Here is a 288,358-nt window from a genome sequence, read left to right on the forward strand (position 1 = left end):
ACAAACCAACAGTCTCAACTTTCTCCTCCTCCATAAAGGAATGCAAAACAATGAGTTGTTTACAGGAAGTGTGTGAGAAAGTTCACTACAAGAATGTCAACATCAGAAGGCTTAGAAAATCTTAAAAAATCAGGGTGACATTTGTGGCACACAAAGATTAGCTACAGTCCTGCAGCCCATAAGGATCCTGCAGAAGAACCTTCATGCACCCTGATGCACGTGATTTGTTGCATAGTGGGTTTGGGTTTTAACATCTTTGTGTACCCAGAGGAAATGCCTCTCAATTATCCTGATGAGTGGGTCTTATGGATGCAGAGATCAGTCTGGAAGCTCTGATGTTCTGTCAGAAGAAGCAGAGGATTTCACACCATTTCGAGCTGCCGTTTGCCTGCAGGTGAAGTGAGTCACTGTGCCAATTACAGCAAATTATGAACAGGCTGACCTGCCATGACATGGAGATGTCAGGCAGGATTTTGTTTGCCTTTGCAGAACAGGGGAGGTAAATCCCACACTAGTATCTGGGATTTTCATATCTGGGTTTTCTGCGGCCTTTGGGTATGAGTTTCCTGACTTTTTCTTTTGGGGGTACTTGTTTGGGATCACATCTGCACGAGGTGCTGTAGTGCTGTGGGTCATGGCAAAAGCCTTGTGGTGACACATGCACTGATTGCCTTCTCTTTCCCTTTTCAGGATGGATAAGCATTGCATCTGTCCATGTGAACAGGCCACAGGGAACCACAGAATGTTTGTGTTTGAGGGGACCTCAAGGGTATTTTGGTTCCAATCCCCCTGCTAGACCAGTTTCCTCAAAACCTGAGCCAATCTGGCCTTAAACACAAACTTATGGCGATATTTCCTGTATTTCCTGCATATTCTTGCAGCTGATTTTATTTTTTTTTTATCTGAAGTCTAAATTGAGAAAGACTTTATACTCTGCCCCCCCAAAAAAATTGCATTTTCAGATTTCCTTCTATTTTTTTAACATCATTGGTAAATCCATTATGTCAGGAGATTTGGAGTTATCCAGGGTTCTTTGATGTGTTTTCACCTTCTGTGTTTGCTCTTCAAAAAAACATCAGACTAATGGGTTGGTAGGCACAGCCTGTATCATGTCAGCTCTGTGACACACATTGTCCTTGTCCCTGAGAGCAGATGTGTGCTCAGGAACTGTTGTTCCGTGCCTGTCTCAAAGCACTTGTGTCAGGTTTCAAAAGAGGGCTGTGCTGCCATGGGACTGAGGGAGATGACACTCTTGTTTGGAGCAGTGGATGTGAAACCTGTCCGCAGAGATGAAGTTTTTCCTCTACAGCACTGGATTCCTCTGTGCCTGTGCTTTGCCCTGTTGCCTTCTGCATTAATCAAAAGATAAGAGAATGAATGTGATCTCTCTGCACAGCCCTGCAGTGAGGCATCCCAAAGGCCAGAACTCAAGCACAGACATTCCCACCCTGTCTTAGCCCTGCTTTGCCACCAGTGCCCTCTGAGGATAAAGGATTGGGTGATTTTAGGGTCCCTTCCCAGACAAATCATTCCACCTGTCTCTGTTGTGTGAGAAGGATCCCACACACTCTTCACAGTCATCCAGCAGCCATATCTGAGAATCCAAATATTTAAATTAGAAGTCTCTAGGCAGGACAATGATCTTTAGTTCCCATTTTTAGTCTGTGCAACTGCCTCATACACCTTATGGAGAGTTTGAGGTTTATATAACATATGTATAAAGGTATCACAATGCTGAGATATATCTTTTCCCATTGACTTCAGAGGAAGCAAGAATGTCAGGGAAAAAAAAGAAACCAAAGTGGAATTGTAAATAAGTAAAAAGCCTAAGTAAACACAGAATGTGTTTTTATGACTGGAAGTGTAATTGTCCTTTTAATAGTGCAGTATCCTTGGAAAACCAAATCCAGTTTTTGAGAAGAAACCCTCTTTGGAGCCATTTCAGATGAATATGGTTGGTCTAATTAGTAGTGGGTTTATCACATCCCCCTCTTATTCAGAAGAGAATGCATTCTAAAATGTTGCTGCCTTTGTTTGAGCTCATTAAGGTTGTATGTGCCATTAAAATTATAAAACTTATACTTTTGCTTATCCTTTGGAACAAAAAAAAAAAAAAGATACCTACTTGGAACAGTATTTGGCACATTCAGATATTTATATATTCACACCATCAATACCTTGTATTATTGTCTCTACTCCTGTCTACATTTGCAGGAAACACCTTCAGCCCAGAACTAAAAAATACTACAGATATCACAATTTCTTTATGCTTTGATAGCTCTTGACAGAGAGCATTTACAAAACATGAGTCTTGCTTTTTATAAGACTCTTATCCTCATTTTCAGCTATTGTGCTGAGCAGGGTTACAGCTGCCTGAATTCAAACTCTGTCCCAGCAGCTTGGAGGGAGCTGTACAGAACTTAACAGAGGGTAGTGGTGGGAATTAATACAGATCATAAATGCAGGAAAATAACTTAATATTTGATATTAGAATCATGGAGTGATTTATATTGGAAGGGACTTCAAAGATTATCTCATTCCAACCCCCCTGCCATAGGCAGGGACATATTCCACTAGACCAAGTTGCTCCAACCCCATCCAACCTGGCCCTGAACAATCCTGGGGATGGGGCATCCACAGCTTCTCTGGGCAATCTGTGCCTGTGCCCAGCCTGGTTGGTCTTTTTTTTTTTTTTACCTTGTTGCAGACTAGTGATGCTTTTAGACCAAAATATCTTTAAAATATCCATGTAAAATGAAGTCAGGCATTGAGGTTTTTAATTTCCCTTTATTTTTTTTCTGATTTTTTCTACAAGAACAGTATGATATGCATGATACAGTGTGCACAGACACATGCAGTTACAATGACACCACATAATTCAAACCTACACATCCCTCCTAGAACCTTGTGCTGGGACACTCAATTCCTTGGGTCCTCAGACAATACAAAAAAAGAGAGGGACAATGTGAAAAAAAGATTACCAAGTTCTAATGATTTCACCAAAGAAAGCTGTTGATAGAGGGAAATTGAAACCAAACAGTATATAAGAAGAAAAAAAAAACCCAAGCATAACATGCTACCTGTAGCAAGTCTCAGACAGAATTTATTTTCCATTTATTTTAGTGGAATTGGTTGAGAACATAGTCTGCTGCCACTGAAGTCACCAAGAAATTTAATAGCATTATTATTATAAATATATATGTATATTATTATACAAGTAGGGCAGCATGGGTTGACTGGAACCATACTAGAGAACTCTACAAGGATGGACTTCCAAGCTCATTTTAGAGTGAAGATGTGGTAAATTGACCATAAGCATTTAAAACAGAGGTAACAAGGGTAGAGACCTGCATCTACAAAATGTGTAAGCAGTGTGAGGTGATGGTGATGCTCTTCAACACATCCACGGCTGAGCTAAAATTCTGTATAAGCACTGGGAGCTTCTCAGAGCCAGCAAGCCAATGACAAAGAAGGGAGGAATTCTAATTATTTAACTGAATGTGAAAAAGAGACAAAGAGAGTAAAGAATGCATAAAGTTTTAAAAAAAGGGAATTCTGGAGAGCAATTTTTTTCATTAAAAACTAAGAAAAGAGCATTCTGTGAACAAAGGAAAGGACACCATTAATGCAATTACAGATTTAGACTCATGTTTAGACAGAACTGGGCCAGTTGTTACCAGAAGACCCAGCATTCATTATCATTCACTTAGAGAGGAAAATCAAGCTGTTGAAAAAGCATCAAGAAGTGGAAGAGAATTAGGACCCAATGAAAAAAAAAAGGAAAGAAAAGATAATAAAAAACTCAGCCAGGGCTTCATGTCTTTCTTTTTCTCTCCTCATTTTCAGACCCAGCTCCCCAGGGGGTGATACCTTCTCTGATCAGTACCCATGTTCCCTCTTGTACCCTGGAAAAAGCCCTAAAAATGGGTTGCCAAGTCAAGAGCATTGTTTCAGTAGGAACAGGGTAAAACTGGTCATAATGGTGTCACTTACACTACAGAGTAATAGTTTCATACTAAACTTTTTTGGCCTGTTCTTGGTGTGAATATTGGTAAATAAGCCATGAAATGAAAAAAAAAAAAGGCAAAAGAAATAGAGAACCCATGTATATGGACTTCAGCATGATTTCAGACATGGATGCCTTTGTTCTGCATTGATCCAAAGGCTTGATTTCCTACAGCAGAAGGCAGGCAAAACTCTTGTTGACATTACTTTTTTTCTATGGCTTCATGGGACACTATTTGTGAAAGAATCATTAAAAAAAATTAAAATTTAACATATTTCAATCATCTATGCTCAGCTGAGCATGGTAATTATTTCTCTTTTCACAGGTAACTGCTAATTTAGGTGAGTAAATTATTTTCCTTAAATTCTGCAGCCTGTGTATTTTCAGATAGCAAAAAATGTATTTGTTTAACTTCAGACTTTTGTGTGCCATGGGATCCTGTTCTGCTTGAGAGCAACCGCTGCCATTTGAAAAATAGCTGAAAGTGTCCCAGACAAAAAGAATGAACCCAAACCGTGTGGGAGCCTGGTTGTCTGTGGCTATGGAAGTGACTGCAGGCCCCAAGCAGGATTCAGCACAAAGGGGCCACTTCTTAAGAAGCTGCCAGAAGCTTCTTCCATGTCCAACAGAGCCAAAGGAACAGCTCCAGGATGGACCCAACACTGGCCAAGGCTGAGCCCTTCAGTCACAGGAGCAACACCTCTGGGATGATGTGTCTAAAAAAGGGTAAAGTTGCCGCAAAATTGCATTTACAGGCAGAGAAAGGAGGGACAGTGTGTGAGACAACCATGTAGAGATCCCCCTGCAGCCCCTGCAGGACCCCAGGCTGGAGCAGGGTCCTGGCAGGACCTGTGGCCCATGGAGAGAGGATCCCAGGCTGGAGCAGGGTGATGAACTGATTGCAGCTCCTATTCCATGTCCCCTTGAATTACTGCAGAAGAAGAGATAGAGAATTTGAGAGTGAAATTGAACCTGGGAAGGGAGGGTTGGGGAGAAAATGTTTAAAGATTTTATTTCTGATTTGATTTGTAATAAATTAAATTAATTTCCCCTACTCAAGTCTGTAGGAGCATCAGGGGGCAAGATGGTTGGGAAGGATGGAGATGAGAGATTTTTGAAGCCAGGTCATGGAACTTATGGTTTATTGCAAAAGGCGTGGGTGCAGGGTTTTGTTGGGAGCTGTCAGCTGCAGCTCTGAGTAGGCTCAAGAGAAGAGAGGGCAGAAAGGAAGACAGGGAAAGAGTGTAAGAGAGGCAAGAGAGCAAAAGCATAAGAGAGTAAAAGGGATAAGAGAGAGAAGTTTTTGTTACAATACAATAAATTTTCTTTTGTCTTGAATATTTTGATTCTCACTAACTAATCTAGTCCAATATACAAATTTTATAGCATTTACATGCAGCTTATAAGAATCACTACATTACTATACTCTGTTATATTTTAAAGTTTAAAATCTACTCTTTGGACTCTTTTTGCTAACCTAGTAGGGTCTGCTCTGACTCTTGGACCTGTGTGCAAGCAGAGGGTCTTGTTTCATTAAAAGGGGATTATTTTCAGTCAGCTACACTATTGTTTTCTTCTTGTTTAGTAATTAAGGGATCTCAAAGCTTGCTTTCATTTCAATTTCACTTATAGTTTCTATATTCTCAAAATCTTTTTCTAGACAATATTTATAAGGCTTTCCTGTTTCATCTTCTCCAACACAAGTCCTTTCCCTATGATAGTTACTGATGAGTGATCATTCCCTGTTCTTATCTCACACCACAAGCTTTTTGTTATATTTTCTCTCCCCTGTACATCTGACAGAGTTACTTTTTTGGGCCCCTGGTGGTCAGCCCAGCCCAGCAGTAGATGCAGGATGGCCCACGCAGTTATCTAAATCAGTGTACTCAGAGAGTTGGAGCCTTTGGCCTCCTTTTGTGCAAACTGTCTCTTGAAGTAAATTTGTGTTGCTATAGAAACACCATACCTGGCACATGAATTGTGTTGTCATGGAAAAAAAAACAACAGGCATTCCTTTAAAGTTCCTCAGAGCTGACCATGCCTTTAGGGAGGATCGGCTGCAGCAATGTCTCTGACTGGTTTATTTATGCCATTGAAATCCCTACAGGAATCACAGGACTGGATGCTCCCCCCCGAGCCCATCTTCTTCCCCACCAACTGTTTATCCTTTCCCTGTTTTAGACTCACAGTTGGTTCTGAGAATTGGACCCTCTTGCTCGATGTTTAGGCTATTAAAGTCTTTGACTACAGCCACTCTGCCCTACGGCATATTTCTTTTTAAGCTTAAGATGTCCGTGGCAGCATTTCTTTTGAAAAAAAGTTCAGGTAGAAGCTTCTGAATTATTTGTTTTCTCACAGTTATCAGACACAGTGTGGTTGGACTATAAGACAGAAGAACTTGCAGGCACCCCCCCCTCTATTATCATATCCATATCAAAAATACATCCCTGTTTTGTTCCAGCAAGAAGAAAATTTTCATACTCCAGTCACCCATGCAGTACACAATGTTTGTGTTATGAGAGACTCCTTATCAAATTTGAACAGAAGTTGACATAGAATTCTAGAGAAAAGCAACTGACTTATTTTAGTGTGGCACAGAAATAGTACAGGCAGCACAATGCAAGCCTGAGATATTGATATAGAAGCAACAGCAACAAAAAGATGGTGCCTTGTCTTCAAAACATTAGAAATTTACCTTAGTAATTATGTTTGCACATTAGTAATGGATTAGAAAATAAGCTACTTCATTATGAAAACTACATGCATTTGTATTCATCACTTTTTATCAGGTGAGAGCAGACATTGGAATAATTTGTTTAAGAAGTTGATAAGAATATGCAGCAAGTCAGTGACATTTGCCAGGAGTGCAGTTTGGTGACAACATTAGCTACCAGATACCCAAGATGAGCTTTCTTCAGAGTTTGCACTGATATTGTTATCTGACCAAAGGCTAAGTAAATGAAATATACTGAGGAAAAAGGAAAGGTGAAGGAACACTGGTAACTTTATCAGGGAGAGCCAGACCACTGCACCAGCCCATCAAAGAAGGACTAGACCATTGTCCTGGTGAGGAACCTACCATGATGTGCCAGTCCCTCCCCAGAAAACTGTGCAAACTGAAGGGATTATTGCCTAGAGCAGTTAACACATTGGAGAAATGCTGCTTTATCCACAGTTTTGTGATAAAGGTGCTGAAATCCTGTTTTTTCATCATGTGACCGCAATGACACAAAGTTTAATGCATGAGTGGATCACTCTTCATGGCTGGCAGTCAACACTGAAAATTTTTGCTGCATGTCTCTTGAAGATCAAATGAAGTTTCAAATATGAAACTTTCCCCCAGCCTTCCCTAGTTTCAGCTTTTGAGACCATTCATGACAAATTTTGGAAATGTCTGGTGGTTGTGAGCTTCCCAGATTTTTGGAAAGCCTGCCTTGCATCAGCCTGGCAAACAGAGAAGCTACATTTCAAGCAGTGATTTAGCCACCTCTCAGAAAAATCTTCCGTTCTGAAATTGTGCCTAAATCATCAAGGCTGTACCCACATAAGGCTCAGGAACAGACTGATTTCCTTTCTATATCTGCCAGGAGTGTATGTATATTATATAATTATCTATATTCCAGGACTGCAGTGACCACGTTTATTTTGCATTGAGATGGAGCATGAAAGTATGCATTTATGTCAACTGAGCAAAAAAAATTCTACTTTGAATTGTACTAGACATTCATCATCTTCACTGTCCCCAGTAGCTATCCTGCACTCCCAGGGAATGGCCTGAGCTGGAGAGATGAACATCTATTTTCAGCTCTGTTTTGTAGGCTAGACCCTGAATTTGCATAGATTCTTTAGGGGAAAACTTAGTTCCTCAGTTTTGTTCCTTACTTTATTTAATTTATGATGTTTAGTTGATACTCTCAAAAATTGAAGAAAAAGCATTCATTTTCTTCATAAAATACATATAAAATGATATTTCAGAAATAAGCTTTTTCAGATATTAATCTTGGGATTGTTTCTTCAAGTAGATCTTCAACAGTTTCTTCCACAAAATTTTATTCTTAAACATTTAATTTCAGATTCTGCAGAGTAACACAGCACCATAATCACCATTTAATTGATGTTTTAATCCTTCTGTTTGTCTGAGTGACAGCAAAGGGAATTTCAATTAAACAGCAATTTTGCTGTGCTAATATTTAAAAGCCCTTAAAAAGAAAAAAAAAGTATTTGACATTTCACAGCACTGACACCTGCCTGAAAATATTATATATTATATCTTAATGAAATGTGCCATGAAAATGCATTTTTATGCACTATACAGCTCTCAGTTGAATTGCAGATTTTTTTATCCATTATAAAGAAGATGCCAAGACCTAATTGAATAGACCAGGGATTAGGTCACAGGCTTGATGCATGCCATTTGTAAAATGCATGATTTTCTTGAATAGATATGAGAAAACTTCTTCATTGAGTTTTGCTGCATACTGTCCGTGTATAAAATGGAGAAGATATTGACATAACGATGTACTCTAATGACACATATGACACAAGACAAATTTTTTGGAGGAGAAGCTGGAAAGCAAACCTGTAGAAAGAGATCTGGGTGATCCATGGCAAGTTGAACATGAGCCAGGAGTGCCCACCCTGTCCTGGGGCCATCAGGCACAGCATCACCAACTTGACAAGGGAGGGGATTGTCCCATTCTGCTCTGAGATGGGGTGACCTCATCTCAAGTCCTGGAGCAGTTTTGGGTGCCTCAGTAAAAGAAAAATATAAAGGTCTTGGATTGTGTCCAGAGGGGATGAGAGACCAAGGTGGTGAAAGGTCTCCAGGGCAAGACAGGAGGAGCAGCCAGGGTCACTTGGCTTCTTCAGCCGGAGAAGAGAAGGCTGAGGGTGTTCTCCTCATCTGCACCTTCCTGCAGAGAACAGGAGAGGAGGAAGGACTCATCTCCTCTCTCTGGTGACCAACGATGGGACCTGAAGGAATGGGCTGACATTGTGCCAGATGAAGTTCACACTGGACTTTAGGAGAAGGTTCTTCACCCAGAGGGTGCTTGGTCACTTGAACAATGTCCCCAGGGAAGTGGTCATGGCACCAAACCCACCAGGTTCAAGCAGCACCTGGATGATGCTCTTTGTTCCATGGATCAGCAATAGGCAGGCCTGAAAGGAGCAGGGAGTTGGACTCAATGACTCTTAGGGGTCCCTTTAAAACTGACTTTTTATAATTCTCCGCTTCTATGTTTTTCTTATAGGCAGTGGCTGAAATTTTTCCAGAAGTTAACTTTAGCTCAGAAATTAACACGTTCCAGTTATAAAGCATGTCTACAGATGTATTTACCACAACTATCTCATTCTAGTGTTATTTCAGAATAATCAATGTGCAATTGTTTTCTTCCTTGTCAGCCACTTCCACCTAGGTGTCAGTTCAAACCATCCTGAAGCTGACACCAAGATTTGGTTGACTTCTGTGCTATCAAAGACGATTGAGGGAGATTTTGTTTGTCCTTTCGTATTAAAGTATAAGAAAAAACATTATTAATGACTGAAGAAATTAATACATATTTAACTCTGTATTAATATAGGATATGGGTTCTAATTGAGATCAATATTGCCCTGGAACATCCTCCAAGTTGATATGGAGAGCCACAACATACACTGAGGTGGAGCTCTGTCCTCTGCCATGACCAAGGTATGATGGGAGGATTCGGGTAGAAGAGAAACAGTTCAAGTTAAAAAAAAAAACAATTACACTAATGATTTAAGACTAATATGGACCCAAAAGAAACTGCTGCTGATGGGGTGGGCTATTTACTGTGGTCTCTTGTGCAGTTAAGTCTTATATTGTCTTTTAGATTAGGATGGTGACTGACAGCGGAAAAAAGGGAAATGAAATAAAAGAGCTCTACTTTTCTTTGAATATACACATCTTAACAGGGTTTCTCTGACCTATATTTAAGTTCCAACTTGAGTTTCCCTAATTAATTTAATTTATCTTTTCTATTTCATTCTGTCTTTCTCCTTCCTCTATCAAGAATTTCTCTTGGCAGATCTTGAAGGTAAATATTAAGGACAAAAAGAGCTTCCTGGGCAGCATTAAAGGAAGCAGTCCAGTGGGTCAAGGGAGGTGATTCACCCCTACTACTCCACTCTGGTGGTACCCCAGCTGGGGTACCGTGTCCAGCTCTGGGGTCCCCTGCACAAGAAAGACATGAATCTGTCAGACCGGGTCTAGAGGAGGCCACAAAGATGCTCAAAGGGCTGGAGTGTCTCTCTTATGAAGACAGGCTCAGAAAGTTGGCGTTGTCCAGCCTGGAGGAAAGGACATTCCAGGGGAAACTTCTATCACCTTCCAGTATATAAAGTGTGTCTTCAACAGAGCAGGAGAGGGACTTTCTACAAAGACATTTATGATAAAACAAAAGGAATTATTTTAAAGTGAAGGAGGAGAGATTTAGATCATACGAAAGAAATTTGTTATAGTGAGAGTGGTGAGGCACAAGAGCAGGTTGCCCATAGAAGATCTGTGAAGGGCCCTTCCAAATCAAACCGTTACATGATTATATGAAGTCTGATTTCCAAAATTTCTTCCTTTAAATCTTTCCTTAGCAAATTTCTCTCTGCAATAGTCACTCATTTATTTTAATTAGTGAGAATTCCATAGCCCACCACAACACAAATAAAATCAATAAAATAAAATGGAAAAGCCTGGTCAACATCTTTGTTGCAACTATTTGGTTTTTTAATAGATTTCCCCCAGTCCCTCAGGAAATGAAACATCCACAGCAACAGCCCACATACTGTATTGACATATTTCAGTTCATTTCAGCTCTTTGGCTGACTCACTAAAAAGTTTACCAGCAAATTCAGTCTCCAGTAGGAGCGCCCTCTCTCTCATTGCCTTTTTGTTGTGTTCATTTGCTCCTCTTCTCTGTCAAAAGCAAGAAATTACCACATGGCAGCTTTTTGGTTTGCTTCCTTTCAGGTTGTTTATTGAAGTTTTATTTTTCTTAAGGCATTTTTTTGGTATGTGTATCTCAGCTTACAGGTAAATCTCACATACTGATTTCTCATGTGCCTCGATGACAGAATTTCAGGCAATGAACACTTCATGCGATACATCTGAGCTTTCATCCTAAAGAGGCTATTTAGTAAATCCATCAGAGTAATAAAAATAGTAATGATGGGTCATTCTAAGGGTGACTCTTACTCCTGAGACAAAAGAGAAGTAAAGAATACCTCTTATTAGCATGGAAAAATTTAGTGATGTTACATCTCTATTCATTTCACCATCCCTATTGAGGGAATTCTGAGGAAAATAATAAAGATCTTCCATTACTGTATTTACACTTTCTCTGAGAGTCCTGAGATTTTCTGGAGTTACTTATGATGGCATATGTCATTCTTTAAGAGTTGCAATGGATTATTTCTCTTAAGATGTGACTTAGCAAAGGGTAAGGGACATTTTCAATAAAATATAAGCAGGTTGCCTTAAAGCAATATACAGAAAAGACACCCTCTTAGAGAAACTTCAAGGAGTAGAACAACACTGGGAGAAGGTCACACCATACTCAGGAAGTTATGAAAGAGAGAAAAGTGCATTGTCTGTCTGCCTGCCATAGGGCACATGGGTAAGAAGAAACCTATTGCCTCCACTTTGCAAAGCAAAATTGTCTTGGACAGAAGGGATGCAAAGAGCAGTGAAAGGGTTGGCTCTGAACTACAGATGTCTGGAGTATGATGCGCTCCACTTGATCTTTCAGGTCTCCTGAGATTCACAAATACCTGGAGATGAAGTTCATAGTGGCAGGAGGGAAGGGAGAAATTGGGAGTGCATTGATAGGGTAACATCAAGGGTGAAAATTGATTAGGGGTTTGGAGAAAGCTAATGAATTGCTATTTCATAGAATCATAGAATGATTCAGGCTGGAAGGGACCTTAAAGATCATTTCATTCCAGCTCCCCTGCCATGTGCAGGGACAACTTCCACCAGAACAGATTGCTCAAGGCCTCATCCAGCCTGGCCTTGAGCATCCCCAGGGATGGGGCATCCACAGCTTCCCTGGGCAACCTGTGCCACTGGCTCACCAGACTCAGTAAAAAATGTTTTCCTAATATCTAATCTAAACCTGCACTCTTTCAGTTTAGAGATATTACCTCAGTATGATATTTTCCGTATCAATATCTCTAAAAAGCCTGGGCTACATTTTCCTGATAGCAATAAGCAGTAACTCGAAGTAGTGTAAAAAGTTGCCATTTCACTTCTTCAGGTGCAGTTTGGTGACTGCAGGAATTGCATGTTACATTTAATTGGCTCATTCAATACTCAGCACTTCAGAAATTTTAAAATGCTTTGCTTCGTGCCTATGAAAGAAATCTTCACTCAAGGTCCTTGCAAATTACAAAATGAAAACAACAACTGTGAGGTTTTTTTAATAAAAAACATTTGACAAAATATGAAAATGCATGATGGCCATATTTATAGTTTATATCTTAACCTTCTATATATTTCTAAATGCAGACTGCTCTCAGGCAGGTAAAATGCCATGTATTTAATTCCTGTCTTTTCAGTCCGTATTTTAAAAAAATTATAAATGCTACTAACAAAAGTGATATTATTTAACCAATATAAAGTTAATTTTTTCATATGTCATCTTGGATGGCTAGTATAAGCATAGTGCCATCAGCAGAACTGCAGAATTTGGAGGGGAATGACCATGGGATGCAACTATTCTAGTGGATTTTCCTCTTATATTTGCTGGAAGCTCTTTTTCCTCAAGATTAATCAGTAAAAGCTTCCTGATTTAAGATCCATTATTGTTAATGATGTTTATGCAGAATTTTAATTGTTTATAGCTTTCTATTCTGTTGCAGATAGCTTTTTTCATTGGGTTAGACTTTGAAATGCTCTGACATGATGATTTTAAGACCTGTGTGCTTAGCAGTCATTCAGGGAATAAGTGGATAGTCATTTTTAGCAGGATGGGTCCTATGTAATTCAAACTACGTCATTCATATTGGACTGGATGAGAAGAGCAGATGTTATTCTTTTCTGAAAAAAAATTCCATGTAATGGGAAGTAAAAAAATGGACCAGTTGAACAGAATTTCAGAATAATGTCTTGGTAAAAATGGACAAAATGCTGGTTTTTCCCTCATATTCCTTTTTCCTTTTTTTACACACCACTCCCTGAGTCATACAAAAACCAAATTGTAACAAATCAAAAAAGGCAGCCTTCTCCAAAGGGCATCCAAACTTCTCCCACACACCTCTCCCTGCTGCTCCCCACCCCTTGCCCCAGTAACAATGTCGATCTCTTTATATAAGCAAAGCCTTGTATCTCAGGAAATAGCCTGGCTTCCAGAAAACAGCTGAGCTACTTACAGCAAAGTGGATTTGACTTTATCACTAAATCGTGAAAAAGCAGGATTAAGGATTGTTTCCTTTTCAATTTCTCAGGCTTGTGCTTCAAAGCATGTAGAAGCCAGCATAAAGCATGGCCTCAGTGCTGGGAGCTAATCCCTTCCCTTTGTGCAGCACTGGGGAATGGTTTTTCTCCTCTCTGTATTTACCCAGCTCTGCCAGTGTCACTGAACAAGTTTTCTTCCTCCTCCTCTTATTCCTCACCAGATTGATACCAATCTTGTCCTCTGCTTCCTTCCTTAGGCCGCACATAGGCCACTTGGGGTGGCTTCTTTCAGGAGATGATAAAAAAGGCACCCACCTATTGAAAGAAGTTAGGAAACTGTAATTTTTAAGTTCCCCCCCTGAGCAGGGGTTTGAAGGATGTGTGGGCAATCAGGGGAAGAGCCTTTTTAGGGCCATTCAGAGCATGCAGACATCAAAGTCTCCCCACCACTCCCCAGCTCTCAGAGCCAGAGGTGCTGTCAGCTCTCGTGGCTTCATGTATTATGCAGGCAGTGGAGCCTGCTCTTTGATCAGGGGGGGACTGAGAAGTAAAAGCACAGAGACAGCCCAAGAGGGTTGCTGTGAAGTGAATATCTGCCTGCTCGTCTGCAGTTACCTTCGCTTTCAAGGCTCTCCCTTCTGTCTTAGCAATATTCAAAAGGAGGAGATGAGCAGCTTTGTGTTTGATTCCAAGGTAAGGCCTTATGGAAAACAAAACTGCAAGGAATAGGCAAGAGGCTGAGGGTCTGCTTCTGCAAGAGAGCTTTGAGTTAGCTCTCTGTTTGCATGTGGTGTCCCAATTTAATAACACATGAAAACAGGGACAATGTAGAGCAGAGGAGAGCAAAGGAAGGATTCCTGCCAATAGCATTGTTATTATTTGTTGTTGCCCTAACTTTTTGTCTTGCCTGAGCAAAAAAGTAGAGCACACATGGGGTGGAAACAAAACTTTTCTGAAGGATGGATCCCTTCCTGACTTTCTGCCATTCCAGCTCTGCTTGTCCACAGTGTGGTTATTGCAAGGTGAGGACTCAATCTGCAAGAAAGGCTTCTTATGTTTTGTGAACACTGGCCTGATGAACTGTTAGAAGTCTAAGGATTGTTGAAGTTGGATCCATCTAGGAGCCACTTCCCCTGAGGTGGGTCCATTTGGGGCAGAAAAACTTCTGTTTGCCCCTGACACCTGGCAATCCTGAATACCTACAGCAGATAATCAGACTGCTGGGGGGCAAAAACACATCTTCTTGTTGGGCCATTCATTGTGTCTATGTCCTACTCAGGCTCTGACATCACCTTGCTGTAAATCACTATGGATTTGTTAAAATAGTGCCTGGTGTGGTTTTGGTCAGGACCAGCCCACATTCTCTAAACAAGTCCCAGGCACTTAGCCAGTCAATGAGGGGCCATAGGGCATTTCCAAGAAGCACATTAGATGCATCCATCCTGTTTTGGAAGTCAAGAGAGTTTCATAGGATAAATATTGATTCCATCATGCCAGCAGGGTCAGTGCCAGAGGAAGGCAAAGCACATTTAAAGTGTACTTGTAGCCTTGACTTATTCTGCTATGCAAGCTCTTGCTAACAAACAGGAACAACCCAAGAGCCTGGGTGGAAACTGCTCCCATCCCACCCTCACTAGGAGCTTGTGCTCTCTCATGCTGTTTTCCTCCTGCAGGCATTCATTTTGCATTCCCATGCCTGCAGCAGCACAGGCTCATCCACAGGTAAGGATGGCAGCATCCCTGCCCAGGTTCCAGGGCATCTTTGGGATTCTCCTTAAGGATATGAGAGACCTCCAGTGAAAGAAGGCCTCACAACTCGGGATGTGACCCTCTGAGATCTTTGTTATGAACATGTTTGCACAGGCTTGGTCTGCCTGGAGTTTATTATACCCTTCCTAGCAGCTGGTACAGAGGTGTGATTTACATTTGTGATAAAAGCCATACTGGTAACACATTCACATTTTATGTATTGCTGAACAGTGACTGCACATCACCAAGGCCTTTCCTGCTTCTGCCTCTGCTCTCAGAGGCAGTGAAGATGGGTTCCTCTATTCTATCTATTCCTCTCGCATCAGGAATAGATGGGGGTTTTTTTCTCTAAATCCATCCACTGTTTTCTGGATCCAATCCCTTTTCTCTCTGCTTCCCTTCTCTTTACAAGAGTAACCCTGCAGAATTATGGCAGAAGTAAAGCAAATACAGGTTGTGAAATGTGAAAAGTGAGGAGTCTAGATATTCAACTTCTATTAACCTATAGCAAACCTTTCTTCAATTGTTTAGAAAATGCATTTTAATCAGATGTTCAGCTATTGTAAGTGTTAAAGTGAGTAGAACACATGCTATCCAACTCAGTACTTATTGCATCAAATAGCACATGCCAACTTGCACTAATAATAATAATAATAATAATAATATTTAAGTTTTTAAAAAAACCCAGAATGTTATTTGTGAGGAATAAAAAAAAAAAAGAAAGAAAAAAATAAATACCCACCCAGTGTGTTCCTCACTTATTTATATTTTTAAAAGACTTGGTGTCTTCTTTGCTTGCTGAGAATAGTCCCACAGCAGATGTCTAATGGCACTTACCAAGGTCCTGGAGACCAAGTTGGTAATAACTAAAAAGTGCAATTACAATAATTTTCTTGGAGTGCCGCTGGGTAAAATCCACCCTGTTACAGTGCACAGGCTTTTAAGCAATTTTCAGTCTGTGCCTCATGACACAGTTAGCAACATTTCTTTCTCACCCCCAGCCATTTGGAAGGATAAGCAGGAGTGGAAGGGCTTTTACCTCAGCACTATTTTCAGGATTATTTTCCCATTTTGTTGTGCTGATGAAGCTCTTCTCTCAACAACTACAGATTTCGTCCTGTTTTGGTCTCAGGGGAGTGAAATCAAACTCAAAAAGAAGGTAATTCAATTGCATGTCTAGCACATGAACGCTGACAGTTTTCAGCTGTGCAGATTGTTCCATTTCTGAAAGTTTCCAGTTACCTTTTGGTCATACCTTGAAATCGCAGAAACTGCCAGATATTCTTTGTAACTTTGTTAAACACCACTTTAAGTTGTGGTGTTTAACACAATGTGGTCCAAGGCATGATGAAATTAGGAGATAATGCATTTCAGTAGGTGAAATTTCAGGAGAAATTCTGTTCTTGATAGAATATACACTGCAGTCTCCATGTTCCTTCTGGGCATAATATTTTACTAGGAGTCCAAAACTCAGCTTTGGAGACGGAATTTAATGGTATTGCATGTATGACTAGGCAGTAAATCATATATATTCACTGGTGATTGATTTAGAAAGGCAGTTAATATTTCAGATCCTAAGATAAAGAATGAAACTTGCAAGTCCAGTGTGTCTACATTAAGTAACAAAATAAAAACAACAATACGCAGGCATGTACATGTTTTTAGCAAGCATAGTCATTTTCTTCTTTGTATATTGAACTACCTTAGTATGGATTGAAAATAATGTAAATGGAAATTTTCCTTAGTGGCAAAGGATTTGGAATTTTTCAAGTTGTATTTAGAGCTTTTCATCCCTGATTCAAGGTGCTCTTAGAAACAGCAGCATAAATGAGAAATTGTTTCTTCTCAAGATATTGGAAGGATGTAGGCTTCTGGTTTTTGAAGGCAAATGGAACCTTGATTTTCAAAGTTACTTGAAGATGAAACTTAAGCCAAATAATGTATTTTGCAACTTAAGGCATTAATATCTTTGCAGAAATAAATCATACTTTTTTCTGGAAGCAGCTCTCAGATTCCAACTTACTTGTGAAATTTGTTATGCTTACAGGTGTGAATCTTTCTGTTCCTTCTTCCCTCATAGCAGACCATGATAATTTTCATAAATAGTCAATAGCAGCTTCCACTCTCACTTTTATTCCCAATTCGTGACCTTTATTTTAATAGAGGTGGACAAGCTTTGCTGAAAAGAGGAAAGGTCACTTCTCTGGGGCACCATGAGAATCAAAATTTGATTTGGAAACACAGGTCTATATAAAAGTATGATATTTGATTGAAATTGATGTCTTAGCTTGCAGAGTCCTGTAACTTCAGTTACAAAATCACTGACCAACACCTTGAGGCAAGCTCAGCTTCCACCTCCCTTTATTCCAACCAAAGGTTGTTTCAGACCATAGTGTTTGGTGGCTTGAAGCCTTTTATATTCAGTGAAATTATATTGACAGCTGTTTTATAAGGGTTTGTGGTTTTTTATATTCTATTTTTGTCTTCTCCCTGTTACACCATTCTTTCTTACAGGCAAAATTTCTGCCCTTTAACCATGATTCTTTCTTTTATACTAAAGCTAAGCTCTTTAGATTTTGAAAGGTATTTCTTCTACTCTGCTTTCATATTAGCCTATTTATATATTTCTTCATCCACTTATGTCAATTAATCATTTTTAACATTGACTGGACAAGAGTGGCCAACACTGTACATTCAGCTTCAAATGAGATTTCACTGGTAGCTAGTCTGACAGATAAGATCTATGACCTTTTCCTTGTCTTTTAATTTTGTTTTTATGTTGTTTTGTCTTGACTTTTTGTTGATTTATGTTGAATTTTATCTTGGATTTGCAAGATCCACAATCTTTATTCTTAATCCTTAAAATATTGCATGCTAATCAGAAGCAATGGATGGATCTGTATCTATTCAAAGTTACTTTTTCTCCAGAATCACTTCTATCCTCTGCATAAACATACAGTCGGTGAGAAGCTCATTCCTGCTACTCTGGAGTATGCCAGAAAAGAAACAGGAGAGAAGGGTCAGGTGCTCCTCACCCACTGTCTTTGTGTTCCCACAGGAAAAGGAGAACGTAATGTTGTTATAAAACCAGCCTGGGTATTCAAAAAAGACTGTTTTATACATCCTTCTAGACTTTTAATAATATAATAGCCACAAGATGGGAGATATTTTAGCTGGAGAAGAGAAGGCTCTAAGACAACCTTTTAGCAACATTCCAGTACCTGAAGTGTCTGCAAGAGAGCTGGAGAGGGACTTCTTGCAAGGTCATCTAGTGACCAGACAAAATTGAATGGCTCTAAACTGAAAAAGGGCGGGCTCATTTTAGATATTAGGAAGAGATTTACTGTGAGGCTGGTAAGACACTGGCATAGGTTGCCCACAGAATTGTGGCTGCCTCATCCTAGGAAGTGTCCAAGGCTCTGTGGATGGTGCTCTGAGCAATTTGGTCCAGTGGAAGGTGTTCCTTTCCATGGCAGAAGGGTTGGAACAAGGTGATCTAGAAGGTCCCTTCCAACCCAAGCCATTGTGTTTCTGTGATCCCTTGAATATCTGTCATAACCCTTTACATCTGCTTGCTTTTTCTCATTACCTTCCTCTTCCTCTTTCCCTCTTTTTCTTCCTTTCTTCCTTTCCTCTGTGAACCCTTTGTCAAAATCATTGAAATAGATTGTTTTTTGTTTGTTTGTTTGTTTGTTTGTTTTGACAGATGTGGACAAACAAAGAGGTTTTGATTAAGTACATGAATCCCTAGTGAGGGGAATTGCAGAACTGAGCAAGTGCTTGGGGCTTGGTTGGCTCCACAGTCACACCTTGCATGTCTCAGCCACTGACTGGCTTATGAACTTCCCACTTATTCAAAGGTAAGACTGAAGGAATTTTGACAGCATGAGAGCCAGGGCCAGCTTGGATTGTTGAACAGATTAGACATTATAATTATTACATGGTCCTTGTAACAGCAAGGACAGGACAAAATAACTGCTTCCTGGTCAGAGCAGGTGGTGTGGTATTCTGCCCTGCTGAATCAAGCATGCCATGTAATTTAGATCCAGCACTGACACACCTACAATCCCCACACAAATAACATTTCATTTGAGAGGAGTCCCAGCTTGTTCTGTCGAAATGAGTAGTTATTGCTGAGCATAAAAAAGCCCCAGAAAAGAGAGGGTAACATGGACAATTTGTTATTCATCACATCATGGTAACAGCCAGGAAAGCTGAAAGAACTGCCCACTGCATTAATGCATTAATCCTGTGAGTTATCAGGGGTCTGCTGCATCTGGAGGCCCCAACAGGCACAGGCATTTTGTCAAAACACATCAGTTCCAGTTTGACAGCCACCAAACAGCAAAACAAGAGTGGGTTTTGTCACTGAGCTCTGCTTTGGCTCCAGGACAAAACCTGTTCCTTTGGCTCCAGGACAAAACCCAATGGGAAGGGACACTACCTCAGGCTAAGAAATAAAAATATAAATCTGACAGTACTGACCTGTCTGTGGTGACACCAGATGTGAGATGAGATTTTTGTTTTCCATCAGTTTCTCCAATAAAAATTTAATATTTGTATTTGAAAACACACTGCAGTGAAGAGAGGGGTACACTGAGAGAGTGGCACCTTGGGAATCATTTGTTACTGTTTGCATTTGATTGTTTATAACCCCACGAGGTGCATGTGGCACACTGATAAGTCAGAACATCATCCACCTTTGCCACTAGGGGAGATGGAGTGGATGAACAAAACCCTTGGTGATTTTTTTTACCTTTCTCTTTACTTTAGATTGAGACTCAGCCACTTGTGAGCCCAGACTGAATGCAGCAAAGCAGCATATCAGTCTGAGAAAAATTTGGGATCTCGTATTTTACCTATAATTTTCACCTCTTCTATCTTTCCTCATGACATAAAAAATTTATCTTTGTAACATTATGAGATTTTAGTCCCCTCAATATTTCTAGTGTAGACTAACTCTGGTTTAGTGTTCAGATGAGCACAGTGGCCCCTCATTTCTTCAGGCTAACTCCTTTCAGAAAGCAAAATAAAAAATTGCCTGGTTGCTAGCAAGACTGGGTAAATGTATCTTAAAATTTAAAGTGGGAAATGAGAGTAAGAGGAGAATTAACAGTTCAATTTATTATTTAAGAACTCCAGGAAATACTCAATAATTTTAAGTTTCTTAGTGTTAGGCATTCATTTCAAAGGCAATAAATAATCATTATAAATTAAGTCTATACTGGTGCTGAATTACTCTGCTGCTAAAACAAAATGAGCAAATTAACATATCTAACAAATACCAAACTTGGTGCTTCAGAGTTTGTTTTGGTTTGGGTTTTTTGTTCAGGTGTGTTCTCCTGTGCACAGGAGTGAGAATTTAATACCTAAGAGAATTCTATATCCCCATCAAATTTAAATGAAATTGGACTCCAGCTGAAATGCTTAGCAGGACAGTGTAAGCATCATTTCCTCAAGAAAATAGTCTACAATACAGCTGAGGGAATACTGAAACTCCTTTATGCTGAGAGAACAAGTGGAACAGTGACACTTCTTCACCAATCACTACTCCTTTAGAATCAATTGGAAGCCTCTTCTCCCTGGGCAGGCAGTCAGAGGATGTGTTTAATTGATTCCACTCTTTGGTTTTGTCTTGTTCAAAGGAGAGGTCAATATTTGCTCTAATTGAGGAACCATTGAAGAATTTCTGTTAAAAGCCTCAAAACTGCAAATACTATAAGCACTCTTGTCTACTAGGAATATTGCTTCAAAACTGCCCTGATGAAGATTAATCAGGTGGTTAAGTGAGATCATATGAGCATTTTCAGGGTCTCTCAGTTGTTGGATTTGTTTTGTTCTGGCTTGTTTCTCTTAGCACTTAAGCCTAACAATGCTTCCTCTGTGAGTGATGAGCACTGCAGAGATAGCTGAAATAGTTTTTTATAAATGTGTCTGAAGCTTTAAAAGCCTCTGACAGAGTCTTGACTAAGTGTTCTCTAACAAAAGGCTTTTTAAGTTTTTTTAAAAATTATTATTTTTATCGTTCTTCATTAATTTCTCCTATTTGATGTGTTTCATTCTACATTAGAACTATGCTTGATCTGGCATCTGATATCATATTTCAGCCATTATCATCTGATTTGGAGGCTGCATCCTTGAGGACAATGTGCTTAGTTGGACATACAGGAATATCTTATCCAAAAAAAAAAAAAAAAAAAAAAAAAGGGAAACTGAGTTTTCTCAGTGCAGATCTAAAGTTGTATCACAAACACTTCTATGAACCAAGGACCACCATGAAGAATGTGCACTCCTTGGGTGTTTTTCCAATTAACCTGCAGTAGAGGATGGAAATAAAACTGATAAACCCCTTGGCAGTAAAAAAAAAAAAAAAAAAAAAAAAAAAAAAAAAAATAAAAAAAAAATATATGTTTGACTGTTTGACTCAAGCTGATTCAGTTCCCCTCTGGAAAAAATATATGAACAAGTAATTTTCATTCCTGTGGGAGGTGCACTGGGCAGGAGGGCATTCAACACGTGCTGCTGGTGGGAGCAGTCCCAAAGGGGAAGAGAGGGTTGGGGAAATGATTTGGTGTTTGGGTCTGTGTCATGGGAACTTTATTACGGAAATTTTCATCCAAGAGAAGCTGAATGGCATTGCAGGAGGCTTGAAGGAAGGTAGGAGAATTCTGCCTGAGGATGTTTTCCATGACTTCAACTTCCATTTTCCTTGTATTCAATTCTGAAAAAAGCCCATATGAAAGCCTTTCACAGGGAGGCTGTGACATTCACTATTTTAGGTTGGTTGGTTGAAAGACCACTCTCATAGAAATAATTTCACTCTACATTTAGATCCCAAGATAAAGCAAAGAGCAGTGTCTGTGCCCTGCATTCTCCCTCCCTCAGGATTAAGAGGAATGGAAGAGGAAGAGCAGTGGTATAATGTGATCCTGATGTTTGCTGAGGAAGCCAGAAGGGCTGAAGCACTTCCACTTCTGACACATTTTCACCCTGGATTTTTTTTCTGGAGCAGAATTATTTTCTGTGATGCTTGGATCTGACCTGAGCTGAAGAAAGTAGGCAAATGGACTTGTTTCATCTCAAACCAAAGTGTTATAAGGGTTTTCTAGAATGTTTTAAGAGAACTCAAGCTTGGAAAGACCTCAGTGTCTCTTTCAACTATTTATTTCCATCCATTTTAACAAAAAGAAAAGCAAGCACATAGGTAGCTCTTCTGCTATCCTTAGAGAACAGCCAAGGTATAGCAGAGGAACAGTGAAAAATAGGTTCAGTTCCTGCATCTGTTTTTTCCAGAGACAACCACACTGGAAGACTTCTAAATAAATATCATGCAAAAAAAGACAAAGCAAAAAATCTAATATAAAACAAAAATAGAAACCTGTTTAGTAACTATAGCACCACCAACAGCTGGCTTCCTGATAAAGAGGTTTAAGAGGATTTCAGTATTTAACTATGATTTGTCTTTTTGCTGTTGTTTGTGTTTATACTGCCAAAAGTATGGCAACAGAGAAAACAGTTGTTCTAACACAGAGCTAATCTGTCTCTGTGTATGAATAATCTCACAGAAAAGGAAATGTAGAACACAAGAAAGCCAGAATCCTAAAAACGTTTCCAGAATGTACCCAGCTTATGCTTTCAGCTGAGCTTTGACATGTCACCAGTGGAATGGATTAAATTTTTCAATGTAAGCTCTAGAGCATCATTCCTTAAAATAGTTCAGGATGTTTAAACTGAAGGACAAATTCAGCTAAGTAGCAGATCTGTTCCATTTCAAATTCTGTACTTGCAAATTCTCCACTGGAAAAATACAACAAAGGTTTAACTTCATACAAAAAAAAATTATTCTCTGATTTCTGGAATCATAGAACCATTAAGGTTGGAAAACACTTCTAAGATCATCAAGTCCAACTATCAGCCCAGCACCACCACCATGTCCACCACTAAACCATGTTCTTAATTGCCACACCCACACATTTTTTAATGTTTCTTGGGATGAAGACTCCACCACTCCCCTGGATAGCCTCTTCCAGTCTTTGAAAACCCTTCCACTGAAGAAGTGGTTGTTATTTCTGGGAGGACTTAATAGCAAATCTTCACTGGACATTTTAATGAAAGCTGTAAGAAGCACAAATTTGGTATTTGACTACTGTTTCATGGCAATTTCTGTATTAAGAGCTTGATCTATTGAAATGTTCCAGTTAAATTTCAGGAAGCTCTGTGCCCTCATCCTTTCTGATGGTGAAATATCCTAATCTTTGCTCAATTATTTTAATAAGAAGCAGTGAGTCCTGAACAGCCTGTAAAAGAAATCAGATTTGTGAGAACTCAGTGTTCATCTTCTGAGAACATCATGATGTAAAGCACGAAGCAATCTATGGGCACTAAGCCACATGCTGGGTCTGAATCTCCAATTTATGTCATCAGCAATGGGAAAAACATAAGGAAGCTGTGATTCATATCCCCCCAAGGATACATGGTGGTAGTCTAGAAAAGAGAAATTATTTACCAGCAGCAACATTTTAAATCAGAAGACACAGCTTTGCCATTATGTTCACTCTACCCTGCACTTGGTTCTGTGCTTAGCCATGGTGTTACACTTACCTGGGGTTGCTTCCAGCATCACATCCTTGGCCTGTCACAGCCATGGCAAGTGCAGAAGGGACATTCAAGGGAATGCTCAGCTCATTTTATTTGTATGAGCCAATACTGACCTCGTGTGGCTGCTGGCAAGGGCAAGATACTTCTCCTTCAGACTTCCCTTGGGACTGTCCACTGCCTGTAGGACTCAGAATCCTTGTGGTTTTTATATGTTAGCAGCTTGGGAAGCCAACATAAAAGTAACAAAATCTGAATCATCCTTCCTGTTTTCCTTCTGAATACTTGCAGTGGCAAAGGCTTTCCTGTTGTGTATGAAATTAGTTTGCAGGTTATTTGGGACTGTTAATGCCACCCCACTGGTTCACTAGACAGTGGTATTTCAGCTGTGGAGGAAATGACATGGACATGCAGGTGCTAGCTTGGTCTCAGAATTTAATATTGAGAATAGGAGCAAAGATGTGCTGCCTGTTTAGCCCTGCCAAAGATATCTCTTGTCAAAGCTGTTCACAAGGAGATGAGGCAGGATGCAGTTACACAAGCACAAAATGCTCTTGGGAATGTTCACATCTAACCCAGACTGAACCAGACAGGGAGAGTCTGCAGTTACTATTACTGGTGATTTAAAATAACTTTCTTTTGGCTAGCTATGTCTCCCTGCCATGTACAGATTGCTTTTATGATTTATCAAAGCTTCTTAAAGATGCTCTCTCTGAGCTGCCTGCAGCTTCTTTACAGTTAGTACAGTAGAGCACAGCTCTAGAGAGGTGTTGCTGTATGTGCCCCACTTTAAGATCAGACAGGGTAATCCATAAATAACACTGCAGCTAAAAAGCTTGTGACAGCTTTGGATTATACAACCAGGAAAAATGCATGTTTGTGGAAAGAGTTTGTGCTATTTAAAGTGAGACAATTTTATGAATCTGATGTCCAAGTCCACCAAAATATTGAAATTTGGTAGAGGTATCACCACATCTGTATAAAAAAGATTGATGGAGCATAGTCAGGGATTCCTGAACTAATCTATCCTACTGCACAGTGCAAGGCAGACTTGTGTTTCTAAATCTTTCTTCTAAAACCATGCAATGAACACCTCATGGTGCTTATGGGATGAATATATCCTAGATGCAGGTGCAAAAATTGCTGCTAATTATTAATTAATAGGTGAATTTGAATGCAAAATGCAGAAGACATCATAAGAGGGAGAAAAGGCAAGCAATGATGAATGATATAGCATTTTCAGTCTGGGTATTGGTTCTTATTTTCAATGTCATGGCTCAAGGAGGAAAAGTACAGGCCAAGTTTCACCTGTCTCCATATGTAGGCAGTTTTGTATGAATATGAAGCTATTAGTTGTCTACAATAGAATTAACTGTGAGTATGGCACAGTGTGCATGTACTCTGTACTATCTGTGCTCTGTACCATGTGTGGTCTATATTATATGTTCTCTGTACCATATGTACTCTGTATTATATGCTCTCTGTACCATTTACACTCTGTATTATACATTCTCTGTACCACATGTTCTCTGTATTACACATTCTCAGTACCATATGTGCTCTGTACCCTGTGCACATGCTGTAGTGCTCTGTGTGCAGGTGTGTGTGTTTGTGTGTGACAGAGAGTGTATGAAGTGTGTCTCACTCCTTCTCTGACCCAAATCAGAGGTAAAACTTCTTTGGAGAGCAATAATAAAAACTTGATCAAGCCAGTGTAAGCTCTCAAGAGCCTACACTTCATTCAAGCTGAAGAACAGGCTGCTAAGGCCACCAACCACCACTGCGTGCATATCAGTGTCTGAACAAGGACCCTCAGAAGGATGAAATGCAGAAAATCCACACTTACTCTTTTCTTCAATAATTAACCCTCAATTCCAGCTCAATAATGAACTCAAAGTCCAGCAGACCAGTTTTGGCTTTTTTGTTTTGCTAATTGCAATCTAAACTGTGTAAATAAGTGCTTGGTTCTTCACTAACTCAATCTCTTTGAATTTGCCTTCTGACTTTTAAAGTCAATTGTTCATCACACTGAGTACTATCTTTGGTAACAGGCTTGGAACAAGGATTTGTTTGTGCAGGAAACACTGGCTAAAAGAAAAGGAGGAAAAAATTGGAATATAAATATTATGGGAAGGGGCACAGTTTGCAGCTACAGGTATGAGTTGCACCTGGAAGAAAAGGACCAAAGCCCAGCAATCCAAAAGCTAGAACCACAGGGAACACAGTGTGCTTCCAAGCGCTGGAGAGGCTCTAGACCAGATTGGCTTTGGGCTATACAGAGCAATATTTTACCAGATTGACTACTTGCATTTGGGTCTCCAACCATAAAGGAAGAAATAAAAGACTGTCCTAGGCTTAAAAAGACAATGAAAGCTCATGTTACCCATGCTCTACTTCATATTGTTCATGCCTGTCATGGAGTTATTTGTGTTTCTTCCCATTTCTCAAGAGCACATGTATCCTTCACTGTTACACTCCCTTGAGAAGTTATTCAAAGGGCCAAACTGAGCCTTTGTCCCATAATAGGTACCTGCCTATTGCTTTTGAGAAAATAGAAACCTTCTTTAAAAGTGTTGCTCTTATGTTACTTTACTGGTCTAGGAATCCCACATGTCTATGACTAACACCTAACCAGGATGTGGACTGTGCCACAGATTTTTTGGAAAACATCTACTTAATTTTAGACAGCCATGACACCAAATCATGGCGTTTCTTTACTAGGAGTCCCCAGCACAAAATTAGATTCTGATGAGTATATAGTTTACCATATTACCACATTTGCATTCAGGAGAATAGTAAGGGTTATTTAGCAATTTTTTTAATAATGCACTAAAAGTATCAATTTGAACCAGATATCACAAAACTGACATTGGTTTGGCTTTCCTGCACGGTTGTGACGAGTCTGCCCTGGCATTGACCTCAGTACCTGCTTATCTGCTTATCCGTGATTGCTTTGAGGAGCATTCTGCCAAATCACAGAGAATATGCCAATTCATGGATGTAATGTTTTGAGGATGGGCAAACAACTTGTTGGGTTAAGGTGAGGTCAATTCATTTTCAGCCTGTGAGAGTGGAATGTAATTATAATCAAAAGGAAAATGCATTTAACCAATGCACTAATTATGCCCTCCCTGCTGCTGGCATCTTTGCCATTGAATATGATTGTGAAATGAGTTAGGAAAAAACCTATCTATACAGACACAGAGACAACAACACAGCTCCTGCTGACTGCTAATCAGTTTGCAACAGGAAGGCAGCAATGCCCTAGATTTTGTAGTCCCTCCCTGGTTCTCTAAGGGCTTCCATCAACTTCTCAATGTATTTGCTGTGTTTTGGAGTCTCTGGAGATGACAACTCTGAATAATTCTTTTTCCTCAAGAATTTCCTGAAAGAGGGTAAAGCACCAGTTAGGACCAGGAGACTTCTGGACCTGGACTCTGGTCTGCTTCACTTCCATCCTTTCCAATTCCCAAGTTAGATAAAATGGGCTGTATCCCATTATATAACACTGCACTACCCATGCCACCAACAGTCTGTAAATATCTGGAGAAAAATTAAACAAAGGGAGAGGGACATATCCTTGACAGAAGGATAAACAGGTGCTCATGTTGCTGATGTACAGCTGAGACTAATTTAAAGTACAGATGAATTTTTATGGAAATCGTGAATTAAGACCAGAACTTATGGCTAGAGTCCCTGTCTATTTGGCTAGAGTAAGAGCAGAAATACCCTTTATTTGTTTGGTTAACTGGTATAGACATGGTCAGAGTAATGAAGAAACAGCAAATCCCTCCAACCCCAGACCACCCATTTCCACAACTTCTTGTTAACTGTGGAGCCAGTATAAGGAAGTTCTCAATTGCAATGTATGAGGCCAGAGGAAAGGAAATCAAGTCTACTTATGAATAACGTTCCTGAAACTCATTCTTAAAACACCTACAAAATGTCCTAGAATTTACTGATTTTCTGTCTTCAAGGTTTTGCTGTTTCAAGACCTTGTTTCAAGTGTCATTTATTTCACTGGTCAAAAAGAGCTCCATGTTCAAGGTCTTTCAGGCCATGATTGCTTTACTTCATAATTCTGTGTTCAATAAGTCAGGGATGGTTTTTATTCTTCCAACAGAAGGACAGTCTGAAGCATAGAATCACATAATATTTTGGGTTGGAAGGGACATGAAAACCACCTTGTTTCAATCTGCTTGCCATGGGTAGAGACAACTTTCACTAGACCATGTTGCTCAAAATCCCATCCAGCCTGGCCTTGAATATTTCCAGGGATAAGGCACCAGTCACAGCACTTCATATAGCTCATCTATTTTCTTGTAATTGAGCATCTTTTATTCTACTTCTCTTTATCACTCTCATCATGATTGCTGTGAGCTACATGGACAAAAAGGGTTAGGGAATTTCCTAATCAAGAACCACAGAAAATACAGACAAAAGGAAGCAAAGATTTTATTGACATTTCTTTACACAGAACACAAGCTACACAAAATGCCACGATAAAGCATATGTAGAAAAATAGTAGAATCATATTGGCACTGATGACTATTCATTATTATTATTATTATCATTATTATCATTATTATCATCATCATCTTATTATACAGGTTTCATCATAACCATAATAAATAAGCATTAAAATTTCACAGTGGCATTATAAGCTTTACATTCATGATCTTATTTATACAAGGGACCATGTCAGATTTCTTCAGCTTTTTTATATGGTCATGATTCAAAGTAGTAGATTTAAAAATTAAAAGCCCTTTCCCTTAACCTATAAGGATCTGTCCACAGTAATCCATTGACTTGATCCCTTGGAGAGGTCTGCATTGGTCTTAAAAGACATTACTTTTAAAACACATTTGACCAACTGGAAAATTGGCCTTAAAAAGAACTCAGAACATTTGTTATCTTGTGGTGGTCTGACTTTGAGATGCCATGGATGCTGCTGGTTGCCATTTGTTAAGATCTTGTGGCTGTATAAAGCTCTTCACCAGGTCAATCCACTTGCAGATTTGGTCCATTATACCAAGAGTTCATTTGACCAGCATTTCTCAGGATCAGACCTTTATTAAAGACTTTGTGAATGCTGTTGAGTCTGAACCTACATTCCAAGAAAATTGATTTGCATTTCCATTTTCCTTAAAATATCACAGAATTGACTCAACTTCACATGTTTCCACTTAGTGAGATTAGTTTTGGTTTTTTGATGTAAGTCTCACTTAAATTGTGACAGACATAGTTAAAGAAAATTGAAGTGTGTGGCAGTTGACAAATGTTCATTAGGGAAAGGGAAGTAAATTAGACAGAGGCAGACAGAGCATGTGTTGTAAATCTTGGTGTCTTAAAAAAAGCACAGATTTTCTAAGCTCTCAACCTCTAATTATTGCTGCTTCTGTCTGATTTGAAATAATTCTTGAGAAACATAAATGCCTCAATCAAATATAATAATGTCTCATTTAAAAGTTCACACTCTAGTGTCACATGATGGAATCGGCTGTACTTGTATTCAGACCACAGAAAGGGTTATAATTAAAAATACCATAGACTACTCATCTGCAAAGTTCAGCCTCAATATCAAGTTATTGTATAAATTCAAATTTGCAGAATGTTGTAGTTACTGTTACATGCACCAATTATATCATGCATATTGCTTGCCCTGAACAATCAGCCCCAAAGGAAGTACTTGGAGAAGGATATATCTCTGATGCTTTGCTTTGCAGCCTGTGTGCACAAACATGGGCATGAATCAAATGATAGTATCTTACATCCACTTTGCAGGAGTACAAATGGTTATCAAGTTCAGGGGCCAACCTCTTGATTTTGTATAATTTTTTTATGATTAAAAACCCCATACATTTGAAATGCTTCAAGCTGAAATTACTCGTTTGAAACTCAGCCCAATATTATTTGGCAGTTGCTTTTTTGAAAAAACCTCAAACCATATTATTTCACTCAAAAAATTTTCTAGCCTTGCCTTTGTTAACTAAAAATTGTAATAGTGTGCATATAGAAAACCACTTTCAGAGCTAATTATTTACAGGAAACAGCAGGGTTTAATTCCAAGAGGTATTTTCTAAATATTTAATAAATAGGTAAAAGGTAAGTCTGAAACACAGGCTAAGGATCTTCACAGAATTATGCTCCTGTCCATTGAATTCTAGTCCACATGCCAGTTGAGGAACAGTGAAGGTCCAATTTTAGGTGTTACCATTGAGCTGGGAATTAATCCAGCAGTGTTCCTATTAATCCATTTGAATAGATACTGTAAAAATGTGGTTACTTCTGCTGCCATTGTTAACTTTAACTAATAAAAAGTCAAAGTCTGATTTTGAGAGCTACAATTTTAACACACTTCGAAGAAAGTCATTAAACCAAGAATATGGTTCCAGTGTCAAAACCAGAGTAATTGTGTTTGTACATTTCATACAGGGAAAGATAACACATCAATCAAAACCTGCCTCAGAGATGTGTTTTGTTTGTAACACAAACTAGAATGTTTGATTTTAAGTGCCTGAATTTGCAGCATGGAACAGAGGGCTAAGAAAGAGGACAGAATTCAGCTAACTTTCTTTATTAGCTAAATTAGACTCATCAGCATAAACTTCCTCTAAACAAGAAAGAAGATCTCCCAACGGACAAGTCTTTCTCACTTAAGGCTTGTATTGTTCATTGAAGGTAATTTTGTATATAGAAAAACTTTAATTTTCTGATGTCTCAGATGCTGTGGCTAATTGTCTAAAAGTAATTGAAAGGTAGAAATTTAAGATCAGATTTTCATTTTTTTAAAGGACTGGAGTATATTTTAAGGGAGTTATAAATATGATTGATGCCAGAGTCTAAGACAAAAATAAATAGATTCATTGCTCAAGTCCAAGGAAACAACTTTTTGGTTAAGTTGTTCCACTTGTAAGGAATCTCATTATTAGAGACAAATCCAAGTAGAAAAATATCAACATAATTTTCAATTCACTTCTTTACTTTGTGTTTTGGAATATGCTGATCTGTGTTTTGACCTGACAGTTTTACCAAAAATCCACTAATATTCTAGAGTGATTTATTTTGATAAAATGCATGGGATTTTGGAAGGTGTTCTTTTTGATTTCTCTGTCATTACTGCCATCTCATTGGGGTATATTCCTGCCACATCCTAGACAGTAGAAGGGTTTATCTTTGCTTTCTCCTCAGTCTATCAGAGCTATATGTAGACTCTGACTCACCTGGAGACCCAAAAAGGAATGGGACAAAACATCAGCGCATGTTTTTTCTTGGCAAAACAAACACATTAAAAAAAGGAACACAAGATACTCCATGAATATTAGTGGGTTTTCAGTGGTGTGGGATTTTTTTCCAGACATGCAGGGGCTACGGAATACCATGGCTTGTCCAGACTTCTTGACTGATCTCCTTCATATTTCATAAGAAGATTTAACTGCAGAAAAAGGAAATAGCTAATTTCCCAAACTGGAAGCATAGTCAAATATATAGAAGACTAAAATTAGTAAGAGTGGCAAAGCTGATAAATCATTGATCTACCAACTTAAAAATGAATGCTTGGTTGAAGAGGATGGATGTCAAGGGAAATTAAGAGACGGTGACAGGTTTCCTATCTTAGGAGACAGAGCAGCTCAGTTTGACATGTTGCATTGACCACAGAAACCATGGGGGTGGTAGATAACACACATCAAACTCATGGCTGCTTAGATAAGCTTTGTCAGCTAATGGTGTGCCAAGAGGTTGACAAATCACTGCACAAAACAGCCTGTCTCCTCCAATGAGGTGGATGAAGCCAAGAAATGGCTCTTTCACAGGATGTGGATGAAGCCAAGAAATGGCTCTTTCACAAGAGCTCTTGAGGACAACCAATGTAAACTGTCCCCAAAAGCAACAGAAACCTGTTTGACTGAATGATCACCACCAGCTTCCTCCTAAGTATGCTGTGGTATGGAATATATACACTGTGTATGGGAACACAGGTTCACCTCCTGTGGGAAAAGACACCTTCTGTTTACACATGTATTTGGGGTACACATCATATGGGAGAGATTACATACAAGAACTATATTTATATCAGCATTTTTACTGAAAGTGATGACTCATTTTACATCAAAAACATCCCCACTCAGCCTTTCCCATGCATGTAGCTGCATATTTAATAGTGTCAGAAATGCCTTGGCCTTTCTGCACAGCTGGAAATGATGTCTTATTACGTCTTATGCACATAGTCTTACCCATTTAAAAGTAGCAAAGAGTAAGTAAGTGCTGGAACAGGTAGACTCCTAATAGCACTTACGCTTTCAGGAAGGAATGATAAATTTCTTAAATTAGTTGCTTGAAATATGGGAATTTTCAGCACAAAAAGCTGCTAGTAATGTAACCCCATTTACAAGATGAATAAAAAAAGCAAGGCCATCACAATATTCCAACCACCCACTCCAAAATAAAAGACATATACCGAAGACTGGACTTTCATGTGGAGAAGAGGGGGTTTTTTTGTTCTTTTGCATAACTTTTCTGTGTTTGTAGCTGATATCTTTCAAAGACTGGAAGGCATGGTGCATTGTAGCAAGAGTTCATTGTGCCATAGTTTCACAATTGAAGAGGCAGAAGATACTTGAAGACATGAAACTCCATGCAAGTAGCATAGAGACATTGGACTTATGGAATATATATGCATGTGTGAAAATCCATTTCAGAAAGATATGGTTAGGTTGCTACTCAGATACTCAGATAAGAGCATTTTGCAGCACTTCGGGTGAAAGTAGAGAATTGAATTTTCAAAAGCAAAGAAATCAAGTTTCAAGGTTGTAGCAGAAGTCAATTTAGTCTGACCTTTTGCATAAGATGAGTTTATACATATTTATTCTTTATGCTTCTGTCCTATGAGGGGAAGGCCTGACTCATCTGCATTTAAAGCATTCTAACTGTTTAACACTGATTAAACTCTTCTCATAAGCATTTCTATTCAGTGCACGGATTTCTCTTGGGGAAGTGCAGATGAATTACACAGGATTCCTAAAACAGAGAAGAAACATCAGCAGCCCTGGTCACACTGGGCTTCCTCAATATCTGTGCCCAAATAAAAATTAATTCAGAGGAGGATGGAAGATTCCAGCTGTGGCAACAGGAGAACAGCTCCATCTCTTTGGATTAAAGCCTCAGACAGGGAGAGGATGTGATGAGTGCCAGCAGCCAGAGGCACTCCTGAACAGGACAAAGGCACTAGTCTGCAGCAGAGCAACCATCCAATGCACTTTACCAGTTCCTGGTGCCTCTTAAACCCAGTTCAGGGTTGAGGAACTTGAGGGGCCCAACAAAAGGTCACCAAGATGGTGAGGGGGTCTAACACACAACTTCTGAGCACAGAATGATTTAGGCTTGTCTAGCCTGTCACAAAAAACATCAACTGACAAAGAGCAGTCTGAAAGCATGGAAAAAGAAGCTACAGCTGTACCAGAAGCAAGAACAGCCCCATGGAATAAAAAGGTGGGATAAAAAAAGGTAACAGAAAAAGCTGCAGCTCAGAAAGTTTAAATTGGATTTTTTTTTAAAAAAATTATTTTTGTTGTTTGCTTGGTTGTTTTTCCTAGGAGTGATATATAGCAGTTGAGCAGGTATTCCAGAGTAGCTGTAGGATATCCATCACCAGAGGTTTTTAATATCCAGCAAGAGAAATATATGGCTGACCTTACAATGAGATTCATGATAACCCTGCTTTGAACAGGAATTATACAGGGATACTTCCAGCTGCTCCTTCTGAAACAAAATATTCTGTCATCTGTAATACATCTGGATGGGTGCATGGCAGTCTTCATAAAGGACTGAGAAAATTGAGTGGAATGAAGGTGTGAGCACCATGTCCCACCCCAGGAGAAATGGAATGGCAGTGCTGGATATATTTGTGAATCTCTGTCTGCACAGACTTCACAGTACATGTAAGAGATGCAGTCAGGTCATGGAAAGGTGACCAAGTAAAAATGGGAATGTCTGGACAAAGAGCAGTAGTTTAGGGCAATTTAAGGCATCTCAAAGGAATTGCAAATTAAGGGAACCATGAACAAAGCCATGGGCAGAACCTTGAAGTGGTTATGTTTGATCCCAAAGGCAAAACCAAACCAGAGGAGAGTGAACTGCAGTTAATCAATCCCCCCATTATGAATTTCATTACTCCAAACATCAATGGTCTAATTTTTAATTCAATGGTTATTTGTCCTGAGACTGTGGTACTACAGCCATAAAGTAACTGCATTAAAGAAGATGAACACTAACTCAAACAGACCTGTATTTATTCTGGTTTATAGTTTAAAAACAATTCAATGATTAAATAAACACTGAAAATTTGGAGGAGGATGTAAATTTAGCAAGAAACTGTCAATAAAATAACATTAACTATCAAAACTGCTGAGCATGTGTGTTGAAATAAAGAAAAGCACTCCATAAGAGTTCTCTATGGACATGACCTTTTGCATCTAAATAACCAGCTGGAGTGAAATATGTCAAGCTGTTCTGATGACAATTTGTAAATGGAAATTTAAGTCCACAAAGAAAATAATAATTCAGCTAGGCTGACACATATTGGCATGCTGAGACTGCCTCAGAAATGTTCCATGACTATTCATTATATATTAAATTTCATGGGATATTTGCATAAGACTTCACAAGTGTCTAACCCTGGTATTAGAAATTCTCATCTTTCTCCTTTATCAACACTCTCACTATTTTAAATGCAGAGGTAGAAAGCAAGAGAAGTTCCTTTTTCTTTTTTAATATGCAAAAAGCACTGAAGAAAACTACAAATTCTAATGGGAACTTTTCTTGAATTCCCAGTTTTCACACTGTCTTGTGATAGCTTTCTGTCTCGAGTGTGGCTCTTTTCTGGCAAGGGAACAGTGAAGAGGATTGGTCAGGGGATATTTATGAAATGATTTGAAGTTAAATAGTGCTCAGAATTTGTATAGGTAATTCCAAAACTCTGTGCTAAGGTTTCAAGTCTTGAGAAAATAATCCTTTAAAGCTAAAAAATTTCAATTTCCTCTATTGTTAGTGAACAGACCTGATTTTGAAAACAAATTTTGATTTTAATTCATTAAAGGGAAAATGAGCATTCATTAGAGGCCAGAAAAAGACTCATCCCCTGACAGATTTTAAAGGAGCCTCATTCATATCATAAATTTCAGGTTTTGGTCAAGGTGTGAAGTCAAAGCTTGCACCCATGTATGAAAAATTGAAGTAATCCAGTCCACAAATGCTGACCCTCCACTTCCTGTTGATGTCTTAGACACCCAGAAAGTGAGTCTCATTATAAATTACCTTGATAAGGAGATAAATAACCCTAAATGCTACCAAAGCACAAATCAGGATCACTCCTGCAGATTTTCAGTAACACCCACCTCTCTTTACTGACTGCAGATAGAAATTAGGCCTTTGATTTTAGTAGAACAAATTCATTTTGCAACAAGTTTTTATGCACAAATTAGATGAGTAAATTAAACAGGACAAATTCCATAATTCTCCAAGAAGAAAAAATTCCAGAGGATTCGGGAGATGGGGTTTTCTTTTTCCACAAGATTGAAAACCAACTCCTTGAAAATCCTTAGCCCAGATGCAGAAGGAACTTACTATTCTGTCCCTCATCTACACACACTTAGTCAATGCTGCAATTTCTCTCCTTCGTTACTTTAAAAAATCCATTTCAGAAGATATTAAATTATTTTCAAATTGGGAAGAAATGGGCTCTAGGAGATGTAAAATATCAGAGAAAAATTTATTCAGCTATTAATAAAGGCATGAGCATCGAATTAAAGATATATAGATATTATATGGATATTTTATAACCACACTGTTTTCAAGTACTTAAATTCATTTTAACATTTCAGTCCTCTTAAATGTTATAGTCTGCTTCAGGAACTTCTTGTCTTTCTTCCATCCCTCTGTCTTTGTCTCTGTCTTTCAAAGCTTTGACATCTTCTGGCCCTGCTCCTCTTTTCACATGGGCTATCACCTTCCCCTCAAACAACTTGCTCATCTGGGCTACAGCCCACACCTCACCTCTGATGCCAGAAAACCTCAACAGCCAAATGCACTTCACCTGCTGGAGATCCTTCTCCTTACTAGTTTTAAGCTTTTTAGATGCTAAAAAAAAATCAGCCTTAGAATGCTGGGTTTGTTTTTTACTTAACTGAAGAATCCTTTAGAATTGAAGGGAGTTTCGCTTCCAATACAGCTGACACTAATATTGACAAGCTATAAAAGAAAAACAGGTTTGTCCCTCTGTCCAAGGTCCTGAAAAACTCTTACCCCCCCTATGAATATGAGTACTTCACTGAAGAGTTTAAGCCCTGCCCCCAGAGATAGAGGAAGCCAAAGGGGATTTGTGTAGTTTGTGGGGAAAATCCTTGCAGAAATACTGCAAATGTACTTAAATGTATTTTAAAAGGCTTTATGTGAAAGGACAATATATTGAAATTCCAAAGGTTGTGACAGAAACAAAGATGCTAATTGGGCACTTTGCTAATTTTTATGAGGATAATTCTTGCTGTACATTTCTTTCCACGAAAAAATAAGTCCATGCTGATGACTATACTTTGATGAAGTCCAAGAACTTATATAAAATTTATTTTATAATGACAATGCAGATTTCTTTGCAGTATTGTCATACAGTTGAGTGGATTTATAGTACCTAGAGGCAATATCCCACTAAAAAGAATAAAAGAAGAAAAAGTGAGGGAGGCTATTCTGAGAACTTAAAATGGAAGCTCCACTAGACCACTACTGCCAATATACCCCACAATGTTCTGCCAAGGATGATAAAATCTGTGTCTTGTCATTTGACAGGAATGATACTTCCCAGATTTTTATGATGTTCCACAGGAGCTTTCTTCCATACTGCACAAGATGTCAGTTATGTGGACCTGATCCAAGTCTATAAACAATCCAACTCCAACTCTGAAATCTGACTGAGCCATCAAAGGATTGTATATTAATAGGAACCCTGACACCTTTAGGTATATTTATCCATCAGTCAAAGCACTGGTGGGAGTACAGAACACCAAAGTGAACTTGGAAACACCCATCACCTCCTGCACCAAAGCAGAGACCTTTTCCCATGTCCATTCTCTCAGAGTCATGCAATCAGAAGTCTGGGAATGCTGTCCAAAGCACAAAGCAAGGCAAGAAGCTCCCATATGAGTATAAGAACAGCTACACTGGTTTTTTGCCAGACCCAGGACTGTGAGAGCTGGTGAGTGAGATCTGGAAATAAGCAAACTTCTTTGAATAGACTGTGTACATTCACACAGCAGGCATGTATATAGGTGTAAAGTCACTTCTTTCTAAATGTTTTTCAAAATTTTCAGTTTGCAGACTCATGAACATTTTCTACAAGTGGACTAGTCCCTCACACAGCACACTGGAGGTTGCTTATGGTTAGAAGTTGCTTTTTTTTCCTGTTTTTCCATATAAGAGTACTACTCCTGGCTCAAAAGGGCTGCACTATATAACAGCTCAACCTCCATGTCCCATTATATTTAAAATTGTGTAGACAATTTACTGAGGAAGAAGTTGTGATATGTCTGTGCAGCTGGCACTAGACTGCTGAGGCCAAAAAGTGAGAAAGAATTCCCAAACAAGAAGTGGAAACCACATGTTTCCTGATAGAAGTCGTTTGTTAACTGAGTAGAACTGACTGTTAACATTTAACAGTCAATCTGTAAGGAAAAAAAGAGAAAAAGAGAGAGAGAGTGAGACACAATAGTATGTACCTATTTAATTCAAGTACTGAGGTATTGTTTAAGAAACTTGTCAACATTGAATCACACCATGAAAATGTTCCCATAGAATTTCTGCCTCTATGAGGGCACAAGGATTTTATGTGTAATACTTCTTTTCAGGTGGTTTAGTCTCACCTTTTGGTATTTACCTTCTGTCTCCTTCCTATTTTAAAAACATGCATCAGTTATCAAGCCAGCCTTTTTTCTTTACCAGCATAAACTCTCTTCTTGAACTAATTTTGTGGTTTTCACTTTTTTTTCTTTTGAGAAAAAAATTACTTTTACTCTTTGCAACTACAAATATTTCCCTGTGGTTGTGATGTATTTTGTTTTCATTTTGTATTCTCTTATTTCAGAAATCCCCACCATCTTGATCTTATTTTACTGATAGGAGTCTTGACACCTAAACCCAACTGTGTAATTTTTTATAGTCATTGCTAGAATATATGGAGACTTGTTCATTTTCATTTTTAAACAAATTGTAGTTGTTTTAAAAAATTGCCTGCCTTCTAAACAAAAATAATTGTGAAGAATTATTGACTTTCTCTTTTTTCAAAAAACTCCTGTGACATTGAAAATTCATGAAAATGTTATGAAAATGCACAGAAAGTGATCGAAATTTGTTACTTTAAATCTGATAACTTTGTGATAAAATTCCTACTATAAATTTAATGAAAAAATTAAAAATTGGGAAATATGTTCTTTTTCAAAACTCTTAAAAACAACCTAGATAACATTGCATGAATAAAGTTTTAAATAGTTCAACCAGCTGTAACCATATAATAATTAGGACTGTATACAGCAGTGCAAATGGGCATTAACAAAGCATGTAGAGAGTATTGCAGAGGATCTTAAGACATTCTTGTATTTTTAAAGCTTTCCACACTCCTTACCATTCTATATCTCCAGTCTTTATTTTTCCAAATATTTGGGGTTTTCAAGCTTATAACTGGCTAGACTGAATTCCATATCAGTGTAATAAATAAAAAAAAAAAAAAAGAAAATTTTTGGAACAAATGAACTTAGATACAAATGCAAACGTAAAAATTTTAACTTTAGGATTGTAACACAGTCAGTTATGATCCTCTATAAACGTAAACAGAAGAAATGTTAACAGATGCCACTGATATTTTACAAGTAATCCAATATAGTCCTCTTGGTTTGGCAGCTTGTAACACAAATTAATTCTTCCCAAACTACAGTTGGGGCTTCTTTTTAAAGACAAATATCAATATTTGTTCATTCTATGTAAAATATTTTACTTCTTTCCGTTATTTGAATGTACAATTTGTATGTTACAAAGTATTACCATGGACCCATCCAAATATTTTCTTCCATCAAACAGAAAGACTGAAACTTTCATAAATGGTTTTCAGACTTCTCAGTTCATCACAAAGAAGGTGTTAACCTGAGTTCACATACACTTTTTTCCTTGTGTGTTACCTACCCCAAAAGTGCTACAAATGTAGATCTTTGTTAATACAGTAAATCAAGGACAGACAAGTTCCTGGTTTAATATTCAGAAGAAATGGGAATTATATTGGTCCAATCACATTTAGAGAATTAACCTTCTTATTCTGATTCTGTACTTCAGAAGTGGCTCATGTCTTTATGTGGACAAAAAACATAGAAACTGAAGAGGAAAATTTATTTCTTCCAAAAGCACCAATACTTGGAAGCTTGAATGCCTTAAAGCCATAGCACTTTATTCTCCAAAGGAGAAATGGAAATGGAAAGTTTGGAAGTCCCACCTGATCTCATTTCTAACATTGCACTCTGTTGGCTAAGGAAGTGTCCTCCACCCAATGGAAAGGTTGGCCTCTGTTACCCCGTACTTCAGGCACTATTTGAAGTAGTTGAGTCCTGCCACGAGGAAAAACTTCTCCAGGAAAAGTTCGGAGTCCAGCACGGCAATGTGGGCAGCCCGGCCTATCAACGTGTTGGCGGTGTTAGGCAGAGCGTGAAACACGTTGTGTCTGATCAACGTGCAGTCCTTGGCCCCAATCAAAGGCTGGAGAAGGTTGTTGATCATTTCTGCGTAAACAGGACCTGAAAAAGGGTTGAGATATCACAACTACACACCAAAGGTCCCAGATCCTCTCTTTTCTTCCAGTGTCATTTAATTACAGTCTCAGTAAGAAGGAAAATGGAAGCAAGGCCAAAATAAATGAAAGAGACAGCAATCCAGTTCAAAGATTTGCCAGGTATACCAGAGTGGTGCTCTGATATATGGTTTCTTCAAGCTAGGTCTTATAAGCTCTTGGAGATTTATATCACACCCAAGATAGCTCAACTACCTTAGAAGGCATAAAATCAGCAGGATGGCATCTGTGGTCATGTTGGAAACAGAAAAGTTTTAATAAAAGGCAAAATAAAAAAAACTCTTTACAGAGAAAGCCTGAGCCAAGTGCAAAAGGTTCTTGCTCCTGGTAAAATACCCCGCAAAAGCAATTAGTTTCTTTGTTCTCTTCCTTTTCTAATAAATTGCTTAGGTGGGACTTTCTGGCTTCTGTCCAATTGGCTATCCTTAAGTTTGAGGTGAAGTCCCCAAGGTCCTATGAGGTGTCTTTTTACCTAATTGAGGAAAGAAACATCTGGGCTTTTTTCCTTTTTTAGGAGACAAAGGATAGTTTTGTCACTCCATCAACATGGGCCACATTCAGCCATACAGTGCTCATCTAATGGAGGCACTGGCCATGAGGAGGGGTCTGCTGAAGCTGCTTAGCATGAGCCTGGGACGTCCTCAGCCTTTCCTCTGTCAGTGAAGAAAATGCTCATGCTTCTTTTAAGGGAATGGGGTTGGACTCATACTGGCTATAAATTCAAATGTGAGAGGGTCTGGCATGACACAAGTCCATTTGGATTTCTCTGCTGATTCTAATGCAGGAAAGGAATAATGTAGAGATAGTTGAGGTGTTTATAGGGGCAGAAACAATGGCTCAGGAAACATTTGCAGATAAATGATCTGATGTATTGATAAATGTAATGATCTCCCTCCTATTAGATAAACATGTACCCAAGGAACAACCACTGTAGGTGAGTTGAAGAATTTCCTTTTAATTAATGTCTGAAGTAGGTAGAAAGAGCTGTCATTTAAGTAAGAGGTGTGAAGGCAACTATTTTGGTTATTGGGCCTGTGTGTCTCTTTCTGCTTCCAAAGAATATCTCCATTTCTAAGTAATCACATATATGAAATGGGTATGAAATTGCACTGAACATTATTCCTGGATGTGGCATCAAACTGAGGCCATAAAACATTTTATAAATGAACAAGACTGCTAATAACAAAAGCAATACACACAACCTGAGCTCACAGGAGGGCCTCTGGTGGTGTGAGTCCTGATGTGTTTTACAGATTTTATTACAAAAAATATGATTTTAGATCTGTCCCTTAAATTATCTTGCAGTCATTTAAACTCTATTACAAACAAAGGGAAACCCTCCTTACTTTGTATGTGTTGAGAAAGATTTCATTATGTGAAAGAAAGGGGAGACAGTACAAGTAAATCAGTAGACTACATTAAAACATTGTCAAGAGCTAGTCCTATCACCTAAAAAAAAGTTAGAGGGAAGGGGAGGAAGCAGTAAGAAACCTTTGATTATGACCTGATTGAAATTTGTTTTCATCAGGAAAAGAGCTTCTTGAAAATCTTCTTTTATTGATTTCAGTAATTTCCTGTGGGAAATGAACACTTTCTTCCTTATCAAATAAACATTTCAGTTTTCATCATGTTGATGAAAAACCTTTCTAATATAATGACCTCAGTTGCACAGAAATGCAATTCTTCAGCAGCCTTGGGAATATATAAAAGAACTTAAACATACCTGTGTGTCTGTCCTTAAGTGCATTTTTGCACATTTCTATTCTTGCTGAATGAAAAGGTACGTATCTGTCTTGGGGTGAGGCCACTAACACAACATTTTTAAAGTACTGAAGACCTGTGGCAAACATATTAAATACATTAATCACAATTAAGCACAGTGATGAAAAATAATACATTGTCAGCATGATTATTTCATGTTCAAAGGCTTTTGAAAACCTACAGTGCAAAATAGATTATAATTATTAAAACATGCAACAGAATATTAAAAATATTCATAACAGCTTATACACATTTATGTTGCTTCTGTGAACTATTTGTTACTTATCAACACACATATTAATTGTATGTCAACAAGGAAAAGTAAGGACTGTCTGTAAAAAAAAACTTCCATTAAAACCTTATTCTTGCAAATATTTATACCTCTAAACAGGATCAAGTTCAAAAATAACACCATAAATTAGTAAAATTCTCAAACAAAATAGAGAAGAAAAAGAATTGCTATAATATCACACTGTTACATTGGTGTTGAATAAGTCTTAGGGTCCATCCAGTCCCTGTATGCATCGGTCACTTGACAAATCCACACTGCTGGTACATCAACTGAAAACCCTAAATCCTGCCTCTTCCCTGGAGCTAATGGGGCCGCTGATGAGCTCCTGCTGTTTGACCTGTCTATGGTCACTTGAGTTCTCCATCACCCACATTTAACAGAAACGCAAGGAAATGGATATTGATGACATAACCTACTTGTTCAGAGAATATCCTGAACACAGAAGAGCTTTGGGTTTGTCCTTCATCTTTCCCTCTCTCTTATGGGAAAGGGGTCCAGAACCAGAGCCTGGCTGGATGGGGCTTTTAGCTGCCTGGTCTAGTGGAAGGAGTCCCTGCCCATTGCAGGGGATTGGAGCCAGATGATCTTGAAGGCCCATCCATGTCTCTATGATTCCACAACTATGATTTCTAGACTTTCATAGAAAATCTGACCATTACCACCACAATGAAAAGTCCTGCTGGCTGCCTTTACAAAACCTGTCTTAAAGTGTTTATCATTTTCTTCTTGTGCCATCAAACCAACTGAGTCTGCAAATTCAGTCTGAAGTAAAAGATAGAAGCCCCAGTGAGTGTTACCATGACTAAAACCTTGTGTGAAGAGGTTCAACAGGGAAGAATATTTTATTGTGGATTTTGTTTTGATTTTTATTTTCACAACAAGCATGAGGAACATTTGTTAAGGAGATTGAAAGGTAGCAGGGACTTCTACTTTAATAAGAAAGCCAGAAATTGTGGAGGCTTAAAGAGTCATCTGGCAATGTAAGCACAGCACAGCTTCTGGCATTTCTCCCTCTGTAGGTTCTCCCCACCTCTTTTGGGAGCAGAATGCCAGGGTAGGGACATCTCTCTATAGAATGAGTATGCCAGCTCATATGTTCACATATGGACATGTCTATATCTTCAGATATTTTGCCTAAGCATCTATCCAGGTGATTCTGACTTTACAGACAATTCTCTTCACATTTAAATTTCTGCTTTCTCCACTTTCAAGGACAGCACATGCATTTATAGCCTCTTATATCTCCAGTCTACCAAGCTAACAAGCAGCAAATTGCTTTGACTCACTACACATGCTTGGGAATTCATTGCTTGGGAAGTTAAAATGAACTTTTTGTGTAGACGCAATTTTATTTGAACTTGACAGTAGTAAAGCAGTTATCAACTATATTCCATGGAAATAAGAACTAGGGAATCAAAGGGAAAATTCAAATAACACCAATTTACATCAACTTCCTGTCATTGACTGAGTTATGTAGCATATCTGTGAGATTTAGATGTTCTATTTATATTAACATAGTCTTTGTTTCCTATTACAAAAGTGTACAAAAGTATCAGAAAAGGATTAAACTTCAAGTAGTGACCTTGTCACTACCTACTTAGCACCAGTTTGCTCACACTCAATATTAAAAATAACTTAAAAGAAAACAACTGCTTCAACAGAAGGATCACGCTTGCATTCTTTTCTCAAGAAACACCTGATTTATTTAATTTATTCATGACAGACTAAAGAATAGGAGAAAAGATTCTCTATTCAGACATAATTTTTCTAGTGTGAGGCCATACATCTCTGTAGTACAGAAGTGTCAGTATAGACATAAATAAAATTTGCTCTTCATCTCACAGAGCCATATTTCCCAGAGACAAGAGATGTTAAACTTACAAAAAAATAATAAAAAAGGAAAAATGGGTTTCATGCCATAGCATAAATTAAGGAATGATGGCTGGTCAAGAATGATGTTTCTTTCTCACAGAATATAAATTCAGGTGCATGTTTACTACAGCACGAAGGTCTTATTTAACGCTAACAGTTTGGCAAAGACGTTATCTAATAACTTTCACAGAAAAAATGTGCAGATGAAATTGATATTAGATTTTAGACAGGGCAGCCCTTCAAAAAAGCATGTTTAAAGAAAGATCATTAACAAAATGCAGATTTCCTTAGCTCCCTGGAGAATAGGACAATCCTGCACAAGCCCATGGAATAGCCCTTGGCATTTGCAAGTCTCATCAAGCCCCACTCACCCGTTTTTTGGCTGAGCTGATAGAGGAAACACTTGCGTAGATCCGCATTGTCCCTGAAGGTCAGTTGCAAAAGTGACCCTGATTTTTTTAACTTCTGCATTAGCCATAGACCTGGAATGAAAATTGGCGCATATTTTTATCCTTCCTAAATCATCAAGCAGGAGAGTTAAAGACATGTGCCTATAGTAAGGATAGCACTATAATTTTCTAGAAGTCTTGTTTGTTCTTACACTCCTAATTAACAGGGAGAAAAGTCTAAGGGTCTCACAGGATAGAGGCAACAGTTTTAAACTAAAAGAGGGTAGATTTAGGCTACATATAAGGAAGAAATTCTTTATAATGATGGTGGTGAGGTGCTGGAAAAGGTTTCCCAGAGAGGTGGCAAATGTCTCATGCCTGGAAATAATCAAGGTCAGGTTGAACAAGGCTTGGAGCAAACTGTTCTAATTGGGGATGTCCCTGCTCATAGCAGGGGTGGAACTAGATGATCTTTAAGGGCCCTTCCAACCCAAACTATTCTATGATTCTGTGGTTGTCTCATGGTAGTCAGAAAAATATTCAGGAAGACTGAAACGTGGGACATTCCAGTTCCATAATAATGTCTCTTTTTCATCTCCATCTTTTTCATGGAGATACCTCTCTTTATTTGCAACAGAGAAGTGGGAGACTAAGTGGAAACTAAGGTTCATCTCTCACTGTTGCACACCCCTGAGCTTTCCAGAGAGAAATATGATGGACCTTGTAGATATTAAAAATTAAATTTGTTTTCTGAAGTTTGAAGGTTTGAAGTCTTCATCAAATATTTTCCCAAACTTCAAGGTACAAGTCATATACAATAAAATCCTACATCCAGTTGTTGCCCTCTCATGCACTCTGATGTGGACCACAGCCAGTCAACTTTCCCATCAACTCTTACCTGTACTAACCAAAGTGCTGTTGTTGTAAAGGGTTCCCAGGTGAGGCCCAGAGAGGGACAGGAAGGTATGTAGCTTGTTGAGGTAATAGCGAAACCTGGGGCGAGTTAGTACAGATCGAATGATGACATTACCAAGGGAATGTCCAATAAAACTGTTGGGAAAAAAAGAATTACATTAATAGGAAACCCATCTGTGTTTCCTTTGAAATAAACACAAATGGCACAAATGGCTCTAGAGGGAGGACTCTGTCAGGACTTTCAATAAGATCCTTTAGTTATCATTTAATGATTTTTTTCAGCCTACAAGATTCTCTTTCATAAGAATCTTTCGCTTTCATTCTCATCTGTACGAATGTAAAAATATCACTGATTCAATGGCTTTTGACACAGGGCACTTTAGGAAAAGCTAATTTACTCAATGTTGCTCATGTAACTCAAACAGTTGCACACTATTTGCTATTTAATAAGGCTTACCTTATTCGGGATATGGAGAGGTTGTACAACTGGATATGCTGAATAATTTCATCCAATAATCGGTCAGTCATTGTATCAAAATCAGCAAATGTATCAGTCTGTTGAAAAATTAAATGAGTTCATGAATTAAAATACATTACACTTCTTGCAGACTGATGTTATTTTTAAAGTCAAATTCAAGCAGAAATGTAAAAAAACAGTGCAAATTTTCTTTTTACATGCTCAAGGGGGAAGAAGAGAAATTTTTATCGGTCTCCAGTTCCTATTTTAAACTGAAGTTCTCCTTTGAGAGAGGTTGCTGAGTGATTCCAGAATCATAAGTATGGTGCTAAAGCAGCCTGACTGGACACTGGTGAGAGTTGCCAATACTCAGCTGCTCTAGATACCAAGGTCTGCACATGAAAGAAAAGCTTTTGGCATTTAGGATTCAACAGATTACTGCAATAAAATGCTTTACATGATTATACTTTGACATGAGGGTTATGTTGATGCTAAGGATGTAATCACAAAATTATTTGGCCATCTCAATCAAATGCTGTGTGTTATTTGTTATTCAACAGTCATCAGTAAGAGAATGAGTGCGAGAGACAGACGAATAATTTGTTGCTTGCAACAGTACTGCCAGTTGTGAGACAATAAAACAAACAATATATTTCCAGTCTATACAATTACAGGCAGATCTTATTCAGAACTTTATAATTTGGCAATCCAACAGGACTCTAAATCAAACTCCTAACTAATGAGATGCCACAAAACAATCATCAAATGTTGGAACAGCTATTCAGAGTAAAGATATGAGTAATTAATGCTTTTGAAACATATGAGTAATTAATGCTTTTGTGACACAACTCATCTTGCTAATTGCAGCTCTTGCACAGGAAAACATGTCGATATTCACTTTGCAGCACAGACTTAAAATAAATGTTCTCATAAACTAAAAACAGTCCAGTAACCTTCTGCCTGTTTGTTTTGTCTGCATTGATAATTAATGATTTCCTCCTAGGTTCATTATCGCAAACCTTTCATGTTGTTTAAAAGTGCAAGAATATCAGCCTGAATGTTAATCATAACCAAAATATGTCAAGTGTCATATTTCACCTGATTATATCTCCATTCTTTACTATCATTTCAGCCTGACTGAGCTTGTCAAATGCATCACAAATAAATGCCTAAAAAAGTGGTTTGAATTTTTCTCTATAAAGCAAACCAGCTAAATGACTGGTTTCTTGGGTCATTTTCAGTGTGGTTCTCAGAGAAGGGAAAAACATTGATGAGATGCTTTATAACATTAAAATAGCCATCAAGTCACCTAGGTTCCACTTCCAGTGCTGTGAGAACTTCCCCACTTTCTCAGACAATAAGATCTCTAAATAGCTTCCATTATGGACTCTGGAGAAATACAAATATTGTATGTTTCATTCTCTGAAAACATTCTCTTCTCTTGGAAGAGGCCTTGATGGAAGTGTGAAGTGGTCTCCTGACTATTTTCACCTTGCTTACATTCACTCTCCAGTTCTGCTGCTGACAGAGCTGCGTGCTGGAAGTGGCAAGTTCACACAGGAACACCAACCAGCCACTTCAAAATATAAAAGCTTTTGAACAAACAAGGTTAGAAAGTTTTAACTCAGGTTTCTCAGGTACTCATAAATCAGAATAATGTTTCTGACTGCACAATGGAAATCCTTATCTTGTGCATAAAGTTAGGCCTTTGGTCATAAATATGGCTCCACTGCCAAGCAAAGCACAGGATTCATTTCTGTTTCTCTACCTAGACCAGCAATCAATTTTTCTGGAAGACATTTCTTTATCATTCAAGGATATAAATCCCACAAACACTGCAACAGGAGAAACAATGGCTGATGCAGCAAAGAATCTTTCTCTTTCATTCTCAGCAAAGGGAGCTGACACCTGCTGGATATTCCACATCCTCAAAGAATTTAGCACCACTAAACTTGCTGCTTTCTGTTGCTGCTGTGTTGCAGAGGCACCAGGCTGCCAAGTTTGCAAACTGGCAGGATAAATCCATTTTTTTCCTCTAAGGTCTAGTCCTATTACTTCTAATGTCATTGCCTTTGACTTTAATGCCAGGGATATTTTCCAATAGGTTTGAACACCCTATCAAATTAGACAGGAATAGAACCAAGCCTTTGCACTAAATGCTACATAAAACTCCCTGAATTCCCCAGGGCTTTTGTTTCACTCAGGTGGTGAAAAGGCTTTTGCTGAAGGCACTATTTCAGCAATTGAAAGGAAGACAGAAATTAGCTCTGTTCTACCTGATTTCTTTCCGACATTAGGAAGTCCAGTTTTCCACCAGGAAGTCCCAGTTCAATAAAAGTCTTTACCAGCCGCAGATCTGCACTGTTACCTAGGAACAAATGGTATTTTATAAGATGCAATCCAACAGAAAAGTAACCAATATATAGTTAATTTAACACAACAACCTTGACACCGTGGAGCTCTTGCTAAGTGCTGCTAAGAACATTATCACACCTCAGGATCATGCATTGAAACAGCAAGAGAACAGAAATTCCCACAGCCTGCCCAGGTGGGCTGGGCCTCACCTGCTGCTGTGGGGACTGCATAAATAGTGGGTTAGAAAGGGCAAAGATCAGGTCCAGAATAAATCTGCCCTCTATTTGCTGAATAGCAGAAGTAAGACAAAAAGACAACAAGCTCAGGTGAGGCCCCCAGGGACACCTCAATACCTGTGCTGGGCTGTAGGGCCGTACCTTCAGATGCAGAGTGGCCCATCTCATGTATTCACAATTAGAGCTGGTGCTCAAATACTATCAGACTCCTAATATTTTGAGAACTGTCTCATTCTGTACTAGGAAATTCCAAAGTCTTCTGAAATTTTTGTGGGTAAAGAAAGTACCACTACCTAATGAGAAGGGCATTCCTGCTACTGAGATGCTAAATGGCAAACAGTCCTGGCACAAGCCAGTGTTTGTTTTTCTTTTTCTGTTTTTTTAAATATCAGAGCCTCTACCACTTTTCCTCTGTTGTTTCAGTGTTAACATCTACACCTTTCTAATTGATATTGATAATTTGCCAAGAGAAAGTTTACATTTAACATAACTGTTTCCTGCTTAGAAAGCATATACATTAAAAACCCCAAGACCTGCTTCCTCTGCAGTGAAGAATGACTTTTATTCTCTCACTTTATAAAGTCAGCCTCTATCTAATCTATGACAGTGTTTTGGGGGTTTAAATAACATTTCCCTCCTGGGGACATGCTGCAAAACAATCAAGCATCTGTGGAAAGACAAGGAGTTACTGCAATGCACTCTTCCTGTTCACAGGAGGACTGATGTGCTTTGGTGTATATTGCTGTTAAAAAAAAACCAAAACAACAAAAACCAAAAAACCAAAACACAACAACAGATAGCAGGACCCCATATATTAGCAGCAATATTTAATATTCTCATGGATTCTTTATTACAATGGACGAAATAGCATAATAAGGAATAAATACCTAGCTAATACAAATACTTAAATTCTCCATTCTTTAATACTTGCTGAACATCTGTCCTTTTTCATAATTTACACCAAAATGACTTACAAATAGCAATTCTTCCTGGCCTTACCATCCAATCCATGGACACAGACAACCAGGTGAATTCCATCTTCCAAATTTTCTTCCTCTTCCTCTGGTGGAAAATATGGGATATCAGAAGCTAGTACAGATAAGTCACTGTACAGAAATCCTTCAATCTTCATTTCTTTTTTAAATTTTTCTTTGGCCTGATAAAAACTGGAGAATACATTAGTTAATCACAATAGAACTGAGTGGTCAGCAATAAACCTTCAAACTAGAAATGAGGAGGCTTGTCTTTGCAAGAAATTATGTTTTCAACTTTCAAGTAGAGACCTGGATGCAATTCCTTATTTATTAGGACCGAGAGAAGTCAGAATGAAGGGAATAAACTCTGTTTCTTTGTAATTTGTCTACATACCAAAGGGAAAAACTAAAGTGCATTAGCAAGTCACAATTGCCAAAGGAATGAAAGAGTAGCAAAAAATAATATTCTGGTAGCTCATAAAATGAGACTGAGGTACAGAATTAACAATTTTGCCTCTTAACAATGTCATTGGCCTTATAGGCACTGAAATGCAAAATGTATAATTTTTCTACCATCAGATGCACTTATAGTCAGGTAGAAGGTCCTTTCACTTTTCCTTACGCCAGAGTTAAGGGACGCACCTCATGTGGTAGATATTTTGGGGTTAATTTGATTTTAGATTATTTTGAAACAATTTAGTAGAATTTAGAAGAACATCTCAATGCTGAAATAATTAACACCTTTCCTACTAAAGGTCTAAATTTTGACACTCAATTCATCCTGAAGCATTCTGCTGCCTGAAGATGCCAAACTCTTCAACGGCTTTTTTACTCATTAAAACTTATCCAGATAATTTGGGAATCAATAGTCAAAATGTAAGTGCAGAATTAAGTAGAAAACTGGGAAGGACAAGCTTTGGACATATAACCTTTAAAGCTTGGGGATCTCTTAAGGCAACCTGATATAATCACAGAATCATTGAGATTGGAAAAGACCTCTAAGATACTCAAGTCCAATAATGAGCAACTACTTACATCAGTCCAACTAATTTTAAGGGGACAGAAGAATGAAAAAAATAGCTTTTGGGCCATGAATCTGGAAGCCTTGAATTCATGTGGATGAATACATGCTCAAATGTTGTGTTTCACAATGAGGAAACAAATTCTGTGCTTAGATTTGTCAGGACTTAAGCATGGTGTATAAAACTTCAGGACTCTTTCAAAAGAATAAAAACAAAATCTTGGGTTGAAAATGAATGTACATGCAGACAGCCAACATTTTGGGCAGCTGAATGGACTGAGAAATTTCAAAGCTACTGTTTTTCATCAACACAGAAGAGACACCCAACTACACTGGACAAATATAAGTGCTAGTGTGCCAATCTGTGAAACGAGCCCATGTGACGTCAAGGTCACAATGCGGCACTTTTGTATTGGGCAATGAAGCAAGAAACAAAAACAATGCCTCTTCTCCAGCTATCCATGGCTTCAATTCTCCCACTCTTCCAGTTTGAGAAGGTGAAGTTGAGACAAATCAGCCAATCTGAATTACCCATTTCATAGTTTAGCTACTGAATGGAATTATTAAAGCATAGGAGTAAAACAGTCTGTGGCACTTCCACAGTGAACTATCAGGGATCGATACTCTGGTGTGCATAACCTGGATTTCAGGAAGGAGGATCAGCTCTCAAAGATTACTTAGATACCTAAATCCCACTGCTTTTCATGAGAATTAAAGACCTGATGTCTCTGGCAGTCTCAGTCTCCCTGTGTTTTCATCCTTCCTGTCTATTTAGATTATTCATTCTATATGAACCATTTGTCTGTTTGGATTATTTATACTGAAATTCCTCAGGCAACTGTCTCAAATGCAAGCTTCCTGTACGCCTAGTGCATTAGGGTCCTGAACTGTGTCAGGTTCTCTCAGCATTACAGCTACATTAATGAAGTAATTCGTTATTCTTACTTCAGCATCCTTTCGTTGGTCTCTTCGTCCATCTCGTCCGAATTAGGACAGACGACTCCGAAGGAGCCCAGCGGCTGGCGCGTGATGGGGAACGCGGCCTGCTTTGCCGAGGAGCCCGCCATGGCAGGGGTCTCTTTGAGCACGGAAGAAAAGGGAAGACAGGTGGCTGTGCAAGAGATGGACATGTTAACCACATCAGCAGCCTTTCTGCTTTCCATGGCCACTCCCTCTGTCGCGGCCAAAGGAAACCCGGCGCCGTTCACTACAAGTTTATTCTCTTGGCTGTTGGGCTCCTGAGGACGTTCAGCCTGGTGGGCCCCTGATGCAGGGTCTGCTGAGGCAGGTGAGTCATTGAGCTCAATTTCTTGCAAGCCCTGCATTTCTGCACACACTGCTGGGCTCCCATCAGCGAGGGAGCTGCCACGTTCTCCTCGCAGTGAGCCAAATTCAGTGGAAGTGTCTGAAGGAGCTGTAACAGGATAGCAAAAATCTGGTACCACTTTTATGCTTTGTGAAAAAATTTCCTCTCCTGAAATTCTAATATTGGAAGAGCCCTGTTGTACTTTTAAACTGTCCGGCTTAAGTTTATCCTTTGGATCCTCAATGCCTGTGTCAACCTTATCTACATTTTTGTCCAAGTAATTACAAGCCCTTGGTGTTTTTAAGCTGCACTCACCATTGCTCTCCAGTGACAGGCACTCAGAGACATTAACTTGGAGCTGCTTCGGACAGCTGGGTGGTCTTGTATTTTCCAAACTACAGCAAGTCTCTGGAAAACCTTTCTCCTTGTTCCCTTGTAACTCAGTGTTACTGCTACTGTGTTTGAGGAGGGGATTGGCATGTCTTCTGTGTTCTATTTGTCCACTTTCAGTGGTCATTTGACACTCAGAAAAGTCCATGATTATTTTTCCATCTTTATCGTCTGTTTCCATGCAGCTTCTTAAGTTGTGATCTGAATCTCCTGAGGTGGCTTCGCTGTGTTTTGATATATCCACCTCCTCCGGGGGCTCCTCTGGGCTGCTGATCTGAGGGGCAGAGACAGATTTGGTCAGCTTGGTAAGCTCCACTTCCCGCTCCTCTTCCTCAAAGGGCAAAGAGCTGATGGATGTGAGCGATGCCTGGATACCACTGGGCAAGCTGGTGTTGCTTTCCGTGTGGCCACCCTCCAGGGAGTTCCGGTGGATGGCGTGCCTCCGGACCAGGTGGTGCAGGATCTCTCGGTCACTGGGCAGCTCCAGGGCGCGGCTGCGAGCATCAGACCATGCCACCGAGCTGGGTTCACTCTCAATGCCTGAATCAGATATTATAGAGGAGGATCTTTTTATGACCCCTGAAATCAGGGTGAATTCTTCACTCTCCTCACTTCTTGGCTCCTTTGTGGCTGATTTCACTTCACAGCTGTGGGAAGGCAAAGCTTTCAAAACAGGGAGATGAGCCTTGGTGTCTGCATCCTCTGGCTTTCCAAGACTGGTCAATTCATTCAGTGCAAGCTCAGATGAAGTGAAATTAGTTTCAGGATGACCAAATTCATCTAGTTCATGTATTTCAGCGCTGTCTTCCAAGCCATCAGTTCCACATGCTCCACACTCATGCTGAGCACTGACAATAAGTGTGGGCTCACGTTTGTGAGAGTCCTTATTGCTGGGTACTGTGTCTCCACAGGCAACATCTGCCCCGAGTCTATTACCTTTTAATAAAACTTCCTCGGATGTTTTAAGGTCTTCTGATATTTGTTCTGTATTGCCTGGCTCTGAGTCAGAAATAGTTTCCTCTCTTGAAACAAAAATATTTTCAGGTTTCCTTTGGCCTTCTTTGTTTATTGTACATACCTGAGATGTAGGGTGCTGGTTTAAACCCTTAGCAGCAGCTTCAGTACTGCTGTGTAGGCATGAGGGATTCCTGCTTATCCTGTCTGTGTGTATTACAAGAGTGTCTTTTTCAAAGTCTCCTTTCATTACTGCAGGGGCATCATCTGATGCACAGTCTTCATTTTCCAGTTTTACATCCACTTGAGTATTTTCAGAAACCTCAAAATCTGGGAAAACTTCCAAATTCTGATCTAAAGAAAGAAAAGAAAGAAAGAAAGAAAGAAAGAAAGAAAGAAAGAAAGAAAGAAAGAAAGAAAGAAAGAAAGAAAGAAAGAAAGAAAGTATTACCTGTAAGAGCATAATAAATTATCCCAAAGAATTGGGAGATTTTGAAAACGGATTTTAAACTCTAAAATATTATTCTATAATTTTACATTATAAAAATTATACATACATTAAAGGCATATTACAAATGCACATGCCAGAGTGCGTTTAAGAATTGCACTCACTGAACAACTATAGTTAGGCAAAAGAAGACAATATTAATAAAATACACTTTCCTCAGTATAGCTGTACCTATACTTTTGCTTTTAAGACTGTAGGTAAGCAAAACAAAATGGACACTTCTTTGTATTCCTGGTGTCATTCAATATTGTTCATGGTATAGGTCTTACTTTGAAGCAGTTTAGTACTCAGTTTAATAATTTAAATATCTTTAATGCACATTGTCACAATTTAGGCAGTAGAAAAACTGTGGAACAGTGAAGATTTTGTAACACAGACTATATTCACTAGACACCTATAGTATTAATACATATTGCTTCCTTGGTAAGTTTAGAGGTTAAATGAAAAGAAAAGAGGTAGTAAGGCTATGAGGTTTCACTAAATAACTCTGGAACTAAAAAATTTCTTAATTAAAAATTTGGTTTGGGTACTCAAAGGGCAAAATATTTTTTGGAAGGCAATGCTGCCTTTCAGGGGCGTGGGGCTTTACACTGTAGTTGTGGGGTTTTGTTCTGAGATTTCTTACCACTAGATGTCATAGTGGGGATATCAGTCAAGTGTTTTTCCTTTAAATTATTACTATAGCAAGAATCCAACAGATCTGATTTTCTTTCTAGATTTTTCCTCCAGCTAATTTTAAAGAAAGCTTAATTTCAAGATGAAAAATGTGAAGGAAATACTCTACTGTTAGGGAAAATACTAAAATTCAGCTGCATTATTTAGAGGGTCACACTCTTTTCCGAGTTCATAAGCCCAAGGGATGTGAGATCCCTTATCCAGAGCTGGGGAAGTGCCTTCCTCAGCTCAATCTGCCTCATGAAGCTCTGCCCTGTGGAGTTTCACTCACCTTTGCAAGGCATGTCTGTGTACCTATCTTCAAAGATAACTGGGAGTGTGTTCCAGTCCCCGTCGATGTCCAGGCATTCTGCCGGCAGTGGGGGCATGCTGGTGAAATAATCCGAATTTCGAATTTCTGTAGAAATCTGTGCGTGGCTCTGGATCCTGGCAGCAAAATACAAAACAAATTGAGTGCTTCAGTATCTGTTGAGTTAATCTGTGTTGCTTCTACTGTGCTGTTTCTACTGAGCTGTTTCTCCATTAGTCCTGTGAGCCCAGATATTCAGGCTGAGGACAGAGTCAATGTGTTTAAAGAGAAGCAGTACTGCATGATAGGGGTACCCAAAACTCTTAGGTTTCCATCTCAGTTAGAAATATCTACAACTGGCTCAATCCCTTCTTGAAAAATCTCAGTGGTTTTGAAATTATTCCAGATCCCACTGTCATAGGCTCCTGCTAGCTGCCATAACCCATTGCTGTCCTCCCAAGGGTCTCAGCTGCTGGCTGGGGCTGGATCCCTCAGCTGGTTTCTGGTCAGGAAATGTGGTCTGTCACTCTGGCTGTGGTCAGGGTTTCAAAGCCCAGATGCAGGAAGCAATAATCCAAAATCTGGTTGAGCGGTACAGGGAAGAACAAAGCCAAGAAGGATGCCTGGCAAGTCCTCTGTCTCACTTCTATCAGACCTCAGAGCACTCACAGAGAGCTGTCTCACACATGCACCAATCTGGAAGAGCAAAGGCAATCACTCAGCCACTGTCTCTTGTCAGAGTCACAGAATCATAGAAGGGTTTAGGGTTGAAAAGACCTTCAAGAATATTTAGTTCTATCCCCCTTGGATGGGTAGGGGGACCTTCCACCAGACCAGTTTGCTCAACCTGGCCTTGAACAATTGCAGGGATGGGGCAGCCACAGAGTTTCTGAATAAACCATTCCAGTGCCCCACGACCTTCACAGTAAAGAATTTATACCTGATCTAAACCTACTCTCTTTCAGCTAGAAGCCAATTCCCCTTGTCCTATTGCTATGTGTCCTTGTAAAAAGTCTCTCTCTGGCTTTTTTGTAGCCTGCAATCTGTTTCCATCATTTAGGCCATTCAAAATGTTAACTGGCTCTCCTCAGTGAATGTGACACTAAACTGGCAGGTGAATATGTGTTTGACTATAAAAAAAATCAATACAATAACTTTTATTTCTGATGGGCCTTCCTACTTAAATATCTGTCTCTAAAAATGTGGAAAACATGAAATACAGAGAGTAAGGCAAAAAGATTTTTATTGATGGTCAGCTGAAAGCAAATCTGTTCTTCATCTTAAAGCCATTATCCCTTGTCTCATTATTACCTACCCCTTGGAAAAAGATGAATAATTGATATTGAAGTGAGCAAGGAGAAATGTTTTTGTCTGTAAAATCTGAGGGTTTGAGACCTCCTAGAGGCCTCCACCCTGTGCCACACTCAGCCTGCTGGGAATGGTGTGTCCTCTTCTGCCTAAGCTGTCAAATGCTGTCAGGCACAGACGTGCACAGCTTCACACAAACCTACAACAGCATGGGAGGCAAAAACCAGCTCCTGTCTGGTAAGGAGGAAAATAAAATGGGGAGAGAGAAGGTACTGCTTGAGGTGTTTGTACAGAAACTGGCACACTGAGCACTCATCTGAACTGGTGACCTTGTGAACACAACCAATAATCCCTACTACTACACCCAATATCAATAATACTCTGAGAGCCAAGAAGCTGTTTTTCCATTTACATAATCTAGCATATTCAGGAAGAAAACTTGGCTCTAAGCCTGCATAGACCAAATTTTCTGCACAGACCAAGTAATAATTGTCCTTTTTTTTTTTTTTTTTTTTTTTTTGTTACTCTTCTTGATAACCACTGAGAAAAACATGATACTTATCTGTTGGGCTACTCCTGTGACTGCCTGGAGAAATAGAAGCACTTCATGCAATTAGGCTTTCCCCAGTGCAGAATTATGTTTGTTTGAACAGGGCCATGAGTGTGTGTGTCCTCACCCCAGGATCTTGACATGGGGTTTTCCTTGTACTCAGCTCCCTAAATCCTGACATGGGAGAACCAAATGAACACAGCTGGGATGCTGCAGCTATGGTGCTGCTCTAATTTGGCAGAACAAGGCAGCCTTGTACAACCCATCCATTAATGAAGTCAGGGCCCTTTCCATCAACACTGAATCAGCCTTAATGTCCCCAATGGCAGCTCTGATAAAAGCAATTTTCCCCTCTGCACTAGGTCAGAGGCAAATGCCTCACTTAAAAATCATCATTGTGACAGGACCTGATGTCATGGCCTTTCAGCCCCTTCTAAAGGATGGGTTTCACACTGGTAATGTTGTGATCTGCCCATGGTGACAAATAGTCTGGATAACCTTCATTTCTCAGAAATTCAAATCTGAGCATCCTTCTTTGAACTCTGCCTTCAGGGGTCAGGTCCTGAGCATCATCCAAGTCCTCCACTTGGGTTCATGGGCTAAAACCAAGGGCAGGATTTGCCCTGGCATAACTTTAAGACTGGTTTTTCACTCTTAACAATTTGGTTACAAGCGGAAATTGTCCAGCAGAAAGAAATATTCACCTTGTAATGGCTTGGGGTGGTAAAAAGCAAATTTGTAAATGTTAAGATTCGTTGCTTTTCAACAGGTATTTCCCACTAGAAGGACCAGTGCTGGATCTGGTGCATTTGAATATATATATATATATATATATATATATATATATATATATATATATACACACACATACAGATATACATATACATATATATATCTATGTAGCTAGAAAATAAAATTAATTATTTTAATTATTTCTGGGGCCAGCCTGATCAGTCGCTTTTGAAACTCATTTCAATGGGTTTACAATATGGAGCTAAAACAGATCCAATGACCTCTCTCAAACCAAATTCCTTCACACTCTACAGAAAAAGATCTTGTTCTTGACTGCAAAATATTTTAAAGTAAATTTTTAATAATTCCAGAGATAGGGGAGTGTTGATGGTTTACTTACAGGCCTTCCTGGAACATGAGCACAGCAGGTTTCTGGTGCTCAGTGTAGAAGAAGGCTTCTGAGAATCTTCTCACCTGAGAGAGAGATGCACAAATTAAACCTAAGATCTGCTGAAAGGTGACAAGTGCCATCAGTCTAAGAGCACAGCACTGACTGCCAGGACCAGATTCATTAGTGCTGACATTAAAAAAGAGTTGAATTCTGCTTCATTTTCCCAGCCCAGCACAAAGCAGCTGTTATTGTAGCATATTTTGCTGCAGGGTAAGACTCCCTCGACAATAAATCAAACTTTGGTTATCAGCATCTTCTAACTAATTTCTTAAAGCTGTCAAATTTACCATTTTCACCTGTGTTGTTAAAGTTGGGAAGATTTATTCCTTTCCCACTGTGCAAAAGCAGTGGTGGAGTGATGTATTAAATTATAAAAATTCGTAATTTATCATCTCTTCTATGGGAACATCCACAGTGACTCTCAAACTACCACAACAGCAAAGGAAGTCTTACATGTCAGCCCAGAGGAGAATGAGCCCTATCACAGTAGAAACACACCTGTCTATGTCATGATGCTCACAAACTGAGAGCTCTTCTAATTCCTTCATGGGCATTAGGTATGTTCAGTGTTGGACAATCAATTACAAAAGAGCCATGGATCTGAAGTGGCAGGCAGAGCACAGAGTGTGAAATAAGCTATTAAAAATTCAGGGCTGTCATCTGCCCTGGAATAGGCTTTGAGTTTAAATGAATCAAGCATAATATGCAATCAAATGTACTGAGCTGTTAAACTGCAGCCCATACATTCCTAATAATAATTGTAAAAGTGACCTCTGTTACAGGGACAGAAAATGGCAGTGGAAAGCATATGTCAGAGCATCTCAGCATTTCCCTAAATCCCAGCTGTACTTCAGCAAATGGCCTTACTAAACAAAGGATGAGCACTCCTTCAAAAAGACTGTGTCTTAACAGTAGGACTTTCTATTTAGGGCTCTCAAACCATTCTACAGAGGTGAAAAAGTGTAATTACACACAGTTTATATGGGGAAGAACCAGAGCATACAAAGTTGTGTAATTTGACAAAGGTCAAGAACAGAGTTGGCATCAGTCAAGGCTGGAACAACCCAGGGGCTGAGATTCACCTTGCTGGAGCTGGGAACACACCAAGTTGGGTTCTTTGACTGAAAACCACCCAGGTCCCCCCCAGAGTCAAGGGAGATCTCACAGAATAACCAGAGGAGTTTCAGCACCAGGCACTCAGCCACCTCCACCTGAATTTTATGCCCCATTTTTGTGAGCTCCAGAGGAGATTGTTCTGGTCACTCTGACCTCCACTGACTGACAGGAGCAGAGCATGAGCTGAGGTGTCAATACCTTCCCTGCACACTCCTCATGCCTGCAAGGTGAATCCTGCCCTTTCCTCCACTGTCCCTGCTCTGATGATTAGATCAGACTTTGAGTTCAGCTCAGGTGATGTGCTGAGCTGGTGTCTGGTCAATAACCAAGAACGTCCTGATGGAAGACAGAACACTTGCTGAACTAATCAGATAAGCAGATCTGACAATGTTTGCTAAAATGACAAGTGGTTTTGTGCCTTCTTTATTACCAAGTACAAGAAGCAATTTCAACATCAACAATATTATTATTTTGCTGTGTGCACTTCATTGTGAGAAAGGGAAATAGCTATATATATATCAGGGAAGAAAACAAATCTATATTCCTTTTGGTAGTTTTGTGAAACCAGTTAAAATGAAATAGTATTTTTTTTGTCACTGTGATGTTTGTTTTTTTTTTAATCAAATGTTTATGATTTATGGATATAAGGACATATACCCCTTCCCACACATCTGCTGTTCTATGTCTAATCCTGGTGTTCAAAGTTACTCATTTTATGTAGGATCCTGGGTCACACAAACTCAACCATCTTCATTCCAGAAACTGAAATCTGTAATTTCAAATCCTGGGTTTCACCTCTTCTTCCCCTCCTCTTCAACATGTATTATTTACATGATATGGGGTGAGCACAACAAGAGTTGTGCTCACCCCATATCATGTAAATAATCATAGAGGCAGAATTGGATTGGAAATATACATCCAAATAAACCTCTAATGTTTAACAAGATGTGACCATTACTGGACTTGCTTTTAACTTTTTAAGATTACCCTTAGCATGTGATGTTCCTGAGTCAGATAAGCTGTGACTTCTGGATGGAGCGTGGCCACCTCTAGGAACTGGGTCCACAGGGCCAGGAGGTGAGAGCAAAGCCAGGCAAGGTCCTTGCTTATCTTCTCTGCTATGTTCTCTGGATTGCTTAGCAGCTGAAGGACAGAAAGGAAATTATGAGATCAAAGATGTTATGGAAAAGAATCAGTTAGTATATCAGATTAAGTCCCTTTCGGAACAAAAGCAACAAGAAAAATTTCTCTTGATTTAGGGATATTATTACTAAAGCTACCAATTTCAGTTATTTTACCCTAAATAAAGCTGGTGAGACATTTTCTTTTTCTCTTTAAAATCACATATTTTACTGCAAATGGTCTCAGCTATACAGTCAGAGAGCAAGAAGCGGGAATTTTTTGCAGACACTTTACTGCAGGTGTAGTAACTGGGGAAAAAAACCCTAAAATGTGTGGGTTCAAAATTATCCACCAGATGGTGCTGGATGCTCTGAAATAATAAACCATGGTCAGACTCTGTTAGCAAAGGAGCCCCGTCAGCCACGTCACATTAGAATACAGATGGGTGATTGTGGGGGAACATAACAAGAAACCTCAAACCAAAACACTGTGTCCTCAACACATAATGCAAACAGACATTTCAGAGTGTGCTGTTGCCCATGTCCCACACTAGAACATTCCGGGTCTCTGTGTGCCCTCAGCTCTGTGCTAAAGCACTGCAAGAAAGCAAAGTCTCTGCACGCCAAACTTCCTCATTTCAAAATTTCAGAGAATCATAGAAAGGTAGAATAGGTTGGGCTAAAGATCTTCTTCCAGCTCCTTGCCATGTGCAGAGACACCTTCCACCATCCCAGGCTGCTCAGAGCCCCATCCAGCCTGGCCTTTGACACTTCCAGGGATGGGGCATCCACAACCTCTCTGGGCAACCTGTGCCAGTGTCTCAGCACTCTCACAATAAAGGATTTCTTCCTTATATCTAATCTAAACCTGTCCTCTGTCAGTTTAACACCATGCCCACTTGTCCTAGCACTATATGTCCTTGTAAAACATCCCTTTCCAACTTTCCTGTAGCCTTTTTAGGTAATAGAAGGTGTTAAATTCTCTCCCTGGAGTCTTCTCCAGGCTGAACAAACCAAGCTCTCTTAACTTGTCAGATTGTTAATTTCTTTAATGAGAGACAGACATTGCATTTTACCTCCATGTTATTCACTGGGGTTTTGGTTGTGGTTTTTTTGTTTGTTTGTTTTTTGGGTTTTTTTTGTTTTGTTTTGTTTTGGGGGGGTTTGTTTGTATTTTTGTTGTTGTTATTGTTGGTTTTGTTTTTGGTGTGTTTTTGTTTTTGTTTTTGGTTTTTTTTTTTGTGGTTAGGACTGCACTCTAGCTGAAAGCTTGCTTATTTTTCACATTTTATTATGCAGGTAGTTTCCAGGTTGGTGACACTGCAAACTAAACCATGATTAAAAACAAATTGTCTGTGTGCGAGAGCAGCTGAGAAAAACTGTGTGTGCATAGAACAGATATTGTCACTGTGTTTACATTGTTTGCATGCTTCCCTATTTTAATGACTTGTCCAAAATGGCAAAAGCTCCAGGACCCATTCTGGTATGGGAAAAGTCAGGGGGATACTGGGAAACAAAAGATCCTACTCAAAAAATTTCCCTTTGCAGAGTCAGGGTACTACTTTATTTATGGCATCCAATTTTACGGGCTGTATGTCAATGTTAATTTTTTATTTGTTAAGTCAGTAAGGTGTTTCTTACATCATAAACTGAAAGCTCAGTCTTCAAGCAAAATGTATTATTAATGTAAGTCTTCTTAGGAATAGGTGTGCGATTGTGATTTGTCCAGTTTACTGATATCAAATGTTTGAGTTTGTCAGGAAGGAAGTGGCGGAAGGAAGGAAGTGGCGGAAGGAAGTGGCGGAAGTGGCGGAAGTGGCGGAAGTGGCGGAAGTGGCGGAAGTGGCGGAAGGAAGGAAGGAAGTGGCGGAAGGAAGGAAGGAAGTGGCGGAAGGAAGGAAGGAAGGAAGGAAGGAAGGAAGGAAGGAAGGAAGGAAGGAAGGAAGGAAGGAAGGAAGGAAGGAAGGAAGGAAGGAAGGAAGGAAGGAAGGAAGGAAGGAAGGAAGGAATCACTAACCCTGGAATTGTTCAAAAAATGAGCAGGTGGCACATTATTTATATGGTTTACTGGGCATGGTGATATTGGGTCAAAGGATGGACTTGATGATCTTGGATCTTTTCCAAACCTAATGATTCTATGATCCTATGATAAATAAAATATATGAAATCTCTGATTTTTCCAGTGATCAGATGGCACTTGCATTTCTTTCTGGCACTATTGATGACTTGTCTTTGTCTCACTTGAAATAAACTTGGCAGGAGCAAGTTCAAGAGTGTAGTTCAGTCACTTCTGTGCCAAAATCAGTTTTTTCCTCCCATGATCCTCCAAATACATTTAGGTATTTGTATTTGAAAATATATGGTTGAGCAACTTGCCAAAGTACTTTTTCTCCTGTCAGCAGAAAACCTATAATTGCAACCTATCCCAAATATCTTTTTGTCATACTGATACTCAGGGTAGGCTCACTGAAGCATGCTAGAATAATCCAGCTAGTGTCTTGTTAACAGTGACAGGAACACCTTATAAGCAACTAATCAAAGTTATGCAAAGTAGTTGGTGGAAGAGAAACAGTAAACAAACTTTCTGATGGCACCAAATTCCCTTTTTTCCTGCTCTGATATATTTCTGGGCTGTCTCAGTGCACTTGAAAAATGGTCTTGAAAAACCTATGGGCAGGTTCTGATGAAGGAAATACCTGCAGCTCCACACAAAGCTGGGATACTGTCTCTTCCACAGATAGCTCCTCTGGGGAGAAAACACAAAGAAAGACATCAGGTTTGAGAACAGTGGATGTGAAATATTAATCCTCTGCTGTTTATTCATGAGAGAAGTCAGCCATTTGGTATTCTTCCTGATAGACAAGTTTCTGTTTGGGTGTGGGCACTCCACAACCCACTTTGTACTCCTGCAGGTGCAACTTCTGCTTGTGCAATCTGGACCACTAAACCAGCAGAAAATGTTAGGGTTCTGGTGACAAAGACAGCAGAATTTGACTCTTTGTTGACTCTCTTGTACTAGAAGTTTGATTTTTAGCCTTTTATTTATGGCCAACTGTAGAACTGAATAGAGAGTCTGAAGAAATGATGAGCAAGGAATGGTTGTCCCTGGTGTGCTACAGAGGGCTGTGTATCAACATCAAATTCCTGACCAGTAAAATATTGGGCATCTCTGTACTGCCTTGTGAAGCTGGAATTACCTCACCACTGCAAGCAGCAGTGTTTTGATTTAGTCCTGAGAGAATCCAGCACAGGGACACTCTGCTTTAAATGCACCACAATCTATCAGGAAAAGGAGGACATCAATCAATTCTCCAGCTTCAGCAGCCTCATTTTGCAATGCAGAACTTTCCAATGGTGTCCATAAAGAAACAAAGCAGGAACAAAGCAAAACAACTCACAGACCAATGCCCTCCTCAATTCCCAAATGTCTCTTCTCAGATAGCACTGACAAATGGGAAAGGACAGACCACGATGAGTTGTGCCTTGAAAAGACTCAATCTGAGCTGGTAAAATTTGGAAAATAGCCATTCCCACTTTTAATGTCTAAGGTAAGCTACTTTCTTTTTACATGTACTACTTAGGAAGCTAGGGAAAAATAATTAAGAAAACTTGCAGAGATTTATATTCTTGGATTTATCTTAATCTTTTGTAAAAACCTATGAGATTAATATGACCAACATAGATGTTACAACTGGATGAGCCATTTACATTCTTCCCCTGCTCAGTGGAGAAATACAGCAAATACAAGGTACGGTTTATGCCATCCCAAATTGAAAGCACTACCTGTGTCAGATGACATATTTTTAATTGGATGTGTTTCACCCCAATGAATGTAAGGAGACAGATATACAAGAATTTATTTCTATTCATCTTACTGCATGAATCTTACACACCATAATTTCACTGACTTGTGCAGCAGGTGTCAGAAGATCAGCCTTAAAACCAAGTCTTCAGTAGATTTTCAGACTGTGAATAAAATGATGCAAATAACACTCTGCTCAAGAGGTTAAAAAGGGTATTTGCATTTTGCAAATTTTCATGCATTTAAGAAGTACGTTTGCAAATGAAGTGCCTGCTTCAGTACCAGAATTCATTTCAAAACCAGGAAAATGGTGTTTAGAACATAAGCTCTGGGGAGATCATGGAGTTGTGGTCACTCATCCATGCAGAGCTCTGCCATCTCACAACCTATAACTCTGTCTAGGTGAACCACAAATCCTCTGTTATCTATACCTACAACCAAGATCCAGTTTTGTTTTGTTTTGAAGCAGTTTTGTTGCTTGCATTCTGTCTGAGAGATCAGAAGCTGCAAATTAAAATGGTGTTTTGTTTTGATTATTTTTTTTCTCTCTCTTGTAGTTGGATTGAATAACACACTATGTTACCTACCTATGACTTTTAGACTGTCTTGAAGGGAAATATATGTTGAGGGACAAGAGATGAAGTGGAAAATAGGATCTATCAAGTCCACACGTGTGTGAAGCATAATGCATTGTGTTTGATAGTTCTTATATACAAGGATTATACTGGAAAATTTTACTCCCTTTTAAAACCTGCTGGCCAATGCAATCAACCCTCCTAATGTAATTATCTCTGCAATGTAACAAAGCTCTTAACTTCAAAACCTGCACAGCACAGAAATACAAAAACACAGATATGAAATTATGAGGCACATTCCTTGAATTCAAATAAACAGGTGAGACAGCAGGATTTGAGTGAGATGGCTGAGCCCCATTTTCATAGGACCTCATGCTGTCATTACAAAGATGACTAAACACAAATTCCAGAACTCCATCCTGTAAATCCAGCCAGCCAGCACATGCACATTAGACCTAACAGGCCTGACTAGTCAAAAAAACCTTCTGCCAAAAAAACAGAAAATCTATTAAACATTCGAATTAAGAAGAAAATCACAGTCATTTTGAAGAGCAAGTGGTAATTGACAGTGGAGGAATATATTGAGAGTTACAAAGAAGGGAATGTAACTTAAATCCACTTGAATAACCTTTCAGGTTTTTCTTTTCAATTATTAAAAAAAGTTTTCTGAAGGGAAAAGATATGTTAAGAGTCTTCCCAAGATTTCATGGCCATACAGAACTAGAAGTTACACTTTTAAAAATGCAGTTGAGGCCAAAAATCACCAAAAGGCAAATATTCTGAACTGTATCAAAATATTCTATTCATCTATACATCAGGCCACATCATATGAAAGGATATACATAATTTGAGGAGTCAGTCATCTTTAACAGCAAAAATAAACACTAATCAGAAAACAGAGATGAAAATCCCTTAAAGTCTCTGAACAGACCAAGAATTTTGGTACTAAAATATGTGTGTTTAAAATTGCAGCACTGTAAAATATTCAGTGATTTTAAACAATTTTTCACTTACCCAACTTCAGCTGTGGTAAATCAGGAATCTCATTCATTATGAGGGTGTAGTATGAGTGAAGACCCCTTTGAGCATTCAGAAGCAGAAGACAGAGATCCTTATGCCACTTGTATGCATGCTGCATACAATTTTCAGATGGGACATAAAAGCTGCCCTGTATAGCAAAAGTATCAAGAAAATAAAGTAGACAAATTAAAATTCATGGTCTCAATTTCTGTGACAAGTTTCCACAAAAATCCAGTTGGGGAGAGTCATTCATCTCTTTTTACAAAAGTATATAGAGATAGGACAAGGGGTAATGGCTTTAAACTAAAATAGTGTAGGTTTAGACAGAAGATTAGGAACAAAATTCTTTACTGTGAGGGTGGTGAGGCCCTGGCACAGGTTTTCCAGAGAAGCTGTGGCTGCCCCATCCCTGGATCTGTTCAGTGCCAGGCTGGATGGGATTTGGAGTAACCTGGTCTAGTGGAAGGTGCCTCTGCCCATGGCAGGGGATTTGAACTAGATGGTGTTTTGGGTCCCTTCCAACCCAAGCCATTCCATGATTCTTCAATTCTAATCAAGCAGATGGCACCAAAGAGAGATTTTAACCATCCCAACCTCCCAGCCAGCCAGCTAGCAAGATGTGTAATCCAAGAGTGTCTCATTCTACATCTTCATTTTACCCAAACCATAACAAAACTATCAGGTCTTAGCAAGGCTGTCACATGAGAAGACCCTCAGACCAAACAATCCAACAGAGAAATCCTCCCACGTGTCCCACTCTGGAGCCAATGTCTTTCCCCCAAAAACAGAGAGTCCTGTGTGAAAAACACCCTCTCTGCTGCAGGAGGAGGGGTGGAAAGAGCTATAAAGATGTGAGGAGGGGTGGAAAGAACTATAAAGATGTCTACATTCGCTTTCCTTTTCCCTCCTTATTGCCTCCTACAAAGGTTACAGCTTGATAGTAGCATGGTGTGCCTTGTAATCTGTATTAGTGAACAAATGCAGCTTGCATTGCTACCCCATCAACAAATATGAGCCACTCTGTGCTCCAGGATCAACGTCTGTGTTAGTGTAGCCCTTGTGGGAGAATGGAACAGGACAGATCACAGCATGTTCACCACAAATATTTCCCAAACAACACTTTTAGGCTTAGAACATTAGCTGAGTTTTCATTAGGGCAACATAAATCAGAAGTTTTCACTTCTGTCAAAAGATGTGTTTATAAATTACTGATATTTGAAATTTGAACTGCTTAGACTGAAAGCAAAATTATTTATTAATTCCTGAGTTTGGGAAACATGGACAATTTGCAACTTAGTCCACTGCTTATCACTGCTAGGATAAGAATACAATTCCTACAGGCCAGCCAGGTGCTGACTGCCATTGGACAGTCCCAAAATCTGCACATCTCCAGGAGCAACAGAGAAGAACCACGTGCCAGCACATGTCCTGTGTTTTTCTCCCTTTGACTTCCCTAAAACCTGTATTTCACAAATCTTGGCCTGAGCCAGGATGCTTCCTGCAGTTTCTTATGCCAATCTTCAAGGAGTTAACTACAATTCTGTGGTAGGCACAAAGAGAACTGCTCTCTAGACCTGCAGAGAAACAGTTGATTATAATTGACAGAGTTGGCAGTTCTTCAAAGGTTTCATAATCTCCAGCCTCAGCACGGCTATTTTTTACTCGCACCATGTCCAAAACAAAAAAAGGAGCAGAAAGAAATGCTGGTCAAAACAATAGAAAATTGGAAGTGGATTGGTGTACAATGGCACAATGTCGTGAAAATATGCTCTCCTTTATTATCCACTGCTGATTTTTTTTAGGCAAAAATTACCCTGGCATTTAAATGCTACACTGCTGAGAAGAAGGAAGAAAGTGAGTTAATTTCATAGTTTATGTGAATGCTGTGACGTAGTGTTGTGCATGACTACACTTTAATAGGTCTATTTTCAGCCATTCCTTGGCATAGATTATAGTCTAAATATAAAAAGTAATAGAAAAATGCACCTGCAGGTGGGCTTAAAACGTGCATGAATTAATGTTTAAAATATTACTCAATTAGTCCAGTTTTGAATTCTTTAGCATTTGTCTTCCTATCTCATGGTGCTTTTTCAAATTTGTCCTCAGCTGATTTACACTGGACAATTGACCACAGGTTCTAAAAGGCAGACAAAGAATTAGGAGCACTGAGTACAACCAAAACAGGCAAGTAAAATTTTCTCCAGCATTTCTCTCCATTGCAATGCAAACTTTCTTCAAATTACTGAAAGATGTGGATGGTACACCTGTGTGAATAGAGAGCTGCAAAGATTGTTCCAAGCTCTCTTTTCTCTTCCTGTCCCATCTGGGAAGGGTGTCTGTGCCAAACAAAGGTGCAGTGCTTTGAGAATGCCATTGCACGAGAGGAACTGCTCTGCACAGGCCCGGCTGGGCTGTGCATGAGTAAGAGGACATATCATTAGGCATTTTGATCAAATTCTATTAAATGGCAACTGCCTTTGAAACCCTGTTGTCTAATGGGAACATCCATCCTAATTTGAAAAATGTTTTTGTCGAGGTGGAAAGTGAGCATGACAGAAAAAAAGGTGACAAGCTCCAAATTTCTGGTTCTTCAGTGACTTGAAGATATTACTGCTCTCACAGGATTGCTTCTGCTTCTTCTCAGAGTTGTCACACATGTACAGGATACAGAGCAGGACATTACAGAGATTATTAAACCCACCTCAGGGACAGTTTAAACTAATGTGAACTAAGGTCTGTGCATCTTCATCTGCAGGGACCCCAGAGGGCAGGCATCCATCAGATGATGCCATTATAAACTGCTGCAGCTAAATCAGCTTATCCATCACTGTTCAGTAAGCTGAGAAATGTCAAGAAATGCCTTCTTTGGGGATGGTCTAAAGATTGCAGACCTTTCACATTTGCTATTTTAATTGCCTCTTCTGTGCATTTATTCAGGTGATTCCCTATTTCCTTGCCAATAGCTTGAAATATGGATTCAAACTACAACAGTAACAAATTGAGTTTGGTAACAAATGTGTTATGTGCTGTTCTAAGGGAAAAATAAAAAAACAGCTCTCAGGAAAAACAGCAGCTATGACCCATTAAACAGCTACTAAGTGCTCAGCTTTCCAGCTTTCTTGACTCAGGATGACAAATATTGGTTTGCTTCTAGTTAAGGCAAACTTCTCATTAAACCAAAAAATCATACTGAAGCTGAAAATGCCACCTTGCACAAAGCCTGATGGCTGCTCTGGGCTTGTAATATCCATTGTAAAAGTACATGTTGGTTTCCTTTGTAGAGATTCTCATGGCCTTTTGAATGAATTCCTTTGGCCTACTGTTATTTTAATCTCATTATTTTGTAGGTAGACAGATTCTTCTATGCTGATTGTAAAATGCATCTGCACTGATTTCCTTTTCTAAGGCCCTCTCTGTCTGTAGTGATAGATTGCATCTCTGGCTTTCGCCCTTTTCCATTTCTGAAAATTTTGGGAGCACATGAATTCCTGACAAATTTCACTTCAAGACTTAAGACCTAAAGCTACTCTGATAGCAAAGATGGATGACAACACAGAAGCCACTAATACTGACACAAAATTATTTTTTCCATTGTGTTAACATCATTAGGGCAAAATAGATCAAAAATTATTTTTAGTCATCCTTTTGTTCTGAATGTATTTATTTTGTATTTTTTAGGCTGTAGCCAAATTAAGTTCTCCTTGAGTTTTGGCTATTCTAATTTTCTCCCTGCATAACCTTACAACACCCTTGTAGTCCTCCTGAGTTTCCTGCAACTTCTTCCAAAGGTCATAAACTCTCTCCAGCTAAAGAGCTCTGAAAATCTTTTCTCATGAAGAGTCCTCAGCATATATGTCTAATTTCTCCATTTCCCTTTTTACTGTGATCATCATTAATCATAGAGTCATAGAATGGTTTGGATTGGTAGGGACCTTAATGATCATTTAGATCCAAAGCCCCAGCCAAGGGTAGGGAGATCTCACACTAGATGACTTTATAAAGAAAAACCTAGAAAAAGTGAGATAAAAACTACTGCCTAGTGTTTTGGACATGTAAAGGCTTCAGTTCACTTTGATCATGGTGTGCAAAGCTGGACCCCAACACTGGACCATCACTGACCCTTACCCATCTATCCTCTAAGCTGGTCTTCTGCTGGATTTACCCAGCCAAGTAAAATAGCCTTCAATACCAACAAGCCCAAACAAACTAAGCATTTTTTGCAATATCCCTGTTGAAAACATTTAAGTAAACAAGCCTTTTAAATGAATAGGTTCCCTGTGCAATGCTCTTATCACTCAACAGATTCCTCCCATAATTAGACTGTATTGCTTTATAAATGTGCTTTTCCTTTATAATAAAAGAAAGGAAAATTACTTGCAAAAAGCAAACACCTTCATCAAATAAGGTTCATATCAATTCATTATTCAAATGCAGAGCACAATTTGCAGGTATTCACTACCTGTGCACTATGCCTATCTAATATCAAAAGGCACCAACTGAATTTTATGCTTTGTAATGTACATTAAGTAGCTTGTATTTGTTTTGTATTAAAGCAATTCCATGAGCTATGTTAACTATGTGCAACGTTCAACAATAGCACTAACAGTTGGTAAATGAGACCCTTTATGTTTAATCTAACTCAACACATTTCACAATTCACATTCAAATTGCTCGGCAAGAATTTTAATGTACTAAAAAGCCATTCCAGACTAAATAGATGACTTTTGCAGTCTCCAACCATTTTCCAGTAGCAGAGAAAGCTACCCTACCTTTTCTGCTTCTGGGAAAGATTTACAGAACTGCTTGAAACTGAGGGACAAATCTCAGCACTACAAGATAAATGTAGTTTCTGCATCTGGCCATTTGTCTGCAAGCCCATTTTTATTATCTAATATGAAATTTTCTTCTGGTTTCAAACTCAAGGACCAAGGCTTTACTCTCTACTTCAGATGCTGTTTTCCAAGATCTGAGATTTCCGGTTATTTGGTCTTTGGAAATTAAATTATAGTTATGACTTGAGCTAAAACTTTAATGCTTCCACTTCATTTGTGAAAGTGCTTGAGCAGTGGTGGAAGAAGAACAAGTTTTTTATTCCATTTTCTGAAACTGGTTGCATATCAGAAACTACTTTTGTCCTAAAGAGGTTATAATGAAAAATACATTAAAATGAATGCTCAGAGAATTCATGGAAGAGGCAAAGAATGTCTTTTGAGCCATTGTTATGACAGAAATTACGTGCAATTTAAAGAGAAAAAAAGAATCTAGATGATTGAAAATAAAAAACTTTTGATTATGATATTTCATAAGGAAAACAACAACTATCACCACCACCACCAACAACAACAACAAAAAGGAAAAATTCTGCATTTGGATTGACTAAGAATATTTTTATAAATATTAATGGTATATATAGAAAAAACCCATATGTATACACATAAAGATATTGTAGAGGTTTAGGATGAATATTTAAAAAGATTTCTTTACTAAAAGGGTTTTCAGGCATAGTGACATGTTCCCCAGGAAAGTGGTGGAATCATTATCCCTGGAAGCGTTCAAAAATGCCTTGAATGTGGCATTTGAGGACGTGGTTTAATGGTATAAATGATGGTGGTGCTGAGTTGACATCTGATAATCTTAAAGGTCTTTTCCACCCCTAAGGATTCTGCATGTGTGTATATGTATATTTACACCTCCATTCAGCTATGGAAAAGTGCCAAACACAAACAACTCCCCCTCATTAATTCATCCATCAATACAAACATCTTTTACATCCCTGTGCCAGGCAGTGAAAAATTATTGGCAAATCTAAAAAAACCCCGTAGTTTAAAGATATGGAAGGCCACAGAGGCCAGATTGTGGATGCTATTCTGTGGTGACACTGTTTCTTCTCAGCCTGGTTTTGGAATTTCAAATGTTTTTATTGAACAGAGCAACCAGAGACTACATATAACAGGCATGGGACACAAATCTTGGTCCTATTTGTCAGAAAAATAATGCATTTCTGGTTTTTGTCTGACAGCAGCAGATACGTGAACACAGAACATTCTTGAGGGTCGGATGACACCCACATAAGCCAGCTCCTGTAAATCTCTTTCCTCTTATACCCACTGACAGGTAGACACCATGCTTATAGGAGGAACAGCTATGGAAAACTGAGAAAATTAACATTTTCCATTAAAAAAGTAAAACTGAGGACCAAACATTTAAGATAAATAGAAATATGGGACTAGGACGTGCATATTCTATCAACTTAATAAAACTACTTTTTTTGTATTGATTTATTAGTCTGTATTTGATATGCTGGTTCATTATCCAAAGCTCTAAAATAAAAGTAAAATCATTATGTTATATTTAAATTCTATTTCAGTTACACTAATAACATTAATCCAAAGCTTCAATAACAGGCAATAATTAGAAAGGCAGTGACAATATATGGAACTATTTATGTTATGCCTCTCACTAAATCTGTTATGTAAGAAAAAGTAGGCTGGTATTTCATAAATACAATTTGACATTTATATTACCTCTAAAAATTAGAGCCGCTTTGTTAAAACCCCTGGGATAATAACGCAGTAGAAAAAGTATTTGACATTCCAGTCACATTTAGTGACAGGTTCAGTGATAATTTACATTTTGTACAAAATTAGCAGTTGGAAAGTATTTGACTTGAGACCCTTAAAAATGAGGAGTCTTTAAGCCTGAAAAAGAGCATTCTCTGAATAGACAGAGAATTCTCCTGGTCAGCTGTAATTTGTCTTATTTGTGTCAGTGACTCTAAGTCACTGTTCTAAATGGAGGCTGTAGTTTATCACTTGCAATTGGCCAAGGAAGAAGGAGTGGCCAGGAAAGTATTTTTAGGAAAATTACCATCTAAAAATATCATTCTAGTAAAGCAAAAGTGTTTCACAGATTGCACTGATTTCCCTTTAAGTTCTTCTACAAGAAAAAACACTGACAATGTTCCAAATGTCTCATATTGACCCACTTTGAAAGAAAAAAAAAAAAAACTTCTCATATTTCTCATCTAAAATACAATTTCTGGCTTTTATTCATTTTATTTTTCATCAAGAAAAACTTCATACTGCAATATATTTTAGAATTTAAAGATCAAAAAAACCTCCCAAAAGACTTCAGCTCATGCACAAATGTTTTGGTTTCTTGTGGGTGATTCCCCAGATTTTTCTTTTAGGGGGAGTTTCACAATTTTTTTAATTTCTATGCAATTATTTGAAGTCTGTTTCCCACTCACTTTAAAAGCTGAACTTAGTGACAGGAGGCTGCTACATCCTATATATCATCAGAAGTGTCTGCAGTCACAATGGCTCTTCATGTAAAAGCACATATAGGGTATTCTATAGAAGTTCTTGAACAATTCTGATTATGATAAATAAGAAGGGGAAAATTCTTTTCCTCCACCTGATGTCTAGGGTTATACATCACCACAGAGAAAATTAAAGCTGCAAAAACATTGCTTTAGCAGTAAATTAAGCACTGGGGAAAATGTGTCATGAAAGTCAGAGCAGTGTCTGACCCAAGGCATCCGTCTTTTAAGAGGAGCACTGGATCATCTGGCACAAGAAAAGTTGTATGAATCATGTATCATAGAATCATAGAATCTCCTGATTTGGAAGTGATCCTTTAGGATTATTGAATCCAATTCCTTGTCCTCAACTGCTTCTCGTATGTCTTCCTCTCTAGACCCTTCACTCTCTTCATCGCCGTTCACAATTTTCATAGCCTTTCTTTGGACACTCTGAAATACCTTCATATCTTTCTTATGTTGTGGAACCCAAAACTGCCCCCAGCACTGGAGCTGAGGCTGTCCCAGTGCAGAGCAGGGCAGGACAATCCCTCCCTTGCCAGGCTGATGTTGCTGTGCTGATGCCCCCAGGACAGAGCTGACCCTCCTGGCCGCCAGGGCCCTACTGACTCCAGCTTTCCACCGACCAGGACCTCCAGCTCCTGTCCCACAGCTGCTTTCCAGCCTCATTCCCCAGTCTGTCTGTACATCCAGGCTCCCCATCCCACATGCAGGATCCAACACTTGCCCGCGTTAATCTCCATAGTGTGGGTGATTCCCCATTTCTCTGATTTGTTGAGATCTCTCTGCAGGGCCTCCCTGCCCTCAAAGGACTCAACAGCTCCTCCCAGTTTAGTGTCATTGACTAATTTACTTAGTATTTTTTCAAGTTCTGCATCCAAGATATTAATGATGTTGAGGAGCATAGGGAAAAAGGGTGGATCCCTGTGGAATCTCACATTGTTATTTACATTGCCAGCCTGATGTCACCCTGTGCTGAGGAGCTGTTTTCATGAACAGGACAGGGCTCCTGGGGTACTTTCCTTGAGCTTCTACTGCAGCATCAACCTCATTACATGGCTGAGATGGCAAAGCTCACCTACAGCCAGCAGCAGCCAAAGATTTCTTTGTAACATTTTAAAAACTTTCTAGCCAATAGCATATTGCTAAATCTTACAGACAATTGTTCTAGCCAGTTACTAAAAGTACACATACACCTGCTTCACACAATGCTTGCTTGTCTGCTTTCTGTTAGCAATACACAATATTTCATTATTAAGCCTAAAACATTCTCCTATCTTGCTAAGCATATTTTCTTGCAGTTTTAAGGTCTATATTAGCCAAGCCTAAAACTCAAGCTATTGTTTAATGTCCTTGCTTGCTATACCATTGTAACTTTTTTACATTCAGATTTGGAGCTGCAGCCAATTCTCTGCTCTTTGCTAGGCCTGTTTTCTCAGCTTTCTAAAAATCTTCTTACCTTTACTATTTCCCGCATTACCCTGTCCAATACAACCATTTGGGTGTGCATTTATTTCCCTCTGCTACATCTTGTTCTGAAAATGACTTGTTTGTTCATATCTTCATATTATTATTAACTAAAGTCTGTGTAGGGAACATTCACAAAGCACACTGTGATATCCTTTGCATAAGAGATGATAGAGCAACAATGAATAATTACAATTTTATGGGGAAACCCCCCCCAAATATAAAAATAACTGTTTATGTTTATATATATTTAGCTATCTAAAGCTGATCTTTATATGTAATTTTAAATTACATATTTATTAATACATACATACATATGGTGCAAATTCTGATCCCCTAACCAAAAATAACACCATGGAGACATCAAAAAGGGCCTTAATATATTGTCCTTTCTGATTAAAGAGAGTCCATGCTGCCTACTCACAGGTAAGGAAAGCAAATCCACTCCTGTTTCTGTGATCAAACAAGGACCCCTTAGCTGAGGAGCTGCCTTGTTATTACTCATCTCTGCAGGCAGCAGCACAAAACAGCAATTTTTTAAAAGAACACTTGTTAACATCTTTGTGTCTCCCACCTCTGTGTACGAACACACACACATGGAAAAGGAGAACCTGCTCAGTGATATTAACACAATTGTGCCATTACAATTGGCATTCAGGACATCCAAAAATGTCAAAAATGTTTTGATTCAACTTGCATGCCTGGCAACAGGGAAGGATGTGCTCAGCTGGGGCTCTGGCTGGGGAGGAGATGGCTTTTTGCTGTGTAATTATTTAAGTTAGCAGCTGCCAGGGTGTTTCTCTTTATATCCTTGCTGTAAACTGTCTGATATTAAGTATATGAATAAAAAGCTAAGTTACTAAATAAATTATTTTCCCCAGGATTTTATAGATTATTATTGGCTTTATTTAAAAACATTTATATTACCTAGGGGTTAATGACCAAAGCTCTAATACATGTCACAGTTTGCTTGCATAAGAGTGGTGAGATTAGTATCTAGCAAAACTTTTATATTTAGACCATAAACATGTCCAGCTCAGCTCATCATCCTGGACTCCCTTCATGGCACAGAGAGAGAAACAGGCATTTTGAAGCACAGCTCATTCCCTCCACTTCAAATTTTGTTGTTACAGAATCCTAGAATGGTTGAGTTGGAAAGGACCTTAAAAGTTACCCAATTCCAAACCTCTGCCAAGGGCAGGGACACCTTCCATGATCCCAGGCTGCTCAGAGCCTCAACAAACCTGGCCTTGAACACTTCCAGGACTGAGAAATCCAGAGCTTCTCCCAGCAACCTCTTCCTGTGCCTCATCACTCTCACAGGAATGAATTTCTTCCAATTATCCAACATAAATATACATTAAAATGCACTACTAAAATCTACCCAAATCTAACCTTAAAACCACCCGTGTCCTATCACTTCACACGCTTGCAAAAAGTCCCTCTTCAACATTTTTATAATGCACAATTCCCTAGAAATGTTGCTTGCTTTCCACTGTGTATGAAAGGAAAGGGCTGTGTATGAAGAAAATTAAACTAGAAGCTCAGAGGCAGATAATTCAGAGTTGTGCAGAGAAGTTCCACACCAGTGCTTATTAAAAAAAAAAAAAAAAAAAAAACAAAAAACAACAAAAAAAACTTTAATACATATAGCTTTGATCTGGGGGGTAAAATGTGGAGCATCCTGAATTAGAGTAAGTATTTTCTTCCCTCAGAGAGGAGAAATGTTTCAGACATCATGATTTGGATTGTTCACTCAGCAGTAATTGCTGACTCCAAGAAGCTGACAATCAGCCTCAGAGCATGTATTTTTGGGGCCTGTGTGAGCTTGGAAATCCTCTTAAGAAAAATTAGGAGCTGAAGGGACCTGAGATGGAAGTGGATAAGTGAGCAGGGAGGGGAAGGTTTCATTTTGTCCTCACAGGAGAGAATGGCCACAGCTGATACAAGAGCTGGCTGAAGACACTTTTCCAATGCATGTGGGCCAGTGTGGACCTAACAAACAAATTAAACTCAGTTCTCTTGCAGGTGAATTTTCTCTCATGGTGTTTGGCAGAATATGCTATTAAACACAGTGAACTTCTATCAAACTGCATGTACCAAACTACTTGGCTCTGTGTTGCCTTCTGAAGCACAGACACAAAGCAAATGGTCACTCTGACATGCTTTTTATGTAATAAAAGCAACAATGAAGACTGCAGCTTCCTATTTAGAAATGCCAGGCTCTATTATGTGCTGACAGTCACTGCCAGACAGAAAGTGACTTCAGGCTTGGATCTCTGTTCACGTAGGACAAGAGCTGCAGGAATAATTGATTTTACAGTTCACTGCCCAAACAGGAAAAAAAGAACCATGTTAAGTCAACTTAGAAAGAAGTATTTCCTTCTTCAAAGTGAAATGAAACACCCTACTTTTGGTTTTTTTCTTTTCCTTTCCAAAGACATTTTCCTTAGTGATTGGAATTTGTCTAGTCCTTGTGACTTCACATTCCAAGACCTGCCACTTAAGCACCACAACAAACATTTTACAATTTTATTATGAGCTACAAACACAAAATAAATCATATCTTAAACTCACCTATTCTCAGTGAATTTAGATAAACTGACATGTGCTGAGTCGTAACTTAGCACAGGACACCATAGCAATTATTTAATGTAGGGAGCAGTAAACATTAGGATGGAGAGAGGATGTTCATATGGAAATATATTCCAATCTATTATAGTATATGCCTGTTTCACAGCTTCCCACAGAGCTGGTGGACTCAACTCAGCAGTCACACCACCCTGTCTTTGACCACAGAGTCTGGGGTTCCTTTCCTGCTAGGAAAATGTCATGTCAGTGGGCTGCAATGGACAGGAGGAGACCCAATGCTGACATTGCATTGTCTGCACATCGGGCATATTCTAGAAATAACCCAACTCTCCCTGCACTTGTCTATTGATGTTCCATTCGGGCTTTCTGAAATTTGGGTCCCTTTTTACCTTTCCAAAATGTTGACAGGAACTGCCTCAAAATTAAATATCAAAGTGATAAAATATTTGATGAGTTCTATTTTTAAGGAAGCGCATTATCATGAAATCAGACTGGTTAGGGTTATCCTGACATCCTATCCCTAAGCACAGGATGCACTGAACAGTCTCATTAGTGAAATGTCCCTATTGCAACCACACTTGCTCTGTTTATGCAGAAGGTCATGCCAATGAAAATTTATTTGGGGCTATGTGAAATTCCACAACAATCTGTGCTTGAATTGCATGAAGACCTTGAGCACATGAAGCACACAAAGCTGCCATTTCAAGCCAAAAGACCCAAAAGCCTCACAACCTGCTACTCTCTTAAAACTATTCTCAGCTACAAATATGTCTGTGTATGGAGGAAGAATTTGAATTACTTCAAACACTGGAGCACCATTTATGCAGAAAGAAAGACTCAAAGGCAAAGATGGGAATCCTCCTGTCCAAAGAAAGGAATATATAAAGAACCAGACACAACAAAAATGCAGGAAGGATACAAAAGAGATGATAAAAATTAGGTCTCACTTCAAGGAGGTGGTGAATTTCCTCATTTTCTGTTCACATTTTGTAGAAAATACATTTATGAGCTAGATGCTGCCACAAGCAAAATCTGAGGACCACTATTCAAGCATCATAGAAATACAATAAGAAATAGAAGATATTTCTTTTTCTTAGGAAAACTTAAATTCAAAGAGGCCATATACATTAAAAAAAAATTAAAAAGTCTATTTGGCTATATTCCACATCAATCCAACAGGCTGGGCCATTGCTTTTACCAACACTCACTGGAATTAGTTGTAGGGAACATATATCTACTGTCTTACAACACAGTATGGTGCCATGAGAAGAATTGTGCATTATTTTAATAACAAGAGTATAGACATGAGTACCTTTTAGCAGGAGTTTATGAATTGCACCATTCGCTTTCCAGGCTACCACAGCAGGTGCCCAAGATCACTGAACCCTGTCATTTTGCTACCACTGGCTTGACTTCTGAAATTATAGGTACGATCTGAAAATAAGTTTCTAGTAGGTTTTTTTGGTTCTTGATCACACAGACTCTCAAAGGAGGGAAGAGATACAGTGCCAACCATGCCCACCCAAATCTATTTATTGAGAGCTTTGCCCAGAATTCACTGTTGAAATGTCTATAATCAGAGCAGTTGCTGCACACTGGTTAATTACCTTTGTGTTCACAAATGGAGATAAAAAACGAAACTATCACAACACTATTTCTGATCTTTTCCTCATCTTAGCAAATTTAAACATTAGCAACAATGTCAAACAATGGCTAAAGAGGAAATATTTAAGTGTCTTTTGACAGTGAAAAATTACTTCAACCTTTATGAGTTCATTTTTTAAGCAGCTTGACATTTCGTTACCAAGGCAGAGTTTTTGTTTTATTGTTTCCTTCAGCCACAAGTGTTACCAACTAGGTTCCTATGATTCATATGCAAGTGGAAAGAAATCATGTCTCTATTGACAGGGCTGCTATTTTTTATTATTATTTACAAATGCTCCTGCATATCCCAGACCTTGTACTTGATTCATGATTGACTTCTATTTTTCCCCAAAGAGGTGAGTAAAAGATTTTGACTTCTATAGTCTTTGTCAAACCAGATCAGAAGAGAAATCCAACAAGTCTTGTGTTTTGCAAGCAATCACAGTCAAGAATTTGATGCTCACGGAGGAGACAGAGGTAAACAAAGAGAACAAAATAAAAACCTAAGCCCTGACAGCTTCAGAAATTGAATTACTTCCAGCAAAAGTCTTCCTCAAATTACCCAAATATTGGTTTATATCACAGCCCTCACAGTTCCCATCCCTTCAAAACAAGGGCTGTGTCAGTGCTGTCATTTTGCACAATTGTGACAAATCCTACAAAGTTCACAGAAGCACCTTCTGGCAATGTGTTATACCAGCTCTCTCATGGGCTGCAGAAATGGGGAGAAAAAGAATCATTTTATTGGATCTAAATAGGCCTTTTTTCAGGTTACCTGAATTTTGTCCATTATTGTATTGTGAAAAATAATTATTGTGTAAAAATAATCAACAGAAGATCTGTTGTGAGAACATTCTTCAAGGTCTGTTGCAAAACCAAGCCAAATCAATTTTAATTACTTCCCTACTTATTTTGCTGAAGATAATTCTGAGAACCAGAGTCTCACCACTCAGGTAATTGAAGTTGTCAGAGTGACCCAATGAGATCCATTAGATTTTTCTTTTAGAAATGTTTCAAAACCTGTTTTTTAATGAATATTATTTTATTTTATTAGTATTAACTTGTTATTTTATTTCAAATCACACTCAGAAAAAAACCATTTACAGCCCAGATTAAAGGCACTTTCCTTCTTGCAAAAAATTGCTCTGTACAAAAGTTGCTCCTCCTTGGCCCAGGTGCTGTAATTTTGGTCTGGTTTCTTTGATGTGGGGGATGTGGTTTCTATGCCTTTTGCTGCCAGGAAACAGCTCAATGTCTAATCCTGTGATTATGCCACATTCCTGAAGTCTTCACTTATGACACTTTCAGGCAATGAATCATTTATAGGTCTTTCACATCCATGCAAACATACATCAAATGGAAAAGCCAATGATAAAATAATATACAGTCCTTTTTATCACTGCAGAAATCTACAATTTCTGTTCTAACACTGAAACAGAAATAATGTCTAATCAGAATATTTCCTGGGTATGTTACTTTAAGGCAATTACATTGATATGTTATAATTTACTGCAACAAAATAGAGAACTTTTGAATAGCTGGAACTGTATAAATTTGCATAAATATTACGTCTTCACAGGTTCATTTTCATAGCCCCATAGATACCTCCTGTATTATGCATAGTACATATACCAGCCCTCAAGTAATTTACACTCAAAGACAATCAAATTTCATGAGCTATGAGTAGCTTACCATTTATTCTGTAGCCCATAATTTTATGGCATTAAATAAAATACTTCTAATGAGTTCAGCAGTGGAGAAAGTGACTGATTGGCAGCTCTGGAGAGTTGAACTGTATTTGTTTACAAAAGAAACACAACGTGCAGAGCAGAACCAGAGCTTTACCACCCACATGAACATTACTGAGCACTGCCTTGGGGGTGCCCTGCTGTCCTGCTCAGCCTTTCACCCTTGATTCTCATCTGCCAGCTCTTTCTGCCAATGCCAGGAAGAACTAATTCCAGCAGAGACATTGCAGATTGCATCCAGGCCTGACAAAAACCTGTGAGATGGCAATGGTTTCTGCCTTGGGTCATCAAAGAGTAGATATATGATGCCTTCAACTGACTTTGTGGTTTTATCCTACCCACAGAAAGAATTTGGGAATATCTTGGGAGACCTTACAGCAGCCTTTCAACACTTAAGGGCAATTTATAAGAAATATGGAGACAGGCTTTATGGCAGGGTGTGTTGGGATAGGACAAGGGGTAATAGCTTGAAACTAAAAGAGAGCAGATTTAAACTAGATATTTTGTGATGAGGGTGCTGAGAAACTGGACCAGACTGCCCAGAGACCTGGTAAATATCCCATTGTTGCAATAGGACTCAAAATAAAATGACATGCACTCTGGAACTTCTAAGGTAAAAAAGAAGGGAAGTTTATTATTAACTTTGATATATATAGAATTTGAAAAGTGACTCTGGATTGGAGCATGAAATTGCCACCTCTCCAATGACACTAGTCAAACTAATAGTTTATTAATTTTCTTTTTCTCCAGAAAAGTATGTAAAAACAATGATTATTTGCATAAATGTGCATGAGAAACTCCATTACAAAAATATAAACATTAGAAGGCTTAGAAGAACTTAGAAGAACAGGGCAGCATCCCATCCCTGGAAGCATTAAAGGCCAGGTTTAAGCAACCTGTTCTATTTGATGATGATCCTGCTCATTGCAGGTTTGGACTAGATGGTCTCTAAAAGTTCTTCCAATCCAAACCATTCTATGACAAGGAAGAAAGGGATGAGTAAAGGCTTATCTGTCTTGGCCTTATCAGATCTGCTTGGAACCAGAGGCAGCAGATGAACAATACTGCAGCTCCTTCAACACACCCAGCTAATCTGGGATCATGCAGGGACTGAGTGCACAGATATTAACAATCCATCAGATCCTATCAAATACCATACTGTGAAGCTGGGAACAGCACAGGTAAATACTATGGTGGAACTGGGCTGACTGGAAGCTTGATTTCTCAAGGTTTATGCCAGCCAAAAAACTAGTGTAAACTCATTTTCCTCTGACTGTGTCTGGCTTACCCTAAATAAGTCTTTAGACCCATATTCTTACCCAAGTACTCATGTATGTAACTGCATGAATATTCACATGCTTTCCCTGGTTTTGCAAGAGCTTCCTTGAAGCATTAACCAGTTTTGACACAAATTTCTTTTCTTTTTGACATTTGAGTACAGATTCTGGATATGTGATTAAGTCATCTTCCAGAAGAGATTCTAAAATTATTCTTATTTTGCCATAAAACTACCTAAAATGCTTTGTTGGCTAGACTTTTGTCTCATGCTATTTACCTCTGGCAGCGCTTTTGAGAATCATAATACACTGATCTATCTCTTTCTCTTGCCCATTCTTACCTGATTGTCACACTGCCAAATTTTTTCTGATCCTTGGAGAAAATATAAGTCCATTTGAATGGAGTCAGTTGGTTTTGCACCAACTGACTTTGCAGGGACTGCACTTCTAAGTGTTCCTGCCTAGCATTGCGCCAAAACTGATAATTCTTATCAGCTGTGGAGCTGTTTCTTGGGTCACTATGCCTGACATGATAGCTGTGAACAGAAGTGTAGGCCTTTCCTGTCACTTGAAGACTTGTTTCCACAAAACAAGCCAAAGTGGTTGGAAAAAGAGGGAATCTCTTTTCTTATCCCCCAGTCCCTGAGCTGCTGTCTGGGACACTTGCCAATAGCAAAGGGTTGGTAAATTCCAGATGAAGGATCTCCCTCCCCTGTGCTGTGCTGGCATCTCTGCTCACCCTGGAAAGGCCAGCAGCTCAGAAGCTGCGAGAGATGATTTGGTCTCCCTTCAGGAGCTCTCTCATCGTCAGAGTCAGGGGGAACTATTGTGCCTTAGGAGCTAAGGATTAGTGCTCCTTAGGGAACATGAACGTGATTTTTAAGCAAGGTACCACTAGGAAAAATACTGAGAAGAAAGAAAAAGTGAATAATAAAACATTCTTTCAAAAGTTAGAGAGCAGCCCAGTCCAGCTCCTGAAGTGAGGAGTAAAAAGTCTTTTCCCACTGCTATTGCACTTCAGGGAATAAAGAAAAAAAAAGTTATTGCACAAGCCCCTTCCTATAATATTCCTGAAAGGTCAATGCTGAAATCTCTAGAAAGGAGCACCTTGAACTGAAAGAATGTCAGCCAAGTGAACCACATAAATGGATGCAGACAAAGTGAGAAATTATGGTGAGGGAAGCCAAATAAATTCTTCAGTATATAACTGTAATAGTAGTTGTGAAAGATAAATCTGTTCTCCATGCTTAGTCTGCCTTTTACCACACTACTCACAACCCTCTAAATCAGTCATAATAAAAATATGTATGTTACGTAAGTCTGGATGAGATTTGGAAAGAGAATGCAACAATCTGATTTTTTTCCAATACATAAATGATGCAGAAAAATAGCAAAAAAAAAAAAAAAAACATATGAAAAGAGCAACTTCCTATGAAACTTCTATTGCTTAACATAAGGAATAAATTATCAGTCCAATATGAGCAATTCCCAAGGATTTTCTCCAGAACAAGTCACCATCACCCTCCCATCTGGAGCCTCATGAGAAACTCCAGTTGATGTCACGGCATTTTCATTGAACACCCAAAGCAAAAAGATTGCAAGGCTTTTTTAACATCATGTTTCAGGCCTAAACCCAAATTAATCTCAGTTTTGAACTCCATAAAAATACAGATCATTTCTTTGCTATATGCTGCACATGTCAGATCAGAAAGTAAGAACCACAGAAAAGAAATATGCCAGTGATTAAAGAAACCAGTTATTGTCACATTATTAGTCACATATTTTCTGCTACAGCTAGGAGATCATTTGGTTATTTCTAGACATCAGCCATTTATCTTCAGGCAACCAAAGATTAAAGATTTCATCAGTAATTATCACAAATGGTGCCTTGAACATACTGATTAAAGATACTTGTCATTTTACTTTATAAAAAGCAGTATATCAGCTGTCCTAGTGTTTCAGAATAATTATGTGTTGGACATCTGCTGGAGTCCCAGTCACAGCTAATCACCATTTGCATCAGCAAGACACCCAAGGAATCTTTTAAAACCACCCATTACAAATGCATCCTAACACATGAAAGAAGTGTTTGCCATTCAAGACTCACACCCAAGCAGAGAAGTCTGAGATGAAAACTAAAAGCATTTCAATGTAAAATTAACAATACTAGATGAAATTCTGATGTAAACAACATTGAGCAGTTATAAGTAAAAGCTATTTTAAATACTGGGATTTTTAAAAAATTGATTTAAAAAAAAAAAACAGTAATATGCGTCAGCTGTCTTAGAACCACAGAATCATATTAGATATTACAATTCTCACAATAGATCCTATTTGGGCTCATCTGTAATGCACAATCACTGCAGAATCAAAGAATATTTTGAGCTGGAAGGGATCTACAAGGATCATCAAGCTAAACTTTTAAGTGAATGGGCTGGACAGGGATCAAACCCACAACTTTGGGGTTACTAGCCCTATGCTCTAATGAACTGAGAAAATCTCAGGGTCTTCTCACTTCAAGAGCTGAAAAAGTTAACTATTTGTCCAAAGATCCATAACTACAGAGAAAAAAACAAGGAGACTAAACCACAGATGACTGCTATGAGACATAAAAATGTGGGTTTGAAAATTGTTTTGGTGCTAGGCTAGAACAGCTCAGGTTTTGCATATGTTGCTGAAAAGATGAAAATATTAGCAAACTGTCTGTGGAAAAGAACATTCATCACCAACAAATTTTATTTGAATGACACTCCTGGTTCTTGTGCTATGCCAGGCATAAACCTCATGTCTTTTGGGACTGCTGCATCAATGCTAGATGAAAGAAGAACACTTCTCATCAAACACCAGCACCTTATTAATGAAAAATCATATGATTAATCAATCTGATTACTTAGAAGTCAATTTATCTGCAGTGCAACTGCTAGCCAAATGAAAATAAGATTACTTTGAGTACAGTTTATTAATAATCCCCAGTATGCCATTGATTCAACTTGATTATAACACAGCAGGCATGTGATGCACAATATTACAGACATTAAACCAGCCTGGCAACAGTGAATACAGAAGAGGTTTATGCCACTGGGTAAGGCACAGAAATCCTGAAGTATTAGTGACCACTCAATTTGCAGATATGAAAGGAACAGTTTATTTTACTGTAGATAAATAAAGCGGCTGTTATTTTCCAGTATTCAGCTCTTAGGGCAGCTGAGATCACCTGAAAGAGTGAGTCAGTGTGGAGTTGAGACACAGCCCTTGTAACATCCAAAACAACCCCTTGAACTTCCTCACACAGAAAAGCAATTTGGCAGACCCAGAGGGGAATTCATGTTCCCCAAAGGGACAGCAGTCACACATAGCTCATGAAGCTGTTTCACCCCACTGGCATCTCCCAAGACTGCAGTAGATATGATCCTATTTTGAACACATATCTACAGTGATATATATTCCCTGTGAGCATTGGTTATGGGCTGAAAATCACTTGAAAAAGTTCTAGTGCTTCTTATTATTTCATAGATTTTATTATTCTGTAGATTATTCTCTTCTAGTTTTTTGACAACAAAATTGTCTTTCTTCATATTTGTCTGACAACCAAAAATATCTTCTTTCAAATATCTTTGTTGTCTTAATTGTGCTTGAAGGGAAAAGTGCAGTATAGATATAGAGAAAATGTTAGAGAGGGAGGAAAGGAGGAAAGGGGAAAACAAGTTCCCTGTTTGCTAGATGGGGGAATGAGAAGAGACAGAAAGACATTTAAAAATCACCTAGGTTTAAATAGAATTAATTATTATAACTATTCTGTTAAGCCAGGAGATGAGGAAAGTGTCAGTGATGTCCAGAAGTAATTTGGTGAGATCCAGGGAAAATACACGTGTACAATCCAAAGCTGCTGGCATTAATTAATCTCCACAGTGAGAAGTCACAAGTGCAGAACAAGAACCCTTCAGGATCTGTCATTAAGCAGTGGCACCTCAGCAGCCCAAATGCAGAAGATTGGGTCAGGAAGTGGAAAGAAAAGCTGATTGATGCAGGCTATCTTTAAAAATTAAGGCAGTCAGTTGCCTTTTCAGTGAGAAAAAAGCAAATCAGTGACATAAACTAGATGAGCACTTCCACAGTCAACCTGTGGGCCTATAAAGAGCATTAACTCTCTGATGACTCCTAGTCTTATCAGGAAAAAAGAGGATAAATGGAAAGGATGACCTATATATGATATGCCAAGGTAAGAGTCTTCCATTTTGTATTCAAGAAATATCTGGAAAACATAATTTGGCAGTTTTAATATAATATTTCAGCACATTTCTGGCTTTCCTGAGGGTTTAAGACTACTGCAAATCCAGCCACTACTCTACTGTGTTCAAATCTTTTCTGAAGCATGAGTGGTGAATTGTCTTTTTTTAAAGTGGGGGAAGGTTCTTCTCTCCTCTCACAGAAGGCTCCCCTGGTCACATTCCCCTCTGGTACCAAAAAACCTTGCAACATAAACTCAAAACACCATGCCACTAATCCATCTACTGCATGTGATGACACTAGTGAGAGCAAAATTTACTTTTGTGATCCAATCTGCTTCTTGAATTTGTAGAATTTACACCAAACCTATGAAAATGAATAAATTGGGAAATTAGTAAAGCTTCAGACTCCACAAACTACACCTTTCCTGGGGTTTTATGCTTAGACCTGGGGAAAAGGGGGCAATGATTTAGAGTTCCTACACTGGAATTCTGGAGTATTCTGGTAAAGTATTCTGGAAGAATAATCTATCTGCAGCTGTCAGGGGAAAAATAAGCTCTTTTGGGTTTACTCACAATAACTAAGGCTAAAATAATGAAAGTCTTCACTGTTTTCAGTCCTTGAGTTAACTGAATAATCAGATTTGGTTCCCTAGAAAAGATACTAAACAGAAAGCACTTGCTCAGGAGATGCATTTTAAGAGCTTAAGACTGGAGATTTCTTAGATCAAAGAAAACACAGAAATGCACATGAAATGTAGAAGAAGATGAAAATAGAACTATTCAAACTAAAAACTGGATAGACCAACTATCCATAGTCCATAGTCCAACCATGGACTAAATGTTTCATGGCAGTTTATGATATAAAAGGAAAGTAACCAACATCCCTATAAAATTGATTTTCCCATGTCCTGCCTCTCAGTGAAGCTATGTCAGCCTTCGAAGACAAGATCTATTAATGCTTCACTCTAGATTTAGCCAGTTGCATCAAATCAGAATAGTTTACAAAAAGAAATTTGTGTGGTATATTTTGAGTTCTGGTATTCAACAGTTACTAATTCAGACATGCAGTAGGGAAGGTCCAAACAAAAATATACATAATCAGTGAGGTCTGCAGGTTTTGGGGATTTTTATTTCATGAAAAGGATAGAATCCATTCTTATGCCCACTGGCTGTGAGGCAAAATTCTCCAAACCAATTGAAGTTTAACAAATACAGTCAAACAACCTGGAATCATATCTACAAGTTTTTAAAGGGAAGAAAACTTGACCCAGTGCTAAGCACTACAGCAAGGTAAGAACTAATATTAGTCCTCTTCCTTCAATCCCTAACAGCCTGGTATAAACTTCTATATAAACCAGCAGTCAGTCACATGCCCTTTGCTTTGAGTTAGGTGTAGCCCCACAACAGTTTCTTTTCTAGCTCTAATTTTTTTTTTTTAATTTAAGACAAGAGAAAATAGCTTTTGCTCATTATCGTGCATCATGCATAGGCAAAAAGGCCAGCATGGTCTATTAAATTAAAACATTCAACTCAATAACAGATGTCATGACTTATGGAGGTTTCTGAAGCTAAGCAAATGCACATCTGGCCATGTGGACTGTGCAGAATTATATTTATGATGGTTGGTGTGTGTCGTTCTGATGACTGCAGGGTAGCAGTGTGCTAAAGCCAGTTCTTGGCAGAGCAATTTCCTTTTGGTATTTCATAGTTCATCTGCTAAGATAATAATAATTGTATTGGCTCTTACTGGGATGGAGTTAACTTTGCCCATGGCAGCCCTCCCAGTGCTGTGCTGGGCATCGGTGGCTGCAGAGGTGTTGGTGGCACTGCAGTGCTTTGGCTCCTGCTGAACATGATGCCTCAGGTTTTAGCTTTTATATTTTTCAGACTCTGTACTGCTTCAGTGTGTAGTTCTGAGCTTCATATTAGGGGATGGTGAGCTCTCTTCATAGAGTAAGGAGACAAAACAATTCCTTCTCTAGCTTGGAACCAAGGGCAAATGATTGAAATCTCAAGCCCAAGAGCATAAACATCATGAACTGAAGAGAGAAAAACAAGAAGGATAGGACTTCATAAGCTACAGCTATAACTGGACAATTATATAACTTCCAATATGCAAATGGACTAGAACTTATAAAAGTGAGAGACCTCGTGACTGGTTGCCCATTTTTTGTGAGCATTTTGGTTCATCTTGGCTGTAGCCCTGGCTGGGCTCTTGTGCTGCCCAAGGTGTATTCATTGAAACCTTTTAATAAATCCCTAATTTATTCTTTAACTCTGTTTGGTCTCTGTTCTAGGTCAGCCTTGACAAGGCATCAAGCACCAGCACTGTCTCCAACATTCCCCCATCAGCAGGGTGGGAATGGGCAAGGTCCTGAGCGGGGACACAGCCAGGCCAGCTGGCCAAACTGGCCAAAGGGATATTCCACACCACAGGATGTGTGCTGAGCAAGAAAAGCTGAGGAAAAGGAGGTGAAGGGGGAGCGTTTACTGTTATAATGCTTCTGTTCCAGAGAAACAACTTCACACCCTGAAGCCCCACTTCTCAGGAAGTGACTGGACATTGCCTGATGATGGGAAGGAGAGAATGAATATTTTGTTTCCCTTTGCTTCTGCACGTGGCCTTGATTTTGCTTCATTAAACTGACTTTACCCACAATTTTTCTCTATTGCACCCTATCCTGGTGAGGAGGGGAATGACAGAATGGCTTGGTGAGCACCTGGCTTCCAGTTAAGGTCAACTCACCACAATTATCCTGCCATTAAAAAAAAATTAGTCAACAGAGGTAGGTAGAAGATAGAGTTTCCAGCTAAGGAAGAAAATAAGGAAGGAAATAAGTTTGTTTTTTTTTTCTAATTATAACAGAGCAAGGTTTTTTCCATTGAGACTAAAAGCAAAAATAGGAGTGGAGAGCTTTCCATTTCTCTTATTTCAACTTGTCTAGAGGATAATGAAAATAGGCACCACTCTCCATAGAAGACTCTCTCTAATGTAATGAGATTGGCCCAAAATACAAACAGTTATTTAAATGCCTATGATGTGTACCAGAGAGGCAGAGGTTGAGGTCAGTTTGTTTGCCAAAAGCATACACTGACCCAATGTTTGGGACAGCAGCCTCAGGCCAAACATTCTCTCAGCCCTCGTTAATTCCCTGGTAGTTCCTCTGCACCAAGTGCTCTAGGCTTGCATATTTTTAATATTTATACAGAAAAGCTTTGACAGAAAAGGTTGAGGGAAGCTGAGGGCGGCATGTTAATCAGAAGCCTTGATTCAAGGTTTCTTAACAGGTTAATGGTTGCAATATTCTGGGGTGAGTTTCTAGAGCTGAGGAAACATTTTTGAAAAAAACAACTAAAAAACAAATTCAAGACAAATCATAGCACTTAAAAACATAAAAAAGAAATTAGTAAAGAGATCAACAAAAATCAATAATCATTTTAAAACAACCAACTTTCTTTTAAAAATTGCACAATGAGCTCTCCTTTTTACCTGTGGTAAGTAGCAACATCAAAGACACACACTAACTGTGGCACTGTTGCATTGTGTGTAACACCCTGTCACCAATACACACACTACTCTGGACACAAAACCTCCTTCCATAGCATCCTTAACAATGACTCATACCCTCTGACTGTCATACACAAGAACTGAAACCAGGACCTTTTCCTGAATAATTAATTTCACTTTCCAGCAGACACCTGGTTAGGTGAATCCTGTGTTAAAAGTGTCACTGTCCCTGGGGAGTATATCCATACATCTTGAACCATGAAATGGCCCATGGAGGTGGGGGCTGAACACCCAGGAATTGTGCAGCCAAGTGCCAGGTGGTTCATGCAGAAATGTTTGAAGGGTTGTTCTTCCAAAAAATCCCTCTACAGGAAATATAAAACCATGACATGCTCTCCACAGACTTTGTGGATGCTCTGTGTGATGGAATTGAAGCAGGACATCATTCCTCATCCTCCTTACCTCTGAAGAAGGGGGTTTGCAGTAGCCAGCTCCAAACACCAGATTTTCTAATGACATACTGGACTGGTCTGGTCCTGCCTCCAGGTTGCCTTTACCAAGCCATGAACCTTTGCCTGGACGAGCAAAACTAGAAGGAGAAAAATTGAGAAGAAAAAAGTATTCAGAGGAGCATTGTTAGAGAAGAATCATTGTTGCCGCAGTATTATTTCCTTGCTTAGAAAAGATTTAAAATTTGGGTGAGTTTTGCTTTTGTTTATTTCAAGTTGCACTGTAAATTCACATTTTCCTTGAAAATTATCATTGTCCAGTGTGCAGTAGCTTAAGTAATGTAAATTAAGTTTGCTTTCTAGGCATTCAGTAGAGTGGTTTGACTGTTATCTTTAACTCACTCCTTTCTCTGCTATCTTACAGATCTTTTTCCAGCATAACATCTCACCAACACAACCTTTCCATCCACCCACATGAATCACATTCTTATGCAGCCTCTCATCAGCTTGCACCTTGATGGATGCAACATCTTTGTCTTTAACCACATCACCCTTCCTCACCAGCATGAGTTGTGCATGATCTCTCCTAATTACTGATATCTTTTCTAGCTCATCCCAAACTTACAGTTATAGATTGGAAGTCTGGTTGCCACTTCTCACTCTCCCATGGCATTGGCTTTCAGCACCAAAATGATAAGGCTTCAGTCAAGAAAAATATTTCTTTTTTCTGGGTGCAATGTGATTTCACTGTTATCCAAATTCTTACTCAAAAAACTGTCAGAATGTAAGTTGTTTTATTCTCAGTGCTGACTATTGTGGTTAGTGCTCCCTTCTGGCTATATTTGTACATTTGCTATTGAAGACCAAGAATCCATTAAGGGTGGAATAACCTGTCTGAAGTTTACTCAGCATCAAGCCCACCAGAGTATTGATGCACAGCCAAGGCTCATACTTTGGATTAATCTGAGCAGTGCTTACACCCCAGCTAATGATGCCTTTATATTCATTGGAGAGGAATTGGCATTTCCAGCATGGGTCATCTCTTGCTGAAGCAGTGATATCAAATAGATCAGAGGAATTTTATCCTCCAAGTATTTAATTCTAATTGTGGACTGTAAAGAAAGGCTGGATGACTGTCTCATCAACAACTGGAGATGAGATAACCATACTGTTAGTCCCTCTGATAACACATGCTGTACACAAACTGCATCAATATTTCAAGAGGGAAATCAATCTACTTGTGGGGAATGCAATGAGTCAAATTACCAACTGTGATCACTTAAGTGCAATGAAAGTACCCAAAAGGGTTCTTAAAACCATGCAGGCAAAGGTGGAACTGAAATAATGAACTGTAGAGAAAAGGAAAAACATATTTGCTGTTTGTACCAAGGGCATAGGCAATGCCACTGGCGTTGTGCTACAGCTCCCAAACTGGGATCACCATCCACAGGTATCTGATGCCCATCCAAGCATCCTAAATCCCATTGTAGCCAGGAGACCTGGTCTGCTTGAAAGAATAAAACCTTCCAGGATGGGGAGCACAAAAAACATCTTGAAACCATAATGTGCCAGAACTAGAAGCCACAGGGAAGTGCCACTCCTGCTGCAATGCCTTTCCATTCTGAGGTTTTTTCTCTATGTAGATGTGTATCACGTGCCAACATCACCTCAGATAAAACTAATGAACTGATATCTACACCAGATTCAGTTTTTAAGGACAGAGTGCTCTACAGAAACAGACAGAAAACAGAGAATCATAAGAATCACCAAAATCCAACTCTTGACCCTGCACAGGGCAGCTCCAAGAATCACACCATGTGCCTGGGAATATTGCCCAAATGCTTCTTGAACTTTAGAAGGATTTATATTAAAGATACAAACAACAAAAAAAAATCTTAATAGCCATACAAAAGGTGAGGTTCTGGTGTGAAACAGTTTTGCAACATTGCAAAAAGAATGTCAAGCAAAATTACAAATTGGATCAGTTTCAGAAGGTTAAACACAAATCCCTGTCTTGTCTGTAGAAGAAAACTGCTGCTTGTTATGGATAAATACTGGCAAAAAGGTCATTCCATAAGAAGGAGGATGGGGTAGAACAAATCAGCAAATATCTGTTCTTGCTTATGTATATTTTAATTTATGCCATCAAAGCAATTTCCAGCTGGTTGCTTCTAAGCAGCATGAAGCCTTTCCATGTATTTCCTACATGCACCATTTAAGATAAAAGCAATAAATAAACAAACAAATAAATAAAGCTATTTCCAACAGACAAGAGCTATACACTGCTCTGAATAATTTCAGCTGTTATTGAACAATATTGTCTGCTGTGGTCTGCTGGAAATGCTCAAGAAACAAAAATAAAAATGATGTGGTATCAGAGAGAGAAGCTTAAACAAATGTTCTGTGCACATGAAAAACTCCTCATTTGAATATGAGCAAAGCTTTCAAAGGTTTAAAGGGAAAGAAGAGCAGTTTTTAATGCCTTTTTTTATTTATCTTTTGCTTTTATAGCAGAGAACGGGTTTTAATCTGCTGGTTTTATGGAAATTGATTTCACATAGCACTGTAAAAAAAAAACCTTCTTTTGGGAAAAATGCCAAAACATCATCAGTCTGCTGAGGGTAAGTTTAAGTTGAAGGCTTAAAAACTGCTGAGTCCCTCTAATGTTATCTGAAGTACATTATGATGGAAGAAAATTTTTATTAGCAATAACAGGATCGTTTGCTACATCAATTATTTTTTCGCTGTATTTATTTCTTCTAATTATTTCTGTAAACATTCTCATTTGTATGAATCATGAACCTCGGTTACTTACGTGTCCATTTGGACTATCTATTTAATAGCACTGATTTAACATCAACATTTAGATCCTTATCCAGCATGATAACCTCAGCTTTTAATTGGAGTCAGGATAAAAAAGGTCAGAAGAGGTAACGTGTGTGCGCCCAAGAGGATTAAAGTGTGTGCAGAACCATTAATATTTTCAGTGAAATGTTTCATGGGTTCTCTTTGAGCTGGCCTTTTGATGATCTTATCCATGAGACCATGAGTGGCACAGGTAAACTGACTCAGATTACCAAGAGACTTTGTACATGCCTAGCCCTGGAAGTTTTTAAGGCCAGCTTGGATGGGGCCCTGAGCAACTTGGTCCAGTGGAAGGTGTCCCTGCCCATGGCAGGGAATGAAATGGTCACTTAAGGTCACTTCCAACCCAAACCATTCTATAATTCTATTATTTTATACCCTTATCCTTCAAAGGAGTCTCCCAATTATTGCAGCAGTCATCTGTGGACACACAGTACAGTAAACTGCCTTGAAAAGTCCATTTTTTTCCTTCATTACGGCCTGCAAGATCCAGCAATCAAAATTTAAGACCTTTCTGACTCAGAGATTATATTCAAGCAATTATTTCCAGCAGTTGTGGTTACCTTCTATGAATTTGTGTCCATGACTTTGTGATTTATACTTTTGGCCTCTGTAACATCTTTTGGAATGAATTGCTTGTTGTAATAAGTGCTGAACTTTCTGGTTCGTTTGAACTTGTTATTGCAGAATTCAATGTGGCAACATCAGGTTGTTGTGAATTCATTGTGGCAACACTAGGTTCTTGTGTAGCACAAAATATTAAATTATCATTCCCTGGTTTTTTCTCTTCTGTGGACAATTATCTTACATATAAATGAAATTAAGTTTCCTAGCATAAGAAATTGAATGGCCTTGATAAATGTTGATTCAGATGTGTTATTGAAGCAAATCAGAAAAATTACTTTAGAGTAGTTTAATAAAAAACTATGTTCTCTTTCAGATTCACCTGCCCAAAAAAGAAATAATTTTCTTTCATTTTTAGTTTTGTTTTGGGCTTTTTGTAGCAGGGAAGGGTTTAGTTATTTGGGTTTTTTTGGTAAGCAAAACAATTTTTTTCACAAAGCAAAGTTTTTAGCAGAATGGGGGAAAAAATTAGGATCTGATTCTTGCTTGGGGGAAAAAAAAAACCTGTCTTGTATTATATGAAATTATCAAACTGTAAAAAAACCCCAAACAACCTCCATGCATACAATCATCACATTTCTAATGACAAGAAATTTCAATCTTATGAGCAAACCAGGAGTGGAAATTCAAGAAATGAATTTGTATCCCATTTAGGCCAGATCCTTGGAGAAACTACATTTTTATATCTCAGTCCCTTTTACATAAAATACTACTGCTCTGAAAATTGAAAATATAAGTCAGTCCCATAGAAATAGCATAACTCAGGATTAAACCCTCACAGTCCTCACTAACATCTATTTGCATTTCACCAGTAACTGCCTTCTCCCACAGATCAGGAAAATTGTAGTGACAACAATAATTTCCCTCATTGTTTTAACTCAAACCTTTAATATAGCTTTTGGCAAATTCCTATTGGCACATGGCCATAGGGTACATGGGTAATCTCTTATTTTTTATGAGAATAATCTGTGGATGTTTACGGATTGTGTTCTTCTAGACATGATCCTCTCTTAGCCAAGGAGTTTCACTAAGGTTATAATCAGTGACTGTACAATGTTCTGAGCTTTTTGGGTAAAATTGATAAGGTTTATTAAAATTAAATTTTAATGAAAATACATATCTCTCCTTAGATACCAAACAGAGTTGAGGGGGAATCTGGTTTGAAATCTTTAGTGATTTTTGACTGCAGGAAAATGCTGGCTCATTTGTCCTGAACTTAACCTCAACTCCTATAAAACTTGAAAGCAGATAAAGCCATGTGGTGATATTTAATTTACTTTTGAGTGGGATTTTTCTTTTTAAATTTGACTCAGAAATTATCATGCTTTTCTTATGTGATTTCTCAGCTGGTAGCACAGGAGAATGACATGACAAAGTGGAGGTTTACCTTTGCAGATATGAAACAAACTACCAAATAAAAGAAAGTCCAAAGGAAAAACCACCCAGTTATTACAGATTAATTCCTAGAGGAAAATAATATAAGCCTGTATTCTTCTAATAAACATATTATGGGAGGAATAGCTCTTTACTGCATAAAAATTCCATTTTCTTTTCTTTTTGCTAACAGGGTGGAGAGGGGGAATAAGTGAAGAACTTTAGTCCCCAGTATAAAATTTGTGCACTTTCAGACACCAGCTGCCCATAGGTAGGAGTCAGCAACACTTCCAGCTGTAGGAGAACGGACCTGCATAATTTGCACCCACATTCAAGGTACACAAGGCAGTGCAGTGTGTGTATAATTTATAGATGGATCAGTTGTGCTTTTGAGGAACAGGAGAATGCCTGGAAATAAACAAATTTAGGTGAGATAAAATCACTCAAGAAGGGCCAGGCTTGGCCTAATTCCTCAGTGCAGTGTAGCAGAGTGCAAGATCAGGGCTAGATCAGCAATCTTTAAATACACTGTGTCCCTCTGATTCTGTTTCCTCTTCCAGAAAGAACAAGGTAAAGGCACAGAAAAATTGAGTATCTGTGTCTTGGTTGCAATACCAACAAAATTTATATTATATTATTTCCCCATCTCAGATTCCACCAAGATTTCTTGGTTTTCCACAGTGATTTGGAGATGAACAATTAAGAATTCAATGTAAACAAGTAAAATTATGAAAGCCTACTTTGTTTATTTTCACATAAACTTATGTATGGAATTGGGGAAAGGAATAGAAAGTTGAGGAGAATCCACAAAGCTGGGAAAAAAAAAAAAACCCTTTCATGTGCAAGCAAGGGGAAACAGGTTTGCCAGCTGCCCATGGCAAAGGATCTGCTTATCTGCAGCAATTTCAAAACTGGCTTTTTTAAATTTCCTTGGTGGTTTGGGTTTTTATTTTTTGGGAAGCAGTGAAGAGCTCTCTAGAATTAATGAGCCATGTTTCTTGTGTTTGCCTCCTAAGTGACTCCAGTGTAGGCAAGGCACTGTGCTTGCAGCATGCCTGAGACTATGCAGACCTCTACACCACAGACCCACCACATTTTCCTTTGGGAAAAAAAATGAAATATTCCTTGAAGTCTGAGTTATGGTGGAGCAAAATGTCTTTCCTAACAGCTGCAGCTGGGCTAATGAACACTGGCTGCACTCTCAGCCCTGGCTAGTGACAGGGAGCTAAGGGAGAAGTCAGTGCCTCGGGCCAGAAACCAAACCCATCCATACAAATGAGAAAACTTGAGTGCAAAGCCCCCACTCCTCCTCCTCCTCACCTTCCTCCTACAAGTGTCTGCTCACATTTAACCCCTGGATCTTAGGGAAGAGAATTGAAGGGATTTAGTCTGTGCCTCAGCAGGGAAGCAGTCTCAAGCTTGGACATTGTTCCCTTTTTTTGCTTATCTTTTGATATGAGCTCACCTGCTCATCTCCTGTCACCCTGGGTAAAATGAGGTTGCCAGAGGCAAGCCTTCAGCTTTCCAAACAGAACTGCCCCTTGTGTCATATTAGGATGTGGCATCCAACTCCTGCTGTGGATTCTGCTCTTTTTCTCCCACATTCTAAATGTCTGAAATTCAACTCCATGATCTGCAGGGGCCAGAAGCACTCAGTGCAGACACCACAGCAGCTGTCCCTGCTCTGCCCCAGCACAGCTCCAGCCCTGGTGTCACAGTGTCCTGCTCTGCCTTGTCAAAGGGTTTGGGCTTAGGTACCCCACGCATGTGATGGGAGAAATGTTTCAAGTCAAGAAAACAGCTATGGCCTTACATTGCAGTTCTCCCCTATTATTCCACTCCTTCCTGGAAAGAAAAGTCTTGAACTTGGTCCCTGACAGTCCAGCTCCCTGAGCCGCTTCTGGGCTGCTTTTTAGAGAAGTCAAAGCTCTTTAAGGATCATAGAAAAAGTTTTGAACCAAGCTCTGGCTCGGTGCTCAGCAAGGACAAGTAAAACCAAGCAGTCCCTTCCCTGCTGCAGATGGATGCAGCTGCCCAAGGAGCAAAGAGATGAGGAAATCCAAGCACCAAAGCACCACACCATGCTTGTGGTCATCCCACAGGTCCAGCAAATATGATTTCTCTGGAGATAAGTGGGCCCACAAGACCCTCATGAGGTTCAACAGATCCAAGTGTCACCCTGAGTTTGGATATTTCCATGTGAGAGTACAGACTGAGACTCGTTGAGAGGAGCCCTGCAAAGAAGAACGTGAGGGTTTTGGTGGATGGAAAACTAGAGAGGAGCCAAAAATGTGCAGCTCAGAAAGGAAACCACATCCTGGGCTGCATCCAAAGCTCCATAAGCAGCAGGTGAAGGGTTTGTGTTCCTCTGCCCTGCCCTTGTCAGACCCCACCTGCAGTGCTGCATCCAGCTCTGGCATCCCCAGCAGAGGAGATTGTGGGATAGTGTGGACCTCTCAGAGCAGGCCCAGAGGATCAAAAGTGATCAGAGGGCTGGAGCATCTCTCGTCTGAGGACAGGCTGAGAGAGCTGGGGTTGTTCAGCCTTGAGAAGAAAAGGTTCCAGGGTGATATTGCAGCACCTTTCAGTACCAAAGGGTAGCTTATAAAAAAGAGCAACAGAGATGTTTGACAAGGGGAGGTAGTGATAGGAAAAGGGGAAATGGCTTTATAATGAAAAGGAGATTTATTTCAGATTTTAGGATGATATTTTTTTTTTTTACTGTGAGGGTGGTGAGGCCCTGGTGCAGGTTGCCCAGAGAAGCTGTGGCTGCCCCATCCCTGGAAGTGCTCAAGGTCTGGTTGGATGGGACTTTGAACAACCTGGGACAGTGGAAGTTGTCCCTGCCCATGGAAGGGGAGTTGGAACTAAAATATCTCTAACGTTCCTTCCAACCCAAACCATTCTATGGTTCTGTGCTGACAAAGCTGGAGATGAGTTCACTCAAGTCTGCCTCACCACCTTCCTACTCAGCCTCTCACTTTCTCAGTAAATCCACAAAGCCATTAGCAGTTGCTATGAACTTGGACTCTGTCAAAAAGCTGTGTTACACTTTTTAGAAAAGCTGATTCACAAAATTCCCATCCAGAAGCCTGCAAAGGATCCCAGACATGAATTTCATTCGTGCTCAGGCTGGTAAAAGGTGAGGGCTTCAAAGTCTCAAACCTAATGTAATATTTATTGTATCAGAATTTTTAACCAGGACAAACATCAATATCAAAATGTTCACTTGTCAAAGAAGCAGGAGGTAATGGAGGCACCCTGGAAAGGTTTCCCCAGCAGGAGCTGTTTGTGAGTATGCACCACACTGAAGGGAAAAGCCTGGATTGGTCTTGCTGGTTTTCCTCTTTAAACACAACCAACATGGAAGAACTTGAACAAAAGTATCTATTTTTTCATCAGAGCTGACAAAATATGAAAAGCTGAGTCCACATGGCATGTATGAGCCTATAGATGTGCTTCCGGCAAAGTGGTGTTGCAGGAATACTTCAATACAGCAGTGAATTTCAATTTTACATAATTATTTTCAGGGTAGGTCTAGAACTGTTGCAATTTTACAGATAGATCTACAGATATGTGTAGGAATAATGTGTATATACATTATATACACATTACAGTTCAAGGTAGCAAATGAAACCACAGTGAAACACTGCTAGATTTTTTTTTTCCTTCATAATGTAATTATTCCCATCCTTGGATGTATTCCAGGCCAGCCTGGATGGGGCTTTGAACAGCCTGGTCTAGTGGGAGATGTCCCTGCCCATGTCAGGAGGGCTGGAACTAACTGATCTTTAAGGTCCCTTCCAACCCAATCCATTCTCCGATTACATGATTTGGGTGGTTTTTTTTGTTTTTTTTTTTTTGTATACTGTGACAAAAAAAATACTCTATAGTCATTCAGTTTCTATTGCATTATGAAAAAAAAATTTATTCTTTACTTAATTTTTTAATGCTCCCAATAGCCTCCAGTGAAAAATGATAAAAAGGTAAGTTCTGAGCTGTGGGAAACCCAAATAAGTTTTAATTGGCTGGTTTTGTTTTAGAGTGCTTGGAGGTGCCATTTATTTTACATTACTGTCTTCATCCTGATTTATACATAGAGAATGCATGATATAAAAACTCTTTAGGTTTGGAATATTTATCCAGAAGAAGATAAATCCTCACTATCACTCTTTAAAATGATTTTATGGGCTTAAGCAAATGAGACTGTATATTGTGTTGCCAAAAATCTTGATTCCACCACATTAAGTAAATGCATTGTATACTTCACAAATGTCCACAAAATAGTATTTTAAAAGCTATAATAATCTGACTATGGAGCAGTTGCTCATCGTGTGATTTATGCCTAATAACAGTAACAAGGCTGTGCAAGGCCATTCATTAGAGGATAACACAGAACTGGAAACAGTCATTAAGCCTCTTAAGCTATTGTTCTTTCATCCTTTCCTGTAGTAGAACAATGAGCAAATTATCTGATCAAAACTCTCTGGTTAGAAGTAATCTGTTACAATCTAATTCACTGTTTAAAAAGTCAACACACAGGAAATCAGAGATACAGCAGTTACCTGTATCACATCAGCAGAACACAGATATGTCACTCTGATCTGCTGGTATGAGACACATCCCTGCCACATCTCACAGCATCATTCAGCCTTAGAATGGATTGGTTTGGAAGGGACCTTAGAGGTTATCTTGTTTCAGCCTTCCTGCCATGGGCAGGGTCATAATCCACTACACCAGGTTGCTCAAAGCCCCATCCAATTTGACCTTGAGCAGTTTCAGGGATGGGGCAGCCACAACTTCTCACAATCTCAGTCTGTCTCTTACAATCCCAATTCATTCTGTGGAATCATGTTCAAGCAATGCCTTTACACTGATAGAGAAATGAAACAAAGAAGAATTAAGTCAAAACACGAAACCTGAGGAAAACAAACTCTACAGATTTGTCTATCCTTTCTGACACTATGCTCTTTGCACAATATTTGACAAAATTAAGATTTCTTGGTCATTTCAGAAAAAAAGACCTTGCTGGAGTTAAGGGAAGCTGAACAAATATGAATGCTGCATTTTACTTCAAAACCAAAGGAGCTCTCTCCCTCCCTCCCTCCCTCCCTCCCTCCCAGCCCTCTCTATCTCACGTTCTGACAAGATTGGGCTCTGAGTAAATTGCCAGAAAGACCTTTGCTTCCCTTCACCTGCTCTAAATATTAGAGGATATTGACCTCCAGCCCTGTTTTACTTAAAGTAGTTCTGAATTATTTTCTTGTCATTATGAATCAGATAACACAAAGCACACCTAGACCCCATGGCAGCTGGTTTATAGTGCTGCACAGTCAAACCAGATGAAGCTGTAAAGGAAAATCCAGTGCAGCCTTAGCCAGCACTGACTCCTGCGTGCCTCCTTCAAACCACTTTATGAATTATGCTCATGCACAGAGGCCATGGATGAGTCCATCTGCCATAAATGCTTTACAAATCATCAGACAGGAAAAATGTTAATGCTTTTAGCTGCTTTTAGACTAAAGAGGAAAAACAACCAAGGAAAACACAATTTGCACTTTCCTCATTACAGATGGAGACTAGAGATCAAGGCTAATCCAAATTCTTAACCTCTTCCCAAAAAATTTGTTATTTTTTGACTAGACCTCCAGTGTCTTACCAAGGGAAGAGGCCTGTGTCACAGTTTTGTTCTAAACCCCAATCTCCAGCCTTTCATCCCAGGACCAAAAAAAGCCTTTAAATTAAATTATCCCCTCTACTTCTCCCATCCAGTGAGCAAACTGTATGAGACAACCCAGCAGAGGAAGCTGCCCTGACTTCCCACAGGTATTCCCGTGCCCATTACCTGATCAGAGGCTGGTGCAGAGCCACCAGGGAGGCGTGCACCGTGACGGAGACCACGGACAGGTGGAAGTAGTCGAACATGACGGGAACGTGGTGGTGCAGCCCCCGGCGGGGGTGGAAGTGCAGGCACAGAGTGCGGCTGCTGATCATGGGGATGGCTGGCACATCCCTCAGCCTGCAAGGGAAAGGGGTTGGCAGGGGTCAGTGAAAGGCTGAGCTGGTACAGTGCTAGAGGCAACAGACAGAGATGGCTTGAGGAGAAATTTTATCACTCCCCAGCTTCGTAAGTGTTAACGTAACTGAAGAGCATCTTGTGCTGTGCTCGTGCCAAACTTAAATATTAATACTAATGTAGATGCAATTAATATAAATAGAAATACAAAAAACATAAAGAACATATGCAGTTATATATGAATATACAGTATACAAGAAGAACAGATGTGACACAGTTCAGGTTTTCCCTGGTGAGTGCCCTTGATGTCCAGATATGCACTAGTAGGTACATCAAGATCTAAATAGCAGAAGCAAATGCATTTAGCAAACTGTTCAGTTTATTTGAGTGTTTATAGATGGTACACCACACTGCTTGTGTGTGGCATTCGCATTCTCTGAAAAAATCCCTCTGCCCAGGATTTTTCTCCTGGGAAGCTGAGAAGCCTCAGAGAAAAGGAAAATAATTCTTATCTCATTTGCTTCTCCTCTGTTTTGATGATGTGGAATGTGTTTGGAGATTGTTTACCCACAGGTGATTGTTTCATTGGATTCTGGTGGGAGTTGTTTTGACTCTTTGGCCAATCAGGACTGTGGAAAGAGTCACGAGTTTTTCATTATCTTTTTAGCATTTTAGTAAGTATCCTTGCTGTATTATTTAGTATAGTATAGTATTCTTTAATATAATATAGTATCATAAAGTAATAAATTAGCCTTCTGAGAACATGGAGTCAGGTTCATCATTCCAGCCTTCATCAGGACATTTCCCAGCAAATACAATACTTGTGTTCTTCTGTGTAAGAACAATCAACTCAGGCAATCTGTGAGAGTTAGAAGCAGTCCTGTGTCAGACAGCTGAAAATATTCAGAGTACCTTTCCAGATTGTCAATCTAAAGAAATAACTTTTTGGAAGAGGCCAAAATTCAAAAGAGAAATTGACGTAACTGCAGAGAAACAGAACAAATTGGATTAGCTTCTCTGGGTTTTGGGTTGGTTTCTTTCTTCGGGTTTTTTAAGTAAATAAAAGTCAATACTTTAATTAAAAGTTTGTTTATAACTATTCCAGAATAACTATCCTAGCGTGCAGTCAACCTCATGACATCTGAGTCATCTACAGGACAAGAGACTGAGCTGTAAACGTGGAGCATGCCAAAACAGATCCTCCCAATGCAAGTGAAACTGCTAAAGAGGAATTATTTTAAGGCATTAAAAACACTTCTGAAGATAATTGTTTCCTAGAGCTCAGAAAACCTAGGAATAGATGGTTGAGTGGTGCATGGTTAGTTCCAAGAAACGTTTCAATGATATTTGCAGTATATAATTTTCTAAAAAATCATGACTTTTGTTTCTAGTAAATCACACTAATCTTTCACGTGATAACAGAAATTAGGTGTAGGGTCTAGAGCACAATTCCATAACCTAAATTTCAGTTTCAGTTCTTTTTATTTTATATTAAGTTTCAGTTCTTTTTATTTTTGGCTGTAACTTAATGTTTGCTTTTTTCTCTCTTTAAGACTCATAAGCACTGATAGTTAAGTCCCCCCTGCCTGAGAGAACAAATTTTCTCTTTTTGCATCTTGAAGGTAACAGAAATATGTGCTTGAAATTTGTTTGTGTACTCTGTGGGTTTGAACAAAATCTCACAGGGACAGTCTCAGCATGAAACACAGCTCAGATGATTTCTCTGCATCCCCTCCCACTCCCCATAAATGCTACTCAAGTCAATGGAACCTTTTCCCAGATTCAGGGAGGCTCAAAAACATCTGGGATCACACTTCCTGCTGTGTCTCAGGAAGGCATGCTACTCCTACTTCACCTAAGATTACAGAATCAAATTCAGTTAGAGGAAATAAAATTCAATAGGAAAACTACTTCCTCCTAAAATGTAGAGGCTATTTAATAAATAGAAGAAAAGTGCTTAGCATGTTCATAACTCCTGTCTTAAGCCAGAAAATAATTCATTGCCTCCTGAGATAAATGCATTCCTGAGTCACAGACCCTGACCATATGGAGGTCAATGATGATATTCCCCTTAACAGCAACACAGATAGACCAACACTTAAAACCTTTGAGAAACTTACACTTCAAGGAGAAAAAACTGTTCTCCCTTTAAGCAGGAATATGAGATCCACACTTCAAATACAGAGGGGAGAAACAGGAAAGCTTCCACACTAAGGCAAATGGGAGCCTTATCAAAGCTCTCCTTTTTTAAAAAGGACTCATTTCATCAAAGTAATTTTCTGGTTGAACAGACCCCCACATTACCAACTGAGCTTTAAACCAGCACTTACTGTTGGTCACTATCAGTAAAGTGCAGGTCCAGCTTGAGCTGAAAATCTGCCTCATTCAATGCATCTTCCACCTGCAAAAGAGAGAGACAAGGTTACCTTTGTAAGCTGGCACCTACAACACACAAGGCAAAGGTGGGTGGGTTTGTCTGATAAGAGTAAAGGCAAAACCACACAGCAACAGCAGCATGACAGCACAGAGACAGAGAGAAGCAAATGTGACAGTGAGTCGAGGTAATTGCTGAAGGAGTCAGAGGAAACCAGAGCAGTCAGAGGCGTTTTCTGCCACCAGGTGCCATGGCATGTCAAAAAAATCACTCCAGACAAGAGGAACCAGAGAGCATCAAGCTCTGCATTTATTGGATCCTTGCTCTTGCACACCAAGATCAAGAAAAGCATTTCTGAGGCTGCTTTCCCTCACTGAGTGAGCCTTTATTTGGTTCATCCTATCAGCTGCAAAAAAAGAAAGGACCAGGTTTTCCTGGATGAGAAACAGCCACAAATCTGTGTGATCACCTACCTGTAACTAATAAAAATTTCAAATTTTACAGCTTAAAACATTCACAAGTGACTCAAATAATTCTGGAAATTTCTGATCACTCATCATTGATCTTTGAGTTTATGTCTCAGCAAACGAAGGCTTTCCTGGGCCACAGTCACTCTTTCAGGCCCTTAGCAGATTAATGGAGGTATTTTGCCATTGATTCTCATGTAGACCACTTTCTTTCCAAAACTCAAAGGCCTTGGTTGTTTTATAAACTAAAACAGAGGTTTAACTTGTACATAGCTGAGGGTGTCTGCAAGTGGAAGGATTCTGCTCACCAAAACTACTGAAGAAATCGTGTGGTTCACTGGCAGCTCCATTCTAACTCATCTAACAGGTCCCACCAGTAAAATTACCCATCTTTTATTGTCAATAAAATATTTTTATTGGATTTTTGGAGACTGTGCTAGAGCTAGTAGTTCATTACCTTCACTGGGAAGGAAATAAATTGGATAGCACATCTCAGCTTGGCACAGTTAAAACAACTGCAATCAATGGAAATAAATAAATTAGAACAGAAGAGGATTAAGCTGTCCAGCACTTTTTTAATCACTCCTTTGAAATGTCAATTCTTCCCCAAGAAAAATATGTTTAGTAGAATGAAAAAATTAATTTTTAACAACTTAAATAGACATATGAACAAAAAAAAAATTACACATTTTATAACCAAAATAGTTGTTTTCTGTGAATGTAAACATCCTTTATAGCTGACAGAACACAGCAGGAGGTGCACAGAAATAAATGTGGATAATTGAAGTTATTCACTGGGGTGTGATACTGGGGTGTGATAAATACAACACTTTTTTGCCACAAAAAGGTGAGATATATGTGTTCTATCTTATGTCAGTGGAAAGCAGCAAGTAGAGGCAGAGTGTGACCTGCTCCATCCTGAGGTACCCACTGGAGAATGACAATTACTTTCTATTAGTGCCTGTCTCTTTCCCATTGACAATAGGTAGAGCTTAGAGAAATATCTTGGTCTAGATACATTTGCATTTTAGATGGCTCAAAACAGGCAAGATGAACTCTGCTTTCCAAAAGTGATCATCATCTTCTTAACAACAGAGCAGAGACCACAGTAAAAATGCACTGAAGGCAACATCAGAGGCATCTACCCTGCTCTGACAGATAGGATTCATAAAATAAATAACATAAACCATGATCAGGCAGGTTTCCCAAAGGTGAAACTGCATTCACAATGTACAATCTTTTCCTGTTTGGTAAGAAAATTGAGATTCAAGGATTGGTTGTGCTTTGAAGAAATTCTGAAAGATGTTAAATTTAATTTCTTCTGAAGTACTATGGTATTTCTTCTAGCATGGCCACAGGCATAGAGATGTGAAAGGAAAATTCCCACTTCTATATACTGAAAATGTGCTTTCTCTTTTGTGATTGCCTCAAAATACCTGGAAGTATGCCTTTCATTAAAAAAACAAAAACAGAAACAAACCACAAAAACCCCACAAAAAACCCACAAAAAACCACAACCTTTTTCCTTTTTAATGAGTTGCTATCACTAAAAATCACAGTTGCAGTGGCAAAACAAGTAATCATTACTGAAGCTAAACTATGAATTCCAACTAGGAATTTAGTACAGTGCTTCAGACAAAGCAAACCTCCTCCTCCTCCAAATAAAGGGGATGAAATTTTGGGTCTGTTCCCTGCCCTGCTGAGCACCTGCAACAGCCCCTGAGATCTGCTCCAAACAAGTTCAGTATCTGGTGACACTTGCCCCAAACACCTTGAGGCAGTGAGCAGATGCCTGAGAGACCAAGAGACGCTCTTCACTGCATGGGGTCATGCAGTAAACTGCATAAATTAGATATTTTTAATCCCAAAACTGTATTGAAATCAGACTGATCAGAATAGGGCAAAACCCCTCTCTCAGGTTGGAAACAGGGGTATTCTATTCCTTTGTGTTAGAAGTGAGGCAGTTATCTTCTGTTAATTGGGCAGTTTTTCTTTATCCCTTCCACAACCAATCCTCCCTCCAGGACATCTCTTCTGTTAATGGGCCAGCGAGTGCCACAGCATGGCTGATAAAATTCCATCATCCCTTTGGAAGATGCTCTGCCCAGGGGGAGGAGCCAAGCATTCCTGCCTGGATATAATCTGGGGTTTGGAACACCACAGCAGCCTTCTCTACCAGATTCCCAGAGAAGCAGTTTTCTTCTCCATTGGAGTCCATTGGAGGAAGATCAGACCCATCTACAGCACTTCTGGACCTTCAGAGGAAAACTCCACCCTTCTCCAGGATCACTGCTCCAACAGAACCACAGCTGGCACTGCATGAGGGCTGAGCCACCATCTAATGGGACTGCTGCCACCACCCTGACACACAGGGTGTCAAGTCATATTCTGACTGTCAACAGATTTTTTTGTTTGTACTATTACATTTGTATTTTTTTTTAAGTTTTCCTAGTAAAGAACTGTTTTTCTTATTCCCATATCTTTGCGTGAGAGCCTTTTAATTCCAAAATCATGATAATTCAGAGTGAGGGTGTTTACATTTTCCATACACCTGTCTTTTCAAACCAAGACCACCCCACATAAAACCGATCAAAGTTCCCACTACAGAGGTAATGGTTTCCTTTTTCCCTCCCAAATATTTAACCATTTAGCCAGAGTGTCAAAGTCAATGATCTGCATGTCCCAGATCACTTAAATTTCTCTGGAAAATACAAAATCTAATTTACTGTCTTATTCCAGCTTGCCTCACTCTTTTCTCGCCCTGCTTCCAAATTTTCCCTCAACAGGGCCAGCAAGAAAGAAACCAGACCAGTTATCTATTCTACTGCAGGATGAGAGGCAAAGCTTCTTCTCTAATAAAAAAAAAAAAAAGCAAAAGCCTATGAAAATAAATTTGAGTTCTTTGTAGCAATAAATTCTGCTCCAGCCCTGCAATATTGTTTCCTTTGAATTCAAAAAAGGCTGTATACTGGGACAATATAGAAAAAGACATCAAATAAACTAAAGAGTTTAAAGAACCATTTATATGGTGGAATTCATGTTCAGTGCCACTTCTAGGCAAATAATAGGGCTTCCTTCTGTTTAATACCAGGCAAAAAAGAAAAAAAAAAGTATTTACATATTTAAGTGTATCTAGGGTTATGCTAGAGGAGGAGGGGAAGAATTAAAAAAAAAAAAGGCAAATAATCTAATTTGGACATACATGTTGGATTTGTTGTTTGGTCATTTTTGTTTGCTTGGGTTTTTTTTTGTCTGAGTTTCTGTCAGCAAAACATCTCATCAGCAAAACTACCTGAGCACCAGGAAGAACAATGCTCCCCAAATATAATATTGGATAATTCCAGCTCTGACAGCACAAACTGCATGGAGTATATGAACTCAATTCTTGCATTACCCAGACTCTTTTGTCTATTTATCATAACTTCCATCCACAGACAAAAACAGTGAACAGAACCTTCACCCTGAACCAAGAAAAATCACCATAGCACACAAGAGGCACAAAAAAAGGAATCACATCTGTTGTGTGCTAAATAAATTAAGAGTTATGAACACAGATGATATTTAAAACACTTGAAAAATCTCTAGCTGACTTGCCAACACCACATTGCAAGGATTTCATCCAACACAGGAGATTATGTGACAAAGATACAAAACTGTCTCTGAATAGTTGTGGATGTAGTAGTGGCATACTTCAGTCTCTCCCACATTTATATCAAATTTGCAAAGCTGTGGAGGACAAGACAGCAAAGCAGAAAAAAGAAGCCTCAATGCACAAAAAATTTTTAGAGATTTTTTTTTTCTATTTGATTCTTTAGAGTGCCTTTAGCAACTCATCTGGAACAACAGACCTGTTTATCCTCTTATTCTACAGTGATGAAAACCCAAAGTTACTTTGCCACACAGAAAAATTGAGTTTATCTGTGCAAATCCACTCTGTAAGTACAGAATTGGGCAGCTGACCTCTTTCCAGGGAATCTCCTGTGAAAAGCCATGTGGTGCTGCATGCAGCACATCAAGAGTCACAATGACATTTAGCTGTGAGGCTTCTTGTGGGTTATTTTTTATTTTCCATTTCATGAGGTGCACAACTTTTCTGAATAACAATGCAAAAATTATCAGGGGAGTGATATTTAGTCAGATGTACCCCACAGAGGAAGGATAAAATTAATATTGGATAAAGCATGCTGGGACATTTTCCTAGCAAATATTGATAAGACTTGCATTTAGTAATTTTTCACATAAGCACAAACCAACAATTCTAGGAAGGAATAAACTGATGACGCTAAAATTGACATCATTAAAAAAAGAAATCAAACCAAACCAAAACAGCAAGAGGAAAGTGGGAGAGAAAAGGAAGCATGTTAACCTTAAATTGGGTTCTCAAGCTGTTTTAATTTAGATCTCTGTATAACACACACACACACACACACACACACACACACACACACACACACACACACATGTATATATATATGCTTTGAAATAGGACAAAAAAGAGATTTTAAATCTCATTATGATCAAATAGGAAATTATACAAAGGACAGGTGAGTGTCTCTGGCCCTGAGTTCAACACACAGCACATGATTCACACTGTCTGTGTAACTCATAGTGCCTCCTTTTGATGACAAGCTGACTTGGCAAAGATGCTGGTGTCCTGTCTCTTGCCAGCACCGAGGGCAAGTACCAATGCCATAAATTTTGTACCAATCCTTAGGCTGGCAAAGCACAGTGATGGCACATGGGACATGCCTGAATGCCATTCTACTGTGACACTCTCTCCCCTTCCTGTTCAAGATTTCAGCAAAACAGTGCTGTCCATGAACAAAGATTGCTCCACCCTTGTAGCTCCTGGGAACAGGAATTTCTGCTGGAAGCCTTTGGTTTCACACCAGTAGGATTAAACCAAAGGTGCTCTACAAGCTGGATGTCCCAGATTGTGTTTTTATCTTGTGTGAGTGCTCCTGTTGGCTGAAGGAGTGGATGGAAAAAGGGGAGAAGGATCTCAGGGTGGACAGCTGTTGCTGAGGTACCTCAGAAAGCAAAAGGGTTGTACATGGACTCCAAGGAAGGGAAAGCTCCAGCAGCTCTCCCAAGGGCTCCTGCAGGCAGGAGCACCAAGGAAAAAGGCCAGGAGACCTCTGAAGGATGGAAAAGGGCTGAGGAGCTGTAGAAAATTTCAGTCACAAGAGAGAGGAGGAGAAGAGAGTGATAATAATGGAGTAATAATAATAGTAGCTGGTCCTGGAAAGAAGCAGCAGTCTCCCACTTTTCTCAGGTGGGGCTGATGAGCACAGCTGTGCTAAGTGAGTGATCCAGTGTACAAATGACAAATTATGGTTGAGACACTTGAGTTTCTGATATTCAGATTTACCAGAGTATGTCAGCATCTTATTCCACTGGAAATCCAAGGTGTAGCCTGCTCCTCACAAACAGGCACAATGCAGAGGGTCTCTCTGACCTCATGTAGAGTTTTACAGTGTCAGCATGTACAAACAAATAAATCACAGGTATTTATGGGTACAGGACCATCAGTCTCCTCCCAGTTCAGCTGCTGGTGCATTGGTCAGATAAACTGTGCCTTTCACTCCAGCAGCTGTATTCATGAGACCTCTGGCAGCACATGGACTTCTTTTGAAATGGAGATACCTGTGCAATGCACACCTGAAGTCAAGTGAGAGAAATCCCAGCCCTGCTGATTTTGATGTGCATCCCAAAATAACTCACCCTTTCACCATCCAGAAGCAGGTGCACTCTGAAGTTCATGGTCTCATTAAGGATGATCTCTTCATTTCTGTACAAAATCTGAAATATTCTGCTGTAAACATTGTTTTCGTGAACGCAGGTCGAGCAAAGGCTGGAATCACCTGCACAAAACACAGACAAACTCATAGTGTGATTTCAGCAGGGAAATTATTTTGCATCCTATGACTTCAGGGTTACCTAAGTAGTACTTGTAATTAAACACTTGCATTCTCAATAATTAATGGTAGTAGAGCAGGCTGTTATTGTGGGTTGCAGGTTCACAGACATGATATTTAAAGAAAACAAACGTTAAACGGTAGGCAGGCTGGATTTCAAAGTGAGAATAGTTGATCCTGTGACAGCACTTATCCTATTAAATTTATTTCTAATAAAACATCAAATCCTCAATTTGGTGCACCCAGCATGACAACTGTGGGAGTTCACCTGTGAAACTTCATCTTTTATCTGCAATGGCCATCTTTCAGAAGAGGGATTTTTCTTTTTTCTACCAGAGATGTCTGGTGCTCCCAGAAGTTACTACATGGGAGGGGGGAAAATAGCCAATAGCAGATCTTGCATATAGAAACTGGAAGTGTAGAGGCATCTTAAAATACAGAAACATATAAATATAGTCTTTTTTTCAAGATGCCCATGTAATCCTTCAGGTCTTTGGCATGTATCAGAGATGCCAATTTAGTAAAAATAATTGAATAAATCAAAGCTCTAAGGTCCTCCACATCAAATTCAGCCAGTAGCATCACCTGTGTGCTGATGTATCAAATGATCACAAATAAACATCACATAAAGTGAGGTGGGATTTATCCTTTCTAACTCAGGTGCCTCCAGTGTGTGTATTTTGTTTTGGTTACAATGGAGCCTATAGAATTTAGGATATAATTAAAAAAAAAAAGAATGCTTTATACTGAGGAAAATTTTTGCTTCAAGTCAACTGCTTTTTGAGCAATTCCCTTTTCAGTAAGAGGAAAAAAACCCTGTGGCTTGCTAAGTTATACAAACTCACACTGGAGGGAACATTCACTGTACTACAGTGAATGCCTTCCAGAGGAGCCTGCAATGACAGTGTGGCTTTTAAATGAGCAACTGGGCACCAGAGTTAGGAACTTTCAGGGTTTGTCTTGGCTGGTAATCAGAATCCCCTGCTAATTCTACTTCTATAGCCCCAGAGCAACAACAGGTTGCAAAATTTACTCAGAGCTGATTTTGTCCCCTTCCAGCACTCAGTCCTGGAGGAATCTGAGCTTTTGAAATGTAGTCCTTTAGCAAATGGTATTTTGGAAGTGCTGAGAAGGGGTGCTTAAAAAAGGTGTACCAGGATTAGTCCTTCAGAGAGAGACAGATGTGTGATCATCATCAAAAAATCAGAAGGCAATCCTTTTTAGAAAGTACCATTTTTTTCAGAAGGTACTTCTTGGAATTTGCCCCTTTGCAGAATTGTCTTGCACCAGAAGCTGTGGTAAGATAAAAGTCCAGGGCCTGCTGTTTTGTCAAGAGTTTCAAATCAGGACAGGTTTATTCTGCTGAGATTTGTATATAATTTGCTATCATAGGTCAGTGAGTCAAGACTGACTGGATTAAATATTTTATGAGGTCAAGTTTGGTTATATAAAAATAAAATAACAGAAAGGACTTAAAAAAACCCAAATAAAACAGGTACTGAAGAAAAGTAGACAGTGAATGGGGCTTTGTCATTATAAAAATTAGTTTAGTGGTGCCAGTCTGCTGGAACTGGAATAGCATGGACACTGAAATATATAAAAAAAAAAAAAAAATCATTTGAGGCAGAATTGACTAAATGACAATAAGACCAATAAAACTTGATCTAAATAATTAGCAGAACCATAGTTCTGTCATCCAGGTTACATTCAAATAATTTTCCTATTACTGATTTCCATCAAGCACACCCAAGTATTTAATCCTTGTCTTCCCACCACCCAATCTGCACATTAGTTATCCATGAATCCAGGCAGCCTAGATAAATACATTTTTATTTTCATGTGCTGCACCAATAAGGCTAAAATGTTTCAGCCTGATTAGCTCTTCAAAAGCATGCAGTCATATTTATTTTAATTTAAACCTCATGATATTACAGACACTGCAAAAATCATATTAGAGGTATAATGCATTCTTACTCCTAGCTGGCAGACAAAGGAAACTTTATGTTCTTTGATTTGGATATTGATATACTGGCACTCTTCTTGGATAGAAAGTTTAATCTCATTTTCTTTTCAAACACACTCCTGAGCAGACCACTCCTCATGTGTAATTGCTTTAGGAGCTGGATTTGCAAGGTGGCATCAGGAATCATTTCTCTTGTTGGAAACATCAAAGTCAATGTCATGCCACAGTGTTTGGGGCTGCCTCAAATAAGAGTATGAGGTTACAGGGCCAAAAATCTCTCAGTTTTAAGCAGGGAGACCTCCTTTGCAGACAGCTGGCAGAGAACTACAGCAGGTAAGTCACTGATCTTCCCTAAACACATCCATCCCTGCCTACTTAAGTGGCCACCGGTGGCTTCTCCCTCTCTTGGAGAACAACCTAAAGTTGCAACAGGGATTTCCTCAGAGGAGAACTTGGCAGTGCTGACAGCAATGCAGGGATCCTCTCAAACAAAAGTGGAATGACAACATCTCACAGATATTTTCCTTCAGGCTGCAGCACCTGCTGGTGTGTTCTGTGCTTCAGGTACAGGCAGGGACCAGGCTACCTCACTCTGCTGGAGCTTCTTGCACTAACTAGAAGCAGTTACTACTCCAAACATATCCTTCATTGGTCTACGAAAACATTATAATCCAGGAACCTTTCCCAAGCTTCCCCTAGTTCCTGTGATTCCTTCTGAAACCCTGTGTGTCTCTAAACCCCAGGTGTGTCTGCTGGCAGGCAGTGGCACTGAGGTTGGCATTTGTCACAGCTGCCACTGTTCAGAGAGAGTGCTGGCAGAAGACACAGCAGGTGTAGCCCCTGTTCAGGAGAGACAGCAGATGCATCCCTGTGCTCACACAAGGGCCTCTGTCCTTTGGCACAAAGCACAGGAGGGTATGAGAGAGAAGATTGAACCATTGAGTTTTCCCACATCTCTTTCTAGTACAGCCTCAGCTGTTCAAAAATTCCAGCAGCCACAGGAAACCCAAAGGAGACAGACACACTGTCTGGAAACTGCTGGGAACTCCCACTCCCAGGGGAGATCTGGAGCTAAAACTCTACTGTCCTGTATTTATTCCACAGTTTCAAAGGCTTCAGCTGTGGTGAATTCAAAAAAGAAAGTTTAATTCTGTGGTAATGAATTTTCGATCAGTAAATTTCCCTTTCAGGAGATTTATTTGAGACATGTGCAGTATTCCTTATGCTAGAAAGACTCCTGATTTCCTTCCTAAGTGTCTATTCAATTTACTGCTTATTATCTTTGGGTTGAACAGTTCTTCAGTTTATCTGGAAAGTGAAAGAGCTTTCAGGGCTGTGAGAGCCGTGGCAAGTATGAAGAGGAGAGCTGTGCTCCACAGGCATTCAGAGAATGAGAAAAGCCTTTTTATGCATCCTCTCTTACTATTCCTTCCATGCCATCCCACCATCACTCCTAGAAATTCCTCCATAGCTATTGGACAATGGCATTTTTAAAAAGGAAGGGGGAAAAGGCTCTTTGCACTTATGGATGATTTCATGCAGAGGGTGCTGGCACAGACCAGTCACTGTAGCATGTCCTGCTTTCCCTCTCTCCCATCTTCCAAATGTCCCCAGATACACTCCAGTCTACCCAACTTTCCCATCTGGGTGTTTCTATAGATGGAGGTTTCTAAATATTATTGCAGCACATCATACAGAAATTACTCATCTCTTCAAAGATTCAGAGAGAGGTTAGTTATATCCTGGAGGCCCTTGAAAAATTTTCTCCACATAATCTTATAAGACAGAAATTGATGGATAGGTGACCTGCTAACAATTTTTTTACGTATTTAAAACTTAATTTAGTGAGAGTAAAAACCATAGAATTCTAACCACTGCCAGGAAAAAGGCACTGAGGTGGGTTGGGGAGGGAAGGGAAGGGAAGGGAAGGGAAGGGAAGGGAAGGGAAGGGAAGGGAAGGGAAGGGAAGGGAAGGGAAGGGAAGGGAAGGGAAGGGAAGGGAAGGGAAGGGAAGGGAAGGGAAGGGAAGGGAAGGGAAGGGAAGGGAAGGGAAGGGAAGGGAAGGGAAGGGAAGGGAAGGGAAGGGAAGGGAAGGGAAGGGAAGGGAAGGGAAGGGAAGGGAAGGGAAGGGAAGGGAAGGGAAGGGAAGGGAAGGGAAGGGAAGGGAAGGGAAGGGAAGGGAAGGGAAGGGAAGGGAAGGGAAGGGAAGGGAAGGGAAGGGAAGGGAAGGGAAGGGAAGGGAAGGGAAGGGAAGGGAAGGGAAGGGAAGGGAAGGGAAGGGAAGGGAAGGGAAGGGAAGGGAAGGGAAGGGAAGGGAAGGGAAGGGAAGGGAAGGGAAGGGAAGGGAAGGGAAGGGAAGGGAAGGGAAGGGAAGGGAAGGGAAGGGAAGGGAAGGGAAGGGAAGGGAAGGGAAGGGAAGGGAAGGGAAGGGAAGGGAAGGGAAGGGAAGGGAAGGGAAGGGAAGGGAAGGGAAGGGAAGGGAAGGGAAGGGAAGGGAAGGGAAGGGAAGGGAAGGGAAGGGAAGGGAAGGGAAGGGAAGGGAAGGGAAGGGAAGGGAAGGGAAGGGAAGGGAAGGGAAGGGAAGGGAAGGGAAGGGAAGGGAAGGGAAGGGAAGGGAAGGGAAGGGAAGGGAAGGGAAGGGAAGGGAAGGGAAGGGAAGGGAAGGGAAGGGAAGGGAAGGGAAGGGAAGGGAAGGGAAGGGAAGGGAAGGGAAGGGAAGGGAAGGGAAGGGAAGGGAAGGGAAGGGAAGGGAAGGGAAGGGAAGGGAGAAGGGAAGGGAAGGGAGAAGGGAAGGGAAGGGAAGGGAAGGGAAGGGAAGGGAAGGGAAGGGAAGGGAAGGGAAGGGAAGGGAAGGGAAGGGAAGGGAAGGGAAGAGACACCACCAGAAACCTTAGCCTTGTACAGAGACATGTGGCAAACCCCATTCAAACCCCCTGATCAAACCCACTTAACCACAGCTTTGTTGTTGGCTGTAGGTATAATTTGATAAAGTAGATAATGAAATCATCTTCTCTTGACTGTTGTGCTATTTGTGTTTTCAAGGAGTGTGATATGCCAGAGCAATTGGCATTTCTCATTGAAAGCACTGAAAGTGTTTTCTGAATGCTGAACTTCTGTTCACTGAAACTGAAGTTCAGAAACACGGGAAGTGTTGCTGGACAGACTGGCAGTGTCCCTCATCTGGTGCAAAGTGTGATAGGGACTCAAATTTTGCCACTTTTCAAATATTGTCATTTGTGTAATTTCCCCAAGAGAACGCTCACACCACCACTCCCATTCATGTGAGGAGAGGGAAACATTTCTAGGGAAAAGTTATGGAAGGTGGTGGTAATATTCTTGAAATTTCTAAGATCCTAATGCACACACCTTCTCCCAAACTCCAATGGTCAATTATCCCAATTGTTCACTCCAGGAAATCCAAACTATACATTTTTCAACTCTGAGCATTTATAGCATTCTTTCTCTGCTTTCATCATGCCTAAATTATTTCCTTTAAAATTCTTTTATTTAATCACTCCTATACTCATTTTTTAACTGTTGTAAAAATAGTTTGAGAAGTTTCATGATTGTTGGAGGTCAATAACTCTCCCATGGAGCAAACAATGACACATGCATATCTCAACCTCTGATTTCAGCCAAGGAGAGACTCTGAAATGGCAAAGTCATGGTGTAGCTTGATGAGATTTGAGATAAATTATTTCTCCAGAGCCACCACGGCCACATGAGCCCTTGCTGTTTGCAGAGAATAGGACTGGCTGGTCCTTGTGCCCTCTGTGTTGTGTTTGCTGTGTCAGTGGCTGGAGTGCTCCAATCTCACCAGCTAGAATCTTTCCATAATTACATTTTTGATTGTGCTTCCTCATGATGTCTCTACCTGCCAAGGAAAACTGGAATCAATGTCAACCAACAACCTTTTAAAGGATGGTAAGCACTCCAGTATGCAAACCCAGATTTGCTCAGAAGTATTAATCTTTGAGAAGTCATGGAGGTCTGTTCATATTTATTTTTTCAAGGCTTCAAAACATAAATTCCTTGTGGCATGGCCCTTATCAAAGAACCAGTGCAGGAGGGAATTCTCCTCTGATAGGAGGGGATGCCTTGAAAGCCATGAGTGAGTTTGTTTTGGAGAGGTTAGAAAAGGAAAGCTAAAATTTCATTACCTCACTTCACATTATTTTCTAGCTCTTCTTCCAACAGGCACTAGAAGCCTGAAAAAACCCTTGGAGTTGGTCCTTTGATTTGTTTTAAAGTTACTATCATACTAAGAATAACTTTTATTAATGTTAGATTTCTCCACACAACCAGGAGTGTGAGATGTAAATGAAACATGAAAAATTTGTTTCTCCAAAGGAAACACATTAAAATCTCCTGCATAGAGATTTATATCCTACACAACTTTTCTATTAAGCCTGTAGGTCTTGGCTACAGAATGCTGAGAATTTCAGGGGAAAACAAACCACTTGTACTCTTCTGTATATTTTTTGTTTATATAGTTTAACTTCTGAATTTAACAAAGGAAGAGCAGAGATGGCATTTATCTGAACTCTGTCCTCTATTCTGCAGCCCATAAAAGTGTTATTAATTAATAATTTTTCAAAGTGAGAAAGGAGGAATTGTGACAATTCAGTCCTTGCACGCTGCTGCTGAAAACATTACATTGCTTCCTATCCCCAATGCAAGGCAGAGAACAAAGAAAGTTTTTTTTTATTATTATTTTAAATATAAAATTACAACTCCAGGCCTTTGAGAAGGACAACTTCAGGTTTAGAGCCAGCTTTCTCTAGAATTAGCTCTCTGCAGTTTCATGAGCACTGTGTCAGAGTTTTAAAATAAATAAGGAGTGCTTAAACAGTCAGGAAAAATCCATATGGAAAACAGATCTAACTTCAGATCTAGCCTCTCTAAAGTCTTTATGACTATAGCATTGGAAATTAGATAATTACTCAAATGCTGGCAACTTCTTGAATGTCTCTTGCTATCTGGGAAAAGCAGTATTATTATGCTGCTATTCAGATAAATGGAAAAGCAGGATTCTGCTAAGTTTTGCTTTCATGAAAGAGATGCTCTTCAATAATGTAAGGAAATCAAGATACTGCAGCTATAAAAAGAGCTTTAATGTAAATGTTTCTTTATAAATATTAGTGCACACTTAAACATTTGTATTTCAGCCTAATTCATGGCCACAAGAAGCATATCATACTTGTGTTTCCACACAGGAAAATGTGAGAGGCAGATGATATCTGTAGAGGCAGATGGGTTCATTCTCCCAGGTCACTCGTGCACAGACAGGGGGAGGGCGCTGAGAGGCACTCACTTGAGAATGAGCTGTGAACGTTTTGAAACTTTCCTGCCCACAAACCTTATGCTGCTGCCCACGCAGCCATGTGGTGTCAGCAGTTCATGGGATCTCTCTGGATCTGCCTCCGTGGAAAGCCAGCTGTCAGTAAATCCCAGCAGAAGGCAGTCTGAGCCCGGCTATGTGACCTCACCCCAGAGCTCTTGGATGCATTTGCACAGTCAGGTAATCAGGGGTGAACAGGGAGGGTGACAATAAACAGGTAGAGAGAGCATCATTAAATGTTGGAGCTCTGGATGCTGAGAATTTCAGACTTTCTGTGCTGTCAGGCACTGACCCCCAAGAGAAAACTCATTTGACCTGAGGCCATGGAGAAGGCTTCCAAAATTGAATGATAAAACTGTGTATAGTTTGAATAAAAGTTGTAATATCACATGGTGGGAAATTGAGGGTTTAAGGTTTTAGAATATAGTAATATGTATTGAGCTAAAATGGAGGTTTTAGGGCAGTGGCTGGTCTTCCTTCTTTACCTTCTACTTCATGGGTTTGGATGGTATTTCGTAATAGGACAGAAAAGTCCACATTGCAGGGCATGGGTGATTGGTTATTGGGTTAAAAGTAAAAATAATTTAGGTGTCATTTCTTAATTGGACAGTTTATCCTTAAAAGGCCCTGTAGAGAGAGCTATGTGGCCATTTGGTACTTTGTTAGAGCAAAATACTGCAGAACTTGCAGCTTGTGAGACTGTGAGTCTCACAGATAAGAACAAATAAACATCTGAGTCTGAACAAGAAACACCATCTCATGATTTAATCCCGACCTTGGCATGAAAAAAGCAAAGAACCCATCAATAAAATAATCACAGAATCACACAATGGTTTGGGTTGGAAGAGATTTTAAAGATCCTCTAGCTCCAATCCCCTGCCATGGGTAGGGGCAGGTTCCACTAGACCAGGCTGCTCCAACCCCATCCAACCTGGACTTGAATATCTCCAGGGATGGGGCAGCCACAGCTTCTCTGGGCAACCTGTGCCAGGGCCTCACCAACCTCACAGGAAAGAAAGTATTTCTTCCTAACATCTAATCTAAATCTCTTCTCTTTTAGATTAAAACTGTTGGCCTTGTCCTATCCCTATTTGTGTAAAAAATTTATCTCTCCCTATCTCTCTCTCTCTCCCTCTCTCTCTTTTTTTGAAGTACTGGAAGGCTGCAATGAGGTCTCCCCCAAGCATTTAAAACCTCAGTCTGGACTAGCTGAAATCCACCTACCTGTAATCTGAGTGATCTCTAGAACACACAGCACCCTGGTTGGTACTGCCATAAATACAACCCAGATCTCTCTCTTGCATCCATCTCCCTCACTCATCCACACATTTGCTGTCCTGTTCCTTGGCCTTTACCATCTGAAATTCCCACTTAACCTCACAAGCAGAACTGGTTCTTGCTTAGAACCCCTAATAAAAAAAAATAAAATCTAAGTTTCCTTGCTACCTCAAATCTTCTATTATTATCACAATTCTTAGATACTTGCAGGCCACTCTATTTTGGTATATTTAGAGAAAATTAAGACATCTAAGTATTCCTCATATGGAGAGTAGGCCATCTTTCCAGAACCTAAGCAAGCACTGTGCTGCAAAATGTAAGCAAAGAAGATCAGAAAACCTTGTGCAGATATCCCTGTTTATCTAACTTTCTTTTTTTCCTTTACCATCTGTTGCAGCCATATGCCTTCTTAAATAAGAGCTAATTATAGGTCTCCATCAATACTAATCAAATAGTGGTAACTGTTGCAAATTTCAACTGAGATTTTCATTTCTCCTTGATAAAAATTCATCCAAGCCAGGTTCTGAGAGGGTTGCCTTTCTCTGGTTATCTGGACTTAGGTACACAGCAGTAAATGTCACACTCATGTCTGTGTTAACACATGGGAGAAATTCATAAAAAGCTGTGGAAGTAGAAAGAGCTAAAGTACAGCTCCCAAGCACATTAGGTGGGGTGACTTTGGGACAGAAAATTACTGTGTCTGATAAATACCCACTAACACATTCTGGAGCAGAGCTCTTGGTGATTTGAGTTTTCCTTCACTGTCCCTGTGCTGCTGTAGTGAGTGAAAGAGAGGAAAGAAACAACTTTGTCACAAAATCCTCTTGGTCTTAGCACTGAAGAACTGGAGCAAAGATAGATCCAATGCTAAAATTAAATTCTGGAAGAGAGATTCCAACCTATTTAGAGAACAATATATCTCCTAATGAGCTCAAAAAAGACGAGACTTCACTTTCATGTCCAATGAGCATTTGTATAAATGTCCATTTGTATAAATGTCAATTTGTACCATTCAGGCAAATGTTTTATAACTGTCTCCAGTGTCAACATTATTCTGGTTTGCTGTGTAATGTGAAAAGACAAAAAAAGACTGAAGGATAAAAAATAATCCAGTCCTAAATATGGCAAATGAACACTTGAAGTGCCTTTTGAAAACCCCAAATACTAAATAGCTCTTTCAGCATCACGAGACTCTGGCAATTTCAGACTGTTGAACTGACCTTCCAGGAAGTTTAGAACTATTCTAAAAGAAATTAAGACTAATAAAAGAAAAAAAAAAAAAAAAAGAGAAATTAAAATAATATGGTTTTAATTCATTCCACCCATCAGGTAGAGAGTTATTTCCCATTATAACCACCAAGACCCCCCCATGTAAGTGAGGGGTGCCCAAAGAAGAAAGAAGAAATCACTTCCAGAATTTCATTTCAATTTGTCTTTTCCTCTGGCTACCAATAAGAAGATTCTCTTCCACTTTTCTCACCACTGTTCACATAGTGCTTTGGCAGCTGGGAAACCCCAAATGTCTAGGGGTCTAGAAATGTAAGAGTTGAAATACATATATAAAAATGTGACTATATGTATTTTACAGACAAGCATAGATATTGCATTAATCCACTAGTTTTTCCTTAGTGTCTCACAGTATATTTGGCATCCTCTCATCAACACAGCAGCTATGGATTCAAAAAGAAAGATCCTGAGTTAAAATCCCAGACCTAAAGTCAAAGTGGAAAATAAAGATTTCCCTGATGTATCTGTAACACTTTGAAGTCCTCCATCAATGGTATAGATTGGGAACTAAATGCTTTCTAATGTGTTATTTCAGTGTCTCCTGTGTTCAAGAAGGTGATGGATGGAAATTGTACATTTACCAAACTTTTATCTTGAACACTTTGGCCAGTTGCACTTTATGCAGAGGGTAAATTACTTTGAATTGAATATGTAAAACATTTTATGTTTTACATATTCAATGTAAAAAAATTATAAAAAATATGAAATCTAATAAAATATTATTAAAAATCTAATTTTTCCAATGCAGATGTAGTTCCTAATATTCCACTCTAATATAAAAATTCTGAGGATTCACTAAAGGCTTCAGACTTACAAAAAAGGCTTCAAGGTCCTACAGATTTTTTTCTCTCTGTGTACAATACCAATAATGAGGTATTGCACATCCTTTCTATGATTAATCTTGAGTCAATAGAGATAAGAAGAAACCTGATACAAGACAGAGATACAAGAACCCTGATATCTCAGCTGTAGCTGCTGCTGCTGTTGAGGGTCTCTCATTCTACAGCCTTCAATGCAGAGTGAGATGTTCAGGGTGTGTTTGTCACACCCACATCTGCAAAGGGATCCCTCTACCTTCAGTTTTTCCTCCACATTCCACTGGACTGGTACAGATCCCTTGCTCATTCATGAGAGACCTGATCCTACTGCTCAGGTGGCCTCTGATTCTGATCGCTAGATTTTATATTTATATATAATGGGAGAAAAAGTAGGAACACATCCAGTCCTTGCTTGCCAATAAAAAGGTGGAAGAGCTCTACAAGTCCCCAGGTCAACGTAATGTGCTCTAAATTAGATGTTCCTCTCCTGACCCAAGTTCTTTCCATAAATTACAATACAATCCTTGCTCTGGAGACATTTCTCATTTACAGTGCTGGTTTCTCAAGGCAAAGAAATTACAAAACAGCCTCCAGAAAGGAAGTGAGCATGATGGAGACTGGCAGAGAAAATTAAAAATTCTCCTAAATACTAACCCACATGCACACAAAAATAAATTTTGTTTCTTTTTGGTGGGAAACAATTTCTGTTAAAAATAAAGCCAATATCATTATGAAGTAGATTCTAAGAAAGTAAAGCATATTGCTTCTTTGCCACAGGAACTGCTTCCATAAGCCATAAACTTAATTGGAACCCAAAATGTTCTTATGTTTGTTTTGTATCCTTTAAATACTCCTTTAAGCAGATATTTTTAAACTTCTCATCCAGCTGAGAAATGAGAATGCTCCTTTCCTAGGTCAGCCAACTCTTGCCTGATTAGTGATTTAATTGCTGTCTATACAGCTCAGCACAAAAATACATAGTTTTTTTTTTTATTTATTTGCTTTCCCAATTAGACTCCATCAAGATCTGCTGCTGTATTTTTTGTAGGATTTTTTTTTTTTAATTTTAGTTTTGGGGTTTTTGGTTGTGTTTTTTGGGGTGGTGGGGTTTTGGGGTTTTTTTTGCTTGTTTGGTTTTGGGGTTTTTTTTGGTGTGTTTTTCTGTTTGTTTGTTTTTTGCTTTTTGTGGTTTTTTTGGTTGGGTTGTTGGGTTTTCGGTTTTTGGGGTTTTTTTACTTTTTTGTTATGCACCTCATCTCAATTGAAATCTTCAGGTTTCATCTGTATCACACAGATACAAATATATAAATAATATATATAAATATATAAATCAGCAAGAGACTGATCCTTCTTTGCCAAGGCAGGTCAGGCAGGAGCCATTTGGGTTTCTCTCTGGTTTCAATAAACTACATTACTTTTCTTCCTTCCTGTGATGTGCCAAAGGTATCATTAACTGTTCTCTTTCTTTGGATTGTTTTCTTGTAAGACCATTCACTGCCTTCAGTCTGAGTTAAGGGTCACTCAAGAAAAAGATCACTTATTTCTTTCTGACCCGTCTGGGTTTTATTTGGTAAACTTTGCATACACATCACAGTTCTGCAGTGAGCTCTTAAATGGAATAATCACCGTAAGATAAAATGTCTTTCATCTATAACCCCACCTGCCTTTCACAACAAAACCCATCTAAGACTTTGAAATTGAAATAGGCCAAATCCTCTGGATCCAAAAAGCTCATATGCTTTTTGAAAAAGTTCCCCTGCACTCAAAAGTGTAAATGCCTTTACCTCCCCAAGTGAAAAAACGGTGCAAAAAGAGGCCTTACAGCCACTACAGACAGTGATCTTGCACAAAGTTATGGTCAGCTGTTCAAGTTAATCCTGAAAATCAACAGCACACTTGGGAAGGAACTCATAGAATGGTTTGGGTTGGAAGGGATCTCAAAGCACTGGAATCTCCAGAGAGATCTTGAGATCTCTTGAGAGACATGAGGCAAATCAGGAGGCAACACTATGCCTCCGTTTCCCACCAGCTTCTCCTTTGCTTTGTCTTTCATTCAACCAGTTTGCACTTGGAGAGCTGAATTTTTCTTCAGCATTTACCACACTGCTTTCAGCTGCTGTATCTGCCTTGGCTGAGAAATGGCTAAGCCTGGAATGCAAGTCCTTTATGGCTCCCACATGGAATAAATTGTGCCAATATTTCCTTAGATATTTTTGCCTAGTGACAATCATACTTTTCTTTGTCTAAATTTATCCATCAACATTCCCAATAATTTTGAAACTAACAACTCCAAGTGCAGTCCATGGAGACAAGTTTGAGCTGACAATATTCAGGACGTGATTTTCAAGGTTTGAACTGAAGTCCATTTCCTGGAGGCTTTATAACTTTATTCAAAGTTCACAGAAGATAACAGAAGAGACTATGTTGCAGCTGCTTACAGCTAGCTCCCTTCCTAACTTTTAAACTCTTTCCCAAAGAATGATAGTTTGAATATTATATATTCAAGTGGCATAACTTTGGGAAAAAAAAAAATCATTTCTGCTGTTAAATTAAGATAATTTGATGGTAGGAAAGTCTGAGAGAAATACTGGAGATTCCAACTAGAAAATTTTCACAGAATCCCAGGATGACAGAATAGTTAGGGTTGGAAGGGACCTCTGCAGATAATCTAATCCACTCCTCTGCCCAGGCAGGTTGCACAGGAAATTATCCAGGTTGGTTTTACATGTCTCCAGAGAGACTCCATGACATCTCTGTTCCCGTGCTCTGCCACCTTCCATGTAATGAAGTTCTTCCTCATGGTGAGGTGGAATTTCCTGTGCTTTAGTTTATGGCCTTTGCTCCTCAACCTCACTGGGAACCACAGAAAAGAGTCTGGCTCCATCCTCTTGGCACCCACCTTGGAGATATTTGTTTGCATTGAGCTCAGTCTTCTCTTCACCACACTAAACAGGCCCAGCTCCTGCAGTTTCTCCTCTGAGAAAGATGCTCCAGACCCCTCATCTGCTTTGTGGCCTCTGCTGGACCCTCTCCAGTATCCCCTGTCTTTCTGGAACTGAGGAGAGCAGAACTGGGCACAATATTCCAGATGTGGCCTCACCAGGGCCGAGCAGAGGGTCAGGATCACCTCCCTTGTCCTGCTGGCCACACTTTTCCTGATGCACCCCAGGATACTTTTGGCCCTCCTGGCAGAGAGGAACCCCTGCCATTATTGCACTAATCAGCAAACTACAAATATAAAGTAGGGTAAGAAGACTTAAAGCCAGTAAAAACAATGTCTCTTCTCCTTTCAATACTTTTATTGATGCCTAGAGCCAAGATGTTTTCTTCCATTACCTAGGGAATAGTGATTTAGGTTAAGCTTGTTCTACAGATATTAAGATGCTGAAAAAAATTACAGTGCCTTTGGAATAAGGCACTTTTCTACATGCCAATGTCCATACAAGGTCAGCTGTCCTTGAAAGTGAGAGCTGTGGGAAATCGTGTAAGAGTCCATGGATACGAATCACTGGGAAAAGACTAAGAGTTAGCTTGTACTTATTCAAAATTAATAAAGAGAATTTAAAGGCTCGAGGGCAATATTTCAAACAGAATAATAATAAAAAAAAATATACACTTTTTGCAGACAGATTTCTCAAGATTTTCCATCCTGTTGACTCTACCTGTTTGTGAACCAGCCCTGTAGCAATGATCAGAGCTGAAAAGGTAACAGTGGGAGCTATGGGGAAACCCCTTAACAAAATAAACTTCAAATATGAGACATGCAGAGTCAGATAAGGTGATTATGCCAATATTTTGAGAGAATTTTGTGCTTCTCCTTAATGTATTTTTTTAAAAATACAGGGTTGAGGACAACATAAAACCATGGGCCAAATTCTAATCCTGTTCCAGAGACCTCAGCACTGAACTTGAGAGTAGGCACTCCTGTTCCAGCTTGACCAGATACTTGGTCTGGGGTTCTGAGTAAATTACAAGTGACTGGATTAAAATCCTGGCTCCATGTTCCTAAACCTGGATCATTAACACACACAGAATCACCCCATACTCCTCTATACCCAAATCTGGGCAAGGTCTCCCAGTTCTCTGAAGCATTATCCAGCCAGCAGACCTTTCTGGAGGAGGATATGGTTTTTAAAAACTCAGGAGTTTTGGAAAAGTCACCAGTTAAGTAAACTGGAAAAAAAAACTTATTTTTTTCTTTCAAAACCATATTTTTTCTGGTTTCTCTTAGTTGCAGCTGAAATTCTGTATAGGATAAAGACAAGGAGTTGCTTTCCAAAATTGAATCCTGCAGAAACTGTGTCTAAATCAGCCAGAATTACAGCTGAACAGCTGAGTGAATCTTAATTTCTACAACCAGATGAATAATTTAAAGCACACTAACATCAACACCTGGTAAATGTTTTTTTTTATCTTGTTGCAGTTTTCTTCGTTTCTACATTTCTCTGGCTGAAATTACTCAAATTCAACTGGTTTTCTTCCATACTTTTAATAGGGACTTTGATGTCTTTTTGAGAAAATACTCTGTCAGGCAAAAACTGCAAGTGCACCAGTTTCAAGAAGATTTAATGCAAAGCTGGGTCAGCACCTCTGAAGAGAACTCATGCTGGAATGGCAACTCTTTCTTCAGTGCAGCTGTGCCTTTCCTGCTTGAGAACACTCTTGAGTCATTTGCCACTGGGACACTTCTGGGAACTCTCTCAAAATATACCAAAAAGGGATGATTTCCCACTCAAGCCTGCAGAGCTGGAAAAACAAAAACTGCCTACTAGAATGGTTTTGTTTCTTTCCTTCTACAATTATCTAAGATGTTTGCTAAGGCTGAACTCTTCCTAACTGAGAATGGCTTTTCCCTTCATGCTGTTCCCTTTCAGCAGCAGTTGCATATGAAGGGCTACCTTGCTCTCAGGTTGTCTCAAAGCTTGCAACAACAAGGATCTGACAGAAAAGAGGAGACACTTCGATCAACCCATCCAGCCACAGCTGTTACTAATCCTTTATCTTTTCACTTAACTCCAGTTAATGAACTTTTAAATCAAAAATGCTTCTGAGGTCCCTTTGGCCTGGGCTGAATTACACTGGCAAGGATTGGGGTGATGTAAAAATCAGTGCCTTAAATGTGAGTTTTGGGTCAGTGGAGAATAAACTTTTCAGTGGAGTATAAAGTATGTTATGACTAATCCCCATAAAAGCATTGCTCTTTCCTGAACTTTTTTGGCAAAACAGGGTTTGATAATTTCTCATGTGTACAAAATCACTACCAACACACTATTTTACCCTGTCCCTCGTGTTGGAGGAGCCATTTGAATCAAGAAGTGTAAGTGATGCAATTAAACTCCTGTGCAGGAATGGGCTGCCTCCCTCATGTGTCTACATTCCCCCTTTTCCCCATGCTGATGGACCTAAAACCTTGAAGAACATGGAGAGGGTTTTATCCTTTTTACCCATGAGTAAATTCTACATCGCAACTCAGACTACAAAGCACTTATTTAATCTATGGTTATCACCCTGTAAGAAAATAAGTACCTCTTCCCACACTTCCCCAAACGTGTATTCAGCATCTTCTGTTACTGTGCAAAGCATCGAGATTTTGTTTGCAATCACCAGGCAAGTGACCTCACAGAAACAGGCAAACACTCAATTCCATTCAATTCACTGGAGTTTTCATTAATTGGCTGCCTTACAGGGATGTATCTCCTCAGACACCCCCACAACCTTCAGCTGAACACGGATGCAGGGAGCCCTCCCTCTCCTAGAGATGCTTGTCACTAATGAGTCTCAGCTCCCTTGCATAAGCCAATTTCCCATTCCACATAGCAATTATGTAAATGAAGGTGAAGTTCCTGATAACTTCCATTGGCTCCACTTGGCTCACAATTAAAAAGAAGAAAAACATTAAAAACCCTTCGCTTCAGTCTGGGAAAAGAACTGCTTACCCAGAGAAAGGAAAAAAATGAAAAAGGAAAATTTTAAATGGGCTTTCCTCTTTATCCCAAAAGGACAGCAATACTTGGATGAAACACCACTTCCAGATGATATTCAAAGAGTTTCTTTCATTGTGTGTAGTCATTCAATTTCTTGTTGCAGCTAACAGCTGCCAAAACCAGGCTCTGTCAATGTAAACAGTGATCAATATTCTATGTTAAATCTCTTTGACATAACATGAAAGCCTCCGATTTTTTGCACAGCTTAGAGGCAATGCATCACATGAACATTTTTATGGCTTTGCCACATCCTCACAGTGTGGATTTTCCTCCTTTTCCTCTCACAATGCTAATTGTGTAGTTATTGCTCGTGTCTGTTTTACAGGTAAGAAACTGAGGCAGGGCTTGACTTGGACCTGTTTCCTCAGGAGGATTCAATTAAAGTCAATGCAAATTAGGCCTTGGAGGGATATTGAAGATCTGCATCTAAGTGCCTAACATTGGAGAGGAAGCCTGCTGGACAGTAGGAAATAGAAATCACATTTCATAGTTCAGCAAGAGTATAAAGTCCTTTTTCTCCTCTTCTCTTCTTTAGTATTGTAGACACTTCTATCACTAGAAATCAAAATAAAAAATTCTGAAGTTTAGTTTTGTCTCATTAAAACCTAAAACTCAATTCAAAAATGAAAAATAAAAATTTTAAAATCTCCTAACCTTCTGATTTTAATGCACAAAAGAGAAATTCATTCTAGAAGTCTAAACCTTACTGTTTGATTCCTTTGTGCCCATGTGTAACTAGTACAGAACCACACAGCCTTTCCTTGGATCCTCTCAGAGATCCTTTGTAGTGTCCTCCAACCTAAGCCTTGAGCCTCTGAACTCTGGTGAGTGCAATTTCTATCAAATATTATAATATCTAGTAACACAGAAGTCCTTACTGGGTTATTTGTACCATAATTATAATACTTTACTAGTATTTACTAATTTTATTTTATTAGTAATACTTTATTTGTGTTTGAATGGAGTTATTACACTACTTTCTACTGCCTAAGACAGAGGGAATTAACCCTTGATATTTTTGGAAAGGTCATAAGGGGAAAACTCAAATCCTGTTTCCACATATTTCTTAGAGACTATTCATGAGGTTCCCCAGACCCACCTCATACCAGCACGGCCCTTTGGTTACATCCACTAGCCCTTATCAAAACTTTTAGGACAGTATCTGTCTCATTTTGGTCACAGGAAGGGCAAGCAACAAATTAGTTCTTGGGTTTTTTGGGTTTTGTTTTGGTTTTGTTTTGTGTTTGGTTTTTTTGTTTGTTTGGTTTGGGGTTTTTTTTGGGGGGGTTGGTGTTTGTATTTTGGAGGGGGGGTTGTTTTTTTGGGGGGGTTTTGGGGGTTTTTTTGTTGGTTTTTTGTTTGATTGCTTTTGGAATTTTTTTTTTTTTTTTTAATATAGGGGTAAGAAATTAAGACCTAATAGCAAGAATCACTGTAACCTAAAATTCATCCTTCAGACCTGTGGAATGAAGTCCTTACAAGGTTACTTAGGAGGAAAACTTGCACAACAATGTTAGGCTACTCAATCTGACTCCGAGGCTGCCCAAGTCTGTAATTATTGCTAAGATCATGTGAGAAGCTCCCATACCTCCTCCTGAGATTGGGAACCCAATGCCAAGACCAGCAGACAGAGAGGCAAGAGATGATTTAAATGTATCAGGGGCATGGTAGAAAATGTGCCTACATGTGCAGAACTTAAACCTAAAGCCAAGTGATTTTCACCTGCACAAATGGCTTCCAGGTGAAGTGTGAGGTGAGGGATAACAGATGGGCTGACAAAAATAGACAAATCCAGGAAATTACTGGATGATGTTAGACTCCATGACTGGAAGTACTCTCAGCACACCTTGGCTGAACTTGCTGAGACCTTCACCAAAGCATCGTTACTGTTGGAAAAATTTACATTGTTCAGAGGAAGAGAGGGAGGGAGACCTCACTCAGGTGTTTCCATCATTTTCCTGGATAAAACTTGACCTCTGGTTATACAGTTTTCTTCTTCTGAGAAGGCTTGCAGACAAAAAAAACATTATTGTTGGCCAACACCTGTGCTGGGATTTGTGTGGGTTTTTCTGGGGTGTAAATGATGGGAAATAAATTTGGCATGATACCAGTAATTGCACAAGTGTGAATGGTGCCAATCCTCCTAAGATAACACCCAGCAAACTTCTCTCAGAGCAAGATACAGGACACAATGTGATGACAAAGAGACATTTAGCACAAGTGCAGCCTCTCAGGAGGTAAGTTAGCTCAGGGGAGGTGTTTATTAGGTCACCTTAATATTATTTATTAGAATAAACCAGGATAGAGTCAGGCTAAAGATCTTCAATATATTTTTTACACTTGGCAGTACAGACAAATGCTCTTGTTTACCTCACAAGAACTTGGCCTCAAAGCTGAGTTAACTCACAGTAACAAGACATGCTGAGATATGCAGGTGGAAAGTGTTAGACAGAAGTGAAAGACCTCATAGCTTTTAATAAAAAAATTACTAAATATCATAAATCAATGTATCTGGGCTGTTTAAAATTAAATAGATTTTCCTCCCACATTTTGTTTTGTCCTGTTGATTCTGAAGACATAAATATGCATCTTCCTCTATACAGGACAGGCATTAAGGTCAAGTTTCCCAGAAAATTGAAGAGCATTGCCCAGAAAACAGGAAGGTGTCTACATCTGACTGAGAGCAGCTCAAAGGTGGAAAAGGTATGAAAGAGAAAAATTTCCACTAAAGTAGTATCTGGCTGCATATGTTGTGCTACTCAGTTACTGTGCAGAAGGGATGTAACTGAGCTGATGGGGGAGTGATTTTTGCTGCTTGAGTTTTAAAACTCCTTTCCTCTGAACAGCCCTTGACTGCACTCTCATCTCAGCTGGTGTCTGTTTCATATTCCCAAACTGTGCACCCAAGATTTGATGGTCTTGGAGCAAGTGAGGCAGTGCAGCCTCTCCCAAGGGAGCTCTGCACTCATCTCTGCTCAGCATGGGACTCATGTCCTGCACCTGGCCCCAGAGGTGTCCATCACTCACCAGACTCTCCCAGAGGAGTCTCCTATATTGCAGTGCAGGAGAATGGCAATGCTTTTAGTGGGCTTTTAGGTAAAAAAAGTAGTTTTATATTTTCCTTTACACATAATAAGAGAACAAATCCTAGCTCCCTCCCCTTCCCTCACTGTGTCACCCACAATGGGGTGCTGAGGGCCAACACCTTCCACCACACAGTCCCTTATTTCCTGCAGCACTGGTGAAACTCCAGAGCCTCTGGCTGTATTCAGACTGTCAAAAGCAGAAGTTTGCTCACTGCTGAAGATTTTCCAAATGCACACTAGTAAATTCTGACATGTTAATGTGTAGAGGTTCAGGGAAAAATATGTTCACAAGCAGAATTATTCTCCTAATTTTGGATGTGGTACAGCAGCTATGATGAAGTTGCAGCACAATTCCATTTAGGACATCAGCCACATTTAAAAACCTCCCACCTAGAAGAAAGTCAGCGGTTTTAATTACATTAACAGACTCCCAGATTACTGTTATCACTGCGACTCATTATACAGTGAGTAGTAGAAATAGTAGGTCAAACATTTCCCTCTTTAGATCTGCTGGTTTACTCCCTAAAATGTAAACTAACCATTAAAAGTTTCAAAACCATGAATAATTATCTACTCTCCTGCACTTTAACATATCCCAAAAAAGTAAAAGCTCTTTATATAAAGTAATTAAGTTTCACAATACCCTTATGATACAGCTTCAATTAACCCCATTAGACATATGGGGAAACTAAAACAGAGAGAAGCTGATTGCTCAAAATCAGAGCAGAAGAGCCCAGCAATCATAGGAATTAAGGACTAGCAAATCCTCCTGGGTCCTTAACTCCTCCTGCTATCACATTCCACACAACTTGGTGCAACAAAGATCCAGGGATTTTGTTTCTGATAAATTCTTTCCTGAATTTCTGCTCCTGGTATTCACTGTCTTGAGAGATGGCATTGGATGTGGGATGCTGGACACGCACACTGGGTACTACCCACAGTCTCCTTTTTGTGTGTGTTCTTTAACCAAATTAACTGCCTGTAATGCAGCGTTCTTCCCTACATTATGCTTTCAGTTGAGTTTTTTGTAATAGCAAGAAATGCTGAAATAATTTTTGGGGACCTAAATATGAGTAGCAATTTCATGGCTGTTTCTTCTAACATGATGAGAAAGACTTATTCCTGTTCTTAATGGATAATGTGTTTATCTCTTGTATTTTTTTTTTCTAATGAACTTTGTTTGCTTGCTTTTTGTTTGAATATCAGCTTTTGATACTAACAACAGATACCTGTTAGGTAATGTGCAATATCATTGCTTTAAGCTGAAAAATCAGAACATAGAGTACCACCTCTCAGTTACACGCTTTTCTTGTCAAGCTATACTTTCTAAATTATCCACAGCATTATAAAATGCTCTTGTGAAATAGATCTCTCAAAGTTATAGCCTGCAATACTACAGTAAAAAAATTATGGCTCAGAGTTGCTGGAGACTGATTTTATCACTTTCTACTGTGACACAGAAAGCTGCAGTGAGCCGAGTGCTCCGCTGAACTCCCCACTTTACATGCAGCCCTCAGAGGAACATTTAAATGGACACCATGTAATTTCAGGGAGTTTTATGATCTTACCAGTGGAGGGGGTTGTGGTAGCAAATTTTACTACTCATTATGACTTCCCACACAGATTTGGAAGGGGAAGAATAAGTTACACATCATCTGCAGTAGAACGTGAGCTTTTACCCCCTGTCTGTAAAGGCCAAGTATGTAATTTTGAACTTCCTTAGTTCTTGTTTTCTAGTGCATCATTTTTATGCTACCAGCTACACAATTTAAAATCAAGGTGAGACCATGGGTTTTCCTAACATTCTTCCCCAGTCTATCAAACAGGATAAGCAACATCTTATCTAATAAATAAACAGGACCTATTTAAGCCAACAGGATTGTTATTAAGTTTTAAGTTATAAATTAGCATTTTACTACACATGAGTCACTGGGGAAAGTACCTGCTTCCGACAGATTAGGTCATATTCACAAATATTAGGTTACTTATAGGGTGGAGAAAGTTGTTTGCTCATGGCATAAGAAAGTAGAGCCAAATTTACATTATCCTAGATATAGAAAGGAAGAAATCAAAACACTAAATCTGGTTTGGTTCCCTCAAACCTTGCCCCTCTTTGAGCCATTTGACTTGTTATTGTGCTTCAAGCACATCCCATAATTTCTGCAAGTGCAAAACCAATGGAAATTGTAAATCCCTGCTCAGGATACAACTTGCTGTTAATGCATGAAAAGGGTAAAAATTCTGTATGAAATCCAAGGCAAAAAGGGTAGTTAAGTGAATCTATAGGCATACAGATATTACTTCTGGGAGAGAAATCTGTAGGAAAGGAAATGCTGAGTTTCAGCACTGTCTGCAGGTTCTGTGGTGTCCCACCAACAGGGAATGCAAAGAGGATGAAGAGAGTCTGAATTCCTCAGTATGTTACACAAACCTAATGTCTTCCTCAACTGAGCCCTCTAACTTCTTGCCCAGATTGTTGTAGTTCCATCTTTGTCTTCCCAAAAATTCCCTCAATTATTTTGTTAGAGAGAGCAAGATCAGGTCTTGAGGCAGCAAGACGCTCAGGGCTGTCATTCACTCTCTGTGAAAACGGATCCCAGGCAATGAAGTCTAAAGCAAAACTGGGGTTTTCCCCCTGGGACAAATGGTCCAATGCCAGGGCTGACCAGTGCATCCAACAGCAATTTAAACATCAAATTTAAATGTAAGCACTTGAAGGGCAATCTCAATCCAGCAATAGTGGTTATGCCTAAATGGACCAATTCGTTTGCACATTTCTTCACACACTTAATGAGTATATAAGGCAATTGTAAACAGAAAATTGAAATTGCTGCATTCAAAGCCATATTTTTGCTCAATCTGATCATGATAACTCATATGTAAAATCAGAGACTCATAGGATGGTTAGAGTTGGAAGGTACCTTTGAAGTTTACCTAGTTCCAACCTCATTACTGTGACCTAGGACATCTTTTTCAGATTATGTGGCAAAATCCCTCTCTAACTGATAGTATCTGAATTTTTTAGCTTCTTTTAGCAATGAGAAAAAGAAAAAGAAAAAGAATACTGATTAAAACTGCATGACTGGACATCATATGTCTCTGATTACAACTGCTAGAATGGCAGTGAGTGTTTCAGTTGTTTCCACTATAAAGATATTCACAGAAAGCAGGATAACTGAAAAAAATGAGAAACCTAACCCAAAACAAATAACCCCAAATCATGTGCCTCTTTTAAAAATTAATATTGAATATACTTCTACAAAGATAGAAAGATAGATGTCACAATTCACATACTGGAGCTGTGCTCTGAACACAAAGCACTGGCTACAGCTCTATGGTTTAGGTTTAGAGCATTTCAGATTAACTATAAAAATAAAATGAAAATCTCCCTTTATGAACTCAATAGAATTCCTGCATGAATCATCCATAACTTTCCCCTCTTGTTGTGGCATCATTGCCTTACCTGGGACATAGCTTTTCTTCAGATTGAATATTTTTAGGCAGCTGCTAGGGAGTGTATGTCTCCAGCTATTTGGATTTCTTTTGCTTATCTTACATGTTTGGAAGGTTATTAAATTATATAAGTATTTGGATCTCTGAAGCAGTGCCATCATTTTACAGATAAGTTTTTCCTGCTGTGTGTGTTCCCTGTTTTAACATCTAGACTAAAGAAATTTTTCAGAGATCTTCCTGACAATGATATCATTGGGAAATTAAACCAAGCAGCATTCCTTAGCTGGAATAGTAAATTAGGCAAATCCTTCTAAAAAGTCCACAAATACACTGGAAGGCACAGAAAATTCTGTAAATTTTCTACTTTATGGTCTCATCTCATACATAGTGTTAAGCTTCAGAGGTTCTGACAACAGAGTAAAGTCCTGTGTTAATAGCACAGAATGCTTTGCTGAACCTTAAATTAAATTCCTGGTTTGTCAAACTTCAAACTCAGCTTCTATTTCCCAGGATATATTTTGTTCATTTTTCAAATTTATGATGAAAATATATTCATAGTTTTAGTCTTACAAGATCTAAAAACAAACTACTACACCACTTCCACAACTTCATTTTCAATTAATAAATTACAGTGCCACTACAGAAGGAAAATATAAATTCTTCTTTTTTTTTTCCATAATACAGTTGATTTTTTTTTCTATTAGTTCCAGAAAAAATTTCTAAGCAAAGAATAAGACAGTTGTTCTCATTTTCTCTTTTATTCTATTTGGAGTCTTCTCCTTGCTCTTTTATTCACCGTGAAAAAATCTTCAGGAACATTATTTAAAATCCTGAATCAAGATGCCATCTTTGATTATTTGCTGAGAAAGACAAGAGCACCATCTTCTTTCCATGTTGACTGTGTCACCTTTCCCACCTTTCATCATTACTTGCCTGATTTGCATAGATACGTGAAGGCAAAGCTGCAATCACAGCCTTTTTGTGACAAGTCTTTTACAAGCACAATGAAAATGTCTCTCTCTGCAAAAGTTCCTGCAACTTCTTTTCTAGTAAATGGGCAGAAATAGGTGTGATTCAACTCATCTTAAAATAGATATGTTAAATTACTCCCTCAAATTACCTGTTTCTCTCCTCTGGCTATAAAGGGAGACTGGCTGATTAGCTTAGGTAGAGACACCCACAGCACAGATTTCAGCACTCAGATAAGATTATTTTTACCCTTAGCCACAGATTTCCAAGGCTTCTTCCATCTTGCAGCCATAACTCAGGTTACAGATGATTTATTGCCTGTCCTTCGAATATAGCCTAACATATCATTACAGGACAACTGTTTCCTGCTGGTATAGAAAGCTTGGTGAAATAAGGTTTGCTAGAAAGCTAATTTATAAATCATGCAATACACCCTCCCTAGGGAAGAACCATTATTACCTCTAGCTGGTAAGGGTATATATAGATATGTTGTTATGAATGAACATTGACTTCTTACTTATCAACTGTTATTTAAACTGACATCTGACTGTCATCTATAGATCTCAGGATACTTAAATCCTAATTTTTAAGATGTTCTGCATCACATAGTCACTAGGAAACCCTGACCACCTGTATTTTCAAGGAACCATCACTCCCTGCAATGTCTGTAATCTGTGATGATTTCCCCAAGCAGAACACTGGAACATAATCCATCATCCTTTTTTTTTTTTAATAAAGTCTTAAAAATACTTTTAGTCCCCATACAAAAATACAGTTGCTCCTTCCTGAAACCATAACAATTTAATTACTACTAGACCCCAAAGTCTTTCATTTCAGATGATGCTGACACTTTATATTTATCACCTCAGTTGTGTAGCAAATTCTGTATTGCAGAACTACCTCCTAAATATGAAAGTAAGACATGAAGAGGTGGAGATAAATGAGAATGTAATCATGCTAAACGATTTTATTACTGGAGAACCCCTCTAACAACTGCTGCATGCTCCTTCATATAATCCCTCACTTTCCTCTGCATTTTAGATCCATAGAAGGTCATCCCTTAATTGGTGATTCACAGCTCAACAGAGATGCCTGTCCCTTTCCTGTAGGAGTTTAACTAACTAAAATAAGTAAAAAGCAGCTTTTAGAAAAACAGAAAGATGAGAGCAGAAAAGAGTAGATGACACCAAGCTGGGCAGAAGTGTTGGTCTGATGGAGGGTAGGAAGGCTCTACAAAGTGCTCAGTCAGGCTTTATTCATGGACCTCAATTGTATGAAGTAGTGAGGTGGGAGTTCCTCTTTTCTCCCAGGTAACAAGTGATAGCACAAAGGGAACAGCTTCAAGTTGAGCCAGGGGGTGTTCAGAATGGATATTAGGAGAAATTTCCTCACAGAAAGGGCTGTCAAGCACTGGAGGAGGCTGTCCAGGGAAGTGCTTGAGTCAGCATCCCTGGAGGTATTTAAAAGATGTCTGGATGTGGCTTTGGGGGACGTGGTTTAGTGGTGGACTTAGGTAATCTGAGGAGTCTTCTCCAAACTAAATGGTTCTGTGAAAACACTCAGTTGTGCTATTTACCTATTTCTTAGCTACCATAAATCCAGCACAGGAGCATCTTGTGCAGAATTTTCTAGCGTTTTCTAGGCCTCTGTTCAGTGTTTCATAGTCCCTCTGATTCATCCTTCCCCAAGGAAATCTGAGGTTATCAGAGCTGCCAGTTACATTTGATACTGCTCCAAGTTCACACTAACTTCAAGTGATGCAGGACAAACTTTCAGTTTTATCTGTCATATCTCTAGAATGACAATATACCTGCTCTTCAATCTAAGCACTAAATCTGCTGCACCAACATTCCAGGCACTTGAAGCTCACAGGAATTTACAGCTCCATGAACTACTAGGACAAACCCTGGTTTTGGTTCTGATGACAGACTCCAAGGAGCTTTGTTAATAAAACAGGGTTATTCTATTCTGAATAGAATTCTGGGTACATTTTGTGGGGTTTTGTCCTCCTGTGATACAGAAAAGAATTGTATATTTTGGTGTGTAACAGTCGATTGTCAAGATTTTCATAATTTGTTGCAAGCTGTCCATTTTTTTCACCTTTTTGGCACTCAATGAACAGGAAATATCAGAGTTTATTGCAGACTTTAAGCTGTGATTTGTTATTTAGTTTGCCATTTTGACATCCCAGTTTCGAGTACCTTTCTATTGAAATTGTCACGTTCCAGGCTGAACAAAAAAGTAAATAAAGACTGAACCAATACCGGTAATGACTTCTGAAAATTTAGGCTCTGAAATCAACAAACCAGGGGTGAACATGACACATTTATCCTCATGTACTGAGTTGCAAATCTAGCTTTAGGGAAGTTTGAAAACCCAGTTGCTGAAGGTTGAAAATGCACATTCTTTGGCAGAGGAACACTCATGCAGACCCTCCAGGGCTAAAATAAGCCTACTTGTAAAGTGCAAAGACAACATTTTTCAGGCATGAACTCATTCAATGTATAATCATTTTCATATTTAAATGTTTGAAGATACTTGTTTTAATTTTGAAATATTATGTTTAGCATATTTATATTTAGAATAAATGTAGATGTTTTATTTCTAAAGGAGACACCATAATTTTTAAATTGCTTGATCAAAAAGTTCAGGATGTTTTCTCCCTCAGTGTGACTTTTGATTAAAGCTGCACATTTCTGAGAGGAATCCTTTATCTTAACCTTGCCTTTTGACATTTTGCATTAGCCTCATGGAAAGAATTATATAAAGCTACCTCTCTGCCCGTGCATAGATTCAGTGATGATAAAAAGCAAAATGTCCTATTAATTTCCTTGTAGGAAGGATCGTAACATAAATACAGTCTCTTATCACTGATTTGTTCTATAAACCAAGGTTCATTTCTCAGAGATGCTGAAATTTGAGATAATGGAATAACTGAACTGCTTGGGATCAGCAGAAGAAAAAAGCATGCTTAATGTTTTGTTAAAACAAACAAAATATTTTCTTTTTTTTTTTTTGTAGTGTTTATTTCTGTTTCAAAACTCATTGCTAGTTCCTTAAGAGCCTTGTTTAGTTAGAGAATTCATATCTGAAAATAATTCTGTTTTTTAGAAACTTGTGTGAGCAAAACTCATTCACTGTGTTTATATAACTCTGTAGCTGCCACTCCATATATTTATTCCAAATATTAATTCATGTGGCAAAAAACTCTGAGTAAAGTATGGGACATTACAATAGCACATAGCCTTTCATCAATGCAGAAAACAGCACAACTGTTGTCTGGATGCAATTTGCCTCCTGAACTGGTGGGACCCACCAAAGTTTAGAACAGTGATGGATTTTAAAGGAATCCCAAGACTGAAATTTACATCAGAGTGAAGATAGCAAGAATAACTGTGTGGGGAAATTAAAAACATGTAGGTGAACCTGGAAGAGAAGAGAGCTCTGTGAAGGTCAGTTCACCCTGAAGTGGTAGGACTGAAACTCCTGAATGGCCAATTTTACCCCAAAGGTGAAATTCATCCTTGGCCCCAAGCATCAGAAATACTGTGTTGGCTCTCTACATGTGAACAGCTGGATTCTGTTCCAACCAGGCCTTCATTGATGCTGAAGTTTTGTGTTTCAGACTCACTGTACAGGGAAAGAGACTTGTAGCCTGTGTGGTGCTTCCAGATCCTTCCTAGGTCTGGCTTTCTCCACTGATCAGGTCTCAGTTTTGGGTTGGGATGTTGTTCAGCATCTCCAACACTGTGGGACCTACTCCATTTCCATCTGAGTGATCTGACCCAGCTTCTGGAGGGGGGAATTGAGGGTTTCCAGCTTAGCTGAAGGTCTGCAATGGAAATTCTTGTAGCCAAAATACTTTTCAGCTTCCATCCTTTGAGGCCTTTATGAAAGGCTGGAAGATGACTGAGACATGCAGACAGAAGTATCAGGTCAGTCAGAAACATGTTCTCTTTGCTCCTTTTCATTTTTTTTTCTCTGTTTCTTTCTCCTTTTCTCTTGGAATGTCATGGAATTAGTTCTGTTTAGATTGTGAATTAACAAGTCCTAAAATGTCTGATCATAGAATCATAGAATGATTTGGGTTGGAAGGGACCTTAAAGATCATCTCAATCCAACTCCCATGCCACAGTCAAGGACAGCTTCCATTGGACCATGGGCCCCATCCAATCTGTCTTGAATGCTTCCAGGGATGGGCTCATCTCTTATGGCCTCACAACTGAAGTTTCTAAGACAACTCATCCCCAAACACCTTTTCTCACAGTGAAGTCCTCTCTGGATATAGTTTGTATTTATCAGGTATGCTTTATTTTATATAGAAAATTCCTATTTATTTTCAGATTACTTTTAATAAGCTTTGAAAATAAACTCATTTGTTTGCTAAAGCATAAATTTCTACCCATTTTCTTCATATTTCAAAAACAGTAACCTTACCTTCACTTAATGGAGGAAGAAATTACCTTTCAAGAAGTTATTGGAAATAATGACTGCAATTTCGTACTGTTCCACAAGTCATGGTGCTGTTTCTCCTTGCTCTAATGAGCAACTAACTGCAGCTGTTTGTTTTGACTGCATTAAGAAGCCATTTACAATAAAAGGTTTCTCTTTAATAATCAAAGCAGAATTCCTTCACTGGGAATTGCTCTGAGAGTCAAACATTAATGAAGAAATTAAGATCACTGCTTGTTTTTAAAAACAGGCACAAACAGTTAATTATGGAACACATCAGAAATGCAAATAACCTTTCAAATTATGTCTTAGGTGAAAGGTAGCCAGAGACTTAATTAAATAATTTAACTTATAGGAAAAGGAATTCAGTGTGGATCATCATGAACTTGTATAGTTCAGACAGAGGCTACAGCAATATTCTTTGTTTTAGGGGCATGGGTTGGTGGTGGAGTTTAATGTGTTAGGGTAATGGTGGGATGCAAGAGATCTTTTCTAACCTAAATGATTCTATGATTCCATGATTTTTCTGATTCTTCTGGTTTTATGGGGTTTTTTGGGTTTTTTGTTTTTTGGTTGGTTTGATTTTTTTTTTGGTTTTTTTTTTTTTTTTTTTTTTGGTTTGGTTTGGTTTGGTTTTTGGTTTTTTTTTTCTTTGCATGCCACAATTGAAATTGTGCTTCTTCTTGTCACCTAAAGTCAGGCATTCCATTTTATGAAAAATCATAAAATTGTGAGTACACAATTTTACATCACCAATAAAAGAGTCAATGTGTAATGGCAATCACAGCTGCTTTTTCTTGACTTGTCTGGAAAAAACATTACACCTTATCTCCCTGCCTTTTATGAGAAAAAATGAAGGAAGAATCTAATTCCTTGGCTGTCCTTGGCTTTCTGCACTTTCAAACAATAACCCAATTTAATTGACTAAAATTAAATTGAAGACTTCTACAGTCCAACAAAGATTAGCATAGCCAGTGATAATTTTTCTTAAATTCTTTGTATTACTTGTAATTACATTTTCAGGTCAAGTTTTTAAAAATATTTGTCTATTTGGAGTATTGAGAATTGGCAATGTGGTAATTCCTGGTGGAGAAAAAAAGGAGATCAGGACACAAATCAAAGTCCTGAGTAATTTGTTTAGTTATATGCCATGTAAAAGATTTTTTTTTTCTTAATGTTCACCCAGCAAAATAATTTCTCTGGCCTGTAAGGTAAACAAGTAGGCAAGCTGGAAGCAAATGAGTATTGCTGGTTGCAGTACATGGGAGTGAGGCATAGTGGGTTGAAAACTTACCAAAAAAGCAATTGCAGCTTTCATTTATAAAGAATAATTCTGTTTCAAAATTATAATGCACTCAAGTGGTGTGTAGACTACTGCAAAACACTGCAGAAGAGATGGAGATTTATATTCTTTCTGAGATTGGGTTTATCAGGCATTTTCAATGCTGTAATTCACCCTCTGAGTCTCTGTTGGCATTAATGCTGCCAAGATTTATCCCATGCATACCATGTTTAACTTGTCCTCCTCTGTACTGTTCTGGTCTCCATTTTCCCCTCTTTCACACAGTGCAGAACATCAAGATAAAACAGCTAATCCTAACTGTTTATGAGCATTGCTCTTTCTCCCAGTGTTCTGAGGAATGAGCAAAAAAAGATGGTTTAAATACAAGTTTTTAAGATAAGCTCCTGCAGTTTTTCAACTTGTGCCTGCAGCCTGGAAATCAATGAGTGACTGTATGTTCACTACATCCATGAATCCTTGCCCCAAAATTTATACAACAGATTAAAATGTTATGGTAGACAATTAGTGGGTCATAAGAGAACTCAGTCAAGGAGCTAATTACACAAATTATAACTGAGAGGAGCATCTTCACTTCCCTGCTCCTCTGGCTGTTCATGCTTGGGTCCCTCAGGCTCAGCCCTCTGCCTGCTGCAGGCAGACACCATCCCATGGTGACATTAACAAGCCATGCTGCTGAAGAGCACCAGAGGCCAAAGCACCACAAATCCACTCAGAAAGGCATTTCTAGGGTTTAAATTCAGGCTATGTCTGCATTAAGTCAGCCCTGTAGAAGGGATGCTGAGGGCAATGGAGTTTGTGCTGTTATGAGCTGTACATGAATGAGCAGAGAGCATAATTTCTTCACAAGCCCAAAGCAGTCTTCAGTCATGGTATCTATTAAAAGGCAGGAAGCTGAATTTCGTGGGGGTATAAAATCTGCATGACAGCAACTTGTGCACAACAAGCCTTGTTCTCTCTCTCCTTTTCATTGCTCAAAATAGAAGAGCGTAATCTGGAACATAAGGAGCAGATGAGGGAGCTGGAGAGGTTTGGTCTGGAGGAAAGAAGACTCAGGGGAGACCTTATCACTCTCTGCAACAACCTGAAAGTAGGTGGGGTTCTCTCTCTTCCCCCAGACAATTTGTGATATTACCACAAGTTGAGTCAGGGGAGTTTCAGGTTGAATATAAGGAAAAAAATTATTTCCTGAAAGAGTGGATAAGCATTGGAACAAGTTCCCTGGGGAAGTGGTGCAGTCACCACCCCTGGACGTGTTCAGAAAAAAGCAGAAATGTCACTCCACTGTATGGTTTAGTGGGCAAAGCAGTGTTCAGCCCAAAGGCTGGGCTTGATCTTGGAGGTCTTTTCCAGATTTTATGATTGCATGATTCTGTGCAAATCCCTAGTCACCAGTCTTGTCTTGTGTTTAGGGAAACAACCTTGCTAAAAATGTTTAGGAGTATGAATGAAATGTATATTTTTATGAATATATTTATGTTCACAGCATGTTCCTGCTCATGCACCCTGACTCAACACAAGCTAATGGTCAGTGTGAGGATGTGAGTGACCACACCACAGGGGCTCCAGCACAGCTCTCCTGTGTTTGACTGAGCCACACAGCCCAGTCTCTTCCTAAATTTTACACAGGATATGATAAACTGTGGCGGGTCACCAAGGTTTCCTGCACAACCTGTCAGTCCTGTGCCATGGGTGGAATTCTGGAATTCTTTCTGCTCACATTTGGTTGGTCACCACCAAGGGACTGCCTAACACAGACTGCAGCTTTCCCTCTGCTGAATTATTGTAAACTTTGGGAGTTTTTGCCTCTGCTGCTGAAAACATCTAGTGGGAGGCAAACATTGCTAATGCTGTCAGTTCCCAAGGTTTTATCGTAAATCCTGTACATTTAATAAAAATAAAAAGCCATGTGCATCGGAAGATAAATATTGCCTCCTATTTATTTTGTATGCTTACATATTTTATATATTTTATTACTGCATAAATTCACAGATTTTACTTTATGAATTTACATAATCATTTCCAAAATATATTCTCAGTTTTCACAGATCCTACAAACCCGATAAGGGAAAGATTAAAAATACTTCCTTTAAACTGAACTCATGAATTCCACTTATTTTATAGTCATTCTTGCTGGTGAGGTAGGAGTTTATTCACTATTTTATATCCCCCATGTTTTGCTGTAATGCTATTTTAATAGGAGTGTCTTATTGAAACATGCACAGAAATTGAATTAGCCTTATTCCAGGTATCCACATACTGAGAGAGATCAGTGGCATGAAAAAAACCCCACATTATGGCCTGTGTACCTTTAAGTTCAGTCCCATTAAATAATGCTCTCTTGCAGATCTATGAAATCAATTAGGAAGTACTTGCAAAGATAGCCAAGGAGAAAGTGTTTAAGGCCTTAATGGCTTAAATATCCCTTGTCTTGATGTTAGCCCTATAAAGCTATTAGAGCCCAGTCTGGATTGCATTAGCACCATGAAAGTCAAGTGCTAATCCTGTAACTGCACTGCCAGCCTCGCCTCTCCCCTGCCCCTGTGTCTACGTGAGTTGTTTCCAGAAGAAGTGAAAGAATCTTCACTATTTTCTCGATGCTGCAGATGTATGAGGAAGAAGAAAATATTATTTTTTTTAAAAGTAAATATAAATCATAGTTTATTCTGAACAGAAGTAGTTTGGCTTTTTTATTGATTGTTATTGAGTGGTTTTTGCCCCCAAGAAAGTGAAGTTCTAGCTGTCTTCACAAGAGGTTATTTCATTAGTTTAAGATTACTTATGCCAGAAACTGCGGTAATTTGAGGATATTTCCAGAAATCTAAGGAACTCCAGGGGATTCTGGATATGCTAAGGGCAAATTACAGTGGAATTTGTTGTAAAATAATACTTTTTTCCTTGAGGATTTTTCACAAGATGTTTTTCCAAACCCAGACTAAATTACTTATATATTCATTGATTTTTCAAGAAAACTTCTTTATTCAGCTTTTGCATTTGGGATTTCTTTTTTTTTTTTTTTTAGGTGATTTTCTCAGATTTTGGTATAATTATTTGCGTTTTATATGACCTGTCTAATAATTTTGGATTTTAATTGAACTTCCATATGGAACAATACTTTTTTTTTTATTTATTAAAAAAACATAGAGAGAACCTTAAAGATGTTAAGTAATATTAAACTGGAAAATTGTCAGCAAGGAACCATATAGAAGAGACATGCTTTCAGATCAGATTGTGAGAATTTCCTCTGCTTTTCTGACAGACACAAGCCCAATACCAGACACAAATCCTTACCCAAACAGAGATGAACAATACTGATCATTAGGGAAAACGAGGTTTGGATCTCAATCCAGGCTCACCTGTTCCTCACACAGTTTCCTTCTCCATCCCACCCCATCTGCAGTCACGTCACATTCCTCTGGGACCTGCTTACCTGTCTGTCCTGCAATGGTAGCAAACAGCCTGTGGGGGATCCTGGATGGGATCTTCAGTCCAGCTCTTATCTGGTAATACCTGCAGAGAAAGGATGAAAAGTTATTCACTGCTAGAGAAGTGACCTCTTGATCCAACCTGAAATTCCAGGGTGAGAGCACACCCTGGGCACCTGCACCCAAAAGGGCTCAAGAGAACAGACATGTACAGGATCTTTTCTTCTGCTTTTTAGCTTTAATTCAAGTGGGTTTAATCTGGGCCTATTTTACACAGGCAGAGTGGACACAATGGCCTGATGTGTGAATAATGAAGAAAGATTGTGGAAAAGCACTTGGCCTCCTGTAGGAGGAGACATGGACAAACTTCTATGATAAAATGCCCCAATTTTACACAAGGAGTGACAAAAATTAATACAAAACAAAGCCAAAAAAGGGAAACAAACAACAAAAAAACTTTGGTGGAAAGATAACCAAAGTGCTAATCTCATATCTAGGAATATTATTGCATATATTATGAATAATAGTTATAACTCTGCTGTTCCATGGCGAGTCTACCTAATAAAGAAGATGTTAGCATTAATCATTTGCCCAGAGAGGGTGTGGAGTCTCCCTCACTGGAGATTTTCCAGAACTGTCTGGACACAATCCTGTGTTCTGGTGTGACCCTGCATGAGCAGGGAGGTTGGATCAGATGGCCCACTGGGGGCCCTGCCATTCTGTGATTCTGTTAATCACATCTAAACCAGTTGTACTCTGGTTGTTTTCTATCCCATAGGGGATCCCTGCGTTAGGTGAAGGAAGACAGAAAAAGAAAACATCAGCAATTTCACTGATCTAAATTACACATAGAATCATAGATTACCCTGCATTGGAAGAGACCCACAAGGATCATCAAGGCCAACTTCTGGTCCTGCACAGGACACCCCAAAAATCCCTCCATGTGTCTGAGAGAATTGTCTAAACACTTCTTGAACTCTGGCAGGTGCTGGGACCACTTCCCTGGGGAGCCTGTTCCAGTGCCCAGAATATGAGCTCAGTCTAAACAGAGGGAAAACTCATCCTGGTCTTCCTTCACCACCACTTCCATGGATTAGGAATACAAGGCAGTGTTCAGTACTGTACCCTGTGCAGGATATTGTACCTCAGGATACTTCTACCTCTTTGCAGACCTCCCACCAACCAGCTCTAGCACCATGCTGGTGTTAGAAAAGTCTCCCTTTCTCTGGATTTTCCCTCCTTTGGTCTCTTGATTTATAAAGTCCTTTAACCCATTGGTGTTTACAGATAGTTTTGGCCTGATTTTTGTCCCAGCCTCTAAGTGCAAGTCTTTTCCAACCTGAACCATTCTGTAACTTCATGAAAACACCAAGTTATCTGTGAACTCCTGTTTACAACATCCCAGGCTACACTTACCAATAAAACCTTTCCAAAGTGTGTAATAGTGAATGACCTAGATCTGTCTTTCTGAGGTTAAAAGCTGAAGAAAGGAGTTTGATGGGGAGAAAACAAAACAAAACCAAAAAAGTACCACTCCAGAGGCAAATGTTCCATGTCCTTCACAGCTGAAAGCCCATGTTACTCTACCTGCTTCAGCTGGCAGCTTCTCCCCATCTGGGATCTAATTCCAGCACAACCTTTGACATTTCTAGCTATCTGTTTCAGTCAAGAGCTTGGGCATGAAAACTCTCTGTTTATATGGTAGTTTTCAGAAAAGAAAATAAAAGCAGTCCATATTTTAAATACACACAGCATCTAGTTAAACATAACAGCAATCAAAGCTACCTGATTATTCTCTCCATTATGCTGTTCTTGCACTATGCAGACATTTTTAATTGATGGTATTGATCCTAATTTTTTCTAAAGCAAGTACAAAACTTGCCTTAAGGCCCTTTGAATTTTCATTATGGTTTTATGCAATACAAATTTTTACTGACAAAAATACTCTGTGTGGACTACTTACAAAGTCTAATAACTTCCAAATACCAGTATGAGGGTATTAAAATGATATTACACATTAGTGTAACAGGACACTCCTCCATATGCAGATATTTAAGATTTACCATGTGCCCATTCTACTACATCAGCTCCAAAGAATAATATTCCATAACTGTCTGACCACTTTTTTTTAGATTTTTGCTGCTCAGAATTGTGGTGGGTTATCCTTGGCTAACAGCCACATTGCCAACCACATGAGCTGTCCCTCCCCCTCATCAACAGAACAGCAGGAGAAAATAGGCTGAAAAATAGGATGAGATAAAGACAGGGAGATTGCTTACCAGTTATTGCCACTGGCAAAATTGATTAAACTTCTGGGAAATTAATTTAATTCATTCACAACTGGGTAGAAAGAAACGAACCCAAACATTAAAATAAAACCTCTCTCCAGCCCACTCCCTTCTTCAGGGCTTGGCTTCAGTATTTTAGACTCCTCTCCTCCCAAGCAGCTCAGGGGATGGAATGGGGGTTTGTGTCAGTCCATAAAGGGAACCCTCAGCTGCTCCCTCCTCTTCACACATTCCCTGCTCCAGTGCAGATGCTTCCACAGGCTGCAGTTCCTCCAGGGAATGTCACACTGGGTACCTCCTGCCACACTATGGGAATGTCACCCTTCCTTCATTGTGTGTCTCATGTTCAGAAACAGCCCACACAGCCCTAAATATTTCCAGTAGGAAATTGATTTCCAACAGCTTTCCTGGTGCCTCTGATTAAGCCACCTAAAGGTGGGGAGATTCTGCAGAGGTGCCTAGGGTGACACTTTCAAATAATGGAATCATAGAATCAAGGAATGGTTTTGGAAGGGACCTTAAAGCCCATCTCATTCACCCCTTGACATGGGCAGGTTCCTCAGAGCTCCATCCAACCTGTCCACGAACACTTCCAGCATCCAAAACCTTTCTGGGCAATGATGGCCATGCAGTCAAATCTCTCAGCAGACTTAGAGACATTCAGCTCCTGGAGGATGCTGGGCAGACATTTGTTTCCTCATTGCCCAGGCAACTCTGCCTTGTACATCAAAACCACATGAAGATACTTAACTACTGGTGACTTCATAGCAAGGTTAGTTCCAACATTCATTATGTCCTTTGCCAAATGGACCGATGTCGCAGACATTTCTCCACAGAAATCCTTTCTTTCGGATTTCTGCGTCTTCGAGAGGCCAGAGGCCTCCGAAGAGAAGGTAAACAATTATTATCAGCTGCTGTGGAATGCAACAGGGACACCTTGATTGGTTCATTTCCTATGTTTATAATTAAGGGCCAATCACCAGTGCAAGCTAGGGGACTGAGTCCCTGGACACAACTTTGTTTGGGTTTCTTTTCTATCTATTCTTAGCTTAGCTAGCAGCTCTGCAAACCTCTCTCTATATTCTATTAGTATAGTAATAATGTATTATATATATTATCTTAATAAATCAAGCCTTCTGATCAAGATACAAGATTCACCGTCTCTCTATCACCAGCTGCGACCCACTCAGGCGCGGTAATGGACCTAGGTGCAAGGACATAAAAGAAATAGGTCTTCATCTAATTCAAACCTTTCCCTATTCATCCCCTAAATTCTGGTAAATTCATTTGGATGGCAGAGATGTTGTAGGGGTCACAAGTAGCTGTCTTCCTGTGTGCCCACCAAACTGAACTGGTCAAAGTAAAAAATACATAGCAAATTCACAGAAACCTAAGGAACTCTCAGACTAAAATCAGACTCTGAGACTGAAGGTCCAGATATAAAGAGAATTCAGAGACTAGCAAGTTCTGCACTATTGAGGATTGCCAAGAGTGTAACTCATATTATTTAGGTGACCAGGCATGTTTTAGTTCTTAATAAAAAGAAACACAATAAACAATTATTAATAAATTATTTATTGTACATTATTTGACAACTAATGCCAAAAAGTCTGGCCTTCATAACACATTGGCATAAAGGAGTTCTGGTATAAATCATCATGGAATTAGAAATATTACATATTTCTAATGAAAGACTTTGAAGAATGGTCTTCTAGTCAGAAGACATAAGAGGCTTCTAAATGTCCTTTTTGTTGGTTCAGTTGTGTGTATGGGTGCATTGCAAAGATTTGTACCTCAAGGTGCTCAGCTGGATTAAAGGCAGAGGACAGAGATGTACAGCACCTCAGATCCCCCCAACATCTCAGGGATATTCATAGTAAAAGCCACACATGGCAGTGAAAATGTTAAAGGCTCAAACTGGTAGATTGAATTACAAATCACAGAGAAATATTAGTGCTCACAACTTATCATTTTATTCTTTAAAAAAACCAAACAATAATTTTCCTGAAAATATTTTTAGTGAGAGTTTCATTTAAGACGGTAACAGTTCCGGAGGAGCTAAATAACAGAGATAAATATCACAAGCAGTATATAAAGATAGGACATCCTTATTTGAGGCATTCACAAGAATGCTTATTGTCCAATTAAAATAAGCAATCTCCATACAGGAAATGTAATAAACCCCAGTACCTGTTGTGTTCTTGCTGGCTGTTGGGTTGGGTTTTTTTCCTGTTTTTAAGCCACATATCAATATTTAAATCATTATACAGGCAAACATTATCCATTCCTCCACAGAGCTTTCTCTAAGCCTTTGTAAGCAGGGAAGAATTGCCAAACAATGACTTTATAACCAAGCAAAACCAAAAATATGAAGGTTCTTGCTCTTACACTGAGAGGTTGGATGTTACTCATAATAGCTTGTGCACTGTGAGGAGGGGTGTCCTGATCAAAACACAGGAAATCAAATATGCTATAAAATACACTGGAAGATGCAGAGTCCCACACAATTTCTCCAGCAGCAAACAGAGATATGTCTCCACTTCCCCATCCCACTGTGCTACACCTCTTGTTGTACCAGTCTGAGTGATGCTGAGACCAACATATAAAATGAAGCCATGTTATTTTGAGCATAAATAAAACACTTTTTCAGTGCTTACAAAAAACCCACACTCTTGAGGGACTGAGTACTGTCCCCAGTCCCTGCTAAGGGACAGGACAAGGAGGAATGGCTTCAAACTTGAACAGAATACATTTCAGTTAGATATTAGGAAGAAATTCTTTACTCAGAGGGTGGTGAGGCCCTGGCACAGGTTGCCCAGAGAAGCTGTGGATGCCCCATCCCTTGAAATGTTCAAGGCCAGGTTGGATGTGGTCCTGAGCAACCTGAGATAGTGGAAGATGTTTATGCCCTGGCAAGGGGTTGAAACAAGATGATCTTGAAGGTCCCTTCCAACCCAAAACCTTTGTGATTCTAACAGGAAAATGGGTTTTTTGGGGTACTAAGACCACTCATCAGTTCCAGTGAGGTACTCTGAGCTATAAATGACATAAATCATGCTAACAATCAACAGGTACACCTGTGTATACACCACACACATACAGTGGGCCTTGTTTTCCTCAAAACAAAGTGAACCATCTCCAGCTGGCTCTAAATATTCTTATCAAGGAGTAGCCTCAGAGTCTGGTCATGCTCACCAGACTCTTCCAATCCCCTCAAGATAAAGAGGGATCAGTTTTGTCTCCTCAGCTCTGCTAGAGTCTGCATAATCTGTTCTCACCTGAGAGGAACATTCACTGTGTGGAGCCTGCAGCAGCAGAGCCCTGAGGGTGGGATGCTGCTTGGGAAGGGGCAATTCCAGGGACGTGGCTCCTCCCTCAGTGTAAAAGGCTCTCTCTGAATTTCAGGCTTGGGGAGAAATCCTACAGACAACTTAATCTCTTCCCAGCTGAGCAACCCTCTCCAAAGTCAGGTGAAGCATGACCATAAAAATTACAAAGAACAGAACATGATGTGGAGATCAAAATCTATACTTAAAACTGGAGAATCAGACTGAGGGAGACATTGCAAAGGCCACCAAAATATTTACAGGAGGTCCTCCTCCACAAATGTGTAGGAAAGCACTGCCTGATAGTGATATGGAGCTGACAGTAATGATAAATGAGATATTGCCTCCAAAAATAACAAGCTATTTTTCTTAGAGAGCCTTGGTAGAAGTGGCAAGTGAATTGGACACTTGGTAATACAGACTTACAACAAATACAATAAATCTATAAAGTTACAGAAGGGCTGGCAAAGAGCAGAAGCTGAACAGACACTTTGCAAGGGGAGTGGAATGGACACCACTTGGCTCCCTGAGTGTGGTCCCAGAAATGCATAAGGCTTTACAGTAGATTTAAGGAAAATAATAATTAGGGAATAAATGAGAAACTGCAGCCAATTCCTGTTTTACTTCAATTAGGCTGAGTCTGACTCATTAGAGTTAGGCTAAGCAGTACCTCTTTTTGAGTAAACATCTGGTTTGTGGTTGGTTTTTGGTTTTGTTTTTGTTTTTTTTTTTTCCTTTTTTAAATGGAAGAACAGTGCAGAAAAACTTATTTAGACTTCAGTAAAGTAGGGAGAGCATGGAAAATTGCCAGATAATGTGGTACAGGCACTGTGAAGGAAAGATCAGGAAACTGCAAGCTGATTTTAAGAACTAAAGGAACTTGGTACACTTAATTCAGCAAAACAGAGCAATCAAATCCCCTCTCCATCTATAAATATACTGGGAGGAAAATAATCAGGAAGAAAGAAGACTGAGGTACAAGAAAGTACAACATTGGCACAAGAACAAACACATATAAACTCTCCATGAATAAATCCAGTTTAGACGTAAAAACTGCAGCTGGCAAAGGAGCAAAACTGTAAAAAAAAAATCAAAAGAGCTTCTTCCAGAAGCAGGAATGAAAAAGCCAATTTGGTTTTAGGGGAAGTTCAGTAAATTTCCAAATTATTTATAAGACATGGATCCTTTTTATTTGCAGTACCATTTCATTTATGCAGGCAGCGCGTACTACACCAAGTCCCTTCTCTCATGCAAGATAGACTGCATGGGTCATCCTAGTAGCAATGAATTTGCCATCCTCACCCTCACTGGCTATTTGTGAATTTCTAATCTTTAAAATTAAACAATTCAAGTGGCTCCTTTGTTTTCCTGTGGCTGGGCACACATTAAGCCCTGCTGACCTGCACTGACTCTCCTCTCTCCTGGCTCTGCAGCCTCCCTCAGGAGCCTGGCTGCACTGACAGATGTGCTGGGTGAAAATCCCTGCACTGACAGATGTGCTGGGTCACAGTCCCTGCCCTTGCCTCCCCCTGCACAGGACAGAGCTGCTGACACCTCTCAGTCTCATGACACTGAGGTGCTCAGACCTCCTCTCCTAATTTTAGGGTAAAAAATGGTTTTGCTACAGATAACTCATCACGTCATCCCTAGTGATCTAACCATAGCACAGGGCAGTTCCTAATTCTAGAGGATTTACATCAAAACCAACAGAGAGCTGGGTGGTACCAGCCCTGTTATTGATGCTCTGGACTCCATCCTTCCCTTTCCTTCCTCATCTCACATTAATACCAGAATATCTCAGCTCTGATCTTCTACTTGTCTTCCCCTGTGATTGGCTTGTAATGACACTGTAAAACTCAGGTTAAGAAGGGTTGACTGGTTCGAGAGAAGCAATTTGTAAGATAATATTGATGCCTCATACCACCAAAGTAGATCAGTCCCATCAGGAGCACTGGCAGATCAGACTGCTCCTCCCTGATCATCCCTGCAGCACGGAAATAAAACCTTTGGCTCAGTAGCAATGTCACAGGAGCCAGACAAGTTCAAGTTCCACCTGCTTGAATTATACCTGAACAGCTCCAAGGCTGAAAAACTCATCCCAGGTTAGGCTGCATTTAAATAAACAATCCTTAAGCTGATACATCCAGCAAACAAACGAGCTGTGTCTGAGCCTCATGAGTCAGTCTGGAGCTCCAGCTGCTCCTCAGACCAGCGTTGGAGGTGTCCTCCAGGAACCCCTGGATATCAACTAATCTTCTCCATTGAATTACTGCTTCCAGGGAGCCAAGGACTGCAGCACACTGTTTTGGGAGTCAGAGAGAAAAAGCCTAAAAGTCTGACAGGCAAGGAAAAAGATGGATGTCTTCATGAAAACAGCAATAGAGGAGAGCTCAAAATCTCATTGCAAGGCTTAACTTGATGGGCTTTGAACTCCAGGTCTTCAGATGTAAAAATCCTCATTCTCTCTCTAACAACATTAAGAGACCTTTCTGTCCTGTGCTGATGATCCCCAGCAGAGGATTGCCAAGTGTGTTACCATCTGAGGCTTCCTGATGGATATTCCAGAAGCTTATGCAGGACAGAGTAAACATCTGCAACCACCAGGCTGATTCCCAGAAAAAAACAACTTAAAAGCAATACCCATTGTGGAATTATAGGGAGAACACCAGGGCAAGGAAGGCAAGCAGACCATTGTTTCTCTTTTCCCTTTAGTGAAACAGGTCAGAGGTATAGCCACAAAAATTCTGTAAGTTTGCATAAAACAATGTAAAATTTTCCTTGTTTGGGGTGATAATGTTTAAGGTTACATATCTAACTGAGTCAATAATATTTGGTGGATTTCTAAAGTGCATGAGTCATACAGAAGTGTACTGTGTAAATCCATCCCAATTTTGTATGTCAATATTTTGGTGGGTTCTTTGGCTATTCAAACAAATGAGCAAGGAAAAAGGTGATAATTTTACACCTAAGATTGGAATCAGAGATAAATCAGACTGAGGAGCATATCAGCAAAATTACCACATTGTTATATATGCAAGTACAATATGCATGAGGAAGCCCTACAATATACCCACAAAATATTTCAGACATATCTAAAAAATCCAGACATTTCTCAATTAAATATTATTTCAAGAAGCTTTTCTGACCTAACTCTACCTCAGGCTTTTGGCAGGCTCTAGAATAGCCCGAAAAAAAGGAGTGTGGGACACAGGAGTTAGCAGCAGGCAGGAGGTGGATGCTCACAGAAGTCATCACCACTATTAGCATTTTATTCTCACCTTTCTGGAAATAGGAAGAACACTTCAGACAGCCCAGGGAATCTTACACTCACTTTGGAGGCTATTAGAGGTAGGAGAGGAAGGCTTTTCCAACCCTCAGTGTTGCACACACAGTGACAGCTCTGTCTGGCAGTTCCCTCTGTGATGCCCAGAGCTGCTGCTGTGCCAGGGCAGGTCAGTCAAACACAGCTGCAGTGCTCCAAATCAGGCTCCACAACCATTTATCACATCAAGTTTCTACAACTCTCATCCCAGTATTATTCTCAAGCTCTTTAGATTTTCATAAAGGTAGATCTAAAATTAATCGTGTGGGGAGAGTGATCCATACCCTCCTTGAAGTGCAGTAACAAACTGGTCTCTCAGTAAAAGATAAAGTGGGTCCATGAAAGCAAACTTTTCACCTACCAAGAGTCTGCATCATGCAGTTAAGGTGAAATTGTTCTATTGCAAAGGTATGACAACCTTTTTTTTATTTTTTCTTATTTCTATTATGATAGAAAATGCTGTTTTAAAACCAGATGCTGCCTAGTTCTGCAAACTTGAGAGGTGCTTGGTGTGATTCCTTCTCATCCAAGCAAGCAGTACACATGGGCTCTCAATATCCTCAGAAGATGCTCAGCATATCCCTGGATCAAAGATGGATATTTATGTCCTAAGTCCAGGATTTAGGGCTGGAAGTTCTCAAGAACACAGTGCTCTGGGCATAATTAGAAAAATCTACCCAACTTCTGGCAGAAGAGCCACTAAAGTATTTCAGTGCATCACTGAAGGAGAGCCTACACTTGGCACTTGATGCTTTTCAGGCAAGGATTCATTTGGAGCCAGATAAGCCACAACCTTGATTGTTTTTATGCATCCAGCTTCTTGTAGTTTCATCAGATCATCTCTCCTCTGCAGAAACTTGCAATTCCACAAGCCATAAAATCTCCAGCCCATGAAACCCCGCAGCTCTCTGACAATTACACCAACCAGCTCTCTTTACATCTCCTTTTATGCTCACGTCAGGGGCTCTTGCCCTTTTATTCTCATCAAGGTAACAATGCTGTCTTTTATTTAGTCCCATATTCATCCTTTTAAAGCAATTTGCCCTTTACTTCCCTTTCAGTCATCTTAGCAAGGTAGGGGTGAAGAGGAGTGGGCAGTAGAATGGTGAATAAAGAGTAAAACGATAGAAATGTGCTTTAGTGTTGGAAAAGAAAGGCAGTGAAAGGAAAGGGCAGAAAAATTAGGACTCCAATAAGGATAGGAGCACTTATATTCTTGTCTCAAAAGCAATAGGAAACCTTGAGAACATAATTTAATTTAGTCTCACATTCAAGTAGTAACCTTTTCCAATCTGTTCTTATATTATATGAAGAGCTAAAGATGAGAGATTTTGTGCTTTTCTAACTGAAGCACCTGGAAAAACATTCTGATTGTATGAGAGAGAGAACTAACCCTCACCTGTTCTGGGTGCAATCAAGAGATTCTAAAAATTATTTAATATATATAAAATTAGCAGAATATTCCTGAAGATGAAGTCAACCCTTATATTACATATATTTTTTTTAGTTGAATAAGGCAAATATCATGTCTCATGAGATTTCTAAAGTGCTTCTGTGCTTGTGGAGTGAAATGGATAAACAGGTTTGGAGATGGGGTTATTTACACTGCATTTTGTTTTGTATCCCACTCCTGGAAACAGGAGAAAAATGAAAATGATAGGCATGAAATGACTTCTCAGAAGCTGTTTCTTTAAAACTTGTACAATTGTTTTTCACATCTCAGAACTTCCCAGAAATTTGAAAGCCAAAGTGACCTTGAAACAAAGATGCAAACTACTGGGGATAAAATGTCTAATCCAGCAGACCAAGGAGAGACTTTCACTTTATTCACAGCCTGATAATTTTCTAAACCCAAATGAATAAAAAATCTGAGTATCTTCTAGCCACTGACCCTGAAGTAGATTCCAAAAGAAGCAGGTTTAGGGAAGTGAGCACAGTGGAGATGCAGTGTGACCTGGCACACCATGAATCACGATCCTAGGACAAGTCTCTTTACTTAGCTCATCCAGCAGATCCCTAAATTCTGCTGTCACTAAATTGGCCAGCTCAAACACCAGGCTGGCCACTTGCTGCGGTGGAACAAAGCCGTGCAGATAGGTGAAGTTGTGTGGTCTCAGACCCGTTTTGTCTCATGGCTATGCCTGCAACTCTCACAATTGCAGGATGGTCTCCAGGTCCTTGATCCCAGACAGACAGTGCTCTGGTATTGATCTGACATCACTGGACTCAATTTCAGTCTCCAGCAAAAAGAGGAGCTGCATTACCTTACTGCAATTGGAAAGAGCCTCCACCAAGACCTGACATTTGCTGGAGCCCAAGGGAATTCACACTCACTGGCACCTCTGTCCCAAAGCAATTTGGGGTCCCAGGCTCTCCTTCCAGCACTGACCCAGCACGTCAGGCCTGGGCTCTGCTCAGGTGCATCAGCAAGGTGGGAGCATCTGGCAAGAGCACACAGCACATTCCCAAGGGAATGAATGCAGAACTCTATGCAACTGAGCCCAGGGGTGGCTAATCAGTACCACAGCAAAGAGAAATACAAAATTCAGCATTTCTATTGTGTCCAACTCAATTCTTAAGATGAGAAAACAGAAATTTTGCTTCAGTGGTTTCTGCTGAAAGGCAGCTTTATTTGTTATGAGGGGAGTTTGTTTTTTCATTCAACTCACAAGAATAATAAAAAATCTCAAGCTGGAAGGGACCCATCACTGGGTTCAAGCAATCATTGAATCCAAGTCTTTCATAGGACTAACTAAAACTAATCCACATGACTGAGAGCATCATCCAGACACTCCTTGAACATCAACAGCCATTTTCTAAGATGTCTCATGTGAGTTTCAGAGAGGAATTTGATCCTGCTCTCTTTTGGATCCTGATTCCTAGAACTCATTACAACTCAATGTCCTCCCATTAAAGAGAAAGGGATTGCAATGGTCCATTTCTTCTCAAAATTAAGTTCTTAATTCAGACAGACAGATTTATTTATGAGGGCAACCCCTGTGAGATGTAAACAGAGACTGATGTGTCTGTGTCATACATGTACAAATAATGAAACTGAAAAACAAACAAACAAACAGCATTTCCTATTCTGAGACTAAAAACCCCAGAATCAGAAATCAGAATCTGAAAAAATCAGTACAGAATCAGAAAAAATCAGTACAAAATCAGAAAAAAAACCACTCAAAGAACAACTAGGAAATGTGGACACTTTTCAGTGTCAGAATAGAATAAGGAGCAAAAATTACATGTTTGTACAAAACATAATTTTTGATATTTCACACAGCCTGTACAACTCCATAAGAAAAGAAAGTGATGTGCCACAAAACTGTAATACCTCTGCTCCTGCTATAATTATTTTCTAGGACTAGAAGTAGAATGTTTAGTGAAGGACAAATTAGAGCTTTAGTGTCAGGGAGGAAAGGACAATTTGAGATTATCCTCTCAAATGATAAAACGGGATGTAGAACATGGAAAACAACTGCACAGAAACCAGGACTTGGCTAAATAATTATTGGAGCCTGTATGTCTGAGAAAGCAAATTTCAGTCCTTGAAAAACAGTGGCAATTGATGAAAAAACTAGCTTTTAAAAGGAAAATTTAATGGGGTGCAAGAAATTAAGGAATAGGAAGAACAGTTAAAACTTAGGAGTAACATCAAAGACTTTTAGAATGCTTACAGAATATGAGGTAGAATTTTTGCAAGCAGAAATAAAATAAAGAATTGATGAATATAATAAGTTTTTATTAGCAAAGGAACAAAACCATTAAGAATTTACAGCCTCTGAAAAAGAAATAGGAAAACTGGTAGCACAGATGGAAGAACTGGAGAATAGAAGTAATGAGGTCTTAGAGACTGTAAGCTGGTTGGAACAACAACTACAAAGAATTAAGAAAGTGTTAAGAGAATTAAAAGAAAATGAAGAAAGATTACAACAGCAACAGTACAATAACCAGATTCAGATGTCTGCTTGCAGTTTAAATTGGATGATACAAAGCATGGTTACCTACAGAAGGCAGCTCTGATTAAGTGCTGAAGGAACTGTTGGAGGCAGAAGAGGAAGCAGGAGTGACAAAAGAGAGATTGCAGCCTTGTTAGAAAAAATAAAACCATATAGAGATAATTTGATCAGTATAAATTGGGAGATGTTACAGCTGAAGTGACAGTTAGAGATGCAGGAAAAGCACAGGATTTCCACCATCACTCAGCTTTGGTCAGGGAATGCACACCTGGAGATGGACCTGGGTGCTCTGGCTTGGCCTGGGTCAGCTGCCACTTCCTCACTCCCCTGCCTCAAAAGAACAGCAAGAGAAATGAAAACAAAAAAATGTTCTTGACTCAAGATGAAGATAGAGCACTTACTATCACAGGGAAAACAGACATGGTTTGGGTAAAATAATTTGTTTATATTTAAAGGCAGAGTAGGCTGACAAACAAAAATAAACCTTTTTCCCTACATAAACTCCTTTTGTGGTTTTTTTTTTTTTTTTTTTTTTTTTTTTGAGACTGAGCCAGCCATATTCTTTGATTCCTGACTGCTCTTCCTGCCTTTTTCCCAGTTTCAACCTTGCTCCTTTCCTTCCCAGCTCCTCCTTTCCCCACAGAGCCCCTCCCTGCTGTCCCTGCTTCCAGTTCCTGCACAGGAACCCTCCAGATTTTATTTTCCAAAAAAATAGCTTCAAGAAACAGATTTGTGATAATATATCTGCATCACATTTCCTTTCCTAACCTTTCTCAAGAAATGGGTCATCTCTATATCTACCCACTCACTCAAACAAAACTCATTGCTAAATGTGGGATTTTACCAATTCACCCATGTTTGTCATTGAAGTGCTGGCAGCATTGAAGGGACACTTCCCCCTCTACCGAGGATGAATACTCTCTTCTAAAAGCACACTCAGTGCTGGCACAAGCCTGACAGCTCTAGAGACGGAAATCCCATTTTCTGCAGAATGGATTCAGCACTAACAACTACACTGAAATCTCTTCACAATGTTTTTTTGTCAATATGACTCCTCAGTCCTTTACAGAAAATCTATACAGAGAGGTGAAAAGAGTTTTCATTCCCAATTGTACCATGAATCTGTCCCCTCTTCTCAAGCTCTGATCTCATCTTGAGCTAATCCCAAAAATATTAATATTAATAGTACAAGAATTCACAAAACCTTGTGTTTCAGAAATTTTGTCCCAGAAGAAATTATTCACAGAGGCAAAAATAGAATCAGAGCAATACTGAACAACACAGCAGCAGAGACAAATGATGATGTATCCACCTGAGCTGCCACCAAACTCTGGAAACACCAAGAGTTTGCAGCCACTTATCTTTGCAGCAGTAAAGCCTCCAAGATGTTTGCAAATCTGCTCTTGGTATGAGGGGAGCTTATTTCCAAAACAGCCAGAAGTGAAACCCACACTTATCTTCTACCAGGATCCATGGAAAAACTCTCTCCATAGAGTCACAGAGTCATAGAATAGCCTAGAATGGAAGTGACCTCAAAAGATAATCCAGTTCAGCCTTTCATGGGAGTGGAAGCCAGGAGATCATCCAGCAGCCTTTTCTAGACCAGTCACATCTAGAAAACCTCCAGAGATGGGGACTCTACAATGACCCAACCCCTGAGGTTGTTCCAGTGAATGATTATTCTCTCTGAAAAAAATTCTTTCTTCTCAGGGATGAAACCTTTTCTGGTGTAAATTGCCCTTTGTCTTCTCCATGTGGCTCCTCATAAAGAGACAGTGTGTCCTCTTCACAGTTACCCTGGAATACTAATTGAGACGCTGTGAGGAGATCCCCCCTGAGCCTTCTCCTCTCCAGGGAGATGAAACCTTCAGTCAGAAGAGATCTCCTGTCATTCCTCAGAGGTCAGGTCTTTGGTTATGTCATCCCAGGGCTAGGACCCTGCCAAACTTCACACAGTTGCTGTTGCCTGCTGTTCCAGCCTGTCCAGGTCCCTCCTGACATCTCCACCTCACCATCACCTTGAATTCCTCAGCCAACACAGTGAGGGTTCAGTCAATCCGTCCATCCAGGTCATTTATGGATTTGCCATCCACCTTAGAGAATGAAAATCTCACTGGCTCCCTTTAACAGTTTCTCTACTATCCTTAATTTTTCAGTGCCTGAACTCAGTGGATTTTGTACCTTGCTGATTTGGCTAGGAAACAATCTTTAAAAATAAAGGATATTATCTGCCACCAGGCTTATCTTGGGATTGGACCATCCTAACAGGCTTGACCATCATCTAAGTTCTGCAGAGTCCTGAAGGAGAGCAGCACATCAAGAATAATCCAGCACTGCTTCCAATGAGGGAAGCATTAGGACCTGAGAATAGGAGGAAATTTTAATGTTGTTTTACTGGCAATATGATAGAATAGAAATTGTTCAGCCTTGAGAAGACAAGGCTCCAGGAGATCTCTTTGCAGCCTTCAGAACCTAAAGGGGGCTTATGAGAGAGTGAGGGATTTTACACACCAGCAGATAGTGACAGGATATGAGACTTTAAACTAAAGAGGAGAGGTTTAGATTAGGTATTATGAAGAAATTATTCACTTAGAGGGTGGTGAAGCCCTGGCACAGGTTGCCCAGAGAAGCTGTGGATGCCCCATCCCTGGAAGTGTCCAAGTCCAGGATTCGAGCAACCTGGTCTAGTGGAAGGTGTCCCTGTGCAGGGCAGTTGCAAAAAGATGAGCTTGAAAGTCCCAAACCATTTTATGATTTTAAATTTTCTTTATAAACTTTTAAGTGATTGAGCTACCCAGGGCTGTTCCTCTCTGAGAATCTTCTCGCCCTGTCCTTTCCTCAAGCTCTAGTGGGTCTATTGCATCAACTTGTCTCTTTCCACTGCTTCACAGAGTTTATCTGGTGAGGAGGACATGTGGGTCCTGGAAATAGCTAAACCAAAGAGATTACTTTAAGCAGGTCAACAAAAAATTGCAAAATAAATTAAAAATCCACAGCTTTCTCAGTATTTGTGGTGGGTTTTGGTTGCAGACAACACTTCAAACAATCACATTTTAAACTGACTTCTCATTTTTTGCCAGACATCCTTATAAAGATTTATCATGCATAGCCAAACAGGAACAAGAGATTACTAAACAACAGTTCATTTTTCAGTTGCATTTTATTTGTAATACCTTTTATTGGCAGATGTTATCCCCACAAATGAATTAATGTTCCACTGTAACAAAGTGGACGTGGATTGATGGAAGAAATTGATTAGTGTTTGTTAATGTACTTTTGTTGCAGCAAGCACATTAAGTAATTAAAGTGCTAAAAGAGATCTTCCCATCCAGACACACAATATACTGAACTCCATTAATGAAGGACAAAGGACAACTGGGTTTGTCATTGCATCTTGAGTGCACCCTGTCTGCAGCATATACACCATATAGCTTAATTACATCCATAGGTTTAAATAGTTCCAAAACCAGTTAATACATGAAGGAAACTCTAAAAGATTACGTGTCTAAAAAAGAAGAATTATTTTGAGTTGACAGCATAAGCCATCTTAAAAGAATCTGATCAAGAGATTGTATGCAGTTTTCCATTCTGAAAATTAGACTTTGGGATATTTTCAGCTGAACACAAAGATAAATGATAAATGATAAGATATTAGGTAAGATATTAGATAAGCTATTAGATAATATATTAGATAGATATTAGACAAGATATAAGATATTAATATCTTATATAGATAAGATATTAGATAAGATATTAATGAAATTTGACTTTGAGATATTTTCAGCTGAACAAAAAGATATCTGATAAATGAAAGTCAGAACAAACCTTTCCCATACACAGTTATATTTTCTACTATCACAGCATCTGAGCATTTGTAATTGCACCCTATAAAGAACAATCTTTATAGTTATATAATAATTCTGAGATATTATTATTACTCCCATGTTTGTAGATAATAGTTGATGAGCTAAAAGGTCATTCAAGCCCACCTCAGGTAATTTCCCAAACTCACTACTCATCCCAACAAATAGCAACATTCAGATACTTATTTCAGTTTTAGTTACATTAAAATGCACCTTACAAAAGTGCAATGAATTGTATGAACAGGATTGCCAAGGGACAGGATTGCTTCAAATATGGAACAGGAAAATAGAGGTAAACCACATCTCCTGGACATAAGGCAGTGCCTCCTCTCTGAAATAATGTGGACATAACAGGGAGAGAAAATACTGGTGTTGGCTTTTTCCTTCATCTAACACTTCTGAGTGCTACTCAGATGTTGGTGATGAGTATCATATAAAAATCTCATACAGAATGGGAATGAAAAAAACTGAAGCTTTTCACCTGGTGTATTTATGTGCATGTTTATGTACATGTTTTTAACTAAAGAGTTTGTAGTTGAGTCTTTGGTAATGTCTATGTTTTATATGCCCATCCTTCCCCTTTCTTTTAAAGCCATATTTCCTGGAGTGAGGCAATTTGACAAGAAAATCTTGTACTATTTACAATAAATCTTTGAATGCTCACAGTTGCTACTGCATGGCAGGTTGTACCCCAAAACTCCAAAAACAATTAGATATGTAACAGTTAAAAAAATGCATTTCAAAAATACTAAATCCAGGTTCCATTAACTTATTAAACAATTCATTGCTGTCAATCAGTGAGAGAGAAGTGGAATGGAAGTGTGTTCTTTGCAAGCCCTTACATAAAAAAAAAATCAAAAAGCCCCAAGCTGGGGCATAAATGTTGCATTTGGCAGGCCAAAACTTAAACCTTTGCCCTTTAACATCTACATACTGTCTCCTCTGCAGAAAGCAAACATCACCACAGTTCAAGTGACATTTACCTTGTTGCCGTGATGACTTTCTGAGTGAATTATGTCAGAAAGTAGCTTCAATCTCACCTTACATGATTTATATTTACACAAAACTATACCTGAGATGTTGACTAGAGTTCCTAGCTCAGAGAGTTACAGATGGGCCCATGTCTGCTGCTGGGAATCACTTAGCTCTCAGCAGTGTAAGCTGTGTAAGGAAGCCTAAACCCTCAGGCTTGTGAAAGGATTTATGTGTATGTGCTGCAACATTTTATTACTTAAGAACAAGTGAAGTGACACAGTTTTAAAGCACTGATCTTAACTAGAACAAGCCAGGAACATGGCATCAGCACAGCCTGTGTCAGGGCAATTATTCTTAACAACAGAGAGTGTCAGACATGAGTGAATGAGAAGGTCTGGTAATAATATAACTATGAAATGCTTCAAAAAACCCACTGTGTTCTTTGAGTGCAATTTTTTAGGGAATGAGAATTCATTCTCCAAGTTTTCGTGTGAGGGTGATTGTCGTGTTTTTATTTCTTCTGGCACTTTTCCTCTCCAAAGCACACTGCAAACAACAGCTAATAGAGGCAGCTGAAGTTACCTGTATTTGGAATTTGTTATCACATTGGTCCTTGCAAGGGAGAAAGTAAAATCCTTTGATTATACTCAAGCTCTGAAATTTGCTGTGCAGAGTCTGGGGAATCTCTGTCCTTAGAAGTTTTCAAGATGAGACTGGACATGGCCTTGAGTAACTGGGTTGGAATTCAATAATTCCTGCTTTAAGCAGGTATTGAGTTGAAGATCACAGAAGTTCCCTTCCAGCATGAACAATTCCCTGACTCTAGGATGAGTATGACCAAAGTCTTCCTCAGCACAGAAACAACACAGAAGCTCTACAACTTCTTTCTGCATTCAGTTTTAGCCCATGAAGTAAACATTGTTTTAGTGATTTATCATCAGGATGATGGTCTCCAGTTGTTCACCTTTTAGCTTACAGCACAAAACAGGTTGACTTGATTATCACTAATATGTGATTTTAGCTGAGCAATGTGGTTTGCTAATAACATTGGGTTCTGTTCTAATAAAATTGGCTTTTTTCAGCAGTATGCAATGCTCTATGCCTTAAGTCTTGATGTCACTCTGTGCAGTTCAACAAGTGTGTCACATCCTGGAGGAGCTCAATTTTCAATGCTGCCCTTAAAGACACAATGGCTGTAAGAATTTATGGGGCTTCTGCCATCAATTCACTGGGGAGACAGAGGGTAAAACATTTAGATCCAAGTGCATCAATGAAGATCACAGCTACTTCTAGAAGACCTATGAACAAAGAGAAGCTACTTTTTTGTATAAAATCTATTGGTTCAAGTAGAAATGCACCTCAAAGACATGCCTGTAGTTTGTTAGATTAATACATTTGATTAGCAGAACTCAAGGGGGATCAAAGTCACTTGGTGATACTCTAGGGGATTACACTTTAAATTTAAGATCTCTGCTTATAGAAATATATTTTTTTTATGAATTGAACTCATAAAAAATAGGAAAGGCAGTGCCAAATTAAACATCAAGAGCTTTGAAGAAAATCTTATAGTAGTCAATTTTTAATGTTACAGATGATAGAATGAACTGTCTTCTAGGTTAATGGCTGATGAGCATTAAAAGCTGGCTAAATCCCAGAAGTTTCATTTTGGTTTTTTCTCCTCTTTTTAACTCTATTTTTTCCCCAAGACTTTAATCTAACATCACAGCTTGCATTTTATTTCCTAGGAGAGTAGATCCCATCTGTTTGCATGACATTCCTCTTGGCTAGCACTGTCTATATGATATATTTTAATGTTTGTCTTCCAGGAGCAAGCAGAATGCCTTCTCTGTCTGTATCCTTACCTTTGATTTATGAATTTTCCTGGTGTGTACAAAGCTTTCTACCTGGATGCCAGAGCATCTATACCAAACTGTTCTCTCTGTAACTATCACCACCTTTTATCTTTGGATCAGAAATTGCTTTGCAATTTCAGCATTTACTAATCCTTCAAAATGTCTTTCTTAAGTCCCAGTTGTTTATTTTCTGCAGGTAGGGAAAACCAGAGACTATCCTAACAAGACCTGGATCAGAAAGAGAGATAGGAACAGAATGCATTGATTCCCTAGAACACACTAAATTTTTTTCCTCTGCTGTGCCTATGAATAAAGACCAATTTGCTGAATGTTGTGCAGTGTGCACTTTTAAGTAAGCTGTTTTAATGACTAGTTATCACACTAGTGTTCATGACCAAGAGAGAAACAGTTGCTATCCCATGTGTGAGGGGTGGCTGAAGCAAACTGAGCACATTCTTTCTCAACATATGACTCAGTCAGCTCATGTTGTGTGACATGGGTGCCAAATGGGAGCAGAACAAGTGGTGAGGCTGGATCATATGGGTTGAGGAATGGCAAGACGACATTTGGAGTTCTCAGAAGCTCTCAAATTGCTGTAGCATTTCTGGGCTCTCCAACATGTGTTTGTTCCAAGTCACTGTGTTGTCCAGAATTTTCCCTCTGACATTGCACAGGCCTGGTTTTTACTCTGTGTTAATGATTGCTGGGAACAGAGTGTGGGAAACAATCACAAACCAGCATGTAAGACATTATCTCAAGGCCTTGAGCAGTGTCTATCCAGGCAGGCCCTTTATTTCTGAATTTGTACTAATTCTGTGATACTGCCTTGGTTAGACAACTTCTTAGGAGAGGTGAAGCTGGCCTCTAACTCAGTTGACTGTAGGTGACCAAGTGACACAGAACAGCTACCTAATGTATTTAGGGTTGGGTAAACCAAAGTATTGTTCATTTGAAGGAGAAAGATAATTTCCAGATACAAAAGCACCCTACTTTCCACTGACCAATCAATTACCTGTCAGTGGAGTTTGCTGAGATGCTGCTCTTCCCCTGCAGAACAGCCTCACCTCTGAGGCTCCACTCCATTTATTTTCAGTGTTTCCCCCCTACCACTGGCACAGGACTCCCCAGCTCTCTTCAGCAGACACAGAGTGCCTAGAAATTAAAGCTGACTATACTCATTAACCAATGAGAAAATGGTCTTCACCAGCTGTCATGGCAATAACCCATCAATCATGATTTTCATGAAGTTGCCATTTGCTACACTTCAGGACACTGACCTTTAGTTTCATGCACACCTGCACTGCAGCTACTTTTTGACTTTAGATTTGTGCTAAACTAAGCTCCATCTTGTCAGTTCAGTGCAGCAGGTTCTCAAATATCACTGCATGACCATGGCTGACTCCTGAGGGGTTTTTTGCTTTCTCTTTTTTATGCCTTTTTTTTTCTTTTTTTCTTTTTGTTTTTTAGAATATTGGATGATGTCTTAAAGTGAAAATACTGTCACCATGGCAAGAAAAAAGTCAGTTCTGTCAATGCATCTGTTCCAAGGGACAGCACTCATTATTCTAAAAAGGTATCACTTTCATCACTTTACAACACTTACAAGCCCTCTTCCTTTTATTTCCCCCCCCCCTTTTTTTTCATTTATAATAAAGAGAATTCATGCATCATAAATGCACTAGGTAAGTATTTTCAAAATGACAGATTTACAGTCCAAAAAAGTGATTGGTATTTCATTACAGGTGAGAAGTCTGAAGAAATGCATATTTTTATGAACAAAGTAACAAGATTTACTTCTGTCCTACACTTTCAAACTATATGATGATATATATATTCTGACATTGTCCCTCAAAGGCTCTGAGTAATAAGGTCTGAAGCTCTGAACACAATGTGTATTTTTCAGGTACTCATCTGATGAGGGAGGCACTGATGGATTGCTGAACCCCAGTTTGTTGGGAAAAGGAGCTGCTGCATTCTGTCCCTAAAGGAATGACTTCATGCCTAAGTACACTGAAGCCCAGGTGTCCATCTGGTAGTTAACAGGGATGTTTTGCCACTCAAAAGCTTAGCCTATTAAGTCAGAGGGCCTTCTTTCCAGCAGCTCTGAATGCTATTGATCCCTGGTCTGGTCCTTGTAGGGTTTTGCAAGCTCTGAAACCACTCTTCTCCAGGGCAATGGTGCCTCCATTTTAGAAGAAACTGGACTTCATTTTTCCACTCATTTTTAATCACCACCACCCCTCACATACAAAAACCACCCGTGTAAGTGTCAGACACTTACAAATTGCAGCCTGGAATTTGAGGATTGAGAAGACTCATAAGCAGTGGATTCAGCCCTGTGATCAGTGACCAGTTGCTTACCTTGGTCCTAGTTTTATAATACATCATTGCCAGAATCCTACCACAGCTCAGCCACTATTTCAGCTTCTTTATGCCCTCTCTTTCCTCACAAACTCCAAATATTACTCACCCTGTGGATGCAGTAATTGTGGAGTTATTTTTTTTTTTTCCTCAGTCAAATGGATTTTGAAAAGCTTTAAGAAAAAAAGGTGCAGAAAGATTGCTTCTGACAGAACCAGACAAATCAATTAATTGATCTCCGGCAGTCAGGGATAATTTTATTTCCTACTCTATTAAGGAAAATCAGAATCAGTTAGCTAATTTCACTAGAGAAAATGTCACCAGTTATTAAGCAGCACATGATAGAAAGAATTAAAGATGGAAAGCTCAAAAATGTTTTTCCTTACAGAAATTGCATTACTTATTTCTCAACCTTTAGAACTCTGGCATCAAGCAGCATTGAAAATCCTTTGGTTTGACCAAAAAAAAGGTTTTCTTCCCCTGTACCAGCACCTACAGCATTTAACCTTTGATGTCTATAAATACTGACACGGTTATATTTGTGCTGCAGAAGAAGATATATTTAACAGTAACTGACCAAACTACCTGCAACACATAATTTACTGACTGTTCCTGATATACATTTACCAAAAACATAAAATCATGACAAATGTTCATCAAAAAAAAAAAAGGCCTGATTTTTGTATAACTATTCATATAGGTAAAGAAACATTATTCAAATAGCACAAGTTGTAGTTCAAATAGTTTAAGGAGCTTCCATTTCTCATGGGGAGTAGAAGTGACAACTGGCTGTGCATGCATATAGATTTCAAAATAGCATTCAGTAAAATCAAAAATAGAACAGGGCCATTACCAGCAGCCTAACACTCTAAAGCACTTTGTGACTTATGGACAGCAGATCATGTCCTTAATCAAGCTTGATTAACTGTCACCCAATGGTTCCAGAAGGGCTGATTCTTCCTAAATCATCTTGATTTATTCATTCCTTTATTTGAGTGGAGTGCTCTTCTTGAAAAGACTCGTGGTTGGCACAGCCACACTCTCCCAAAGGGCAATGCTTTCAGAAGGGCTGTTAGCCAAGACTGAGTGGTTTGGGAAATATTGCCCTTATTTAGAAAGCTGCCAAGTTCCAAATCAGAAATTTCAGCCTTGTCAGTTAGGCATACAGGAGTATGACTATTTGTATTTGTGGGCATATTCAGAGGTTTTATTATGAATTTTTTGTTTTGTTTTTGTACCAATATATTAGGAGGAAAAATAGATTCTATAAATTATTATTAAGGCTCTTCATTTTTGTTCATGCTTTTGAGGTAAAAAAAAAAAACACAGCATGTTGGGTTCCCACAGAAAATAAGATGAATTTCAATTTCTCTGCTTTTCTGATAGACAACACTTCATAAATCACCTTTCTGACCTTCATCAGGACAGAATGATATTGATTCAATTTACAAGTCACTCAGAGAAGAAAAATGTTAGTTAAATAGAAAATACACATCATTCTCAATTCTTTCACACTCTCATCTGTGGAGACCATGTAAATCCAAGATATCTTAGATGTCTATAGCCAATATCAACAATGGCAATATAAAAATGTCAAAATTAAAAGTGTCCCCAAGTTAAAATGGAATTTGGCAAGTTCAACCACTCTTTCTTTTCACATGTTCATGCTACAGTGAAAGGGCTGAGCAGATGAAGTCAGCCAGAGGATAGTGACCAGCAAATATGAGACACAAGGGTTTTGCTGGAAATGCAAGGGTTAAAACGATGGAAGGAAAGCAAATGTAATATTGTGCAGGATACACTGAAACAAAAATTATTGCAAACAACTTAATGCAGTATAACCTATAGTATCATGTGTTTGGAATACTAATCAGTAAAGCAAGGTAAGTACCAGTGGGGAAAAAAGCAAAGGTAATTAGGAACTCATTAGTGTGACAGCTGAATATATTATCTGTGTTAGTGCTAGGCTTACCCCCACACCAGAGATTTGATCTGACTGTCAAAGCCAAGGAAAGCATTTTACAGAAGTGAATGCAAAATCAGACCAATACAAGAAAAAAATAGGCAGGTCATCACACTGGAACATGGAAAGATTCCTGGCTAACCTCTGAACATCCTTTTGTCTAAGTCCAAAAAGTCACATAGCCCGCAGATGGGAGTGGATTTTCAGTTGTGAGGAAGATCAAAGACATTACAGTGATCACCAGAAACCAAGGGGGAAAAAAAAATCCATAGTTAGATTTTCCTTCTGTTATCATAAGGACCAGAATGCGCATGAGATTTTTTTAATAGCTTGGATAAACCAAACAGCTCAAGCATAGAGGTTTCTTTTTCAGTTTGACACCAGTATTTGACATAGTCAGAATACTCTCTAACATAAACTTGGTGGATATTCTCTTGGAGGGAGCAACAGAATGACAGATGCCAGCTGTTAAAACCAAATAAAGCTGTGTTTCCTTCATTCAAGTTCCCAGCATTTTTCCCACACAGTTCATCAAAGTAAATCAAATAACAAAATGCTTCTATACTGATGGAAACAGCTCTACCTAATCCATCCCAATACCTGAAATAATTCCCTGGTTTTTCTAGGGGAAATGGTGCTTGAGACAGACAAATCAGCTGTGAACCACCCCAGTGCCAAGCTAAGGCTTGAAAGAGAATATTTAATGTTCTGTAAACATTAGTTGAGGTAGGTGAAAGAAAATAGTATTCCTCTAGACCCACTGTTTTCCATGAAGTACATTATTTTGACCTGAGTGTCCTGGTCTCTCCCAAAAGTGCTTCTTTGTTTATTTTTTTTTCTGAAGAATACCTGTGGGGTACAATATGCAAGCTGAGCAACAATTCACACCTGGTCAGGCTTCTTCATAGCCATCAGGATTTTAAAAATCTACTAGGAAGAGTGGTGCAAAAATAATTGAGGCAAAAGTTTAACTAGACCAAAGCTGTACATCTTCTAATTTATGGAGATGTGAAAAATCAGTGTGGCCACCAGAAGCAGAGCTTTAGACAAATATGAGTATTCATTTTCCCTTCTGAAATGGTGGGATTCAGCTAACTTTCATTAAAAGAATGTAGTCATTGGATTTATGGCCCTAAAATCAAATTGATTGCATTATAATTCAATGCAGCAATCATTTACCACAGAGACTCAAAATCAGTCCAGAAGCATTTAAAACAGCCATTGTACTTATATCTGAACAAGAGCTTAAAATAATTTGGAGCATAACAACATTGTATTGCAAAAACAAGTCAGTCAGTCTGAGTTTATAGTGAAAGTAATGTACATTGATCTTCCTTGACAGCAATGAAAGCCCAATGACATCCTTCTCTGCCCTGGAGATTGCATGAAATATAACTGCACTTGGCAGAAAAGAACCTGTTTTGCAATTTAACTCTTTTCTGTAGGCTGCTCCTCCGCTGTCAGCTGCATATTAATGGAAACATCAACTCACCCCCTCTGGAAGAGGTCCACATTATGGAATTTGTGTAGCTCCACAGAAAACTCGACCGTTCCCTGAACCTCAGACATGGTTTTTTCAGGTCATCACCTAAATAACACATATATAAAGACATTTTTAAACGTTTGAAGTATTTTACTTAACAAACCCATGAATGGATGATTTCATTTTAGTCAGCATTGTGGGGTCCATGCAAAGCTTGAAATCGACTGATATCAGTTGGAATCTTTCCAATGACATCATTTGGCTCCATCTTCAGGAAAACTCGCTAAAAGCCAGATCAAAGCAGTAATTAAGAGAGGTAAGAAGTCTAATTAAGCCTGAGGACAGAATGATAATATTATGAAAAGTATAAGAAGCAAAAAGTAAATAACATATTATGTGCAAGAATCTCAAAGCAAATTTTAATTAACTCTCTTGCTTCTCTTGTATGGGAAATTGATTTTTTTTTCTTCTCATTTTATGAAATGGCAGATTTCCAGGGTCAGCACAGCTCATTTCTGTAAAAGCACAGGCCAAAAAGACAGGAACCCTAGATAGATGAGTGCAGAATTCAGATTTCTCGTTTTTTTGACCCCTCCTATGACTTAAATAAAGTCCCAGAAGGGAAGGTTCTGAGGGAATATGAATAATTTAAATATTAATGAATGGAAGATATTCTTTTAAAGAAAATGCTGACAGTCATGGCCCCTAATAGGCCACAACAGTCAGATCAAGATTTTGAAGCATTACAGCCATTTACACAGTACATCTCATGTGCTTATTGAATCACAGAATAATTCAGGTTGGAAGGGACTTCAGGAGGTCATGCCTCACTCAAGGAAGTAAGTTTCCAAACCAGCTCTATTTAATACACAAGTGTACATCCTTAACATTTCCCTAATTATAGCAGAGGCAATCCAAGGACTTTTACAGCTTTTGGACAGATTTTCAATTATTTTTTGCCCTTCCTTTCTTCCCCCATCTCCTCCTCTGCAAATGTACTGCTGGCAATCTGCCAAGCTGCCTGGAAATTTTCTGTAGAATCAATAAGAGGATAAAGATTAAATTTTTTTCATTAACACATTCAGAAGCAAGATTTTAGTTGTTGTTTGACAGCAGCCAAGTGCAGTCTCTGAGGAAGACCCATGTCAGGGTCTTAACAATTCCCCTTTCTAAGACATACAGGGCATTAAAGGGATATGTAGCTCAGATGCAAAATGAAACATTTCTCCAGAGGTGCTAATCAATAATTTTCATGGCACTCATAGATTTTACTGTGTCCTTTAATGAAGCAGGAGTGAAGAGGATTTTGATACATGAAGTCCTTATATAAGCATTAGGCTTTAGATTTCTCAAGGCTTGCTCCTGATTAGTAATTTTCCAACTGACTGGCTTATTACACTGATTATTTTAAACTAAGGTTTTTTTCTGGCTATCCTTTCAAGCATTACAGTTTCTCAAAAAGATCTCATTCCAGAGCTAAAAGGTTATTAATTTTTCATTCACCATCCTCAGACTTCGGAATGGCAATAATGTGATGTAAAATATATGTAATATATGTCTATAACTGTGAGAAAGAAAAATAAAATTGCTAAGCTACACATCTGATATGCCTCTGAGGTAAGGAACTGTGTCAGGCCATGATTTGGGTGTGCTGAAGGTATATTTAGACTCTAGAAATTGCCAGAGAATCACAGAATAAACTAGGTTGGAAAAGACCCTTGAGATCACCAAGTCCAACCCGTGCCCTTGCACCTCCTTGTCAACCAGAACAAGGCCCTGAGTGCCACATCCAGTCTCTGCTCAAACACCTCCAGGGACAGTGACTCCATCACCTCCCTGGGCAGCCGTTCCAATGCCCAACCACTCTTTCTTCCTAAAATCCAGCCTAAACCTCCCCCAGTGCAGCTTAAGACTGTGTCCCCTTGTCCTGCTGCTGCCGCCTGGGAGAAGAGACTGATCCCCACCTGCTGCATCCTCCTGTGGGGAGCTGTGGAGTGATGAGATCACCCGGAGCCTCCTTTTCTCCAGGCTAAATGTCAGAACCCAGGACATTCCTCTGGCTGCCCTGGAGGACTCGAGACCCTGGCAAGGGGCTCAGAGGCCTTGGCACGGAGTCAAAGACACCTGTGCCTTCAATTTTAACCCATGGAAACAATTACCAACTTTATGTGAGGATTTGCAAGCCACAAGGGTTTGGGTAGAATGTTAGTAAATTTATCACAGGGTAAAAATGTAGAATTTTGGGGGTTTTAGAATGGGGGTTCAAGAGGCAAGATGGAGGAATCTGGGCTTGTCCTTTCTCCTTCTTCTTCTTCTTGTCCTCCATCTTCTGCTGAATTGGTGACACTTTTGGATTGGTTTAGAGACAAAATGTCTAACATAGGTGACAGGTATTGGAAAATTATTGTAAATAAAGTAGATGTAGTTTTTAATATAAAAAAGATATACTGGGGGTGGCCAGTGTGCCACAAACCAACCTGCCAGACAAGCCTCAGCAGGTCAGGACTGTATTAGATAAGAAAAAAATAAACAACCTTGAAAAGCAGAACCGACGCATCTTGGCTTCTTCTTCGGTCTCGGGGCTGGGAAAAAGAGATTTTGTGACACCTTGGGGTCATCTCGACACCAGAGACCTCAAGAGCTAAACACCCCCAGCTCCCTCAGATGCTGAGTATTGCACTTCGGCCATAATAATCCCCTGTACCGATACAAGCTGGGGATGGAGTGGCTGGATAGTGCCCAGGTGGAAAGGGACCTGGGGGTGCTGGCTGACAGTCGATTGAATATGAGCCAGCAGTGTGCCCAGGTAGCCAAGAGGGCCAATGCCATCCTGGCCAGTATCAGAAATGGAGTGGCCAGCAGGAGCAGGGAGGTCATTCTTCCCCTGTACTCGGCACTGGTGAGGCCTCACTTAGAGTATTGCATCCAGTTCTGGGCCCCTCACTTTAGGAGGGACGTCGAGTTACTTGAGCGTGTCCAGAGGAGAGCAACGAAACTAATAAAGGGCTTGGAACACAAGCCATATGAAGAGCGACTGAGGGAGCTGGGGTTGTTCAGCCTGGAGAAAAGGAGACTAAGGGGTGACCTCATCACTCTCTACAACTTCCTGAAGGGTGGCTGTAGTGAGCTGGGGGTCGGCCTCTTTCTCCGGGCGACAACGGATAGAACAAGAGGACACAGTCTCAAGTTGCGTCAAGGTAGATGTAAGTTAGAAGTAAGAAGGAAATACTTCACAGAAAGAGTGGTCAGAAACTGGAATCATTTACCCAGTGAGGTGGTGGAGGCATCATCCCTTGAAGAATTTAAAAAAAGACTGGATGTGGCACTTGCTGCCATGATCTAGTTGAACAGTTAGAACATCGGCTGGACTAGATGATCTTATAGGTCTCTTCCAGTCTTGAAAATTCTGTGATTCTGTGATTCCTCATAGGATTTGTGTTCCAGACCCTTTACCAGCCTTGCTGCCCTTCTCTGGACCTGCTCCAGCACCTCAACATCCTTCCTAAACTGAGGGGTCCAGAACCGGACACAGCACTCCAGCTACAGCTGCGTAGCACTACTACAGTACTACTAAGCAGTGCTGAGTACAGGGGATTAAAAGTAATACTTTTTGTTTCCTTTGTCCCCCATTTCAACAGGGATGAAACTCATATTTTGTCCTTTTGCTTTTTGGCGCAGATTGAGAAGGTGTACACAGTTTGTAAGTCATGGATATGACATATCCACCAGGTTGTGTGTGAGTGCCTGTGTGTGATAGTACTGCCTGAGTCAAAGAGCAGACTGTGGGGGAAGCTAGTAGGAAACCATGCAAACCACAAAGCAATACTCTGACAAGGTATTTAGTCTTGAGGAGAGTGCTAATTAAAAGAATTGCCTCTGGCAATACATCTGCATGTTGGGCTGAGGCATATTTCCCTAGACCAAAAGCTCAGGATCAAAGGAAACTCCATGCTTTTGAAGACACCAGTGTAAAGAGGAGAGGTGTGAATGGATGGCCAGCCAGTTTAGCCCAGTACCAATATTGTCAAAGACAGAAATGATGATGTGAAGTTACGATTAACTAAAGTATAGGAAAAATTTAATAGATGGAAATATGCACATCAGTCTTCTCTGTATTTGCAGTGTATTTTTCAAGCTTTACACCTCTTTAAAACAAATACAGAAGTCATCCCAAAAACAAAAAACAACAAGCAAACAAAAAAAACCCTGTTTCTGTAATTTTATTTCCCTCACTGATCACCAGAATTAAAGTGCAAGCACCTCCCACACCAGTTAGAACTTCCAACCACCCCAGCAGCACACCAGAAAATCAGATCCAGAATCAGACACAGATTTACGTCTCCAGCACTAGAGCCTGGTACTTCAGGGAGCATCTCACAAGTATGAAAAGGGCCTCTGGTGCTCCTTATTTTCAGGCACTTAGCAAGGTTCAAAGAATCCTGCTAAGACACATGGGTATAATTCTTCAACTCAAGAAGCTAGGAAATCTGACAAAATAGCTGCAGGCACCACCGGATCAAGAAAATATTAAGTAATTAAAATGATGCACTAATTTTTAACTTTTGTACCAGGTGCCTGCTTAAAGGAACCTTATCATAACCTTCCAAAATGCAGGGCTCATGAAGGACCTCTGATCAACCCTTGTGTGGGACAACCTTGGGTTATAAATAGAGCAATAGCTGCTAAAAATAATACTGAAATTTGCCATGACATCACTATTGTAAAGACAACAGGGAATGCTGCCAGTATTGAAGTATCATCAGTTATCTAATAAGCAGTTTAAAGAAAAATATAGAGGTCATATTTGGGAAGGCTTTAGTGTATTTGGATTTCTGAAATGTCTGCTTCTATATCAAGCTCCTTGCATTTTTCAGAAGAGACCTTAAGACAACATTAATAAATATCAATGCAAAGCTAATAAAGTAACATGGGAAGTGTTTTGGCCATCTGCTCCTGTGAAAGCAGTGCCATGGTCACCCTGGTCACCCCAAAGCACTGGATGGCTTCAGATGGCACTGCCACTGTCCCTGGCTGTGCTGTGCTGTCCTACACGCACCAGTGGCACGAGTCAGGCCACCAATCTGAGAGTTTGTCCTTCCAGCTGGGGTTGGTGTCCTAGCAAGGGACAGGAAATTTCAATTGTCATTTCACTTAGAGAAAGGACACATCAACTGAAAATCAGAATCCTTTATACAAATAAAGACTATGAAAATCTATATATTTAAAGACTGGAGACTGTCTCACTTGCATTTTTAAAGAAAGGCTGGATTTTATTCCCCACATCCCCACTGCTGTCAGTGGAAATACCTTCTGGAGACTGTTCAAGAAATTATATTGGCTAAATGCAACCTTTTTAATTTACAGTATTTGTACTTGATGGCATTTTAGGGATCCAGTCACCTGAGCAAGCCTCTGCCAGGAAGAGATTAGTTGATTATGTACCACAGACACCACTGTTAAAGACCTTGGAGATAAAAATGAATCTGACAATTACCCACTGGAACAGCAATCACTGACACCCCAAACAAAGGGAGCTAGGGAAGGTGAGATGGGAAGTGAGCACATTGGATAGAAGGACAAGCCACTCTATAATCTGATAGTTTATAGTTTATAGACCTAGCCTTTGAACAATTACATCCAAGCAAAAAAAAAAAAAAAAAAAAAAAAAACAACCAAAAAAGAAAACAAAACCAACATATTTTTTTAAACATAAACTACTTTTTTTTGTTTGTTTGTTTGTTTTTTTTGTGGTTTTACCATTCTTAAGCATCTCTATTACAGAAACAAGTTTAAAAAAGATTTAAAAAAAAGGAAAAATACACAAAAGAAAAAAGAATGAAATATTGTGTGACCAATGACTCATGAATTCAGAAGCATTCATTTAGGAGAATACAGCTACCTTTCAAGAAACACAGCCCATACTATCTGCAGGATATCACCACTGTCCTTACTGGTTTGAAAGCATCTTTTATTTTATTGTGATTTTTTGCAGAAGCTGGATTTTGTTTCAGGCTAGTCATTTATATCCTTTTTTTTTTAATTTATTAGGAATTCCTTGATTAAATGAATAAAGTCACAGCGACATGACTTTATTCTCCTTTCCACTAATGACTTCACTCACTGTACTTCTAAGCAAGAAAAGTAAGAGGAATACAATACAAGGAGGACTGTAAACATCCACATGCTCTGAGATGAGAGGATTAGAAGATGCAAACTCATTAGAACAAATCTCTTTTTCATTGTTGTTTTCCTTTTTAATTGCTCACTTTCCTGCAGCTGAACTGGATCCCAGTCCTTAGGACAGTGACTGCATCTCAATAGGCTTGCCTGAGCATACATTAATTTCCTGAGACAAAGCAGTCACAAATGTCAGTAAGTCCTTCCACTACAATGCTGTCATTAGCTGTTCTCCACTTTACAGAACTTGTCAGCTTTTCCTGCCAGCACATCAGCAAAATGAGAGAGGTGAGCTCTTCACCTTCAAGGTGATGTCAAACATTAGCACCTAATTTTGTTAAAATAAATCAAGCCAGTATTTCTCTTCTAAGATTTGGGTGGCAATAAGACATTTCCTTTACACTTTAAAAGAAGCCAATCTAAGTGGACCACTAAAGATACAAAAAGTGACAAGGCTTGTCAATGCCATCAGTAGCCAAGTTTACCACTTGATCACAAGACCATTTGTATTTTATCTCTCTTCCTAAATGTCCTGATGTGTCATCGACCCATTGAGCTATAAATAGCTCACCCATAGGTTCCAAATCCAGATCCACCAGAGCCATTTCAGTTCTAGCAGCCTGCTCCACCTGCCCATTGTTGTCATGTTCTTCAGTGTCACAAGTGCTAGATACATGAGCATGTGCCCTCTGGCCAGTCCATGACCCTACCCACATTTCCCAGGCACTCAGGATTTCCAGTCTGAGCCTGTTGCTTTATCAGTGAAACCACTTAGTGCATGAAAACATCAGTTTGAATGTCCAGCTGAACCCAGAAAACAGAGATGGAAAAATCACCTGTGCTTCAGCATCAACTGCCTCTGAAGAGGCTCAAATTCCTTCATAAGTTGCTAATATTTCTTTCTCAATTAGAGTGTAACAGGCTTTAGATCCCCCAAATTCCCTGTTTCTAGACCCTAGAGGCCAGCCTAGATTCTCCCCAGGCTCTTTTGGCCAGATGTTCCAGATGGAGCCATTAGCCCTGTCTGGGTTATAAAGCACATTTTTTACATCTTGTCATGTCTGGACTGGCCCAAATCATCACCCATTTAGTTTGCTCAAATGTTTGCTGCTGCTCAGCACCCCTTTTAAAGTGTTTCTTCTTAGGAAGAAAAAAGGGAGTTGGCACCTCTTTTAAAGTCTTTCTTCTTAGAAAATAGCGAGGAAGACTATAACCAGTGTAGATCAGACTATAACCTGGAGCATTCATTCTCCAAAAATCCATGACACCTAAGAAATCTTGTGCCTCTGTTTTGTTGGTTGTTATTTGATTATTTCATATCCTTGAGATATGAAAACATCTACCTTGCTATTTTAGTCATAAAATTTGAATTTTCATGTGCAGGTCCATTTACCATACTTTGTTTTATAGCAAAAATAGGTTTCAAAATGATCTGGATTATTCTCTTCTCAGACACTTTCTCTTGCTGTGCTGCCCCACAAAATGATGTCACCAATGTACTGCAGGTGTTGGGAATATACATCTTGTTCCAGTGCAGTCTGTATCAATCCACAACAAATGGTAGGATTATGTTTCCACCTTTGGAATAGTAAATTCCAGCTGTACTGGATAGGCCTCCATGTGAAAGCAAACTGTTCCACACCAAGGAGTCTCAATTGTCACATTCTCAGAGTGGTCTGCCCTGTTCACCAACAGTTGGTGCCTCTGTGTCTGTCCAGCCCATTGTCAGCTGGCTGTGGGTGTATGATAAATCTCATTAAAAAAATCTCTCAGTGCATGTCATGAAAAATTTCACCACATGGACTGTGTGCACCAGAATTCACCCTCGTCTCTGGATTCAAGTCATTAGGGATCACCTCCAACATAGCTGATTTCCTCAGATCCTGGATTATCTCCTTCCATGGATTTCCATTTCCTTTGAGACTTTGCAAGTCTTTCCTTGAGGAAAACTGGATAAAGCCTGTTCCTGCCAAAGAATGAGGCTCCTTGTTAATTGCCTCCATAGGAGGGTACCAGAAGTACAATCATGCCTTCAAGTAGGAGTCCAAATATCAGATTAAACTCAAGATCAGTGTTTTAGTAACAAACCTCCCCGGCAAAACACCACTAATCACTGCAAAGCACAGCAAACTGCAAAGCCAACACCAATCTGCTAAAAAAAAAAAAAACCAAAAAAAACCCCAACAAACAAACAAACAAAAACGAGTACGGCACAGATGACAGAAATGGATATCAAGAACAGATTAATCAATATTGTGATCCACAAATGTAAACATATATATAATTTCTGGTACAGTCTTAGCAATCTATCATTTCAAGCTCTTAGAGCTCCAAAGGTGCTAAAAAGAAGTGTTGTAATTTAAGCCCAGCTGGCAAATAAGAAACACACAAGTCATTCACTTAGCCCCAGCAGGATGTGGGGAAGAGACCTAAAAGAGTAAAAGTGAGGAAACTTGTGTGTTGTGACAAGAATGGTTAATTATTCAAATATAATATTAGAAAAAAAAATAGTAATAGGAGTTTTAAAAAACAAAATTAAAAAAAAAAAAAAAGTTAAACAATACCCAAGAAAGAAAAATTATACAAATGAAAACAATTCCCCACCACCAACTGACCAGTGTCCAGCCAGCCCCTGAGCAGCAGCCCCAGAACATCTTTCCCCCTAGTCTATCTGCTGTGGAGGATGAAATATAGTCTGGATTCTCCCTCCGGTCAGCTGGGGGCAGCTGTCCTGGCTCTGTCCCCTCCCTACCCCTTGTGCACCCCCAGCCTCCTCACTGGTGGGGTGGTGTAAAAGGCAGAAAATCCTTTACTCTGTGTAAGCTCTGCTCAGCAGGGATGTAAACATCCCTGTGTTATCAACACAGCCCCATGCCAGCTACCATGAAGAAAATTAACTCTCTCCCAGCTAAAACCAGCACAAGGGACACAGTACATGCACAGTTAGACTCATTGATCATCAAAGTTTTTTCCAACCTAAATGATTCTATGATTTTATCATGTAAAACTCAGCCTAAAGACTTGTTAGTCTTGCTGGACTTTTGAGTCACCGGATGTTTGTGATTTTCTATTTGTTCTCAAGTGTATAACAATTAAGACTTCAGTCTCAAGTCCTCCCTGGAAATCAAGTTATTTTCCACCATGAGAAACCTTCTAATGCTCTCTTAGTCATGGAAATGTCAGGAATTCCTTTGTAAGGTCTCCAATCTTTACAACCACCTAACATTATCCAGCATAATTTACAGAATGAGATAGCATCACAGATAATCCCTTGCAGCTCTTTTGATAAGGTTTTTAGGTTTCCAGTCTGCTGTAATCCTTTGCATTTTTTCTCCAGTATTGAAACCAAAGTAAAGATCTGTGATACAGGTACAAGGCACAAAACAAATACAAGGCATATAATCTTGCTCAGTCACATCTGTGAAACATGCTTTTTATCCAGTGCATAAACATTTAGCTGGGTTTAAAACTATAAAGATGAATTTATTTTTTATACTCCAAAGAGCTAACTCACTTTGGATGCAAGCCCTATATTGGAGAATAATCTTCCAATATCACAAAAAAAAAGTTTGCTGTTTAATATTCTCAGGAAAATCAATATTCAAATTTTTTTCAGATGCATTAGACATATGTTCACAGAGTGTAACACCATGAGTCACTTTTCCCAAGGTTCATTGATTGCTACCACTGAAATGTAATGAGTTAGAGAAACAAATATTAAAAGATCCTTTAAAAAATTACTCATAGCCCAAAGAGTACTCAGAATGGATCACATAAGAAAGTAGCTGTGTTATTTTTATGTGTGTTTTTCTGCATTTACAAACTCCAATGTGATTTGTCTTTTACCATTACAACTGGAATTCACAAAGTACCAGCAGTATAATTTCACTGGGGGTAGATGCCCATTCAACCTCCAGCAACAAAATTAGTGTTAAGATTAAAATCACTTGAACCCGACAGCTGAGAACTTTCACTCAAGATCAATAGCTTAAAATTTATGGACCACATGGAGTAAAAACAGACATTAACTACAGGATCCAAAGAAAATCACTCAGGAAAACAAGTCAACAACTTACTTCAATTCCTTTCACACTCTGTTTGTGAGGCCAATCTACACTGGACATTTTGCACAGGTCACCAGGTCCAAGAAGGCTGAGAAGCAAGTCTAGATTATACCTTCCATAAACTGGTAATTTCATGGGTATTTAGAGGAATAAATCTACTAAGAGAAAAACCCAAAACCATCAGGTTGTTCCAGAGGATTTTAGGGCAGAACTCAAGAGGGACTGAATAAATGTCAGGTGCCAGTAGGCTGCTCTTGTGAGATATAAAGCCTTTGAGCTATTACACAGGATTAAATGTGAACACAGCTGTGCAAATTTAGGTCAGAGCATTCCCCAAAAATAAAAAAAGAAAGAATGAAGAGCAGCTTCGATTTGTCCTCTGTTAGCACGTGCCTGTCAGTGCTTAGTTCAGCTCAGCAAAAAACACTCTCTGCTTACACCAGTTAATAATAACCTACTGTTGGTATTGTGCAAAAACTGAAGCAGCAGGAGAAATTCAGACAGAAGAGGAAGAAGAGCACAACAGAAGGAAAAAGGAGATAATGCAAACTTTCCCCTGGACTACCTTCTCACTGCTACATAATCCTCTCTTCTTCATGCCTTCCCTACCTGTTCCTTCTCTGACTTATTTTCCTTCTTTATGGCCTTCAAAAGAAAAAGACATCTTAAAATTTTATGCACAACTGAGAGCTTAAATTAAGACTCCTCAGAACACCATCATCTTCAATCTTCAGCAGTTTTTGTGTCTTATTCCCACTGTTCACCTCAGTCTTTTTTTCTCATCTTCCTGTTGTCAGTCTTAGAAACACAAAATGCATCAAAAGGCAGCAAGTTATTTGAAGCCTATTTAGGACACTCAGACAGAATTATCCATCATTCTCACATTTGACTGAGCTCTTCTTCCCTGTAAAGGGAGATATATTCTTCTCAGTCTGGGCTTTTTTGTTGGTTTCATATAGGAAATAAGGGCTCTTTAAGGGACTGACCTTATTTTCTTCTCATGTACTGACAGAAGAGCCCCACAATTTATTTTTATAATTATTTATTTTAAAGCTCTAGTCCAGTTCATACATGACTGAAGTAAAAACTGCTTGGACATACATCTATATGAAGTCTTTGGAATCAGAATGTTTGGCCACATTCAAAACTTTGGCAACAGCTAAAGGTCAATTCTGTCTTCTAAATTCTGAATGTTACAGCCACTTGACCAAGATCCTCCTTGTAAAAAGTCCTCTAATATGTTCTGTAGGGCTGCAAAGGAGAGGTAAGAAGAGTGGGATGCATCCTCTTGCAAGAGATATGGGGCAGCCTGATGCAGGAGTGAAGGAGCTCTCTGCTTTGGAGCACAAACTGTTATGTTAATAGAGACATCACCAAAGAATCCAGGTAAGAAACAGAGGAGCTTGAACATCAGCCTGATGCTACAAACTAGTCACAGCTAATAAACAAGTGACAGCTATGACAGGGAAAGCCTGCTGAGTTATATGTTTTCTTGGCACTGTTTTGACTGCATTTCCATTTCTGGTCATGAAAAATTTTATGGCACTGTCTAACTGTGCTGTAAACTCAACTGTCCTTGTCAGACCTTTAATGCTTATTTTGCATTTTGCATGATCAAATTCACTGCAGAGTTTCTTGGACAAGGTACAGTCTCCTTCAGATGTTCTGAGGATGTTCTAAGTGAGCACATACTTCACATTAACTGCATTGATTATCCTTGTTTGTGAAAAATTTAAAGCACAGACACTTGCCCATGAGATTCATCTCACTAACTATAAATGCCTTCATATGTATGAGGTGTTTTTAGCCTCACTGTAGTCAGTGGAGATATAGAAAATGCATTCAACAGGGTTAATGTCACCATTTCTGGCTTCCAAGGGAGCTGAAAGCAACTTTCCTAGGTGCAGACATATGAGCCAAGTCCACATCTAGTTAGATGAATGCCAGTCATAGCCAAATTCCACACATAAGCAGGATTTTGAATGTGTGTGCAGAATCAGTCATGGAAAGGGTGAGAGAGGTAGCAGGTATGTATCTCTATATATACATTTGTACCTTAGGTTGGACTTGATGATCTTGGAGGTCTTTTCTAACCCTAATGATTCTATGATTCTTATATGTGCTTAAAAGGAAAAAGGAAAAAAAAAAAAGCAAATCCCTAAAACTTGATAACTCAGTGTTTTCCTTTCTTTGCCTGAAAACATTTTGCCTTCTATCATACACGTAGACATCCAGCTGGAATCAACAGTCAGATTATCACTGGATGGAAAGGTGCTCAGCACTCAGGAGATAGGAAATGTCAAAGATAAGGCTGGCCATGGAGTCTCCATTATCTCCTTACTTAATGCACATGGATCAGGTTATGATCAGACAATGATCAAAGCCACTTCTGTCTCTTGCAGTGTTCAGGACATGCATGGTCTGGGAATTAATCTGGATGTTACAGGTGACATTTGTTTTGGCTTTTCAGACTTCAAAAGACATCTTAGAAGGGAGATAGAATATTGTCAAAAAGAGACGACTTTGCTGATCCAAGAAAATCTGTGCATATTTAACAAGTCAGGTTCTCTGTTGTCTTGTTCTCTTGAAACAAGTTTTGAGCAAAATAAAGGCTCTTAATGCAGCCTGTTATATTCAATAAAATTATCTCAAGTTGCTGGAAATAAAACACTGTCAGCAGATGTTTTATTTCATGTGGAGTCAGTGGAGTTATTGATGTTTGTGAGGAGTGACTGAACTGTTTGCAGTGCTGGACCAAAAGAGAACAGCACAACAAGAGGTGTTGTACCCTCACACACTGAACAAGAGCAGAATTCAGAGCTCTGGAAATCTGACAGGCAGTTGTGGTTCAATTACCATCACCAGAAATGCTCAAAGGCTGGGACAGGGTGGGGAAATGTCCCTGGAAATGTTCAAGGCCAGGCTGGATGGGGCTTGGAGCAACCTGGGATAGTGGAAGGTGTCCCTGCCCATGGCACAGGGGTGGGACTAGATCATCTTTAAGGTCCCTTCCAGTGCAAGTCATTCTATGATTCTAAAAAGATAAGGATGTTGGTGAGAAAACTTTGACAGAGAGAGGTGGTCAGAGTAGCATCCACAGAACCAGGGTCTTGGTATTACTGGAAAAGTGAATATTTGCAATACTGAAATTAATACAATATGGCTTTACTTTCAGGCTCACCAAAAAAAAAAAGTTAAAACCAACTTTTTCATCACTGTCCTCAGTTGTAAAATATTTAATAAATTGTGCACAAACTTTGAGGCAGACATTTATTACAAGGGCCATTGAGTACAATAGTAAGTAAAGAAGCTGCAGACCATTTTCCATCATAACAGCTCTTTGGGTAGGCAGTAACTATTGAACTGGGATGCAATTAAGGGAGGAACAGGTGCTGTTTTAGAGCAGTGTGGTTTAAGTACAGGCAATAAAATATGCAGAGCCTTAATCAGAATTTTGACTAGTTTTAAGTGCTTGGGGCCGTGTTGATATAAATAACTGCATCAGGTTCTCCTAAAGAGCAAGAGCTAAATTAAGTGGTTTACAAACAGAAGAAAAGGCTGATTTATTGGTCATGACACTGCTTGATCTGTGACAAAAATAGAAAGGGCCAACTGTGCCACTGCTAGACATGAAGCCAACACAACAGGGCCTGAGGTACAGCTGCTGAATACAGCAAGGCCAGACGAGTCTATCAAAACAACAGGAAATAAATTTATTTCTCAAATTCAGCCCAGCAGCTTGGCAAACTCCTCCAGAAGGTTTTGTGCAGCAAGTTTGCCTCACAGAAGGGCTGTATTTTTTTCTGAAGGCCATGACTCTTATTCCAGCTGCAGAACAGCTCTCCCTCAGGCTGTGCCTGTCATGCTAAAAGGATGCTGCTCTCCGGGTGCTGAGGTCCCTTCTCAAATGAGTAAAGGCTGGCAGAAGTCATGGTGAGCTTTTGAGGTGCAGCTGGACATGGAGATGGACTTCCTTTTAGAATACTTGGGTCACTGGCAACCCATTAATTGTTGAAAATTCCTGATTCTCCACAGCACCTCAGTGTCAGCTTTGGTGTTGTCTTTAACACAGGTACTTGAGTTGTAAAGCAAGCAGCTTCTGAAGAGGAAAGTGAGATTTTAACAAAACAGAGATACCCAGCTTGGGGCTTTCCCCCTGAAATACTTTTATGTGTGCCCAAGAACATCCAGCTAAGTAAACCTGGGCAACACAGACAGGGAACTTTCTAGAAAGGCTGCCATTGAGGCACCAGCACCACCATCCTGCCATGTCACCTCCGTTTCCCCTGAAGTTCTGCTTTCCTGGCAGTGGCTGTGGGCAGACTGGATGTGTCCATGGCACACTAAGGGAGCACATTAACCAGCAAAGAACTGCAGTTTTCTGATGTAGCTGGTAGAAGAAATTTCATGTGGACATTCATACAAGAAACCTCACCAGGCATGGAAATGTGGAGACTTTGTGAGGACAAGACTGGACTGGTACCACACCTGCAGGACATTAAAATGAAATTCTCCCTCTTAGATCCACTCCTGCTATCTTCCTAATTTTGTTGTCAGACTACTATTCCAGACAAAGAACATAAAGAACGGCTAACTTTATCACCTGTTGCATTGTTTTTTGGGTTTATTTAACCTCCTAAAGTCAAAGCTTCATGCTCACAGGGACATTCTATGCCTTATTGAAGAAATACTTAGAAAACTTAAGGGACATTAAATTTTTATTTTTGGTCACTGTCACATAGCAGTACTGAGTGTGTTTGTGGTACAATATAGCAGTGATGATCTCTTTTACTAGTTTGTACAGTTTAAAATTAGTGATCTTGGAGCTCCATTTAATTTTAGTTTAGGTAATGCAGACATACAATTTCAATCAGCAGCCAGAATCAGAATGTGAACACACCAAATACTTCAATTTTGTAAAAATTACAACATTACCCATATAAATATTCATACTTAAATAAACATAACATGAGAAAAGAATATAGGAAACCATCCTATAATGGAAACCTTCATTTCCAAAATAAAATATTCCAAATTTGAAAGTTGTGGAGTAATTCTCCCAGTTACTTGCCTTTTCCACACTAAAATCCTGCTTTGTAATTTCAGGAATGAAAAAAGTTTTCAGCACACTTCCTCATGTCTTTAGAACATTAGATAGATTAGACAGATTAGGCATCCAGATATTTTAATAAAGTTTCAGAAAAAATTCAGATGGAAAGATGCAAGTCTGCCTGGGAAAAATTAAATTAAACTGTTCTCTGCTAGACCTTTCTATATTGTGTGGTATAATCTCAGCAAAATGAAGTAATGAACCCTACACCATGACAAATTTCCAGACAGCAAAGGTGTCATTTTGTTAATTTTGCTCCCATTTTGCTAACACACTGCACATCCAGGAACAAGAATATCTTGAGGAAAATATGTATCACACCAATATCTCATACAGCACTAATTACACAATCTCACACCAAGTGCTGAGCTAAAAAGCAAACCAAAACAGCTCCTGGTGCTCCTGGCCAGGAATTCTCTAAGAACAAGACACCAGAAACAGAGAGGCTGTCTATGAGCAGAGGAAATTTCATCACTAAAGCTGGATCTGGGACAGCATTTTGGATGGAAGTTATTCATAGAAGGAATCTTATGCAAACAAGGCTGAGATGCAGCCCAAATTTTTAGTTTTATGCCAAATGATACTGTTCAGATTTCTGCTGGCACATGGGAATTTACCAGATTATTTGCTTCTTTCCAGCTTAAAATAAAAATGTAATTTTGAAAATTATTGACAGCATTTCCTAATTAACTGAATTATCTATAGAGGACTAGCCTCCAAATCCTGGCATTGCTAATTTTTGAGCTCCTTGTATTTACATATCTCACAGGGAACATCCATGATCTCTTAGGAATGAAGACTCAGCTTGTGAGAGGCACTAATTAACTAACAAATGTCAGGCTCAGATCAATCATCTCTATTAAAACAAGCAGAAGATTTTTCCTCCATCTCCAAACAAGACAAGTGTGAACCTGAAGTCAAGTGAATGCAGTTAACCAGAAAGTTGTAACAAAAACCAGGTACATAAACATCTAAATAAAATTCCCTGACATGTGAATATCCCTGTTCAGAAAATGTTTGTTTAGAACAAATAATAGCACAAATCTGCCCTGTTCCTGTGGGATTTTCATAGCCTAGTTCTTGGCCACAGATTAATCATTCCTGTTGTCCCACAATCAAATTCTTAACCCTCATTGGTTTTGGGTTTTGTATTAGAAATACAATAAACACAGAGAACATCAGAGCACTCAGTGCTATGTGCAGCTTCACAAACCTCAGCAAATATCTCAGATTTCCTATGGCCTCATTTTACCTCTGCTGCAGAAGGTCTAGCCAATTTTAAAATTCCATATGACTTTTGTTAAAGGCATAATTTTATTTCCAGAACTCACAGTAGAACTGATGATGGGCCTGCAGAGCTGAAATGAGCTGAAACTTCCTTTATGTGTGTATCTCACTTTGAATTTCAGGCACTAGCTTGCTGTGCAAGCAAACATTTCAGTTTTGATCTGAAAATCAACAAAACACAAAGAACAGAGTGCCTCCAGGGTCTTTTTATTGCCTTTTGTAAAGCAGCGGCATTTTATTTCTCCTTTTGCTCCCTGAGAATGCTTATATCTATGTAAGATACTTTGGGCAAAGGGTAATTTAGGACACATTGCAGACTCAAAAGCCAGAGTGTCAAAGTATTACTATTTTCACCCATAACACCAGACATGAAATTATTAAAGCTCGATTTTCAACAGCAATTCAACAGCTAGAGAGAAACTCCAAAGCCTAAACATAGATATCTAGTGTCATTTTATACCCCCTGAGATATAAATTAAGGCAATTATTCCCAGCTCTCAGTTTACCCACGCTGTGGGTGAGTCCTGCTTTCTTTGGAAGCAGTAGCTCAATATCATATGAGGTGTCTTAAAGCCTCTCAAATGACAACACACATTTATGATTAGGAGCTGAGTGGTTTTTTTCTAAATCTGCAAACAAATAGAACCTAGAAAGTGGCTGAACTCAGCCTGAAATAGCCACCCAAGTGAACTAATTCAGCCTCTACTGACTGCATCTCTTTTAGAAGTAATGGAACACTTGGATGAATACACAGAGTGCCTTCGCAACAGAATGGAGGTGCCTCAATGTGGGAATTCATCCCATCCTCAGACTGAAACCTACCTCACCTCTTTAAGGTATGTACACATGGGCTACTTGTCCACAAAAGGGGAAAAACCCAAAAAAAAGTAGTAGATTCCCCTGACCCATTTCTCTACTCAAATAAACACAACTACATCCATTTCACCCTGAAATGGGTCACACCACTTGTTCCCACAGATCAGCAGGAGAATCTCGGTGCTTATCCCTGATGCATCTTCTCATGGAGAGAAGAGAATCCCACTTCTGTAAAATGGGTATTGATCAAGATGTAGGTACCTGCCTCTCAGACATACCACCAGACATCCACACATACCTTCAGGCACTTACCATTCATTTGGAACTCTAAATTTTAAATTCCTAGGTTTCACTGCTGTCCAAAACACAACTGAAAGGCAATTCCCTTAAGGAACTCAGAATTTCAAATTCTGGACTCAGACAGAAGACTGTTGCTAGGAATCTAAATGCAACTGTGGCCTGCAGATGTTATATCTCAAACAGAAAAATAAATAATAAGGTTTAAAAATTGATCCAAGACTTTTACATAGGAGTGTCATGTATGGACATCACACTAATAACCTTTGGACGTTTAAATTAATTTTTTTTGTATTTATATTTTCCTAATTTCTAAGGGCTGAATGGAATGGAAAGGTAAGAACAAATAATATCACAAAACATCCCAGATGCAACAGGAATTATTCTATTAAACTAAGTCCTGTCCACTCACAGGTAGAAGTTCCTTTCACCTAAGTCCCAACTGCATTTTTTGCTTATAATTTTCCAACGCCACATAGTCTGTTTCAGACCAATTTCCAGTTTTGATGCTATAAAATATCTGTTTTCCTCAGCTGATAGAAAGTAATCAGATATGTGTATACTGAAGAGCACTTTGGTGCTCCTCTGGGTTTAGAAATGTGAATTATTGTTGGAACAAAGTAGCAAAGCAGCAAGTCCCTTCTTCCCCAGGAGTGATGGTCTGTCATCCTGGGCAGGAAAATATAGAGGGTTATTTTCTCCTACTCATGTTATCATCATCAACATCAGTTTTTAGTGCCTTACACAAGATTCCTTTCTTGTAAAAAAAAAAAAAAAAAGATTCAAAATCTGAGAAAAATAGTGTGATATCAAGGGGAAAGCCTCAACACATCTTTGGAGTTTTAATCACAATTGTGAACTTGATGTATTGAAGAAACATTCATCCTGGATTTCTGGTTTCATCTTCCTATTAGCAGCCAGGCATCCATGAAATGTAATTCTCACACAGTGCTGAAAGTGAGGCAAACAGACTGTACACACAACTGTGGCAGGCACATGATTCCACTGGGCCATAAATAGCAAGTAGTGAAATGTTCTGTTCCCCTGCATCTGAACAAATATCACTGTGAAGCAGATGAAGACAGGAGACCCAAGTATTTACACTTGTGTCATGAGGAAAATGCAGTCGTGTTTCCACCCTGACAGCAGAGACAGATGATGGCAGAGCAACTCCTGATGTTTCATGGTTTATAACAGCTGAGCAACACACAGCCTGCTAGGCAAGAAAATAAAATTGGGCCAGGATTCACATTTCACCTGGTCTAGAATCTCACTCTGATCCTGCAAAGGAGGGTCAGCACTGACTGGGGCAGGGTCCTGTTTGCAGGACTCAGCTCCCACAGGATGAACATGCTTTAGGCTGCTCCAGCACTCTTTACTTCATATTTATATGCAGAAATGGGCCATCTGTGTGTCTTCTGAGATAAAATTTTGGCAGCAAAGACAACATCACACACTGAGTAATAGCCCAGTGATTCCTGGAATATCCTGACTGCAATAAAAGTAAGGATGTTGGGTAAAATTCTGGTTATACTGGTGTCAACAGAACAGTTTAGTGAATGTTAAACAGCTATTTGGGGATATCAGAAAAATGAGAAAATAGAAACCACTGTATGTGTCTTATTCAAGTTGCATCTGAGGTCACTGTTAAGACTTTATCAACAGTGTTAACACTGGAGAGACCAGAACACCATTATTATTTTCATGTTCTAGATTCTCACAGAAATTTGCTGTTGAACATCCAAAACATCAAGTGAACTTTGATATGATACCTGTGAAATTTAAAAGCAACTTCAGGACTGTAGAAATAAAATCTTTGCAGGAAAAACACGTTTAACATGGTATACCCTCGGCACAATGAAGACTTTCACATTTACCCCTCTTTCCAGTTGTCTCTCCCTTAGATAGAACTGTAATGCTAATTGTAAATTTTGGTTTGTTTCTTTTTCAGAATAGAAAGCTTGTTTCTATTTCCATGGTCAAATTAAGGATATACTAAGACACATTATATGATTCTGCTGAAACCTACTCATTGCACATAATCTTATTTCATGCCCATGCTAAACCAGAAAAAAAAAAGTCTGTGTCTGTAAAAGTTAAAAAATAACTTCAATTCTGCACTTCACTTATGAAACATTACAAATTTGGCCGCCAATAAAATTTTCTCCAGAAAAGGTTTCCCCTCTCATCCAAAGCAGCAAAATGGCTATTTTCAAAGTTTTTTGCATCTGACTACATGTCACTATTAAGATCAGGAGATACAAATGACTCTGAAAAATTACAAAGAGCGTTCTCACGAACCTGTCAAGCTGAACGGGTTTGTGGGCTGATACTGTACAAAGAACATTAATTATCAAACAGCATGGAACCTGAAAAACATGGCATCTGGAATATTCCTCATCAGTCAGGTGTTCAGGCAGTGAATACTGGTGTAGTTTGACTGAGATCAAGGGGGTTTGTACCTCCTTATACCACTGGAAGATGTTTCTCACTGTATGTTTAAAATATCTTGTCCTTTTCTGTTCTTTCATAATAAGCCATTATTTCTGCAGCCAAGGCTTCTTAAAAACATGATTTCTGTGTCAGAGGGATAAAAATACCCCTGACACATGTAGATTTCATTTAGAAAAGCATCAGAAGATTCACAGTTTGAGCTGGAATTTATTATTGATCCTTTCAGCTCGATGCCAATTTGAAACTGTTCTCTGAAAAATGTATTTTCCTTACTCAAACACTTACAGCAGTACTAAGAAAAATAGAAACCCACACAATTTTAAAATGAACCACTATTTTTCAAAATATGTTATGGATCCACTATCAGACATAAAGATGAAAAAAATAGGTAGGAATTTGTTTTGGATAAGAATTTGCAAAACATGCATTTTCTTCTTTTTAGTTTCTATTTTTCTGAAAAAAAAAAAATTAATTTCTGTCTTGAGAGCACCACACTGCAGTTGGAGACCAACTGTAATAAGGTCTTATCGAGACAGAGTAACAATATGTAATTAACCCTTGGAACCTGACAAAACACTCTTAAATCTGAAGGAATTTTTTTCTTGTGAAGAAAAATCAGCATGATACAACTTCTCTTCCCTTCAGATTGATGTGAAAATTTCTGCACAAAAACTAAACTTCATTTTGTTTATGGATTTATTTTTTTTTAATAACAAAATGCAAAGATTTCTCAAACATTTAAAGTTCAGAAGCTCAGAACTGCTTGGGTATTTATAGCAGCAGTATGCTAAAATTAGGCTCGAAAACGTGTCTACTTGCTTGCTTTCCTCCATTGCATCCAATGCAAGGGTGAAACCTGAGGTTTTACCATCAGAGCTCTCTTTGTAGCTGCAATTCAGGATGAGGTTCCACTGATGCAATTTTGGCTGGGCTGAGCACCCATGTTGCCATTTCTCAGTGAAATGGGCGAGGGCAGCTTTAAAACATGGAACCTTCTGACCATGTCCCTTGATTGTCCTAGCCTAGAAAGCACCTTCTGGACATGCTTAGAGCACATGAAAAATTGCAAACTACACTCCAAATACAATGTCTGGGGGTGATTTCACCCCAAACACAACATGCTGGTTGCAAAGGCTGGAAAGGGAGAGGGTTTGGGGACTGAAGGAAACACCCTAAGGAGCAGTGTGGAGATATATGTGGCTCAAACAGACTCAACACTCATTTACTGCTCTGTGTCCCACCCTGTGCCTTGCCTGGCAGCTCCTACAAGTAAATTCATTCTTTTGTCTCTAACAGTTTAGCAGTCCTTGTCTGTCATTCTCAGCCCTCAAACAGAAATTTGCCTGCTGGAGCACGAGCTGAAGAAGATATGTGTGCTGGGAGTTTCCAATACACTTCTTTAGCAAAAAAAAATCACTTTCATCAATATCTTGTCTAATAAACAGAACTCTGAAGTGAACCTTCATATACCTCCCAGCCTTACTCTCCTTGGCTGGCGGGGAAAATCTTGCCATGGAGGGCCAGAGGAGACATGAGCATAACTGAGTCTTTAGCCCTCAGACATCTCATTACAGCCATTCATCTGCCAAGGACTTCAGCATCTGAAACTCCACCACTTTAGAAGCCAACAAAAATTCTTGCTCATATCCTTTATCCCTAAACTTTCTAAAATTTGGCTATTTTGAAAGAAAAACCATAAATGAGGAGAGAGTACGACTTACTTTCCAGGGGAGTATCATTTTGGGCAGCAGGCACAGTTAGGAAGCTGCAGCTGCAAGTTCCAGCCTTTGTACACCTCATTTACGACACAGCCTTTCTCTGGAACAATCCTTTTAGTGATGTTACAGCTGTTAGGGTTGTAATTCTACAGAACCAGCATATCACAGGCTCCCTCTGAAATCATCAGCCATTTCAGAGGTATAAAAGAACACATTGGATTGCAGTGGGAATTCAGTACACTAGAAAGCTTGTGAGGAAGCCTGCTTTTTAACAAGTATGTTTTCAAAGAGTCTGATTTTTACAAGGCTAGTTTGTGAACTGCTGGCTAAGCAGCCAGGTGGTGCAGCTGATTCCAGATATAGCAGGTCTTAAAAATTACAACATCACTGTATAAAAATAAGATGGGAAGAATATAAACTCTGAAGTGGAGAAAAATTAATTTCCACGCTTCAGATACTTTTGGAGGTTGGCTAAAAGGACTCTGGAATCCATCAGTAGCAACTGACCATGTGTGGCCTCTTCCTAGCAAATTTATGAATGCTCTTGCATAAAGAGTCTCGTAGAACCTCAGAATTCTAGAATATCCTGAGTTGGAAGGGACCGCAAGGATCATTGTGTCCAACTCCCAGCCTTACAACTTTACACAGGAAAACCTTAAGAATTCCACCATGTGGTTGAGAGCATTGTCCGAACACTTCTTGAGCTCTTTCAGGGAGCCCCCAGTGCCCAACCACCTTCTGGGGATAAAAACTTTTCCTTATATCCAACCTAAACGTCCTGGGACACAATTTCAGGCCATTCCCTCGGGTCCTGTCACTGTCACCAGCAAGAAGAGATCAGTGCCTGCCCCTTCTCCTCTCCTCCTGAGGAAGCTGTAGCCTGTGATGTGCTGTTCCCTCAGTCTCCTCTTCTCCAGGCTGAACAAACCAAGTGACCTCAACCACTTCTCACTTCAGAGAATCAGTTTTTTTAACTGCTAAGCATTTTGAGGATTCCTTCTCCCTTGAGCATTTTTCTTCATCAACTGACACAGAAATTTCACTTCTACAGAAAAGTTCATCTGAGCTTGACTTGACTTTTACTTAAATCAAGGACAGGCTGAACATTAAACACAGCTTGTGTTTTGACAAGAGAGCATGTCAAACCAGGTGTCAGCAGAAATGGAAATCCTCTCTTATTCCATAAGGAAGATATGATAGAGAAGCCAATATACAGCTGGGAAGTACATACCAGGCAGAGGATGATACTACAGAGATAACAACAACAACAACAACAAAGTACAATAATCTTTTAGGATCTAAAGGTAAGTACCTTTCAAAGAGCCATTTAGTGGATTATCCTAAAATCCTCACTATCAGCATGTAGGTCAGTTAATCCAGAGTCGGGGAAAGTCTCCAGGCACAACAAGTACCAAAATAAAGGGGAATGAAAAAAAAAAATTAGAGTACTAGGAGCTGTAGAGGCACAGTACATAAGCACACACATGGACATGCATCACCTCTGCTCACAGACCAAAACAGCTTCACCTCTGATCTTATTTCAACCACCAGAAGCAAATCTGATCTCAGAAGCATTCTGCAGCAGGAGCATAAAGGTGATAATTGAAAGTTTATTACTTAACACTTGGCAAAGCTATTTCCCATGGCAATTTGATAAATACCTTGACTTTTCTGCCCATCATAACCTCAGACATTTATTGCCTCATTTGCTATAACAAACGTTCAGTTATCTCCCGACTACCCAGCTCACATTTAACAGACCATGCAGAGGGAATGCTGCCACTGTAGGAAAAAGCACAGATGGGACTGGAATTTCAGGTGGCAGGAGAGACATCAGCTTTTCAGAGAACTGCAACCCATCTTAAACGCGAAAATCTGCTGAGTTGAAGCAGAAATCCTGATTGAACAGGCTGGGGGAAGCAGAGGGTCCTTTCTGCTGGTTGAGTCTGTCCTTACTCTTTCCAAGTCATAGGGAGGACAGAGACCCACACCTCCATGCAATGCCATAGGGCAGCCAGAAGGAATCATCATGGGTCACCTCACTGAGGCTGTTCACATTAAGTATTTATTGCTTTATTTACTCCAAGCCAGTCCTTGATTAGGCAGGGTCATCTTAGACAGCAGGGCTTTGCAATAAAAAAATTATTGGGGTAGGGAAATCCAGCCTCAGAGTAGATAATGTGCCTGCAGAGCAGTGGGATTTTTATGGCCGAAAGGATAAACAGAATGTGGGCTGACACTGCCATCAGTCTGAGTTCTCTCTGCTCCGTGATGAATTAATGAATTAATTGCTTGGAGGCACAGGGCACTGGAACGAGACAGGGCTCTCCTCCCCTCTGTGGGGCATCAGGGCCAGCATGTTCCCAGCCAGCAATGGAAAGTTTGTATTTTGAAGCCGAGGGCATCTTGGAGAAGAGATAGAAAAATAACCTGATACTTGGGAATCATGGGGAAAATGTTGCCATTAGCAAAGAGATCCAGCTTCAGTGAGGTTGTGCACCTCACTCATTGCAGCTCACTCCGATCTCCAGGTAAATACCTGGGATCACCAGGTGTATTATTGTGCCACCTGCAAGGCACAACCTGTCCTTCTTAAAGTGTCTGCTCATGCAGGTGGTGATTGTGAGGTAAATCTGTCCCAAGTCACCTCCCAGTGACAATAGGTGGCACCTGTGACACCAATATGGGTAGCACCCACTATTCTAGCACCCTCCACATTTGGAGAGGTTTTATCTTTTGTAAAGGGAAGTGAAATGGAACAAATTCCCAAGTTAATGAAAGGAGAAATTGAATTTTCCAACAGAAAGCAGATAATACTTGTAAAATCATCAGGGTGGAAAAGACCTCCAAGATCATCAAGTCCAGCCTTCAACCAAGCACCATCACTCTCAATAAACCATTTTGGAAAGAGCCAGGTCTACTCATTCTTTGAGCACTTCCCAAGATGGTGACTCCACCACTTTCCTGAGGATCCTGTTCCAATGTTTAACACTGTTTCAGAGAAGTTTTTCCTACTATCCAACCTGAACCTCCCCTGGTGCAATGTGAGAACATTTCCCTTTGTCCTATCACTAGTTGCATGTGAGAAAAGGGAAAACATACATGGGAGATGATTGCAGTGGAAAATTTCAGGCCTGTTGTTTTCAGAGCTCACCTTGGAGCTTGGGTACTTCCAGCACCTAAGGAAGGATCAAAGGACCTCAAAGAAACCAATGGATTATAATTTCCTATGGAGCCAGTATTAGAAGTTTATTCTTTGGTCTGCATTTCTCTGATATTATTCCAATTAGCTGCATTATGATGGGGGTGCCTGGAGGCTCAATTATTTCTGTTCACCAGGGATGCCTGCTGTATTAATTTTTAAACAATACATTTTAAATATTTACTGAAGTTGTTAAGAACCTGCAGTAAGTTGCCAAACTGTCCTTAACAAGAAGGATTCAATCGTTTTCTAAAAAGTTCTGCTTGTTTTATCATTCAGCCACAGTTCAAAATTTAAGGGGAAATATTAACCTATCTTTGTAATAACTCTCCAACCGGAAAGAATTTGTGATGTGGATTCTTTTTTTTTTCATTTCTTTTATCTGTACATTTCACCTGGAAACATTTCTGGTGAGAGAATTAATTATTTTAGTGATAAATTCCGCACCTGGGATTAAGAGAAGGGAGAGGACAAAGTCCAAGAAAAGGTAAAATGACAAAAATGAGATTAATTTCCAAATATTTTGCTCTGTTTTTAAAATTCCAGGTCTCAGAAGCAATTAGATATAGAAATATGTATGTATGTTTATATTATATAATATATCAAATATATTTCTGTATTGGATATAGAAATATATATGTACCTTATAGTACATAAAGGCAAAACAGGAGGAAAAAATAGATTTGTAAGTATAAAAGGTTATTTAAAACACAACATTATTTAATTCTGAAGTTTAAAGCAAGTAACAGAAGTGTTTATATACTCCTGTGTATATTTTTTGATCAGAGATTTGAATTGGTGTTCAGAGAGGCTGTGGGATCTCCATCCATGCAGTTTCTGAAAATCACCTGGAAATGTCCCTGAGCAATCTGACCTAATTTTGCAGGTGGCTATTCTCTAAGGAAGATGTTTTGGGTGACTTTTAAAAGTTATGTTAAATCAGTCTATGAATCTATGTCTATAAACGATAAAACATCTTGAAAGACCTTCGGTGAAATTACAAAGCATGGTGTGGATCTCCAAGAAGAAACCCATTTGGGCAAGCCCTCCTGCAGGTCCAAATTTCTCTGTGGATTTAGGGATGCAGAGAGAGAAAGTGACAGATGCAAGGACATGGCTGAAGGGGGACCCTGAGCAGTGCCCCTGACCATGTTCTTCATAGACTAAATATCACAAAAGCAATATTAACTCGTTCATCAGAGAAAAAGGTTACATTTTGAATTAAAATCAATGGCAAATTTAGGAGCTTCCTATGGCAGACTTTCCATGGAACAATCTTAAACAAGGTTTTTCTTGTTCTTTTTTGAGAGGTACAGAGCATTTTTTTCTGTTACTGGTTTTTAAAGAAATTATTTTGCCATTGCTGATGTGTTTCAATAGATTTCAGTTATACTGTTTTTTCCCGTTCTCAAAAGTCAATTTCATCATGATCAACACTTACTTGCAACATTGCTACCTTTTGTGATAAAAGCAGCATTTTTCCAATAGGAAAATATTTCTTGACTTTTTTTTTTTTTGCTCAGCTTGATCTGTAATATTTATTCACCACATTTGTGGTGTGTTGACCTTGGCTGGATGCAGGGGCACATCAAAGCCAGACTGTCACTTCCCTCCTCGGCTGGCCAGGGCAGGAAGAAATTAAGATGGAAGCTCATGGGTTGAGATAAGGACAGAGAGAAATCACTCACCAGTGACCATCATGAGCAAAACAGATGTGACTTGGGAAAAAATTAAATTTATTACAAATCAAATCAGAGTAAGATAATAGGAAAAAACCCTGAATCTTAAAACACCTTCACCCCCACCGTTTCTCTCTTCCCAGGTTCAACTTTACTTCCAATTTCTCAGCAGTGCAGGAGGATGGGTGTCACAGACATCTTTTCATGAAAAATCCTTTCCTTAGGATTTTTCCTTCTGAGAAGCTGAGAGGCTTCAAGAACAAATGTAAACATTGATTATCTGCTGCTGTGGAATGAAACAGGTGGATCTGTGATTGGCCCATGTTGGTTTATTTGTAATTAACGGCCAATCACAGTCAGCTGGCTCAGACTCTCTGTCCGAGACAGAAGCTTTGTTATCATTCTTTCTGATTCTATTCTTAGCTTAGCTAGCCTTCTGATGAAACCTTTTCTTCTATTCTTTTAGTATAGTTGTAATGTAATATATATCATAAAATAATAAATCAAGCCTTCTCTTCCCTTATCCAAGAACCCCTGTGAACACCATCACAGATGGGGAATGGGGATTGTGGTCAGCTCCCCACATGTTGTTTTGGCTGCTCCTTCCTCCTCAGTGAGAGGACCCCTAGACCCTTCCCCTGCTACTTGGGGTCCCTCCCAGGAGAGACATCCTTCATGTCCCCCCCGAGTCCTTTCCACATCTTTCATGAACTGCTGCAGCAGGGGTCCCCTGTGGAGTCACAAGTTCTGGCAGCAAACCTGCTCCATCCAGCACAGGCTCTCCAGGGGCTCACAGCCTCCTTTGGACACATCCACCTTCTCTGGAGTGAGATCTCCCACGGGTTGCAGGAGGATCTCTGCTCTTTCCCCATGGATCCCCTCCTTGAGCTGCAGGGGAACCTTTGCTCCAGCACCTGGAGCACCTCTTCCCCTTCCTCTCCCAACCTTGGTGTTTCCAGAGTTGCTGCTCTCACATATTAACATCACTCCTCTCTCTGGCAGTCAGATATGATTTTTTTCTTAAATACATTATCCCAGAGGTGCTTCCACAATCACTGATGACCTCATCTTTGGGCAGCTGTGGGTCCATCTTAGAGCTACCAGGGCTGGCTCTGTCAGGCAGGGAGGAAACTTCTGTCTACAGCCCTGCAGCCCCCCTGCAACCAGAATCCTACCACAAAAACCCAGTACACCCTGCTCAGTCACTGTGGCACCATTGCACAATGGGCACTAAATGAAAATGAAAAGAACCTAAGAACAAAATGCTCATCTGGCCTGAAGCAGGAGAGATGAAATCAATAGATCTCTGCTCAGTTACATATAAGGGCCAAACCTGTAATGTACAAGATTTCTAGCAAGCACTCAAAACCAGGCACTTCTTTCTGTTAAAGGAATCACATCTTAGCCATTAATGGGAAAGTCTTCTTATCTTCTAACTCAGTTCTGCAGAGTCGTTTCTCACTTGTTTCCCTGTCTGCTTATCTAAGTATTTCTATTCAAATGCTATTTTGATATCAACATCCCCAAGCTAATTAAGCGGTGTTTCTTGGTTCACAGATGAGGTATTACATGGGTTCGGCAGGACTGAGCAGTTTGAAGTGACTCCTCATGGTGGTCTGTGTTATTTTGATTGATATGGGCAAATTCAAAGACCTGCACCTGATGCTGAAATGAAAGCAGCCCAGTATTAGGTCCAGCACAGTTTTAGTCTAACTAAGGTGTTGCTCAAAACACTCAGGATTTGTACAAAAATCAGGTTAAATCCTTGATGTATGAGTTGTGGAATTTTTTCTGCAGTAAGGAACTTCCCTACAACAGTTTTCTCTGTCCACTGAGAACTCTGCATAAACAACAGAGAATCACCCTATATTCAAGTAGAAGTTGATAACATCAGACAAAATATTTCATTTAGATGACAATATGCACAAAATGCAGCAAAATAAATATGATCACAGGTAAGGGAAATATTTACTCTGGGTAGTTTCACTTTAGTAACTTGCCTAGAGAGCTGATGGCATCTCAATCCCTAGAGATATTTTAGAAATCTTCGGAACATGGCCCTGTGCAACTGAGAATATCTTCAAAGGCTTCCCTGCCTTGGGCATGGGATAGGCCAGTTCTCCAGGGGTGCCTTCCATCTGAAATTAGCAATGATTTGACAAAGCTTTGCAGCCCTTTGCAGCCATGACATGGTGACAGACAGCTAAATCTAGTCATGGTGCCTGACTGTAAATCTACAGCATAAAGATGATCCCTCCCAAGAGGCACAGCTAAATCAGGGCATTTAAAACTGCACATCTGTGTTGTTACAACAGGGAGAATAAAAGGGGAAAAGGGTGTTTGTGCTGTATTTGCTGACATATGTAGAGAAATTTCATCAGCTGTAGAGAAACTCACCAACTGTGGAGAAATTCCACAGCAGAGCTACTGTGATTTCTGCTCTGTAATTTCAGAGCAGAATTAAATTAATAACTCATCAGTCATAACTGTAAGAAAAAAAAATCAACAAGTGTTACTAAAAAAGGCTATCAGGTCCACCTCCTCAATGTCCTTTCCTTATACTCCAGGACTCTGCAACATCCCAAACACAACCTGAGAACCATCAGACAAGCAGGATGGGCTGTAAGTGCTGTCTCAAGAGGGGAGTAAGTGGGAGTGCTGCAGCTTCCTGAGCTTTCACAGCAGGGCCCTGGCAAACACCTCCACAGAGCTGCTCCCAGCTGGAAGACTCACAGCTGGCACAGACCCACCTGAATCTCTGTGTGCCCCTCAGCCCTGCAGGCCTGGGCACAGGAGGGGAATGGAGCAGTGCCTGGAGAGGAGCCCAGGATGGAGAGCAGCACTGCAGGCTGCTGTTACGAGCACAGGGAGCTTTGGCCTGGGAGATGCAGGGGTCAGGCTGTAAATGTGAGGGACTGCAGGATGCACAAGCCAAGGGACAGTTCCTGCTCCTTGCCTCATATTGCCATGTCAGCCGGGCTGTAAAGTTAGGGCTAAGAACAGGAGAGGAAGAAATGAGACTGAGAGTCCTGATGTCATTGGTGCAGGGCTGACTAAAGAAAAGGACTGTTAGGGTTGCAAACTTAAATCCATCCCTGTGCTTATACAATGCAGCAATATGGACCAATTAATAGACTGTGTCAGGCCTGAAAAAAATCTCCACAGTATTCTAGCACTTTCTGTATTTACATTTTAAGCTTAATTTTAAAAATATTGAGAGACAGTGAAACCTGAAAGTACTGAGTACTACCTTTCATTTTCTTACTTGACAGAACTTTGTTTTAAATTGTAGGAAAGCATTATCTCTGGAATAAAAACTTAGATTAAATGTGTTAATTGTTAATTGTAAATTTACTATTTTCTCCACTGATACCATCTACAGGGTGGCCTTTGCAGCAGAAAGATCAAAACCTTTCTCTTGGGCACTCCTCAAAATTTGTGTTGTGAAAGAGATGAACAAAGAGTCTAAAGAAGGATGAATGTGAAGAGTGGAAGGTGATATAAATTTCCTGGGACTATAAAAATCAACCTACATGAAAATGTTATTCCTCTTGTCAACCTACCCTTCACCACTCTTAAAACATATAGGAATAGATATATTATATCTAGATGGATACATCTGAATGTGTTAAAAATACTGGAAGATTTTTTTTATCTTCTCCAAGTTTTAATAGAAGAAAGATCTGTATTCCATATAAAATAATAAATTTGGAGGGGTTGCAAGAAACATTGTCTCCAACTGCACTGTCATTAATGTTTAATTTTTTTTAATAAAAAACAGGACCATTTTAGTAAATCATAAAAAGCCAGTCTAAAACTTGAAGCCCACCACAACCCTGGCAAATTTCTCTCCTGGGAGAAGGGAGATTAATTTCTGTTCTGGGTACCCTTCTCTAGCAGTCAAACCCCCTGAACAGAATATTTAAAATTCCTGAAATTGCATGGATGTCAGTTGAGCTTTGATGTTATTAACTCTAAATGTGAGGGGAGGCGTGGGGGCTGCAGCTGTAAGAGCAGAGCAGACTTTTCTGTCTCTGCTCACCTCTCCTTTAAAGAGCTTCTGAACACCTGCAGCTCACACAACTGCAATTTGTGGAAGCCAAACCAGTCTGGAAATCAGCCCCAATGCCCACAAAACAACGTGCATTAAAATGAAGCACTCTGGTACTTCAACATCAGCGAGTCAGTAATAATCTAAATAACTAATAATTACTGAAAACCACCAGTATACAGCCCACCTGAAAGGCTTCTATTGCTGAAATACCAAGCAAAGAAATGTCTCACTGTTTCAACATCTAATTTAGCTTAATATGCTATCTGCACATCTGCTTTTTCAAAAAGCTATTAAACAAATTATATTGTAATGCATCTTTTTTTTTTTTTTAAACAACCCACCAATTCAGAATTTACTTGCATTCCTCTGTATAATTTTTGTGCCAGGAACAGACTGAAATACTGATAAAGCCCATTTAAGAGCTATTCACTGTTGCTAAGAGGATATCAACACAACTGTTAGCCAGAACCAGTCATGGCAGAGAATAAGAGAATAATGTTCCAGTGGATTTTTTGTCTAGCTTCATAGCTTAAATAAAAGCAACAATAGAAGCTATTTTCTTTTGTTGCTAAAATTTCCCATTAGTAGTTCAATGTCATTTAGTCAGTTGAACTGGAATTTGTTGTAAACAAATCCACCAGTGAGCTGTTTTAGTGCAGTCAATAAATCACCATTAGCCTCATAGAGGAAATAAAATATGATTTTCAAAATGCAGCACAAGCACTGATGTTCATTATAACGAGCATGTAGTTACCCACATAACGAATGTGGGATCACAACAGCTCTAACACACAAGATTACTGTGGCTGCAGAAGAGCAGGATGGTGCTTGAATTCCTATTCCAACTTGTGTGTACCTGCACATGGCAAATGTTGGAAATTTCAGAAGGTAATTTACTTGTCACATGCCTCCCCAGCTGCCAAGGTCACTTAGCAATGCATTTTGATGCTGCTTTAAGGAAACCTCCAGAATTTTAGATTTGCACAGTAATATTGAAGAGGCTTGAGTCCATTCCTTTAAAATCTTCTTTTCTGGTGTGGTGCCTTTATTCTGTGATACCAGTTTGTCAAGGCTGTGTGTGCAGCCTTCTTTCTCTGGTCCTGGACCTCTCCCTGCCCTCTGAAATCATCCTTTTTTTACTATGCTGGTAAGAAAAGTGCACAAGTGCTCTGAGTTGAAACTCAAGAAGGGAAGAAAAATCAATTTCTCAAAACTGGATTCAGTAATGTATTATTTTCACATATATTTTTAAATATTTTTGATTTCTAATTAGGGAAGTGGTTGTTTATTTTAATCTTTCATGTAGGAATAGGAAAGAAAAAAATAAGACTTAAAATTGGAATGTTTTTATTACAAACTTCCAAAATGAACAATATGTTTTGCCACACTTGATGTTGACCATAGAAAATTGGCTTTTCTTTCCTTTTTAAAGGTTTTTTTGTTTTGTTTTGTTTTTGTTCATTTCACCTGAGCTGGAAGCATCCATGGCAATGGCATTGTCAGGAGACAGAAAGTCCCCCAGGGGTTTTAAGGATATTGGCACTTTCCTATCAACACTAACCACTAGACATTAAAATTATGTCATTTAAATATCTCATCATTTTAATTTCCAGTGGTTAGTGTTGATAGGAAAGTGCCAGTATTCTTAAAAATGCTGTAGAATGCAGAGCAAAGTGTTGAACTTGACTTTTCTTTTATAAAGCAAACATCATGGGGCTCATCTCTTTCAAAATAGCAGTGAGTTATGATATATAAACTTACTTTTTAGTGAATTATAGCTATGATATATAAACTTACTTTTTAGTAAATGACTTACCTAGGTGTGCAACATTTATTTTAAAATAGGTGGGATTTTTTTTCTTTTAAGAAAAGAGTAAAGACAAAGAGATATTTATATCTTTTATTAAAAGTGAAAAGTGAAGAAGGCTGAAGGAGAAACTGAAAAGGCACAGTGTGTCACCTGACATGTGGATGATTCCCCCATCTGTGATTTTAGGTACAGATGGCCCAGGGAGGTCTTGGAGTCCCATTCTCTGGAAACATTCCCAACCCACCTGGATGTGTTCCTGTGTCACCTGCTTCAGGTGACCCTGCCTTGGCAGGGGGTTGGACTGGAAGATCTCCAGGGTCCCCTTCCAGCCCTAGAAATTCAGTGATTCTGTGATCTATAACCTATATGACCACATACTGCCTGCATGACTACAAACAGGATTATAGAAGCATCTTTTTGTTTCCTTCATGTGAGGTGCTGGCTCTGCTGTTGCTGTTGCTTCCTTATTGTTTAGCTGCCATTTGAAGATCTAAAAAGATCTGGTTTCATGTGAGACAAAACAAAACAAAACTTTAAAAAGGAAAGAAAAGCCAATTTTCTATGGACAACGTTATGTGTGGCAAAAAATATTGTTATTGGAAGTTTGTAATAAAGGCATTCCAATTTTAAATCCTATTTTTTTCTTTCCTAGTGCTGCATGAAAAATTAAAATAAACAACCACTTCCCTAATTAGAAAAAAAAAAAAAGATATGTGAAAATAATACATTACAGAATCCAGTTTTGAGAAGTTGATTTTTCTTCTCTTCTTGAGTTTTAGCTCAAAGCACTTTTATACTTTTCTTACCAGCATAGTAACAATATTCTCAGGAAAAAGGATAATTTAAGAGGGCAGGGAGAGTTCCAGGACCAGAGAAAGAAGGGTGCACACACAGCCTTGACAAACTTGTATCACAGAATAAAGGCACCACGCCAAAAATGAAGATTTTAAAGGAATTGAGTCAAGTCCCTTCTACCTTTCCCTTACATATGAACACTATATTTTAAATGACAGCAAAATTGCAAGCTCTCCACTTTAAAACCCTCAGACCAACCTGCCACAACAGCAGACAACAGGAAATGTGAATACTGGCCCTGCCTGAGCTGCAGGAACAAGATCTGAAAGACACCATCCTTCTTTGGCTCTGGTACACATGAAAATTGACCTTAGCAGCTGTGCTTTATTGGCCTGCACACAAATAGCACAACTGGGTGAACAGGACTTTGTACAGGAGGAGAAATTAGGTTTTGCTTTCCCCTTTTTCCATGCTAAAATTCTCCCTCCACCCTGAGGAAATTCCACCTCTTGGCTTGATGAGTCAGAGAAAAAAAAAAAAAAAGAAGAAGAAAAGAAAAATAAATTCTCCCTTTTCAGTGTATTTGATATGTGAGAAATCAATATTCAGCCATGGACTGCATCTGATCTGCAACCTCAAACCAAACAATCCACTCTTGATGCTTCAACCAGGATTTTAGTGAAGGAAGGCCAAGCTTAGCCCTTGCACCAGATGCTGTGTCAACCTGGAATGCCAATATGGAGATATGAATCCAGGCATCTAACCAACAAAGATGGGAGATGAAACATCATGGAGCTTGTCTTGAATTTGAAGCACCCAATATAATTCTGTTTTAGATAAATACATAATTAAATTCCTAATCTTTCCATACACAGTCAACACCTGGAAGCATCAAAGCAACACCCATCTTCTTCCCAGGAATTTTCACACAAAGTTCTTATATTTTGAAACATACAACATTCCAGCTGTGTGGAGTGAGTGGATTATTCCACCTTAATGCAGCAAGAAATGCACACAGGAGGGATCTACACACTGCACTTTGTGAAGTGAACATCTTCATTCCTCTCTGCCTGCCAGCAGCCCAGAATGTTCTTTCACTACAAAAAGGTGGCTAAATGTTTTAATAGGGAGCATTTTGTACTTCTGCAGTACTCAGGAGGGAGACAGAATAGCTGGGTATTTTAAAATTGCAAGTAAGATGTGAAGATACATAGAATTTAAAGGTTTCCTTAGTGAACTGACCACATGGAATAGATGAAATGCTATGGCTGAGGATGAGGCTTACTCAAGGTATGTTTGCTACAGACTAAAGTATTGGAATAAGAGTCCCAATACTACCAGGTAGATTGTGCCTGGGCCAGTCTGACCCTTGCTGCTGGGCCAAAGGCAGCGACTGTGGTATTTCATCCCAGAGACACCTTTAGCTGGCTGGATGTGGCAGCAGGCACTGGAACAAGTCCAGGCAAGGTTAGAAACTCAGTTTACCTCAGGTGGGAAGGCTTCAGGCTAAGGTGAGGAGGAAAGGAGACGGATTCTACCGGAGGGTTAATATCCAGAGTTTTATTCCATGGTCGCAGACGTCTGAACCTTTAGGTAACAGCTCCAACAGAATCCCAACCACGTGGCCTGATTGACCTTTTAAGCTCAGGGACAGGGGGAGGGAAGGGACAGGTGAGCACCAACCAGGTGGGAGGGGCAGGGTCTCAGGGAACGAGGGACACCCAGACAGGCCAATGATCCCAAGGCCTGAGGGGCATCCTTTGAACTTGACCAACCACTCGAGGCCTTGCTGGAATGTTAAACCTGATTGACAGAACTCACTCAGCAAGGGGGCGAGGGGGAAGGGAGAGAGGTAGTGCCACCCCTGGGAAGTGACCTGGAAGTAAAACAGGAAGTTGCAACACACTGCAACATTAAAGGAAGAAATGTAGAGTCACAGAATGGTTGGAAGGGACATTCAAGCTCATCTTGTTCCAACTCCCTGCCATGGGCAGGGACACCTTTCACCAGATCACACTACTCAAAGCCCATCCAACCTTGAACACTTCCAGGGATGGGGCAGCCACGAGTTCTCACATCATATTTCTACCAACACAAGTGCATACAGCCAAAAATACACCTGCACAAAATCATACACACATTTAGATTTATATATTGTGAGTACAGGAGAATTCCTTATGTTCTTTCCATGCTTACTGCTTTTTCTATGATATCTAATTTCAAAATCTAAAACTTTTGAAGACCATATTCCTGTTGTTTATGAGCATGGATAGCAAATTCCACTACAGAAGTGATAATCTTAGAGTTTTTTTCCACAGCTGAGCTACAGTGTCTGAAAATATCCCAAGTGCTTCCCCAAAGCATAGAGAGATGGTGAATGAAGACTTGTATAATCTCAACAAATGTATGTCAATACTGAAAAACAGACCCTGCAGCTTTAAGAATGGGGTTTTTTGTCATTTGTGCTGAAAATATTTCAAACTGCAGCCAGGAAGTTTAGGCTGTGGTTTCACCTCCCACTTCACCAAGCCTTGGTACTTGCCACTGAGGGAGCAGCCCTTTAAAAAGTTGTTCACATCCAACCCCTTAAAGGACACCCTCAAGTTTAATGACCCTGACAAAAATGAACAATGTTGAAATGAGTTATAGAAGAAAAATCAGTTAGAAATCAAGGTACATCCCTACTAAAACCTAGGCTCCTGCAGCAAGCCTTGTCAGTACCAGACTCTCCACCTTTCTCTATAAGAATTTTTCAAAACCAGCATAAATCTCAAAAATGTGATTATTGTTCCAGAATCACAGAGAATATTTCTTTCTGTGGACTTTCTTTTTTTTTTTTTTTTGATGTTTCATTTAAGTTGACATGAATAGACATTCATGTCACTATTTGAATTAAAGAGCATTGAAAGCAAATATTTCTTACAGACAGAATAGTGAGACTTATGTCAACCCTTTGCTGCCTGTAGAAGGTCAATGTGGAATTCCACTGACAAATTCCTCTCTTGTGCACATAAGAGCTCTTGTTCCATAGAGTTCAAACAGACCAGGAGAGCTGTCCAACAAATTACATTTTTCATCATCATTAGCTGATCTCCAAGGTGTCGTGTAGCTGTCTGATGCTACTGAAGACTAAAATGTTTCAGATATTCTTGGACAGAAAATATGATGTATATGCATGGGGTTGGTTGCCAGATGTCTCTGAAGATACATATTTTACTGTTCTGTATAATTTGGAGTTTCTGGGGTTTATATACAGAAATGCCACATTTTCATAATTCATCTGAGAAGAAATTAAATTAATATCTGTTCATTGCCTGTGAGTATAGAGTGGATTTTCATATGGATTGGGGTAACTGTTCAAAGAATTAAACAGCCACACTTCCAACCAAATGAAACTCCATAAAGGTTTAAATCTCCTATGAATTCTAAAAGAATTTTCCTATTATGAGTTCTGCCTGTTTTTCTCCATCACTTCTGCTAGGGTAATTGGTCAAGAGACAAAGACTGACTAAAAGCATTATTTTTATTCACTAAACAGCAGTGGATGTTCTAGTCACTAAAAATTTTGATGAAATGACCAATCTATTCAGCTCTTGGATCTTTCCACTTGATCTTGGCTGGATCTGGAGCAACCATGATTAGCTCTTCAAATCTGAGATTGCAGGGGTCCCTGTATCCTTTCTAAACCTTCATTTCACAGTCTCACTCCTGCACAGATGTTTGTTCAGTACAAAATAGCCTGGCACCCTGCTCCTGTCTCAAGGTAGAAAAATTATTTCATGTACACTGGGCAACCTTCTTGATTTTGTTGTGATCTGCATTTGTTTCTGTATTGAGACACTTTTTTAGTTTCTTTGTGTTTTTACTTTACAGAAAACCAAAACCAAACCCATCCCAACTCCACAGAATCAATGCCACTCACTTGACACAATGGCTACAATTAAACCTCACATCCCAGCTGATTACTTCACATACTGTTTTTCTCATGACATTTCAACAATTTCATTTTTCCTCCAGCACACCAGGCAATCTGTACTTCAGCAGCCTGCAGGTACTGAACTGGTTTCTGTAAAGGCTCACCAGCCGTTCCCATCTCATGCCACAAGTCTGTTTCAGCTCATATTTGACAAAAGATCTTTGGAATTGGCAAAGTGAAAACCTGGCTGATGATCTTGGCAAATTACTATAAATCCACACTCATCCTTACTGCAGTCTCATTATTTTAGTCTGAAGTTTTTAGACCTGAAATCCTTCCTTGAATGCTTTCGGAACTTTCTTTGCATAGCGCTGATTACAGGTGGGAAAGAGAAGTCTTTCCAAATCTGTATTGCTTTGGTTGAGGATTATCTCTGTTCTAAGCCTTCACAGAATCACAGAAAGAGAATTGGAAGGGACCCACAAGGATCTCTAAATCTAACTTTTGGCCTTAGACAGGAGAGCCCAACAATCCCACAATGTGCCTGAGAGTGTTGAACTCTGTCAGGCTTGGTGCTGTGACGCTTCCCTGGGGAGCCTCTTCCAGTGCCCAAACTCCCTCTGGGGGAAGAAACTTTTATTACTGTTCAACCTAAACCTGCCCTGACACAGCTCCAGTCATGCTCTCAGGTCGTGTCTCTGTCACCAGGGAGAGGAGATCAGTGCCTGCCCCACTGCCTTCTCCTGTGAGGAAGCTGAAGAATGACAGAAAGCTGCATTTCTCCCCTGTGAAACACATAAAAAATATTGCACACAGCATGACTGCTTTGGGAAACAGCTTGGACCTGGTCAGTTTATCAGTTCAAAGGCAGATCTGTGCTGGGATCTGCATGTTAACTTTTGCTACAATTGCAAGTTTTAAGCAGCTTCTGTCTGACAGCACGGCCAAAGAGCAAGGGGTTTAACGAAAACAAACCAAAACCAAACAATTACATTAAAGAATGAAAGACAATTTTAAAGGTTAAATGTGATAAATTTTAATAAAGAATTATCTGCATAAAATGGCTTAATTCTGCTCTGGGTCATATCAATACAATCTGACTAGCGCTGGTAGGAAGGGACAAAAAGCAGAACTTTATTTTTTGAAAATCTGCCAGTGGCTGTTTCTGAGCTTCAGGGAAGAATTAATACTTATTCTCTTCTCATCAGTATTGGCAGTCCCCCTAAAAAACAAAGTGTCACAGAATACAAAAACACAAAAGCCTGGATCTTTTTATAAATATGGGAAAATGTTTGTCTTTTAAAATTACTATTATTATTTTTTTCAAATGTATTCAAACATCAAATATTAAAAAAATGTTATCAGGTAAAGTGCTTTTAAGGTTATATAAGTCAAAAATCATATTTTTTAACTTAGCTGACCCTAATATGGTAATTAACATAGAATTAATCTCTCTTGAGGAGATAAAAAACATATGAAATCAAGAAAATCTGGAATCCAGCCCAGCAAAAGGGTTATATAAAAAGGATGTACTGAACCATTTAGTCAACAACACTGCACTAATCTTCTGAAAGGAGATGCTAAATGCTAAATTTTAAAGTGATAGAATAAATAAAACCTTCAGGACTTTATTCCTAACCCCATGAAGCAGAATATTAATTACATCTTGAGAATGAGATAATATCATATGCATAAATATGGCTCACAGGTTAACCATCCTTTTTGCTAGAGGGTTTTGTCAGCTGGGAATATTAATTAATTTAAAGAAAAAAAAATAAAATAAACCAAAAACAAGATCAAAAAACCCAGACACCTGCTGTCAGTTTTATTGCAATGGCAAGAGACAAATCTGGCATGAACATTTAGTGGCCAAATCATTGACTCAGTCTCTCTAGCAAAAAACCTCCAGATAAAGTCTGGAGAACAGGGACATGCTATTGGATAAAGAGATTCATAACCTGCTTTTACAAATAAAAACAGCACAAATGATCCAAGGAAGTTAAATAAATTCACCAAGAAATGAGAGCAATGAACAAAGGAATGGTTAAGGAGTTAAAGGGTTTTCTTCAGGAGGACCCAGAGCCTCACACAGAGAACTCACAATCTCAAAAGCAATGAAGACAAAGGAGGTATTTGCTATTCTCTAACCTCCATGACCTCCAGGTACTTTTCTGTCAGGGAAGATGATCTATCCCTTGTTCCTTTGGAAACTTTAAATCTTCAATTTGTTAGAGGCTCCCAAAGTGTTGAAACATGAGCTTGAGATGAGCATGAATAAACTGCGCAAGAAAAACAAAGCTGAAGTCTGAAAGTATCACGATACAGGATTGTACCACCATGAAGAATAAAATTGTGTGAGCAACATCAAATGGAGAAGGCACCACCCAAATGCACTTGTTAGGAACTTCTGGAACTCAGAGCTGTGGTTTACACAACACATTGGCAATAAACAAAACAAAATAGAAACAAAAACAAAACAAAACAAACAAACAAACAAAAAAAGAGAGAGGGCAATTTTCAAAGATGAATATGTCATTTTCTCCTGGTGCTTCAGAGGTCAAACAGGCACAAAGGCAGTATATTTCTTTCCAGTGATGTATGGCTGCATAATTCACAACTGGTGATTTCTAATGCCCTCACTTTATTAAGCCAAATCAGCATGGATCCATTAGACAACAGGAAGCACAGAAAACCTACTGGACAGAGAAGTTGACTTTTCATGCCAACAATCTAAATATATTTTCATCATTGTTCACAAAGACTAAACACATACCCGAATCCCCAAAAAGACTAAGCGAAGTTATCAGTGGACCCCCTAAATATACCTAAATATGATGAATACATTTAATAAGTTGTACCTGGATTTAAAAACTGGTAGACTTTGTAAGGAGGATACAAAACCAGAAACTTTATTAGGAACTGAGCAATTCCCATGTCATTTTGATCCCTTCTTTGCCTTCAGCAAGCAACTCTTCCCCTTGCCTGTTTGTACAGCCTTGGCACTAGGGGTCCATCATTCCCAATGTTTAGCTCTGAAGGCTCAGACAGCTGAACATATTTAGTCTTATAAATAGAAAAAACATTTGCGTCAGCCACTACACTTTGTTAATTCCCTAAATTGCCATATTTCCATTACTCGTTATAAAACATCCCCGAACCCCCCTTCTCCCCCCACCCCCATCAGAGAGTGATCTCCTGTGGAAAGGAGATAAATGTGCCGAACTGTTTAATTAATCCTCATGTTAGATCGTAGTTTCTTTCAGGGAAATACTTAAATTTGTAGAAGGTAAAGAAAGAATATCAACAAAATGGAAGCTCTCCTTTCTCAAAAAACAAAATAGTTCAGGTCATCTGTTCAGTTATAGTCCCACTAATTGCAATACTTTAAACATTATTCATTTATCCTCATTGGAACAGGTTTCCCAGGGAAATGGAGGTCCCATCCCTGGAAGTGTCCAAGGCCAGGTTGGACTGGGCTTTGAGCAGCCTGGTTTAGTGGAAGGTGTCCCTGCCCATGGCAGAGGGGCTGGAGATAATTGGTGTTTAAAGTTCATTCCAAACCAAATCATTCTATTATTTTCTTTTTTCCCCATTTTTCAGAAGAAGCTTGCAGAAATGATAATCCTCTGCCTGTTCAGTCTTTCTCCCACCACAGTGGATTCCCACATGAACAAAAAGAAGATTCTTTGCTCCCATTACAGGATAAACTTCCCTTTGTTCTTTCTGCTCTCCCAAAATAATCTGCCAAAATACAGGAAATTTACTGTAGCACTGAATAACCTTTCCAATAAACAAATTCATAAAGGGTGGCTTCAGTGCCCTCACTTAGCAAAACTTTCTTTGAATTATATATATATAGGCCATATATATTACTGTGTATATACATATATACAATATGTAGTCTTACAAGCAATATGGTTATTTTCATTTACTGGAGAACCAGATAATCAAATAACTATCATCATATTTCACAGGGCAATGAGGCAGCAATTAATTTGTTAATAATTGTGCAGTGCTTTGAAAAGGTAAAGTGCTGGGTACTATAATTAAGAAATTGCTAAATGTTGATAAACTGAAACCAAAATTTCATGTCTGAAATTGCTACAGAGCTGTTAACCCTCCATCTGGATACTGTTCTCGCAGCAGCTATTGACTGCACACAGCAGCTAGTTTGAGAAGGCTTCATTCTGAAAAAATAGCAGGTGAAATGCTGATTTTATTCAAGGCAATAAACACATTGCCTTGGCATCAGAGGGTCTCTGTCTTCAGACCATACTTGTTACTAGGAAGAAAGCTACCCTATCCCAGCGAAAACAAGCACAGACTAGCTTTCATGGTGTTTGGGGGTTTTGGTGGTTTTTTTTTTTAAGTTTAGGCAGTGATAGATGATTTTAAGTAAGCAGTTCATTTTGTTGTTTTCTTTTTTAAATTACCTCAAGAAGCCACTTTGTCTGCACAAAATGATTGACTGCAAACATTAGCTATGTACAGAGAGGGTCAGAGTGGTTTTGTTTGGAATGGACCTTAAAAAACATCCAGTTATAAACCCCCTGCTATGGACAGGGACACTTCCACTGGACCAGGTTTCTCAGAACTTCATCCAATCTGGCCTCGAGTATTTCCAGGCATGGGGCAGCCACAGCTTCTCTGGGCAACTTGTGCCAGGGCCTCACCACCCTCACAGTGAATAGTTTCTTCCTGATACCTAATCCAAAGCTCTTCTATTTCAATTTGAAGCCATTGCCCTTTGGCCTATCACTACATGCTCTTGTAAAATGTCCCTCTCCATGGGCTTCAGTAACTTTTTATTGGAAATGCAGGTATGGAAAAAAGGTTTCTCTGCTTCTGTACTTGCAGATCAGCTTCAATAGCTTAAAATACTCAGAATTAGTGAAAACTCTTTAAAATTTAATGTTCATGGGAGTATATTCATATTTCAAATCGGGATGAATTTTTGTTTGGAAGCAGGTGCTGAAATTTTTGCTTTGTCTCATATTCTTTGGTATCATTAGAGTCTCTTTGGCAATCAATTTGCCCCAAAGTTCTGTCACCTCATTCTGAATTTATCCAAAGAGGACAGTGGCCTGCAGCAAGGAGTGACTTGAAAAGGGATCAGCTTGGTTTACCACAGTAGTTAACTTTATTTGCACCACCATCAGAGCAAGAACAGCATTGCTGTAGCTCAGATGCCATAAAAATAATATGAGGGAATTATTTACTGTTGTCTACTATAAATCATTAAGAAATCAGCCTGTTCTTTACCTTGAACCAGAGAGCTCAACTGATATGATGTCTCTCTAGAAAAGCATTAAGTAAACTACCCTTCCACTTATGAAATATACCAAATTAAAGGCAGCATGACGTGCCTTCTATGTTCTCTTTCAGTACCACGTGGAAAATCTGGTCTCAGTGGTTGAGTACAAAGTATTTATATAGTGAACTTGTTTGAAACATCTATAAAAACAAAATCTGCTTTTTCCAGGCAAAAGTGAGGTCAAGGTAGCTGCACAGCAACCAGCTCAAATCCATTTGCAGTCTAACCTCATTTTGAAGGCAAAACAACCAGGGTAGAGAGAATTACAGGTTAAAAGTGCAAACTCATGCCTAAATCCATACAAACAAAGCTTCAGGGGATTAGACTTTTCTGCCCACATCATCTTCCAAATCACTCTGCTTTGTTTTGTGGTCAGTCTTCACACTGGATTGATTGCTCCCAAAACATGTTTCCTCACATTTCTAGCAAAATGAAATAAATTTAAGCAATGGCTCAGTGTCCTTTCAAAAATATATACAGATCTACTACTTTATTTGATTTTGTGGTAGTAGTCAAAAGATCTGCAGCCTCTTCCCAATCACACAAATAAATAATTGAGCTGAAAACAGCATTTGAAGCATTATGGTTAAACAGTCACTTCTGGTATTACAAGCCAGGTGACCACAGCCACAGAGCCTGGGGATGGAAAGCCAAGACTCTCCAAGGCTCAGTATAACAGCAGGGAGCTTGCTGCATAAAGAAGAAACTTCCAGCTTGCATGCCGTTTAGGTAGGCAAAAAAATAGAACTGGTTTGCTTAGCACAAGCCTCTTTTATGTTGGGAGAAAGCCACTAACAGCTAGGAAAATGAAATTAAATGAAATTAATCAATCCTTTGTCCAAAGAGATTTGGCCACATGAGACTGAAGAAATAGTATGAAATGCAAAGAAAAAAAAATTCCTCATTTTTTGGTCAGCTATCAGGATGAAATGGACTACCTTGAGCAGAGCAAGACAAGGTAGTGTCTCAAAATAACATAACATAAAATGACACCATGGTGCCTTTGGAGATATAGGGTGGAAAACCCCAGATTCTGCAGGAAAAGAGCAGCATGGAGAATTCATTGGAAGTCATGTTGGAAATGTCCACACAAAACAGAAGAAACTGGGTTATGAATGTTTCTCCCACAGCACTATGAAGACATTTGAAGTACAGAAAACAATCAGTGGGTTTAGTTTATTTTCCTTCAGTCATAATCTACTGTAGGTTATCCTATGTTCCTTTTTCAGATTCACTCTGGAAGTTTCTTGTCTCAGTGCACGACAAAGGCAGGAGAATGTTTTAAAGCTACATATGTTCATGTTCGTGTTATAGTTCCAAGACAGAATTATCATCATCAACTTCACTTGATAAAGGTTGCTATCAGTTCTTAACCACTCTAATTAAGGCTGCTTTTTCCTGAGTGGAAAGATCACAGTAAAAAAAAATAAACTTCTAGCACCTACGCCTCATCTCCCAATTTTTTGTATAGTTTTGAGAAGCACACAATGCTGTGTAGCACTTCATGTACTTGGAAAACTTGGAGATGTGCAGGAGAAATATTGGCTGAAGCACAATAAAAGATGACAAGCTATCTACCTGGTTATGGCTATCACAATTTAAAAAAAAAAATCAGTGTGGGTTTGTGGATTCAAGGTGACACTTTTACAAAATATATGTGTCCATGTCTTTTTCTCTGAAACCCTCACCAGCCCATCTCTAGGCATTCAGTGACCTGCAGATGTAAGAATAAACAGATCCAAGGCAGTGAATAACTGATCCCTATTCTCCATTCGACACCAGTTTTAGCAATGAGACCTTCCTTGGAAAATAAACAAGCTACATAATTAGTCTGCTATCTGGAGTCTCTTCTATTCCTCATTTCAAGCAACATCAATCACTCGCATCCCACGTTATTTCCACTCAAGCACAGCATCCTTCTTACAGCTATCACAGAGCATTAGTTCTCTGAGAAATGCCAAATCATACAAGCAAAGTGGAACAGAATATTGTTTACAACACTGTATGGAATCCCATAATGTTTTATATTTTCTGCCTAAATTTTATATATATGTATATATATATATATATATATATATATATATATATGTACACACACACGTTTCCACTCCACATTTGAGCCTTGGCAGGCTCAGAATGATGCTTTACTAGCTCAGTTCACACTCTTACAAAATGTTCTTGTAACTCCCTAGTGAACCAGTCAGATGCTGGAAAATATCTTCCAGATCACAACAGCACAAGCCAAGCAACACAGCACCCCTTATAAAAGCTGGCTATTAAAGCATATAAGAGAAGAAATGGAAGAGAAGGGAAGGAAAGGAAAGGAAAGATGTAATCTGGAACTTTAGGAGACTGCACACCATTTATCTATCACTGTCTCCTGGCCAGCTTGCTGGCTGATGACAAGAGCTACAGATGGAAAAGGTGGGAGGGAGTTCAATGGAAAGCTGTCCAGCTTTTCAGACTGTCAACAGCTCTTCTCTGTTATTTTTTTGTGATTTTTTTTTCAATTCCCCTGGGGAGAATTGTTCATAGCTTTAATTACTCTCAATTACTAAGAAAGAACATTGAAACAGAAAACAAAGACACAGCAGTTCTTCTCTGCTACTGAATTTTGTAAGGATCATGTCCCACCCGACTCCCACCAGCTTCACAGGGACCCTCAGAGAGCAATTGCAACAGGTCAGCACAATTTAGGAACAGCTCCTTCCAGGGTTTGGCTGCCTGAAGCTCAGTTATGAGCCAGAGGGACTCATCTTTTAACAAGATCCATACAGTCTCAAACTGAAGCTTCTAAACCTGTAACACTGAGCTTGACCATTGTTTTGTCTAGTGATCTTTTCTCCCAGGTTGAAACTCAACAATTCCCTCAGGACAGCCTGTACAGCTGAAGAAAACTCAACAGAGCGAGATTTTAAATATGACATTGTTTTTCTTCTTTCCCTAGCCTTCCCCTTCCTATCTTCAAAAGCCATCTCAGTACAAAGTGAACTGAAGAGAGTAATAAGGTTTTACAGAGATCTGAAGCCTAAATAATGTCTCACCAAGGCATAAAGTCTCCTGAGCCTTTTGTGATAAATAAATGGCATACTGTAAAACACAAATGAGCATCACTGTGGCTGTGATTTCATTGTCCCAATGGGGAACCTGGGCCTGGCACAGGGCCAGCCATGTAATTCAATACTGAGACAGAGCACACAAATGGACCTCAGAAGGAGGATCAATTTTAATGTAATCCCATCTACTAATCAAAAGAGACTGAGGGATTAACATTCACTAGGAAATGTCTGCTCAAAGTTGTCATAGCTCATTGATAAAATAAAAGATATTAAAAAGATAGCTTTGTTTTAATTAAGATACAAAATGCCAATTCCAGGCCTAATTTTAGCTACAAATAATCAGTTATTGATGATGTGTCTGTCTGACTTGTTTTAACCTCTCCAGAATATATTTTTAACTAGATCAGTCAGTGTGGATTGTTTTTTCTTACTGCAAGGAGACAACATTGTCATACTGTCTTCATCCTCCTGGCATGAGTTGGCCACAGTTTCCTGTTTCCCCAATATTCATTGTTAGCCCCATGCTAAACCTGGCTCAAGACTCTCCATTCACCCTTGTCACCTGCAAGTCTGAATCCCATTTTTCCATCCTATGCCACACTGAAAGCAGCAAGTCAATCTGCATGCCTCAAAAGGCCAGATGACGTCTCAAAAGCTCAAGTAAGATGTGCCAAAAATAGTTATCTCTGCATTATCTCATCAGAGAGAGAAGAAAACACCATGCCTGGTCTAAGCCGGGGGTGAGTTTTCCAAAATAAGCAGCACTGACTTGCTTGTATCAGTAATAATGTGGCAAACAGGACCAAAGCAGTGACTGTCCCCCTGTGTGGGCACTGGTGAGGCCACACCTGGAATCCTGCCTTCAGTGTCACAGCCCTCATGACAAGAAGGACTTTGAGGTGCTGGAGCATATGCAGAGAAGGGAACAGAGCTGGGGAAGGGTCAGGAGGACAAGTCTGGTGAGGAGCAGCTGAGGGTGTTACTCTGGGAAAGGACACTCAGGTTTTATCAGTCAGGATGTTATCCTCACTGAAACAAATCTGCACAGTTCTGCTGCAAATAAGACACAACAAACTCTGGCCTCTGCAAGATCATGGTGGAGAATGAGAAATGTCTGCCATAATTTCACCAAATCTTTGGTATGAACCCAGTCCAGAACGGAATTTTGCAGCTGGAGCCTCTGTATCAGGCCACGGATGCAGACAGTTTTGTAGACTCATTGAAATCACAGATTGGCTGAAGTTGAAAGGGACTGTAAAGACCATCCAGTTTCCACCCCCTGCCATGTGCAGGGACCCCTTTCTCTGGGCCAGGCTGCTCAGAACCCCATCCAACCTGGCCCTGAACCCTTTCAGGGAAGGGGCATCCACAGATTCTCTGGAAAACCTATTCCAGTGGCTCACCACCCTCACAGTGAAGAATTTCTTCCTAACATGTAATCTCTCCTCTCTAAGTTTAGAAGTCTTAGTCCTAGTAACAGGCAGTCCTGTCACTATCTACCCATGTTCCATCATACTGATCTTAAACACTGAAGCTTGAATGAGTTTTCTGATTTTACTCAAATCACAGCACATTCTTTTTCCTAATCCTGGTGCTCAAGGAGCTATGTACAAGCAGTCAGACCAAGAAGCTGAGACTAAATCCTACATGGCATCTCACAGCCTGACCAATCCCCTGCTGATCTCCCACTTCCTTCATTCAGACAGGATGGTTTCAAGGTGTGATTTAACTTAAAAGTTCAGGCTTTACCTCTTTGACAAGCACTCTGTTGCCTCCATCTCACTGCTGCGAGCTGTCATTCCTAACTCACCCCAGATCATATCCCAGGCCTGTGGAGAGCTCTTTGTTCCCACCTTGCCCACAAAGTACAGGGCCTCTTCCCCTCCCACCCACTCATTTGCAGTCAGCTGGTGCAACTGTGACTCATCCCATTCTAGTACAGGCTTCAGAAACCTGTTCAAGGCATTTAATAGCTCATCTCACAGTAGCTGTAGCTTTCATAATTAGTTGTGACCATTTAGAGAGGAAAAATTTTTAATAATGCCATTTCCTCTCTGGTTTAGAAGAGGATGGGGTCTTTCCAGAAGGCAGCTGGCAGCAGAGATAAGAACATGTTCCTGCCTGGCAAAATTGGTCCCCACCTCAGTACAGAATCAATCCCAAAATCACAGAATGGGTCAGGTTGGAAGCGACCACAGTGGGTTCATCTGGTCAAACCTCTCTGCTCCAGCAGGGCCATCCCAGAGCACAGGCACAGAATTGTGTCCAGAGAGTTCTGGAATATCTGCAGTGAGGGACACTCCACACCCTCTCTGGGCAATCTGTTCAGGGCTTGGTCACTGCATAAGGAAGAAATTATTCCTGATGTCCAGGTGGAACTTCCTGGGATCAGCTCCTTCCCATTCCTCTTGTACCATTGCTGGGCACACCAAGCAGGGCCTGGTCCCTGCTCTGAGCCCTCCCTGCAGACACAGACAGGGATGAGGTCCCCCCTCAGTCATCTCGAAGCTGAACAGCCACAGCTCCTCTAGCTTTTCCTAATTAGAGATGCTCCAGTCCCTTCATTATCTCCACTGGACATGCTCCAGGAGCTCCACGTCTCCCTCCTGTCCTGTGTCCCAGAATTGGACACAGCACTCCAGATGCCCCTCTCTAGGGCTGAGCAGAGGGACAGGATCACCTCCCTCAACCTGCTGGCAATCAATGACCCTCCTAATGCACCCCAGGATATCTTGGCCTTCTTGGCCACAAGGGCACTGCTGGCTCCAGGGGGTCTGCAGGGTTAGAACTCGACAGGAGAGGAGAGAGATATGGGAAAAAGCTGCCTTTCTAGGGAAAGATGATGAGATTTTTGAGACACACCATTTGCTTAAAGGCTGGAAGGTAGGGAACCAAGGTATGGAGAGGGAAAGCAGTGAATGAAAAGAAGGACATGGACTATCTAGCTTCTTTTTCCAGAAAATACAGCAATCTCAAGCACACCTAAGATGAAGGGGCTGCAGATTTCAGTAAAGATATGATGTTTATTTCTGCAGCACTTCAGACCTGTTCAGCACCCAGAGCTGAATGTGATTACTGAGACAGAGAAATCAATCAACAGAGAGAAGGAGCTGAGCCTCTTAGACACAAAAAAGCACAAGGATAGACCCTGATCAAGAACATCCTTCCCAAACTGAACAAAAGGGGAGAAGGAAATTTAATTTTGAAAGGGAAGAACTATCCTCCAAAACCAGAGAAAAGTTATCACAGCTTTTGGTTCTTGTCTAATAGGAAGAAGGGCAAAAGAAAAGGTAAATCCCTGGGAGCAGTATCTGGCAGTCAGCAGGGTGGTTTGCTGGGATTGACTCTGAGATGTGACAGAAATGTGGCAGCTTCCCATGCAGGGACAGCAGAGACAAGGACAGAGGAGGAGAGTGCAGGACAGCAGGAGGCAATGGTCAGCACCTGTCCATGAAATTGGAGATGGGCAGGACAAACCTGCTGAAGAACCACTGAAGTCAGGACGTGTTCCAGTCAGGAATTATGTCTGGGCACATCAACACAAAGCAGTAATGACACAACACAATTTCAGAGGAGGGGCTGTGAAACAATTTCCCTGTTTCTGCGACAATCTGTTTATGGGAACTGGGCATAAGAACAGGCCCAAGCAATATGAGAAGTCCATTATATTGAGAGGTATTTACACAACTCTGCCTCCATTTTACATGAGACCTGGGGACGGCCATGGAAGATGCTGGCGAAGAGGGGAAAGAGGGAGAACTAGTGCTGAAGAGGTGTTTCTATGCTGAAAGAGCAAAAGAAAAGAAAATACCCATTGGAACTTTGCTACCTTTAGCCTTCCTGTTCTAAACCTGTCATTGTGAACACTGGGGCTTTTAACAATTACCATTTACAATCACAGCTACATGATGATGGAAAATATTAAACCCTATTATGGCACAGTGGGGTTTTTTCTTGAGAGAGACACTGAATGTTTTAACCTACTGTGGCAATGCAGATGGGTCTCCTTTGAGCCCTGTAGAAGAGATTGCTAATAATTGATTTATTATAGGACAATTTTACCATGCAGACAGAAGAGAAAAAAATGTTTCTAGTTTTGTTTTCCATTGTCACAAGTATCTTATTTTTCTGTGCATATGCTGAGCCCTGGCATTCTGTCGTACCTTTGTATTTCTTCCTCTCCATTTTTCACATAGAGTTCAACATTCTTATTTCTTGCACATTGAATAAATGGAAATTTAATTTTCACCAAAAAAATAAAGAAAAAAAAAAAACAAACCAAAGCCAAAAAAATCCTAAGGAAGTTAATTAACAGGTTGGGTAGAGTGTTGCCTTTTTTTCCCCCTAATCTTTTTTTTCCTGTTTTTTTTTTTCCTAATGCAGCACCAAACCCAGATTTTGTGAGTGGTTTTTTGCAAGGAAGGCACTGTGACATTTAAAAAGCAAATGCAGAATACATGTTCCATGTACTAAAGCCTAGTGTTATGTGCACTATGACCTAAGAATTTCAGTACTGATAGAAACAAACATAGAAAAAAATAAAACCCTAGAAACATATCTACATATAGATAGGGGTTTGTGACCCAAGAAATAGATGCTGGAGTTCACCTTTTCACTTCAGAATACTGGAGACAAATACCACATTGCAGTACCATGTAGGGGGATAGAATATAAGAAAATAAAGATAGTGTAGAAAGTAATCTCACCCCTAAGGAGTTGCAGCTGGGCCAATTTTCAAAGATTGGGGACTTTAACAGGCCACAGCTGTGACCAATGAGAAGAAGAGTGCTATAAAAGAGTGAGTTGGCTAGTTAAGAAGGGAACTGGAGTTGGTTGGCTGCTTTTTGAAGAAGAAAGTGGCAGTGCTCTGAGGAGCTGTCCATGAGAGACACCAAGAAGGTTTGAAACTTTTGCCATAAGGAGACAACAGTATGGAACCCCTGCAATAAGATGGCAACAGTACCGATGATAGAGGTTTCAATGAAAAGCTGAAAATCATCCTGAAATTACAAACTAGACAAACTGCATCTGTGGGACAAGCTGGCAGGATACAGACTGGAAGGGTGGTCTGCAAGATGGGCAGGAAATTGGCTAAAAGGTTCCACTCAGGGAGTGGTGATGGTGATCATAGTGTGTCCAGCTCTGGTCCCCACAGCTCAAGAAAGACACAGAAAAATGGGAGAGGCTCCAAAGGAGTGCCATCTCATCTCTGAGCAACCACAGAGGGAAATCTCTTCCCTGCAGAGGACAAGCCTCAGGGGGAATCTCATCCCATGTGTCCAGTAACTATTCCTGGGTAACTACAAAGAGGACAGTGTTTCTACATGAGGAGCCACATGGAGAAGGGAAGGGGAAATGGTTAAAATTTACACCAGAAAAGGTTTAATCCCTGTGTAAGAGGAATTTTTACAGTCAGAATAATCAGTCCCTGGAACAACCCTGCATGGTCATGGTAGAACCTCCATCTCTGACGTTTTTCAGATGTGACTGGGCAGGTTGCTCCATGATCCCCTCTTGGCTACCCTTCTCACAAAAGGCTGGGCTGAATGAACTTTGGACGTGTCTTCCAATCTGGGCTATTCTGTGCAAATGAAGAGTTAAAAAATGTATTTTCCAGAAGGTGTGTTTTGTTATATTTTCTCCCAGGTAATACATGATACAAAAATTAACCAGGTGGAAATCTTACCATTTTCTCAGTCCCTCTGACCTCAGCCTCTATTTAAAACCTCATTTTAAACTCATCCTCTAACCACAAATGGAGCCCTTTTCCCTTGCTTACCCGTTTTCTTTTTTTTAATTTTCCATTGACATTTTTTCCTAGTTTGAGGGGGTTTGCTTTGGTTTTGTTTGATTTGGTTTAATTTTTTGCAAACTACATGGTTTAAAAGTCTTTTGGGTTTATTTTTAATCTACATTCAAAGCCATGCCTTTGACATTCACAGAATGCTATCTTTCCCCTGTAATTAGGAAAATAAAAAAGCAAAGGTAAATTGTTTCACTTTCTGTTATTGTCAGTACTCAGCAGTTAGTTCTGCAGAGCACAACTGCTCCCAGCTTGCCACATGGTGATAGCAAAACCAGGAGTGAAAACCTTCCTCATCCAACAAGAAGTTTTTCCATTAACTTCACAGAAATTGAGAACATTATTACCTCACCCTTCAGCTAAGCATTGCCCTAATTCTTGGCTGAAATAACATTCATTTTACTCAAATCCAAAGCACAGAAACCAGTGTGAATTCTGGTCACCTCCTTCTGGAGCCTCCAGCCTCTGTGATGGGGACCCTGGGGAGACAGTGGCCAAATAAAAATGCAGCTCTTCAGCAGAGGCCACTTCTGGTGAGGCATTGCAATGTTGTGGAGAACACACCCATGGGACCCATAGCAGGAAATCTTCAGGCTGTGAGTGGGTGGGTGTTTGTGTTCAGACTCCAAATGAAAGCCCTCTATTTCCCACAAAACTTTTTGACAGAAATAAAAATATTTTGATGGATCAGAAACATTGTGTCTCAGTGAATCAACATTTTTCATTTAAGATTTTTTTAATGTAAATAGCTTCTTTTTCTAAAACATTACATTTTGACATTTTAAAAAAGAGTTTTAAAACAAACAAGCCCTGAACTTTCCAACTGGATCCCTTTATTTCCATATTTTGCCCTAAACAAATTCTAGATCAATGCTTCCCACAGGTTCATGTTAATTGAGGTTAAAATATTTTTAAATGCCAAATATTTCACTGTAGAGAAAACAAAAAGGCATGATTAATTTTTCTATTCACAAATAATCTTCATCCCAGTTCTTATACATTAAATATTCTATTTATTCTCATGAGATTTCATTTCTTAAGGTACCCATACACACAGAAAGGTTTTCTGAAGGCTTGCTTTCCTCTCAAGTAGTCAGAATTTATTTTTAAACCAGCAAATGCTATGAATCACTTAAATTAATACTTTCCATTGTACACTACTTTGTATTCATCAACAGAGAATTTCATCTTTTTTCAGGCAGCTTTGTCAAGGTGCCACAAGTCTCACCTAAGCATAATAATTCTGCATTTCCTACCATCTTTATTACTTTGTTGATCATTAAATCAATGATCTGAAAAAAAAGGATACATTCAACACTGATTTGAGGCTTACAGTAGATGTGCTGAGACTTGACAAATAATCATAAACAAACCAAGATAAATATTGCCCTTAAAATTAAAAGGGAGGAGTTTGTCTTCTACCTCAGCAGTTCCAGTGCTACAGACTGAAGCAGCAAAATGTTTAAATGATTAGTTCAGATTCCTGGTGAAAACCCACCCTCCTGACCTTCAGATCTTGAGCAACCTGATCTAATGGAAGCTGGCAGGGGAGTCAGAATGAGAAGATCTTTGAGGTCTCTTCCAGCTCAAACTGTTCTAGGATTCTGTGGTTGATCCAGCCAGAGCAACCACAGAAACAAAGTGAGCAGGAGTCACTGGGTAGAGCATCGCACAATGATGGAGAGAGAAGGAAAAAACCATTTAAGTTGTCTTCTTTACATATCGGCAGCAGTGTCTATGTATCACTTGGTGAGAAATTTAGATTTTTGGGATTTTCAGTATGTTGTGGATAGAAGCAAGATGGAGAATACAGGGTGTTGCCCTGGGTTTCTTCTTCATACTCCTTCCTTCTTCATGGGTTTGGGTGGCATTGTGTAATTGGGCAGAGAAGCGTGCATTGCAGTTCTTTGGGATCAGTTATTGGTTAAAAGGGAAAATAATCCAGGTATCAGTTCTTAATTGGATAGTTTAGTCTTAAAATGGCTAACAAGACACTGTTAGCCACTGAATCACTGTCTCAAGTGCCTTCAATCCAGACCCAGAGAAACCAACACCTGGAACCCTCACACATCTAAGAGGACACAGGAGTGAAAATTTCTGGACATTTCCAGAACATATCATCCACTACAGAGAGGAACAACTGGATGAGCAGGGCACCAGCAGAGTTGTGCAGCAACTGTCTAATCACAGGCTGGAGAAAGGTCACAAATTTCAATGGTGGCTACAACCACACATGTCAGCATCAGCAGCATCTCAGCAGCCTCTGCAGCACCAGGCACAGCTGGTGAGGGCACCCCAGGCTGAGCTGGCACTCACATTCCCAGCTGGAGAGTAGCTGCTGTGAGAGATGCTGGTGTGAGACACTTGGGAGCTGCAGACAGAGGCACAGTGACTTTGTCTTACAAACACCATCCAGGGTGACAGGCCTGTGTGTGGAGTGGGGGAAGGCAGCCATGGGCCAGGGGCTTGGTTTACTCCTTGGAATCTTGGATTTTTTTCCTCAATTCTACACACTTCAGGCTTTAGGTATTTACCTGGTATACTGCTGCTCTCCTTGACTTCAGCAAGAGTCAGGAAGACTTGCAGTGAGTGAGGCAGGATAAATCTGCAACCACACTCATGGGAAGTACAGGCTCTACAGTAACAAAAGGAGAATTCCAGGAGAGTTCTCATGGAGACAGTGATGACTTAACGTCATAGAAGCACAGAATCATAGAATGTCCTGAGTTGAAAGAGACCCACAAGGATAATGGAGGACTCCTGGCCCTTTGTAGGATGTCCCAAGAAACCCACCATGTGACTGAGAGCATTATCCAAATATTTTTTGAGCTCTGTCAGGTTTGGTGCTGTGACCACTGCCCTGGGGAGCCTGTTCCAGTGCCCAAACACCCTCTGGGTGAAAACTCTTTTCCTAATATCCAAACCTGCCCTGACAGCTTCATGCTGTTCTCTTGAGCGTAATTGCTGGTCACCACAGAGATCAGTGCCTGCCCCTCATCCTCCTTTCATGAGGAAGGTGTGGACTACAATGAGGTCTCTGCCCTCAGCCTCCTCTTCCTCAGCCTGAACATGCCAAATGACCTCAGCTACTCCTTGTGTGCCTTCCCCTCCAGGCCCTTCACCATCTTCATGGCCTTCCTTTGGACAATTTCCAATAGCTCTGTGTCCTTACATCCTCAGCCTCTCTTATTGCCACTCTAACAGCAGTTGTAAGAATTCAGGTGCAATTCTTTCCATAAGTTTGTGGATTTACTAAGTACCAGACACACTTCATCCTTTTGGAAACCAGCTTTCAACTCCTTTCCCCACACAGAATAAGTTATTAAGGTACAAATAATAACTATGATGAATAAGGGAAATTTCCTCCACTAAATGTGTTTTGTTTTAGTTTTTTTTTTCTCTTAATGTGAACCATAACCTCTGCAAATAGCAGAAGAGTACCTATTTCATTAAGAGGATCTGTATGTTCCCATAAATGCACCCACACAAAGTGCTAAATTACTCTTCCAAACAAAGGGTGCTGCATCTCTGAACCACTACAGAGGTGTGCATGAGCTGTCTCTTAAGCAGCTCTCTCAGGAGCAAGGAACAGAGGCTGCTCTGCTTGGGCTAAAGTCCCCTTCTCCCAACATCTGTGCATCCCAGTGACGTCCTGCCGCAGCTGGGCACCAGGCTAAGTTATAGTGCCTCTGTTATCCAAGCTGGCTCATGGATCTTTGCATCTTTCAAATCCAAATGCTGCTTCTGAACAAGCTACATTTTGCCAAATATGCCATTTATCCCCTGATTATATCTTAGAACCAAAATCCTTTAGTATGCATAATGTGAAGCAATGCTGGGAATGTTTCACCATTTTTCCCCTGTCCTAGTCCAGCAACCAGCCAGGAGTGCAGAGTGGGGCATCACACAGAGGAAGGTGGTGGCAGATCACAGGAAATGTGGTCCTGCCCTCCAAAATGCCAGAACAGAATGGAAACCTGAATGGCAAAGGCAGTGGGAATGTGTATGATTGACTGAAAACAAAAGATCACTTATGCCATAAAGACAAGTGTGAAGGGTGTTTGGAAAAGAGGGATAAGGCTCGGGATGTCTGTCCCCTAGTCCATATTCTGACAATAAATAAGTTTACACTTGGTAAGAGGACATACATCAACAGTGTAAATGGCTGTTCCTCAACTATTTGCCCAGGCTCCTGTTCAGACAGTGAAGGCAAAGCTTGAGCATGATTTTTCTGTCCTAAAGCATGCATTTTAAAGGAGTTATCTGGGTAGCACCTTAGAAGTATCTACTTCTCTGCCCTGTCCACAAAAAGAAAGATGGTGGCTACTTTGAATGAAGCTGATTCTACTAAAGTAAACTGAAAAAAATTACCCTCATGATCAGCATCTCAGACAAAATGCACTCCTAGGCCTGAACATTACCTGATAGAAGAATTATCAATGTCATTTCAGCATGGGGATCCTTGTGTAAAAATGTGAGGGGGAATGAGCAAATTTCATTGCAGTTCAAAGTACTCCAGGATTATATGAGTGGTCCCCAAAATTAAAGGGGCTGGGGTAGGGCACAGCATTTATCCTCTGATGGTCTGGCTGCACAAACTAAAGTCTCACAGGATGAGCTAGAGCCAATATCCCTCTAATTTTGTACCTCTGCAGCCATCAGAAGAAATATTCTCACCCAATGCAAGCCTGCATTCCACAGTGGGAGCAAACAGAGGGGCATCACCTCCAGACAGTTTAACTCCAGAGGTGGGACAAAGGCAGAAAAGAGGATTTCTGATGAGAACATTATCCCCATCACAAATGCACCATGGCTGAATAACCATCTTTGATTATGAAATGAACTGGAATGAACAGTGCTTAAACCCAGATACACTTCAGCACTCACATGGTATAGCTGGTAGCACACACAGATTTTTAAATCATGTATCTGCCTTAAGACTAAGAAATACTGTTCTTTCTAGCCAGAATAAGCTACAGGGATTCTGTTGCCAACCATAACATATAAAAGAACCTATAAAATTACAGTCACACACTAAGGCATATGTCTCACATTTAACTTAATGTTTATCTTGTCAGGAAATTCAGCTAGACCATGCCAACATTTTGTTTCATTCATGCTGTCTTCAAAATCATCTGTTGTTGAGGGAGGAAAAGCAAGGGGAGAGAAAAGAAAATGCAACAGAATGATCTATATATGTATATATACATATATATAAAAGAGACAAAAAATATAATAAAAAATAATATAATAAAATTAATCTCATAAATAAGGCTCAAACCCAAAAGCGTCATATAAAGGACTCCATAATAACAGCATTCACCTTTACTTTACACAGATTGAAGTTGCCATCCTAAATTACATCTCTAAAATAAACAATGATTCTGAAATTCTAAGTCACAACATGTGCCCTTCACACATCTACAACATGAAGTGGAGTCCTTGATTTCTGATAAGCCTTATTCTGCTGAAAGGTTTTGTGGGTGTTGGTGCTGAGGAAGTCACCTTCACACACTACAGACCTGGTATCAGCCACTCCTGAAGAACACACTCATCAGAAAAATCAATTGGAACACAAAAAACGCAAAAGAGTGAAAAGGCAGCTACTTCTTTCAAAATTATCTAAAATATCTTTATTTCACTCATATAAGGAAAAAAATTATTTCCTTACTTAAAACACAGCTTACACAAGTAAATAATTCATCATCATGAATTATTTAGAGATATGTGGACTTAATATGTTTACAAGTCCCAAGCTGTTTTACAAAAGAGGAATCATTTATATAATTGGCCCTCAAACTCTTTTTAAAATGCTCCTGTGATGCTGAGGGTTCTGATTATCAGTGGCACTGGTCCTGAAAGAAAAGCTTTTATAAACAGAGTGTTTGGTGGGAAGATGAGAGCAGTGGGAAATGACTAAGTGAGGTGATCTTTTCTTAGTAATTGCTGATTATTGCTGCTGAACAAGATGATTCTTCCAAACGCCATCCTGTAAGCCTTGAGTTATCTCAGGTGTGGTAAAAGGTCTCCAAAGCAGACAGAATTAAGTCACTGACCTGAGGCATCATCTCCCAGAACAGGCATGTGCCATGGACAGACACAGGGCAAGCCAGCCCCACTGCACTGCAAACAGCACCTTCCCCCTGCAGTGGGTATTCCACAAATCCCCAGAGGAAGCCACTTATGCTGAGGAATAAACCTGCCCTTGACAGCCCAAGAAGGCTTTTGATAAGTTCATCTTCACCTCTGTCCTGCTCTGCACACCACCCTCCTCTCAGAGTTGCTGCCAGTTTCCCCTGGATATCTCCATGGTCAGAATTCCTCATGGAAATGCTTTTTACAGGCGCTGCCAGACCTCCTGCCTCACTCTCAAAACTCTCTCTGAAAGCTCCTGATGACCCTGGTCCTTACAACTCAGAAAATTTTAGAAGCCATTCACTTTCTGTAATAAAAGTATAAAAAGCTGGACTAGATAAAGCCCTAAGAAGGCTGGTCTGAACCCACAGTTGACCCTGATTTTAGCAGGTGATTGGAATAGATGTTCCTCCCAGCCAGAATTGTCCTATGAAACTACCCTGTGAACAAAAATAGCTTTTTGCCATTCACTTCATCAGAGAGTAAGTGCAATAGCAGTCCCAGAAAGAAGCAAAGACTGGCTAAGAAAGACAGGCAAGGAAGATTGTCATTCCTGGTGCTCCCTTTATTAAGGTAACCTCAACTCAGAGAAGCCCACACAAGAAACATCTATTCCAAGAGAAAAACACTCTGTGCTTTGCCTGTTTTGCCTCCAGCTGAACCCTCAAACTCCAAAGAGTCCCAGAGGAGACACAAAGGAGATTGATGTCCTTGGATCTCCTGGTTGTAATAAAGAAAAAACAAAAAAAAAAAAACAAAAAATGCTCAGGTGCATTGTGGAAAGGGCTTACCTCTGTGTTGGATCTTATAAAACCATTTCTGTTAGCTGACATTTCTTCATGCAATATCCTGACAGGTTCTGCTCTGAGGGAAGCACCTGTGCTTGTACAGACACCAGGCACCTGGCTTTGGAGGGAAGCAAGGCAGGAGTGATGATGCAGCCCCTGTGTTCCTCCTACCTGCAGGTGAGGTGACCAAAGTAGCTCCAGCCATATCCTTGTCCATTCCCATCCCAGCCACAGGTTTCAGTATTCAAACAAGTGAAGGAGTCCCACCACAGCTGGGTTTTATTACATATAATGCAGAAATTTCAAATTAGAGCATTCAGGACTTGCTTGTTGTCTTCACTGTCTCAGCACGTTGTGTTTGTATCTTTTATCTGGAGACAATGTCTCATCACTTGTGCCCAACACAGTCAATTAACTCCCTCTTTTCAGAGAGCACTTTTCCTCATCCAGGCTGTGCTAGGTTAGAGGTTGGACTTGATGAGCTTTAAGGTCTTTTCCAACTTAAATTGTTCTATGATTCTGTGATTCATCTACAAGGCGTTCCTCACCTTTGATCTACCATCTGACAATGCAGTAGAGATCTATGTTGCACTGCTGATTCTGGCATTAGATGTGTCCTAATTTCATCTAACTAACCTATTTCAGGGTACCCTATCCCCACTGCATCTCTGCCACTTTTAGCTTATTGTCATGGAGATTTTGAAGCTCAGAGCAGAGAAACATGTACATGCTAAACTGAATTTCACCCATGCAGAGCCCAAGTGAGAGGCTGGGTAAACCCTGGGAGGTGGCAGGAAAAAACCAGATCAATCCCCTTGACCACATTGTGCAGCAATAACCCCAGGGCTCATAATTCAGCAGCAATCTTGACATCTGCTGTTTGTCCCCAAGCAGGAGCAGGGAGCAGTGGAGCAGAGTAGCCATGGTTACATCTCAGCCGCTGCTGCTGGTCACTCCCATGTCGTTGGGTGACTCCATGATCACGAAGTCCCAGCCTGGGACAAGCTGGCTTAACAAGTCATCTGGTGCAGCCCATTTGACCCTATATAGTCTGATTATGACTCTGGATAATGATTAACTTTCCAAGGATATTAATTAACTTGCTCTGAGGGGCCTTGCACACCTAAGGTAGCGTTAGGCAGTCACACAAATTAATCACTACAGGGCACTGCAGATCCAGCAGCTGCCAAAAACAAAGGAAAGCCATTCCCCCCACTGCCAGAGTCCAAAGTGCCTTTAGCATGTGCTGCTGTAGGCAAGAGGGTTATGCTGGTGTGTATTTTTAGTTCAACTAGCAGAGACTATTTCTGCACTCCGATGTCTGATGCTGAGCTAGCCCACCTTCTGTTTCTCCATCAGGGTATTATTATTAGCTGCACTAAACCAATGAGCTCCTCAGCACAGCAAGTTTGATAAAGCACTAATGTCACCCACTACCAACACAAGGCACCTAAAGAAAACAAGGCCTGATTTACAATGCTACTAAAAATTAGCAGAAGTCTGATGATCATTCTTCACTAGCTTTTTTCACTGGTTTTTTTTCTTTTTTTTTTTTCCAACAATCTTTCTTCCCTCTTCAGACAAAAGAATTGATGCAATCCAAAAGAATTGAAGCAATCCAAATGAATTGATGCAATCCAAAATCTATTCCTCCCTTCCCCACCATAAAAGAAATAACACATCTAAGGGCTTTTCACGTCACCTTCTGGAATTATTATTCATCTCCATTTCATCCATTCATCCATATGGACATCTTTCAAAAGAGTAGCCTTGCTGAAATAATGTCTATCTGCCTTGTAATCTTCTGTCTCACCATGCCCCTGACTTTGCTGCCTGGTTCCCCAAGCAAAGACAAGGGATGTTCAGGTGGTTGTGACATCCCAGGCTAAAACAGCAGCTTGACTTTGATCCATCCATGGCAGTCAACAAAAAGTTTTCAACTCAGAGGGCTCAGGCTTTCTCAAACAACAAGCTCTTCACAGCCTTGTGCATTATCTTTCCTTCTGAAAGGACTTTTGTGCACGGGGATGACTCCTGCTGTTCCTGAGGTCAGTGGCAAACATCCCACAGCCTCCAGTGGTGCAAGGGCTGGGTGGCTGTGGAGCAAAGCACTCTTGAACATCACACAATGAGACTTTATTTCCTCTAATATCTACTGTGGCAAACTGCACCCTCACACAGCTCAGCCTAAGCACAGCTGCAAAGGGAGAGGGAAATGGAGAGGAAACACTGAGGCACAGGCAGAAAAGATAAGTTTTCAGCTGAGATTTTAAACCAAGACAGGCAGGAAAAGAAAATAAATAGCACTGTGAGACTGCAGGGTGTAGAACAGGTTTATTATGCAGGGCAGTGCACTCTGTAAGAGCCTGTAAGAAGAGATCCTTGCAGCAGCAGACACTGCTCAGTTCTAATGAAATCCATCTGCCTTGTCCCACAGAGATGCTCATGTCCTGTGACGTGGGATAGTTGGGCCCTAACAGTGCAGGAGAGCTGTGCAGATGTGAGCCAGTACCTGCAGCACTCAGGTGCTCAATCACACAGAGGGAGAGCACTTGCTACAGGTACTGGCAGACTGCCAGCTCAAAACCTGTAGCCCAGAGTTCTCTACAGAAACTGAAATACCAGTAAGAACCCAAATTTATATTTAGAGCACACAAATCCAGAAAAGTGGCATACAAAGAGATGCCATCTCCCAAAAGTGGGTGTTGCCCCATTCTGCCCCATCACCTCTGAAACAAATGGGAGAATTTTTAAAGCAAATAAAATCATTGGTTTCGTGTAGACACCTCAAAGCTGACACTTACAAGCCAAGGGCATATTTAGCAAGAATATGAGGTTACATCATCTACAGGCATCATCTCCCTGCAATGAGGTCAAGTCAAAGCCACTGAGCAGAGCAAGAGGCTATGAGTGGAAAGGAGGAGATAATTTAACAGAGATGGAAGTTTTCATACTGAAACACCTCTCCTGTCTAGGATTCAGTGGATGAAAATCCTGGTCCTATTGCACTGCTCTTTAAGAAATAATTTTCATACAACAGGATTGCTTTTCCTACTGCCATAATGGTGTTGGCAGTATGGGTTGACAAATTGACCATGATACAAGCAACATTTCACTCAAGCCACATCCCCCAAATAACACTTACATTCTCTAGGGCCGTAAAAAGGTCATGGGACTGTGCTTGCCAGTGTCAGAAATAAATGCAATGTTAACAATGAGAGAAATTACACATTAGAAGATGGTGCAGAACCAGATTCGTTCCCAGTCCTGCAGATCTGCACAGCAATACAATGGGGAGGTTTTTTGCCCAACTAGCTGGACCAAAAAAGAGCCTAATCCTTCCCAGGCTGCTAAAAGGTGGCATCAGGGTCCTAACAGCACAGGTAGTCCCTACCAAGCCATGTTACAAAAATAAAGTCCCAATTGTCATTGTGCTGCATTCTGTGAATCCTCAAAAGCCGGTGACCAGGGTCTGAAGTTTACATGCAAAGAAGACAAACATCAATTTATTGTCACACCACTGCTATGCATTTTCAGTTCAAATCTGTTGTTTAATATCTGCAGTTTCACCTCTAAATTACAATAAAAGAGTGAACAAGGTCTTAGCTATCCATGACAACACCCCATAGCTAAGAACAAATAAATAAAAAGGAATTATGATGACTATAACTGCTAGATACACGTTATATTTATATACACATACATATATATATATACATATATATGAATGTATATATACTAGATATACTACTACAAAATAAAGAATTTGGTGGGTATATATACCAGGAAAAGGTCAAACATTGCTTATGTTGTCTTATTCCCATGATCCTAAGGATGAGAAAAGACAACAGGTAGGAAGAGCATATCAGGATATTGCATTTACCTGCAGTGCCTCATGTGCAGTAAGAGAAGTAAATTTTGTGGGTCCCTCTGTGACCACTGAAAATGATCTCAGTACTGAAACATACCTGGGTCAGAGGTGTGGGGGCTACAAAAAGAAAGAATTCACCAAGGAATGTCTGAAGCCAAGTGAGAAGCAGAAATGCCATGAGATTTCTGGCAGATTTGTAGTAGGACTAGAAAGAGCTTTTTCCCTCACCCCCCCAAAGGCATTCTCTTTCAATATGGGGCAGCACATGGATGTCAGCAGCATCTGAGTGTACAAAATTCAGAAATTCTTCCTTTTACACTTTGTTTGCATGCTCCATCTGTGGCAGTGGAACGGGGAAGAAATAAAACTGCTGAATAACACAGTCCTTAATATTGCAGGCACTAATAATAGGATTAGAGAGAGAATAAAATCATATCCTCTTGGATTTGGAACATTTGGAGGAAGCCAGCTTCTGAGTCACTCTCCCAATAAGTTGAGCTGAGGCGTGTCACGGTGCTGACCTTCTGAAGGAGGATCAGCCCAGCAGCCACAACTGCCCAGGTGGTTTCACTCCCTCCTGGAGCAGAGTTAGCAGAGGTCATGCTGCATCACAGGCCCTGAGGTTCCTGCAGCATGTCAGGCACTACCAGCATGCCAGGGAGGGAGCTGGGTACAGGGGAGGCCAGAAGAAACACACACAAAGTGAGACACCTGCACTGTTTGTGCTCGTGGACACAATTCTGTCAGAGCTGTGCTGGGGGAGGCACACACACTCAGATTGTCCCAACAGTGGGGGAAGAAGGTTTCAAACCATGACCAAGGAAAGTGATGGAGCCCAGCAAAGAGACCCAAAGCTTGCACCACCTGAGCCAGTGGACCAGAAAGGAATTAAAACCTTCCTGAGTGCTGATGGGGTGTTTGCTCAGTGGGCACAAAGATTCCCATTGCATCATCATGGGCATCATTTAGACCTAAGAGAACTTGCCAAGACCAGTCTGACTCTGCAAGAAGATGAAAACTGGCAAAAAAAAAAAGGTTATTTCTGTATCAAGTATGGATTTGGTACATTATTTTAAGGGAATTAAACAGACAGAGCAGTGTCAAGATTCTAATGCAAAGATCCCATTGTTCCCCTCCTCACTGGGAAAACTTTTCCATGGTTAAGTGTCTGTCTCATTAAACAGTGAACCTAGCCAATCACAATAGAGTGTAAAGGAAAAAAACCCACAATATTGCAAGAGGGAAAATACCAGAATGTGATTATTGAATAGAATAATAAACAGCAGTGTACACATAGGCTCAAAATAAAATGAATAGCATTGTTAAACTAAAGGACAGATAAAACATTTTTCTTCAAATCATCTTTTGCTTCAACTTACTACAGAGCAGGATCTGAAAAAAAGTATCTTCTTTATTAAAAAAAAAATAAAAACCAAGCAAAACCTAAACCAATAACAACAACAAAAAACAGTATCAACAAAAATACCCAAACCCTGGCTGCAGCATTTCCAAAATTCCTGCCTCAACCTGTTGGCAAATGCTGACTTTAGAACAACATACTACTATATAAGTCTTCTTTTGGTCTGAGCTCTGAGAGCCACAGTGGGTGACTAATGAAAATTATCAAGCAAGATTTTGAAAGATGCTTAGTTATATCATGAGATACACATTTTTTCCCCTTGGAACAGTGCTAGTGAACAATAAGTGAGCAGTGAGGGAGCAGCTCTTAACAGCCATGCACAAAACAAAAGAAAGACTGTGTTCCTGTCATTACTAAAGTCATAAAATAAAATATAATAGAGAAAAACATAAGGCAAAATGAAAAAAAATCTTTCCTAAGCTTTCCAGGTCAAGGAATGGAAAGAGCTGCAGGACTAGGGGACACTGAGAATTAAATACTGGGTATCTGAGGTGGGGAACATCCTTGCTGTTTCCCCTGATATCAGCCTCAGTGCCATGACTTTCCATGAACAGCCCTCCACAGAGGATTTCTATGGCCAAGCAGTGCTCATGAAAACATCAATCCTCCCTGCCTTACCCAGTGTCATTTCTAACAGAAGTTTTCAGCCCTGTAGCAATCAAAAGTCCATGTATGAACTCTGGCTCCTCCATAATCACCTGCCCACCTCCAGCAGCACAGCAGGACTGTGCAGGAATACTTGCAGAGTGTTAATGGGCAATATCCAGAGCCCTCTGACCTTCAATCATCTGCTTGTGCTGATGGGAGAGTCACTGCTCTGTGCCTCACCGAGCTGCCCCTGGATTATGCACTGTACATCTCTGCAACACATGTAAACAGGATTTATTGTGGCTCTGTCACTGGTGTCTGAGTGTCAGACACATGAGCAGGTTTGCACTCTTTTTACATTTTGACAGACACTTTTATTCCCTCTCTGTTACTACAAAGGAGTCTCAAGACCTAAATATTCTCTGAATTTGAAGCAAACACCAAATCTCATGCAGAAATACACCATGTAATATGCCCAGACTCTTAAGGACTGCAGCCCTACAGTGCTTTAGTTTAATTAATGTAAGTATCCAAAATCCTCCTCTTCAGTTAAACTTGGTGTCTGTGAGCACTGTCATTACCACAAATCATAGAGCCCCTTGTAGAGAAGACCTCTTGTGATGAGGTCAAGTTCCTCAAGAAATTATTTTTCAGATTGAAGCACTGATTCCAAATAGCTGCCTATATTTTCTTTTTCTATCCTTTACCTTATCAATTTCTCTTGGGATGGGAAATAATTCCCAGGTAATTTTTACAGCACTTCTGCATAAGAACTGGACATGAGCTCCTGTCCACCAAGATTCCTTGATCTGTAGCTTGCAGGAGGAAAATGTTTGTAAACATAGAGAAAAGGTGGGTAATTGCAATTCTGCCCTTTGCTCTGTACCTATAAACTTAAATTATATTCCAGCTTCTGCTGGTTTTAGGAGGATCTACAGACATAGCAAAATGTAGGACTGGGACCAAAAACCACTCTGATTTTCAATTCAGGTTGAACATGAGAGACAGGTGTCTCTTAACCTACGTACAAGGATATGCATATATATATATATACGTATATAAATATATATACACACAAGTATACAATAATTGTGTTGGGTCATACCCAGACCATCCCCATGTCTGAATTATGAAGCATTTCCAGAGTTGCACAGACAAGGATGATTTAGGGAGGACAAGGGACACCAGAGAGGAAGAACAGGGTTTTGGAGAAGGAGACAGAGACAGCAGCAGCGTCAGAGCTCTTTCTCCTTACTGCTGACAATAACAAACAAACAAAGAAATAAAAATAGTTCTGTGGAAGTGGAAAGAGCTCTTTGCAGTCATTACACAGCAAACACTCACAGCTTAAACACTTGGCTTAAACTTCTTATTGTCCCTTCGTGCTCCTCAGACGTACGCACTCACCCACTTCTATTTGCCTGCACAAGGACACTCCGCAGCTTTGTATCTCTTCTGTTTATAAAATGACAAGGACTGTCCTCATGTGCTTTTGGATCAGAACTATTCTTCCTACCTTCTGAAATGTACCCACTACATGCTTTCTCACAACAGATGAAGTGAGCTTCTTTTACAGTGTGGCCATCAGACACACATCTTTGAGATAATTTTATTTATATTTATTTCTTAGGAGGTTTAAAGGTTTAAGAGCAGTATTTTTGCAATTCTATACATACATATATTCTCAGGTATGACTGCATTGATAATGTAATAATTTAGTCTGGTTTTAAAGCACTTAAGGTGATTCTGACAGTTGTGGACTCCAGTGAGGTTTCTAGTCTTGTCTATTCATAGACCTCTCTGCTTTACAGCTCTCTGCTGAATATGATGAGAGAGATTTATTTGTAGAGTGGGTAGAGACAGAAGTCCGTTGTCGCATAATTTTTTTCCTTTAAGGGTTATTAATTACCACGTCAACCTTTGCTCCGCTGCCGCTGCCCACTTTTATTTTAGAAGCGCAGCCGTTCCCCGCTTTGCTCACATTGGGCCCCCCCACCATCCCCTTTTCCAACAACCTTTGAGAACATTATTTATTATTCCTCCTCTCTCTGGGTGGAGGAGAGAGAGAGGGACAGTATGGCAGGGATGGGGAACATGAGCTGGAAAACATGCTTGCCTGGAATTGTCATCACACCGCTGTTGGAAGGAGCGAGCCGGAAAACTCGCAGCCAACCCTCGCACGCAAACACACGCCAGGCACACAGCACATCGATCCCATCCCGGGGAGTTTGTGAGCAGCCCCACAGCTCTTACCTGGCTGGTCTGGGGTCCCTCTGCAGTGCAGCTCCCTCGGCTCCCTGTGCCCTATTGCCGCCGGGAGCAGCGGGGCCGGGGCTGTGACCGGGTGCCGGTGCGGGAAGGGGCTGGCAGCAGCTGGCTGCAGCCTCGGCTGCCGGGCTCTGGCTCCTGCCAGGGCTGCTGCTGCTGCTGCTGCTCCTGATGATGCCGAGGAGGAGGAGAGCCGAGTGAGGAGGAGGAGGATGCTGGCGGTGATGCTGTTGCCATGGTTACCCAACTCGGCGGCGGCACCGCTCAGAGCAACAGCTGCCCCAGCACCCAGATCTGCTCCAACCCATGGCTGCGTGCAGGCACAGGGACGCCACCCCAGAGCCCCTCTCCATAGGGAAAGAGGCAGCCAGGAGGATGGAGGTCATTCCTTGGCACGGTTTTGGGGCTCTGGGAAAGCAGATGGAGTGATGCATCCAAAATGTTTGCATGCTGCACTTGCCGACAGAGAGCTCGCTGCCCTGCAAAGGTCAAACACCAGCTTCCAGGAGGAAGAAGTTTCTTTTTTTAGGGGGTTCTTGCAATTTTATAAAGAACTGAATAAAACAGCAAAGCTGGGGAAGTGAATGACTTTCAAAGTTGCTGCTGTAATGCAATTTTAAACTTTTTCTTTTTTAAACTGAAGGCCAACCCTTTGCCTTTAAATTGAGACTTAAAAGTTACTGTCTTGTCATGTAAAGGTTTCTTTACATAAAGAAATAGCCCTAGAAGTGAATTCCTTGTGTGAGAGAGAACTGCCTCTAACCACCAAACAGTGGAAAAAAAACCTTCCAGAAAGGAACCCACTGACACAGGACACTAATTCTTTCATGCATGAAGCAAACAAGCTGAACTTTGCCTTTGTCTAATGATCTGAAAGTAAGGAAGGAAAAAGACCTCAGGTGAATGGACTGCCACATGAGCAAAATACTGGGTATTAACTGAGAGAGACATGTGAAATCAAGGCATTCAGCTGCCATTTATCCATCAAAGAGGCATGTTGTGAGGCTCTCATTTTGCACTGGAACATCACAAGACACAACAAGGTCGCAACAATCAAATGTGACATCCATCCCAAAATGTCAGTGCAAAGCTACGTAATGCTCATAAGCCATGACAGTTCTTTCAGGAGCTGTCACTGTTTGCAGGACATTGTGGAACCCTGTCTAGAAAATACTGAAAAAAAAAAGAAAAACCACTGGTGGAAACTTTCTAAAGGGATTTGCTTCCTGTTGCCAGATCTCTGCTTGCAACCTGAATGCTGCAGATGATATCAATCTATGAGCTCGAGGCACAAGAAAATGAACTGGATGGTATTTCCTGGCAAAGTATCAAACCTGGATAAATGGTTATAGAAGATGGGAGCCTTCAAAAAAAGATGGACAGGGTTTTTTACAAGAGCAGGTAGTGACAGGACAAGGAGGAATGGCTTCAAACTGAAGAGGGTAGGTTTGGGTTAGATATTAGGGAAAAGTTCTTTGCTGTGAAGGCAGTGAGGCCCTCGAACAGGTTGCCCAGAGAAGCTGTGGATGCTGGAGCCCCAGAAATGTTCAAGGCCAGGCTGAATGGAGCTTGGAGCAGCCTGGTTTAGTGGAAGGTGTCCCTAGCAGGGAGGTTGGAATGAAATGTTCTTTAAGGTCCCTTCAAGCCTAAGCAATTCTATGATTCAATGCTGTGCTGTTGGCAGCATTTCTCAAGATATTCTAGAAGACAGTGTCTCCACACTGTGTTCATTTGCAGAGTCATAATCTGGTTCATATAAAATCATCTTCTATATATCTCTCATGACTGTGGCAGAAACTGGAACTACCTGACTGAGGAGGAAAAAGTGCCAGCCAGCCTACACTGTCAGACCTCCTTGGAGTAACTTCTGATTTCACAGCCTCCAAGTATCTTATAAACCATATCCCTGAAGATTTTTTAATTAATCTTCTTTTAGGCAACAATTTTGATGTCTGCTCAGAGATTATATGGAATAGCTTACTCAAAGGGACTTTCTAGCACTCTAAAAAGAAATAAGAAATATGTTATCTATTTTAATCTTTAAAAATGTTATGCATGTAAAATTAGACAGGACCCTGAAACCCTTCTCAAGAGCTAAAAAGTATTTGCTGCCTATGTGTCCCAGGAGATTCCTGGCTGTAATTTTGAATGCAGGGCAAGAAGATCTCATTGCAGTAATGATGGTGAGCACATCTAAATCACCCAGTCCATGATTAACCAGGTGACAGCAAAGCCCATGGTTATGCTGAATAGATCACTGAGACCACAGACAGATCTTATTTCTGCTAAATCAGGATGTGTACTGAAAAATGTGTCTGCTGAGGTGTGTGTAACCAGTTTGCAAGATTGTATTTTCCAAGTTTGCTTATTGGGGCTTTTTTTTTCTTTTTTTGGAAGCTGCATCTCTGATTTCAAGAAGACACATGAGAATAGCAGGAGAGAGCTGTCCTCTACCTTCAGGTCCTTTGGCTCAGTGTGGCTGTGTTACACCACTGAGGAATTGTCCACCTTAACTCTCTTGCTAGGGCTGACCTGCAAAACTGAGGAAAAATCCACCTCAAAGGAGAACACAGAGTCCACTAAAACAAATGGCTTTGATACCTTTCTGTCTGTACCCTGCAGAGTGGGCATCTTCACCTGTGCCACATGAGGACAAAGGTCTAACAAATCACAGGGGGAAAAAATAAAGAAAAAAAAAGGTAAAATAGTTTCATTTTCCCTCAGTCATGCAAGAAGGTCCTGCATGGTAGGATTGATGGCTTGCATTGTTCACTGGGGAGAAAAGTGGAGTTACAGTATGTAAAACATGCTGATTTCATAAGTAGCTATGATTCAATAAAGAAAGGACACATCACAGATGTATTTGACAGAGTTGAGAGGAAAGGCTGTGTTTTTAAGCACAGCATTAATTTTTAAATATAGAAGCTACATCTTGCAGATCTGCTAAGGAATTACAGATCCCTCTGGGCATCTCAGATAATACCAGGCACCTATGTTTAGTCATGTCTGTCATTAACTTTTTGCTTTAAATACAAAAACAGGCAAATCAACTCAGCCTAACACAGATTTCTAAAGCAAATCAGGTAAATTCTCCCTTATGCCTCTTTTTCTCTCCCTGTAGTTAGGAAAACATGAGGGTTAACTTAACTGTATTTATCTACAACATCCTGAGGCAAAGGTTAATCCCATCCCTAACTCCAGTTCAGAACTATCCCACCAAACCAGCCATCTGAGTCCTGATGCCAGTCAACAAAGTTTAAAATCAAAACATATCTTCTGGAAATATCTCTGAAATGCCACCTCAGCCCCACAGCAGCCTGAGGTTTCAGCAATGAGGATGCCTCAGTGCCTGTTTAGCTGCTGGATGTTCCCAGACTGGCTGCAATCCCTATGGCACAGACACCCTTGGACATGCTTAGTGTCCTATATCCATCACAGGCAGAAAAATTTATATTCTGGATTCTTTGCGTGGAGCCTTTGGGTTATTTAATAATAACCAGAAACAGATATTCCCATTAGGTAGCAGGATAACTAATAGATGTTCACTGGAGCATCCAGTCCATGCTGCAGGGCATACAGTTGGCTGGTAAACATTTCTACAGTTGTAGACTCCACTTCAGTCTGTTACTCTACCAGTGCTGGAGGGTAATAGCAATTGTATAAATTCTAAGAGCACGGTTAAATTAAAAAACTCTTTGAATAACTGAAATAAGCTTAGAACTATAAACTTCTTACTGTCTATTCATGCCTGAGCAATTTGGTGACCTTCTATGACAGGGCTGCAGTGTTGGATGGACCAGAGTGACTGACATCGTCCATCTGGACTTCTACAGATATTTGACACTGTCCCACACAGCACTCTTGTCTTCATATTGCAAGGCATGGATTTGATGGATGGAGCACTTGGTAGGTAAAGAATTGGCTGAATGATGCACACAAAGAGTTGTGGCCAACAGCAAATTTTCCACATGGAAACCAAGGATGGGTGGAGCCCCTCAGGGGTCACTGCTGGGGCTGATGCTGTTCAAAAGCTTTATCAGAGACATGGACGGTGGGATGGAGGCACCCTCAGCCAATTCACCCACCACACCAAGCTCTGGGGTGCAGCCACAGCCTGGAGGGAAGGGAAGGATCCAGAAGGACCTGGACAGGCTGGAGAAGTAGGACTGTGCAAACCTCATGAGGTTCAACAAAGCAAAATACAAACTTCTGCACCTGGGTCATGACAATCGCAGACATCCACAGGTTGGGTGGAGAAGTGATTCTGAGCAGCCCTGAGGAGGAGAACTTAAGGGTGATGGCTGATGAAAAACCAACAGAATCCTGAGCAGCAGCCAAAGGACAGTGGTCATCAGGGCAAAGGAGGAGATTCTGCCCCTCTGCTCTGCTCCTGTGAGATCCCACCTGCAGTGCTGAGCACAGTTCCTGTGCTCCCAACATAAGAAGGTCATGGAACAGTTGGAGCACATCCAGAGGAGGCCACAAAGTTGGCAAGAGGACTGGAGCACCTCTCCCATGAAGACAGGCTAAGAAGGTTGGGGCTGTTCAGCCTGAAGAAGAGAAGGTTGTGAGGAGAATCCAAACCAATCTTCCACTATATGAAGAGGGCCTACAAGGAGAGGAACTCTTTGTCAGGAGCTGTAGCGGCAGGACAATGAGTAATGTGCATAAAGAGAGAAAATCTAGGCTAGAAATTAGGAAGAAATTCTTTGCTGTGAGGGTGGTGAGGCACTGGACCAGGGAGGTTGTGGATGCCACAACCCTGGCAGTGTTCAAAGCCAGGCTGGAAAAGGCCTTGAGCAACCTGGCCTAGTGGGAGGTGTCCCTGCATGGTGGGAGTGTTGGGACCAGATGACCTTTAGGATCTTTTTCAACTTGTTAACATTCTATGAATCTGTGACTCCTCTGACACATAAAACCTCACATGGTGAGGCACAAGCTTCTGATTTAAACACACACACAGAGCAAGGGAGTGAGTGTGTCTCGTGTCAAGGAAAGATCACAACCCTCTGCTTCCACCTGGAGCACACAGGTGGCTGTGGGCAGAGATCTCATCCTGGTTCTGACAGCTTTCCTGGAGCTCTGGGACACGGCTTGTGCAGGAAACCTCTGTGGAAGCTCCTGGTGAGTGTGTAACAGGTCACACCATGGCTGGGGAGGAGAAGAAAGGGCTAAATGTGTGCTCCAGACAGGAAACATGGCAACTTGGTAGGGGATGGACAGAGAAAGTTTAGCTTTTCTTTTAGTGAACTGAGAAGCTGAATCTACCTTTTGATTGCAACACCATTTCCAGAGGCTATTTCTCTCTACTTTTTAATTTCAGGAAAGGGTAAGATCCAAAGGGAAATCTGACACAGAAAAACAAACAGAACCTAGTCTTGAGGCTTTTGATTACTTCTGGATCCTCTGTGTGCTCTAGGAGCATTCAGATGGCAAGACTCAGGAAGCAAATGCACCATATTGTTATAGCAGGATTGGAAATGCTCTAATGTTAATTACACGGTCTCACACAATCCAGTTTCATGCTATGCAACAGAGAAGCAGTTAAGCAAAGGAAGGAGAAAAACAGGAGAAGGGATCAAAATATGCCTTTCACACAGCTATTTGAGAAAAATATAACTACAAGTTTCAACTAAAATATATCAATATTTATTTTGATGCAGCTGGTGACAGTCAGATCTCCATCACCCATGCCTCATCACTGGAAGCATTCAAAGGCAGATTGAAGGGGGTTTGGGCAACTTGGTCCAGTGAAAGTTATTGTTTTCCATGGCAAGAAGTTTGGAACTGGATGATCACCATTTTATGATTCTAATAAATATAGCAGATTCTTTGAGAGTTCCACAGTATAAAGGTGTTTTTAAAATCATGTAGGGTTGTTTTTTTTAAACCGTGCAGAATTTAAAATCATGTGGGATTTTCACATATCATACTGAAGAATTAAAGGTAAAGTCTACAGTACTAGAAAAAGTTTTTCATTTTTTATAATTTTTCATTTTAATAAGTATGTATTTCACACAAAACCCACACAGTATAATACAAAAATGATCACAAAGACTTGGCTTGCTTCAATAGTTGCATCCAAGAAGAGTTTATACCTCTCGTTGCAAGTCTTTGTACTTATCCTGTCCTCAAGCCACAGAGTCCTCATTCAGCTGCCATCCATTCAATACTTTGTTCATTCTACCACTCAGTTTTAGTCCAGCATCTTGTTACAGACAGCCTGCCAGGTAAACAGCCTTGCTTTAAGTATCAAAAACCTACTTTTACCACCAGTGCTTCCCTTAACTGGAAGGCAGTGGGAAACCCCAGGTTACAGTCCTCTCATTCAGGGCTCTGGAAGAGCATACTGGATAGAAAACAGAAAGTAAATAAGCAAAATTCAAATGTTTAACATGATGCAAACATCTTATAGGACTTGAGGAAACTACTGCAGTATTAGAAGTTCAAAACAACAACAACAAAAATAAAACCCAAAAAACACAACTAAAAGAAGGATTTTGTGAACAACATTGCCCAGGCCCAGAACATCATTTTGCAGGCCGCCTTAGCAGATGCAGAGCACTGCTCACTACTGCAGTACCTCACAGAATCACAATCAATATTTTTCTAAATGCTCCTATTGAAAAAGGGCTGCCACTGACATCTATTTTAGGCATGGAAAACAAGTCCTGGACTTTTTCAGAGGCACCCACACAAGCAGCTGAGAGTTTCTGGTGGTCAGTGCTGAACTCCCTGAACATTGGAACAGCATGGCCAGAGAGCTGTTGAGTCTCCATCACTGGAAATATTCAAAACTTGATTATTTTCCTCTGTATCCTGCTCTAGCTGATCCTGCTTTGGGCAGGGCCAGGGATGATGTGACCTCAAGAAGTGATTTCTGACATCAACCATTGTATGAAACCATGAACAAGTCCCATTCCCCACTGTCCCAGCATGAATTCCAGAGATTCCTGATCTCTGCCCCCTTGTTCTACAACTCCTAACCTCTTCCTTGGTTTTCTACACAACCTCCTTTTTCTTCCACACACATACATATTGCCATACACCTTCAGTCATACCTTAGACTCCTCCATCCCAGTCAACCTACAGTATCCTAAGCCTAAATTACTTGGTCTCTTCCTAGACCCCTTGTTACCTCCCTCTGCCAATTTTGTGCATCATAAGGGCAACTTCCTCTCCTATTTAGTTTGGGCACTGTGCAAGCTTTCTTCTCACCTTGAGTGGTGCTCTCCCACCTTGTGTCCCACCTGGCCTAACCTGCATCATCACAGAAAAGGAAGGAAACTTGCAGAGCATTGCTTTGACACAGACTTGAAAACATCCAGTACATTCACCATGTCAGAGGAACTTGTCTGTTTATATCTAGCTGCTGCAGAGCACACAAAAAATGTGTTTATTCAAAGGTTTATGGGCTGTCTTATTATAGAAGTTCTGAGAGATGGACACAACAGAAAGACAATTTCTTTTCTCTTTGGAGTATCTGCTCCTAAGCACATAAATACAGTCTTCCAAAGAAGAGGAGATGACCCATTTCTAATGCAGGCAAAACTGATTATTTCTCCTAGATTCCTCTATGGAAATATCTAAACTATTTTGGCTGCAATTTTCACAAATTAATTCAGTCCAAGGAAGATGTCCCTGCATAAAATGTTTCAGCCCAAGCAATTAAGATACAGCAAAATGATAAGCAATAAAAGCTAGAGTGTTACTATAAGAAATGCTGGACAACCTTAACAACACTCACTGGTATCACTCCCACCTAAAATACATATTAATTCACTAAACAGCCAGATGGGCTTGTTTGTTTAAGACTCTTCCCTAGAGCTTTTCAGATTTTTTTTTTATATATATGTCTTTTATAATGCAAAATACCAGCTGGCAGGCAGTACTAGTAGTACCTAACTGGAGTTTGCATATAAAGATTATTTTAAAATATCTGAACCAAAGATTATTTTAAAATATCTGAACCAAACACTTGTCTAGCACTGCTTACAATAAGCACAATGTTTCAGCCTTGCAGGGAGAGGAGAAACATCCATCCTCATTTGTGTCTAGGTAAACCATGGTGCAGAAAAGCTAAATATGCTTGAGGAAGGGAATATTACAGGTGGGAAAAGGACAGGGGAGAAGCTTCTGACTCCAAAATATTCTTGAATGCAACAAATTATTCAGCAACATGATGGCAATTTGTTGGCAAATTCCTAGTGAGTGGCAAACCAGAACTTTGAGCAGTGAGGGAGGTTTCATGGTTGAGATTTGAACACCTGTTTAAAGCTGTTCTAAGTGCTTTAACTTAGAACTTCCAACCATTATTTTTCCTTCTAGGTCAACAACACCCCAAAGCCCATTGAAATGGGAAAGTACAAACTCCTAGAGACATTTTGTCTTCCCTGGCTCAAGGTTGAAGTGCAATGGCATGAAGGAATAAGATGAAGGAAAAGTTAAGCTTTTAACAGTATTTTAAAGTCTAGGAAAAGCAAATTAATAATTAATTATCCAGACCAATGAGTCTCACCTTTTACCATAGGTCTGTAGACTTCATTATAACAAAACAGAGTATGTTTCAGCATTCCTACCACCCTAGGTAATGATAGTGGTTGTTGTGGACACTTCTTTACCTCATATTCATATTTGCTTTTAGCAAATAGGTCATTTGTGAGAAGGAAGGAGCTTAGTAAAGAAACTTTTGAGACATGTCTACATTGCTTTGCAAAGCACTTCAGTCTTACTGACCTCTGAAATCCCCAAAATTGTGGCTACATGGGACCAGTTCTGACCTGTCTTCTGGGTGGATAGAAAAGTTAATCAGAAGAAATTAACCAACCTGCTTTGTAGAGTTTATGCCAAAAACTCTTCTCTCTTTGAATGAAAGGCAAGCAATGTTATGAAATACATGTTGTAAATTTAAAATCAACTGAACATTAAGGATTTTCATAAAGGGGACTATGCCAGTTATATGATGCTCTTGGGTCTGTGGTAGCTCAAAGAAAGGTGAAAGATACTACATTGAATAAAAAATCAAGGAACTCTGTCTTAGCACCTCTGTAGACATCTGCTGTTCTTCTTAAAGTATATTATTTATTGAAGAGGCAGTGAGAACTACTACACATCTAAAGAGGTGAACCACAGGTACACAGAGCAACTGCAGGACTCCAGAGGTTTGCCATAGAATAAGATTTATCTCAAAGTTCACAGGTAAATAATTCAAAACCATTTCCTCCTCTTAATGCCTCAGTTGAGCATATGACAACTGAAGTCAGTGACAACACAAGCCACCAAATGGTTTCACTCAATGGGGAGGACAGAGACTGAGCACATGTGGAGTTGGGGCTGGTCTGGGAGGATGACAATGGACTCACTGCATGACCCAGCTATGTAGGCATGTCTGTAACACTGATATTGACAGATATTAATGAAAGATAGAAGGATTTGGGTGTTTGTGTTCAGTAGCTTCTCAGCTGGAGGCTTGACAGGAACAGAGAGGGGTTTGATTTCCCAGTGAGCTGAACCCCACCAGCAAAATTCATGTTCAGTGCTCAGTCAAGGCAGAATATCCTTCTACATACTCTTACCAAAAATGTTAAGAAAAGATGTTATCCATCTCCAAAGTGGGTAAAAAGAAAACATTTTGTTGAGGATTTTGCCTGTAGGTTGCCCCTGTTATTCTGCAGAGCACCTTATATAATTTAGCATGGTCAGAGTCCAGGAATGACTGCAAAGGCTGGATGTACATGTGACAGAAAGAAGGACACTTTCCTTTTCCTTCTCAGCTTTCTAGATCTGGGGGAAGGAAGGGGAGACATCTTTTTGTTTCCCCTCTCCCATTCCACCCTGGCAGAAAAAATTCCCACACACACAGGCAGCAACCAAGCCTTGAACAGAGCCCAAACCCTGGGCACAGCTCCACCACCAGAGTGTGGTTCATGGTCTTCCCTGCTACCAAAGTGCTAAAAGAAAACCCCACATACACACACCACAGCCCACACAGACTGTGAAGACGGGAACATGAGGCACTACCCACAGCAACATCATCTCAAAACATCCATAATATTGTTATTTATAGATCCAGCAACCAGTGAGAACTGCAAAACATGGCTCTTACAAACACTGCTGTGCCCTTAGAATCTCTGATTCAGTGCAGGGCATTGGGGAGGAAAAAACACTGGGGCTGATGGACTGCAGAAAAGGCCCAGGGGTTCTTGCTGGACAATGAGAGGGATGTGAGACTTGGCAGCAAAGATACTGAGCCTCCAGGGGTGTGCAACAGGACTACAGCCTGTAGATAAAGGGAAGAGATTATCCTTCCCTGCCTCAGTGCTCTTCAGAGCACACCTAAATATCGAACCCAGCTTTGGTCCCCCCACTACAAGGAGAATCTGGACAAAGGAGAGCATAGAGGACCACTGAGAAGAAGGGATCTGAAGAATTTTCTAAGTAAGGAGAGCATAGAGGAGCAGTTTCTTCAGCCTGGGTAAGGCACTGCTTTGGATGGACTCTTACAGATCATCCAGAAGTTGGAAAAAGGTTCTTTATGGTGGTGCATGGCAGAAACAGGCCCAAAATTAAATGAGAGACATTCAAACCATTTTCCCCTGATGACAGTCAAGCAGTGTAGGGATTGTGTGGCATCCTTGGAAATCTTCAAGACCGGGCTGGATAAAGCTCTGAACAATCATAGCTGGCCCCACAGCTGACTCTGCTTGGAGCAGGGAGCTGAGCTAATGACCCTCTGGATTTTTCTGTGATACCTGTGACTTGTCTCACTACAGAAGTCACTTCTCCAGGTTTCCAAACCTTCCCTTAGCAGCCTGCCTTGCACTCAGTCTGTGAAATGAAAAGCAGAGATTGTATGTTTGTGTACTCCTCAGTGATGACATCCTGGCTAACAGATTGGCACAGCAGGAACATGTCAGGCCAATAAAGGGAAAAGGAAAGGAGGCTGAAGATAATAATGGAATTTATCAGAGCATTACATCACATTCTTTTTATTATCCTTTCTTCTCCAGTCACAAACACAGCAATAGCACTGACTTCATTACCCAGCTCTGAAATTAAATGGGGCAAGAGAGAGGCTCAATCTCTTCAACACAAAGGGAAAAGTAAACATTTCCCTCTGCCTTGAAAGCCTGCATGACCCAGTTCCCTGCCAACACCCAGATATGAGAGATATGAAAGAGAAAGGAGGGATAGATTGAGGTGAAAGCAGCAGAAGTTCTTCTCACATACTGTCTGTTGCGAAGAGATGAACCCTTATCTGCTGTTTTGTCCAGCTCCCACCATAGAGCACACCCTTGTTTGCCCTTCTTGCATGGGACAAGGGATGGTAACAGCCACTCTACGTTAATTAGGTTTTAACATCATCCTCTGCAATCTACAGAAACAACCCAAACCAGCACATGGTGTTTGGATTTTAACAGGATCCTTACCTTGGAGTGGCCACAGCAAAGATCCACAGCAAGCACTGCCTGCTAGCAGAAATCAGAACCACCGGCTGATCACTGGACACGTGGTGGGGAAACCCTTGAGAGATCATTTCAACCCTTGAGAGATCATTCCAACCCTGCCTCTCTTGTTAGGAACAACAGGGGCTCCTCCAGGATCCCAGTCCTCAGAAGGCAGCTCTACCTTTCCCTTCCAGGCCAAAGCAGGTTCATTCATTAATGTGGCCAGGTATCACCACCTGCATTTTTGTTTGAAATGGGGGAAAAAGCAAAACCATTTTGTTCAGCTCTGTTCTGTCACCAAGCACTATCATTACCCATTTCAGGGTGAACTTTAGTAAATCCTCTGCTGAGGTGTGGCTGTGACACAAGGAACAAACAGAGTCATGATGGGTGCAGGACAATGATGTGTCACCCACGAGAAGCTGGAAGTGACTCTGCTCAGGAAAGGATTGAAAAGGAAGCTTTGTCAATACTGGCCCTGAACAGCAGGACTATGTGATGTGGTCAGCCCTGCTGCAGGATCTTCACTGCAGCCCTGGGGAAAACAAAATCTGGCAGGGAATTCAGGCTTAGAAGAGCTCTCCCTCTCTCCTGCAGACACCTGGGGGTCTCCAAAATGCCACTCCAAGGACACCCATTTGAGTTAATCCCCAGCCCACCTTCTGCAGTAACTATAAAACATACCAGAACTGAGCTAAGCATCATTTTGAGCTACTTCATCATAGCGAAAACTGAATTCTGCCCTGGAGGTCTCCCAGTTTCCAGGGGATTTTCCTGGAGACCAAAACCAGTGTTCAGCCCAGACAGTGGCTCTGGCTGGGCAGGCTGCAGACAAGGGGGGATGGAGTCACTAAAGGGTCTCCCGTGGGACAAAGGGAGCAGCACTGCACATCCCAGCTTCCAGGAGGTTCTGAGAGTCAACTAAATATTATTAACTATTATTAAATATTATTTAAGTGCCAGAGTGGGAGATTCAGCTGAACACCTTGCTCCAAAACCAACACAGAAGTCCAGGTTTCCTCAATCCATGTTTTAATGACCTAGAATTGCACACTATTAGATACATATATATATATATATATATATATATATATATATATATATTTCACAGACTTGCACAGACTTTGTCTTTAGCTTCTAAAAACAACTAAGAAATTTGAGATGAGATTGGAGATGAGATCAATTACTGATTTCTCCTCCTGTTTATCTATATGACAAATCAATTATACAAACTAAATCCTTTGAACTCATATGGTGAAGGACAACAGAAAGCTTTTTTCCACAAACTCAACCACATTGCCTTTTTTTTTAAATTCATTTCCCATGCTCAAAAAACTCCTTGGATGTGAGCACACACCAGAGGAAAAGGAGTCCTGAACACTAGAGGGCACATAAGAAACAAACCATCAAATTTATCCCTCATCATTCAGTCCCTGAAATAAAAATTTTCTTCTAGTAATTTTTACCCTTTCTCTTTTTCATTCCACATGCAACTGGTGATTATTTTCACTTTAAATATCTGTGCCAATGTTCAAAATTGTACAGCACTTTATTTTCTCCTTACTATTTCTTGAGAAGCAAAAAGGAAACTTCATGAAAAGAAAAATCACATTGAGACTTCAAGATTGAAGAGCTGTTACTGCAAGCAGTGGGAAATAACCCATGGCAGTAATAAATTCATTATATAGAGAGTGATTTCTACAGCAAACCAAACTGGTACATCCTCTGGTGGCACAAGCACATCTGAGTTACAGTGACCAGCATCCAGGGCTACATCTTTGCACATTCAAAATGAGATTCACATTAAAATGAGATTCACTTGCTTGGCTCTCATTTCTTTGCACTTTTCATCACTGCAGTTTTGTCCTTGGTTTCTTCCACCCCTATAAACACTCTGTGCAATTACATGTCCCCCCTCCCAGAACCCCACACACTGAATTTCCTGCATTCAGGTGAAAAAGATGAGATTTCTGTCACTTCCAGCCATTGGTAGGCTCTGATGGAGAGGCAGAGCTCACACCACAGCAGAAGTGACACATTTACAAATGTAAGAGGGGTTATCACAGAATCATAAAAGAATAGAAGGGCTTGGATTGGAAGGGACTTTAAAGATCATCTAGCTTCAAACCCCTGCCATGGGCAGGGACACCTGCCACTATCCCAGCTTGCTCAAAGTTCCACCCAGCCTTACCTTGAACACTTCCAGGGATGGAACATCCACAGCTTCTCCAGGTAACCTGTACCAGGGCCTCAATATCCCCACAGAAAAGAATTTCTTCCTAATGGCTAATTTAAATCTCTCCCCTTTTAGTATAAAAGCATTCCTTCTTGTCCTATCACTATCTGCTCATGTAAAAAAATCTTTATTTATTTTATAAGCCCCCATCCCGCTGATCCTCACCCCTCATGCTCCAGGAACAGCCAGTCTCTAAACATTTAAGACAATTCACCTCCCATCTTAGGACAGCTTGAGGGAAAGCTTTTTTAAAAAGTCTGTCATGGCCTTACATAAACCTCTGAATCACACCTGGGATGAAGCAATCCTGCTCAACTCCTTTGCACATCCTTAGCATGTCTCTTCTCACCACCAGGAGCCTGGCAGACTGCTGTAATTCAGAGGGATGCTTCAGAACTATTTACTATTTACAAACACACCTCCTTGTGCAGCTCTGCTCTTTCAGCATAAATGCAAATACAGCCTCTGCAGTACCTCACACACACAACATTTACTGCTATGCAGATCATGCCTAGATGTCTTGGGAAGCTGCCTTCTCCTAAATGCTGAAATAAAAACCAAATTTGCTATTCCTCAAAACATTTTTTCCTGACAAGCCTCAGTCCAGGGTCACCCAGACTGTATCTTGCAGACTTTTGTTTCCCCCTTGGCAGGGCAAACAAAAATAGCCAGGCTCTACTGCCTGAAAATATAGACAGAGATATGCAGCTGCATTAGTGGGGTAAATCCTGAACTGATACACATCAGGGGCTCTCAGGATTTACTAATTTGGGGTGCAGACATATGTTATACAGCCTCTGGCTCAGAGTGGGCTCCCCCAGGCATGCAGGAATGCACAACACAACCTTGGTGCATCCTGTCTCCTGGAGAGCCAAGAGACTTCTCTCAACCATACAAAATGGACCTTGAGATCCTGAAAAAAAAAAATCCCTTTGAGAAGCCTCAAAAGAACCAGACAATACAGTTATTCCTGCTAAAGGGCCAAACACCCACCCAGCTGCACAATCACTCTCCCTCCCCAGAGGTACAAGGAGGGAAAGTGTGATGGGAGAGCTCAGGGACTGAGGTAAAGACAGGGAGATCATTTACCAGTTCTGTCATGAGCTAAACAGGATTATACAGAGAAAATTAATTTCATTTATTCACAATTAAAATGTATTCTGGTATTGAGAAGGAAAGATAAGCACCAAAACCACCTTCCACCCAGGTTTTCCCCAGACCCCCCTTCTCCACCTCACTCCTGACTTCCCTGACATCTCGATGGGGATGGGGCAGTGGTTGGGATGGGGCAGTCCCTCTCAGCCTGGATCTCCAGGCTGCTCCTCCCTCCTCTCCTGTCCCTCTGCTCCAGGCCAGGCCTTTCCCCAAGCTGCAACAGGATTTTGATGCTCCTGCTGGGGCTCTCCAAGGCTGTGAATCTGCCGTGACATGTGACATCACTGTGACATGGCTGTGTGCAAAACAAGAACTCCATCCCATGACCTGAATGCAAAGGATGCTAAATCATGTACTGATAAGGACAAAACTGCATCCCCAGAGATGAGATAAACAACAATTTGTGTCTTCAAAGTTAACTTATCTCCTTAGTGGTCTCCCTTGTTACCACATTCCAATGGGCTGTGCCTCACCTTTGGTCATCCCTAAGGAGCTCCATTTCTGTTCTTGTGAGAGCTCAGCCCGTGATTGATTTCCCCACAGCACAATCTAAGATATAAAGCCATTACAGAGTGTCTAAAGGAGGGCTTTGATGGTGAAGGGTCTGGAGGGGAAATTGTAGGAAATGTTGCTGAGGTCACTTGGCTTGTTCAGCCTGGAGGAGACTGAGGGGAGACCTCAGTGCACCCTAAAGAAGCAGAGGGACAGACACTGATCTCTCCTCCCTGGTGAGGGGTTGGCAGTGAAGCTGTGCCAGGTTTAGGCTGGACATTTGTTAAAGGTTCTTCACCCAGAGGGTGGCTGGGCACTGAAAGCTCCCCAGGAAAAGTGGTCACAGCCCCAATCCTGACAGAGTCCAAGTACTTGGACAACACATTCAGACACTTGGGGTGATTCTTGAGGCTGCCCTGCACAGCACCATGATTTGGACTTGATGTGGGTTCCTTTGAACTCAAGAAATTCTATGAATTTATGGACACAGTACAGGTACAAATAGCTAAGCATTCTGAATTTGGTCATAGAGGTAAGTAACTACCCATCCAGCTGTAAAAATGCCTGGTTCTATCATCAGATGGAATTGTGTTTAGCATTTCTAATCACCTGTTTTCAAGAGAAAAGTAGGGAAATGGAAGGAGGAACTGAAAAGGTGACTGTGATCATTGTGGACAAGGATGCACAAAAAGCTCAGCTTGGCATAGGAATGTAAAGGTTGTGGGAGGATGTGGTGACTCATACTTGTAAAGGCTGAATGTCAAGACAGGGGAAGAGTTAGCTAACTCTAAGTGCGATACTGGCACAAGATCAACGGGATATATAATGTTCAGAATAGGCTGGAAAATTACAAGTTGATTTCTAGCAATCCAGGAATGGTGATTTTGCCCAGGCAAGATTGAAAAGGTTTGTCATGGACTGAAGAAAGAAAAAAATTGTTTCTCTTTATGCAACTTGACTTGGTCTCCTTCCTCAGATCTCAGAGGGGATTTGTTAGATTGAATTTCTACCCCTGCAGGAGGGTAGGATAAGTGCTCACAGCCATGTCTCCTCCTTCCTGAGGAATTGTATCATAGCAGCTCTAGGTTTCACACTGGGAGGTAGGAAGGTTAGTATTATTTATCAGGCATCAAATTATCCCAGTGATTGTGCTAAAAATGGGTTTGTTTTGGAATGGGTGTCAGCAAACTTAAGGGCATTTTATGCCTCTAGCCAAGACCTGGTATAATTTGGTTTTTAGATATCACTCTCAGCCAGTCTTTTAAGCAGCAATTTGGCACTTAATTCCCATTTATTTAAATGGAACTGAGGCAACCTCAGTAAAACTGGCCTCAATTTTTTTTTTCATATTTAAATCCCTAGCCAACAAATATAACAGGAAATCTGTGCTGCTGCTCTTTGGCCTTTCTCTAGACTCAGTTTTGAGCTCTGTGGTTCACTGAAGTCACCTCAGTCAAAGTACATAATTGCACTTTATTGTGAGTAAATAACAACAGGAGCTGGGAATGCATAAGCAATTCACATGTGACAGCAGGTGTGAATCCTCCACACTATTTAGTAAAAGAAAATTCTGCAAAAGTAACCCTGGAACTCTGCAAGAAACTATATGGAGGGGAGAAGATAAATCCCAGCACATTCATTTGTCCTGGATTTTTAACACTCAAGCAAATCTTGCCCATCCATTAATTTTGCATGCATTATGCACTTGGGCTAAGAACTAACTGCACATTTGTACTTACCTAGAAGAAAAGAGGTCAATGCTGGAAGTGTCCTGGATGGCAAACTGCTTTGCATTAAATTTAATCAAATAGTGAAAGAATTAAAAGTGATAATGAACCTACAAGAAAGCAAGGAAATGTTATGTAACCAGGCCCACTTGTATAAATGGGTCTGAAATTCCTGCTTCTTTAACATTTCGGGTTTTATCTGTTGAATAATACATTGTCTATTGGACAATTTAAGTTAGAACATGGACCTGAATGTTCCATATTAAATATTAAATGTATAGCAAGGAAAACAGTTGAGTTCCTTGTGGGCATCCAACTCTGGGCTCAGTGGTTCAGAGGAAAGGAAGAGAGCAGAGTCCCCATGTGGGGAACCCTGGTAGAAAATAAGGATGGAAGGAAGCAAAGGGAAGATTTCTGTGACTGGCAGGCTTTTTCCTGCAATTTTAATGAGTCTATATTGATGTGTGTCATAAAAATATGATGTAACTAAATCTCCTCACATCTCTCCAGTCTACAGAATATTTTTCATGGAACAGTTCCTTTAGCAGCAAAAGGAGTTGTAAGAGACTGATAAATCACATCAGTCATGCTGGTTGCATAATGTTGGAGTGTAGTGCAGTATTTTTCATTCTTGTCATTATTTATTTAATGTTTTCAATGGGAAAAAAAAAAGGTCTTTTTATGCTCTATTATCCCTTGAAATGCAGACCTTCACAAAGTTGAAAGGATTTTGACATGACAAACTAAATAGAATTGATGCAATTATTTTGATACAAAAATTTATTTGACTACATTACCCTCCCCTGACCCCCTAAAGGAGCCACAGCAGTAGAAGATGTTCAAGAACACAGTGAACTTTGAAAATTTGTGAACTACTCAAAACAGTCAAAGAAACTGGACAGCATATGATGTACTACAAAGCAGGGACATCTTATTTAACCGAATGGCTAAAAAAAGGAGATGGTTGAATGACAAACTCACATCGCGACTATAAATGAGAATTTTGGGAACTTCTTATAAAGTTTGGGCCTTTAAATATCTTTGATCGGTGTTTAATTGCTTAACAGTGCACAGAACACCTGGTGTGGTGTAGTTTGACAAATTCAATTAATTATTCTGGGCATTCTGGTGATCTAAGCTAGAAAAAGTTGGCTAATACCTGGAGACAGGTCAGAGATTCATTTTTCTAAGAGCTGCTCATGATAAATCTCATATTCTTATGTAATTGCAGTTGAAACTTCAGCTGGCTTTAGAACCAAGCACAGGCTGTGTGACACTCAGCAGTTGTGCTAAAAAGTACAAGGATAAATTTCAACCTTAATTTTCTCAAGTGGAAACTTCCCTGCTTGCTTTGTATGAAATGTGTGACCTGCTGTCACACTGAGAGTGAGCAGTGATGGATGTTTGTCTGGGCAGTGTGAGAAATAGGGCCCTCATTCTTTTATCTGAAGCAACTGTTCTTTCTTTTATAAACCTAATTACCATTCACTGTGGCGATGACATTTATTGAATTATTTATCAAGATTTAGATGCTGGGAAAAGCTGAAACAATACTGCTACCATCTCTTTATGAATCCATTAAAAAGGGAGCATACACCTTGCTCTTCAGCAAAAACCACACCAAGGATTTTTTTTTGTCCACAAGTTGAAATTAAAGAATAAGATCTCAGAGAAATTAATTGTGCATCCAGAAATATACTTTCAACACACAGCACCTCTTATGTATTGTCTCCTCCTTATACTTTTCTAGAAAAGGGATATAGGTGCACTTGTGCATTCTCCAGCCTGTAGCTGTGCTGTTTAAATGCTGTATGAACAGGAAAATAAATCCCCCCCAAAAAAGAGCCATCTCTCAAAACCTATCTAGAGCAGTTTACACACTTCTTTTCTGCCCCACAGAATCCACACAGTACCAAACTCCAGGTGCCAGCTAATTGAACACCTGAGCTTTTTCATTGTTCATTGGTATTTTTATAAGGGTAACCCACATAGAAATAGAGGTGGACCTAAAAAGGGTAGGACTAAATGCAGCTACTTAGGGAGGGAAAAAAAAAAAACAAACAAAACAAACAAACAAACAAACAAAAACTTAGATTAAGTGTGCCAGGTTTAATTCCCACCAAACTAGCAGGAGATATTCACAAGTTACTTGATGGTTTTGTTTTGATACAGACATGGGCAGATCTCTTTAGAATGTAGCTCTGAATGTGAGAACAACTGTGATAAAAAAGAATTGAGCATAAAACAAGCCAGTTGTGATGGAGAGGCCATTGCAGCAGTGAAAATTTTTATTAAGTGGAAGAAACCCGAGGTGTGCCTGAAAGATTCTCTAAAAGCATTAGGGCTGAATGTGCATTTGAAAACATTCAGTGGAAAACTTCAATTTCATGCTGACTTCTTTCATTTTTTTAACAGCTTCCTCCTATAGCATTGTATGAAGAGGAAGATTTTCTAGGCAGTAAACAACACATTTGGATAAGGGTTTAATTTCAAGTCTATTCCTATTTCCTGTTGTTTGCTGAATCGTGTGCAAATTCAGCTGGAAGCCTCAGATTCTGCCCTGAGCTTCCGTGGGCAGGGGGGCTCTGGGGGCAGCTGCTGAGGGGCTGCCACAAGTTCCCCCTGTGTCCTACAGAGCCAAAGCCATCCAGGAGCAAGGGATGACACACTTGAAACCCACAAGGGGGAAATTTGATCCATCCCACCTGATCTTTATCAGCCTTCTCTATGCCAAAGCAAGAGATTTGGGATCCGCTTCAAAAAACTTACCAGCAACTCAGCCTCTTGTTATCCATGCACAAACATTTCATCCCTTTCTAATTCACTTTCACTGCTGTTCTCAGGACTTTGCATATCCTAATCACAAATTTTGGGGAAAAAAAGCCCCACATTTTTGTTGGTTGAATTTCAGGTCCTTACAGTTTAGTTTCAGTGACTGTGCTTAGTCCCAAATGTTCAGACACAGGGAAAACACAGAAGCTTTTGATCTACTTCCTCAAAAATACTGTTTTTGTGGTTTTTGGGTGTTTTTTTTTAATAGTGTTAAAATTCATACTTTTTCTTTGAAGAAGACCTCTCATGGTACTTTATACTAGAGTCATCACCCTTCTTTGCACTCATCTGAAATCTAAAACATCCTTTTTGAGATAAGACATCAGTTCTCCACATAGTATCTCAAATAAAATGCACTTTTTTCTTAGTAGACTCTAGCACACTCCATTTATATCACAATGTATTTTTCTGCTTTGCTGTTTAACTCTTCAGATGGCCAAACCAAAACTAATTGGGGATTTTAGCTCAATGAAACTTATTCTGTAGCAATTACAACTGTAAATGTAGTCTCATTTTTCTCTGCAAATAATGATAACCATCCCACTCTGGACCAAGTGATTCTTTGAGATGCTCTTCAAGAAAGTAAAAGATATTTTTTATACATTTAAATACATATAAAAGCTGATTTCCAATGTCCCAAACACCAACTGTGATTCCAGCTACAGTGGACATAAAAAGACACTAAAATTCAGCCTCATTGAAAAAAAAGTCTACCACTCTGAGTTCTACTTGTGTCTGCACACTCTCTCTGATACTCTTTATGCTTCCATAATCATATTATCTGGCTTTTGAAATACCTTCCCCCTTCCCTGTAAAACCCTGAGCTATTGCAAAAGAAACCATGAATCTGCCACTCATCAATGGTGAATGTGAATAATGGAAGCCAAGGGGAGAAAAGAAGTGGATTTTTCCCCACATCTTGTCTTTTCTAATCTCTTCCTTTTAGGTTTTGTATTTGGGACAGTGGCTTTAGACAGCACTGAGAGAAAGGTGGGAAGGAAACGCCAACTGCCAGGACACAAAATTTGTCTTGATTTCTGTTTTTATTTCCTCTCTGCATAGTTCTAAATTTGATTTTTTTAAAATTTCTTTTCATGTATAAAATAACAATACTGTAGATGCAACAGAGATCCTTTTAGAGATGATAGGGATTTCATTTGTGGAAGTGAAAAGAAACAGTGAGAAATAACTCAAAGTTAAAAATTGAAATCAACACAGACACGATCTTCTCCAGAGTAAAGCAAAAGATCCCCATCAACAACAAATTAAAGAAATCAAAATATTTTTTTGGTAATTACTTTTTATATTTCAATGGCAAACGGATGGAAGATTCCCAGATGAACTGTACTTTTGGGATGTGCCAAAGATCTCTGCAGCAGGGCACCAGCAATGAGTTTTACCCCATGCTCAGCAGAATTCTATCTGTGTGGGAAAAGACAAACCCTCCAACATGGTTGTAAGCCCATGAGAAGCAAAGTCAAGAGCCTTGGGAGGGATGGATAATTTTTGATGTAAGCCAGAAGAGCTAAATTGTAATTATGGAAGTCTTGCCACATAATTAGATAGAAACAATGCCCTTCTCATCACCAAAAAGTTCCAAGAGGAATTAATTTTCATATGAAAGAAAATGAAAATTTAATCTCTTCTGACTATTTTTTTTCTTTTTTAATCATCAGTCCAATTAAATGGCAAATACACCCCTATTACAAGTATGGCCTGCAAGCCAGTCTGAAAGCTACACAGTACCACAGTTGTCCTAAGCTTTCAGGCACTGCAGAAGAACAAAACTGGTCAGCAGTATGATGTTGCTAAAATGTAAAAGTTTTTCTTACCCACTTGTTAGATAACCTGGTAAAACACTCATGCAGATTCTCAGAACTCAAGTTTAAGGCCCCTGTTGTTGAAAGCTGCTAATGTAGTCTGTGGTGGTGGTGGTGGGATATTCAGGGCTGAGAGTCAATAAATTAACACAGGCAACTGGATGTCTTTGGGTATCAAATTTATGGGCAGAGAAAACAACAATAAAATGTGAGATGAGGAGGAGGGAATGGAAAACTCCCTAAGGAACCTTCCACACAACACATTTCATCAGCAGATGTGAAAATAAAGAACACAAGAAGGTATCCAAAGTGGAAGCTCACAAAAACCATAGGATATTGTCAGAAATAAACCTGGGGAATCACACACCCCAGAAATCAAAGCAAAGATCTTCCATGTCCTGTGGACAGGTAGGAGCAAAGGATTTAGGAGACAATGGAAAAGGGGAACCAGGATATTCCAAGGTAGGTGAGGAAAGAGCCACCTTCCAGCCTTGGGATGATAAACAGGAGAAAAGTCTGTCTCCCTCTCTTTTCTCCAGCATCTCCAGCATTTGCTTCTCTGCTTTTATCACATGACAGCCTGAAGTGGCAAGCATCATTCTTCATGTCTGCAGTTCCACCATCAGTAAAGATCAGAATCCCATTTCCTAAAGTTGCCATGAGAAGTTGTGGATGCCCCATCCCTGGAAATGCTCCAGGCCAGGTTGGAAAAGGCTCTGAGCAGCCTGTCCTGTGGAAGGTTCCCTGTCCTTTGCAGGAGGGTTGGAATAAATTGATCTTAAAGATCTCTTCCAGTGCACGTCTTTCTATGATTTTAATGTTTTTAACTTCTCAGGTTCTCTGGGTTATTCATTTGCACCTCTACTGCACTAAGTATATTCAATTCCTGTATATATTTTATTATTATTTTCTGGAGACAAAATCCACACAAGTACAAACATATGATTCAATACAAACCTATATGTGTTTGAGTTTCAGAGTTGTGTGGCAGAGAGGCAGATCAGGGAAATATCAAAGACAAAAAAATTGAGATATTTTTAAATTAGAAGTTTCAAAAGTTCCAAATAAAACTGGTAGAGGGTATCATCTTAATTTTAAAATTCCCATTTAAAAATTCATTTTCACAGTAATAGAATGCAAACACTGCCACAATATTTTCCCCATGCTGTTTTTCCCCCATTCTGTCTGCAAAAATATTTATCACTAATTATGCTTCACATGGGGTTCTCATAAAGATTCTGAAATCATATTAAGAGTGAAGACTTGCAAGGATTTTGATCTTTCTTACAGCACTTGCATTTTCTGTAGCTGTGCTGTGAGAGCACAGAACCAAGCTTATCAAAAGGTCAGTGAGAGCTGGGTAAGCAAAGACCATCTGCAGCAGGGTCCTTGGTGCAGTCTCGCAAACACACCAATATTGATACATCTGCAATTCCATAAGGAGGAGACTGGCCAGTCTTCCCAGACCAAGTCTTCATGGAATAGCAAAGGAAAAGGATGTAGGAGAAGGGGAAACTGCTGAAATCCACCTGCTATCAAAAGCTCTCCAGCAGCTGACTCCTAACTCATGGAGTTGTGAGAAACAACTGCTCCCTTTGAAAATTTAAAAAGGTTTATTAAACCTTAACAAAAATATAACAAAAGGACTACATAAGGACAAATTCACAGTGCTGAGAACCACTCTCATGGATACCACATGGCTGGTTCCTCTTCAAGATGGGTGCTCAGTCTTTTATACCCCGGGGAGTTGAATCAGGCAGCCCTGGCCCTTCCCAAAGTCTGTCAGCCAGCTCCTCTTTGCCATTTATCAGTGGAAACTGCTTTCTTGTCACTGGTTGGAGGTCAGGTGTTGCCATGCCACCCCCCTAAGCACCAAGCTTTTCCATTCCCACCTGCCCCATGCAAGGGACACTGTGCATATTCTTTGTACCTGTCCTAGACAACCCCGGCTGCCTGATGGCAACAATACAGGGAGAAAAGGGAATTATGGGGAGAACAGAGGACATCTAAACTACAATAACACAACTATACATCACTACAGCTTTTATTAATATTCACACAACAGTTATCTTTTAACTGTGAGAGCCAATCATCTCATTATCCATCTGTAACAGAGTTCACCCTCATGGAAGCCTGTAAATGCTTTCCTGAAAAGGTTTGCAACCCAGAGGACTGATTTTCAAATATCAGGCATAATCAGTTCTTCCAGCAGAGGCAGGACCAGGATCTTTGCCTGGGCTTATCTTTCCTGAGCTAACTCACTCTGCCCAGAGAGCTGACTGCCTTTGTCCCAGATCTTTCTGCATTCTCCCCAAGTCAGTGCTAACACCACTATCAGTTCAACACAACAGCAGCCAGAGATAAGGCAAACAAAGTGATTGTAAACATATTCCCATTACAAAAATGCGATTGTTCTGATCATCTCAGAGACAAAAGCTCCTTTTTCAGAGTAATGGCAAAGCATTTAACACTGCCAACTGCAGAGGAAACTGTTCAGTACAGCTCTGGCCACTGCTAAATTGCAAAATGCGCCTGTGGCAGCTTTGAACACAATCCATCTAGGAGAGCTCTGCCAGCCAATGCACATGGGGTATAATAAAAAAGCTATTAAACACTTTTTGAGTTGCATCCTCAACCCTGAGCTCCTTTTTAAGGGACTTAATGCCACAACAGTGTCTTGCTTGAAAATACGTTCAAAGAACCATGATGGATCTTTCACATAGGTATTTCAGCTGTCAGAGGGATGTTATTTGGGAAGGTCATCTTGGCTTTCTGTCTCCAAATGAGATCTTTACAAGGAATTCTTTGCAATCCCACCACCATCACTTCTAGTTATTTCTTCTGTAACATGTCTTGTTACGGTCTGGTTCCAATTGCTTTGAAAGAAATAGAAGTATCGAGGTATTTTTATTTTCCTGACATATACAGCACTTCTACTGACTGATTAGAAGATCCTTGCCCTGAACCTGAACTCCATGACTTCTACACAATGTTTTGTGAAACCCAACATTTTTCTCTTCCTTTTGCATGCTCTCCCCAAATCTAATTACTGTTGATTTAAACTGGTAGGAAAGAACAGTTATTGTAAAAGTCTGTGTTTGATTATATTGGAATTAGGGGAGTTGTTTGGTTTTTCCTGTTTTTAATTTCAAGTCTCATGTTTGAAAACATTTAATGATTTTTTGTTTGTTTGTTTGTTTGCTTCCAGAATCTCCTCCAAAAATATTTTTGTAAAAACTGAAAATCATGAAATACATTTAGAAACAGTTTTTCTATATGTACTGCTTTATATTAATTAGGAGTGTGACAATACATGTCAACAACCCAAAAGATTCTACTGAATTATGGGCAAACTCCCCCTAAAAGTCTGACCTCCTTTCCTTTCTTTATCACCATGGGTTTAATAATTTCTCTGCCTGTGACACAAAGTTTAATCTTGCAAGGTCTTAAAATCAAATGCAAATATTTGGGTCTACATTTAGTCTGTATGTTGGCAGGTTAATTGCACAGGAATTTTGCCATGTCTGCATAGACCTAAAGCTCATCCCTGTCTCCCCTTATCAATCTCTGATGAGGAGCAGCCTTTTCCCTGATCTTGTGAGTGCAGTCCCGCCAGGTTCATTGCCTGCCTGGAAAGAGATTTCAAAGGCCATTTTCCTGGCCTGCCATGGGCTTATTTTGTGTCTCAGTAACCCTGACCTGTCCTGCTTTGCCAAAACCACATTGAACACTAAACTTTCGTCTCTAACCTGCACCTGTTTGTGCAGTTCCCCCCTCATTCAAAGCAAGTGAGAATTACTAAACTTTTCAAATGTTGTTCTCTTATCTTGCCATTGAGTTTCTACCATCAGGGAAGCTTCCAGAAACATGCAGTGGGCTACCTTATTATTTTGCTTCAAACACCTCCTTTTCCATCAAGCACTTCACAAACATTGCATGGTTTAGAAAAAGAAGAATAGGATTTAACAACACCTGAATCCTGAAAGTAAGACTTGGAGGATTGCAGGGAAATTGATCTAAAACAAATATGGTGTAAAAATCTGCCATCTGCCCTTTGGAAGGAGTTGGGTTAAATATGTTGTGAACCATTACAGCCCCATTGTTCATGGATCAGAGGCTTTGCATCTTCCCAACTTTTTTCCTTCCTAAGCAACAGAAACACAAGGGTAATCCACTTTGCCATGAGAGTCTTTAACAAGTCATGTCACATGGACTATTGTCACACTTTATGTTTTTCCAATTAACCTTGAAGTCTTTCCATCCAAGGAAAATTTCTATTTCCAGGACATAGAAAAATACCTGAATTTCTTGATAAATAGGAGTCATGTGGAGTAAGTGAGGCTGGCTCTCTAGAGAATTCCCTTTTAGTCATTTGAAAAACAAAAGAGGGAAAGGAAAGACAAAAATTTAAGCCAAAAATTTCCAGAATGATATTAAAAGCAAAGAAATGTGCCATAGTAAAACACACTATCTTGTTTTAGTACCAAGTATGTCCAAACTCTGCCATTTTCAGGCACACTGAAAGTTCAGTCTAAACTTTAGTAGGCATTCAACAGGAGATCAGGTTTCCATCACATTGGGAAAAGCTAACAAGGTCTGTTGTTTCTGGTTAGGCAATAAGCCCTGGATGCAGAATCCCAATCTCACACTTTCTCCTCTAAAATAATTTTGAGCATTGATTGCTAGAGAAGGAAAATAAGCTGTGGGGGGTTTTAAACATAAAACCACAGTTACTGTTGTAATAAAGTCTTTCTATGTCCAATGGAGCAGAGTAGGACAAACGAATGGATGCTCTCCCCATGGAATTTTCCAGGATTGCAAAGCTCATGTTGATCTGCAGTCAACACTTCCTACCATTTTACTCGAACATTGAATCAAAATGGAATGAAATCATGCATTTTCACTTCATCACCCACTGAATATACTTTCACATGCAGAATCCTTCCAAGTATATCACTGAGAGCCAGACACCATCTACCCCACACTGAGTCTATGCAATCAAGTCTCCATTGAAAACACAAATATAGAGCTGGCTGAGTGACTGATAGGCAAATTAGTTCCTGGGCTAAACCCTGCATGATGGGCTTAGCAAACTGAGAGAGCATTTGATATCGTCTAGAAAACCAAGGAAAATAAAAATACAGAAAAAGAAAAATACATATAACTCTCAATTCAAGAATTACAGCTTCATACTACTCTTCAGTAAATACAGATGTCAAAAATAGAAGGTTGCCTTGATGTCTTTGCCAGAAAAGGCAAGAAGCCATATTCATTTTTTTAAAGTCAAAGACTACAGGGTTTTTTTTGGTTGTTTTTTTTTTTTTTTTTTTTTTTTTGCACAGACTCTTCACTGATCTTTCACAGAGTTAAAGGCACATTTCAAACTCTTTGTCTTACTGAAGGTGTAGCGCTCTTCAAATATATCGAGAAACAGATCTCCAAGAAACACAGCCCCACAGCTGTAACACAACCTTCAGATATGTGCTGGTCTCATCAGTTCTCATTGAACTCACCCTCAATAGCTTTGACTCATGTAAAGGCTGACAAAATAGTGTACTGAATACAGAGCTATGCTTCATACATCACTAGTTTGAAATCTATAAAGAATCAAGCAACATCTCCACCAGATACTTTTTACAAACAGTTGTGTCATTGTTAGCAATTCAATTAAGCCAAGCAGGTAGGAAAGAGAGTAATTCAAGTTCAAATTTCCTGTGTGATTGGACAATCAGGTGTTGGAACAGTTGAAGCATTGGTTTATTCAATATAGTAGACACCTCTGAGGTCAGAAGAGAGTAACATATGATTCATCAGCTTCCTGTAGATCTGAAGTATCATCAACCTTAGGTACTCAACTATCCTGAACTTCCTTTATATGTAACTGGGGAGAGGAGACAAACTTGCTAATGGCACATCCAACTCCTGCATCTGGATCATTGAACAGGACTGGACCTAGGCTTGACCTCAGAGAAGCACCTCTGGTGTCCAGTCACCAGCCAGACATGGCCACATCCACTGCAGCCCTCTGAGCTCTGCCCTTCAGCCAATTCACCATGATCCTCTCATCCCACAGCTGGACAGCTCATCCAAAAGGATGCTGTGAGTCACAGTATCGAAAATTTCACCAAAACCCAAAAACACCACCTTCCCTTCAACTACTTGGAGGGTGATTCTATCATAGAAAGACATCAAATTAATTTAAAAGATGTTTCTTTTTATGAACCCAGGTTGACTGTGCCTGAGGAGTGTATTATTCTTTAAATGCCTTCCAGCTGTACTCAGTATTATCTTCTCCATAATTTTTTACAGTAACTGAGATTAGAAAAGCGCATCTGTAGCTCCCTGGGTCTTTCCTCATGCCTTTTTTTAGATTGGAATAGCACTGGCAAGTGCCCAGTCAACAGGGACTCTCCAAACTCCCAAGATCTCCTGTAGATGAAAGAGATGGCTCCTGCCAGAACATTTGCTAGCTCTCTCAAAACTCTGGATTGAATCCCATCAGGCTCCATGGACTTGTGAACATTTAGCTGATACAGCTGGTCTCTTACAATTTCAGAGCCCACAAAGGAACAGTCACTGGTCCACAGTCACTTCCAACCTGGGGGACCAGGCAGCTCAGTAAGGAACAGTGACCAAATGGGATGTGAAGGTTCCATTCTGCCTTTGCTGGTCTCTTGAGCATTTCATGTCATCCTGTGATGTGACAACAAACACTCAGGAGGTTTGATCAATTTCAAATGTACAAAAAACAACCCCAGAGACACACAAGCTAACAACATGGTATAGAAGAGAAGGTAAGGCTGGAAAAGGTGCAAAGCAGGTGGAAGACATCTCCATGCTAATGGAGTGAAACCACCTTGTTGATGCTTTTGTTTTGACATATTACCACAGGATCCCAAATTCCAGAGGCTTGAGTTTAGAAAGATGGTGAGAAGCAATAGAAGAGCTCTCAAGAGAATAAAAGTTAAGCAGCTATTTAAAAATTCTCAAGAATGCTATAATAATCAAAAATCTTTGAAATAAAATGGCGAAGGATTTTGGAGATACTGATTTTGTTTCAGCCCATTTGATTACTTGACACTTTTCTTAAAGGCTCACCAAGACAAAAATCTCTTCCCCTGGAATTAAGTTCTTGAGTCAAAAAAGCCATGGAATCAATGAGATGTTACCACTACCTCCTTCTCACTCATAATATTTGTTGGGATTTTTTCTAATGCTTTACATGTGTCAGAAAAATTAGAACATTACCAGTAAAATATAAGTGGGAAATTAGCACAGACCTACCTATAATTTTGCTAAGGAACTGTCAAATTGGTAAAACTTGACAGAAAGCTATAATTCCACCTGATCCCACAAAAAGTAATTTGCTACTGCCGCAGTTCCTTATCAATGAGGAAATTTTATCCCATCTTTCTCAACATCTCTGGCCATGTAGGACACTAAATGAGAATGGAAAAGACAAAGCTTCACCAACCCTTGCTTTCTTGTCTTGCACATGAGAGGTGCTGGAGCCTCTTCCAGACTCTCCCTGTGATGGAAAAGATTTTGTTTTTTCTTAGTCTTTACTATTTTCTAAAACAACCCAATGGGGAGAGCTAAGGGAAGATCCCTCTCCTTTCTCACCATCAGCCTGGCCAGCATCTGCCCTCCACTTCCAAGAAACAAAGAGTGGTGTGGGGGGAAGAGCATCAATAGACATTTTGTAATATTTAATTTCCTGCCCCTTAGGTAGACAACTCCTGGAGTTACCAAGGTGTTGACTTAAAACACCTACAGCTCTAAAGATTTATTTTTCCATTAAAATCCCTCCTGGGTTGCAACAATCCAGGCTTTTATAGATTTCAGTTAGGAAATCTGTTGTTTTACTTTGTGCAAAGTATTGTGGGTTTGGGGTTTGGGGGTTTGGTTTGTAGCTTTCTTGGAGGAGTTTGTTCGAGGGCTTGGTTTGGTTTTTTCTTTTTTTTTGATTTTTTGTGGGATAGTGTTGTATTAGGACTGAAGAGCGGCACTGGGCACTGCAGAGAAAGAATGAGTAATTTTGAGTGCATGAGTCTGCATGGTGTCAAAGTGAGATAAGTTCATTGAAGTGTAATGCACTGAGGACAGCAACAAATTGTGACTCAGGAAGTCTCTGAAGGGGAAAGTAGCAGAATAGTGGGAGAGAAACCCTTGGGAAGAACTTCATGAGGACACTCACCCCTTTTTATTCTCCATTGGACATCCACTGCAAACCCAGGGCCAGAACCTTTGGTCTTGCACAATTTCACAATGAGGGTCTGGTGGATGGTTGATATTTCAACACGAGGAGTGAAAAACAGGGCTGATGCATCTGCTGAAAAACACTAGCTCTGAATGAACCATTCACAAAAGAGGATGGAACACTGAAGGTGTACTTGAACTTTCTCTTAAGCCAACTGGTTGTGTAAAAAGGCCTTTTGGAATAAAGGGACACAGTCCTTTTCGCTCTGTGACATCTTCCCTGATCTGATCCTCCAGGCCTTAGAGCACTTTTGCCAGTGAGGAGGTAAAGCACCTTTGCATTGCCAAACACAAGCAGGTTGGACAGTGCATTGTGGGGCCATTTTATTGTTATTGCAACCTACAGAAAGGTGTGGACCCCTTTGCCAGGGTGTGGGTGATGCCCTGAAGATATCCCTAAGGGTCCTTGCTGAGCCATAAACAAGCCTCATCTTTTTGCTGAGTCCAGTGTCCCGTTCCAATCCATCTACCCACTTGTATCCTCACAGCTCAGCAGGGAACTCTTTGCCACAAATTTATGTTTAGTCACTTCTTTAAAAGGAATTCTGTGCCTGAAGGGCTGTCTATCTTGGTAAGTAAGACTAATTAATCTCTCTCTCTTTATATAAATTATTTTCCAGCTTTAGAGAGGAGTTTCCATAGCAGAACCATAATATAAATGAAAGACCTCATTATGAAGATTACTTTTTGAATCATATAATCATTTAGGTTGGAAAAGAGCTATAAGATCATTGAGTCCAACTCTTGACCCAGAACTGCCAAGACCAGCATTAAACCATGTCCCCAAAGGCTTTACAAATGAAGACAGTTCATTTCTAGCTATGAAGTAGGACTGACTTTCTATGTTCTGACACTAGACAGTTTTGGGTTTCATAAATGTTCCTTCATATTTGATTTCTGAATGGGGGACAACCCATCCTCCATGAGAAATCAACCTCCTAAAGTTGAGTTTGAACAAGCCCTTGGCAGTGCTTTTAGCTCTGAGTACTTTATTTTAATATGAACACTTCAATGTAATCTCTCTATTGCTACCTGGCTGAGCTTCAAGAGTGGGGCAGCCACTTAACAAATGAGATATTTCTAAAGAGAAAGAAAGAGGGAGCAAGAAATCAGTTATCAGAGACAGCTCTGCATTGCCTTGGGAATTAAAAAAACTAATGACCCCATAGCTGGAGCCAAAATACTTTATTGTCTCCTCCTATTATAAATCAGCCAAGCCAAATTCAGTCCAGCTAATTACTATGCCAAGCACCTACAGCAGAATGTGCCTCATGAAGTTACTGGCAATGGAAGGTAATCAGTCACTCTGGAGCCTCACATGGGAGCTTGGAAATGGACATTGCAAAGCTTCCCTTCTACCACATCAGATTATGAACCCACAGATGCGGGCTAGCAGGCACATCCATAGCTCCTGGCCAAAGTCTGGTGTCATCATGGAAGGTTTTGAAGCAGAAGTGGGGCTCAGCAAGGAATGTGAGCTGCAAAATGATGTCAAGAATGCAGGCAGTAACAAGCAGAGCAATCTTCACTGGTGCTGCCTTTATAGATTCACTTAAGCTTCATCCTAAATTGTCCCCCCTTTACCAATGTTTCCAGCTATTGGTATTGCTTGACCAGGTTATTCTCAGCCACCTGTTTGCTGTTTAGCAATTCTGCAGTGCTGCTGTCATTTTCCATTCTGTGACACATGAACTGATCACACTCCATCAATCTTGCATCATCCAAAAACAAGTTGGAAAGGTTCAGCCCCTTTTGAGAAGGCAAAGCTACCTCTGCTTCAGCCTTTCTGAAATGGAATTGCCCCCAGAGTTTCTTTGCAATGGAGATCAGACACTGACTCTGCAGGAATGGCATTCAAATAGAAATGCTTTTTCCAACCTCACTGTGCACTCCAACCTTTCCTACAGAGTGAATTTTTCCATTAAAATTGTTGCAATCCCCATTCAACAGACATAGATCTATCTATCAAAATAAGAATTTTCATATCATTCTAAAAATTTACCTTTTACTCCCATAAAAATTTGACAAATTTTACTATTTTCCCCCAGAGTCTTAACTTTTCAGTACTTTTTAAAATCATATTTTTAGGTGTTAATTGTGGCAGTTTTCTCAAAATGTCTGCAAGACGCAAGGGGAAGATGTGCAGAAAAATAAAGCAGACCTTTCCTGCTGACACCATCCCTTCAATCCATTTCTGTGAGATCTCTTGGCTATCACAGAGCACTCTCCAGGGAAACACCTCCTGAGGAAGTCGACTTCTGTGGGTTCAGGAAAATTGAGGGGAAAATAAATTTCGGTAGTGACCTACACAGCCATGCAGACATGACAGTCTGGAGGTTAATGAGCTGCTGAAAGAGTCCCTCAAGACTGTGCTGGCCACGGTGTCCAGAGCTCCAATTTCAGAAATAAACAACCATGTCTCACTCCTACTCTTGACCTCAGCAGAGAGATGAGGGTGAGAGGCACCAATTGCTGCTTCCTTCACCCCAGGACTTCCAGGACTGACCCCACAGTCTTCCATTACCCCACCTGAATTTGCCAGCAATTCCCCATCCACACCCTTGCCCTCCATTTGAGGTTTCATACTGACCCAGAGACAGAAATAAGCTGCACACTAATTAAATCCACATCTGTTACAGCAAATATTGCTGCTGCTAGCACTGCAGAGAAATGATATAAATGGACCCCAGGCCATAAGAGAGAAATTCACTTGATTTCCTCTCAGTGCTGTGACTCAGAGCTGTCTCCCCTGCCCTTGATCTCTATCTCTGTGCCTTGCCCTCTTGACCCCATCACTCCAGGGTTTCTGACTTGCTCACTTTCAGCCTAATTCTCTTCTGCTTATTCAATGCCTGTGGTACTCATGCCTGTCTCCCAGGTACAGCAGGAACATCTCTTCAGCCCTCATCTTTGAATATATGAGCCCTTCTTCCCACATGCAAACTTTGATGGCACTGCCCGTTTCGCATTTTTAATGTCCTCCACGTCTGGTGTCATTGGATGAGATGTGTTAGTACATAAAAATGGGGACTTAACTGTTAATTGTAATTCTTGGTTTTTAATTGTTAGCACAAGCTTGCTGTGGTGTATTTAGAATGCCAATTAGCAGCTTTTCAGGCAGGTTTGGGACAAGCACTGTCCAGGGACCATTCCCTAAAGGCAGTGTGGGCTGAGGGGAGGAGAGGAGCAGCCCCTTGGCATTTGACCTCTGGGCTGGAGATCGATGCCTAAACTGTTTCATTTAGCAAAGCAGCAGTGCCCTTGCAGTCTGGGTTCTTCTGCTGCCATTGACAATCATCTTGATGGGTCCATTTGCTGGTGAATGGGTCTCATTAGCCCTGTTGTGACAATTCCTTCAGCTACTGCACTGGGCCGTCATTCAGTCGGTTTGCATTGTAACTCCAGCATCTTCTTGTAGACATCACCACTGGTCATGTCCCCCCAGGATCCGCCCTCCTTTCACCCCTTTAACATGTTTGTGCTTTCTTTTGATGACAAGCAATCACTCAGCATTCATTTCTGTTCCCCAAACCTGCCAGTTCCCAAAACTGAACTGGTCTTTGCCCAGTTTTGCTGTCACATCTTCATGGGACTATCCAGCAGCCAAATCTAACAAGAGGTGCATTTTTCATTCATGTCTGGCAGATTAATTTACAGCCTTGGGTGGCAAGATCAGAGAAATCAATTAAAATTTTCAGTAGAAATTCCCAAGAAGATTGCATAAAAAAAACTTAAAATGTGTCTTCCAACTATTTTTTCCAACCTCCTTTCATCATCACTTCACATCTCCATCTAAGATGTGTGCTGCAGCTCAGACAGGAACTGGGTAAAATAGTTATTGATTAGGATCAAAGACATTGCTGTGCATGAAAATCACATTCATACATTAATGGCCTTTTCTTCCCTAATAATCTCTGTTAGTTATCCTTCTTCTTCCACAACCATGGTGGAATATCCTCTATGTTGCTTTCCAAGTGTTTGAGACATATGATTGTCTGAGGCAATCAGAAATTCTCTCATTATTTTGCACTATCTGGCAACATGGACTTTCCACCTTAAGCATTTATCCAGGTGTTCTCCATCACTGCAGCTACTGCAGGCTTTGCTTCTTTCTGGGGTTTTAAATCTTAGCTCATTAGTTTTGGAATAATCATTTAGGTAAGAATCATCTGTCCTGCCCAAAGCTTAATATTTGTCATCCAAACTCTTTAATGTCCTTTATGGTCTTCATTTTGCCTACATCACCTCTTTATCTTCTTCCTCAAACTTTTGCTCCCATAGATCTGAGCCTGCCTTTCCTTCTTTTCTGTTCCATCCTGAATCATTCTCATGACATCCCATTCTGTTTCACCACAGGGAGCTTTCTGGGAGTGTATACCTATTTATCTTCTTCATTAAAAACACAAGCATTTCATGGAAACACACACTTGATAAACATTGTTATATTGTAAACTGAACCTGATTCAATTGAAAATCAAATCCAAACACACAGCACGCTTGACAACTTTGTGTCAAAGAAGATTCATGTTTTATTTAAAAATAAATATATGTTTATGTTTCTAAATAGACACCCTGCAATTCACAGTATTTTGACCTTCAGAGAAAGGTCTCCTCTGCATTAGTAATAATCTCACAAAAAAGAATTTGCTAGGCTCTTTTAAAATTAAAAACACAGGTTTTTATTTCTTCTATACTACTTCTTCTATCAGAAGCTGAATGACCTAACTTTTCATGTTTTGTGCCTATTGGTTTTCATTCCATATTATACTGGCAATTCAAATGATGCTGCAAGGATTTTTTTGTGAAAGAATGATTAAGATAAAGCTACCTTCTTTATTTGAACTGTTGAACTGTCTAATGATGCTCACTGTGTTTAGGGACAGAAATGAAAACAGCCTTCTGGTGCTGTTGTTTCAGAAAAGGAGGTATGGTAGGTAATATACAGATTAATACACTCACATATTCTCAGAGGATTCATATATGTTTTATTCTTCCTATCTCTGCTCTTGTCCTTCAAAGAAATGAGATTTTCCTCAATGATAAATTCACCATTAGGTTTACACTGTGCTGTTGCTTAATTATATTCAAACATTAATTAAAGAAGAGGTTAGTTATATTGGCACTAGTAACTGCTGAAGATATGTTAGCCTTAGTATTGCAGTTATTTCAGTTTCCTGATTATACTTCCAACAAATGGATTCTTCAATCCTAATACATATGTATAAGTCTCATTTTTAGAAAAGGTAAGCAATTATTCTATCAAAATTCAACTGCTCAATCTTTGCAAAACCTCTGCTCTTGTGCCCACATTTACTTCACCCTAGACATCCTACCTTGGAAGCAATATCCACAATAATAATAGCAACAAAACATGCTTTCTTTACCTGTGTGAGCAGCAGCCAGCATCATTATTACACTTATTCTTGGTAAAAAATGCTGTGGTGCCATGTAGCAATGCTGCTTGAGAGAGCTCAGATAAAATGAGCATGGATTTGTGCACCAAGGTTAGCCCCGTTCCTGGGAACAGAGGGGACTGTTCATACCAACACTGAATGCTGAAATTCCTTGTAGAACACTGTAGGGTAGAGCATGGATTAGGGTTCACAATGGACTTCAACTGGAGACACATCTACATGGACTTGTGTAGAATTTCAACAGAGGAATCACCCTTTGGAAGTGCCAGGAAATTTGGATGCCTGCAGCACACAGCACCTCCTGACCTGAATGGTCTTCCCCTAGGTTTTAAGCCATTCCAGTCATCTCTTAAAAATACAATTATCCTCCAGGTTTTCTACCTATTTTCAATCTCTGTGGATGACAGCGGTACAGTAACATCTTCAGCAGGGACAACCTGTCAGGCACACACCCACCACCATTCTAATTTGGGTGTCATGAAGAGCTGCATCAAATGCTGTGCCTATTTTAGGGATGCACACTCCCCTCCACCCCTCCAAGATGCATCCATTCACCATGCCCAAGTTCCTGCAGTGATCCAGGCTTTTAATAGCCATACAAGTGAAGTCTGTCTAACACTGTGCTGCTTCTCTCCTCCAAGTCACTGCTGCTCAGAAAGTACAACTTTCTCATTTACAAGTTGCTTAAAACTTAGAAAAACCAGAAAAATAAATAGGAATCATCAGGTTTCCTTGCTCCCCTGTGAGCCAGCCTTCTCCTCAGACAAGGAGTGACCGAGGGACAGGCACAGCCAGCCTGCAATGCTGCAAAGGGCTGACACTGATGCAGTTGGATGTTCCCTTTGAACAAAACTTGGCTGCTGGCTGAATTCTGCTTTGAGACAGCACCAAGATGACAGCTCTGACAAATGCCTTGAAATTCAGTGCCCGTGGCCCTGCCCTTGCTGTGCTGCAGCCTGTAGCAAGGAATGGTGACAGTTCAAATGGCTGGCTGGCAGATACATTCACAATACATTAACATTTTGTTAAAATCCTGCCAAGTGTGTCTCTGGTCTCAGTGGGAACTAACCAACTGCTTCAGCTGCATTTGGACAGGACAGCTGCTTCATCAAAATATACCATCTGTGAATGCTTTTGCAGGGTGCACCACATAGCAGTAGCCTCTTTCACCCCTTTCAGAATGTATCTCTCCTGTTAGAAAAGTCTGCTTTAATCTACATTTGTCCAAGATAGTTTTTGACCATCTTGTGTCCTGCTCTCAACAAACAAAATATCTCAGTTTCACAAAGCCTAACACAGAGATAATAAACTATGTTCAACAGTCTCAGGGTAGCTCCACCAAGCTCTGGTTCATGCCTGCATTCTGCCTTCGGGAGTGTGTAGAGATTTCATTAATGGAAGTTCAAATTACCTTGACACACCTGAAGTACAGCTGCCTCTTTGCACCGGAGCAGAACCTGTGAGACAGTCCCTGAATTAGCCAAAAGGTGAATTTCCTCACCTTGATTGGTTCCACAGAAGCTCTCTGTCTGCAGAGAGGCTCCTGCTTTCCTGCAGGGAGCTCCTGACACAGCCTCAGATGTGGGTGGTGTTAGACCAGGGCATAAACAGGAAAATCAGCAAGAATTTCAATGTTTAAGTGCATCCTCCTCACTCCTTTGGAAAAACGGTGCATTCTCAATGAATTTTAAATCATCACATCTCTAGTCTGTTATGTAGAAATTCCACTTCCCATTTTACAGCTCTGTGTGCTCCACTCCTGTTAAGACTTGTTGACTCAGGGCAGCAATGAAAAAGTTTGAATTTTTAGCTCAGCATGGTAGCTCTAAAGGTTTTGCCAACTCACCAGACTCGTTTAAAGGCACAAAATTTGGTATCCAATTCTGACATGCAGAAATAGGATTACAGGTATTGAAACATCTGTTTCCCACTGTGAAAATGGTGTTCCTTGGCATTGGAGTTCCTGCTTTGGAGCTGATACAGGCTGCTCTCTGCAAGCCAAGAGTTCCACTCTGACAGCACTGTAGCAACCCTAATTCCAATCTCCATACCATGGGTATAGAAATAATTGTCCCTGCCCATGGCAGGGGGTTGGAATTGCACAATTTTTGAAGTCCCTTCCAATCCAAACCAAACCAGTTTATGATAGTGTGGACCCTGTTCCTCTTTAATTCATGCTACACTGGGGGTAGCTTTCCAGACTAAAATAGCCATAGGAACAGCCAAGAATCAGGTTCTAAGTTGCTGTTCACATCAGGGTCCAGGGATCAGAATGAAGGTAAATAAAAAAAAAAAAAAAAAAGAAAAAGGAAAAAGAAAAATAAGATAAGGGTGCAATTGGACCTGCTGTTTTGCCAGGCATCATATTTGCATGACTGTTTAACACATTAGAGTGTGAGCCCATTCCCACCCAACACATGCTGAACCAAAAACACAGAGAGGAAGAGGAGGGAGGCATAGAATTCAGAGATCACCCTTCAGCTGGAGACAAGTTCTGTTTGTTTTTTACAGTATAATCTCAAAGAAAAAATCAGATGTCATCTTAGGCAATCAATACAGTAAATCCAAGTCAGCAAAGCAACAGGGATTTATGCACACAGCTATCAGATCCATAGTATTTACTCCAAGTGTAAAGAGCATTTTAGATTGTTGTCAAGAAGACAGATGGTATAGGAGAAAGGAGCAAGTTGAACATTACCTTTTCAACTGGAAATCAGTCCTCGAGTCTGTAAGATCCAATTTCAAAGTGTTCTGAGTGAACAGAAACAGCTCAAATGGATAACAGGGTATACATAAAACAGTCTATTAGCAAATCAGCAAATTGATCGTGGCAAGAATGGGCCATAAAGAGTGTACACACACAAAAGGTTAAAATAAATTAGAGTTCACTGACCAGATATTGTCTTCTTCACCTCCAATAGTAGCAGGTTATAAATCTGTCCATAATCTATTCTTAAATACTGTAATGTAAAGAATCATAGAATTATAGAATCATAGAATCTTAGTATGGCTTGGGTTAAAAGGGACTTTAAAGAGCATCCAGTTCCAAACTCCTGCCATGGGTAAGGACACTTTCTGCTTGGCCAGGGTGCTCAGAGCTCCATCCACTTTGGCCTTGAACACTTCCAAGGATGGGGAATCTGCATTTTTTCTGAGCAACCTGTTTGAGTGCCTCTCCACTCAGAGTTTTATCTACTCTAAACCTACTCGTATTCAGTTATCCAAAATCTGCTGCAGCCTGGAGGGCTAGTAGAAGATTTTTTAGAAACTTACCCATTTTCATTTATAAGTGTCTGTAGCCATTATATTTTCTGAAAAATCCTATTGCTAGGATTTTTTCTCCTGAGAAGCTAAGAAGCCTCAGAGGAAAAGAAAAACAATAATTATCTGCTGCTGTGGAATGCAGCAGGTGAATCTTTGAGTGGTCCAGGTTTGTTGTTTTTAATTAATGGCCAATCACAGTCCAGCTGTCTCAGACTCTCAGTCAGTCACAAGATTTTATTATCATTCCTTTTCTATTCCTTGCTAGCCTTCTGATGAAATCCTTTCTTCTATTTAGCAGAGTTTTAATATAATATATATATCATAAAATAATAAATCCACCTTCTGAAACATGGAGTTCGATTCTCGTCTCTTCCCACGTGGGGACTGCCTGCAAACTTCCACAAGTGTCCAATTTTCCTTTTTTTTCCTGATGGCTCTGATTGCCCTTGGCTGAAGGACCCAGCTATTTGTGAACCAAGACCCATCTTGGTGGAGAACAGCTGTATAACCCTGGTTCTGTGCTCCTAACAAAAGTGTTGGGAGGTGGTAGTGAGTACGTCCACCCAAGAATTAAAGCTATGAACAACCAGAAAGGTGAAAACAAAGGCAGAAAAGTAGTAGCTAATTAGCCAGCAGTGCTAGCATTCAAGAGGGAAGAAGTATTGACACCAAAAAGGTGTGAGACCCTAATTAAAAAATCAGGCAATCAGAAGATGGCAGCAGCAGGGGCCAGGCTGTTCCAGGAGCAGAGCCGAGTCCTCCCCGCCTGATTGATGAGTGCCTGGCCAACAGGAGCACTGTGGTGAGCATATTAATAATGCTCAGCCTGCAGTTCCTTAAACAGGTGTCTGCTGGGCACATGAGCCAGCAAAGAATTGCTGAGCACTCCTTCAGTGCCCACTAAACTTGTCAGAGCCAAATGTGCCAGTCCACCAAGAAAATCACCCACACAACCAAGTCTTCACAGCAGGTCAAGAATCCTTCTCTCTGTGCCTTGTCCCACCTGCAATCACCCTTTTCTGTGCTCTGACCAAGAGGTCAGCTAATTCTGGCTCTGAGGCAAACCAAAGGGAGGAATGAGTCAGGGCAGCAATGATTTCTGGATCACTGCTGCTCTATTTCCTCCTCCCATCACACTTCAGGTATAGTTTTAAAGGCACAGATCTTCCCTTGGCCTGAAGCATCACTGAGCAGTAAATAACATTCCTCGGTTCTGACACAGCTACACACCCTCAAGCACCTTGCAGAAGAATTTAATGTTTTCTACTGGAGCCAAATCAAATTATTTGTTGCTGCACCGCTCAAAAACCTGAGGAAAAAGCGGAAAAAATCAGGCAGCTTTAGAAAAATAATCACTGTGATGAAAGCTGAAAGAAAGTAAAGCAACATGCAGAAATCTCTTAGGTCAGAAAAAGAATCTAAAAAATAACATGACTGAGAGGCATTGAGAGGTCAAATGGTTTAAACACTACTGCAATATTAGCAGTATTAAAACTAGGCTATCAAAATTATAAAAAACACACTTCTTTTTATTTTTGTACTGAAATAAAAGTGCTTAAGCCTGAAACAAAGAAAATAATCTTTTGAAATCAAGACCTATTGATTTCCACCTGGCTCTGGATTTATCTCCTTTCTCTAATTAACAGGCTGTGTCACTGGAAGAGAAGAACATTAATGGCACAAGACAACACTGTCATCTCCTACTACAGAGTAAATCTTGAAGGATAAAATCAAAGCACTTGTTTAAAATAAATCAGCAACCATGGCTGAGCTGGCTGTCTGCATGGCAGATATTTATTGCTTTTCGCAATCCTTATAGAGGGATAATAACTGGCACCAACTGGTTAAAATAAATTAAGAAAGGTGCTTCCAGTTAAAGAAAGAAATAATACCGTTCAAGTTTGGGTTTTTTTTGTTTGTTTGGATTTTGTTTTTCTTTTTTGGTTAAAGTAGAAACAGTCTCTTGAGCAGAGAGAGCACAGTAAGAAGATGTTTAAATCACAGCCCCCAGCTGTGAATTCTACCAAGTCAACTCTAGTGTCAATTTAACAATATGTACTGCTATTTCATTTTTATTTCATTTCATGTTTCCTGTTATCCAGGAACCCCACTATATAATTTAAAAGGGTCATATGGAATCTCCTTTTCCAGGCACAGAGTGCCCAGCTGAGCCTGAGCTCCAGTTAGAAACACTTCAGGCTTTATCCCAGTCACCATGACCACTGGAAACCACAAGGCACTGAAGGTTTTCTGCCATGAGGCTCAAATCCATGAGGACAAGCAGCACTGTGGGATACCTCCCAGCTCCCTCTCTTCCCAGAGGAGGCACAGCATTCCCAAAAACCTCAGATGTTTTCCAGTTTAGGCAAAAGTACCTCCTGCTGCAGGTACCATCTCCCAGCCAAGATTTGTTGGCAAGCACATCTTCAGTGCTGGGCACACAAACCTGGCAGACAGTTCAAATCAACACTCATCCAAACATTCACATTTACTTTTAAAGTTTAGTGTCCTTGGATTATCAAAGACTGCATTCTTAACCTTTACAAGAGTTAACACAAGGATGCTGTCATCTGTTAAAAATGCATTTTTCATTGACACAGACTTAGTTTTTTGATGGGAATTGAGCGCAATATTAACAAATATGACAGAGTAGTAGCTAGTCTTAGGCTACATTTAAGAGAGAATTACAAAGTTTAGCAAAGGTCACGGATCTCCCACTGCAGGCATATGTGGTTTCCAAGATAAGACCAGCAGGAACAATGCAATCATCTATTCTTAGCTACTCCATGACGTTAGACCCTTTCTCTCAGTGCAGCAGGGAAAACCCTTTTTCTTTAATGTGTTCCTACCTCTGAATTCTTTAAACTGTCATTGAACTAGGTCAAATATTTTCATAGAGATATGGTTCTGACCCTGTTTAAGATTGCGTCTGGGCCAGCCAAGTCTGGCATTTCATACAAAGAGCTTTCTAAAAGAAATGTTTGTGATCTTTTCTTCTCAGCTTGTGTGGCAGTTTTCAGGAAGACTAAAGATCAGCACCTTCAAGTAATGGCATAAAAGTTCACCTTTATTGTCACAAGATCTTGCCCTGTCTTTGACCAAAATGCCATATGCTTTCCTTGAGAAGAATGAAGCTTCTGGCTTTTCAAATCTCAGTGCCAAGCATCTCTCACAACAGTCAGAACAAAAGATTACAGCGTCAGAAATCAGATTTCATGGAAGAAGAAAATACACTTTTTAATGGGCATATAAATATGTGTGTGTGTGTGAGAGAGATCCAGATATATAATGTAGAGAGACATGATTAAGTAGACATAACAAGACCTTGAGCTGTATCTCCCCCCTGGCAGCAGCTGGGCAGTTGCATCTCATGGCATCCTGGTTAAGCATGGATATACAGGCTTGTTATTTGCTGGAAAAAGAAGCCTGTGACACAAATCTGCTGTTGAAATCTCATTCTGGTTAAAGGTAATTAACCATTTTCTTCAGCAAGAGGGTCTGAGTGACAAGCCAGGGGTCAGGACAGAAGCCCATGACACAGAAATGAGGCAAATTCCCATTTTTCCACACAGTACTAGACTGTTTCCTATGAAAGTCTCCAAAAGGTAGAAAATCAGCAGTGGGCATGAGAACAGAGAAGGTTTAATTTTCCCATGAACCTGACATGCAATATTACAATTGAAATTTCTGCATTTTCATTCTCCTTCTGGCTTTGTGTTCCTTTTGTTCACCTGCTTCTCAATGTGCATTATTGCAGAGGAACTGCTGGCAATCCCTTCTTCAGATGTGGGACTTTATCACAGCAGGATTAACTAAACCACAAAGGCAGAGTCCATGCAGCACCAACCCCCTTCCTCTTCACATCCCAGAAGCAGATGGCAATACAAAATGAATTTTTCTCATATTGTTAAAGCTTATGCTTTCTCACTTGTGAGACGGATTTTAGCTTTGGTTCAAGGGAAGAGGTGATTTTACAATCACAATATAAAAGATTAGTAGGCTCTACATCAAGGTGACTAATACATTCTGTAAGTTTGTGAAAAGAGAGGATTTTTTCTTTTTTTCTTTGATAAAGTTTCAAGAACTGTTTTTGCTTTTCACACAGCCTTGTGCTAAGACACCCATGGATTATTAGTGTGAGTTCTTGCAACACAAATGTATAATGACACAATCCCGTGCCAGATCTGCTCTTTATCCCACACACAGACCCCAAACTCCCATGATACTTGGAGGATATGTTAGGCTGGTGCCTGACAGATTTATGAATTTCAGGCTATCACAGGATTATTGCCTGTGGCAAGGCACTGAGCATGATACAGCCAGAACCAACTTTCTCATGATCTTTGAGATACAGTAGTAAAAGAACTCCTGCCAGAATAACACAATGAAAAAATTGTGCAAGAAATATGAGTACTTTCATAAGATTTCCGCCTGCAAAAATGCTTCTTAAGAGTGAAGGAGTATATCACATGCAAGCATTAGTCTGAGGGTGAGGTTAAACCCACTGTTATTTTACTAAGGATACACCTAGAGCTGAATGATTTGAAATAGGCCCCAAAAATGCAGAAAATCCATTTTTAGTTCTGATAAATACAGAAACCAATGTGGTTCTTGATACCTTTAGCACATAATGAAATTAATCAGATTGCAGATTGTTGTCCAGAGAAGTGGTGAACACTCCCTGTACGTGTTCAAGGCCAAGCTGGACAGGGCTTTGATCAGCCTGTTCTGGTGGAAGGTGCTCCTGTCCATGGCAGGAGATCTTTAAGGTCCTTTCCAACCCAAACCATTCTATAATTCTATGAAAGGACATGGAAAACTGCATCCTCCTTCTGCCTGCAATGGTAAAAGCAAATTTTTCCCAGACAACCTAATTTTGGCCATGGTCAGATCTTGGGCTGTACAGGAAAGTTGTTTCAAGGTGAAAGCCAGCATGGACAGCCAGCACATCTCTCCCAACCTCCTCCACTGATGCTTTCCTGCCCCAAGTGAGCTTTTGATGCTTCTCCAAGTTCAATCCTGAGCAGACATACGTTAACTAAGACAAAAAAACTGTTCTGAAGAAACTGCATGGGGAAAAGATGTTCCAGAGAACTTCCTGAGATAGATTAGCTCTGAAAAAGCTATTAAGTCAGCATTTTCCTTAGTCTTTGAGGTTTGTAAAATATTATTGTTTAGGGGAATGCTGTGGTTCTAATAATGACTTCTTCCCAAAAAACTTTTTAACAAAGACAAGGATACCAAATTTTTGGGGTTCTTTCTGATATGTCCACACTCTTCTTCCTCACAGATGTAAGACAATAAAACCTCTTCCTCACTCAAGAAATGAAACTGGGTTTGAGTTAAGAATGACTGAGAATAAATCTCCCAAGTCATATTCAAGTCTCTCAAGAAATTTTTTTTCCTATTCTTTTTTTTTTTTCTAGAGGACTCTGAAGGATGCTCCACATGGTACATTGGATTTTAAATACACAAAATAAATGGAAAAATGCAATCTCTGTCTTTCTAGCCATTTTTTCATTAACATGGTCATTAATAATTGGTTTGCTTTTACTTCATATTGATTATGTACTAGATCTTCATAGCAGTAATGGAAATGTGGAAATGACCTTCTATTACTGAGACATTTAATATAAAAGGATGTCTGGAACAGATTGGACAGCCATATCAAACTCACATGAAGGTGTAGCTATCAAAAAAGCACCGTTGTTTACATGGATTTTTCTAATTTTAATTTTTATTACATTCTGAACTGGTGCCTTTATCACAATGACAAACTTTGTGTAGAAGACTGTTTTCCTCATCCACATACTTGTTCACATAGTCACATTTTCAACCAAGCCTTCAGCTTTTGACTTGCTTTTCTGCCATGATAAATCTGTGGCAATTATTGCAATTTAAATGCAGGTTGAGTTCACCACAGGCACAGCACATGTGTTGGTCATTACTGTGACACAGCTGCTCCCCAGGGCACGTGGTGGCACATCCATACACTCTATTCCTCTGCATCATTAACAGCTGGCATTGATGAAACATAATAGTTTAGCTTTAGTGAGCAATTATTTCCTTGAAATTCAAACAAACTGCAGTACTACTGTCACACATTAGCTGTATTCTTTGAGAATGAGACAATATTTGCCATTTTTCCTCAAATATCCCACTGTAGAAACAGAGATCTGAAGTAAAAATTCTGTTCACATATAGCATGTTTAATACTTACCATTAGAGAAAAATCTTTCAAATGTAATCCCTAAAAGAATAGATAGAAAAAGAACCCAGGATAATTTGGCTCTGATAATTTTTAACACTTTAGATTGACAACTCTGAAATTACAGTACTTGACTATAGCTTCTTCTAAAAGAAATCCCCCCCCAAACACAGGGATTTCTGCATTCATTGATTTCTGTCCCTTTTCAATGTGTCTGTCTTCATCTCTGCTAGATGATCTTTGTTACTAATTGAACTCTCAAGAACAACTCTCACGTTTTTCTTGAGATGGTTTAAGTTTCAGTTCAGTTCCAAATTCAGGATGCATAAAACACTATGGAATGCAGTTTTATATGATCCATCACTTTACAAAATATACTTCAGTTAGTGTGTGAACAGACTGAATTGAACACAGTGATAAAGAGGAAAGAGGTTTAGAAATAAATGTTTGAAGTGAAGGACTCAAAGGGCTTAAAAATTTGGTTTATTACATCTGTCAAAAAAAGATTGCTTTCTAAAAACACTCAGATCAGAAGAAGAATAAGTCTATTTACGTGTTTCTCACAAAAAGATGTATCTGTGCTTGGTAAAATCTCATGGTGCAAACTACTGGAATATTTCTACATCCCAGGTGAGAAAAATAAACTCTTAGTCAAGTGGTTCCCAGTTTTTTTAGAGCAAACCTTCCTCACAGTCCATTATCCCCATCACTTTGAGGTCCACCCATTCCAATTCTTCCCACCATCTCTGTCTGAGCAGGTTCATAGGTTCATCTCCTGATCCACATCCTCTCCCCAGAGCACCAACTATCCCCACACTTTGTTTTCTTCTCACCTCCAAAAGGAGCAGGTGACCCTGGCAGTCAGTGGAGATGGGGGCAGAGGAACAGAACTCAGGTACCTGCAGCTCACCTGGCTTGGGCTGGGTGTTGTGTTTGAGGTGGGGCTCAGTGAGGACATGGCACAGCTCCCACAGCACATCACTCCCAGCCCCAGCCCCTCTCCTCCCTGGAGAAACGGAGACATGAGAAGCAGCAGGAAGGAGGGAGCTGAGCTATCAAGACACCCCAGCCCCTTTCTCCTGTAATATCTTTCACCTTATTGGTTGGGTACTCTGGATTAAACTACACATATAGTGAAAAAAACACCAAAAAATTAAGGCCAAGGGAGAAGAACAAATCAACATAATTCCAAATGCTTCTAGAAGCATGTATGCTTTTAAGTCCTATTCATGTGAATTATGGTTGTCTTCTTGGAGTAACACCAAGAGCAATGCTGTAAGTGCTATTTAAGATACTTTGACTGGACTGAAAATATTTACAGCTTCTGCATTAGTGCATATATTAATTGCTTTTGTAGCTTTATTGTCCTATAAAACTCTTCAGTACTGGTAGAGCCAACAGTGGCAGATGTTTTGCTTTGAAGTTCTAATAAAATCCAATCAGAACTAATTTAATAAGCTCAGTTTTCAGTAAACATCAGGAAGCTTCCCCATTAAAATCAAGTCTCCTTCAGAAAGGTTGTGCTGGACAAACAGGAGCTCAACATCACTGATCACACATCAGATCTTGATGTTTTTCTGACTCTACCAACTAGTCCAAGTCTATTTCCCCCTAACTGACCCCAGCATTTTAGCCATTATCTCTTCCCACTGCTGCTTGTAACAACTCCAGTCTTTCAGCACCATTTTGTCCTTCTCAACTGCCATCTGCTCCATAGTAACTTTCAAAAAAATTTACACTACACAGCTCCCCCTTGGACAGGAAAAAGTTTCATTTAATGCCTTCTGAGCAACATGAACCTGTTGGCTTTTGAAACTGAAAGATATTAAAGATCAAAACAAGCTTTCCTGTCCCAGCAAAAGAACATGAGCTATGTCTCAAATGATCCTCACTTTATCTGCCCCAGTGTCCCATCATGATGTCTGTAATCTGTTCTCAGATAGCACTGTGACAGACAACACTACCTACAGCTCTAATTCCAGATTGTTGCTAATAAAAACAAGAGTGGCAATAATGTCTAGAGTTTTCCCACTGGCTGTGATTGTGCTGGAGTACAAATGATGCCTGGAGACTGTGCAGAAGGAGATGGGAATTTTATTTTCCTCCTATGATTCACACTATCTTCTCTTGCCTTCAGGACTGCTCCCCTCTGGTGACAGCAGAGACAAGCACAGCTGATTTTCTTTATGGCCACCACTTAGTGACACATAAGCGCCAGTTGCTTTACCCAGAGAGGGATATCAAATGCAAAACAAGTCTCAGCATGGAGAGTGAATGAACAAGCAGAATCCATGGGTCTCATCCTTAGCAAGCTGAGCATTTTGCTGATATGATGTACAACAACTGAAGATATCCATCTACAGGAAAAAAACCCAGCACTATCTGAGCAGCACACTGATGTCCACCCCATGTCCTGGGTGACAACTTCTATGCAAGCCATTTTCAGACACAGTGGCTGAGATAAGGATAAATTCAGGGTCTCAGCATGAGTCAGATTTCACCTTTTTTGAAGATATTTTGACATAGTGGGGCACTTCAGATACATTATAGAAAATCCTTCTACAGCATGTTGGCTGACTGAATCCGTGTTTCCAGACACAGACTGTAAATAGATATGTACAGCACAGATACACAAATACAACTGAAAGCCTAAACTTTTCCAGTTGCAACTATGTGGAAACTCATATTGCTCTAAAAAAAGAGCCCAAACCAGCCAGGGGTTGTGGCAATGTCCCTCACTTGGGGTCACCAAATGTTGAATTTGCAGGCAACCTTGACATGGGAAGAGACGACAATCTTGACTCCATCAATCTTGACAAGCTTGTTTCAGACGGCTGATTTATTATTTTATTATATTTATATTATATTATATTATATTATATTATATTATATTATATTATATTATATTATATTATATTATATTATATTATATTATATTATATTATATTATATTATATTATATATTAAAACTATACTAAAAGAATAGAAGAAAGGATTTAATCAGAAGGCTTGAAAGGAAAGGAATGGAATGATAATAAAATCTTGTGACTGCTCACAGCCTCAACACAGGTGGCTGTCTTTGGTTATCAAGAATAAACAATTCACATGCTGGGTAAACAATTCTCCAAATCGCATTCCAAAGCAGCAAAACATGGAGAAGCTGAAGCTTCTCAGCTTCTCAGGAGAAAAGATCTTGGCAAAAGGATTTTTCATAAAATATATCAGTGACAAGGGATATTGTGGCAAAAGAACTCATTTATCTTCCCTGGCTAGAGACAGAGGTTAAGTGGATCACTCAGATCTTAAGCATGGCAAGGTATGCATTTGAACCAAAAAAAAACCACAAAAACCCACCAAAAAAAAAGAAAAAAAAAGCAAAAAATAAGAAGAAAAGCATAATTATTCCAAATTTCTGGCTCTGTGTCTGCCTATCTGCCTAACACTCACAACTTACTTGCTTTGTGTGAGACAGCTTCTTGAGTCAATGAAGGACCTGCCTTTGGGGAGAATCTCTTTCAGTTCATGCTTGCAGAGTGCAAGAGAAAGTGATTATACTAGACTCTGTTTTATTTTTTTTTTACCCATTTTCCAGATTGTGATAGACTTTTTTAATTGTAATAATATTTTGCCTTCTGCAGTACCTTGCTTCTCAGCATGGCAGAATACACTGCAAGCTTGTAATTAATCCTTATGATGTCCCATTGAGGTTGGCAGGTAGGTGTTTCATAATAGCATCAGGTACTTAAAATTACTTACACAGACACACAAAAAACTGATCATTAGGTTAGGGGCATCAGTGGGACCACAGAAATGTCATTGCCACTTCTCCAGTGACTGCCTGAGAGCTGTCTGACTTTGAAGTGTCTTGTGTGCTATGTCAGGCAGCAGCAAAGCTGACTGCTAGGAAGGAAGATGAAACAGAGTGTGTTATGGCAATCTTCCCAGGATTTCAGGTGACAGAAGCCAGAGAGTATGGCCTTTGGCTTCATTCACTGAAGGACAGAAGGGTATAAGATTATTCTCCATCTCAGAAGAGGCTGTGGATGATCACAGTGCCCAAGTGTTCTGTTCTGGTATCCAGAATGGCAGCTCAAAGCAGAAGGTCAAACCCTCGCCCACACGAGCTGGCAGAGCTGGCTGTGGAGCTGGAAGCTGGTGTTTCACAGGCAATTCTAAGACTTTCCTTGGGCTGCCATAATCTATGGCAGCACAGCACCTGTCACAGTAAATTACATGTATATCTGTGATGGTGCTCACAGGGGTTTTTGGATGAGGGAAGAGATGAGGATCTGACTCCATGTTTCAGAAGGCTGATTTAGTATTTTATCATATATATTACATTAAAACTATACTAAAGGAATACAAGAAAGGATTTAATCAGAAGGCTAGCTAAGAATAGAATAGGAAGGAATGATAACAAAAGCTTCATCTTGGACTCTCTGTCTGAGCCAGCTGACTGTGATTGGCCATTAATTAGAAACAACTGTATGAGACCAATCACTGATCCACCTGTTGCATTCCACAGCAGCAGATAACCATTGTTTACATTTTGTTCCTGAGGCCTCTCAGCTTATCAGGAGGAAAAATCCTAAGGAAAGGATTTTCCATAAAAGATGTCTACGACATATATGTTCATCCCTGGAATACACAAAGAAGGAAAGGACAGAAGTCAACACTGTGATCTTACATATGCTCTATAGTGAAGTCTCAGACCACTGGCTGTTAAAATCAGAATTCATCCACACATCCCATTCATCATAATCTTTGTGTCTGAAATTACCTCCTCAAATCCTGCTGAACCTCTCCTTCTTTTTCTGCTTGTCATTTCTGGTAACTCACTGGTTTGCAGAGCTGGCTTCAAATAAAAAGAGCCATGAGACTTGTGTCTGCTCACAGTGGGTTTCTAAGCATCTCTGGCTGGTATCTTTAGCTTTTTCCATATTCCATGACATGAAGCAGAGCTGGCAATCTGGTACCAGTTTCCTGCTCACTGCTCCAGAGACAGCTCTGAATCCCAGCCCAGGCCAGACTTCTTTGCTCATATGAGCTGAGCCACTTCTCTGTCACCTACTATGACACCCAGGCTTTAAAAATGTGGCAACAGAACTTGTCTTGCATGTAGACATGCTCTGAAGTGCAGCATACATCAGATTAATGAGTTTTGCATAGGTACTGATGACCGGAATGTTACCTAAATTCTGCATTTAGATACCTCTGAGTGTGAAATAATCCTTTAATAATTGTGGCTCTAATTCCTCCACCTCAGCTTTCCCATCTAGCACTGAGTGCAGCAGCATCTGAAGGAGAGGTCAGATGTGCAGGGCTCCTTGTGTACCTTCCACACTGCTCTGCCAGTACAGAGTGCTCAAGCATCATACTAATTTCTTTTATTTATTCCTTTTTTCCCTATAAGCCTTGATTGAGTAACAGAACAAGGAACAACAAGTCCAAAGGAGAGAGAGGAAAGGAACACCTGCCAAATAAATATAACTGGTACATATGCACCCATCTGAGCCAAGCAGGGTGGGCAATTAACAAAATCATTTAATCCATTCTTTCCAAGCTCTTTGCAGGCAAAAGCAATTGGGACGTTCTAGTCAATAGCTATATACAAGAGATTTAAAGATCTCTTAAAGAAACAGATTACTGCAGGATTTTCTACATTTTATACATTTATACATACTATTTGCAGAGGAACAGTGTTAGGGGTTATGAAATATCTCTGCCTACTCCAGAAGTACACGTTGCATTAGTGGAATAATTTGGTTAATATGCTGCATTTGAAGACCAACAAAGGGTCAGGTAAAGCCATCTTACTGACATGAGCTATCTTTACTGTCACTTCTTAAAAGCTGCAGTCTGCTTCATGGTGCCCATATTTTACAAACGTGTCTGCTGGCATTTCTAAGATTTATGGCAGGTTGCTAAATGCAGAAGATTGCTTAAAATAACCATCAAGCACTTAGCCCAGCCTAGCTTTCCTGAGACCTAGAAGCATTTTAGTGGGACAAAGAACTGGCAACACATTTGAAACTCAAAACATTTAAATTCAGAATACTTTTTCCAACAGTATCATGTCAAAAGGGCTTGAAACAATCTGCCTAGGATCTTGCAGTGAAACCATTACCAGTTGTTATGGTTTCTCTTGTTGCTGTATAACTGTTTCTTTGGCTTTGGGACCAGCTTAGACATGTGTCAGCAAAGCAGCAGCTGAAACACTTTCTGCTGGAAAATCCCCATATACATCACCAAAAAAAAAAAAAAAAAATAAAGGCATAATAAAAGCTTTTGCATTCTACTACTGAGATCCTACTACTACTACTACTATCCTACATAGTGCTTGGGTTGCTCTTTGGTTACCCTTGAGAAGAAATGTGGGGATCCATCCTTTGTAGGAGCTCTCAGAGCACAACACTCCTGCAAGTCAGGACATATCTCAAATACTTCCCTCCCTACCTCACTGTATTTCTCTGATGCTGAACGCTGATGTAAAGATGAATGGGATGAGGCTGCTCAGCAGAACATGGCATTCTCTGGGATCCATTCCCAGGGAATGTAAATTGGCAGGTATCTGCTGACTCAAGCTGGGAGAAGCCAAGGTGATCCACAGAAGCAATCAGTGTGACAGCTCAGACCTGACTCCCCTTCCCATGGGGTGACCCCCTCCAGGGATGTGGTGCCATTTCAGACTTGTGGGAAACTATGTGTAGGAATACCAGCAGCAGATCCCAGGAGATTTAACAGCAGTTTGTCAATTCCTGGGAGATTCTCCAGTTGAGATTCAAGGGTGGCAGGGTCTTCCCAGATCCTTTTGTTGAGGAAGTTTCCCTCAGCATTGCCAATGCATCCAGCACCATAAGAGGAAGCTAAGAAGGAACCAGGAGACTCATAAAATTTATCATCTCTTTAGCAGGCAAAATTTGCCTTTATTTCCTTAGTCCTGGACAGTGAAGATCTGAGTGTTGTTCCAACCTCAGCAATCACAACCAACCCATAAAGAACCCAGTCTCTCTCTTACATCATGGTGGTTTTGGGGTGCTGGAAAAATCCAAAGGAGGATTAAAAATCTGGGGAAATGCTTGAAAGAGAAGACTAGATGGCAAAAAAGGAAGGGAAGAGTCTTTGACCATTGGAGAACCTTTTATCTCTCTACAGTCAGTTGGGTTTTTTTGGTTCCTTCTCAATTTTTTAACATGGAAAAAGCATCATACAGAAGGGGAAAGCAAAGATATTTTTTAATAAGTAAATAAAAAAAGTGTAACTCCTTGCTCCATGAAACAGGAGGGCAGGGGTGTCTTATACCAGCCCTGAGATGAATTGACTTGGAAAAGTGAAATGAGGATGTGCAGTGACCATTTGACCATTTACAACAATCCAGAAACATCCTTTGATTTGCCTCTTGCAGAGGACAGGGAAAAAATAAACAAAGAAACTACAACAACAACAATTAAAAAAAAAAGGCAAAAAAAAAAGCAGTCATAGGGACAAACAATCCTTTAAGGACATCAGCCTGAAATAGGTTTCACGTAATCATTATATCCTACAAAGGTGAAATAAATCTGAGGGACAGCAGACAGGACACAGCAACCCAGACAACCAGAGGTCCATTTTCTTCCCACATTGTCTGTCTGAAATAGCTTTGTGAGGGCTTCATGTTATTTGTCGCCTCCACCTACACAAAATTCCTGTGGAAGGGCACAGATAGAGACTGGCATCCTGGAAAATTCTTCATAACTGTCTGATACCAGCAGCATCTGATAACCTCTGTGGTTTCCTGCAGAAGGGAGATGACAGGCAAAACAGAGAGAGAAGCAAGAGAATCCTGAAGGTTTGAGGGGGTATGAAGGTGGAGCAGGCAAAGCCAGGGATAAAATGAGGAAGGATTGATGAATTCCAAATAATGAGGGTTGGGGTGGATGTTACAGCAACCTTGAGGTGAGGGGAGTTGAAAATTCGAGAGGCAAGTCAGAGCAAAAATCATACTTGGAAGCTGCTTGTGGCGGTCAGATGCTGATTTTCTCTTAAACCCTTTTATGTGGGCAGCTGCCTGAGGCCAGCCCTGCACACCCCAGGAGTAAAATCCATTTTGCCACTTAACTGCAGGGCAAATCCCATCTGAAGAAGAGGTAGGCAGCGAGCAGAAAAAGCCCAACACAAAGCACAAACCACTTTGCAACAGAATGCATTCAAATTCATAATTTCCAGTGGTCAGCTGGAGATCCTTTGGTTGCAGTGCTGAACCTGGAATCACCACAGAGAGAAATAATGATGCAATCCAGGTAAGAGTTTAGACATCACATGTCCAGTGTCTGGATGATTCCTCCCGAGGCTCTGGGCAGTCACTGCCACCTGACAGAGCAAAGAGTCCATCACGTTTCTGATGATGGCAGATGCAAATTTCTCCCCTCCTCAGACTGAGGTCTTTCTGCAGGCTTTTCTCAGCCTGGCCATAAATCCCTTTTCATACTAATTTATTGTGCTGAGCACTGTGAATTCACATGAAAACACCTTTATAAAAGAACATGCAACCACTCTTACGCCTGCAATGGCATAAACAAGATTTACTGTAAACAAGGATGAGGAGTGCAGGCATAAAACCAGTGGGAAGTCAGGTCTCGTGACAAAATTAGTACAATGACACCACTCTGAAATTTGTCTTTCCTAGCAAAATGATGAGGTAACCTGAAAGTCTCCATGACAACACAGCCCAACCTTGCATTACAAGATGCTTATGCAAGAAAGCATCTAAAAGTAAAGTGCCTGGGAAAGCCTTCCAACAAACCAACCCCCCAGGGTTTCTGCTGCTTCCCCTACCTCATTCATGTTATTTTCCATGTGTTTGGGTTGTGGTTTTTTTTCTTTTCTGAAACTTCAGATAAGAAAGGAATTTTACACAGTCTTCTGATTCCATGGCTGCTATTTTAAATTGAAAGGGCATGCACAGAAATCTTGAATAACATAGAATCATCATAGAATGGTTTGGGTTGGAAGGAACCTTGAGGATCATCTAGTTCCAAAGCCCTGCCAGGGGCAGGGATGACACTCAGCAGATCAGGCTGCTCAGGGTCCCATCCAACCTGGCCCTGAACACATCCAGGGATGGGGCATCCACAGCTTCTCTGCACAACCTGTGCCAGAGCCTTGTTATCCTCACAGCAAAGAACTTTCTCCTAACACCTGACCCAAATCTGTCCTCTTCTATTTTTAAACCAGCGTCCCTTGTCCTATCACTCTCTGCTGTGTAAAAAACCATTCTTCCTCCTTTTTGTAAGCCCCTTTTAGTACTGGAACACAACACATTTTACTCTGGTCAGAGTGTTAAAACCTCATATCTTAATACATTTTTGTTTTTCCAGAAGAGCTTTATTGGTTGTCAGTCCCCACAGCAGTGGACAGCAGAGCACTGTTCTTCAGAGTGTATGCAATCTGAAATGTGAACTATCAAATTTAGATAGAATTTGCTTTAATACAAGAGAGAGAGTGGTTTCACATCAGAGGGGTTCTGGCCCACGGCAGGACTCAGCTTTCTACAGATGATGTCCGATGCCACTGAAGATG

The 288,358-nt window shown here is 39.9% G+C and overlaps 1 protein-coding gene across 3 annotated transcripts; it reads right to left on the reverse strand.

Moving 5' to 3' along the window:
* Positions 1–28,187: 28,187 nt before the first annotated feature.
* On the reverse strand, positions 28,188–234,097 carry FAM135B (family with sequence similarity 135 member B). Of its 3 annotated transcripts, none has more exons than XM_058037054.1 (21): positions 233,932–234,097; positions 167,331–167,426; positions 141,934–142,013; positions 108,379–108,518; positions 102,144–102,214; positions 99,643–99,816; positions 88,948–89,074; positions 64,694–64,847; positions 61,999–62,048; positions 59,169–59,324; positions 57,015–57,088; positions 54,007–54,161; positions 51,524–52,906; positions 50,848–51,013; positions 48,907–49,073; positions 47,593–47,684; positions 45,317–45,414; positions 44,843–44,994; positions 43,927–44,037; positions 41,354–41,467; positions 28,188–39,577 (listed from the first exon to the last, which is right to left on the reverse strand). In XM_058037054.1, the coding sequence occupies exons 2-21, from the start codon at positions 167,405–167,407 to the stop codon at positions 39,372–39,374; spliced, it is 3,747 nt and encodes a 1,248-aa protein (XP_057893037.1). In that variant the 5' UTR covers positions 167,408–167,426; positions 233,932–234,097; the 3' UTR covers positions 28,188–39,371. The 3 variants fall into 3 exon arrangements, with proteins under 3 accessions (XP_057893037.1, XP_057892955.1, XP_057892863.1); XM_058036972.1 differs by having other exon boundaries at positions 50,848–51,316; XM_058036880.1 differs by having other exon boundaries at positions 50,848–52,906.
* Positions 234,098–288,358: the final 54,261 nt, after the last annotated feature.

The sequence above is a fragment of the Melospiza georgiana genome, chromosome 1 (genome assembly GCF_028018845.1).
Source record: "Melospiza georgiana isolate bMelGeo1 chromosome 1, bMelGeo1.pri, whole genome shotgun sequence".
In the NCBI taxonomy this organism is placed as follows: Eukaryota; Metazoa; Chordata; class Aves; order Passeriformes; family Passerellidae; genus Melospiza; species Melospiza georgiana.

Bases quoted from the DNA above. Each gene is read 5' to 3' on its own strand.
- FAM135B (XM_058036880.1), bottom strand. From the start codon at position 167,407: ATGTCTGAGGTTCAGGGAACGGTCGAGTTTTCTGTGGAGCTACACAAA. The intron at 142,014-167,330 runs GTGAGTTGATGT...CTTTCTCTGCAG, and splicing joins GTGGACCTCTTCCAGAGGGG to GTATTACCAGATAAGAGCTG. The intron at 59,325-61,998 runs GTATTTCCTTCA...TCTGTCCTTCAG, and splicing joins AGCTTTGTGTGGAGCTGCAG to CTGCTAAGCAATCCAGAGAA.